Consider the following 271,848-nt stretch of genomic DNA (forward strand, 5'->3'; position numbering starts at 1 on the left):
TATATTATTTATTTGATTTAACACTGTAACACTAAAAACGATCTGTATTGTCATTTTGATTGTTTTTAGACATGGCAAAATGATCTATCAGCTCTTATATTGATGGAAAAAGTTTTTTTATACCTGATGGTGAGTGGTTACCGTCGCTCATGCATGTCAGCAATGCCAGGGACACAGCTAAGCCCCTGACTATTGCTGATAAAGGCACAGGATATATAAAAATATACTGCTAGAATTGAGAACTACCTCATGAAGTCCTTAGAAGAAAAAAAACTCATTTTCCTAACAACAAAAAAATTAACTACAAGACAAGTATTATTGAATATATTTTTTATGCTGATAGCCTTCAGAGACTATATCAACGTTACCCAACGAGTAGGTAGTAGCTCACGGGGCTCAAACCTGGCGAAGTTGCTAACACTGACCCTATTGAGAGCAGTGCTTCGCAGAATCTACCAAGTTAGTTTTTGTGTCATAATTCAAACAACGAAGAAAAGGACAATTGACGTATGAATACTAACTCACTAACTAAGCCACATTTACATATACACATTTTCATTTTCTTATATCAGTAGAGGACTTCAAAACCAATTAGATCTTAAGTCGTTATTTAGCCTATAGATACACAGTGCAATATGAATGCCACCAAACTTCAGACATGACAAACTTCAAAAGGAACGTACAATTGATTCGCGAAAGATTAGATATTAATGGTGATACTTACCTCCTTTAAGGAGTCGTAATGCTACCAGAAAATCTATGTATCAAAGACATCTGAAAAGAACTTATCTAGCATCGATGTCACTTTAAGACTAATACTAGCATTCGCACTCACAAATACGTACGTGCAACTAAAAGGCACGTGCACGGTTTTAAAGAAAGTAAAACACAATGATAAGTCGCGTTTGCCTTGGCTGAATGGAGACTTCGTAAGGGGCTGACATCTTTTGTGAATATTCAAAACGACGCGAAGTTGCCACTGATTTATGTACGAACATTATTCTTACTTACAACGACGTAAACATATGCAGCTCTTCCTAGCGACGATAAATAAATGAATCCTACTAAATGAAGACATTCGTTATCGTACAAAGCAAAGGTTTTTGTTCCGGTGTTGTACTGATTCTTTATGATTTTATGTATACTAGAGGACCCGCAGTAGTCGAAATTCGACTATAATTAAATGGTATTGTAAATTTGTACACTATTGTGATTGTATTTTATACTTCTATAATTATAAATTTCGCCAAGACTATACTATAAAAAATATCAACAAAGACAAACAATATTTAATCTATTCTCGATTTGACAACATACGTCAAGAACAAAAGTTTGACAATAAATAGTATGCAAGCGTGTGTGCGTCAAATACATGGTATGTAGTGTGTGTAATCTTTTCTTTAATGAATTAATATATCTTTTATGCATTATTTAAAAAAAATATTAGCATTGTGCACTTCTTCTCTATATGCTCTATAAGTGCGGAAAATTTCATACTCCTGCGTCCGCGCATTGTTCGTGAAAAGGGATATAAAATTTTTGCTTCACGTATTAATTTAAAGATGTTTCTGTTAACACAAGGTTATTAAATGAAGCATTCTGATTCTCACTGTTAGAACAAGAGTTGAACATTATATTACAGGTGGTAGGACCACTTGTGAGTTCGCGCGGATAGGTAGCTCCGCCCTGCCTATTTCTGCCGTGAACCAGTAATGCGTTTCGGTTTGAAGAGTGGGGCAGTCGTTGTAACTATACTAAGACTTTAGAACTTGTATCTCAAGGTGGGTGGCGCGTCTACGTTGTAGATGTCTATGGGCTCCAGTAACCACTTAACACCTGAATTAATTAATTACGCATGTCGAATTGAAGGGAAGATAATCGCTTACATCTTAATTTTATGGGAGCCGGTAATAGCCTAAACTTTAGACCCTAAAGCCTGGGCGGTCTGTGAGACGATTTGCTTAGCGTAGCTCATTCTATAAAAAATGATAGAAACATAATGTAACAAAAATGAATTTCATATTGTTTTGGTCTACCCATCGAGGACGGAAGTAGACGAGTTTCTTGGCAACGCAAATAGTAATAAGCTCGAGAAGTCGCTCAAACTCAGCCCGAGATTTTGGAGTCTTGGCAAATATTACGACAAAGCGACACAAACTTAGATATTGTTTGTCGGACAGTCTTCTAGCGTAGATTGCAACTCGAAGTACCTACGTACCGACGAGAGAGTCACTTCGACTTCTTATTTTACTGCTTCAAAAGGTTGACTCGTGAATATCTTATTTACTGTTAAAACTACTATTACGATTTAATCTCTAGTTTTTTTTTTTGTTGTATTATTTCAGACGTTTCGAATACAATACGATTTTCATTTTCACTGGTGGTAGGACCTCTTGGGAGGCCGCACGGGTAGGTATCACCACCCCGCCTATTTCCGCCGTGAAGCAGTAATGCATTTCGGTTCGAAGGGTGGGGTAGCCGTTGTAACTATATTTTTTTATATCCTACCTATGCTGATAGCCTTGAGAGGCTACTTCAGCTTCACCCTAACGTTAGTAGGTGAGCTCGCGGGGCTCAACCGGAGAGTTGCTAACACTGACCCTAGCAAGAGCAGTGCTTCGCTGAATCTACCACCGGATCGGAAACGCGACCCACTGAGAAGATCCGGCGAGAAACTCAGTGGGCTGTGTCTATGGGTTAGTTCGCTCGTCGAGCCCTTCGTCGCAAGCGACGGGTTCGACGAGGACGGTGACCGGTGCTTGTGGTGCCTAAAAGCACCGTTAATGGATCAGGAGGATCCGTAATGACGTGCTTTGGGCGACGTCGACGGTTTACCATTCGGTCTACTGGGTCGGGTATGTAATTTCCAGCGGCTACGATGAGAGGGTTCTCATGTCGTGCCGCCTTCTCAAAATGGCGCAGCGATGCCGACTGTAGATACTTACTAAAAGAGTCGAGCTCCAGGTCGTCGTGGAGATCCACATTCCTAAGGAACCAAGGCGCTCCGACGGCTATCCTGCAGAATCGTGATTGAATAACCTGAAGGGATTTCAAGTTGGTGCGGGCTGCGTGAGCGAACACTACGCTTGCATACGTCATGACGGGGCGTATACAAGTTTTGTAGAGAGTTACCTTATTACGGAGGGACAGTTTGCTTCGACTACAAAGCATTGGATAGAGTCGTCCTAGAATAAACGCGGCGCGGTCGCGTACCGTTTTTATATGGGGACGGAATGTCATCCCTCTGTCGAGGGTGACGCCTAGATATTTGACCTTCGAGACCCACGGTATGAGCTGGCCAAAGAGAGTGATGGGACTAACGGCGGAGGTGTTTGCGCGCCTACTACGGAGTGGGATGCTCGAAGTGATGTTCGGAGGGCGACCCCTTTTGAAGAGCACCGCTGCGCTTTTCGTGGGGTTGATGTCTATTCGCCACTTCCGGAACCACTGTCCCATGGTGGCTACTGCGATCTGGAGTCGCCGATGAAGCAGCGACATCTTCCTACACGAGTAGTAGATAGCCGTGTCATCGGCGAAGAGCGCTAGATGGGTCTCCGGAGACCGGGGTATATCATTGATATACAAACTAAATAATAACGGGGAGAGCGCGGAGCCTTGCGGGACTCCGGCGGTCAGTTGACGGGGACGAGAACGAGTTCCCTCTACTCGATATCGAAACGAACGGTTCGACAAGAAGTCTCGTATGATGAGCACGAGTCTGTCTGGCACTCCCATGTTGTACAGTTTATAAATTAAACCGTTGTGCCAGACTTTGTCGAACGCCTTCGCGATGTCGAAGAAGAGGGCGCCGGTCGGGATTTGTTTACGCCTATTTAGTCCTATCAGAATGTGCTCCGTGAGGCGGTGCACTTGTTGTACGCACGAGTGTTTAGAGCGGAATCCGAACTGTTCGTCTATGAGAATTTTGTTCGCGGTAACAAAATCCCAGAGGCGTTTCCTAAGGAGCCGTTCGTAGATTTTTCCTATCGTCGAGAGGAGACTAATCGGACGGTAACTAGAAGTTTCGTTTGTCGGTTTGCCCGGCTTATGTATACCGATAACGTCCGCTTCTTTCCACACCGCGGGAAAGATGCAGTGCGTCATAGCGGCATTTAAAATTGTAGCCAACATTGCTATCAGTTGGACTGGCAAAAATTTTAGCGCGCGGTTGTGGATGCCGTCGGAGCCTGGTGCCTTCCTAGGTTGGAGGTTGTGGATCGCGTCTCTAACTTCGTCCGTGGTAATGGGGGGTAACGCGTCCGAGGGCGGCAGGGAAGCTCTGCGCTCGACCTCCCTGTCGACTAACTCGGTGTGTTCGGGGTCCGCGTGTTGAGTGCTGGTGGTGCACTGCTCTTGCAGTGCATCGGCCAACAGCTCAGCCTTGTCATCGTCATCGAATGCCAGTGGTTGGCCTGAAGGGCGTAAGAGGGGAGGCATAGTAGCGGTAGTTTCGGATTTGAGAGTCCTAGCTAGTCGCCAGTATGCTTGGTGGGAGGGCGCGAGTTGTTCTAAATAACTATGCCAATTATCGTTACGCGCGTCGCTTAAGCGGGAGTGGACTTCGCGTTGTAGACGACGCATCTGAATCCGGTTTGAATGCGTGGGAAGACGATCGTAGGCCCGGATTGCCGCGTTCCTAACTCTTAAGAGATTCCTAAGATCGGGGGACAGTCTGATGCGGTGGAAGCTGTCCTCCACATCGACTTCTTTAGAAGATCTAATGATCGCGGAAGAGATGTGATCGGTAATGATGTTTATGGATTCGACGGTGTCCTCGGGGGATGGATTCGAATCCGGGCCGTAAGGGAAGATTGGCGGAGCGGCGTCGGCTAGGCACGTGCCCAGCTTATTCCAATCCACCATGGTCCTCGTAACAGTGACTGGGTTGTGGGGGCGACCGAGCTGCATAACGACAGGTCGGTGGTCTGAGTCGAGCTCTGACATTGCTTCGATGGAACGCAAGCGCAGAGTTACGTTCCTAAGCAATGCCAGGTCTATAGTGCTCGGACGGAGCGCGATGTTATACGGATAACATGTTGGAGTTGGGGGGCCGACTATTTCAAAGGTGAGGTCGTCTATAAACGCGTCGAGACGCCTACCGTTAACGTTTGTACGATGGCAGTTCCACCTAGTGTGGTGGCAATTTAAATCGCCTGCCAGGATGACAGAGTCTCCCATGCCGAACAGTGACTCGATGTCACTGCTCAGGAGGGGCTTGTCCGGGGGGAGATAAACGGATGCGATGACGATCGGCTGGTGTCCCGTCAGCGAGATACGGCACACTGACGCCTCGATATGTGAGAGCGAGGGAGTATCGAGAGGGACAACGTGCAGGGCCCGCCTTCGTATACGGCAGCGGCTTTTTCCACGCCGAGACCGTGGGAACTGCAGCCGGCACGAAGGCGGGTTTCGGCACTGAAGGTGCCGAAGTCTTTGGGCCGACGGTTCGCGGAGCTGGGTGGGTTGGGCGTTTTCGCGGAGCCCTGGGACATCCACGGTAGTTCGCGGGGTGCCCTTGCTTAAGGCATAGGACACAGCTAGGAGGTTCGGTCGCGGTTTCCCTATCTCTAACGCAATCTAACGTAGCGTGATCGCCGAGGCATTTCACGCAGCGGGGGCGCGCGTGGCAATTACGCGCCGAGTGGCCATAGAGTTGGCACCTGTAGCACTGCCCGGGAGTGCCACGCTTGTGGGGGGCTTCGATCGAGATCCCGGATAGGCCGCAAATTGTCGTGAGACATGCAATCTTCTTTTTGGCCTCCGGGGTGGGTTCTAACGCCACGAGTATCATATTATAGGGTTGTTTGCCCCGCCCGCTGTGCATCCGGTGCACACTAACTATCGGGAGGGCCTGAGCGGTCAGATCCTCCTTAATGTAGTCTATTTCTAGCTCCTTAGGGACTCCGCGTATTACTACGCGGAGCTCGCGGTCCTCCTGAAGAGCATAGGTGTGGAAACCTATGTTCTCCTTTCGGAGGTATGCTGAGAGGGCCCTATGGTCGCCCGGCGTTGCGACCTTGATCTGAATCCCATGCGCGACGTTACGCGCATGGGTGTAGTTGATTTTATTTGCCTGAAGGGCCTGGGAAACGCGGTTCCACGCAGTTTTTTCCTGGAGAATCAGCGGGGGCGGGGCAGCTGCTTTAGGAGCGGGCGCGGGCTTGGGACGCGGCGGCGGGGTTACGCGGCGAGCGGAGTCCGACGCCGGTGTCACGACTACCTGCGGGCGGGAGGCGGTCGCGGATTTTGTCTGCTTCGTCGTGGAGCTCCGGGACTCCACGGCGCGAGTACGCTTTTTACCGCGCGTTACGGTTTGGAACCCATCCGAAGTTCCAGGCTGAGGGCTTGACGCGGATTCGAAATCCATCTCCGATTCGGTATCGGAGCCTGAACTCGAAACGATCGAGGTCGCGACGGACGAGACGCGCGATGACGTAGTCGACGCGGGCGCGGGGGTGGGGGTAGCGCTAGGCGCTTCGTGAGTCGCATCGTCGGAACGTGCGCTCGAACTTAACGCGGCGGCGGGGGGCGCGCGGCGTGCCTCCGAGGCACGTTTGAGATACGCGGCGACGGACGCGGGGGGGGAGGGATTGCCACGGGCGGCCCTATACTCTAGGTACTCGGCCCTAATTGACGGGTACCTATCCCGGAGGAACCCGACAATATCCCTAACATCTTCTTGCTCCATTTCTTCGGTCTTCTTGCCCGGGGGGGGCGGCCCCGGGACTTTTGTTGAACTCGCCGAAAGGCGAGGCCCCGGATAGGATTTGTAACCCCCCTGTGCTGCAGGACAGCAAGGAGCAGGGGGGGGGGGAATGCCTATGCCGTGAAAACGGCAATCGGCGGGGAAAAGGAAAGGAACCCGCTCGGGCTGTATAGTGCTACAGCAGGCAGAATCGCGAGCGGGGGTCTAGTCTTGAAAAAGACTGTTGTTTTGGGAAGGGTTAGGAAATCGCTAGCCTGTGAGTGCCACAGGAAGCCTGATCGTAGCGATTGGTTGCCTTGAAAAAGACAGTTGGTATGAGGTGGGTATTCACGGTCACAACACTATCACGCACAAATGTGTATTCCGATGCGTAGGTCGCAAGCGACCAACGGATTGGAAGGCACGTTCACACACAACCGAGTCGTAAACGAGAATGTATTCACGGTCACTAAACTGTCGAGCACAACTGTGAGTTCAGAGACGTAGCTCGCAAGCGGGCCACGGATCGGAAAGCACGTCCGCGCACGACCGAGTCGTGAGCGAGAATGTGTAACTATACTGAGACCTTAGAACTTATATCTCAAGATGGGTGTCGCATTTACGTTGTAGATGTCTATGGGCTCCGGTAACCACTTAACACCAGGTCGGCTGTGAGCTCGTCCATCCAAGTAATAAAAAATAAAAATGTGAAAAGACTACTCATTCGACTCAGTTGTAATAGTAGTTTTAGTTACGCTTTGCGTTTCGGTTTGAAGGTTACAATGGCTGTTGTAGCTATACTGAGATCTTAGAACTCATATATCAAGGTGGGTAATCACTTTACATCAGGTGGGCCGTGAGCTTGTCCACCCATCTAAGTAATAAAAAAAAATAAAAAAGAGCTTACGACTCGGGAAAACTGAAGAAAACACTATCTCATTTATTCTTTACTGTACTTAAAAAAAAAAAAAAACAGTGAAATTAATAACAGCATGTACGTACAAAGGTCAATTTACCAAAAAGCCACTCAATGATCTGTAGAGACGATTACGGAGGAGGAAAATGCAAATATTATACAACAATCTATTATTTTAATACAATTTTGACTAACGCCCGCAGATTCGTTCGCGTGTTCTACACTTAATATCGTGTGGGCGGAGATACCCAGTAGTGGAATGAAAAGTACCCTATGTTCTTTCTCAGGGTTCAAACTATTTCTATAACGAATTTAATCGTAAAATCGTAAAATCGTATCGTAATATCATCATATTTATCGTAAAATCGGATTGGTGGTTTGGGCTTAAAAACGTAATAGACACATAACTATTTTCGTATTTCATTATTTGCTTTGTAGCTCCTAAAATCTAATGGTTCAAAAATTAATTCGAAAAAAACTTTAAATGACGATTTATATTTTTTTATTTTATTTAACATGTTAAACTTAATTTCACTTTTTTTTAAACGTCACCTTTCAATGGAAAATAATAAGTAGAATATATTCTGCTTCAAAATAATATCTGGCTACTTGTGAAAAGTACATGAAAATTCGTTCAGTACTTTCGAAGAAGAGTGCAAAAGACAAATAAACTAACAGATTTTCAGTTTAACAAATCTATACAAATAAATAAAATTGGAGTGTCTGTTTGTAATAATAAAATAGCCACTTTTTACTAGATGCGTAAGTATGTATACACAGTACATAATTATACCAAAATAACAATTTTTTTTAAATTTTGTCTGTCTCTTTGTTTGTTCCGGCTAATCTCTGGAACGGCAGGACCGATTTTGACGGGACTTTCACCAATAGGTTGCTGATGATATAAGGAGTAACTTAGGCTTTTTTTTAGACCAGATTCACCCCGCGGCGTCACCCGCGGTACGACAATAACCGCGGGTAACATCGTGGAACTCAGCTAGTATTAAAAGATGATTTGTGCTGAAAGATCTGTTGTGCCTTATTATACCTATTGTGACAGAAGCCGTTTTGTGTGCAACGTTATTGCAACGTTAAGGAGAAACAGTCGTCAAGCATTTTCTTAATAAAAAAAAACATAGTACAGAAGATATTTGATAAATTCCTGAATCGCACTAACGACCTTTTCGAGATATTTTTGAACAAATACAAGTTCCGAACAATAACTTTCGGCCCGTCGGTCTTCCGAGTAATTTAACCCGCTCGGCAGAAGATATTCTCTTTGTCGTTTCTCCCAAAGGACGAAGGTCGGGCAATCAAAAAACGAAATACACATAATACCTGAAATTAGATCTTACTAGTGGTCGCCCGGTGGTCGAAATTCGACTATAATTAATTGAAATTATAAATTTGTACACTATTATGATTCTATTTTTAAAGACTAATTATACTTCTATAATCACAGATTTTGCCAAGACTATAGAAAAATATTAATAAAGACAAACAATATTTAATCTATTCTCAATTTGACCACAGAAGTCAAGAACAAAAGTTTGACAATAAATAAATAATAGTATGCACACGTGTGTGCGTCAAATACATGGTAGTGTGTGTAATGTTTTTTTATTGATTTCATGTATTTTTTAGGCATAATTTAAAAAAATATTAACATTCTGCACTCCTTCTCTATATTCTCTATAAGTGTGGGAAATTTCATACTCCTCCGTTCGCGCAATTTCCATATACACAAAGGATATACACACACACACATAGGATACAAAGTTTTTCCTTCACGTATTAATATATAGATGTAGGTATTCAAAAACACACTACACTAAAAGTGAATACGTAATTTTACTTATTTACAATCAGTTCTTTTCCAGAATTTCTGTCGATATGTTACAAACGATTATCGATTTGTGCATCAGAGAACATTAGACAATATTGGAAAATGATATAAAACGCCCGCCCGGCTGCGGCAAGTTGCTCCGGAGCTCATCAAAATCGCGTTATCAGCTCTGCACTAACAAATGACTAACTAACAAACTTGGAGAATTTCAACAAGTCACGCGAATCCAAATACCTACAACTATTTCGAATCATAACTCTTTGGATTTTATTAAACGTTATTATCTTTATATTAATACGTGAAGCAGAAACTTTGTACCACTTTTTACGAAAATTTCGCGGACGGAGTATGAAATTTCAGAACGCTAAATATTTTTTTTAATTATGCGTTAAAAATACATTAAATCAATAAAAAAAACATTACACACACATGTATACACTTTGTTTATTGTCAAACTATTGTTATTGCAGTCAAATTGAGAATAGGTTATTATATTATAATAGTTTTAATATTACTTATCTATAGCGTAGTCTTGGCGAAATCTGTGATTGTAGCAGCTTATATAGTCTTTGAATATATACATAATAGTGTACAAACTTATAATTGTAATTAACTATAGTCGAATTTCGACTACCAGGGAACCACTAGTTTTTTTTAATTATGCCTAAAAAATACATTAAATCAATAAATAACAATATTACACCCGCGACTATGTATTTGACATACACACGCATGTATACTCTTTTGTTTATTGTTAAAGTCTGTGGTCAAATTGAGAATAGATTAATATTGTTTGTCTTTAATATTATTTGTCTATAGTGTAGCCTTGGCGAAATCTGTGATTGTAGCAGCTTATATAGTCTTTGACAATAGAACCATACACACAATGTTAAAACCATTGTTAATAAATTTCAAACTGTACTCTCGTGTATCTTGGTGGGTGACGGCTTTCACGTTTGAATGTTTATCGATGTTGGTAATCACTTAATATCAGATGGATCATCAGGCTATCTTAAGCAATAAAAAATAAAAATACTTCCTATAATTAAAATGGACACAAAAAAAATTATACAATGTTGGTTGTCGTGGTTTTTATTCAGTAAAACACCTAAATTTTCTAGGTGTCCGACTTCCGTATATATTTTTAGTTTTGTAATAAAGCTTCATATAGATATAGCATGTGGCGCTACGTCATAAAACGCAAAGTATCTTCGTTCGTAACAGAATGCTCGGTAGTCGGCAGCGGTACTAAATAACCCACTCCATATAATTGGGAATGCGAAATGCGAATGCGCCCGTATGTTGAAATATTTTTATTGCACCTGGGAAAGTTAATACCGGCTTATATAAGGCAGCGAGCCCTACTTAAATTTATTTTGTGCTTTCCATTGCTAGGTCATTATCCAATTATCATTCATAATGATTTCGGAAAAATTCAATCAGTACGACCAAATTTTTGGATAGGTAATGTTGATTATGAGGTCTAGTGTGCTTTACAGAACGAATACTTTGAACTTCGAATCAATTATTTTGTTACCATAGAACGTTTAAAGTTTGAGATTACTTTGTGATAGGGTATTGAATGGCCTAAGGATTTACGGTTGACAGCGGCTTGGCTTTTCCCCTGGTATTGCTGACGTCCAAGATGACGGTAACCACCCACCGTCAGGTGGGCCGTATGCACGTCTGCCTACAAGGACAATAAAAATAAGGTTTACAAAGTGAGTTGTTCTAATTCAATTTTAATATCATAAAATCTCATTAATTGTAGTAATATTATTAGGAAAATATTCAAGAAAAGCCGCCTGTTAGTTCAGTAACTACTAAAAACAAGGAAAAAATATCGGAAAAGCATCAAAGTTTCACATTGTCATTGCTATGGTGTACAGTTCATGTGGTTGGGTTTTCTTTTTATCTCTTTGTATTAGGGGCAGTGCGAACAGTTGCTCGACACTTTAACCCTTGGGATCTTTTGGACCATTAACCTGCATTCTTCTCTTCATATCCAAACTCCGGAGTTTTGTAACAGTGTTTGGCGATAAGTTTCTGTAGACATCTTAAGTATGTGTATCGTCGAACGCTGTCGGCTACTTCTATATTGAAACTCACATCGAATGAGACAGCAACGATTAAGTAAGTTAGGATTTTATATTTCGGTTTGCTAATTTTGTTTTTAAAGTAGTCTTACTTGTACATGTTGGCACCTTTTTGTTTCTTTTAGTGCATATCATTATGCGTAACCAACTTAACTCAACGTTGCTTGTATTGTTTCTATGTATCAGGGAATTTTTCTTATTGGCTTTTTCTTATATCAGACTCTCTTTACTTATGATGTCTCTTTAGCTGAAAGTTTTCCATGAAATATCGGGTATTTACTAAAATGTATGTTTTTACACATACTTAAATAGCCCACGCCAAGATTCCTAGAATAGTAAAAAAATTGAAGTGTTAAGATAGCGGTTTGTCGACACTTTTATTTCTGGTCTCAAGCTGGGCCGCGGATTCTCTAATGATAGCAATTGCATATCAATTGTTATTGCAATAGCATATAGCAATTGTTTCTGTCGCGAACTAGTAATACTTTCTATTTGCTACGGCAGGTTTTTTTTACTTTTAGGAATTTTATAAAGACTCTGAGCCTATCTCTCTAAGTGAATAGTCATCACCATTGACTATAATAGGCTATTGTAATTATAACAATTAAGATTAAGTTGCCCTTTATCTGTAAAATACTTACTTGTCTGTAAAATAATAATAAAACATCGCGGATTTTTTTTTATTGCTTAGATGGGTGGACGAGCTCACAGCCCACCTGGTGTTAAGTGGTTACTGGAGCCCATAGACATCTTGAGATATAAGTTCTAAGGTCTCAGTATAGTTACAACGGCTGCCCCGCCATTCAAACCGAAACGCATTACTGCTTCATGGCAGAAATAGGCGGGGTGGTGGTACCTACCCGCGCGGACTCATAAGAGGTCCTACCACCAGTAAATAAACGAGTAAATTTAAGGTTTTTGTCTGGTGTTTCTGTGCAAGCTTCTTTTTATTACACATGATAAAAATCAAGCCCGCAAAATTATAATTTTCGCAATTACTGGTGGTAGGACGTCTTGTAAGTCCGCACGGGCATGTACCACCACCCTGCCTATTTCTGCCGTGAAGCAGTAACGTGGTGGCATTTACGTTGTAGATGTCTACGTGCTTATGTGCTCCGGTAACCACTTAACACCAGGTGGGCCGTGAGCTCGTCCACCCACCTGAGCAATATAAAATAATCGAAATAGGAATGGTAGGAATTGTGGAAGTAACGTGTGATAGTGCAAAATATGGCGTCGTTTGAGGGGCACTAAGCGATAACACCGGTTTAACGCGTCAATTTATAGTTAGGTTTTGATGAAGGAACAGTGTCGCAGCGCCGAACCTTAATCGCAAATAAATGAATTACCCCGTCTTGAGGCCGCCATCCATCACTGTCGGCAATTTTAAGATAAAAGCCATAACGCTAGCAGGTTGTTCGCGCCATCTTGCCTCTTTTCAGAGCCGTCTTCATCGTAATTTTGCATTGATGAACGTCAAAACTTAAAGTCTTCCACGAACTTAGTGTTTTTACATTATAATGTCAGTTCTAATAAAATACACTGCATGAACTCGAGCGTTGAATAAAATAGCTTGCAATACATTTTACGTTGTATTACATTTTTATGTTTTGATTTTGTATTTGCTTTGTACAAAAGCATGATTTGAAAAGTTATACAATAAGTAGGCACAATCAGCACTTCGACGTTATTTTTCATTCACTGAGTATCAGATACGTAGAACACCTAGTGCCCGTATGTATTTAATTACCGATTAAAGTCGAGCAGTTTTTTTTTCCAACCTGTTCACTGTTACTAAGAGGATATTCCAGCTATTCGCGGACGGGTAGGTGAGCTCACGGGCTCAGCCTGACAGAATTTGTTAACACTAGCCCTATCAAAATACGTGCTTTGCAGAATCTACCACCAGATCGGAATCGCGACCCACTGAGAAGATCCTGCGAAAAATTCAATGGGTTATTCGAGGAACTTTCCTAATTGAAAGAATTAAATAAGAGAACTTTCTTCTTCATCTGAGTCGGTCTCTTCATTGCTGAAGATCGTGTCTAATTTAAAATGTGGACCACTCGATGCACAATGCTTCCCCACGTCTTCCTGTCCTCGCTGGTTTTTATAACCTCGGTTATTGGCAAGAGAACTTTGGTATTATATTTATGTTGAATTGACACGTACCTACTAGGTTCTGAACCATGATTGTTGTCTAGATAAAACGCTTGAGGCGATAAACGGTCACTATTAGTTGACTCTTTAATTTTTACTCACGAACTATAAAGTATGGTGAACGTTAACACATGTGTGCAATAATTGAGAGATTAATTTGCATGTGGTAAAAATCACTTTTTTGTTTGTGACTCTTAAATTGATAACATTAATTTGTCAACAAACCGTATTTAAATTGCAAATTTATTCTTCGCTTAGTTCTGTGTAAATCATTTAGCACAACTCTGCAGCACACGTCCACCACTAATGGCCCGACACAAAACATTGTATGAACTGTATTCAGTTGGAACGAGCTGAAATACATTTTTCAAGATGTTCGGAAGCAGTTACGTTGTATTTCTTCAGAATTGCACTCGACTCTGATCGTTGCTTATTGCTATCGAACGTAAGTTTTGAAATTGAGCCGCATTTCCTCGAATACCTCACATTACAAGTACCTATATCATTCTTGCGATGTCGAGTGAGTTGTTTCATATATATCTTGAACGAAATATTGAATTTTACGTCGCCGTTGACTGACAGGTGAGTAGCTTACGACCCATATAGTGTTGAGCGAATATAATAATATGCACTCTTCATTTATAATGTAAATTATTCATACACATAAGTCGGTGGAGCTTATGTATACAGACCGTACCTTTGTAGGGGTAGATCTATTAACATATGTTTAACACCTGATAATTTAATAATAAATCAAAGATTTTCCAACCTTTGTGATTTTCAGTTTTTTTTTCATTGCCTTTGTAGGCAACGAGCATGCGGCCCACCTGATGGTAGTGGTCACCGTCGGTCATGGACGTCAGCAATGCCAGGGGCAGAGCCAAGCCGCTGCCTACTTTTTTTTTTAATGGAATGTTTCGAAAGCAATGCAATTAAAAGCAATGTTTCGAAATTAGCGGCATAAAGTTATTTAATTTAGAATTAATTTTACGAGCCAATTCGCCTTTACGTCTCAGATGATTCCGATACTGAACACCGCTCGAAATGTCGGCTTCACGAATACTAATACTCACGAAAGCTTGCTGCCGTACTCCTTGGGAGCTACAGCCCCATGACAAACGAGTTCTTCGCAGTGAATCTGCGTCTTCAAATGGATTGAATCGAAATAAATTCAATTCGCTCTATTCAGAGACCCGCCCCAGAGAGTTCACCACTTCAGACACAAGTTTAGATCGTCTCTCCTGAACTATATTCCGAATGAAATTTTGATGAACGCCGGTATTTCAGGTTTACCCCGTATGTCAGCGTACCACTGCTAGCTCTGAACACCATCAATAGACATCACGATTTTGAGACACATAAATGTATTTTGTACATTTTTTACTCACCTGTATAAACGACCCACCTGGGTAACATTTTAATTATGAGTGATTATTACGAAAATCCATTGTCGATTGTGTATTTTCAGTAGAGCTATGCATTGCTAGAATGTTCTATTGCGTATAAAACAGGGCAACACGGGCGGGTTACGGGTGAAATATGTCGACAGACATTAGTAATAGTGCCTTGTCGATTGGCGAAATTCGATTATTCGGTTGTATGGTACCGACTAGACTAGATAATTGCATCAAGCCACGTTGTGTCGATAGTGCAACATAAAACTAATGCCTTTTGGACATTACTGTAATGATTGACGCTTTGCACACGCCTGGTGTTAGGGGATATTGAGAGCCTGCGCGGGTAGGACCATCGACCTGCCGCGAAAGTAGGCTTTACGGTAGGCAGCGGCTTGGCTCTGCCACCCTAACCGCTTACCATCAGGTGGGCCGTATGTTCGTCTGCCTACAAAGGTAATAAAAATAAAAAAAAAAGCAGTCATGTGCTCCGGGTTGGTAGATGGAGATAGTTGTTATAAATACAACCCACACCAAATCTCCAGGTGGGTGGCATTGACGTTGCGCTGTCTATGAGTTTCAATTACCACTTGACGCTACGTGAGCTGAGACACCCTTCACCGATCTGAGCAAAAAAAATTGGGTGAAGTTTTTTTTCTTGTATTTTTAGATTTAATTTTTCTATTTAAATAAATTAAAGTAATTTTGTTCTCAACTGGTCTCTTAAAGCTCACTGTAGTACATAACGAGATATAATTCTTCGACCTTTTATACAATAGGTTTTGGCGATTGCTTCTAACTCCACACCGTCATAAACGACATCTGTTGCTGAACATAGTTCTTCCCCAATATCTCCAAAGTAGCAGGAAATGGAAAGGAAATAAAAACAAACTCGTAAATTTCAAATGTTTTATTATAAAATAAGTAATGTTGTTAATTTCTTATGAAGAACACATCTTAAGAGCAGTCATTGGCTGTTTTATTTCAAAGAAAAATAGTCGTTGAATAATAAGTTTAACAACTAAATAATTTAGAGACTGAACTGTACTGCCACACGGCCTCCTTCAATTAAGTCATAATTAATATTCTCGAATATAATTATTATTACTCGAATTACAAACAACAATTGTAATAATACACGTCTAATATGTCTGTCTCATAATAACTTCAAAAATCATATATGTAATTTCAATTTTGCATTATTGTATTAGAGAAAATTTAATAAAAAATAAGAAATATGTACTCGAATTTACAAACATTTCATACGATAGCTTTATTATAAAATTTAGCTATATAAAAATTTCAGTACGTTTAAAAAAAAAAAAAACAATTTCTTATACTATATAAGTATCGACGATAAACATTAAGAAAATTGTCTAATAGCGATGTTGTATTCACATTTAAAAAAACATTCAATATTATTCGTCGTCAAAATATCATGTCATATCAAAATATATGCAACATACAATTCTTTGAGTCGTTTACGATAACATTCCATTTAAAATATAATGCAATATTATTCAACTTTTATATGTTGTATATCGTTTTACCTTATTTTAAAACGGGTAACTAAAAGTGATGTTTCGAAAGATGTACTTCGAGCGTTTTAGTACACAAACATATTGTATGTATGTATGTATGTGTTTAATTCATTCGTGTACTTACATTTGATATGAATATCGCGCAATAAAACAACATTTACGCGAATACACGTTTAAAATGTAAAAGACTAGTAAATTGATCTATAGTTTTTTTCAAAAAAAAAAAAAAAACATTCTAGTGCCGCTTTCATTAAATATGGCACTGAAAAAAAAAACAGTTTATAAAATAATTATTATCACGATAGATTCATTATTAAGATTCGACATGAAATGTACAATAATTAACTATATTACACATCCGTTTCAGGTACGTAAATTGTAAACAAAAAAAAACCATACATTTAACAAAAGCGATGCCCTACGATAGATGGTTCGCAACGTTTTGGAATGAAAAATACTAATAATAGTGACGCGAAAAACAAAATAAAAACTCCCTACGTTATTTTGAATAAGCTCTTTTTTTTTATCGGGATTTTCTAGTTGCCTAATAAATAATAACAACACGAAGGCGAATCGTTATTAACAAGTTCCATGCGATAACTGAATAGCACCTAAGTCGACGCCGCCGCGCCTTTCGCAACAAGACACCGATAGACTCGCTCAGCTGAATCGAAATCAAATTTGCAACGCAATCATTCATACTCTACACGTATAACAAAAAAAAAAAAACTACAATCCGGATTTTACCAGTTACATTAAAAGTCGTATTATAACCCTTAAAAATATTACATTAAAAACGTTCTTTTTTTTTTAATAAATATTTCTCAACAACGATCCGACATTTGCGAGATCTAATAATTTAGTATATACCAAAACTGAAAATCGTCGCCCGAAACTAGGAGCGGACTCGACTTTTAATTTATTGTAATTGCTAGCCGTTAATATGATTAAAAAATAATTAAGATCACGAACGGTGACCAAGAAAGCTCTGTATAGTTTTCGAGAAAAAGTCCGTAATAGTAGTATTATGACAACGAACCCGAGATTAAGCCGTTAAAAATTTCTTAATTATATCAGTTTGGTTGTGTCTCAAAAAAGTATTATCAAATATTAAAAAAACTGGACACAATATACGGTCCACCGGAGCGGTCAGAGTCGTCGGTGTCGATGTAAATTTCATTAATAAAAATAATAACCTACGTAATGCGGCCGGGGAATACGACATCGGCTCGCAAGTTTCACGGGTACTTTTTATTATCGACTAGCTAGCTGACCCGGCAGACTTCGTAGTGCCTCAATCGATAAATAAAATACCTAAACTGTTGTATAAAATAAACTTAAAACAAACAAAAGAAATGCGTCCGACGGGGGACAGACACATTAAAGCAAAAACAAAATTGTTATTTTTATTTAATTCCGAGCATTTTCATATTTATCTACCTTTTAAACCTTCTCTGGACTTCTTGGACTTGGACAAATAATTGGACAAATAACTTGGACAAATAATTCAAGACCAAACTTAACCAAATCGGTCCAGCCAATCTCGAGTTTTAGCGAGACTAACGAACAGCAATTCATTTATATATATATAGATTTTCATATTTAAGTAACTTTTTTTCAGGTTTAGTGTATATTAAATTACGCCTTATTTATAGAACAGGAGGTTGCAGTCGGTGTGAGGTCATCCGTTGGCCGAGAGCTCGTCCTTGAGCCAGTGCGGCACGGGGCGGCCGACCCTGACCAGCAGCTTGGACAGTGCAGTGTTATGCGGCGTGTAGTAACGCCTGAGGAACTTGGCCGAGCGCTCCTCCATCGGCGGGTACACGCGACCCTTCGACTTCCCAAGGCATTTCGTTTTCTCGCCCCCGACCACTTGACAGAAGAATCCTTTTTTCGGATCGTATCTGTAAACGAAACTTACATTCTTTCGGCGCCTTCAGATCTGCGTCGTCGTTGAACGCGAAGCGAGTACGTACATTATTGATGCGAACGAGAGATCGTCGTCCGACGTTAGCTACCTCGAGTCCATAGAGTCTTTCAATAATTACATTACCCATTTTCTCGAAACGTCCGAGCCGATAGAGCTCGCCTCTCTCAGTTATTGCTATTCTAGATACACGCACATTATTTATAATTCAGTACAGTTATTATGTCCGAGACGAAATCCGAGCTTACGATTCGACGTTCGACTAATCGATTTTGCTAATTTTAATGTTAGTCATTGTGTGTGAGAAGTCTGAGCTGAGTTCGAGCGCGTGTTGTGTGCGAGTGCGCGGGTACCAGGGCGCGCCACTTAGTGCCTGAGCAGTTCCGACGCAGCTTAACTGGCTATAGCGCCTAAGTTATCGTCGATCGAGAGGCGCCGCGGACCGGCCTCGAGCGGCCCTAAAATACGAGTACGACAGCTGCCTAACTGAAACCTATTACAAACTTTAACGCGTAATAAAACTAATTCTAAGAGTAATAGAAGTAATGGACGACTTCAAATGAAATGGTCGAATATAAATCGCTTTCTCGAAGAGCACTGTATATTGAAAATATAATATTCCCAATACAAAAAAAAAAACAATTTCACCGTCTGTGGACGAATATTTTCGAAATGTTCATAGCCTAATGGATAAGACAACCGGTGTATACTCGTATCGAGCGATGCGACTATGTCGTTTTTGTTAAAATAAATACGAGCCTAACCTTAGGAAGCAACACAAACGAAATGAAAATAATATTGTTTTTTTATTTCTTTACCAAGGCTGATAATATTTAAAAAAAAAAAGACATGCCCGCTGAGTTTCTTGCCAATTCTTCTCAGGACAGAGGCTAATTCTTGTGAATTTGGCGGTAGTTCTTTTGACGTTCAACAAGTATGTACTTTCATTTATGTTGAATAAATTTTTTTTGATTTGATTTGATTTGATAGCCTTGAGGCTACTCCAGCTTTACCCTGAGCTCACGGGGCTCAAACCGGGAGAGTTGCTAACACTGGCCCTAGCAAGAGCTGTGCTTCGTAGAATCTACCACCGGATCGGAAACGCGACTCGCTGAGAAGATCCGGCGAGAAACTCAGTGGGCTGTGTCTATGGGTTAATTTACTCGTCGAGCCCTTCGTCGAAAGCGACGGGTTCGGCAAGGACGTTGACCGGCGCTTGAGGTATCTAAAGGACCGTTAATGGATCGGGAGGATCCGTAATGACGTGTTTAGGGTGACGTCGACTGTTTACCATTCGGTCCACAGGATCGGGTATGAGAGTTTATATTTGCGTAACTATTACAGACTGTAAATGTTTTTGGTACGCGTGGATGAAAGAGATATTATGTTTTTTTTTATTGCTTGGATGGGTGGACGAGCTCACAGCCCACTTAGTGTTAAGTGGTTACTGGAGCCTATAGACATCTACAACGTAAATGCGCCACCCACCTTGAGATATAAGTTCTAAGATCTCAGTATAGTTACAACGGCTGCCCCACCCTTCAAACCGAAACGCATTACTACTTCACTGCAGAAATAGGCAGGGCGGTGGTACCTATCCGCGCGGACTCACAAGAGGTCCTACCACCAGTAATAAAATAAAAGTGTCTTACTTGAGCAGTTTATTGTAGTCGATATGCGGCGATATCTTGAGGAACTTCTGGAGCGTGTTCATCACGACCGCCGGCTCAGAGCGCAGCATCGACCCGTCGATGACGTGCAACTGGTGCACGCTGTACTCCGACAACCAACGTTCTAAATAATGACTGTATTTCCCAGGATTCAAGCAACGATTCCTGTGTTAATAAATAAATAAAAAACATATATCGTCTTCTCGCATTAAAACTGTATAATCTCAAAACTTACTAATTTTACAATACAGGAGTGTTTTAAAGGTTTAACATGTGATATTTTTAATGTTATAATCATCTTTGCTACATTTATTTTTTATTTTTTATCAGTTACATTATCTGTCTTTTAAAGTAAGATAAAATTATGTATCAATTTTGTTAATAGTAGTCAAAACATATGAAAACTAAAAAAAAAAAACTAAAACTAAACTACGCTCTTTTGACAGTATTTATGAGAAAAATACTGGTGATACCAAATGATTCCGCATATTAACTCAATTTCGAATATTTTTGGAAATTGTACACTTTTAATGCGAAAAGATGATATGTCACCGATACATAACTGTCGTTTCTATTATATTATTACTAAAGGTCGCTCAATGGTCGAATCTCGACCATAATTAATTTAAATTATAAGTTCGAATATTGTTGCGGTTCTATTGTCACATTTCTATAATCATCATTGTTCTATAATCACGGATTTCGATACTATAGACAAATAATATTAGATACAAACATTATTAATCTATTCTCAATTTAACCATAGACTTTAAACAATAGCAAAAGAGTAGATACGTGACTGTGCGTCAAATACATGGTAGTGTGTGTAATGTTTTTTTATTGATTTAACATATTTTTATGCATAATTAAAAAAAATATATCTCTATAAGTATTCTACTCTATAAGTAAAAATATTCTCTAGAAGTCTGGGAAATTTCATACTCTTCCGTCCACGAAATTTTCGTAAAAAGCGGTACAAAGTTTTTGCTTCACGTATTTAATATATAGATTAACGATAAAATTTAGAATTAATTCATATTTTGAATATAATAAAAATTACTTTAACTTTAATAAATTGGTTTTACGTGTCATTTTATTGGAATAAATGTCATATTGGGACAATATACTCTGATCTGAAAATTTGTTTGAAAAAATCGAAATATATGGCGAAAATTTATTAGTAGGACGTTTTGTGAGCAGCGTACGGAGAGGTACCACCACCCCGTCCATTTCTAAGGCGAAGCAGTAATGCATTCCGGTCGGAAGGGTGGGATAGTTGTTAAACAATAGAATTGAAACTTTGTCTTAAAGTTTCTGGCGCCATTAACACTAAACACCTGGTGGGTCATGAGTTAAGTACATCCCTGTAGTGTACTAAAAAAGCTAAAACCTCCAATTACGAAATGTACCATGTAAACACAATTCTATTCATGTTTTAATAATTTAATATTATTTCTAAAAAACAGAGATCGGTGTAGAAAGTTTCTGTTGAATTTAAGTTTATTATAATCACATTTACAAATCTTCGCACTTTACGTTAAAACGAAATATTTTAACTAATTTAATTTTTGTGAGATGTAGCTTTGGAACAATGATAAAAGTAAAAATGACGCAGACTTATCGCCATCGCTAATCTGATAATCTCGACGAGACAGATCTCTCTCTACAAGGCTACAACAACGTGCGTAATATTTGATGTAATAAATTCACGGCGCCACTCAACCAGCCGACGACGTATAAAATAAAATTTTAATTTAGGATCACGTCCCGTATTACGTACAATATGAAGATGTTTTAATAAAATTTGCGTGCAAACGTAACGTAACGTAACGAGGCCGGAAAACGAGCGAAATTATCGAGTGCTCGTGCAAAACGTGTCCGCCGTTTATTGGAATCTTGAGTTGGGTTAAAGAAAGCCAATAATATTTAACGTAACGTTTATTTGTACGACGGTAAGTCGAAGCGCGGAATAATGGAATATTTGGACGCGTGTCGAACTGCTTATACGTTTCTTATGAAATTTCTTATGAAACTCGACCCTATTACGTGCTCAAGTGGAGATTTTTTTGCACTTATAACCCGTGATACGGTCGAGCGTTCTCCGACAAACTTAAAATATATTGTGATTATAGATTACTAAGCGTTACCAGCGGCTGCGTCCGCGCGGGCAAGGAAATTTTCAATGTGGTATTCCCCTTGAGAACGATTATTTTTATAGCCCTTGTATGCAGACGAGAATACGGCCCACCTGATGGAGAGTGGTAACCGTCGCTAATGGACGTCAGTAATGCCAGGGGCACAGCCAAAGCGCTGCCTACCGCTATGAGATTTTTTTCGGGATAAAAGGTACTGTATTTCAACCTCGCGATCGTGATTATCATTTTAAAAAATTATGTCAATCCGTTGCTTCGTTTCAAGGTGAAAAAATTGACAAACAACCAAACACACACTAGCACGTTTATTATATCAGTGTGGATTTATTAAATTAACGAATGCAATTTTATATTATTGATTAATTTGCGCTTAAGAAATGCTTAGGAATATCTTCCAAACAAGACGTTTCTGATATCATCCCTATACTTTTTTTGATATCATTGAATCATGTTTGCATTAGATCTCGATTACTTAATTAGAATTTAGAAAACGTGATAAATAAAATTAAATATCTACAGTTCAATCGCGGCAGAAACCTTCAGGAGTATTCTATCTCATTCTAAGGGAGACAAAATTTTATGTTTGTCTCTTTTTAGAGTTGCTTTTCGAGTATGAATTCCGTTTCAGCGATTGTGTCATTTTCGCAATGCAATGATAAAAGAAGATAACGTTATACAACAAAACACACATTGTGGACACGGTAACAAACACAAAGAGAGCCAATCAGTTTGCACACACAGGTACACACACACACTTACTCACACACGCACATACACGCATACACGCGGACACGCACACTCGCGCGAACACACACACACACACACACACACACACCCATGTATATTTCATAGATTCGAACAGCTCTCTTCTGTTTGAGGTCTAATGTAGCTCTTATTTGGTATCACTCACCTCAAATCCCTGAGTTGTTTCGGTGCGGAGTCATTCGCCGTGATGATTGTGTGGAATGTGTAATTATTCGCGATCGGGTCGCCGTGAGAGCGTATGTGCTGATACCAGGAGTACGCACTGTTGACGAAATAAACCATTGTAAAATAATCATTTAAAAAAAAAAAGGTTATCCACTGAACGAATATTAGTATTTTCTTCGGATTCCGTCGTGCTGTCGCTGTAACTAAAACAACTTTTACGGTTTAATCTCGACTTTATTATTTCCGATGTTTCCAATACATTTAAGTTTTTAACGACGATTAAGGTGTCATTTTAAGCCTATCACTGTCTCATTTTTATGGACATTTATTTATACTAGAGGTCCCGCAGTAGTCGAAATTCGACTATAATTAATTAGAATTGTAAGTTTGTACACTATTATGATTGTATTTTATACTTCTATAATCACAAATTTCGCCAAGACTACACTATAAAAATATTAACAAAGGCAAACAATATTTAATTTATTCTCAATTGAACAACAGACGCCAAGAAAAAAAGTTTGACAATAAATAGTTTGCATGCGTGTGTGCGTCAAATACAAAATGTAGTGTGTGTAATGTTTTCTTTATTGATTTAATGTCTTTTATGCATAATTTAAAAAAAATATTAACATTGTGCACTTCTTCTCTATATTCTCTATAAGTGTGGAAAATTTCATACTCCTCCGTCCGCGCAATTTTCGTAAAAAGGGATACAAAGTTTTTGCTTCACGTATTAATATATAGATATCATACAGAAAGTTTTAACAATATCTAGAGGTCCCACCAGCCGGCGGTTGTAGTGATAATTATAATTGTGTAGCGGTAGCTATCAGATTGCCACAACAATAGTGCTACTTCAGAGCAATGCAAAAGTTTTCAAGTCGTATATTTGAAACATAAGATGTATAATAAAATGAAAAATTTAACAGATTAAGCTGGGGGGATAGTTTTAACTTCGAGATATAAAAAACAAACGTAGTCTATGTATTTGTATTAAAATGATTTTTAATACAGAACGTAATCAATCGTAATTATACTTTTGAAACAATTATTATCCATAATACGACTGTTACATTTGTAGAGTTTAATCTTATTGGTGAAATGTTTTCAATTATTTTCAAAATTGAAGAATAATTTTCCCGCACAGAAATTTTCTTTCAGACCGTGGTTAAAGGAGCCAATCTCGATATCAAAGAGAGGTTGTTAGTGACGGTACTCCTTGAGACAACACATGTCAGAAATATTTTAAAATTTGTTGTTGGTTTTAGTATTGGTAGGGCGTATACAATACAGTTGAGAATTCGACCTCATGTCTCAAGGTGAGTGTGGCAATGTTATGATAACTGCTGCTTAATATCTATCTGGTGGGCACTGAGAATGTATTAGTTGTGTTTAGTTTTTTAGTTTACGTATTAGTCGCTGGGGTCTACAGCCTCGAGTGGTCGGAGGCGTCTCAAAGAACAACAATATCTGCTCAGACTAGCCAAAAATCAATCAATATTATTTTTCGTTAAATTCTTACAAAGGGTGGTTAATTTACATTTTATATGCCACTTAAAATCACATAAATTGTTTGTGTAATACTTATTAGAAATAAAAAAAAACTGTAATCTAGTTAAAAGGAGTTTTTTTCTATCGACCCTTTTGTAAAGTTTTTTGTTTAATTCAATTTATCTTGAATCAAACGGATAACTTTTTAGAAAGAGCTTACGTATCGCTTACGCGACGAGAAGTTAGAGAGTATTTAAAATTAAAATTAAAAAAAACCCAATCTGCGCGAGACTTTCGACTCTTTATCGGATTAGAACAAAACAATTTACATAAAACGTTGTTATCATGTTGCGTGCTTCCCAAACAACTGTTTAATTTAAGAGTCCGGGTTCATTCATTAATTACGTTTCGCGGATTGTGCCTACTCTGTTATTTAGGACGAAAAACCTTGTCCTATTTAGAGTCGTAATCCGTGAAGTGTATTATTATTAAGTCCAACACTATAATTTTACTTTATTAGGTCTACACTAGACGATGGCCGGTTTTTTTTTACAAGTGGCTTAACAACGCCATCTGCTGAAATAGCTTTAGTGTTATTGTGTCTTTAAAGCAGTTAGTTGAAATTAAGAAAAATAGTATTATTATTCGCCAATAGATGTCGGGAAGAGTCATAAAGTTGATTATACATGTTCTGAAAATAAATCGTCGCTAGATCGATTTATCGCCCCCGAAATCCCATGTATACTAAATTTTATAAAAATCGTTGGAGCCGTTTCCGAGATTCAGATTATATATATACAAGAATTGCTCGTTTAAAGGTGTAAGATAATTGAACGAGCTCTTTACAACGATACTTTACGTGCTCACACAATCCACTAATGTCTATTATTTTGTTATTTTCATGACCTGACCTTCGAATAATGTAGTACTAGTATTGTTCGTCACGAGTATGCACCGGTGTTTTATTAATGTACCGACTCCAATACTAAGCTTATTGTCAAGTGTTCGTATTTTCCGCTGAGAACTAGAATGTTTCTTCTAGAATTCTACTGTCAATTAAAGCAAGCAGTGTAAGTTCGTAGCTCTGCGGATAATCTCGTTAGCGTACAGGGAATCGAGGACCTTGCGGAGATAGAAAATGTTTATTATGTAATATACCTCCCGCAGGGTTAGCTTTATTTATGTATTGTTTAATAAATGTTATTACAGTATTAAGTATTTGTCTTTTATTGGCACATAATATATACTTTTTTCATCTTATTTCATGAATAGAATTATATTCAAAAGGAACTATTCTCTACAAAAATATGAGGCTATTGCAAACCTGTCATATTTGATTTTGATTCACGTCAATTTGCGAAACGAGAATTTGTTAAAAATGATTCGCGCGTCACCTACCGCATGCTGATGGTACTTATACTAGAAATATTTCTTGAAGTTCCATCAACTGTAAAACCTCTCTGCCTGAACAAAAAAAAACTGCAAACTATATATGATTTTTTTTTATAAACCAATATTCGATAATTTTTAATACCACTATATTTAGGGTGGCCTGAAATTGATCACTCCAGTCGATCTAAGATTACGCACTTCAACAAATAGATCAATCACTTCTTTATAATTACTGAGTGGGGTTTTATGTTTTTTGTGAGAAACGGATGTTTTTGAATATAACAATAATACTAAAAATAAAAAATAAAAACACGTGTCGCACTCGGGGACTGCCGCGGTAAAGCTATTGCATAGCATTTTTTTCAACTTAGACAATTACAATTAGACAATAATAATTTAATATTAAAACAGTAATAAAATAAGACCACGCTATATTTATAAACATTAACAAAAGCAAAACATTAACTGTCCCCCCCTTAACACTCATAAGTTAGACCGCGCGCGAGAGACGGGCAGACTTTTCCTGATGCGCATGCAGTGCGATGTCACGCCGCGCGCTTATTCACAAACACTACAAAAGCGCAACGTGTTGAACGCGAGCTACATGGTAGGCGGAGTGGGGGTGTTGGGTTTTATTTTCGTTACGGAATTTCTTGATTCGGATGCCGCGCTCAAAGACCGCGATAAAAGATATGCAATAGCTTAAAATACAATATAATAATAATATTATGGTAAGCATTAGTATTTTACTGTACGAATTAAATTTAGTTTACATGAGCTGTTCAGATATATTTGAACATTCGGCACAGACGAAGTACGTTTAGGAGCACGTATTCTCAGAAACGTATAAATGGTTTGCGACACATTTCATAACAAATCTGTTTTCGGTATACACGGAACGCTCGCCAAATAACTTCTTAGATGCATCAGTACCGTTTAAGGAATTTGTATACATTCGTAATTTTACGATCATTATTTGACAGATCGATTTTGATCGATTAACTTGGCTATAATTTATCAATAATAAAATCCTTAAAAAAAAAAAAGTCATAAACAATCACTTTGTACATACACATAAACTTTTATCTATCTCGTTTAGTTATACTTAATACAAACAAAATTTTATTATATATCTACGACTTTCAAAGTTAAAGTGGAAGGAAAGAGGCCTAGGGGGCGTAGTCCCATGCGCTGGTCCGATCAGATTAAGACGACTTTGGAATCCAGCATCAATGTCGCTATCTACTGCGCGGAGGACAGAAGTGAATGGAAGAACATAGTTCTGACAAAAGTGCTCAGTAAAGATCACGACCCTCAGAACTGAGGAATACGACGCACGTAGGAGGAAGACGACTTTCAAGTATTACGTACTGTACTCTAGATTATGATACACATAATGTTACAAATATGTAAACTAGTAAATACCTACAATTACGAATGTTACTTTATATTAGGTTGAGAACGAAGGTGAAGTATAATAAATAATAGTTTAAAAAAACTAAAAAAATACGCTTTTATAGAAAATCCCACTAAAAATTGTAAATAAATTTGAATTAAGAATAGTTTTAGAAAAAAATGGTTTTATTGTATACCAAATTTCGAGTTAATCCGACCTTTTGAAGGAGGTCAAAATCATGTTCAAAGTTTCCGTTACATACTAACATACATACGTCTGAAGCTAATAAAAGCGTATTCAAAAATACAACTACACTGTATTTACTTGAATACGCGAAAACCTAAAACCTTCCAGAAGTCACCAGTTTGGCTTCATTCCTAGTATTGCCAATGTCGGTGAGCGATGGCGACTACTTACATCAAGTGAGCCGTAAGCTCGACCGTTTTACAATGGCAAAAAAAAATCACGTAAACCTAATCTCTGTTTAAAAGCCACGCTATGTTTTTTTTTTTCTTTTCGATATTCATATCTTCGGTCGCACGTATAAGGATTTTCGTTGGTAATACAGATTAATATCGCGCGCGATACGTTCCCAACGGATGAGAATACGGAAATGATTCTATTACGCGAACACGTCTGGCCCATGTTGCGACACACCCTATATAACACTACCATATCCGTGACCGGCAAGCGATAACTTCAGATAAACTCTACAATTTCCCAAATCGAATTCTAACTACGAGACTGATGTAATAGATAATTATAAAGGAAAAAAATTACAATATTTTTTACATTGGTAATAAAACTATAAGAACTTAATTTTAATAGTTGGTATATATTTTTCGTAATTTGTCTTCAGCCTTGATAACATTTTTAATCGTCAGTTTTTATTAATTATAATAGTTCCTATCGTAATCGAACTATTATTACTGGTGATAGAATGTTTTGTGAGTCCGCACGGGTAGGTACTACCACCCCACCTATTTCTACCGTGAAGCAGTAATGCGTTTCGGTTTGAAGGGCGAGGCAGCCGTTGTACTGTAAAATCTGAGACTTAGAACTCATATCTCAAGGTGGGTGGCGGCATTTACGTTGCAGATGTCTATGGGCTCAGGTAACGACTTAAGACCAGGTGGACCGTGAGTTCGTCCACCGATCTAAGCACTAAAATAAAAAATATATTACCTAGACCGTATTGAGTGTACACGTTTACTAAGGTGGGAATATAAGCAGCATATAACATGAAACTGCTACTCAGTCGAATGAATATTGCGTGAAGACAAAGAAAACAAAACCGAAAAAAAATACCTTTATAGTAAATTAGTATCATTTTTCCTTTAAAAAGAACAGTTCAAGTCTACAACGAGCCCTATACATTGAGCAGACAGAATGATTACTTCTGCTTACATATACTTATTAAAGCTGAGATTTGCAGTAAGCAGCGCTTTGGCCGCGCATTGCTGATGTCCATGAGCGACGGTGATCACTAATAGAAAAAAATCGTATTTTAAAAGCACTGGAGCAGTATTTTGCTAATCTAAATACTGTTTGTCATCATTTTTTGTAAATCAATTTTTCATAATACATTCAATTAATTGTAATTCAAATACCGGTGCCTTGTTTACTTTAACTACAGCTAGTTAGTTGCATCTCAGATACCATAAATAATAAATAATCTAAGAATACATTACCGTTTCGATGGTGATATCAGTATGGCAATGATCTTGGCGTTGGGCAGTAATGCGTGCGCTCTCCTCGGCACCAGGTCGCCGTCGAAGTACGTCGCCGACTTCTCGAATGTTATTTGTGAGTTGTTAGTTAGACTTGGCGGGAAAAAATTCAGGTACCTGTTCGAAAAGAAATTAACATTTCTTATAAACCTCAAAGCACTTGGTGGTAGTCTGTACCGTGCAATCCATGCCACCCATGATCGAACACAGTAGAGGAACATCACATGTGGTCGCGATCCTCAGCACTGACGGAACGATATAGAAGAAGAATAACGGCCGTCTGGTGTAGTGGTAAGTGACATGGTCACTACACAAGGGGGTCGCGGGTTCTAATCCCGCCAAGGGAAGATATTTGTATGATAAATATAAAATGTCTTTTCCAGGGTTATGGATGTATATTAAATATATGTATGTGTATAATAAAAATCTTACATTTATTTCCGTTATCTGGTACCACAAGTACTGGTAATACAAGTTCTTTACGAACTTAGCACGGGAACGGTTAACGTGGCGTGATTGTTAGTAAATATTTATTTATTTATAAAAGTCAATACTAAATAGGTATCTCGACATTAAAGTTGTACTTCGACGTTACAGTTCTACGATTTCAATTCAATTCAAATTGTAATCGGTTCGAATGCTTCATAAGAAATCGTTGCAAAACTTTTGTAGTAACATTTGATCGATAATTTTTATTGCATTCTCGATTAAAAGGTTTAAGATACAGTTTAAATTTCTTTAGAGTTAAAGCAAAAAACTAGATCCGATCTTATGCTTCCGATGTCGCTGTATATTCGTAAAACTAACTTTCTCTTTACTTTACTTTTACTAGATGGGGTCATAATGTATCTCCTCTATAGTTTGATTTGATCAGCAGCCTAAGAGGCTAAGACTAGTTACCACATTGACATCGATCGTCTTCGGGAATGGTAGGTCAAGATGATGAAATTCATAATGGAATTAGTGCGTGTTTCAATTTAGAATTAAATGTGGAAATTATTATCACGAAAAACATCGTGAACGATATTATGTTTGATATTTTACGAATTTTGTAAGTATTTGTTGTGGCAAATAAAAATATAAAAAGGTTTTACTATGATTTTCCTGCAGTACTATTTATTGATTTCGACAACCCTACGTTCTATCTTTTGGGCAAATCCATACATGAAATAAAACGATCTGATTGGGAATGTGCCCGCTCTGGACCCTTTCATGTAAATAACAACTACGATTCTATTTTATAGGATTATATGTAATATTTGGCTTAAACGTGAATTCCCTATCAGTTCGTTGAATATCAGATTTCAATGTATTTTTATTTCTGGATGTACAGAGACACGACCGCTAACGAACATGTCGTTATATTAATACGATCTCGTGTCAAGTCGAGCAAGAAAATATAATACATTGTGAGGAGAATATTCTGGATATCTTGCACAATGAACGTGTAATCTATCGTGACAGCGAGGTCGAGGGATGTTAACCACCCGCCGGAATCAAGTTTATTCTAATTGCTCTGGAGATGTTACTTGCAACTGACCTCGTACTTAATAGTGGCTTTAGTTTATGGTTTCTTTTTCCCTTTTGATTTGCTTCGTTTTCTTTTCCTACCTAAGGTGATGGGTCTTGAGAGAGAATCCAGCGTAACCCTAACAAGTAGGTGAGTTCACGGGACCCAAGCCTGACGTCGTTGCTAACACTAACACTAGTAAGAGCAGCGCATCGCAGAATCTACCACCGGATCGGAACCGCGACCCAGAGAAGATCCGACGAGAAACTCAGTGGGCTGTGTCTGGCTGGGTCTGTGGGTTAAATTACTCGCCGAGCCCTTCGTCGCAAGCGGCGGGTTCGACGAGAACAATGACCGGTGCTTGGGGTACCTAAAAGCACCGTTAGTGGATCGGAATGATCCGAAATGACATGTTTTAGGCGAGGTCGACTGTTTACTCTTTTTATTATTAACGTTCAAACCGACCGATGTCTTCAAAAAAGGGACGGATAATTTTGAACTATCAGGGAAAAAACATATTTATTACTATGAAGGTTTATGTTTCGATTGTTATATACGAGACAACAATGAAAGCAGCATTAGCACATTAACAGTTGCAAGCTCTAACTCTCTCTCTATGAAAACGCTAAGGGCGAGTCAGCAGACGTCGCGAACTTATCCGTCAACATTATTGCTTATCTTTAATGCATTCGCAGTAACAGTAGACGGTTGAACAGCGTCGTACCTCGGTTATTGCCATCGAACGTATAAACCTCTGTCGAATGTCACAACAAAGTTTTGGATTTTATTTCGAAAATGTTAAACTATAAAATTTGCTAATAAAACGTGCACTACTGGCTCTCTCATTCTAGGTTATACGTGCTGATTGGATTTCTCGTTGACATTTTATGCAGTTAAACCAAACGTTTGATCTTCGAGTTTCGATACGTTTCGTATTTTATGACTTTTCGTTAAAAAGCATTTTTACGGTGGCAAACGGCGAAATGAAAAAAATTAAATTAAAAGAACCCATGAACACACAAATTTCGCGTTTATTTTTCATATTCATGAAAGCATTGTCGTTTCCGGTCACGTTGACTAGGCTTCGGATACTACGAGGGGCCTAGAAAAAACACTCCAGCGTATTAAGCATTTAAATTTAAATGTATACAAGCGCTGTGTATTAACGAGACGAAGGACCGAAATCACGTTTACTACCGAAATGTACGAGGACTGCTTGTTGTCCGTGACCCGCAGCATACTCGAATAGGTAAATGGTCGTTTTTTTTTTTTGTAAACAAACAGCGCTCTCAGCCCTGGCCTTATATTAATTAGAGCTTGGATCTTTTCATTTGAAATTAAAGGTAGACCTTTAAATATTTCATAATTAGTTCGTAATTTCATGTTTATGCTGTGGCATTTACGAAAAGAAAATTTACATTGTTAATTGGCACTAAATATATTTATGAACAAGAATTGCGATTTTAAGCTTTAGCGTTTTCAGCAAATTTTTTTAGAGTAAGCCCTTTTTTAAATTGACTTTAAAAACTGATTTGGTACTGTACAGCATTTGAGTTTTTATTTAGATTTATGTATTACTACCCTTTGCCATCTGTTAAGTTTTAATGAGATGCCAATAATCAAAATAGATGAAAATAAATTGGTTATGCCAAATCAAGAGATATTGTAAATACGAAAATGCCTTATTGTGCCGCGAAGCACTCACACGTTTCCATGTCCTAGCTATCCGTTATAGGTCATATTATAATGGAGAATACAACCTTAGGTCCAATTACGTTATGAGTTCCGCCAATCACTTAACACCAGCTAGGCCGTGAGGCGGTGACGCGATTACGCAAAAAAAAAAAAACAAAAAAAAACATTATTTCACACAACGCTAGGCAAACGGTTTTTTTGCAAAGAGATAACTAATGAACTTTCCAATGACCTATCCACACTACTGTGTTTTATTTGTTATGATTCGTAATGTGTTCATTATATTTAGCATTTCATTTAAAAATACTTTTATTATATAAACAGATAAAAAAAAAACGTTGATTTAAAATCATATAAAAAAAGTATTATGCTTCAGTTCAATGTTTGATTTTATTTCATACTACGTATTTTTTTATTGCTTAGATGGGTGGACGAGCTCACAGCCCACCTGGTGTTAAGCGGTTACTAGAGCCCATGGACATCTACAACGTAAACGCGCCACCCACCTTGAGATATAAGTTCTAAGGTCTCAGTAAAGTTATAACAGCTGCCCCACCCTTCAAAAACCGAAACGCATTACTGCTTCACGGCAGAACTAGGCAGGGCGGTGGTACCTACCAGTGCGGACTCACAAGAGCTACCACCGGTAAAGTACTTAGTAGTAGTAGTAATTTTTTTTTATTGCCCTTGTAAGCAGACGGGCATACGACCCACCACACGGTGAGTGGTTACCGTCGCCCATGGACTTCAGCAATGCCTGGGGCAGAGCCAAGCCGCTGCCTACCGCAAAGATTAGATTACTATCGTTTTTTTTGTCGCTTTTATACTCACCAATCCAGTCCTTTAAGGTAGTTGTTGTTATTGAAGAATTGTAGCTCTTCGTATGTGCTCGGGCTGGGCAAGTTCGGCTTCAGTGTTGGGTGCATCGCTAGGAACGTGTATAGGGCTGTGCTGCCGGTCTTCTGGGGACCGATCACTAGGAGTCTGGGCAGTGTGCCGCACCATTTACTCTTGGACCATATGCGGCGGTGTCGGATGTCATCGCACGGATTCTATGGACGATAAATCACGAACGTTTCACATTAAATTGAAGTTTAAACAGTTTTTGTATATGAGACCATCAGCGCCAAAGTGGCCTAACCCACAATTTTTTTATATTCAGGCTTATATTATAATGACGTATATTGGAATTAAAGTTTGATGCAAAACCGGCCTATTCATAGTTTCACCCCTTTGGTAAACATTATTTTTGCGCGTATTGTTTTTTTGCCTACTCAAATTCAAATTCATGACAATTCAAACATAATTGCCTCCATACTAACTATGGTAAGCTTAGGACACTTTTGCGCTGACGGCCTCATATATAGTGCAGTTTTTTTCTTCTTCTAAGTAATAGGTATGAGTTCCGGCACACGTTTACCGAAACTATAGTGTTTATTTTTATTGGACGTTACTGGACGCCATTATAAGGGTCGTGCAATGAATGGGCAATAAAAACAAATGAAGTGTTCTAAGGAAGAGGCAATGGTATGTTACATTTTTGAGTACGCCTTGAATATTTTCCACAAGAATTCTAATCCGTAGTAATTTCGAAAAATCAAATACATTTTCGGCTCGAACAGTACTTTCTGCAAATGGTTCTGTGGCGGGTAGCCATCATACAACGCAAGATAATTGACAGATGCCTGAATCTCGCTTACGACATTTTCAAGGTAAAGCGCATATATACAAGTTCCGAACAACAACATTTGGACCGTCGGTCTATCAAGCAAATATCACCCGCTCGGTGGAAGATCTTCCCTTGTCGTTAAGACTACCAAAGTTCTATTATTTTAATGTAATTTTGTGGGCAGATACAACAATTTCTTATAATTGTTTATCTGTATAAAATATAAATCATAGTATTTTTTTTTTTTGTTAGCTTCCTTTCGTGTCCTTTTTGAAGAATGGACACCGTAAAGGTTTATATTGCGTGTAATATTTTAACGGTGCCATACTTGGCACTTCCTTTATAAGAAAATGTATCACAGCGTCGCGTACACATGTTACCAAATTAAAGCACTAGCTTCATTTTTTTGTATACCCGATAAACGTTATGTGTATGCATGAAGAACTCTGTAGATCTTCGTGAGACATTTGTATAAAACGACATATAGCTTCGATACTATTTAGATGAGGGAGCAAACACGTACATAGTCAGGATACAGCTTTAGATGGCATGTAAAATGGTTTATCGTGAAACGTGTGCGGCGTGTTTCAGACAAGCCTAACATTGTTCTGGTCTCAAACACTAGGAACTCCTTTGTTGTCGTGGCACGACAGGCGACACGCTTTAGAAAGATTAATGACACATGCCAGACTCAAAGCAAACGTAACCCTCTGAAGGTAACGTTTGATACAGGTCGAAACACACCCACAGATACTGTTACGCAGTTTTCCTACTCATTGGATAGCCGCTGTCGCAAAGCTATAAAGCAATTGTGTTTATTGCAAGCGTAAAGCACTATTTTTATGTCGGCCGCAGAAAATGTATTTCCAATTTCCTTTTCGTATTTCAGTGAGGATATCATATCTCACAGAGCAATAAAATATTATTTAAATTCGTAGCGTGCATATTGTTTCTGGGGCAAGGCGCCGAACTCGTGCGGAGACAGTATACATTATACGAGATCGTTCGTGCATACTGAACGTGTTTGAACCGGCTACGAATCGGCGTTTTCGCGTCAATAATTTTAAAAATTTGAATCGCATCGAAATATATCACCGATTCACGGACCGTGTAATAGACAACGCCATAGAATGGCGGCAACACAAGCGTCGAACCGGAATCGTCGAGAGCAAACTGTCAAACTGTTAAAAGTTAATTGATTTTGTGACAATAGAATTCATTTCGGGTTTCGAAAAGCGTAACATTCCATTTTGTTTGCATCAAAAGACTTTCCGTGAACTTCGTCAAATAGAATCACTGATTAATAGATCGAGGACTGGAAATGTCAAAGGCAAAGGTTCCAATTGTCCGTGGAAAGGAAGCGCCGTGCCCTCTCTTCAGCTCTTTATTTTGATTCAAACTAGACAGGTTTTGTGCATTCTATTGACGGCGGCACGAACACGAATGAATAGACCTTTAGCAACACTTAGACTGTACGGATACTGATGGATGAGCTTCGAACCGTGTCAAATGTTCGAAACAAAGAACGCTAGTGTTGAGTGTCCCAACATTTGTTCTGCTGTCGTTTCGTGTGATCGATGGTATCGCAACTTACAAGAATCGCGTTTCGAATACATTGTTTTTAAATAAGACGTTTTCTCAGACATAACTATAGAAAGTCTCTTCTGTTTGAAAACTATTTATGCTTCTTGTGCATTTCAATTTTTTTTTGTTGCTTAAATGGTTGGACGAGCTCACTGCCCACCTGATGTTAAGTGGCTACTGGAGCCCATAGACATCTACAACGTAAATTCACTACCCACCTTGAGATATAGATAAGTTCTAAGGTCTCGGTATAGTTACAACGGCTGCCCCACCCTTCAAAACGAAACGCATTACTGCTTCACGGTAGAAGCAGGCAGGGCGGTGGTACTTACCCGTGCGAACTCACAAGAGGTCCTCCCATCAGTAATTATGCAAATAATAATTTTGCGGATTTTATTTTTATTACACGTATTCCCTCACCGTGGAAGTCAATCAAATTTTAATCATACACTTACGAACACTAAAAGTGCGTTTATGTCAGGGGCACAATTCACATTTTTTTGCCTTCTTTCGCCTTGTTTCCATTTACATGTAAAATCATCACTTCTCTATTAAAGTGCATTTTCTGTCTCCCCAATACGTGTCCAAGTCACGCTGAATACCTACTGCTAGTTTTATTAATTTTGACACTTTCTATAGTATAATCATTTCTCCTTCTTCAGTGTTATCAATTATTATTACATACCTCTTAAATATTACGTATCATAATGGTGGCTCTGGGTGTCGTAAGCCTGCTTTGGTAGGGACTACCGACCTACCTATTTCTGCCGCGATGCCATAATGCATTGCAATTTAAAAGTTGTATTTAAAGCTAAAAAGTAAATAGACTGGTGTATATATGTATATGTAGACATAAAATTATAACCATTACGTATTGATCAAGAGACAAAAAAATGTCAACAATGAAAGTAAAAAAAGTTTCAAGCACTCACCCCCCACAACGGGTTCAGTTCGTCGGGTCTCAGTTGGAAATACTTCTCCGCCAGGGCCAAAGGTGGTGCTGATGCAAGACGCACATTGGTCCAGCATCTCAGGAACTTGACCACCGACTCGAAAGTGTATAATGCGAGTCGATCGTTGCCATAATTCGACATGTGGGTCATGAACACGTTGATCTAGTACAAACGTTGTATTGAAAAGACAAATAAAAAGTAGATATATACATATTTTAAATAAAACACGACCTTAATCATTTGCTGTAAAACTGTAAAGGTACGCGTCCATTGGTCCGCGCCGGACGCACCGCACGTAACGAATTTTATTTTGCTTTGTATTATTTCAGTTTTTTTTCCTACCTAAGCTGATGGTCTAGAGCAGCAGTCGGCGAACTTTTTTAATTATTACCCCAAAATATTTTTGTGTAAGTTGATGGCGAAGAACAAAAAAAAAACGAAATCGCTTCTTTTTGGCATCTTTCATATTATAGCCCCCATGATAATTTGAAATCACAACGATTCTAAAGAAGTTTCAGTTCAATATATACTTTTTACTCACAAAAGTTTCATTTTTACCCCCCAAAATTTAATTTTACACCATTTGGGGTAATTTACCGCGGTTCCCCGACCGCTGGTCTAGAGAGACCATATCAGCGTCACCGGGCTAGTAGGTGAGCTCACGGGGCTCAAACCTTGTCTTAGATGGGTGACTTCACATAGTCCTGCGTCCGCTATTCGCGCCACCCGCACCGAACGCCGGCATTTATAAGCAAAAAATACAAAGCAAAATAAAATCTGTTGCGTGCGGTACGTCCGGCGCGGGCCAATGGACGCGTACCTTAAGGCAGAGGTAGTATTAAAAAAAAAAAAGACATGATCTTGTCGATAACATGTTTCATAATTACCGGATTGTTGATAACAGTCTGGAAGAGCTCGCCTCCCTGTATGGAGCGGTCTAGTCGATGCCTCCCGCCCGGATAACGCTCCAACAGTAACGTGTGCGTGAACAGACCGCACGTTTGACGCGGCAACACCATCACGCCCCGGTGCCGGAAACCGCGACGTAATCTGTACATAATATTTGCACTCCTCGTACAATGTTCGTTGTTTATAATAACATTAATAACAGCCAGACAGCTGGCGTCTAAAATGAAACGCTAGCGGTTTACATCGTATAGAAGTGGTGGAGCAATGTGATTTTATTAACGTCTTTATCAAAAACTTTAGTAACACTAAAATGTATTTATTTTATTTTTTTATTGCCCTTGTAGGCAGACGAGCATACTTCCCACCTGATGGTGAGTGGTTACCCTCACCCATGGACTTCAGCAATGCCAGAGACAGCGTTAAGTACTCTCCACAAGCCTCGTTTGAAGAAGGATATGTTATAGCGCTATCTTCTATCTATCTTCATTCGTGCAAAGTCCAGTCTTTGCACGAATGAAGATAGAGACATAAACAAAAATCATGATTTTAAAGTTAAGAGCTATGCCCAAATCACATTATATAATATTTAAATTCATTTAAATGTCTCCATAGTACAGATACAGTTCTGTTACAGTTTTCGTGTATCAACTACAAAACCAGAACATAATCTTTTACTAATAAATAGAAGACGTTCTTTGTTTGCTCCATAATGAATCGTGTATTATTTTGTGATATAACTTATGTAATATATCAATATCAATTGAAAGAAAAATAAATCAGTATAATTTTAGATAGTCATTAGAAATAATGGTCCATTTCAGGGCTTACTCGCAAAATTCACAGTATTATTAAATTACGAAATATTAAAATAGAATCAATTATGATAGAAGCTGAAATTTACACTTAAACTTTATCGTGGGTTCATCAAAACGTAAGTTGAAGAGCCATTTAGAAATATAACGCCAATCCTTGTCATTATTTATTTAAAGTAGTCCGTAATATTGTTATTACTATTTATTTATTTGTCTTTATGTAGACATTCCGAATCCTTTATGACAATCTAAGAGAGGTATATAAAAGTATTTTATATTTCAATACGAGACTGGTTGTTCCAAAAGAGAACAAATTGAAAATTGCGACGTGTATAGAAATGAAAAAATAATAAATTAGGAAGGGTGATATGAATATTTTTGTACATTAACTTATTTGACAGTTTTATTTTTCTTTTAATAAAATTTTACGTGATTTTTAATTAAATCATTTTATTAATGTATAATACCAATATCATTTATTTTTTTGTTTGAAAGCGTTTTCATCATGAATTTCAATAATAAGAAAATGTCACAATATATTAATATGTAATACTTTCTACAATATATCCCTTCGATCAATAATACTACTACTATTATTGATCGAAGATATATCCAAATGTTCGAATTAAAATTTAAAGGAGACATAAAAATCATAACAAATAAAATTAAATATTAGATGTCGTTTCTTTGTTGACAAAATAAGAAATTATTTTATCTTGTATAACTACGTCTTCCTTCTTTTTACGTAAAACTGCTCGTTTGTGAAACTTAAGCAATTCAGTAAAATTAAAAAAGCAATAACGTTATCATTCTCGTAAAGGAATAGAAAAAAGCCAATATCATTTTTTGCTTTACTCGAAAACTTTCTCGGAGAAATTATTTTGTCCTGATTAAATTACTTTAATATTCAGTAAACGAACAAGTTCTCGGCAAAGAATATAAGAAGGTAAAATAAAATAAATTATTAAAGTTCGATACTCAATAAAAACTTTATCAGTTAGCTTGTACTAATTTAAAACGCCTTTAAGAAATATTCAGTAGGTTTGACTAAGTTTTTTTTTTTGCAGCTACGTTAACGTTTTATTACCACTTATCTTTTTTCAAGTTCTTCATCATCATTTATTAGCTCGTGCTCATAGTGAGGGTAAATTCAATTATCGAAATTTAATTACGCACGTCGAATATCGAGAGACGGACGCAATTATAATAAATGCGGAGAATACGGTAATAATTTTAATATTCCGTCGGCGGTAGGTACTTAATTTTGCCGATAAAAAGTGGCATCAGATATTTTGTTAAGCTCTGCGAAATAGTTTAGTGATATAAATATATATTTTTTTATTGCTTAGATGGGTGGACGAGCTCACAGCCCACCCGGTGTCAAGTGGTTACTGGAGCCCATAGACATCCACAAAGTAAATGCGCCACCCACCTTGAGATATAAGTTCTAAGGTCTCAAGTATAGTTACAACGGCTGCCCTACCCTTCAAACCGAAACGCATTACTGCTTCACGGCAGAAATAGGCAGCGTGGTGGTACCTACCCGTACGGACTCACAAGAGGTCCTACCACCATTCAAGGGATTCGCAGGGCAGTAAGACGAAGACGAGCGACTGATTTCGAGTTACAGCGACCACGTGGTCAGTAGCTCTAGCAGTAGTCTAGTAGTACTTTACGCTTATCTATATATTAATACGTGAAGGAAAAACTTTATACCCCTTTTTACGAAAATTGCGCGGACGGAGGAGTATGAAATTTCCCACACTTATAAACAATATAGAGAAGGAGTGCAGAATAATAATAGTTTTTTTTTAATTATGCATAAAAATATAAAATCAATAAAAAAAAACATTACACACACTACCATGTATTTAACTCACACAAGCATGCATACTATTTGTTTAATGTCAAACTTTTCTTATTGCATAAAGTCTGTGGTCAAATTGAGAATAAATTAAATATTTTTTGTTTTTATTTATATTTGTCTAAAGTGTATTTTTGGCGAAGTCTATAATTATAGAAGTATAATAGTCTGAAAATAGAATCATAATGTACAAATAGTGTACAAAATTATAATTTCAATTAATTATAGTCGAATTTCGACTACCGGGGAACCACTACTAAATACTGATACTTGTAAATTGTCAACTTGGATATTTCGACAAGTCAACGACCTACGTCGCGTGTAGGTAATATTGTCATCTTGCAAAATAAGTACAACTAGAGGTCCCGTAGTAGTCGAAATTCGACTATAATTATTTGTAATTGTAAGTTTGTACACTATTATGATTGTATTTTATACTTCTATAATCACAAATTTCGCCAAGACTACATTATAAAAAATATTAACAAAGACAAACAATATTTAATCTATTCTCAATTTGACAACAGGCGTCAAGAACAAAAGTTTGACAATAAATAGGTAGTATGCATGCGTGTGTGCGTCAGATACATGGTATGTAGTGTGAGTAATGTTTTCTTTATTGATTTAATGTATCTTTTATGCATTATTTAAAAAAAATATTAGCATTGTGCACTTCTTCTCTATATTCTCTATAAGTGTGGAAAATTTCATACTCCTCCGTCCGCGCAATTTTCGTAAAAAGGGATACAAAGTTTTGCTTCACGTATAAATATATAGATATCATAATGACCACGTATAACAACACATATTTAACGTGTATTTGAAACATAGCCGTTGTCTCAATGGACTTTAACCTTTTGACATCAAGGTCGAATCATTAACGCGGTTATCTATGTCTCCAGTAAAAAAAAAACTTATTAAATTAACTTGGTTGGCGATAATGTGCTTAATAGTACTTTTACTCATTAAGAATATCAATAGTCGGTACAGAAGTATGTTTTACTAGAAAAACAACTGCGAACGTGTTTGTTTATCACACAAAACGAATAGTGCCACAAATAAAAAAATCACATTTCAGAGTTTGGAACATCGGACGTTTTACCAAATTTAATCAAAGGCTTGAGACCAGACTCTTATTAGTAATTTTTTTGTTTACGTTTGTTCCTTCGTTTCAGTTTCACAAGCAATAGAATTCGGAACAAATGGGTGCGCTTGTCCAATCCAAGTGAGCCCCTAAAATCTCTTGAATGAAATAGGGCAAATGATGAACTTTACTTCCAATGAATTTAGATTGAAGTTAACAGTGTAATACAACGCGATAGTTTAATTAACTACAATTGTGAAGGTCATAGATAATAGCGTTTGTTAAAATAATTAAGCCTCTAAATTGTTTTATCAACTGATGTTATTCCACTAGACTCTATCTTATCACCCTATTAGCATGGTGAATATTTAAATTCAAATTCACTGATGTCTACCACTACTGCAAAATAAAACAACTTTATCAGCTTATAACATGATACTTTTGAATAAAAATCAATATGTTTCAAAATTATTTGGTTTGATAGAGAAAATCGTTTTGCTTCTTCAGTGTTGCAGTAAAGGTACAAAGAGGTAAGTGAAATGAAATTCACAAAAAAAAAATAAAAGCAATTTCTCTTCAAATGTCAAGACCTTCGAGAATTTTCCGTTAACGAAACTCCATAGTTACGCGTTACGTAAATTAATAAAGCCGTGAACGTTTAGGTGGATGTGTGTATCTAACGTCAATAAACTTTGATCAACATTCGTAGTCCCGGCGGACGTTACCAGAATTAAACAATTAACTTCAATTTATTATGCCGTTTGACTTTCGGTATATCGGGTTTCGAATCGATTTCATGCGTGATACAACTTAGATGTTAAATATTCGGCGGTGTACGTGATGTACATACTTTAAAACTTTTCTTCATTTAAATTGTTGTTTGTTTAGGTTTACGTTCACATTTAAGAAAAATCACCTATTTCTTTAAAATTTCAGAAAGTAAATTAACATCCTATTTTTTTATGTTACTGCAATTTTATCACAAAAACAATTACTAATTTAATTTTTTTACATTATCATTTACTAACGTAATTGTTACTATTGTAAATTCTAAATTGATTAATTATTTGTCAGTAAGTTGAATTTCAACATGGCTTCACTTATTCAATCATCTGAATTTTGTATCCTAATAATTAAATCTTTCGAATTATATATTATTGAATTTTTTTATATCAATGTCTACAAATATTTTAAACTTTATCTAAGGCCCAAATACTATATTTAATCGTCCCGGAAGACATTTCGTCAAAGGAAACGCGTAAAGCAATATCACAAGCAATATAAGCTTCCTTAAATTAGTTTACACAAGCGTACTAGCGGTAGGTTTAGCGGTAGGCAGCGGCTTGGCTCTGCCCCTGGCATTGCTGAAGTCCATGGGCGACGGTAACCACTCACCATCAGGTGGGCCGTATGCCCGTCTGCCTACAAAGGCAATAAAAAAAAAAAATGTTTTTGTTTTCTTTACTATTCAAAGATACACGGGAAGAACTTCACCAGTCAACGTCAAATATACACACTAAGTGGAAATAAAAATGAAAGGAAATATATACATACATTATACTGTTCTAGAGAGTAAATAAAACATCACGTTCTATATTGATTAGAATCACGTGACTTTCTTAAATTTTGTTAGCAATGCTCTCCTTAATATTGAATATTTGTCACAATCCTTTATAAGATAAATATGTAGTAATTTGTAGTTTTTGGTTTTTGCGATTCCGTCTGTTGGGATGCCTAGATAGACTATATTTTTTAATCTTAACCCTTTGAGCGCGAACCTAGAGACTCTACTATTGTAGAGATTAGATCTATCGACGGCGTATAAAGTGCTGAACGTCGTAACTATACTGAGACCTTACAACTTATATCTCAAGGTGGGTGGCGCATTTATATTGTAGTTGTCTATGGGCTCCAATAACCACTTAATACCAGGTGGTCTGTGAGACCGTCCACCCATCTAAGCAATAAATAAATAAAAAAGAAATACCGAATATTACGCAGTTTGATTATATGTGTTAAGTATCAACCTGCATAACGTTAATAACATTTATTATATAAAAAAACCATTTAAAATTATTTTGCTATGAATTCAGCATTGATATTTGTATTTTTTAAAGCTTTTTTAAGGTACTGTTTTTTTCTGAAATCCTTTAGTAATTTTTGCAAAATCACTACATAGTATAAAACAAAGTCGCTTTCTCTGTCCCTATAGCCCTATGTATGCTTAAATTTTTAAAACTACGCAACGGATTTTGATGCGGTTTTTTTAATAGATACGAGTGATTGAAGAGGAAGGTCTATATGTATTACATCCATTAAATAGTGGAGAAATCAATGATAAATTATAGTTTCCGAAGCGAAGCAAGTGCGGGTCGCTAGTATTTGAATATAAGAGAGAGAGTTAAACTTACCTAGCTGGTCTTAAGTGAGGATACTCCTCCGTGCTAGTAACTTTAACGTCCCAGACTTTCCTCCAGGCTTCGTATAGAGGTTCGTGTACGGGATAGACTCCGGAGTGGTGCGGGGACACAGAGTAGCACGAGTTCGTCGGGATCCCGTGCTCTAGAGCGAACTGTTTGTTCAGCATCATTTCCGCTTCGAGCTGAGACACGTTGTTGTACAGGTGAGGCTGTTGATGGTTCCACATGTGGCAAAACCTGATGACGAGATAAATTATCGGAGACGCCTTTTTTATTGCTTATATGGGTGGACGAGCTCACAGCTCACCTGGTGTTAAGTGGTTACTGGAGCCCATAGACATCTACAACGTAAATACGCCATCCACCTTGAGATATAAGTTCTAAGATCTCGATATAGTTACAACGGCTGCCCTACCCTTCAGACCGAAACGCGTTACTGCTTCACGGCAGAAATAGGCACAGCGGTGGTACCTACCTGCGCGGACTCACAAGAGGTCCTACCACCGGTAATTACGCAAATTATAATTTTTGCGGGTTTGATTTTTATTACACGATATTGTTCCTTCACCGTGGAAGTCAATCGTGAACGCCTTAAGCATTTACCAACATTCAGCTTCAAAGAAAGAAGTGTATCAATTCAGAAACGATTTTTTTAGCGGAATAAATATACTGGGTGTTAGGAGATCGCTTCCGAAAACGAAGACGGACGATAGTACTAATTATACCTTTGATGATGGGACAGAAAAAAAATCGATCTTGATTAAAAAAAAACATATGTTTAAAACGTTTTATTAGCGTTATTTACGCTCAAGCACGGGCGCGGCGCAGACTCGCGCGCGATCGCTCAAATGCTTAGATACAACATTTGTCTAAATAGCTCCACCATCAAAGGTGTCATTAGTACTATTATCTGTCTTCGTTTTCGGAGGCGGTCTCCTAACACCCAGTATAAAAGTCTAATCACACTCCATAGAGAGACCAACATGTGGCCCGATATTGTATGCAGTTTAAAATCCATAAAAATAACAAATTAAATTACCAATTAAAATATTCCCTATGTTTTAACAGAGCGTCATCGCCGAGGTTTTCCGTTGGCGTTCCGTGGTGGTAGTACTTGGCGCTGTAGCCGAGGTTGAACCTGAATCCCGGAACTAATCGCTGCAGTGCTGCCTGAGACGTCAATAGTGCCGCCACGTCTTCTTCGTGAAGACGGGTACCTATACAAACGGGAAGTAATCATATAATATAAGTATAATATATATAACAAAACTAGCTGACCCGGCAGACTTTGTAGTGCCTCAATCGACTAATAAAAGACCTAAACTTTTGTATAAAATAAACTTAAAACAAACAAAAGGAATCCGTCCGACGGGGGACACATCAAAGGGAAAACGAAATTGTTATTTTTGTTTAATTCCGAGCATTTTCACATTTATCTACCTTTTAAACGTTCTCTGGACTTCCTTAAATAATTCAAGACCAATATTAGCCAAATCGGTCTAGCCGTTCTCGAGTTTTAGCAAGACTAACGAACAGCAATTCATTTTTATATATAAAGATAGATAGATAGATAACATAAGTAATCATCAATAATATAATAATTTTTTTTTTTTTTCACATAAAATCTCAATAAAATTGAGGGGTATAGATATCTTTTATCCTGTGAGTAACGGGACGAAATATTTATCAAAGCCGACACAAGTCGAGGAAGAAAACACAAATTAATATAAGTAATCATATAGTATAATTTAAACCACTACCATTAATACTTTTTTGTGCGGAAATAGTAAACTCATATTTTCTGTTTGGTGCGTAACGAACCGTAATTAGTGTTTTGAATTTTTTAACTAATGTTGTTCCATTTCGCCTATGCGGATGTATCACTAATTAAGCGGCCACTATTTTTAACACTTTTAACATTAACGTGGCACTTATCGCAACGGGCAAATTAACCCACATTGAAACAACACCGGCAAATAGCAGTCCAACAAACCATTAAAAGATCAATTTAGCCTTCCAATGCTTGGTGAGAAGAAAAACAGGACGAGCGTTTCCAGATACTCGTAAATATTAAAAACAGTATTTAACATAACTTGGAGATCGTGATTCAATGCACGGAAACCGCCAGTATTAATAGCACTCAGTTCTGTGCATACTAATTACTACGACAAAGGCTGTATAGCCCTCTATTATTCAGCGTTAATTGATTTTGTAGTTGTACGCTCCTGTTTAGATTATGGAGAGCACCCTTTTATTGTCTACCCACAAATGTCAGGTATTGTTCGTCGAAACACGATACGTTGACGGCCTTAATTGAGGTTCGACGATGAGCGTCCATTGGCGGCTAATTTATAAATATATAAGAATATAAAGTAAGAACAAACAACACCACTTATACTATACAGAATTGATTCAGATCAAATTAAAGTAAACAATAGAAAAAAATACTAGAAATTTCCACTCAGCATAAATGGTTTCCTTTACAATTTTCAAAAAAGACTTTTAAGTTGGAACCGCCATAAAATTATATTAACAGTTAACGTATGCTTACAATATGTCATGTTCCATGTATGTATTTATATCATTGACACGTTCTGTTATTTTCAGACGTCACATTGTTGTTTCGTAACGCCTACATACCGATCGCTGTTTTTATAAAATGTATACCTACCGTGCTTAATTAAATTCATGGATCAACATTATCATTCAAATACTTTTGTACGATAAAAATGAAATAATTTTGTGTAGTTTACATTTTTTTCGGATGTTTCACGGTTTATTGCAGACAATTTAAATCTGAATTATGGTCACGAGTAAAGTGAAAAGTCATAAATTTAGAGTCATTTTTCTGTCGGACATTGAACTTACTCGTTCAGCAATGTTTTGAAAAAAAAAAAGTTAATCTTTATTGAAAATTCAACCACCTACCTTTCTCACCGACAAAGATGTCATCGATATCAACCAATATCCATCGATCCAGACTCAAGCTGAGCTGCCCGTGACTGAGGTAGCTTAATGCGTCCAGAAAAAGCAGTCGATGCAACCAGAACTGTAGACCACTACCGAACAGAACGCGTTGGACGCCGTCCAAACGGCCGTGGTCTTGTATCACAGTTGCCAGCGGCATCCGCTCTCCTGTAAACAAACCGTTTATTTCAGGTCATTTGTACATTATCTCAGAACTGTGTCACGAATTGGAAATCATTTGTTTTAATTTCCATTTCTTAATTTGAGCATTTTTATCATTAGATCTAACATCGAAAACATTCATGTTAATTTATAAAAGCAATGAAACTTATACATCTACTATCTATAATCTATATATATAAAAATGAATTGCTGTTCGTTAGTCTCGCTAAAACTCGAGAACGGCTGGACCGATTTGGCTAATTTTGGTCTTGAATTATTTGTCGAAGTCTAGAGAAAGTTTAAAAGGTAACTAAATATGAAAATTCTCGGGATTAAATAAAGTTTACGTCTTTTATTTATCGATTGAGGCACTACGAAGTCTGCCGGGTTAGCTAGTATTTTATAAATTCACAACGTATTGTGCCATTAATGTTCATAAAAAGAAACAGTCGTGTGTGTCACTGTTAAGGCATTTTTGTGCCTTTCGCATGTGATTAAAATTTTATCAATTTGCAAAGTATTGTATCTGTATTTTTAATTTGACTAATTGAGCAGACATTTAACACGAATACATGAGAATTTTACGGACTATAATTTCACGAATTAAATTGTTTTGAATTTGTCAAATTTAAAGTTACAGTTACTTGTTTCTGGTCTATAGGTGTTTGCACAAAACTTTCACAGCACTCTAAGTCGTGAGACTCCACTTTGAAACCATTTGGGCTGAAAATTTGTTAACGGTTGTTTTATTCTAAAATATTTTTGACACGAAGGACAGTCAGGGAACGCAGATTTTTAAAAATTAAAGATAATTTAAATGAAGTTCTGAAAAACGTTACTTAAAAAGGAACCGTGTGTCTCTTCTTACGTCTGAAACTCACGTAAAGCAATTGTTTGTTTTGTTTTGGAAAGCAATTTAAAATTTCAATTCAGTAGACGAGACAGAGGATAGAAAAGGGAGTGGCAAAAAATATATGTACGAATATAATTTCAAACCGCTTTCTCAAAAGTAGTTAATTTAATGGTATTTGCATAAATGACATGAAACAGGAAATTTCCATTTGTATTAAATAAATTTCAGCCTTCCATGTCTATTTACATGATAATTTTCAGTGTAATGAAATCTACATTATTTTACAAACATGACTCGGTAATTTATTTCAATGACAGAGTTATTTTTATTGTTTACCTTATAGTTTTATCGTTTTAAACAGGCAGTGTCATAATATCAAGCTTTCTGTATTGTTTTTACGTGTCTGTGTCCTAAATTTTAGTTTTAGTCGCTAACGTTATCTGTTTAATTGGTTCCATTTAAATAATCGTGGTTTACATTGTTATTTAAAAATGACTGATGTTTTCGTTACGATTATTACAATTTACTTTTACTTAGAACCTTTGTCTCAATTTGGGTGGCGGCATTTACGTTCTTAATGTATACTAGGTTACGACTACTAGACTATGGCTAGGGTAACGACTTAACAGCAGATGGGCCATGAGCTCATCTATCCATCTAGGATAAGAAGAAAACTTAACTTGTACATTACTGGTGGTAACCTAACTTTACTGGGGGAAGGACCTCTTATGGGTCCGCACGGGTAGGTACCAACACCCTTCCTAATTCTGCCGTGAAGCAGTATTGCGTTTCGGTTTGAAGGGTGAGGCAGTCGTTGTAACTATACTGAGACCTTAGAACTTATATCTCACAAGGTGGGTGGCGCATTTGCGTTGTAGATGTCTATAGGCTCCAGTAAACTTAACACCAGGTGGGCTGTGAGAGCTCGTCCACCCATTTAAGCAATAAAAAAAATATAGCTGCATTGCTACTGATTTGTTACAAAACTGACACATTCCAAGAAACTTGGACTTGTCACAGCAAGCACAGCTTGTCAATTAACATATCGATTACGTGTGTTGTATGACAAACACAAACGCGTGAGGCGCCTATATACACAGTACCGAGAATCTAATATATAAAATTCTCGTGTCACAATGTTCGTTCCCATACTCCTCCGAAACCGCTTGACCGATTCTCATGAAATTTTTTATGCATATTCAATAAGCCTGATAATCGGCTACTATCTATTTTTCATACCCCTAAGTGATTAGGGTTGTCCACCCCTAACATATTTTTTTTATTTGGACTTTTTTTTTTGTTATAATGAGGTATTATGTGGTTGAATGAGGTTTTGTTATTTTTATTATATATTCCCTCATCGTTCACAGCACTACATACCTCTTTCACTCATTTACCACATCCTTACACACTTACAATAAGTTCGTTTTTTTTTTCTACACTAGAAATTCCCTAGAAATCTTATATATGGCAAAACAATGTTTGCCGGGTCAGCTAGTTTTAATATAACGTTTTCGTCGTATCTCCCATTGGACCTTTGCTGCTGAGGCAATTTTTTATGTACTTTGAACCCAGTGCATCTTGTATACGCACATGCATGTCATACACCCCTGACAGGTTCGTATATTGTTATTATAAGTTTCAAGTTTGGCAACACTTTTAATTTTCTTTCAATTTCCTATATTTCCTTTTTTTTGCTTTGATGGGTGGACGAGGTCACGGTCCGTTTTCATTCATTCTACTTTCCATATATATATATATTTTAATGCTTTGATGTGTGGACGAGCTCATAGCCGACCTGGTGTTAAGTGGTTACTGGTGCCCATAGACATTCAGAACGTAAATGCGCCACCCACCTTGAGATATAAGTTCTAAGGTCTCAAGTATAGTTACAACGGCTGCCCCACCCGTCAAGCCGAAACGCATTACTGCTTCACGGCAGAAATAGGCAGGATGGTGGTACCTACACGTGCGGACTCACAAGAGGTACTACCACCAGTAAAATCATATAAAAGGGAATAACTATTGATGTTTAAAAAATGTATACACATACGTACATTTATACGTACATTTATTATACATTATATAGATACGTTTATGTATGTATGTATGTCGTATAGAGATGAATACGTTGATGGGGTGGTGAGGTGATCCTTAAGAATTAAGGCATGTGGAAAATTAAGAAAATACTTTGATTCAAAAAACGAGATTTGTATTTTTAATATGAAAACTGCATTTTTAGTTGATAAAAAATTTCTGAAAATATTATTAGTAAATTAATGTTCTCATATGTCAAAGCAATATCTCGTGTTTATCTACAGAATTAATGTATCTTTAGATAGGGGCATTACCTATTTGTAGGATATGAACTACTCCGGCATCGCGTCACGCCATACGAGTACCTATCTAAGTACATCGGGTGACCTTCCCGTAGGGCCTTCTATGTTTCGATCTTAATGTGGGTGACATCATGAAAAATATTATGCATTTCAATTTTTTTAATCGCTTCCCTTTGCCTTTATTAAAACTCGCGTAAATTCGTTTTTTTAGATTCTGTATGACAAATTTTAAATAAACGTATTATATTATACAATTGTAAATTATTCAGAAGTAACCTTCATTAATAAGAGCAAGACGACAGTTTGTTATTAATATTAAACAAATTTGTAGGAAACAATCATTAGTAGTCGCCTTACGGATGCGAGGCCTCTTATATTTGTGTTCTATTCTAAGTATACATTGCACTGAACTGAGAACAACACATACGACATACGTTGACTTTCAAATTCAAATTTGGACCTCGATCATTTAATGAAACAATATGTATACCTACATAATAAAATATGCATTAAATTAGTTTTCTTGTACTTCATTTTTTTATTAATGACAAGAAAAACATTTTTTTTTTATTATTTTGTAAGCACAAATTTCTTCTCGGCAGTAATTTCACACTAACATGTGGGGTCAGCAAAAGTTGCCAACAAGTATACCCATCCCACTCTCCTACATTATTAGTAATCTCGATATTCATATTTTCGCCGTCACACATTCGTTAATAGCTTACCATCCCTTAGACATATTTCCGTTTTCTACCACTCCTAAATCTTTCCATTTAGTTAATTGTATTAATATTCATTCTTGCGGTCGATATTTCGAGCCGTGTTCCTCAGTAACGTAGTTATTCGGAAGGTATGGTTTCCATAGACAGATAACGATGCATAATTTTCTTACAACAAATTAACGATTATGTTGTTTCTTTTATTCTTTCACAAGTACATACATAGCTTTGATATTCTATTAACTTTAATAATACCATCGTTGTACACTCAATTTTATTATAATATTTATGTTGACGAGCATTATTAATATAATTAATGCCGTAAAGAAAACCTCGCCCTTGGCAAAGGTGTAACTGTGAACAGACAGAGGAAAATTACATACAACGCATTACGTAAATTTCCATAGAAGCAATTTATGTGATAACTCATAATGATAAGTTCCTTAACAGCCCATTTTCTAGTTATGGTAGTGATAGTTTAGCAGGTAATTAATTAAGCACAAGCCCTGCTATGTGATTCAGGAAATATCCCTTTATAAATACGACTCAAGTTGGACCAATACGACTCAAATTCCTATACGTTAAGAAGCATTTACAAAACCAAGATCAAAAGTGGAAAAAAATAACGAAACGAAACTCGAACGGCAAACGTGATCACGTAAAACGTATCAACTAATAAGATTATAAAATAGAAAAAAAATACAATAAATAAATAAATACATAGAAGCCACAAACTTTTATTATTGCTACGCTTGTTAACTTTAAAACGATTTTAAAAATCAATTGTCTGGTACTTACAACGGCAAGACATTCATTATTCATTAAAAACATTAACGATGTATGTTCCCGCGATATATTGAACATATAGATTAATAAGAATACCTAATGTGGTATGCAGAGATATTGTACAGAGATACACTGTAGTGCATAAAGTTTATTATGTTAAAACAATATCAAACTAGGTGTTGTATACACATATTCAACTGTAGGCGTGACATACAAACTTTTCAATAACAAAATCATAATTTACTTCCAGATATGTTTTTTTAGGTATATTAATATGTGAAGCAAAAACTTTGTACCCTTTTTAACGAAAATTGCGCGTACGGAGGAGTATGAAATTTCTCACACTTATAGAGGAGTGCAGAATGTTAATATTTTTTGAAAATAAGCATCAAATTTTACATTAAATCAATAAATAAAAATATTACACAACACCACCATGTATTTGACACATACACGCATACTTGTTTATTGTCAAACATTTGTTACTGCTTATACTCTGCGGTCAAATTGACAATAGATTAAATATTATTTGTCTTTATTATTATTTGTCTAAAGTGTAGTTTTGGCGAAATCTGTGATTATAGAAATGTAATACGAGGGCTGCACTAAAAGTATCGGGAATGGAATATTTCCACTGTTCGTCATATTAAAATCTTTTTAATTGAAAACTCCTTGGTTTTAAAAATCGAATACCATTTATTTATTTAAAAAAAGATTCTCAGTGTTGTCACGAGATTTTGTCAAACTTGTTTAGTCGTTGAGAAAGTGGAATTGACTCGAGAAAATTCAAGAGCGATGATTTATTATGACTTTCGAAGTGGTTTAACACAAAAATAGTGTGTTGACCGGATGATTTCTGCATTTGGTGATGAAGCCCCATCCAAAACCACAATTTATCGCTGGTTTGCTGAGTTTCAACGTGGACGTGTCAAGCTCAGTGATAATCCCCGTCAAGGTCGTCCAAAAACTGCAGTCACCCAAGAAAACGTTGATGCTGTGCATAAGCTGATTGAGGAATATCGACATGTGACATACCGCGAAATTTAGGCAACTTTAGACATTGGCATGAGTCAAATACAAATAATCTTGCATGAACAATTAGGTGTAAAAAAGTTGTTTTCCCGATGGATACCGCATTCGCTCTGTGAAGAGCAAAAAGCGGCTCGCGTTACTTGGTGCGTCAGAACTCTCGAAAGATTCCACGCAGGATCCTCAAATGCTGTATGCAACATTGTATCAGGTGACGAATCCTGGATATATGCGTACGAACCCGAAACAAAAAACCAGTCACGAGTTTAGGTGTTCGAAAATGAGTTAAAGCCAACAAAAATTGTTCGTTCACGGAGTGTTGTAAAAAAAATGGTGGCCACGTTTGTCTCCAAAACCGGCCATGTTACGACTATTCCTCTTGAGGGACAAAGAACGGTTAATGCAGAATGGTATGCTAGCATTTGTTTGCCACAGGTCGTTTCTGAACTCCGTAAAGAGAACTGCAACCGCCGCATCATCCTCCATCACGACAATGCGAGTTCTCACACCGCGCACAGAACAAAAGAGTTTTTAGAACAAGAAAACATAGAATTATTAGACCATCCGCCGTATAGCCCCGACCTAAGCCCTAATGATTTCTATACTTTCCCTAAAATAAAGAATAAATTGCGTGGACAGAGATTTTCATCACCTGAAGAAGCTGTGGACGCCTACAAAACGGCCAGTTTGGAGACCCCAACTTCCGAATGGAATGGTTGCTTCAATGATTGGTTCCATCGTATGGAAAAATGGGTCAAATTTCGCGGAGAATACTTCGAAAAGCAATAAATACATTTTTAAATAGTAATGTTGTGTCACTTCGTTATTTCCCGAAATATTCAGTGCCGCCTATGTAATAGTCTTTGACAATACTCGTAGAATCATAATAGTGTAAAAACTTATAATTTAAATTAATTATAGTCAAATTTCGACTACCCGGGGACCGCTAATCATATTAAAAAGCCTCTATACATTCATGTTTTGTAAGTCATCTTATAATCCGAAGATAGGTAACGTTAAATCATATCGTGATATGCTATATCCTATCATGATATGCTGTACATCATCTTGTAGGAAAATCGCCTATTTCTGATTAGTACAATTTCTACTCACCATCAGTTTCATAATCGTGTTCTCTAAGCGCCCACGCGATAGGTTCGTAGGTAGAGCTGTTGGCTCGGAACACCGACCAGTGGTCACCAGGAAGCGCGCCCCAGGCAGTTTCTCCAGCACGAGCCAATCGCAATACGGGTGAAGCAGCGTTCAACGTTGCATCCTAAGCGAAAAAATATTTTTCAAGTTTTTTTTTAAATGCTTATATGGGTGGACGAGCGCACAGTCTACCTGGTGTTAAGTGGTTGTTGGAGCCCATAGACATCTACAACGTAAATGCGTCACCCTCCTTGAGATAAAAGATCTAAGGTCTTAATAGTTACAACGGCTGCCCCACTCTTCAAGCCGAAACGCATTACTGCTACGCGACAGAAAATAGGCAGGGCGGTGGTACCTACCATGCGGACTCACAAGAGGTCCTACCACCAGTAATTGACCAGTAAATTACCCGATTTCGGAAAGAAATTGATGCGCAATAAAAAAATTCCAATACTTAATCCACGTTAAAGCAGCTGTTGTTCTGTTAATACTTTGTAGAGTTCAAAAGGGATCGATAATTGAAATACGTGACCGATAACATCCCAACTCACCTTCAACCTCAAATTAGTATGCATGAATAGTGGAAATCCTTTTAGCTGTGCGCCGACCAAGGTCTCTTCGCTAGGCGTCGCGAAGCCGACTACTCCAACGGAATACTCCCGACAGTATTTGTCGAGTAGCTCTCGATTCCATTTATCCATATTGGCATATTTCGACAGAGATTCGAACACGATCACGCCGTAACGCCCCTTGTCCAAAGTGGTGAGTACAGGCAGACTCTTGCCTGCTACTTCAATTTTGTACCTAAGAGAAAGGATATGAATTTGAAATGTTGTTTTCCGATACTTGCAACTTTAGTGTTATGTGTTCTCGTGACCACATGCCGTTATTGGCTTAGGATTGCGGATGAGTCGTAAACGCATCCATCACTTGTGTCATTAACAATAAAGCATACCATATGATATCAGATTGTTTTGAAGTCATGATTATTGATCAATATGTTTTATACGTTGGTACAATATCAAAAATAATGTAAAGATTGATTTCGAACCCGTTTATTATTTTAAATTTCCTATATCTTATTAAAGTAATGTTTTAAATCGTGCCTAAAATTTTCAAAAATGCCATTTTAATTAAAGAACAATATTATTGTAAGAATTTGTAGTCTCCTATATGGAGGTCCATAGCCAGAACACTAACGATCTTTCTTGTGTTAAAGTATTATTGTATATATCAGATTGTTAATGCCACCTCTCGTCTTCAGATAAGCCCACGGAAGATAATTTATTCTTTCTTCTTGAGAACGTACGACTGCTTCGCATTAAAATAGGGAGTTAGTGATGAACATCACAATAGGTTTAGCTAAGCTAAATATTTTAGATATCAGTAAGTTATTCTATACAGTTTTACGTTACGTACGTTAATATATATTTATGTATATACCTGATGAATATATCTATGACAAATAAGTTTTAAAATTGTTCATGGAATACATGAGGGTGGTTTGATAAAATATTGTTAGTTTTCAACAGGAAATCTGACATCGCATATATGGTAACGTTTTTTATTTATTTATTTTTATCATGTTATATGGGTTAACAAGCCCTCTAGTATTCAATGGACCATAGACATGAATGATGCCAACCAGCTTGAGACGTGAGTTCAAAGTTTATCAAATAAAGTCTGTTACATCCTTTTGAAATGGAACGCCTGACGAAATTGCGACAGGAAAGACAGGTTGGGAATACCTTCCCGTGTCGTACGGTTCTAAAAATACACGAACAACTGGCATCAGTTACAGTAGTATTTTTTTTTGTTTGAGGACGAGCTCACCGCCCACTTGATGTTAAGTGGTTACTGGAGCCCATAGACATCTACAACGTAAATGCGCCACCCACCTTGAGATTTAAGTTCTAAGATTTCAGTATAGTTACAACGGCTGCCCCACCATTCAAACCGAAACGCATCACTGCTTCACGGCAGAAATAGGTAGGGTGGTGGTACTTATCTGTGCGGACTCACATGAGGTCCTACCACCAGTGTAGTAATTACTATATTGCGTATTTTTTATGTGGCAATTATAATAATGACTTCATAAATTAATTAATTTAGATTAAGTAACATCATTTTCATTCTACAACCAGAATACATGATTAAATAAATCATTTCATATTGAAAGCCTCGAGACATAATACCAGTATTGTTAAAGAAATTGGAGAGGAAAATAATTGTATGCCTTCGTCTTCAGATGAACGAGCTTATTATTTAAGATCAATACCGTGAAAGAGACGAGAACGTATTTAGAAAACAACACAAAAGCAAATTTCTAAGAGTACAGAAATTATTTTTATTATTGTAATGTTGCTTTTACTTCAATAATTTTCGGATAGAGAATTTTTACGATACCGATGTATTGAGATTGTTCATATTTAATAAACATCTCGAAGATATGATATTAAATTAAAAAAATAATCAAAACATAGCCCGACCCTTGTCGTACAGTTGTACAATTTAAATATCTTGACCCGTCTCCAATAACAAAACGGGGTTCTGAATTGATTGGTTATACCGAAAATTGAACTGTCCAAATATTCGACTTTGGGATGCTTGACAATTTTCAATCAAAAACCTATCGACATTGGTAAAGTCTGACAAGTGCCCCTATTCGATACAGACCTTTAAAAAATCGTTAGTAGGGAAATGCATTGAGCACAAGTAGATTTTTATTTTATTGTAGGTAGCACGGAACTATAGCGAGTTAGTTGCCCTTTTTCTCTTGCAGGGGCAACGTTTCAATTTGGCAAGCGGAGAGTGCTAGAGCCTATGGGAATTGCCACCCGAAAATCGCATTTAGGTACTTATCGTCCAGCATTCTCTTCCTACTAGCTAATGTAGATGTAACACAGAATATCCTGGCGCATAAAATAGCTGTAGCTCATAATATAGGTATGAACTATTCTATAATATCAAATGTGAAGACTACTAACAAGGTTTTTACAAATTTTTCTAATTAAAAATACCGAAAACTCTGTTGGACTTAAATGTTCTTAATTACATTAATTAATGTGCTGTCATTATACGGAAAATAGCTTGCTTTAAAGTAGAGCACACGAAACGATCTACCTCGTCCGTGAACTGAATGCGACGAGGGCTAATTCGCGATAAGGGGCGCGAGTGAGTTCAATAAAGGGGAGCAATGTCACGACGCGTTCGACCTCGGCGACCTACAGCCCCTAAGGATACCATTTCCGTAAATGTACCCGTATAACTGCTTCACAATTAACTACCTGAAGAAAAAAAGGCTCATGAAACTTCTTTAAATTCGAAATATGGATTTAAGAGTCTGACGAAGGCACATTGGGGGTTATCTGTAGACGAAGGGCAATTAACTCTGGTATGTATACACAAACTTTCAATGTAAGCATCGTTTGTTATTTAATATTGTAGTTTTGGGCTGACCCGCTTTATTACTAACATTCGATTGAAACTAAGGAATTTGATTTTCAACATAAATAATAGTGAATAATTAAATTGTTATCGGTGGATAGCTGACGAATTAACTATTTCTAAACTAATTAACTTCTAAACTGTAAGTCATCGTTTTAATTTAATTCAGTAAAAAAAGGCGTATATTTATATAGTACGAAAAAATAAAACAAGTTAATAGTGGCCCCTTCATATTTTTCAAGGTTTGTTTGTGTTCTAAGGGATAATGAGGAAATCTTAACAGTCCGCCTAATTGCTACAGGTACTTTTATGAAATTATCAATTTCTATGTAAAGCAGTAAACTTGTTTTACATAAAAATTGATAATTACATAGAAATTGATAAAACAGTAGACTTGTTTTACATAGAAATTGATTATTCGAACAAAATTGGCGTCTATGTTTACAGAAATTCGATTGAAATAAAATATTAATGAAATTGTAATGTAGTTGAAGTAAAAGCAAATTACAACAAACAATATCGTGATGAAAATTACTCGACTGTATATCCTACTATCTATCTATACGTCAGCGTTCGGACTGACTTAAAGTTAATTCTCAAAAATACTTAATTACTGCACATTACGTCGTTTTGAGTGAAACGAGCGTTAATGGAGAAAGAGGCAGTGAGATAAGGCGGGCTCAGAGGCGACGCGCCGCAACTGGTACGCCTCTAATGGCACTACTAACTAACTGTCGCCGTAACGAGTCACTGCCGCGTCACTGCGGATGACTCCAGACTCACATTGCTTGCCTTTCACATTAGCGAGTCAGCTGTCACACTGTGCTTTACCTTACATTTAATCAATCTTACATGGTTGAATCAAACGAACCAAACTTGTCCGTAGAGCCGTGTTTGTCTTTCAATTATCCATTAATTAGACCGCAATGAATTACTAGGTCGAGGTTATTTGAACAATATTTGGGTCAATCGGAATTTGGTGATTGAAATTTTTCGTAATATAATTTTGATATAGATATTGAATTTGATTATTCAAATTTTCTAATTTCAACGTCCATAGCTATGTTATTTATTAATTTAACTGGTTTATTTTACATTCGTTTAAATAAAATTATTGAACCTAGATTTATATTTAACTGTAGACTTGATAGCTCTCACAGTAGTTCTAATTCCTACAGGCTGGTAGTAGAGATTTCCTAAGAATTAGTTGCGTTTTGGTTTAAGAGGTACCGTGAGCATGTTTCTTAGTGCACAGTTAGTTTTAAGTACTCACATTCAAGGTAATTTAATTAAGGTAGTTTATTTAAGTTTTGTAAAGCCGCTCAGTGCTATTAGTGAGGTTAAAATTAAATTATCTTCCATGTTACGACAAAAAAATTACACTATATTACTTTATAATGATATTCTTTAGAAGTTCTCCTGTTCCATCTAAAATCTTATTATATTAACTTGTAATTCGAATTTAGTCCGATTAAAATTACGGATTTCAAGAAAGGAAACCGCAAAATCGTCTAATTAGGGCTTGGGGCGATATTCTTCATTCGCTTTCAGGGTGTGGACAGACATAGTGTTTTTTTTTCCTACCTATGCTGAGAGCCTGGAGAGGCTATTTCAGCTTTGCCCTAACGTGTAGGTGAGTTCACGGGTCTCAAACCGGAGTGTTGCTAACACTGGCCCTAGCAAGAACAGTGCTTCGTAGAATCTACCACCGGATGGGAAACGCGACCCACTGAGAAAATCCGGCGAGAAACTCAGTGGGTTGTATCTATGGGTTAATTCGCCAGTCCAGCCCTTCGTTGCAAGCGACGGGTTCGACGAGGACGGTGACCGGTGCTTGTGGTGTATTTTATTAAGAACTATCGGACCCGGCGAACTTTGTTCCGCCTTAGAGGTCATAAATGAACAGATTTTATCAAGGTCAATATTTTATTTGGATAATCAATGTAAATTAAAAAAGCAAGTATTTTAATGATTCTTTATTGGCCATGTATTTTAGTTGTTATTATTATTATTATAATTTCTTGTTCGTCTACAGTTCTTTCACTCGCAATTTTTCGAATCCTAGTTACATTACGGCTTCGTCGAGAAAGATTTGATCGTGTTGGTCACGGCATGGCTTTGTTAATGATTACCTATCTCGGCACAATAAGTTAATAGAAACTCGAAACAAACACATCAACCGGTCAACTTCAAAATTCTAATAGACTTACCTAACCATAGACTACATTAGGTTTAGCTGTCAGTTGAGTTTTGTTATTCCATATCAGTTGCGTTTCGTTATACCGCGTTTTATGTCACGTCCCACGGGAACGTGTTAAAAACTATCCTATGTCCTTCTCTTGGTTCTAAGCTACCTCTCCACCAAATTTTCAGCGAAATCAGTTCAGCCGTTCTTGAGTTATAAATAGTGTAACTAACACAACTTTCTTTTATGTAATAGAAGACTAGTTGACCCGGCAGACTTTGTAGTGCCTCAATCGATAAATAAAAGACCTAAGCTTTGGTATAAAATAAACTTAAAGCAAACAAAAGGAATTCGTCCGACGGGGGACACATCAAAAGGAAAACAAAATTGTTATTTTTATTTAATTCCGAGCATTTTCATATTTATCTACCTTTTAAACCTTCTCTGGACTTCCACAAATAATTCAAGACCAAAATTAACCAAATCGGTCCAGCGGTTCTCGAGTTTTAGCGAGACTAACGAACAGCAATTCATTTTTATATATATAGAAGATAATAAGATATGCGCTGTATTTGCGGTGATTTGTTCTAACCAGGAACATACGCTCGAAAAACGAACAACAAGGATATTTCATTCAGTGCCGTTTTATTTCCACTCCGCGATGTGGATGTAGATGTACTCTACGGTCGTAGTGAGAAGAAATGCGTGCGCTGACTGCCTGACCTAAAAATACGAGGAGGGGACAGCTAGTGATAATTGTTATAGTGCAAAAGACAAGACGATCGTTGTATATGTATCGAGCGACTATGCCAGTGTTAGAATCTCAGAGAGGTACCAATTTTTCTTACAAAATACAAATGTATACATTCACAAATGACAATCAAATACGAAAAGAAAAGTTATAATCTAATTATAATACAACTGAGACTTAAATCTCAAGCTGGGTGACAGTATTTATCTTTAAAAAAAAACTGCTATAGAAATTAATTCAAATTAACATAGCTTTTTGAAAAAACGAACTTATTTGTTTTAAACTCTACTTAATACGATCTACTTCATCATAAATCAGTAACAGCATCTGTGTCCTTAAGTTTTGAATTATACACCGAAACGTTTCGAGTCACAACTCATGATGCAGAATAAACTTTACGTGAAGTTTGTTTATCTGTACAAGAGCACCATCTTGGAAAATTAAGATAAACTTTGGAAATATGAGTTTTGGAAAAAAAAAGTATAATTGTTACACAGTTAATTGTGTAGTCTTTACTATTAATAGAAACTTAGAAAAATCGGCGCACGTTGGTAATCTATTGTTTGTCGCTCATGATGAAAAAAAATTAACTGCTTGAAGAAACAGTGTTCATATTTTATTTTCTCAATTCTCGTATACGCGAAAATTAAACGTCACATTTTGTTGCAGATACAGATACAAATTCCAAAAACATTTGCAAAACAAAACTTGCAGGAATCTCGAGAAGGACCGTAAAATTACTATGCTTATTACTGCCCAATGTTTCATTGCGTGCGTGCCTAGCCATCGCGGACCTCACTCAAGCTTGAAAAGATTACACATTCTGTAGTACAGAAAGGGTAGAAAATATCACTCCCTGCAACGACTGGTAAACAGTGAAAAAAAAGAAGGGGTAGTAAAAAAATCACGTTCTTGATTTACGTTTAAGTGGTCTGCAAAAACTTTGTACTCCTTTTTATGAAAATTGCGCGGACGGAGGTGAATGGAATTTCCCACACTTATAGAGAATATAGAGAAAGAGTGCAGAATGCAAATCTTTTTTTTTTAATTATGCATTAAAATACTTTAAATCAATAAGAAATACATTACACACTACCATATATTTGACACACACTCGCGCATATTATATGCTCTTTTGTCAAACTTTTTTTATTGTTTAAAGTGGTCTAAAGTCTGTACTTAAATTTAGAATAGATTAATATTGTTTGTCTTTAATATTATTTGTCTATAGTGTAACCTTGGCGAAATCTGTGATTATAAAATCTTTGACAATAGAACCATAATTATGTTCAAACTTATAATTTAAATTAATAATTATGATCGAATTTCGTCCGTTGGGCGATCACTAGTTTATGTAATGTTTTGCGACTCGCTAACATGATAGCACTAGTTAATTTAACGACTAGTTAATTTAACTGTAGGCCGTTGTGTCAAATTTTAGTAAATTGAAGTTAACAGTGGATAGTTATAACATGTACCATACATGGCCATAGAATAAATAAGTGAAAGATATATAATATACATTTTATATGAACTATGATATTCCTGTTATTGGATTTTCTTGTATGATGCATTTTAGCAAATAAAAAGTGAAAATAAAATTGGAAACGTTTTTTGAACCCATGTTCAAATGTAAACCCATGTCACTTTGTTAACATTAATATAATAGGCAAATATATTATAATACATAAATTTATTTTATTAACATCACACGTGGCAGCATAAATTTCATTTTTGTTTTTCGTTTGATGGATTTTAATTAGGGCTTATTTATCATCACATCACAGTTAACTATTAAAGCCCATTAAAAAATTAAGATACTAACAATTTTAATCAATGAAATTTGACTTCCTGGAAAGGTTACGTCAACATGTTTGTTTATAAATTCACTAGCTTTTGCCCGCGACTCCGTCCGCGTGGAATAGTTACTTTGGCATAACCCTAAATTTTACCCCCACTTCATTTACGTAGTAAGAGAAAAAAAAAATAGAATGTTAAGGATATGTCCAGCAGTGGACGTCCATGGGCTGATAGAATAGAATAGAAAAAAAAGGAGCTATTTAAGCCCCGATTTTGAATCATTCTTTATTGGTGCTCCACTTGTATCGGTCATACCGTGATGTTATAATAATATAGCCTATAGCCTTCCTCAATAAATGGGCTATCTAATACTGAAGGAATTTTTCAAATCGGACCAGTAGTTCCTGAGATTAGCGCGTTCAAACAAATAAACTCTTCAGCTTTATAATATTAGTATAGATTAGCGGATTCAGATAATACAGATGAACGAGGTTGTAAGTTGATGTAACTACCCTCAAAACTATAGTAAAAGTTTATTAAGAAACCGAGAATCTAGAAAAAAAAAAGCTGTTGCCAGTTTTTTTAAATGTCACGAATAAATGTACAATTTATCGTTGACATGTCTCTGTATTTCGTGGTCGTTATATTCGAATTCGTATTTTTAGCTTGTTCTTACGGGAATTTAATAATTTTGTTTGCATAATTCGATAGACGAGCACGCCTAGATGACTAGATAATCCCTACTAAAGACAACGCTAAAATGAAACTCATGAATTCTGTATAGTCTATACTAATACATATTACAAATCTATCTATACTATATAATATTATAAAGAGGAAAGATTTGTTTGTTTGTTTCGAATAGGCTCCGAAACTACTGGACCGATTTGAAAAATTCTTTTTCCATTAGAAGCCGACATGGTCACTGATGAACATAGGCTACTTTTAAAAAAAAAAAATTATTTTATTTTTTTGCTTTCATGTGTGTTTTAATGTTTCCGAAGCGAAGCGAGGGCGGGTCGCTAGTACTAATTATAAAGAGAAAAGATTTGTTTGTTTGTATTGAATAGGCACCGAAACTATTGAACCGAATTGAAAAATTCTTTCACTGGTTGGAAGCTATACTATTCGCGACTGACATAGGCTATAATATTTTTTGAAAAAAATTAGCGATCCTTACTAAAACTCCAATAGTGTAACCCAAGGTGTAAGCAAATTACCTAAAATATTCTTTACATCGCGTGCCCTGCGAAAACTATTGATGACATAATAGACTAAAATAATGTACTACGACTTTGTAGAACACATTATTATTTACAAAAAGTGTCGCGACAGCATATGTCTAACTATTATAGTTATGCCGCAATAAGTGTTCTTTTGTTTAAACAAAATAAAACAACGTCAAATATCGTTGAAATTTTTGTGAAGAACGGACCCGGAGCGGGCCGCTATACAAAATAAATACACTGCCTGGATTCAATCCACTCTCACGTGTATCATCAACAACTAAGTCGATCGATTTTAAAATGCTTTGGTTGACGAAAAATTATAAAATGTCTTTAAAAACCTCCATCTTCCCGGTTTTTTGGCTCGAATGGAGCATAAAAGAGTTTGTAGATTAGACTGAAAATACATAACTTTTTAGTTTATACCCGAAATCGACATTTAGTATTCCGTTTTGTTCTTCCTCTAGAACTAAAGGATTTTTTGAAATAGTGTAAAATGTACTTTTACTATGCTTATACTATATTCTATTCATAAGATTGGTTGCGGTATACGACACCTTTATACGAAAACTATTGCTATGTAAATCACGTATTTGCTATCTTGGCTGTCAGCGGCAAAAGTCCATCGACTGGCGTTTTTGGCAAGAAATAACAAACATTTTTCGGGTTAAATTAAAATAGCACGCCCACTTTACTATGTACATAATATATGATGGTGTTTAAATATATATTTGTATTCTTAGCTAAGCGTTAAGAAGCATTCGACTTTTTATAGAGTGCGTGGGCTACACATTTTCATTCGTGTAACTCCATCGAAAGCTAGCAGATACGAGAAAATCCCTTTTCATTTGCTTTAGAATATTATTTATTTGGTTTCTGTACTTCAACTGTTTGCCGGAGTCAGGTAAATAACGGCGTCAAAGTAATCTTGATCTCAAATATCTTATATTGCTGATTAAATTGCCTTACAACGCTGATATTCCTGGCTGACAGTGAAACCTCCTTTAAGTTCAAAAGCATTAAATATCGATTGAATTATGTCAACGGGTTCCGGTAACTTAACACCAGGTGAGTCTTGAGTTGGTGGAGAGAAGTTAATTATATAAAAACTTTTCTCTCTTATAAACCGGAACGGTGTATCACACCAGAAATAGCCAAGATAACTAACTACACGAGTTCACAATAGACCCAACTAGAAGAAATAAGTGTTTATATTGTTAATGGGACGGGTTGTGATTGCCATATAATCAATATCCATGAATAATTCAAATCTTTTAATGCGAGGATAAAACAAACACGGCCAACAATCACGATCGAAGCCTGCGAATCGTTCGAATTCCTCCTAAAACATACAGTACGCCTTTTGAGGAGTAAACTGACATCTTAAAGGGAGGTTGTCTTACCTTATACGGTTGGCGACAAGGAGCTCGGCGATGTCGCGACCAAGTCGTGAGTAGGCCGATTCTACTATAACAAGTACTTTAGCGTCGATACGAAGTCGGGCGTCCGAACGATGATCGCGCGCAGCTTGCTGTTGCGAAGCGAGCAATGAACACTGGGTGAGTGGACGCGGGATTCGATCTCGCCACACTAAGCTATTCAAAAAAAAAAAAAACAAGAAATATATTAAATTAATTATAGAATGATAGACATTTTCTACTAAGATGGAACACGCGACGACGATATGTATTTACTTCCGTTTAAGTTAAAATGACTTTTAAGAATTTTAAGATAAACAATGAATTTTAACTATGGCTAAATTTTAACATCAAATTTCTGCGTTACAAAAAAATATATGGAGAAATCAATCAAGCACCGCTAAAGTTAAGGCCGCATTTCAACATCCGAGCAGAAGCCACATCAAAGCGCCATTAAGGTTTATCTCAATAGCGTAAAATAAATAAAGGCAAGAATTTGCGGAAATATTTTATCCGTAGGCAGCTGAAGTCCTCTGAGCCGCGGCTGAGACTTGTGGCTCTTTGCTTTAATGAAAACCACGTTTCAACCTACAACGAAAAAATTTTAACGACGAGTTTTATGAGTGTATTGCAAAAGAAACGGATTTTTTTTTTCGAAAATTGAAAAAAGAACACTCTGTTATACCCATTATAATCGAAGTTAAATATATAATAATTTTTTTTTTTAAGTGAAAGCGAAAGAAGGCGATCTGAGGGCTCAGCTCATTGCGTTCCGCTAAGGAATTCATTTCAAGCCCACTTTTTGTGAGAAACATAATTATCATAGCGCTGCGGAATACGGAATCTAATTTCAGACATTATACCAAATTGAATTTAAGTAGACACTATCAAACACTGAAATAAATAATCCTCCACTCCGTGGTGTTTTCTTAAGCTTAAGTCCTTAAACCAAATTTGTAGAAACGTATCCAAAACAGCGGGTAATAATTGTTTACCATTGAATGAATCTACTTGCATGCTTTCTACAGTAATGAAATAAGATTTACCTTGATTAAATTGAATATGAAATTTCGAAAAGGGCACATGTCGCATATTTTGTCAAATACGTTTTTTCATATACATGTAGTTTTGAGGCTTACCTACATCCATTTTATAATAATTCCAGTAATTTTCAATTGATAATTAACACTAAAATATATCTCAAAAGTTAATATTTTAAATTTTACATTGCTTTAGAAAATAATCAGTTTTTTTCATTTCCTGAACATTTTACATTTTCAGAGATGTGCCCTTTTCGAAATTGCATATTCAATTATAGTTCCACTTAAAAGGCAAAATGCACTTCTAGTTGGATAATTCAATTAAATGATAATAAAACAATACCTACTCCTTTAAATGAGAACTTCTTTGCGGAGCAGCTTCCTTTAATTAGGCAGAACACAAGTTTTGCTATAAATCCTACCTAACCGGCGAAACTTACCAGCCCCGTTGCTCATCTTAGCGGTGGTAATTTTAAGCCGATAAAATAAAATATTATGGTCCAAGCTTCGTGACGTTAATTTTATAAATTTACGTTGTAAATAACTGAGAAATGTAAAACGCTGCTTCCTTAATTTAGCTTTAGAAGCTACTTTTCGCAGAGTTATTTATATCAATGCTAACACATAACAATACTAATATATATGCAATTTTTTATCTAAGCATTGACGTTACTACTATTAACAAACATACAATTTTATTTTAGATACACGTCATATAGCTTTCCACTATTATTTAGTAACAATGATCAAAATGTTAATTCATTGTAAAGGACGATTATTAAATGTGCTGCTATGAAACGTTAAATAAAACCACGAGAACCAATGACTAACCCCGATATATTACCGAGAGATATAAACGACGATGAATGTTGTTCGAACACGATAATTATGTATTATTAATTCATATCAGCAGCGTGTTTTCTGTCGATAGGTAAATTGGATTTTGTGCGAACGAAGCATATTTAATTGAGAATTTTATTCCGTAATTACCAAATTTTCAGTTAACATAATTCAAACGTATGTAGATAAATTTCATAGTGAAACTTGTAACAAAATTTACAAAAACAATCCGAGATTAGCTGTACTAACCTGGTCAGAGGTATTGTGACATAATAGGAGTAAAACAATATGGTGAGGACGGATAGCAGCATGACGCCAGCGACGCATTTTCTGACGTTGACGTGGCTGGCCAACCAGAAGCAACACCGCGGCGCTAACGTCTTATGGTTATGCGAGTATTCGCCACTCCCGCACTCAAGTAATGGAGCGCGAGCGCCCCGGTTTTCGCCCGTCATTCTTAACATTTACACACACCACTATATTTACACTGAACAGTAACACTTAGGCCTCTAAGGAAAACACTTCTAAACGTCTCTATCTGGGCACCCTAACAGCTGCGTTTGTCCTTGGTGGTGACGTTTTCTGTCGCCACCTGCAGTGTTTCCACATTTCATAGCGCCGCGGTAGGGCATGAGAGTGCGCGTACGCGGGGTGGCAGTATGCGCGCGCTCCACAGTTTATGGCCATCTCGAGCCGACCAACGCGTCAGTTCCCGGTTTAAAAAGGCCGCTGACGCATTTTGGCGGGTTGTGCTCATCACGGCGATGTCGTTCGCTGTTGCTGATAGAGCCTATGGCATCCGTGTCTGACGCCATCCACACTCAGCAGGCCCGTCGGTCATCGATACGATTCTAAAAAAAAAACAAAAAAAGTAAATTAATAAAATATTCTACTTTTTACTTAAACATATAAGTTATCGATCCCATTAACGTAAAGGTAGGTAATAACTAATACTGTACCAAAAAGGAAAATTGAACACTGACAGAATTTATCAACATGAATCTCTTTGGTTCGTCGATTCGTCAACATTACGGACGAAAGTCATTTATATTGTTAGACTCACATTGAAATACTACTATGGTCGTGTCGAATGAATAATGAAAGTAATCTTTATATCAGTCTAAAAACTTTTTTGGGGTCTAAGAACGCTGAAGCTATTTTTTTTTTTTTGCTTGAACCATTGATTTCAATTACAAAATCAATGATGGCATTTAGGTTACGTTGTCTGTGCATCTTATTTTTATCTTCAGTTAATCAAACTGCTGCCACAGAGAAAAGTGTTTGAAAAACACTTAATTTACTGAGGCACAGTAAACGATGTTCTGTCAATTTCTCTGTGTTCGTTGCTCGACCGACTTGATAAGAAATTTCGAGAATGTCAGTCGCCGTCTTCAGTAAGCGAACGAACCGTAATCGAGGGACTGGAGCATATGTGAATTTCCTCAGTAAAGTCCATTATATAGACATTTCTGGGTTGTAATGAAAGAAAATTTTGTGGAAAGAAAATGTAAATGGATGGTTTGTTTTGTATCAATCGACCTAAAACTTTTTTAGTTATTAAAACTGGTGAACTTTGATTTAATTGCGTTTATCGGTTGATATTTTGTATATCGAGCTTGTTTTTCACAGCGTACCTTTCAACCACGACAGCAACCTCCATCAGCAGACAGGAACGCGCCTAGAATCTGTGATTGTGCGTCCTTTGAATATTAACTAGCAGATGATCCGCTGCTAAATGAACCACAAAAGGTCTTGAAAGGTCAATTAACGAGCTCACCAAGCCGCATGATAGTTTTTTTAACTTAAATTTGTACTCACATCTTCATTTGTTATGTGTGAAGGTTCCCAGATTTATTTATTTAATTTTTTTGTACCAACAAAGTTATCATCAATTCAGAACATCGACGAATTAACATAGAAGACAATTAGACAAAGAAGAAGTCAGCGTGGCCTAAAAGATAAGACGCTCGGTCTATTTATATCAAGTTATGCACCGCTGTTCGAATCCCGCAGGCAGGTGTACGAATTTTTCTAAAGAAATACATACTCAACAAATGTTCACGATTGACTTCCACGGTGAAGGAATAACATCGTGTAATAAAATCAAACCCGCAAAAATTCAATTTACGTAATCAATTTTTGGTGGTAGGACGTCTTGAGTTTGCATGGGTAGATATACTGCCGTGAAGTAGCAATGCGTTTCAGTTTGAAAGGTGGAGCAACCGTTGTACTGTAAAATCTGAGAACTTAAAATTCACGCTTCAAGGTGGACGGCGGCATTTACGTTTTAGATGTCTATGGGCTCCGGTAACCACGTTAGACCAGGTGGGCCGTGAGATCGTCCACCTATCTAGGCAATAAAAAAAAACATATATTTCGTGTCTTACAATTAAATCAGTACAAGCGGATAGCTCCGAGCGACCATTAACGAAGACCCTGCTGCCGTGGTATGTAAGGATTTTAGGATAGATTAGATGAAATTAGATACTCTAGCAACATTATCTTCAGAAAGTGAATTAAAAGCGTACTTCTAAATCACATTTAATAATAATACCGTTTAATTTCGCGTTTGTTTTCTTCATTTGATATTTTCACGTTTTGAATACTCCAGTTCTGTGGTCGGAAAAGTCCAGTCAGTTAGTTACCAGTCTACGAATCATATATTACAGGATTAATTCGTTTTAAAAAGAAAATCGTTTCAATTATTATTTTGAGAAATGCCACCAGTTCAGTGTCAGTTAAAATATTTTGCAAGCATTTCATTGTAAGCGTAATTAATACGAAGACAAACGAGCAAGTGTAGCGTGATGAAAAAAAACCCAGGGAGCTGTTAATTAAAAGCCGAGAAAAAGGTTTAAGAACGTTTATCTGGCTGGGTTACAATTTTTCCTGGGACGAAATTTCGGAGAAAGAAATGTAAGGACAATGAGTGGCTTAATTGGGGTGTACTGAAGTACGGTTGCAATTCATCATGGCCCATCTATTCGGAAAATTCCTTTTTTTTTTAAATACACTTGGCTATTTAATGAAAAATCAAATCAATGCCCGAACAGATCCAAACTATTGTAATAGTTGTTAGAATTAAGAGACATTGTCAAAACCACGTAAACCGGAAACTGGTTGACAATATTTGCGATATGTCGATATCTATACTGACACGGAACATTACACGCGAATCTGTACTTAGATACCGATGCATTAATCTCATTACATAGACCAAGCGTTAATGATATGGACAGGTTATCGACCGGAACAATATATGGAGCTGCTGAAATTAGTTATCATCTTAGTATATCCTCCATATTTCGTACAAAAATTGACTTGTAGTTAGTTGTCTAAGGCTAAATGATAAAATGCCCTGTATTTCAATCATCGAGCACTGTGACTATGCCGGGGTTGAAATACCGCTGCCAGGTACCAAAGGGGAATGCCCACTCTCCATAGTGTGCTAGGCCCAAGGTGGACATCAAATATTACTATAAAAATGGACTGATTCAAGTTCTTAAATGTATTAGATATCTAAAAAATATATTGAAATTGACGCCATTATTATAAAAAATATAATAAAAATAAAAAACTCGTTTTGAGGTTAATTTTCTATATAAATACCTCAAGAACTTTTCTTTTTTTAATGTTTAAGATGTTCCTAATGTATTTTTATCCAATTGTAGTTATTAGGGTATAAAAAACACACATACTTCTTTAAATATCTATATTATTCTATTTTTTCTTCATCTTCATACACAATTAGTAAATCATCTAAAAATAGCACAGGAGAGCATATACACGGTTTTAAATCTCGGTCAGGTTAAAACCACAATTCACACAATGGTTTTCAGCCGTAGTATGAAACGTTATTGATAAAAGCAAAATAAATCGAAGAAAAATCAAAACACATCCATTTTGAACGCAAGCACAAGCAGCAAGCGAAGTCTCAGTCAGTCAGATTAAAATCAGTGTTGTCAGTATAAAGAAAAATAATTACATGAAATTCATATATCGATCATTTTTTTAAATAACCGATATTGGATTTATTTCTTAATCTTTTTTTTACGAGTACACATTATATTTTATTTTTAATGTTTTTGTTTTAGTTGTACATATTTAAATAACAATACAAGTTAAGTTTTTTTTTATTGCTTAAATGGGTGGACGATCTCACAGCCACCCTGGTGTTAAGTGGTTACTGGAGCCCACAAACATCTACAACGTAAATGCGCCACCCACCTTGAGATATAAGTTCTAAGGTCTCAAGTATAGTAACAAGTTAAAGTCCAATGGGTATGTCTTTGATGTTATTTTATGTGCTTAAAATCGATTAAAATCGATTGATTAATGATAATATTCAAAATGATTTATTTATATGTTTTTTTTATATATGTACTTAAAATGTTTACTTAATACGTAAAAGGTTTTGAAGCTGGCAATATTTTTCCCGCAAAAATAAAATTCTTGTTTTTTTCAATAGAGTTACTTTTTTTAAACTACTTATTGTAAACTGTAGTGGCGCTTATTTGGAAGAAAGTAAATGCATATTTATTTATGACAAAATTAATGCACTAAGTATTTTTTCTCTAATCTATTGTCCGCTTTGGGCCTGAAATGGGCCGTCCCCTTTTCTGGGGAAATACTTACTTAGCTGGTATTTTATAAGAAAAAATTGTACTTGCTTGTGGGACTTGAACACCGACTCAGTTGCATTGCTTGATCCGATTGCACAGGGCGTCTTATCCTTTAGGCCGCGACGACTTCATGCATTCCGGTTCGTAGAGTGAGACAGTTGATATGTTTACAATTCATTTGAGAGTACGACCTTATATCTGAAGGTATGTGACGGCATTTACGTTGAGATGTCTATGAGCTTCCGAAACCATTTAACGCCACGTAGACCAAGAGCTCGTTCACTCACCAATGTAATAAATAAACATAAAATAACATTTCACGAAATCTTATTCGATATACCTACCTACTATTGTCATAAACAAATCTTTCCGTTAACAATGTTTTCTTTTCACGTGTTTTAGTTAGTTAGTTATTCACGTTGTTATATCGAAGTTAAAGACAATGCTGTCGCGGTTGAAACGAAGGGACGGGGACCAAGTTATTATAACTTTGCTCGTTCACCACACCTCGTCACACACCCGTTCCAAATCCCGCATAATAATACCTGAAACTCCTATAATGTGCGGTTCACACTTCTAAAATATTGGGACGTGCGAACCAAAAGATACGCTGACAATGACAGGGGTTGTCGAATGCCATTAAATGTTACGAAAGTGGACAGATGGTAGAGGTCGGGCGGAGTACGATGGTCAGTTTTGTAGTACATTTATTCCGTCACGATATACTGTGCTTAAAAATAACAACACACTTAAAATTTCATGTTTCAGTCATAAAATGTTGGATATGAAATGACAAAGGATTAAAGGAACGATAACATTGCAGAAATGTCATCATTAAGGCGAGGGAGATGAAACCCACAATTCGCCCGCATATTAGGTCAAGATTAATTGCCCCTAACATCATCTGTCAACCCGAAGGGACATTCGTGGACGTTTTGTTTGCTGTACAAATCGCGTTACATATCGGTCTTGTAGAAAATTGTACATGTATAACGTGGATCGATTTAAAATGGAAATAATTAAAATACAACATGAAAAATGGAACATACGATAGGACATTCAAAGTGAATTCAAGGGTTACAAAAGACTAATCATTTGAGTATGTTACAAACATTTGAATTTTGCACAAGAATGATTGATGCACAGCATTTAGTATTTATTATAATCGAATCCCATTAATTATTTCTAAGGTGAGTTAGTATTAAAATTCATAATCATCCTAATCTCTTTAGGTCCAGCAGAGGTTACCTAAAGTGCTTTTCAATCACATTCCTTCCCGGGGGTTACGCATCACCCAGGAAAAGTGTGAATTAAGATATAATTATTATTATTCATTTCTTTTATTCATAGCGTTACAGAGTGTATTCGAAAACGTTGTTGTCTATGTCTGTTACCTGATTATTTAATTTGCTAAATGCACGCTGCAGGCCGTACAACAATCAAGGGCTAATTGTGATTCCGCTAATTTGCATTGGCGTGACGACTTGCCTCCAGTTGCCAGCCGACGCTTCTGTTTGTTTTACTTCTCTCATTTCCACTAACGTTTATTTGCGTTACATTTACAAACGAGAAATACTCGAGATAAAATTAGCATTGTTTATTTTGTCCGATAACGTTTATGCGATTGAATAGTTTTTACATTAAATTTTATCTATTCATTTTGAAATCTTAACATTAGAAGCTGCTTATGAATCATCCTATAGCTGGTTGCTGTGAATTATTGCCACTTAGTCGTATCTAGTTGATGAAAGACAATCAGTTCTTGTTTCAATATTGATTTCGTGTTTCTACATAAATTACGGCTATGAATTATAGCGTTAGATTATAACAAACGTTGCGGATGATATCTCCACAGCAGTTCTGAAGACACGTCTTGCTTGATTCAAATAATAAAGGTCAAAAATGTCGAAAAGAAACTAAGATAGAAATTGCATCTGATATGTTCACAAATTTTGAGCTTTTCATTCCGTTATTTGCTTTAGTAATAGCTTTATTCTTATCCGCAGATGAGAATAATTAACTATCATCATCATCATCATCATCAACCTTAAACAAAAAATAATCAGGATGTAGTTAGGCACTTTTTCGTTTATTAGAATAGTTTTAAATTTTTTGTTCTGGAATGAAGTTTTCTAACGCGACTTGTAGTAGAGGTTGCCTAATAGACATTGTCACGTTAAAGACAACGTTAAAAATGAACGCTCTTTACTTAAGCAAATGTGACCATGTAAAGAATAAAAGGACTCTCGGTTTTTTCGCAGATATATAAATAAAATTTGCTGCAATAGGTGGGCCGTTAATCCGTCTATAAGTGATCAGTAAAAAAGACGAGCGATTTGTTTAAAAAAATGTATCTGTCATAATATTTGAACTCAAGAAGAGCACACAATTTGATATGAGTACAGCAGAAGTCTTAGCCTTTAGGAACGAACTCTTTAAAAGCACAATAGTGTTGCAATACAGGGACAAGACAGTTTTTGTTGTGAACAGCAGCGTTGAACCTAAATTATACAAACTACGCTGACTATATGAGATTACAGGAAGTTTATGCAAGACATTATCCGAGGACAACGACATCGCATACCAAACAACACCTTCAACGTCGGAGTGGACGACCTCTGTCGCTTCCAAAATAAAAATTCTCTCCATAGTTTTCTCACGCCAAAGACATCTAAACGAATCCGTTGGTTTTTGTTTCAACTATAATATAATTTATTAATCGTATCTAATATACGATTACGATTAATTTGCTTACATAAAGGAAAAGCAATAGCGTTTTCCGTTAATGACGTCGGGTAGGGCGTGAGCCCGGGACGTGGACGCGTGATAATCTCCCAACCATTAGGCCCGACCACTCGCTCGCAAATCGTCCGCATATTTTGCCCAAGATTAATTGTTCTCGAATATCATCTATCACGGTGAGCTCTCTCGTGACCGTCACTGGCAGTGCGTACGACATTTTATTTGAGATACAATGGCTCTACAACAGACCTCAGCGGTTGAGGTAATTAAATAATTGTGAAAATAATGACACGCCACAAAATCAAAATTTACTTACGAGTTTTTTTTTTGTATTAGTGTTACTATAATTTCATTATTTTTCTTCAGGAGAGTGAAATTTGTTTTCAAAATATACCTACAAATGTAAGTAGACGATTGAATAGGTTTATGAACAGGAAATTAGTAAAAAAGGATTTGAATTACAAAACAATTTACGTTGCAGTTATAAAGTAAAACGTGTTTTATCGTAACATTTACATATTATCATTGTAATACTCCCTTATTCCAATTTTGTTACCCGGCATAAGGGGATCACGGACTTTCCGAAAAGATAAATCCGTAGTTAAAAATAGTCCCGGCGAGTTTATTGCGCAACGGACAAGAACAAATTGAGTCAATCTTTTTTTGCCAGAGACGAAAAACCGAAACGCTTCACATTTTCAACGTGTAAAGTTCGAATATCAATCAGTCGACCTTTTTTCAATAACGTTACCACAGGGATCCCTTTAGAACCAATTTTTCGAGTAATTTCGCTCTTAGATCCGGGTGTCCATTGGCTTTCAGCGATATTGAGTTTGTTATCGAACAATGAAAAATTCTTCACCACAGAATAATGTAAGCTCATTTCAGTTCGTCACGCTAATAAATAGCTTGTGCTGTGCGCGAGCTCCATTGGCAAGGACTTTTAAGAAAATATCTCTTTGTGATTCGGAAATAAAGGTGTTTTGGAAATGGTTTAAAATATAATTTTAAACTTTTTTTTTGCATATTACACATTGTTGACGGAAGGGACCTCGAATATATAAAAAAAAACAATTTCAGTGAATCAGTTCATCTAGAAGCAAAACTAAGGTAGAGGAAGTATTATAGACATAAGTTGCACAATGCGGTAATGGGTCCGAGTCTAAAAGAGACTTCGCAATTATAGTCTTGAGTAACTATTACTCATTAAAAATGTACGGTTTTTTTATAAATGAACTCAGAACAGCTCTGTGCAATGTTGTGTCTGACTCCTTAACATAGATACATGATTTCGTATGGTAATGTTGGTAGACGATTAAGCGGTCCAGCTCCTTTTAAAGCAGTTTGTAACTTTTCCCTTTCTGCTGCTTTCTGATTGTTAGTGGTGAACACCAGATCCAACAACCCGGGGGCAGGAAAATGGTATGAAGGCAGGGATTTCAAACCTCTGGCTTTGTAAAATTATCCTATTGTATTAATGACATTACGAGTATTAGTGCATTTAAGGTATTTGCCAGTTTCCTTTTATTTTATAATAGCTACTTCTACAGGTACACTTGGGACATTTAAAGCTTGTTTGATTATGAATAATCACACTTTATCTCTTTCTTTTAGTACGGTTGTTTCTATTTAATAACGCCATTGTGCGAATGCATTGTCGTCTGAGCGGCAATGTCGTGTCGTGTTAAGGCTGCAATGTTATTAAATGAAGTCTGGTAGTCTGACCGACCATGCGTGTCGTGATGCAAACCTTGACGATGTAAACGTAATCCATAACGCAGTACACAAATCAATCGCGTGTCTAGGAAAGCGAATTTGATGACATTTCTTGATGCATTGTGCATAAAAAAATGAACAGTATCATGAGTACTCGCACTAATAATTTTTTTTTTATTCTTTATTGCTTAGACATCTACAGCGTAAATGCGCCATCCACCTTGGGATATAAGTTCTAAGGTCTCAAGTATAGTTACAATGGCTGCCACACCCTTCAAATCGAAACGCATTACTGCTTCACGGCAGGGTGGTACCTACCCGCGCGGACTCACAAGAGGTCTTACCACCAGTCAATTTTATTAGGTCAATCGTGAACATTTGTTAGGTACGAATTTCATTCGAAAAATTGGTACCCGTCTGCGGGATTCGAACACCGGTGCATCGCTAGATACGAATGCACCGGACGTCTTATCCTTTAGGCCACGACGACTTCAAGACTTCATGAAGTAGTTTGAGTAAAGTCGATTTCCTACTACGGATGACGGGGAAATTGTGGCAGCAAGTAGTTCTGTGTGAAGGCGTATCGGTAGTTCTCTGCCAGAATACCATCATGTAAGATTGTCTGGCTTCTTTGATAAAATATTTACGTAACGTGTGAGTACACGAGTGTTTTAAGGATCCTGTTAGAATAGCATTTCTATTGTTACGGCATGAGCGACAGTTGCCGGCTAATTAATAGAGAGAGCTTCATCAAGTCGTTGGTTCATCTTATGAAAGGATCGAGTCATCCAGTTCGCGTTACCAGATAAATATACTGAAATCTAATATTCATTTCATCAAAAGGAGCGATAATAAAATAATTTTATTATTTATTTTACAAGTAACAAATACCCACTAAGCCATTAACGTACATTTTTTCACGAACAATAAAATAAGTAATCAAACCTTATAACTCGTTCGTGATGTGAATAAGGACTTATGATAAGGCATCGAGAGAATACTGATATAAAGAATGAAAAGGATATAGAGCCGCACTTTTTGCGGGTGAATTTTATAGCCTAAGCGTTCGTAGTGGACCGAAAAACTATGGTAAAGGCTATAAATAACAGCAGCATCGTATAAAAAGCTGATGTCGATAAGTTGTACGACGTGAAATGATAGCGGTTAGATACTCAATTTTTACAAAATGAAAATGAATCTTTGCCGCTCAAATATTATTTATTTTTCATAGATCTTTATAGGTCAAAACGGTGACTAACATTTAGTTTTTATACTTCTTAGGTGTGTGTGAACGAGCTGACGGCGTACATGGAGTTAAATAGTTACCGGAATCTGTAAAAATAGCTTGAATGTCGTCACCCAAGTTGAAAAATTTCGAAAACTCAATTATATTGTATAAAGGCTGTTCTACCCTTTAAAACAAAGCAGCGGAAATAAGCAGGAATGTGGTACTTACCCGTACGAGGGTACGGTACGCCCTACCACCAATAATAAACGTACATGGTTAACTACATCAAATTGTGGTTATATTCGGACAACAAATAATTTAAGGTTTTCAAAAAAAAAAAAATAATAATACATAAGCTAGATATTATGTGAATGTGAAAGCTGAGGTACCTAAATACGCTTGTATGAAAAGTAAAACATATACAAAAATAAAAATATGAACTGAATGGTATCATCATTATTTACAAATTTACAGATTTAGTAGGATAGAAAATTGTTTCAATATCGTCTAATAATCAGGAAATCGGTTGACATGGTAACTGATAAATTCGATGTAATTCTATCAAGAAATACGGCAAAAAATTATAAAAATCATCAACGTGCGCCAACGAAACAACACTAAAGTATTACAAAATCTATCTTTACTTAGAATTTACTAAGTAATTTGTACAAATTTGAAAAAAAAGAACTTACCGTCTTCAAGTAGATTTCATTGGCAGATATTAATTAAACGACGATAATTAATAAAATATTGTTGATTATAAATGTAATAACGCTAGAAAAACCGTTAAATACTATATCATTAAACACATTAAAATTTAGATAGCAAAGAGGAAGCAACACTTATTGTCACACATTACGTGCGCGTATCACGGTCGAGATCGCGTCTGGCGATGCCACCGTTCTATCGCGCGTCAGAGAGCGTACTGAACTGAAACTAACTGAAGCTTCTGTGAAGGCCGAGTCTCGATGAAAACCGACCTACGGATATCACTGAAACGAGCTCGCAGGGCGGGCGAGGCTACGAGTCGAGCGCTACGGACTACGACTTTTATTCAAATTAGCTATTTTACCTCTCAAGTCTATATTTCGTCCATAACATTAACACTTAAAACTGACTGAGTGACTTCTAACACGAACACTGAAAAACTTTTAGACGAAAAGAGGAATTGCTTTGAATTATATTAGAACATTTCCTGAATAACAAAAATATTTGCAATTATCTTATTTCGAGTTTAACCTAATTAGATTTGTACGAATGATTTCCAGCGTAAAATAATTCGAACACAAATATCCAGCGAGGAACAAGGAAAATTATTTTACACGAAAAATTAGGCGCGTTCCGACCATGACAGTCCATCTATTCGGTGCCGGCGAGTTGCGCCCACCCCTACGATACAAGCGGCACGCTCCGACCCGATTAATACTAAGCACGCCAATAAATATTGATACTGGCTTCTTTGTCTTGCACAGAAGATTCGTTCCCTTATATTAATGGGATGTTCACGTTTACTTGACAAATCACGCACCATATGATATGTTTCGCGAAACTATAGTGTCTTTTTTGTTGTTGTTGATAATATTACCTTTCAAAACAATTCCTAGGACAGTGCAAGCACGATTTAGTATGTAATTATTCATTTACTCTTAATTTTTTGACATGTAACATAAAATAATAAACAAGTATTATTATTCTTATAAGGAATAAGATTACTTTGACTGTTGTACTTTAAAATAAATATTTTAGTTCGTGCAGGGATTTTAGCACGTAGACGTATGTTTGTGAATTTAACTAATTTATCTTCCTTTATGTTACGTACGTTAGTTACCCTAAGCTTGTGCTGTTCACTTAAAATAACATTAAAGTCACGTTGTTGGAAAATTACTCGGAAAAATAATGAACATTAGGTCACAGACGAAGAGCGCAATGCGATGGCGCAATGGTGACTGCTTTATTTTACTAAAACACTTAAAACAATTAACTACGACTGTGATTTAACTACAAAAAGAGAGCAAGTTATTTAGTGCAGAGCTTAACAAATAGGTGAAATTTAAAACGCTTTGTGAATGTGCACTTTTAGAAGCGATTCAAAGTTAGACAAAAACTTGTTAAAGATTGTCTGCATCTTCGTTGATGACTTTGTGTAACATATTTCTATAACTGTAATGATCATAATCCCCGTCGGTTATTAAGATACATTAATAGATAAATAAAATAACAATAAATAAAATAAAATACAGTTTGTAACGTCATACTCATTTGATATGATTTAATTGACTATTTTATAACGTGATGTACTTTTACAGTCGGCTCGGTACCATCTCGTGGAATTTACATGAAGCGAGGAACTGAACCCGGAGGCCTACCTTTTATTGGCCTATTAAACTCAATAAGGACTTTAAGGAAGCAGTAAATCATTGAGTTATCCTCGCGTTGACTATGTTTTCGTAATAAAATAGCTATAAAATTTATTTGAAATGATTGATAGTTATAAAGCAAGCACATTAAATGAAATTCAACGGCTCAGTAGTATATTGTTTCACACTATTATCGTAACATAAATTGGTATTACGTGCCAAGCGGCTTCATTCGTTTTTCATAACAATTAGCGAACGAAAGTGAATTTATTTCAGTTACAAGATAACAATGTGACGAATGTATCGTGTTTGTAATAAAATTTATCATTTGGAGGTATGTTTATTGCATGTCAGTTTGTGTTCACGCTATCTTTGTGAGCAGTCGGTATGAATCAAAGCACGCACAAGAAAACACTGTCGCTCTCTCGAATTAAAATTCAATTTTATTATTTAATAATTCTAAACACTTTACAAGTCATATTCAATAGTATATGCATGAATGCTTTTACACCTATGAGTTTTAAATTTATTTTTTATAGTAAAGAAGAACCACTGTCAATTTCTCAGATTAGGTGTCGTCGATTGACTTCAAGAGAAGGCTCAAATTACAGATTGTAGAAAACTCCGTGTAGCGTCGCTCCAGTATACTTACAGTATAATTAGTGGTGGTAGGACCTCATGTGAGTTCGCACCGGTAGGTGCCCCCTCCTGCCTATTTCTGCTGTGAAGCAGTAATGCGTTTCGGCTTGAAGGGTGGGGCAGCCGTTGTAACTATACTGAGACTTTAGAACTCATACCTCAAGGTGGGTGGCGGCATTTACGTTGTAGATGTCTATGGACTCCGGTAACCACTTAACACCAGGTGGGCTGTGAACTCTTCCACTCAGTTAAGCAATAAAAAAATTAAAAAATAAAATCAAACTAGTTCCATTTCTGTTATGAATGGGTGAATTCGCGCGCCTGGTGCTTACCAGAATGCCGTCACTCACCCTTGAAACATGAGATCGAAGTTGTACTGTGTAACGGCATTCCCACCTATCAACCTGTAACGCACGATTACGTCAAAGATCATTACAAATGTTATGTGCTCCGGGTTTTCAGGTACTATAGGTGAACATAGCTCCAGTGGCGAGTGATGCATCGAAGTAGCAACAGACAACAATTTTACTTCTCCGTCCTTCCAAAAAACTAGCGATCCACTTACAAAATCTCTTGGGGTGTCGTGACCCTGTGGAACGCCTTTGCGATATCGAGACACAAAGCTTCTTTCTGTTTAATAACTCTAAAATTTGCTCCTTTATGTTCTGTTATTCAATATAAACTGGATTTTACTGTTATATCGATGATGATACATTTTGATGAGAAAATTGCATTATAATTTGTTAGATTGAAAAAATGAAACGATGCAGACGAAGGAAAACGGAAGGCAAACGAAAGATACAATATAGAAAAAAGGAACATTGTTGGAGCAATATAATATGAGACTATTATTAGATTCGAGGAATTGGATTATCCGAAATAATAGCCCAAAGTTCATTATATGAGCCGGCGAACAGTGAAATTCGGGTTGAGGTTTAAAATCCACAATGCACATAGAGATTCATAATTTTATGTTTAAATCTTTCATTTTAGAATACATTTTCAAAAACTTTACTGTTTTGTTTCCAAGAATCTTAGCCCCTTTTAATACTACGCTTGTGTCATTACTCGTACGTAGAAAGTTTCTTATTATTACAACTGAAGCTTTTCACCGTCTTTCGAGGAAGCAACGGTGCTAGTCATCTTACGGAAAGCTTTCAGGTCTGAAACTAATAATGGCTGCTCCATTCAAATCGTCTTTCCTTGCAATAAGCCTTTATATAAATCAATGGCGTATTTCTGTTTTCTGACAAAAATATTTATATACACGATGCATATACGGGCCATCGTATGTACCAGGTCAAGCCTATGGTGGATACAGACATAAAGATGTTCTATCTAAAAAGAGACAAAAAATCACGTTTAACCTTTTCAGGGATAAATTTTTTGAAGTACTACTAAAAACTGAATTTAATTTATTATTTATCGCGATTTATTCATTTTATATTAAAAACAATCCAATATGCAAAAATAATATAACAAACATAGTGAATAGTCATTTAAAAATAAAGTCCATATATGTGGCCCTTTGGCGGAGAATAAAAAATTTAAATAATTTAAAAAAAACAAACGTACACACACAAGTACCAAGGTTCTTGAGGAGGTTAAATTCAAATTTTCGGGTTACGAATTTTTTAAAATTCAACCATTTGCGGAATCGTATGTCTGCGAGGCACGACAGTTTCGCATTACTCTGTAGTTGAAAGAAATAATAAAGCTCCTGCGTAATTTTCGTCGAAACATGAGCGAATTTTTCTCGAAACGAGGTTAACATGGAATGAAAGAGGCCTTTGTCGTCACTACTCGTATTTGTGCTCAGTAAAAACGATTTTATAGAGGAGAGAATATTGATGGTATCGACGTTGCTTGATTGAACGTCTGCACAAATAGATAGGGCCGTTCGGACTAAGCACACCGGTGCATAAGCTTCAGGGTTTTGTGACGGAGCGAATAAGCCGCTCAGTCGAAGTGGTCGTTGCCGTGAGATCGTGCGACCTTAGAAAAGAAAAGCTTTACCGTGCGCAGTGTGATTATATTGTTATAAAAATATCACATTCGGTTCGTACTCTATGAAAATGTTTATACATTTATCAACCTTATTCTTCCTTATATAAAAAAAATGTATTCTATGTACAATACATACAGGAGGTGTTCTCCGTTACTTTTTACTAACTGGTTTTATTAATAAACTTGATTTTTACTCGTGATTTCTCGTGAAAATCTCATACATTTATTTGCCATAAATTCAGTTTTGGGCGTATGTGTTTCAGCAAATATTTTGTGTTTATATTAATTATTCGATCAACACAATATATAAATTTGCAGCAAATGAGAATTTTCAAAAGCGAAAGCCGTAGTGGAGTGCAACGAGCAAAACTTTTTTCATAAAAGTATAGCGAACCAGTGGGTTGCGAAGAAATAGCGCAAGCAAGTGAACAGTTGTCGAGGTTACTTATTAACTTTTATAACTGTGCTGTTATTCTTATTTTTTCTTAGTTCAAAAGATATGTCTATTATGTATGTATGATTTAAACTACTCATCAGTAATTCAGAAAGTTTTCCACTTGCTGTTTTCCGTATTGTCAATTCATACAATATAATAGCCGAAGTTTTTATGCATGCTAATTTCTAGAATACAGTAATGGCTAGTTTGTGATTATCATTTTCAAACGTTTCACAGAAACCAATAAACTAAAATATGATTGGTTTAAGTCAAGTTTTGGATTATTTTTTTATAGCATACGTGGTAGGACGAGCTCACAGCCCACCTGGTGTTAAGTGATTACCCGAGCCCATAGACATCTACAATGTAAATGCCGTCACCCACCTCGAGACACGAGTTGTAAGGTCTCAGTTTTAACAGTACAACGACTGTCCCCCCTTCAAACCGAAACACATTACTGCTTCACGGCAGATTTAGGTGGGGTGGTGGACCTTCCTGTGCGGACTCACAAGACGTCCTACCACCAGATAGATAATAGAACTTTTTTTTCCATTAAGGTGAAAGTTGCAGTCAAATAATCAAATACTGGAAGGCAAATTAAAAACGAACAAGAATGCATAAATTAAATAAACGATATTTCCAACTAGCGCACCAAAGTGACAATGCCAAGAACGCAGACTAAAGTTTTTTCATAAATGTGCAAGGATCGTAAAGGCAAGCGAGCAGCTGACGACTGGCTCCCGGCAATGCGATGGGCCGCTCCGCGTAAGACTTTCTGGCGGACGTGTTGAAACCGAGATATCTTGAAAATTTTATCCCGAGCTCGAGGCTATATGAATAAAACAGGAACTGTTAACATTTTCCTTGTCAATTTTATTTGATGTGGGAAGACTTGTTCACTGTCCATCTGATTTTAACCGGTTACCGTTGCCTACCTTGAGACATGGTGTATTGTATCGCATTGACAGACTATCTCTTTACACCTATATGCAGGAAAATACTAGACGGTGGATAATACGCGTACGGGCTTTTATTTGAAGTGGGAAAAACCAGTTAGCTATAATCTGTTAGTAGTTATAATCTGTCTATAAGCAGTTATCTGTAAGAATGACTTATAAAAATACATTATTTAGAACTATAATCATTGACGAAAAAAACGTTGACAACATATTTGAATTACGGAAATGAGAATTATGGACATTTTAATGTAGCATAAAATGCTAAATTTAATCCCAAAAGACATTAATTCTGAAACTTGGGCCAGCATTAGATAGCTAGCTATAATTGGATTCGTTAGCATTACAACAAACGGATTGTCGCGTCCAACTAAATCAAACTTTGTTTCCTGCGAGAGTAACTGTCGAGTTGCCGTCGTTACGGGAGACATTGGGGACGAAGCGTGCTAACCCATTTCAGCTCATTACTATTTGTTGTGCTTGTCAGAGATACTCCATTGAAACGGCTACTGATTTCTCCTTTCTTCAATTTTGACTTGTTTTAAATAGGTACTAATTTCTCCTTTCTTCAATTGTTTTAAATAGGTATTGCTATTACATTTAAAGCTTATAATGTAAGGAATGCTAACACTTAACTTACTAATTAAAATTAGTTTTCTGTTTCAATTGATTTTTAACTGATATCTACAATCTTGATTTTTTGGTAATATCGTACTATATGTACATACGGATCATACATTGACTTTGATTTTCCATTGCCGTAATTTTCATTTTATTGTTTCGAATTTACCATATACCAAGGTAATTGTATAAATTTTTCGACTTTGTCACTTTTGCTTTGAGTTTCACGTGGTTAGGCGAGTTCATTTCCCACCTGAAGGTATGGTTATCAGAGCCCATAAAGCCAGTCACAAATGTAGATCTAAAACATATTTTAACAACAACACAAGATACGGAGACGATAATGCAATTTATTTTGATTTCCTTATATCCTCTAATCTATTAAAATGTTTCAATCATAGTTAACACTATTATGTTATTGTTGATTCGGTCACGTCAAAAATGTAAATTTATTTTGTTTTGTTACACTCGGAATGCTATTATATAACATATAAGACTTTATTTTAATATGTATAAGGAACGATCAATAAATATATACAACAAAATATGTTCTAAAACACAAAGCAATTAATGAAGAAAAAAACAGCACACACAACACTGGAAGTAGCCATGCGAATCGAACAATTAAGAGAGAGTGATTCTCGCGAAAGTGAAATCATACTACATATACTGGGTCCGCTTATTATAATGTTACGAACACAAATAATGTCATCGCGAATTGATTAAACTAAAATTAGGCTAAGCCAAGCTCTTTGAATAGATAAAATTGTTACCTTAAGAAATGACAGACATCTTGATTTAGAAAAATATAACAAAAGCTTTTAATGCGCTGCTCTGAAACATAATAGCTCTGAGCATAAGGCACAAATCTTGAACAGGCGTCGTCACTTAAAATAAACTGGCACGATTTCAAGTGGCGCAAACCTGAATGCAAAGTATTCAGTTCATCAAAACCAGATGTTACCGAGCCCTACGTAAACACGGACGTTTACGCATACGATTCAAGCCCTATTATGTGTGTTCATAAAACTCCAAGCATAATAAAATAAGCAGAGGATCTCTGATCAACCTTCCGCTTTTCCGCAAACACCAATGTTTACTTGGTGGAGAGTCAATATCTCTTTTTTTAGGAAAGATAATAACGAATTCTAATTAATTTTACGGTTGTAGAATTTATTTAAGACATACTTTTTATTTTAAGAACGGCACGAATAAGATTTTTTTATTTTTTTTATTTGCTTAGTAGTGTGGACGAGTTCACAGCCTACCTGCTGTTAAGTGGTTACTGGAGCCCATGGACATCTACAACGTAAATGCGCCACCCACCTTGAGATATAAGTTCTGAGATCTCAGTATAGTTACAACGGCTGCTCCACCCTTCAAACCGAAACGCATTACTGCTTCACGGCAGATATAGGCAGGGCGGTGGTACCTACCCGCGCAGACTCACAAGAGGTCCTACCACCAGTAAAAATAATAATAATAAAAGTAATAAAATAATAATAGTCCAATATTCAACATTGTCACGTTCAAATTTTGCAAACCAATTAGTACACCTTTGAAAAAATGCCTGCTAAATTAAATATATAAGGAACTAATAATAGCTAAGAATGTTAGGACAGAATAAAGGTTCGACGACATTAAACGTTTTAATATTATAATTTTATAAACAAACAGTAGATGTTGGCTGAAATCCAAGTGGGTTGGGCCGCCGGCGCTACCGCCAACACTCGCATTTAATATGCTGCTGCTCTATCGGCAGAACGATCTACGATTTCTGTAACTGTTATGAGATCCGTAATATCTGGACTAGACAGTTTGGTACTAACGACCTTAATCGAAACTTATGCCAAGTAATTGTATCATCACATACTACGGCTGTTCTTGACAGCTTAGTTTACGACACTTAACTTCATATTTTCATTTTAAAATTTAAAAGAAAACTGTTTCAGAACGTAATTTCGTGTTTAAATGTATTTGTATGTCAAATTAAAAGTAGTTTACCCAGATGTTTTTTTTTAAATCTATTTTTAATATTATAAAGCTGAAGAGTTTGTTTGGTTAAACGCGCTAATTTCAGGCACTACTGTTCCGATTTTAAATTTTTTTTCGTTGTTCGATAGCCCATTTATTGAGGAAGGCTATTATAGGCTTTATAACATCACGCTAATAAGAGCGGAGCACTAATAAAGAATGTTTTAAAATTGGGTTTTTTCCTTGTGAGAGCCTCCTCTGCGTGCGCTGCGGAAACGGTTCAAGTTTCGCTAAAATAATGTATGACAGAATTTTTCTCCTTCAAAAATTCTAAAAAAAAGTGACGGCATATGTCTATATTTTAAGATTGACTCACTATAATCTTTTTTATGCTAACCAAATTTCATCTAAATAAAATAAAGCATTATTTGTGAAGATGTTTTTATAACATGATTTTTTTATAGCCCTTGTAGGCAGACGAGCATACGGCCCACGCGATGGTGAGTGGTTACCGTCGCCCATGGACTTCAGCTATGCCAGGAGCAGAGCCAAGCCACTGCCTACCGCTTAATACTCTCCACAAGCCTCGTTTGAAGAAGGACATGTCATAGCGCTCGGAAAACACCGTGGAGGGGAGCTCATTCCATAACTCGATGATACGTGGCAAAAAAAACCTCTGCAAACGTACTGTGGATGACCGCAGTGGCTCCAAGCAGTACCTATGGATGAATTCTACTCCGGTGGCGAGCGGTGCGATGGTAAAAACGAGATGATGGTATAATCTCGAATAATTTCGCAGAGCACTCCCCATGGAGCATACGGTACAAAATACAGAGGGAACGGAAATCCCTCCGCAGACCCAGGGGTTCCAAACGATCCGTGAGAATGGGATTAAAATTAATCCTTATTCAAATAAATAAGTTATTCATTACAAGTATTTAATTTTAAAGAAATTTGCCCTTTACATCATTTGATTTCAATGAGTATCTAAGAAGATATCGCAGTTTTAAAATAACATCGCGGCAAAATAATGATCAAGCGCGTAATAATGACGTAGGTACAAGGCGCCGGCCGGCCAGTTCGCGCGCCGCAGAATATGAAGATTGACAAGAAACACACAAATCACTTCAAGTTAGGCTTTGAAAATTGTAGATTTTTCTCGATTTCTCCAGGAGCCCATCATCAGACCCTGATCCTTATGCTTATAGAACCATTTGGGAAGTCTACCCTTTCGAACAAAAAATAAAATAAAAAATAATTATCAGTACCGGTTCAAGCATTTTCGAAAAATCGGTGAACGTACATAGATAAAAAAATAGTGGTCGAATTGATGACCTCCTCTTTTGTAGTCTGTTAAAAAGCGTGATTTTGGTACCTTAAATAGCTCCTTAACATTCTATTCAAGGAGAAGATGAAATAGAACCTCAACGCTATCAGCATAGGTAGGAGATTAAAACATTCTATTATTCAAAAACATTTTCACCTTCTACGTAAATGAAGTCGCAGGTAAAATTTAGCGTTATCCCAAAGTAACTATTCCACGGAGACGCCCGCAAGCGAGTTGTACCATATAATACTTAATACTAATACTATAAAGAGGAAAGATTTGTTTGTTTGTTTGTTTCGAATAGGCTCCGAAACTACTGGACCGATTTGAAAAATTATTTTTCCATTAGAAGCCGACATTGTCCCTGATGAACATAGGCTACTTTTTAAAAAAAAAAAATTATTTTATTTTTTTGGTTTCATGTGTGTTTTAATGTTTCCGAAGCGAAGCAAGGGCGGGTCGCTAGTACCATATATGAAGATAACATGACTGTCCACCTGCTATTACATATATACTTATCATGTTTACTGCTACGCGGCTGAAACAGGCAGAATGATGTGACTACTTACTCCCGCAGTCCCTGAATACTTCTTAGTGTAAATTATGAAAAAAATTCGAGTGTGGTACAATAATGTACGAGTTCTTAAAATATTTTAAAATAGATAGGGGTTCTATTAACCGTTTCAAATTTGAGGTCCAAACCACAGTCAGTCCAATGGTAGTGGGCCGATATAACTCGAGCTAAGTTGAAGGCTTCAATTACGTCGAGTGGGCTGTACACGCAGGTGACTCCTTAATTACAGGGTCGAAATTGAGCTGCCCATTCAACTGACACGTTTGCAAACGGATTATCATGACCTATATCCGTACCCTTTATATATAAAGCCTCGTTATAAAGCTTTCATTGTTTAAAGTCCAAATATCGGGGTCAACGTGAATTTTATATGTAAGCCGGTATTTTAAACACAAATCAGTGTGTTCATCCTGATTTTTATGCGCATAGATTTATTTACGAATACATTGCGACATATATTATTTCAAATATAAATTTGATATGTTCCCAATGCCTTGATAGTACCAGTAAAATAAAAGTTTTATGTACTGATTTGTCAGAAGAATATGAAAATTATAATTGAACATCCACCAAAAAGTTTTCAATACTCACGGGGTGTGATAGAGACAGGGAAGGTCTTAGATAAGACTGTCCTCCTTTTTTCAGAAATTAAATGTCCATAAATTTAACCTCTATAAACATATTATTACGTACTCTAACAAATATGGTCTTCTACTTACCTATGTCTACTACTCAGTCAGTTAGTTGGTGAGCCGGAGTGGGTAATTCCAACATGCCGCAAAGCAATCGTGCCATTCAGTTTGAAGTGGAGGACAGTCGTTTCTCAAATACAATTGAGATTACGGCTTCCTGTTTTAAGGAGGAGTGCAGTATTTAGGTAGTCATATACGTACGTATATGGGCTTCGGTAGCCACTGAATCCATGGACCATCTACACTAGTAAAATAGGGCAATATTTTAATGACATGTTATTTATAAAATTTCAAGTACGCAGTTGATATTTTGGGTTATATTTCATTTCATTATGAGTTTTGACTAGCTCGTCCTGTGCGCGTCATACTTTCCTTGTAAGGTTTCGGGTTTGAGTTTCATAACTTAAAGGTTTTGTTACCTAAATTTCTTTTTTATATGTTAAATAAATTATGAGAGTTCATTGTGTATCAAGTAAATAACAATGAATAAATACAAAGCTTGCTAATTATACATGAGTTATATAAGACACTGACAACTGCTAAGGTACAACAGTTTCATAACATCGTCTGTTTAATGTGTATAACTTAATTTTATATGTATAGTTATTTATGTGTCATAGACTTGGAGTCATCTGGATGGACTGACCATAATAACGAGATAGTTTATTAGATCGCGCAAAGAATTTTCTTACATGAAACTTGTTAGTTTAACTTTAATGGACCTTAAGTTGAAAAGTGTTACTGAAAACTAGAATTAATTTGTACGAGGGCAGATGAACTCAAAGCTTACCTAACAATAAAGGTAACTGAAAGTCATGTATACAAATTAAATGTCCCTTGTTACCTTGGATATCGCTCGCATCGCAATGGAACGCAAAAATAATAGAAGGTAATGTACAACAGCTTCACCAGGTCTACCCTCAACGATCCGGATACAAGACAGCTTCGCAGCAGCAGTAGGCGAGAAGGTGGTAGTGCATAGCCATTCAGACACGCAATACTCCTCTCCAGTACCAATATTCGCGCAAATTTAATGATTGAACTATGTCGTTTTTATTACACGATTTTATTCGTTTCAAGTTCTAAAAAATAAAAATCATAATTCGTGACAGCGTCGTGTAATATTTTGAAAATTAATAACCAACGATCTAAATAATTAGCCTTCAAACGTTGTGGGAAAAGTAGGTACATATTGTTATCTTATCTATTTACTTCCTATCTTTAGGAAAGTGTTTTTCTCCTCGTATTCAGATTATTAACACGAAGATGTATAAAATAGCATGATGCATTTTTAATTAACATTCATTTAAACTATATTTTGTAGTGACATTGTACATTTGTTGTTTATTCAATTACCTACCCCTGGAACGAGAAACTATAACGTTTCCTATTAAATGCTATTATTTTAATACCAAGTGTCTTTAATGTGTTTATTAAGGCAACGACTTACCATTTAAACAAGAAACGGGAGTCAATAACGACGGAAACCGTTCTCGGGGTTGACTGCTCCATTACGATAACAACCAATATACCATTTAAATGCACGAGCTCAACCATTAAATATTGAAGAGTTCCAGTGAGCATTGAATTTGAAATTAATTGAAGTTTATGTAAGTGTTAGTTATTATTCGAATATTAAAAAAACAGGCACACTCGTATGGAGACAATCACGGAGACTCGAAATATGGATCAAAATATTCCGAAAATCAATTAAAATTTATTCAATTATTTCATTATGTTTTATTGCCCTTATAGGCAGACGAGTATACGGCCCACCTGAGTTCAGCAATGCCAGGGGCAGAGCCAAGCCGCTGCCTATCGTAAATAGATTTTTGATTGGATTTCATCTAAACTATTAAAGTGGTTTTTACGAATGTTCCGTTATAACTACTGAACCATGCATCCGATTGACTTGAAACTTGGTATCCATGTAGAAAATACATGTACTTAATGGATAGGCTAATATTTATATGAGCGTTGGACTCCCTTCATCAGTCGCGGGAGCGTTAATGATGAGAATCTTTGTGGGGGTGAGAAATAATAATGTTAATTTTAAATGCCCAGCGAAGCGGACGGGTACAGTTAGTATGTAATAAAAGAGGAACTCAGGCCCACTCGTTGTTAACTTATTGCCACAGCACATAAGACATCGAAACGCGAATACTGTCACTAACTTTGACAAACCAGGTCATTCTTGAAGAGCTATCAAAGTGGAACGCAATTAGATTACTTCCTAATTTACATATATCACGATGCCGTGTTTAATAAAACTAAAATAGGCTTAAATAATTATATTAACATAACATACGGGTATACATAGAAAAGGATGTCGAAATTAGTATGGATTAAAAGTAGAAGTTTTGACCTTTTTCCTGCAAGCAAGTTTCCGCAGAGAATTTACATGTCGGATGTGAATATCGACGTCGCTCTTCAACATTGTCATAAAAGTTTTTTGATTTTATGTATTAGGTGAAGCTATACATTTTTACATCGAAAGTCATTAAAATAGATCATTATTCGTTTAAAAAAGTTTTGCTTCAGGTTGACGATCAAACCCGACATATTATTGTTTTAATAACAATATAACTAAAATATGTTCGACTTAATGAAAGAAAATAGGCGTCTACATATTTGCTATTCCGCCTACATCTGGATACGTTCTAACAGGCAATAGACTCAGAGCAATAACGTTTTGCTTTGGGTACTTCAAATTTGTACGCGTTTCAACTATTTAGTGGATGCCATGAATCGATAGTCTCCGAACAGCATTTGCATGACAGCATACTAATAACATACTGTAAATTTATGTTGTATTTCCATTTGCTATATATAATACATATATTGTTTTTCTTTCAGAAATAGGAATCGTAAATTTCATCAATCCTAATTCTTCCATTTTCGGTATATAAAAGTTCAGTGCAAACACCAACATATTAATTGAATATGCAATTTCGAAAAGGACACATGTCGCATATTTTGTCACATACTTTTTTTCATATACATGTAAAATGAAATAAATACATGTAAAAATGTTTTGAGGCTTACCTACGCCCATTTTATAGTAATTCCAGTAATTTTCAATTGCTAATTAACACTAAATAACACTAAAATATATTTCAAAAGTAAATATTTTAAATTTTACACCGCTTTAAAAAATAATCCGTTTTTTTCATTTCCTGAAAATTTTACATTTTCAGAGATGTGCCCTATTCGAAATTGCATATTCAATTGCATCTTGATGTGTTTCATGTGATAAGTTAAAATTACATGTATTAAAATTATATCCACATTATCTTCATCAAATCATTTATAATTTCTTAATAGATATAAAAAAGGAATGAAAATAGTACAATTAAAAAAAATATCAAGTCGCATTATTTCGAATCTTTGATCTTTCGCCATCCAGCAGACCGACGTTTCGTTATGAGATTATAATCTCAAAGTAAAAGGTTACCCAACTAAAAATTGTTTTTACCGAATCACTAGACTAATTCATTGTGACATATTGTGAAAAACGTGCAGAGAATTTTAAAAACGAGTTATTTTAATTTCAATTTTCAACAAAGATCTGTAGTCCTCATGTTTCACACACTAAGTGCAGAATTTAAACTTTTGCGAGTTTTTTGTTTAAACCATTATTCATACACAAGCGTCACCTTTAAAGTATCTATATTTTTTCCCACCAGCTTACAGTTAATTAAGCTCGGAATTGAAAAGTAGGTCCGACCCGAAGCAAACAAATGAAGGAAAATAGCCTCTCTTCTATTTACGGAGACAAAATATTTAAGGTTTCATATTTTTTTAATAATTACCGGCAAGTGTTGCTTTTCTATTTTATTCTACAAACAAATTACTCTTAAAAATTATCTCATACTCCTTAATGAGATTCAATATCTGCGAGACTACAGAAATTCAGTATAATTAAATGTTTATGATAAGTAATGTCTCTTGCTGTAGGTAATTTTGTGTGACAAACGAGCGGTTCAGCGCCGGCTGCGTCTTGAGCCGAGTCCGTCACGTGCGCTCGGTAAATAAAATAGGTTCAAGTAAGCCCCGTCTCAGCCACCCACATCCAAACGCGGGATGACAAATCTCATTCCGCATGCAAATTTCACGTGCTCTGTACCGAGCGACCTCTACCGTGTTTACCTTTAAGACTAGCAGTTCTTCGTGTGAAATGCAATTATAGTTTTATGTTATTTTTTATTGCTTAGATGGGTTGGACGAGCTCACGGCCCACCTGGTGTTAAGTGGTTACTGGAGCCCATCGACATCTACAACGTAAATGCGTCACTCACCTTGAGATATAAGTTCTAAGGTCTCAGTATAGTTACAACGGCTACCCTACCCTTCAAACCGAAACGCATTACTGCTTCACGGCAGAAATAGGCAGCGTGGTGGTACCTACCCGCGCGGACTCACAAGAGGTCCTACCACCAGTAAAATATGTATGTTTCTCAACGATAAATGAGAGGAAGCAGTCGTCTGAAAATCCGCTTTGATTATGACATGACGTGATTGTTCTGAAGTGATGTATGATGGAAATCGACGGCATACAGCACAACGGAAGAGCGGGCGGCGCGGACGCACGCCGCATCACAAAGTAGTAAATCACTTCATTGTTGTGAACGACTGAATATTCAGTTACCCACGGCATTTTCGTGCAATAGCATTCGCATGTTGATAAGATGACGAAAGTAATCTTTACAAAATTACAGATCGTGTATATGAATTTAAATAGCATTGATCTTGAGTGAGAATTGTTGTATAGTAGTAGTACGAGTTCAGGTACGGCCAGTTTTTAGATCTAAAGGTTAAAGGGTATGGAAAAAACAAAATAATCGGAAAGGGACACGGGTAACTTGCTCAGCAAGGTATCTAAGGGCCCCTAAATACGTCTACGATTCATATAACAAATAAATGCAGATTTATATCTGGGACTGCTACACGGAACTATTGAACTCATACGCGTCGCGAAGTTTTTTTTTTTTCTATGTTTGTGGTCAAGTTCGTTATATTCAAATTCAAGTTTTAGTTGCTATTCGACTCCAATATGTACCTAATCGATGTATGTATGTGACATTGCTTCATACTTGGAGGAGCCTAAATGAGGACACCGGTTGGCTTGTTGAATGGTAGAATTATAGAACATAATAATTTTGCGGGTTTGATTTTTGTTATACTCATATGATGAAAAATTTAAACCCACATGCGAGATTCAAATCCTGGCATATTCGCATCACCCGGCACTAGTACACCAGGCGTATTATTCTTAAGGACACGAAGACTTTTAGAAATACGGCAATTTATTGTACTTTTGCATTTTTAGTACATTAATTGTTTCTTATTGCTTAGGTGGACGAGTTCACGGCCCGCCTGGTGTTATGTGGTTACCGAAGCGCACAGATATCAATAACGTAAGTATCGCCACTCACCTTCAGACCCGTGTTCTAAGTCTCACTATTGTAGTGCAACAGCAGACCCAACCTTCAAACCGACACGGATTACTGCTTCACGGTAGAAACAGGCATGGTTGTTTTGACTAGCCGTGTGGACTCACAAGATTAGAAGAGGTATTCAAACTAAGCTACCCATGAAAACTGTGTAATGTTTTATGTGTAGAAAATTCTAAAATTGACAAATTAAACGCGATTTTAAATTCTTTTAACTTTTCTTCACTTACGTTATTAATCCAATTACAAGTAGGCATACTCGTATAAGATTTTGTTCATCTATTTCAAAAGCTCCTTTCACAGATTTAATAACACGCAAAACATGACTAAATTAGCCGTTGTACCCTTGTCGAGTCATGATAAAATCGAGACGAAGCCTTGTTTACAGCAAATATAGCGTTGAACACGAAATGAACCTATGATGGCAGGAACGAGTACGATCCGGAAATCGTAGCCGTCGCGGAACCATCACCGAGTCGTCGGATTGACCCGTAACTCGGGAGCCCTATATCCGCCGCGAAATAGAACGTGATTCCACTTTCAATCTTCCATATACCTATGTACAGAACTGTACTGGATCTATTAAAGAATTTTTCAAAACTATATGTTTCATAAAGCTGCCATCTGTTTGATTGTTATAAAAACATTATGTATTAATTGCATAATTGTGAATTTTTTACCTACTTTTATGGAAAAATCGTGTTTGTGTTTATTACACGGCGGGTTTGAACCAGTTTCACACGATGTTGTTCTTTCATCGCGAGAGTCGTTCATAAACTGAGAGTCGTTCATTACTGGTGGTAGGACCTCTTGTGAGTCCGCGCGGGTAGGTACCACCGCCCTGCCTATTTCTGCTGTGAAGCAGTAATGCGTTTCGGTTTGAAGGGTGGGACAGCCGTTGTAACTATACTTGAGACCTTAGAACTTATATCTCAAGGTGGGTGGCGCATTTACGTTGTGGATGTCTATGGGCTCCAGTAACCAGGTGGGCTCGTCCACCAATCTAGGCAATAAAAAAAAACACATATAATAATATGTTATTTAAAAAAAAAAGTTTATGACCCAGAATTGAACGTAGTCTTATCATATTCGGCGCGGCAGTACAGTTTCTGAGGACCTCAACCGTCGACACAGTCAGAAATCGAATAGAAATCGAGTATCCTAACTCAGTAAGTCGATTTGCACCTAGTACCTACGGTAACGATGCAAGGATTTCTTATCATGCAGGGTATTCCACAGGTCAGACCTCGGCCTTCTGGATGGAACATCTGATGTGTTTGGGTACTGAGGGGTGCACTTAATACGGGACTCCGCGGAATCTATAACGGCGAGAATACGCTGAGGTGCGATTAGGCTTATCTTCCTCCTAGTGAAGTAACTCTCGTAGTTACCAGGTTTACAAGGTTAAGTCTTGAGGTAAATCTCAGGCTGGCGTAAGAGACTCAAGGACATGACAAGTAAGCTGATCTTCAGACGTCTCGCATAAGGGTTACTAAAGACCGCGCTCCCGAACCCATATCAATTCCAACCCAGCGGGGTATCTGAGTTATGTCTCGTCTAGGCAGGCGGGTGGGTTAGACAGCCTGCCGACTGAATCGTTCTGTGGTTGTGCCGCTGAAAACCCGGCGCCCCGTGAGAGTAAAGTGGAAGAAATCCACTCCCGTCAACCTAGTCACCTTGCATCCGGCTATCTCTATTGAGTTCTGTCTCATGCGATGCTCAAACGCTGGTTATGAAGCAATAGGCGGGTTTTAGTTGCTTTAACTCGTTGGAAAAAGAATGAGTTGTATTCATAGTTTTATAATCGTTGTTGTTTATATCAGTCGTATTATCGATTCGAATTCGAAAATATACTCCGAAATAAGAAGAAAATTCAAACAAGAACCATAATTCAAAATCTTTCAAAACATGAAGATAGTACTAACCTTCTTCGATAATCGATAATCGAGATATGAAAGGGAACAAACTAAGTTTTGATTTATTAAAGCTACCTTTGCGGAATTTCGGCTAAACAATATTCGTCGGATTCTACGGTACACAGCCAAATTAAGTTACCGAACGGAGCTAATGCATTAATATTGTTTTCTTCGAATAACGATCTCTAACAGTTTTACATAGTTTTTTCAACAAAATAATATTTTCATTTTAAAATGAAATTATCTAATAATGATCAAGTGCTATTTTAATGCTATTTTATTTACTGGTGGTAGGACCTCTTGTGAGTCCGCACGGGTAGGTACCACCACCCTGCCTATTTCTGCTGTGAAGCAGTAATGCGTTTCGGTTTGAAGGGTGGGGCAGCCGTTGTAACTATAATTGAGACCTTAGAACTTATATCTCAAGATGGGTGGCGCATTTACGTTGTAGATGTCTATGGGCTCCAGTAACCACTTAACACCAGGTGGGCTGTGAGCTCGTCCACTCATCTAAGCAATAAAAAAAAAAAAAATAATAATATGTACGTTGTTTGTATAATTATTGTCTGCCAAACACTTTATGTGAATTTTGTAATAATTAGCTGAACGAACATTTTTATGATTCGGGTTATATACACATAAGCAGGGTCCGATGAAATTTGTAAAGTATTGTATTATTAGTTTTTGAGTTTGGGAGTGGAGTTTAAGACTTGAGATGGCGCCTAATAGTATTTTACCCTACATCCGGGGACGCATATTTGTCTCGGGGCAAATGTATAAGTGGGCAAGCTCTTCCAATTAATAATCAAACAAAAACTATCAATGTAACTTTCAATTTAAACTATTTAACGTGCTCTGCTGGTGATGGGGCGTCTTGTGAGTCCGCACGATTAGGGTACCCTGCTTATTTCTCCCGTGACGCAGTAATTATCATCATAGTCGCATTACTCCTGGCAGTGCAGTCGTGGTCATGTGGAATTATTGTTTATTAAGGCCTTGACAGATGCTCTCCATAGTTTACGTAGTAATACGTGTCGGTTTAAATGGTGGTGGCCTCATTGAGGTGGTTGATGTCTATGGGCTTCGGTGATCACTCAACACCAGGTGGGCAGTGAGCTCGATCACCAAACTTAGCAATAAAAAAAAAAAATGATGATGTAAAAAAATTGCCAATGCTGAAACGTTGTGTTGCAATGTCATACTGTGAAGCCGTTTGCAAGAACTAACTAAGATATAAAAAAAAACTGTTTATATTTTTACTGCTTCGAGGAAATAGAAAATTAACCAAAACATTTTTTTTTCTTTTACGATTGCTTCTTTTCTTGATTCTGAAAGAAGGTCTTTATCAAAGTTTTAAAAGCGCTGATCATTTTTTTCTGTGTGTAGAGAAATAGTACGTCCCACGCACAGACAAAGATGGAAGGTTTTTTGTGTAGCCATTTATGTCTAAATCATTTGCTCACTTGTTCTTCGTTCCATATTTTATATGGAAACATAAATAAGGAAGCAAAAACATAATTTATACACTGTGGAATAAGTGTATAACAGAAAGCTGGAAAAATGGCTGAAGTCGGCCGTATTCGAATAGATGACATAGATAATATTTACTCGTATAAAAGAACAAAAGTGAAGAAAAATAACAAACTGTCCTATACGTCATAGACATGTAAACTTTCTAGATATACATGTATATTTTTCCACCAAATATTTAAACAATTAATCACCAATTCACTTCACCAACTAAATAAATAGTTAAGCATATATATGTATGTGTATACAGACAATGTTGAATTTAACAAAATACACCATGTTGTACTGGATGAAACAAAATTATTTGTGAATGTCGCAAATATATCTAAACTGTCTGTCACTACGGAGTTTCGCTCGAATTAAATTCCAGAACTGTTTGGTTCTATTCGCTACTCCTATCAGACTAAAATATCGTGAAATGCTCTAAACCGGACTTTAGTTTAATACTGCTTTTTAATTGATTAGTTGAAATAGAGAGACAAGAACTCGGACAACCAGATGTTAAGCAGTTACCGAAACTTATTAAAACTACAATGAACTACCCACTTAGGTTGTTGGAAGGTTAAATAGGAAATTTCTTAATTAGAATTATTTTTAAGGGACCAATAATCGAGTAGACTATTGGACTAATAAAATAATAAATAACATAATAAAGGGGTAATAAAACGGCTCGACCGATTTGGCTAATTTTGGTCTTGAATTGATTGTGGAAGTCCAGAGAAGGTTTAAAAAGAAATATGAAAATGCTCAGAATGACATAAGAATAACAATTTTGTTTTTCCTTTGATGTGTGCTCCATCGGACGGATTCCTTTTGTTTGTTGTAAGTTTATTTTATACAAAAGGTCTTTTATTTATCAATTGAGGCAGTACGAAGTCTGCCGGGTCAGCTAATTGTTGATAATTAATTTACTTAATATTCGGTTTTATTATATGAGGAATCTTCAAATCATATCCAATTCCCAGATAACAATGCGCTGTTACTTAGAACAATTGCAAAGTAGAAAAGCAAGTTATGAGAACAATGAAACTAGCGGACAGCCGAGTGCATTAAGATTAAGCGGGTTGGGCGACAGCCAGTGTCTCAAGTGTCCTGCTGGTGCCAAGACTGTCAACTGTCGGAGATCGGCCTTCAACACTACTTAGATAACATTATAAAGTTTATGACAGCACAAACAATATTGACACTATACTAAGAACAGAATACTCACATATATTTAAAGCTCCATATTATTGCATTCAACAAATTCTAGATTCACGCTAATAATGAGACAAATATTTGCAAGCGAAGCGACACCAACAACAACCACTAATAAATCCATTAACACGTCTAAAAGCGTTTGCTGTCTTCACTTAAATCAGTGCCGTAACTATGTAAATGTTAGGAATTTTAAAGCGACATCAAATAGGGACGGTCGTATACTGCTATATTCCACTTAAGTTATGGCTGACGTTGAGGAATCAGCATTTCTACATAATTTTGCTAAAGCATTGGCCTTGTAAAATAAATATCTACTTACTACTTATTCAGTTTTTCAAGTGCTATTTGGAGGTATGTAGATATAGAGAATAGTATTTGGAAAACAGAGTTTACTTCCTTCCATTTGGTAAATAAAATACTGTATGTGTTAATAGTCAAAATTATACTAACAATTCTTATTAGAGCATGTCCTTCAGAGACGAATAAAGATATGAAGATATTTTTTTTATTGCCCTTGTAGGCAGACGAGCATACGGCCCACCTGATGGTGAGTGGTTACTGTCACCGATGGACTTCAGCAATGCCAGGGGCAGAGCCAAGCCGCTGCCTGCCGTATGTGATTCATGTCTCTTTTAAGAATGTATACTTGGTAGACCATGCATCAACTATACTCAATTTCAGTTTGAAAAGTAATAAGCCAATATATCGAGAAGCGTAATAAATTTAAGAACACTCTTATGCTTCAGTCAGAAGTCAGCAGTTTCTTTGAAGCGCATCCTCATTTTGAGGAGAATAATGAATTCAGAGCCACCGAGGGGCCGTGCTCGAGCGTGCTCGTACGTTCCACTTTGCACTTCCTCTGTCATAAAGCGCTTAATGACATTGCGCGACCTTTGCGAAGACTGCCGATCAAAATAAAAGGAAATAAATCCAATCGTGAAAACGATTTCCTTTTGGACTCACCCGGCGCACCCAATAGAGCATTAAACTTTGTCACTCAGTTGTTGGGTAACTTTATTGGCATTTTTCATGGTACGGTTCAAATCGGGAAAATTGAACGAAAATCTATTTTCGTAATTTCAACCAAATTAAGTCCGCTTCATTATGAGTAACATGGAAATTACTCAGGGACGGTTTCTTTTTAAAAAAATGAATTATGAATGTTCTGGTTAGAACACAGGGTCTATGGCTAACAAAACACAAGTCTGTAAGGCCCCTTTAATAATCTATCATATAAAAAGATAGAAAACAGCCCAAAACTGAGAGCGTTGAAGTTAAGAAAAAAAAAAAACTATTAAATTCATGTATTTTCAGCTGAACACGATAAAGAGAATTTATAAGAGAACAGCAGTCTTTGTAGTTGCCAGTTTATGAAATCATGAAACAGAATATTCGCATACGTCAGAATACGACATATGACCACAGTCACATTTCCGCTTATGAATAATATCAACTTTATGTCGACATTTCAGTTTTCAGAGGAAATACAATAATTATATGCGTTATAAAAAAAAAAGTTTTTATAAAACAGAATTATATTTTCTCAATCATAGATATTCTCAAAATAAACAACAACAAATTCGAATAATTATTGTAATTGTATTGTAATTGTATTTCGGAATTTGAAAATTATAAAAAAAAATCTACTGATATTATAAATTAGATGGCATTTTCAAAATAGCAAACATCGTCGGTAATCAAAAGTGCTATTGAAAAAATATATACGCGTCTTTATAGTTCATTTAATGAGAATATTGTACCATTAGTCGTGACTCGACATCGAGTTAGTTTGCTAATGTGCAATCAAATGCCGCCTCTGTCTGCCAGTTAATTACGCATACGCTCTATGAATTCTAATAGGATGTATAATAGGACTGTTATTATTTTATTGATAATTGAATTGATTAATTAGGTGGATAATTGTTCAACACCACAATTGTATTTTCTTGAGTTATCGCGTGTCGTACACATAATTAAAACTTCTTTTACGGTTTAATCTCAGAAGTGGTGTTTATTATTTCCGACTTTTCGAATACATACTTTACAGTTTTCGTGGGCACCGAAGAATTCTTAAGATATTTGACATTCTTTCATATTCAATATTATAATTATTGTATACTATACAGAAAATTAGACGAAATAATATATATACCATATAATAGTAAATATATTCAAATATATTAATACGTGAAGCAAAAACGTTGTATCCCTTTTTACGAAAATTGCGCGGACGGAGGAGTATGAAATTTTCCACACTTATAGAGAATATAGAGAAGAAGTGCACAATGCTAATATTTTTTTAAAATAATGCATAAAAGACACATTAAATCAATAAAGAAAACATTACACACACTAGATACCATGTATTTGATGCACACACGCATGCATACTATTTATTGTCAAACTTTTGTTCTTGACGTCTGTTGTCAAATTGAGAATAGATTAAATATTGTTTGTCATTGTTAATATTTTTTATAGTGTAGTCTTGGCGAAATTTGTGATTATAGAAGTATAAAATACAATCATAATAGTGTACAAACTTACAATTCCAATTAATTATAGTCGAATTTCGACTACTGCGGGACCTCTAGTTCAAATAAATCTGCCAAAACAATTAAATTCATAAAATCATTTTACTCAATGTAGTTTGTAAACGAAAAAGTTTTCCCAGATTACGACAGAATTTCCACTTTTATTTGTTTAATGAGCAAACATAAACAAGAACTTCCTCAAAGGGTTGAAATGTCTCCGCCTAACCGCTACGACCCGGATTTCGTGCCAAATATTTATTTTAATTATATCTTGGTTCCTTCAAAGCTTCTAGTTAAATATCTCTATCAGTTTTCACTATATAAAGCAATTTAAACATACTCGTTTATGCTAGTTAGGATAAACGTGTTTATTTAAAAAATATAAAATATGCCATTACTTGAAATAATTGAAACCCAATTAACAGGAGGGCTTGAATTTTTTATCGAACCAAATAAGTATCTATATCAAAACGTGCACTTAAATATCGATGAAAAATTTCCCATGAGATATCTTGAGAAGTGGCTCGTAATTAAGTACGAGCCTAGATCTATAAACGACGCGTTTACTCGAGGATCTGGGATAGTGCGATCGGAAATGAACAGTCAAAGCGAAGTTAATTAAAACTAAACCAGAGCCCCAAGGGACAATAGCTGCGCGAGACAACAAAGCGACGGGAGCCGTCATAACTGCCGTCAACTACAACTGTTAGGTATAATCTTGGATTACTTCTCTACGAGTTTAACACTAGTCGATTAAGAATACAACTTTTAATCACTACTAGAGGTACCGCAGTAGTCGAAATTCGACTGTAATTAATTGGAATTATAAGTTTGTACACTATTATGATTGTATAATCTTCTATAATCTCAAATTTCGCCAAGACTACACTATAAAAATATTAAAAAAGACAAACAATATTTAATTTATTCTCAATTTGACAACAGACGTCAAGAACAAAAGTTTGACAATAAATAGTATGCATGCGTGTGTGCGTCAAATACATGGTATGTAGTGTGTGTAATGTTTTCTTTGTTGATTTAATGTATCTTTTATGCATTATTTAAAAAAAAAATTAGCATTGTGCACTTCTTCTCTATGTTCTCTATAAGTGTGGAAAATTTTATACTCCTCCGTCCGCGCAATTTTCGTAAAAAGGGATACAAAGTTTGCTTCACGTATTAATATAATCACTATAACTTAGAATTCGAACTTTGAACAATACGAGTATTTTGTATTTTTATTATTATGTAAGACATTGGTTTCATGATAAAAAGATTTGAATACAAAAGACAGTATCAAAATGAGAATCTTATTTCCATAATTTAAACTCGGTAACGTTCGAGAAATTTATTATTTTATGGTTAGTTACAATACTGAAGACACCGGCCTGAAATATTATAAGCTTACAAGTGCCTTACCAAGAGGAGTACACATCTGTGCATAAATTCTGAACACGTCCGGCTATATAAATTCATAACTTCGGAACGACGCCGGAGACAGACGGTACGCCGGGGCCTCTAAGAATTTATTAAATAAATTAATTGAACCAAAACGAACGAACGACTTGAATATTGAAATAAATTAAGGACGAAATAAGAAAATAAAAGAAACCAAAACATAACTAATAAAAAAAAATTACACGAACCGGAACTGATTACAAAATTCCATCAAGCAAATCAAAGTATGTAAATTTAACCTAGTTCAATTGTTTATCATTGGGGTTTACGTAAAGTGGAATCATGTGTTATCATCTATATATCTTCAGAAATTGGTTCTACGGCAGGTACTAGTACTAGATTTGATGTTGTTGTTTTTTTTTTTGATCTCTTAATAACTCAGTGTCGCTCACATATATGAGCAGTGCAATGAGCACAGCTAAAACGGTGCCAAGCATCAAAAGCAATTTCAAAAGTCGATGTCCTATATTTACGATCTTATACTTATAGCTTTATATAGTTATTTGGATTTATTTTACTTCTACACATTTAACTGTTACACTCACTTGCACTTGATTAAATTCTCAGACGGAATGCTTGGTTTGTAGCTTTTGGGTATTGGCGACCATAGAATATTATTTGGCCCGTACATAAAAAAAATATATTTTATTCTTAAAATCTTCATAATATAATTTATACAGATATAAGAACAACACGCGTAAAATAAGTCGTACATATCAAACTTTTTCAAAAACAAAAAGAGGTTCTTGGGATCCACGACAGAGTCGTTAATCTTAATTACTTCTACGCTTTCGAACATAACTCGGAAGATTTAAGCTTTTATATTTGTTATATACCATCGATATTCAACAGTTTGTTAGTTGTAACCATTACTTCCGTTATTTTTATATATAAAAATGAATTGTTGTTCATTAGTCTCGGTAAAACTCGAGAACGGCTGGACCGATTTGGCTAATTTTGGTCTTGAATTATTTGTGGAAGTCCAGAGAAGGTTTAAAAGGTAGATAAATATGAAAATGTTCGGAATTAAATAAAAATAACAATTTAGTTTTTTCCTTTGACGTGTCCCCCGTCGGACGGAATCCTTTTTCTGTTTTATGTTTATTTTATACAAAAGTTTAGGTCTTTTATTTATCGATCGCGATTGAGGCACTACGAAGTTTGCCGAGTCAGCTAGTCATAACTAAAATGCCATAAACTCACATCTAATTTAGTTATGACAATTTTACTTTTCTTTGTTTTATGCTGAAACTTTTAACAGCGAGAACAATGTTACAATGAACTTTGGTTTAACACTTTTTTTCTATATACTTGTTTACATACATACATATATGTTTACACAGAGGAACAATCCAAATAAAGACAGCAAATGAAAACAATTTAATAGATGCCTCTTTCTCTTTCTGTTCGACGATTTGTCTTGATATTTTATATTCTACTGACTCAGCCTCATAATTTTTTTTTTCAATAAGCAGGAAAATATTACGCTAGAAAATAAAATGTAAAATTTAGTACAATAAAATGAATCTAAATTTTGGGATGTCAGTGATTATGATCAAATTTCCAATATCTCAATCCATCAACATTTATAAATTTTTGATAAAGATCTTTATAAATGAAACACATCAATTGAACACTTAAAAATTAGACCAACTAGATTATATGTATACTCATTAAAAAAAAAACAACATTTTCATAATCGGTACACAAATTATGAAAATATCAGTTTATATAAATAAAATCATTGTTATGGAGCCTTCTCTTCCTTTAAGTCGATTCTATACAATATTCAAATGCATAATCATTATACTGAAAATATCTTTCAATGATAAATAATCACGGTCAAATGATATTGAACAGGAAAAAGAAGTAATCAGGTGCTGTTGATCAAGAAGCAATCGAAGCATAGTAATTAACTGCCTTTGTACCCGACGACCGGCTTTTCCGGCAAGGGATATTTGCCAAAGATAAACTTCCTACATCTATCAAATGAAATTCGGAAACACGCAACGTCAAAAAAAAAGAGATAAAATTAAATTGGGTACCTCAAAGTCATTTAAATTAGACGATAGCTGCTTAATTACCGGATCTATGACCCTAAATTTTGTTTTGAAAGCTTTTGTTTTTTACTGGAGACAGAGGCTCTTCGGATAAGTTTGCATACGGTGACCACAGTGCAGATATAGTGCCCTCCCTTCGAGTCGGATATTATACTCTAAATTTTATGTTCTCTTGGTAAAAATAAGTACGATAGTGTCGTACGATGACTCTAGTTTTGTAAGAATACTATAGTATTCTGGTATTCTCACAAATTGTTCTGCTTCTCTACTGCTTCATTCTACTGCTCTAATTTTCAGTGAACTGTAAGACTATAAAATCAAGATATACCAGCCTTTCCTAGCAATAAGTTGGAATCATTTTTGTGTGAATGCATTTTTTCACCTCCTAGATAAACAGGACAAGCATGAGCACAGCAAGGAGGGGTGTGTTTGTTAACAACTACAGGAGCGCCTACGAAGGAAGCCTACGAGCAGAGAGACAGTTGCGTCATGAGTGTATCTACTGCAGGGTCGGAATCATTCGAATTCACAATCCGTTGAAAATTTCAGGAGACTAAGGTTATGTGCTAAGTTATTTGTTGAACTCTATGACGAACTAGGCGAATTCGGTGACTTGTGCTATGACTGCTGTTAAGCGTTAGAACTAGAAGTATCAAACAGAATTGAGAGTGAATCATGTGGAACCGTCAAAAGGTTTTTAGAAGTTTTCAAAGAAAACGGTCGTCATAGAATGTTTTTTTACGATCGAATAAATACATAAATGAAGACAAACAACTAGAAACGAGAACTAAGAACAAATAGAAACAATTAAGAATCGATTATTACGTATTTCTAATATAAATATACACTTCGGATAATTTTTTATCTAATATTGCCTCTATAGCCGTCTAATTTTATTTATCACCGAAACAATATGGACGTGCTCCGATAAATTCTATCCTAAAGATGAATATCGGTTAATTAGGAAATGTATCTGAGGGTGAATAAAATTACTGCGGCTTTGTAGGTTAGAAACTCGATCAAACATCAGGTATATTTGGTCGATATTCGACTACATACATGAAATAGTTTGAATTTTGTGGGGTTATTGTAAAGCGAGAGATACACATTAATTCTGAAGGTAGACAAGGTAGATACGATGTTGCCGCAAGCTTGGTTACACCGTAGGCGACACGTGTAATAAGATATTGTAACGCCCAACACTGGCCGTGTACAGTGCCTTCGTAGAACAAAGGTTTTCCGGCATCACCCCGTCTCGAACAATGTCCGCCACATGCTCGATGTACAGCCACCGCCCGTTCCAAGCGTTTCAATAGTGCGGTATTAAATTATTTATTTAAAACCCTAATAGTTTTATACGTAAAAGAACCAATTTAAAAACATAATTACACTACCTATCACATGGACACTACTTACTCAAAATCAGAATAAAACACGAAAAAACAAACATACATATTATAATAAATTATCAACCAAGCTAAATATTATATTAAAAAAATGTAATGTGCGGATTGCTTTTCTATATTCCATAGCAAAGCTGGTATTTGCTGTTACTCGATATGAATTGGTGCCTAAGTTCATAGACTCATAAATGCTTAGTAGTAAATATATATAAAAACATATTAGAGCGTTTACATATTATTATATAACTGTATAACTCGGGTGACGGACGCTACGTTTTTAAGCTTTAGTAATAAAATGATATTTGATGTTTATTTAATTCTGACAAAATCTTTGACGACCTCTCCAAATGATCATGACCACGTCCTACCTGGTGAAAATTAATCAACGTCACCCAATGATTGTGGTAACGCCAACTGTGTTGTTACGAGGAAATGTATTCTTACCAAAGCCCTCAAGACCCTTTTAGTTGAAAATCTATGACTATTATTGATATGTTTAATAAATAAAAGGAGTAAACATTTTTTGGTGACTTTGATGTTTTCTGTAGCTACGGTTGGCAGATGAGTATTAGGCCCACCTCATGGTAAGCGGTCATCTTCATTCATGGACTTCAGCAATTCCAAGGGCAAAGCCAAGTCGTTGCTTACCTCCTAAGGCGCTTCTTATGGTAAAGCTGTGTTTGAAATATTATATATTTTTATGGTCATGTAAGCCCGAACTCTAAGGCCTAAGAATCCTAACAAAAATATACAAGAAGAATACAGTTTCTGCTGCACAGGTATATATAGCATGTACACGATGGAATCTTTGATGGATAAGTTTAAACTTTAGCGATTTAAATCAAAAGCCATTACTGAATGTTTGATATTGACGGATACAGTAAAATAATAATAAATACAGTAAATGCTCTTTATTCGGTATATGTTACGTGGCTATGCCGCGAATACAGAAACCGTTAATATGGAATGTTAATTGACATATATGCGATTTCAAGGCAACGTGACATAGGACAGGGGATGTGGCATCGCGGGAATGAGGTGCTCGGGGAATGCTGTACTTTTCAAACTATTTTATTGTGATAAGGTGTTATGAAACTTCGATACTTCACGTAATCTGGAGTAGGTGTCAAGGTACGCTGAAAGCTCGTAATATACCGATTCTTTACTTTATCGATATTTTTTGTAAATACTAAAAATAAAGGAACACTAATTAGCCAGTCGAGTTCGTTTTGCCTGTTGGTCTTAAAATTCTGGTTAATTTCAGTTACCAGTGGTGAAAGTATTCATAGCCGGCCACGTTTCGTCGTGACTATTATGAAATGTATGAAAAACACCGACCTATTGATACGAACTATGCTAGCTATTTTACACTGATGGTACTTTGGACAAAATTATTTAAAATGATAACAACAACTGTGAAATTCCAACCCAATATGATAAGCGAGCGAAAATAACACAAGCGAAGTAAAAATACTCATTTAATATAAACGATTGTTTTCGTTTTAATACGATGTTATCGCCTTAAATGTAAACATTACTTTTAATAGCTCTCATTAAAAAAAAACTATCTACGTAATATTAATTAATTTAATCAAATATAATTTGAAGACTTATTGCATGCGTAAGAGTAAATTACCACATTATATTTGTCAACAAATTGTACAGAAAAACAAGAGTTCAGTGCTATCTGCGTCGAAATAGGTCGTTGACCCCGTCGACACCGATATATTGTATAGCATCATGAAATTGAAAATATCACCATATGCCTACTATTGAGTATTATTTAATAATATTTTTTTGGTGTCGTATCTTGAAGCCAGTTTCATAAGCTCCCCATCATCTATTTAGGGCGCTACCCACGTTCACATTCTGGTACAGTATTATGATATATTTACCATGATTTCAAGGTATTTAATGTCTAGTACAAAATGTTGCGTACCTGTAACAAAAAAAAAAGGAAAATAAGTGAAAATTCGTGATAGATAAGGTAAAAAGATTATATAACGTTTTTAGCATACTTTATCAACGTCGGTATGCCACGAGAGAAACATATTTAACGCTCCAGGCTTATCTCAAACGAGGCTGGAGCAGGAGGTACGGGCAACAATATTGAGCCTATCTTACTACTAATGGCCCGCACATGAAAGGTGAACTGCTCCAAATGTAGAACGAAGTGTAATCCGGCCGAGTGTGAAGGGGCTTTTTTTTTAAAATGGTTCCTTTTTTAGTCTTAAGGGATTAGCTAAAACACTTCTAGAGTTGTTTTTTTTTCCTTCATTACGGTTCTCAGACATTTAAGCTATTTTTTCTCACTTCTTTTTATTTATATAGGAAATGTGATGTACAAAAAAGCACCGTTCGAAATTCGTCGGTTAACAATATACATAATAGCAGGGAGCAAGTCTCCTACAGATTGTGTAAGTGTTGTCCACTGAAATATTTCGCTATTAATAAACACTAAACTAAACACAAAAACTAACATAATAAAGACTATTGTTATGATTTAATTCCGCGTTTATTATTTTACTACTTGATGTTTCTAATACTAGTAAACTTTTCATGGTACGTATCGTGGTATGTATAGACAGTATCTTAAGGCTGATTATCTTAAAGTCTCATCTTTACGATAATAATATCCTTGGTATTGGATAAACCCAAAGTTTAATAGATAAAGTTTTGTCTATTAAAGTTCAAGTTTACATTATTTTATTTCAATATCCACACGTATTATACGTGGAATTAGCTTGTTTTCTTTAGCGAGTATTTGAATTTTATCAAATGTAATACAATGTTTTGGCCCCCTGGTTCGGAGCAAGTTGACAAATTCCAGTACATGACTTTAGTACACAGTACGATTCAACAAATCCGGTTATTCTTAAAATTCGCATTGTACTCCTTAACTGAATTGTGTCTCTTAGTCCAATGTATGAGCGAGCTCAAACACAAAAACTGTAAAATAATCGACACGTAAATAAGAATGACGTCAATTAAAATAATAATATATATTTTAATAGGTGAAGCAAAAACTTTGTATCCCTTTTTACGAAAATTGCGGGGACGGAGGAGTATGAAATTTTCCACACTTATAGAGAATATAGAGAAGAAGTGCATAATGCAATTTTTTTTAAAATAATGCATAAAAGATACATTAAATCAATAAAAAAAACATTACACACACTACATACCATGTATTTGACGCACACACGAATGCATACTATTTATTGTCAAACTTTTGTTCTTGACGTCTGTGGCCAAATTGAGAATAGAGTAAATATCGTTTGTCTTTATTAAAAAAAAATTATAGAGTAGCCTTGGCGAAATTTGTGATTACAGAAGTATAAAATACAATCATAATAGTGTACAAACTTACAATTCCAATTAATTATAGTCGAATTTCGACTACTGCGGGACCACTAGTTAAAAATAATATTACAATAATAAACGCTGTTAGGATATAAATTATTATTTTTTGATATGATATATGTCTATGTCTATGTCTGTGTCCGTATGCTGTGAACGTTTACACATCATAACCACGTTTTTACATAAATACTGAATATTTATCACGATCATTTTTTGAACTACGGTGTACGGTAGCACATATGGAGTTGTTGTTATATTCTTTTAATTATATTTCAATACGTTTCATATTCGATGGTATTTTTGCCACGGACTCGAAAACAATCAAGCGAAGTTTAAATTTGGTGCTTGTTCAGGTCAGGAATTCAATTAACCGAAACGAACACTATGGACTACAATTAAATGAAGCAATCCGTGCGGTAAATTACTTTAATGCACTTTTATAATTGTACTTATAATAGTATCCTCATTTTTATTAATAACTAGCGGCCCGCTCCGGCCCCGCTCGAGTCTTTAACAAAAATTTCAACGAATTTAGATGTTTATTTTTTAAAATAAAAGAACACTTATTTAGTTAGACATATGCTATCGCGACACTTTTTGTAAATAATAATGTGTTCTTCAAAGTCGTAGTGCATTATTTTATTCTATCATCAATAGTTTTCGCAGGGCACACGATATAAAGAATATTTTAGGTAATTTTTTTACACCTTGGATTACATTATTGGAGTTTTAGTAAGGATCCCTAATTTTTTTCAAAAAACATTAGCCTATGTTACTCGGGAATAGTGTAACTTCCAAAGAGTGAAAGAATTTTTCAAATCGGTTCACTAGTTTCGGAGCCTATTCAATACAAACAAATAAACAAATCTTTCCTCTTTATAATATTAGTATAGAAGTATAAATAATGCTGGTAGGGCGTCTTGTGAGCTCGCACTGGTCGGAGCAATGGGAAGCAATGGGTAGGCACGAGTAGGGTACCACCACCATGCCTATTTCTGCCGTGAGCAGTAATGCGTTTGAGTTTGAAAGGTGTTGCATCCGTTGCACTACAAAACTGAGACTAGGAATTCGTCTCCCAAAGTGAGTGGTGGCATTTAGGTTGTGCTCCGGTAACCTCTTAACAGCAAATACGCTGTGACCTCGCACACCCTTTACAAAATAAACATACTTAATTGACTACATACATACTGCGTAATACAACTTAGCTATAACTATATAATCATATATAATTGATTTCCATCATAACACTGGATTCACTGAAACTTCAACTGGCTTGTGGAAGTTTCAGTTTTTTCAGCATTAGATTAAAAATATTTTGTTCCATGAAAATCATAAATCCCTGACTATATTTATTTAATGGTATACACAATATTTAGAATAGCGTCATCCGTTTCGGTAACATTTCTGATGATGCCCTACTGATGGACGAATCGACCAACACCTGAGTCCTCGAAGTCGCCGGATGGATAGACGAGGCAACCCTAATGGCCTGTCGTTCGACCATCCGCGCCCGTGATTGATCGACACACCCCAATGACGTGTGCACACACATAGCTTACATTGCCCCTACGATATCATGTGTAATCCATCACATACCTACCGAATTTGTACTAACTATACACGCAATGAATATAATAATATGCTAAACTTTATAAATGTATCATATCATTTAAATCTCTAGGCTTGAAATGTCTAAATCTAATAAACCCCGACAGACAGCATAAATGTTACCATTCTAGTCCCTTGAACAGCAGTTTTGAAAACGCAAGGTAATTAATTTTTACATCCTTATATATAATATTAATGAAGACTAGATTAAAACGTAACTATCTCAAATAAATATTCAAGATATTTTAATAACAACATCAAAGCAAATACATAGATGTAAAAACTCATTTCAGTAAAGTGGATGTTTGAAAATATAAGATAAAAGAACTCACATTTTAGCCGCGAGTACTACAGATTGCATTTGGATTTTATTAGAAAAGTTTTGGGGTTTTATTGAATGACCCGATTTAATTTAACTGAAAAATGTAACATTAAGGAGCATGTTTTACAGCAATTGTATTTTATGGTTTCAGTATGAATTTGAAAAGTCTAAAAATCTTAGTATCCCTTGATCCATTTATAAAAGTACAATTTCGGAAACAAAACGGAAAGCTACGAATAACGAGGCGAAGTTATTGGAGTGGAAGTGATCAATTTTCTCAACAATTTCGCCGTCATCTTAAATCTTTTCAGGGGCACAAAACATTTAGCCAATTCAGCGCACCGGGACCGACCGTGATAATAGAGCCTGTTGACTGGGAGGGACAGTCATCGCAAACACAAGCCATTAGCGTATTGTTACCGCCTTTTCAGTCGTGCCCTCAATATAGAAGCTTTTTGTGGAAATCTTAGGAAATTTTGATAACCTCGTGTTTCTTGCTTCATTTTTTTTTTATGATGTATTATATCTTCAAACCTTTTTTGTATTTACCCGGTTTTATTAGCATTAATAAAGAAGCCGTATGTACATCTCTATGACTTTGCAAACATAATTTTCAAAATGTTCACAAATTAAAGTTTTCAACCATGATTCTTTCTTAAGTAATTTATAAATAGTTTTAAAGTTACATTATCACTTTTGTTAGTGAAATTTTGAAAATATCGATTATTTTAAAATATGTATATGATGTATATATAATCATTGAAAACATCAGATTCTGATAGTACTAACCAACCTATCAAAACGTCAGGTCTTCGACTCGTGAACGGGTCGATTGGAGCCACCGAGCGATAGCACCGTGAAGCTAGCCAGCCATTCTCCTCGGAACAAAGCTGCTCTGATCTAATCAACGCAATAATACACAACGGATAACTGCACAACTGGGCCGGGAAATAAACAGGCATCTGTACAACGCCAACACACCCGATATTTTAAATAACAAACAATATTACAACCGAGCTACGACGAGAACAGAACATTGTTGGAGCGCGTGCCGCAACCAGCTGTTTTAGATAACGTGTGACCTCTGCAATAAACGGAGCATCAACTTTTTAATTATCTGAAAAAAAAATGACCTGCCATATAGGCATTAAATGCGTTCATTGAGGTGTTGTATGTACATTTACGGTTGAGATAATATCTGAGTCGCTGTTTTGTTTGAACTTAAATTTTCCCATCGTTACATTATATACATACATTATCACAGATACGATAACTATGCGTACATAGTTAAGCAATGTATATTCTTTTAATCATAGTTATTACTATTAACATAAATATACGAATCATTTACAGCTTAACCAAGGCTATGTTTGTCTTGACAAGTACAACAGACGTAGTACTTTTTCAGGGTTGGTGATAAAATCGCTAAATGCGTAGGTACTCAACAAGTAAAAAAAGTATAAAACCTTGAATTTTTTTTTTTTTAATAAATTGCTGAGTTTTCGGTTAGTCAATTTAGTTCATGATCATGATTTCAGATATAATTCTAACTGAGAACTGAAACCTATTGAAAACCATAAGCAACAGTGAAATGTAGTGCCTCAAGCAAACACAATGAAATGAGTGCCTATTTCCTTTTTATTTATTCGCTTCAATGGCTTTGATCTCCTGCCCTTTGAAAAACGTTTCACAAAATCCACAAAATACGCTCGGTAACTGGGTAAATGTCTATGTCATCTATTCAAGTCTTCCGCATTGAACATCTGGAATTCGGAGATAACTCAAGAAAAACGTTTTCAATCACATTTGTTAAAGTAACCAGTTTATTTCTCTCAGTGTTGGAAGATGCAAGTACTAATTTCTTTTTTTGTACTAATTTCGGCTCTAGTTATGCAATGAAAAAAACAAATGGTAGCATTTCAAAATTCCGAAACGCGTCACGGTTCTGTCCGTACCATTATCATCGGCCATGGGTATCGAAGAAAACTACACATCAAGACGCGCCCACGTGTGCCTATATTGCTACAACAATAAAGATAACAGACCAAATAAGAGTTAAAAAGTATGTTTTGTCTTTTACAAAATTAACAGTTCCGTGTGCTCAAAAGTGATTTTTTTACAAATATAACAGATAATGCCATTAACTCATTTTATTAAGGTAGCGGAAGGTGGACTTTGAGAAAAGGGTCGCCTGTTAATGACGTTCATTCGAGACAATACGTTCTTCTCCAAAGCGACGTCTAATTTAATCAACGATAGGTACAACACGAAATTCTATAGTGCATACATTGTAACTACTTTGTACGTAGAACGTGATATGAATCAAGAATACAAAAAATCATAATATCTTTGTAAAGTAGCTATAAATTGAGGAATCTAAAACAAATGCTTAATTCGTAATAAAAAAATTATTAAATAGTTAGGTTGGTCTTAGCATTACAGTAATTATTACTAAATAACACTAACACCCATTTCTATGCGACTTATTTTTATAGCTTATATGGGTGGACGAGCCCACAGCCCTAGTGGTTACTAGAGCCCATAGACATCTTCAACCTAAATGCGCCACCCATCCTGAGATATAAGTTCTAAGGTCTCAAGTATAGTTACAACGGCTGCCCTACTCTTCAAACCGAAACGCATTACTGCTTCACGGCAGAAATAGTCAGGGTGGTGGTAGGTACCCACCCGCGCGGACTCACAAGAGATCCTACCACCAGTAATTACGCGAATTATAATATTGCGGGTTTGATTTTTATTACACGATGTTATTCCTTCACCGTGGAAGTCAATCGTGAGCATTTGTTGAGTACGTATTTCATTAGAAAAATTGTTACCCGCCTCGAATTCGAACACTGGTGTATCGCTTCAACACGAATGCACCGGACGTCTTATCCTTTAGGCCACGACGACTTCATTTGTTAACGACATTAGTTTGAAGCTAAATAGTGTAATTTTACATTTTGTTGTACGTTTATTTAAGGTTTATCATATTATTTCTGTGTACAAAGCGAGTTTCCTCATTCGTAATTGTGCCTAAGACCTCTTCTGAGAATTTAATCTCAGTTGCAAAATAAGCTTGCAAATAGCAAATGTCATCATAATAGTTAATAGATGTATGATGACATTTGCTATTCCATATTAATTCAATAATTGTAATTGTAGTGGTGAATAGCTTTCCATGTTTATGGGCGACAATAATCTGAAGTTCCTTACTAGTATTTCTATAATTTATGTAATGAATTAATTTACGAAGCGCGAATGGCTGGATTGTCAAGAGACAATCCAAAACATAGACTTTGAATTCTATTCATTATATTTTCTTTGAAAGTTTCCATATTTTTTAACATCCATCTGTGTATATATATATTCGTTTTCGTTTGCTAACGTCAAGAGATTTCTAAATTGTTCTAGGACAACAAGCGTGATTGGCGTGCTCAATATTTTTCTTAGCTCGATCACCCTATTTGCCCCTACGATGTCTGACGGTGGTGGTAGTTATTGTGGCTTCTCCGACAGGTATACTATTTTAAACTATTATAATATAACGATACAATACAGTGCCGCTTTTTTTCAAAACAACATGTAAACTTTTAATAAGGGGATTAAAAGTTTTGATTGGCAAGATGTTATATATAAGATTGTATAAATTGAAAGAATTGCTTTTGTTATTTAAGAAGTACAAATAAATGAATGAAAGGATTTCTTAAATAGACGGTAATTAGCGTAATAAGCGTAAAATATTCCAAATAATATACGCCTGATTAAAAATAGTTTATAGTAAAAGTAGTTTCAGTTATGTCTCATCAGCATCATCATCATCAGCCTGTAGCAGTCCACTGCTCGGACATAGGCCTCTCTAATTGCTTGCCACTAAACACGATCCTCGGCTTCGCTCATCCAGCTCCTGCCAGCCACCCTGCACAGATCATCACTCCACCGAGCCTGAGGGCGTCCTGCACTGCGTTTGCTAATTCGCGGTCTCCACTCAAGAACGCGAATTATGTCTACCAATTGCGAAACCCGAAGGAAATGTGATAATTTCTATTGATTTAAAATTCACTTTGATCTTTGGCGTTAACAGTGACGAAGTCTAGTCGGATATTGGAATGGCACTTAACACCACTGCGGCCTTACCCAGATGAACTCATGGACCTTTCTGCCAAGCTCATAGACTATCAGGCCCTTGCGGAAGGACCTGCACAGTGAAATCGTAAACGCGGACAAAGGAATCTTGAGATGTTGCGTTTTGCAACTCGAGCAACCCTTTTTCTCTTGGGGACAGCTACTTCCGGGGAAATGGCATAGGGTCCGTCAGAAGATCGCGGGCGAGATGTGTTTAGAATCGGCGAACGACAACGTCAACATTAGTTTGCCCTGTCATTAAATTGAACTAATGTTGATGACCACAGTGATGTTTTCCTTAATTGGTCGCCTCTGTTTCCATCCGATTATCGATCAGCACAACAAAACGCACCTGCATCGTTAATGTTAAGAATAAGGGTAGAGGGCGACACGCCACATGGTACGCAGGCTTGAAAGGCAGGACGTGGATTGAAGCAAGACTTAGGGCTAGAGATTTACCGCATTATAAAAGCTGTGGTTTTCGACGGGTCGAATGGACGGGAGACCTAAAATACAACACAGGTTTGTGTTATTTCTATTACTTTCAACCATCATGTGCATGTGAGTTACTTTAAAAAATGAGTGGGGCTTGTGGAACCAAACATGGGTAATCTGATGGGAAAAAGCTGCGCATTTATGACCCTTCAGCTGAGGTAGCCCTAACCAATGTTGCCAAGAGATGGCAAAAGCACCCTACATATCCAAAACAGAGTAATACTTGTTCCAGGATAAGTTGTGCCAAACTTCTCCTATGAATTTTTGATTGTATAATTTTTAAGAAATAAGTGATTGTTACATGTTATATGATAACACAAGTGGTCCCCTGGTAGTCAAAATTTGACTATAAATTAATTGAAATTATAAGTTTGACACGCATAATTTAAGTACTAAGTTTCTGCACTCCTTCTCTATATCTATACTAATATTATAAAGAGGAAAGATTTGTTTGTTTGTTTGTTTCGAATAGGCTCCGAAACTACTGGACCGATTTGAAAAATTCTTTTTCCATTAGAAGCCGACATTGTCCCTGATGAACATAGGCTACTTTTTTTAATTTTTTTTTTTTTTTTTTGGTTTCATGTGTGTTTTAATGTTTTCGAAGCGAAGCGAGGGCGGGTCGCTAGTTCTCTATAAGTGTGGAAAAGGACAAACCCGAAATCCATACAAACTTGGGCCTGGCGTTACAGTGCTAGAATTTGGTCATAAGTTACAATACCTAAGAAGGTTTCTTGAGCCCAATTTTCAGGTCTCCCAGCAATGGCCAAATTGGTAAAATCAGACAATGTTTACATTTTAGGTTATGTTTATTGTTCGAGATATTTTAATAAAAACGATATTTTTGAGGCTGTTTCCTACTAAAGATGAGTAATTTTTTACGAAACTTGTTGCAGCAACAGTTTGCTTTAAAATAAAAATGGAACCTGTTACGAGAAATCGCGTGTTAGGTTGTTTACGAAAACGAACGAAAGCCAAAAATTAAAAACAACGTAATGCGAAACGCGCTGCGCACGAAATGATTTTTTAAGGGATTTTATGACCTGGTAACTAAGACCTTTAGGTCAGTCTTATTTTAATTTTAATGAAAACTTTTTTATATGAAAAACTATATTTATATGATAACTTTTTTATATAAAATATAAATCATTACGTGCTCCCTTAATATCTCATCACATTTCATTTCATTTTATTTCATGCCTTTTTTATTATTATTTTTTATTGCTTAGATACCCATCGACGAGCTCACAGCCCACCTGATGTTAAGTGGTTACTGGAGCCCATAGTCATCTACGACGTAAATGCGCCACCCACCTTGAGATATAAGTTCTAAGGTCTCAGTATAGTTACAACGGCTGCCCCGCCCTTCAAACCGAAACGCATTACTGCTTTACGGCAAAAATAGGCGGGTGGGAGGCGCGGACTCACAAGAGATCCTACCACCAGTAAAATTATTAATGTAACTACACCATAGAAAAACTCAAAGTACCAAATCGACTTTTCATGTTATATTTAAGATTGCCAGTTGAAAATATTTTGAATTGCTGCAGTTGCCGACATGATTTCGTGTCATAACTAAATGGCACAGTTATTTATTTCTTTTAATGATTTTTGTTAGTAGATTTTGGTGCTTTACGTTACGTTATTCAATGAGATTATGTTTATAGTCTGGCCGGCCAAACATGGCACAACTAAATAGCGGCAATCCAGAATATCTTCAGTTGGCAACATTAAAGATAACATAACACGATTTGATACATTTGTATTTTTCTAGGGCATAGTCACATTAATATAAAAATGCAAAACTATCCTTTAATGCTATATTTAATGTTGTCAGTTGTAGATATTTTGAATTGCCGCCATTGTAAGTAGTTGTGTCACGATTCGATGGCCATACTCTATTTACATTGATTAAAATACCTATAAAAACAGTCATTTATCCTAAAGCAAAAGAGTATTAATTATTTTTTACACTCGATTTCCACTAAATCGATCCTATTTTATGCATGCTCTAATTCTAATCCGCACGTTTGTGGAGCTAGTTACGTATGTATATTGAAATAAGTGTTGCAGATGTTTACAAAGATTGTTTAAAACAAAAAATTGAATTCAACTTATTTTCTACACTTGGCCATTGTCAATGAAGCTAAGATTTCAATAGGTTAATCAAGCAAAATAGACGAATTTTTTGGTACATATCCCATTCGTGTAACGCTTAGGCCCAAAATGGGGTTTCTCCTTTCATACTCCTCCGTCCATGCAATTTTTGTAAAAAGGGGTACAAAGTATTTGCTTCACATATTAATATATAGATAACATGTACCAATCACTTATTTCTCTCAAGCTCACAGCAGTGCCAACATGGCTCTTGTCATCTGCAAACTCACAAACTACAACAAACATTACATTCCTTTGCCACATACTCCACCATAGTTTAGCTACACTTGATAACACAAAACCAGTTTTTTTTTTCATTAAGCTTGTTGATCTAAATATTTTCAAAATAAGTTAATATATCTAAATCTTCCTAAAGAATAATCTTCTGTCATTAACCCAATTGCTTCAGCTTTTTCAAAAGGTAGATAGTACTATAATGCCAGGTACACTTGCTTTCAATCATCGAGTAGACTTGCAAAGTTTGCACAATCAAATTTTCTAATAATTGCATTAAGACAAATAAGTAATGTTTTGAAATGTGGGCAATTTATTGTTATACTAAATTAATACTCAATGATCAAAAGCTGTCTCAAATTAAGTACTATTAAAGAATTACAATAGGATTATAATGGCTAGTCATAAGTTTCTTTAACACTTTAATTAGGGTTCTTAATTCCAGCTCTAGCTTTATGTGTGTAAACATTGAATATATCTATTAAAATAATTTTAGATTACTTTTATGTTTCTAATTCACTTTGTAGTGGAAATCCTAGTTTAGGACCAAATGAGAATATCATTTATTTTCGATACCTTATTTATTAATGATTCAAGACTTCCAATGCGTTTTGAATATGACCATGTAAATGTTGTACTGCAGAGACCAACGATTCTGAAAAGTGGGTTAAGTGAAGCCAACTGAGCTTTAACTTAAATACTGATACTGATACTTTATGAGTAGCCTTGGCTTTTTTCCAAACAATTGCCTAAATAATCACTATTCTAAGATTTAATATTTTTTTTGTTTATGAACTGTAAAACTATATGCGGCAAAACAAAAAGTAAAAAAAAAATATTTATCAAAAAAAATTTCAACTCTTGACCTAATCATTAGTTTTTGTTCATAGTATTTCATTAAACCTGAACTAGATAAGACTTACAATTCAGTAAAATGTAAGATACATTGATCTTTAGAAAGCTTAAAAATTATTGTTAGGTCAAAGTATCAATAAAACTTTTAAAATGTCGAGTTGTTTCTTGACTTACAATTATCTTAATTTAAGCTTTGAAATTTAAAGAAATAATCGTAAGTAAGTAAGTAAGTTGCAGAAACTGTTTACTTAAAATTGTTCATCATTTCTTACCTTCAATGAGCCTCATCATCAACAATGACAGATCTTGAAAACATTTTCTTCTAACAATGTAACACCATATTCATTGTTATAAACACTTAATGTCGTTTAAACACACTAATTCATTATATGGTAAACTCAGTCACAATTACGTCAACTTTACAGGATTTTTTAAAGAAAAAATACACCCAAACATTAACAATCACTGACGACTAGTGTATAATCTATGTTGTCGGCTCAACGATGCGAATGGATCACAAACGAATAACTTCAAGAACGTTTTATTTCTACAAGTCTAAAGTTAATAAATTGGCAGATAGACGAAAAGGACTAATTGGAATATACAAGTTTGTCCAAAAATGATTTTTTGTTTGTTTTAATTACATAAACATTTTTTACAAGTAAACAATACGTAAAAGTAAGTAATTTATTGATACACAGTTAAGAGTTATCCATTTTGATGTCTGCGAATTAATATTGTTTTACCAGAAAATGAGTTTGTGAATCTTTGTTTTTTAATTTAGATTAACACATACCCTACGTTTAGGTTCAAATTTGTGTGCCGGAGCCAAAAAATAAAGAAGAAGAAGATGATCAAATTGTTTAGTCGGGGACTTTTTGAAGGGAAATGCGAGAATAGTTAGTGAATTAAGTGTCTTTTTCTTTAACTGTGTAATAATGGCAGCTTATTAACCACTTAGTGTCCATGAATGTGCGTCAGTGTGGGAAAATAAAATAAAATCGCTGGACGTTTAAAAAGGTTACCTTTAATTTCAAAGAAATTTTCACCATTTTACTGAGAGTACTTTTTATTTTTTATCTTATCCAAAATCTATTATTAAGTGTTATCTCATCTCACCATCCTGCCGTTAATTCCATTTCATTTAACTCTGTGTCACTTTTAGACTATAATAGAATATAATAGAAATTATGTAGTCGCTACAATAATTTTAAATTAAAAACATGTTTATTTGTTGTCTAAATTAAACGTCTAAATTAGAAGATAAAAAACTAATTTAGATGGAAACTATCTTTCATAAAGTTCATACAGTTTTAATGCAATTTTAGATTATATTTCAGACATGGCTTCGCTAAATGCTTTAAAAAAAAAAATTTAGAGAACAACGTGCACTGTGGTAAGAAACAGATTTTACAGTTACATAAATAATACACTTATAATAAAGTTTACAACTTGCAGGCCATGTTTAAATATTAGGTAGTGTATAACATACCTACATATTTATGGCCACTTTTGAGCAATAAAGCTAAATTACTTTTGACGGGAACGCGAGGAGTGAAGTTGTGTGATTTGTTTTATTTAGTCTATTTAGTGCTTCGTCAGGTTTAAATATGTAATAACGGTGGTTTATTAATTGTTTAATATCTGTGAAAGTGCACAAATGTGGAACAATGAAACAAAGCCGCCAGCCGTAGCTTCTCGGGATCTTCCAAAAAGTCTGAGGGAGTCCGTATAGAGTCCCTTCTTTATTTCGCCGTAAAATCGTGTTCTATGTAATTAGCACCACATTTGAAACAATAAGAGTTTTGTTGTTGTAACGGCATAAATAATTCTAAGATATTATATTAAATTAGTTATTATACACCTTATATTTTAGTTTTCGTTTTAAATTTTCGGCGGTAAAAAGGTCCCGTGTCACAGACTATATTCTTTTCCCCACCTCTCGTGCGTTCCGGTTTACGCATCATAAAAAGGTGCGTTCATAAACGCCACAAGTCCACTGAAAAAGTCTCAGTAAATGACCATCATCTTACTGAGATTATATTTCATCCCATATCATCTCATTACAGTTGATTAATGGGTCATATTAATCAACTGGGATGACATTAAATTGAATGAGATGATATGGGAATTTTTCATAAAAATAGGAAAATAAATTAAAATAAGACATGGCTTATGGTCTAGCTACCAGGTCATAAAATCCCTTAAAAAAAACTTCAATTATTTAGCTTCATTTTAGAGGTGAATGAAGTTAGCCCCTCAAAAAAATTTTTTTTTCCTATTTTATACTTATTTTCTATTAATTCGTTTGTTCATTATTTGTTCATGATTGTTCACTGTTAATAATTGTTTGTTCTGCGGTTATTTATTTAAAAAAAATATTTAAAAATATACCTACAAGTTAGCCCCTCTAATGCAATTTTTAATATATTTTCATCCTTAATGACTCGTAAATATTCATTTTCGATTGTTCTTATATGAAACACGTTTGTTCTCTTTCGAAATTACTCGTTTTTTGTTTAATTTACTATTTTTATTAGTTGAATAAATGTATGCAAAATATGTGTACTGCGCATGCGTCAACTATAATGCCTAAACTTTCTACGCGGTTTTAATCGTGAAAAAAAAAAAAACAAATATAAATCCTGAAGGAGCAATTAATTGGTATACAGTTTAATTAAAAAAATAAAAAAATAAATAAATGAAATAATGTGCATTGGCGTTAAGTTAGACCAAATACATTTTTTCCATACTCTTACCTATCGTATTAAAATGTTATTTTACTAATGTTAGGAATATAATTTCGACTGTGTAAAAAAGTTATTATAATGTATACCTATGTTATCTCTTGAAAGATAAATAATGAACATATTTACTTATTTGTTTATATTACCTATGTGAACTCCCTATCTTTTTTATACCTTCATAACGATAAGTAGGAGGATGGAAAAAATGTGTTTGGTCTAACTTAACGCCAATGCACATTATTTCATTTATTTATTTTTTAATTTTTTTAATTAAACTGTATACCAATTAATTGCTCCTTCAGGATTTATATTTGTTTTTTTTTTTCACGATTAAAACCGCGTAGAAAGTTTAGGCATTATAGTTGACGCATGCGCAGTACACATATTTTGCATACATTTATTCAACTAATAAAAATAGTAAATTAAACAAAAAACGAGTAATTTCGAAAGTGAACAAACGTGTTTCATATAAGAACAATCGAAAATGAATATTTACGAGTCATTAAGGATGAAAAAATATTAAAAATTGCATTAGAGGGGCTAACTTGTAGGTATATTTTAAAAAATTTTTTTTAAATAAATAACCGCAGAACAAACAATTATTAACAGTGAACAATCATGAACAAATGATGAACAAACGAATTAATAGAAAATAAGTATAAAATAGGAAAAAAAAAATTTTTTGAGGGGCTAACTTCATTCACCTTCATTTTAGTTCTCAACTCAAATATATTATGTGTATAATCTATGGTTCTCAATTATATTAAGCTACAGCATACCTACAGCTTCTTAGATCAATACAAACAGAGGTTTGGATGCTTCGATCAATAATACTACTAGATTCGCGATTAGCGCTTCAAAAACGGCCCGAAAAATAAGACCACAAATAAATTTGTGGTCTTATTTCAAATTAGTATGGTCCAATCATAGCCAACACTAAGACGTCAAAACGCTGCAATGCGCGTTAAAAAACTGAGTAAAAAACCACCGTAACACCAAGGTTTTGGAAGGAATATCTTTTTTTGGTAAATTTATATTATTAAGTGTTTTTCATAAAATAATAAACACAATTATATTGTAAATAAAACACAATTTACGAATATTGTAATTGTTTGGCCAATGTTTGCAACAAGGCACCAACTATTGTAACAAACATCACCAATTCTTGAACAGGGAATGCATAGAGTAGTTTTGTTATTTTATAATGTTATTTTTGTTTGTAGATTTCCTAGTAGCCCCTTGTCGCTGTGCACTATGGATATATATTGTCGCGAAAGAAAGAGGAGAAGAAATATAGAACCCTTATAAAAATTCTAGAATTGTTCAATGGTGGTGGCAAATCAATGCAAAAAAGTATTAAAAAAACTTTATATGTATGTGTAAATATTTTAAGCGTATATGCTGAAAAGGATTTGTTTTCTGGGAGAAACGAACACAGCCATAAAATAAGCCTAAATTAAACTGATTATAGAAAAATTCATTGATATAAGATTACATTATATTTGTAAAAAAGAAACCGCTCATATAAAAATGACTTTTAAAAGACAGCTTTACAACAAACTGAATCTGTTTAAAGGTAATTAAACCTACATTATTGTTTTAATTACTTCTGTATAAAGAATACGTGGAAAACATGTATCGTGTTTCCTTTCATATTTTTTTTACTTTATTCAATTTTATTTTTTATCACCTATTTGTTGTAATAGCGGCAATGTAAAATATTATCTACTACTTTTTTGAATCGGTCAAAAATAGTTGCGACCATACAAAACAAACCTAAAACAAATATGTATATTCTGCAACTCTATGTCTTTCAATACTTACTGTGTTCTGAGCATTGAAATGTAATACCAAGAACTACATCTAGTTCCACAATACAATAAGCACGAAATTTTAAACAAATATTTTTAACCTTATAAATTAGGCTTTAAGTATCATTTTAGAATAAATATTTTTGTACTGATGTCTTTTTATGTTCAAGTGACATTTTAAATTTATTCCATAATATTCTTTTTCTGACGAAAGGACCTAAATACATATATTTTGCAATGGTAATTAAACTTTATGTTTAAGTATTAAGGTTTAGAATAAACTGAATTCGTTAACATTATTAAACTTTTTCTAAGAAATGAAGATGTTTTCGTGTCTGCAAACGTGGCCACTGGAGCGTCTTATTTTTGTTCCTGATCTTTAATCTAGTACTATTATTGATCGAAGTTTGGATGTACGAAACAGATTTTACTGTAGATAGAACTTACTTAGAGTTTTTAAATATTTTAAGCGCACTAAAATTGTGGTAACCATGCGGCGCTTTAAAAAAAACAATAATACAAGTATAAAATGAAAAGTTTTGCTGATTAAAAATAGAAAGAAACTACAAAAGTATTTTATGAATTTCTTGAGAGGTAATTATGAAAGCTTGCAGTACACAGGACAATAGTGTTGAACGTGAATTCTGTAAATTGCCAAAAAGACAGAAAAAAAACCTGAGTAACGAAAAAGCTTCCCTTATGAGGAGACGAGAAAATTTTGTAAAAGCGTGTAGGAGGGTGTCCTTCCAGGCATATTCCAATTATCGCAAACGGATGCTTTTATCATACATGCCAAGTTGTTTGACTGGAGCCTGCAAGCATACTAAGGTAGTATTGATAATTTTGATTAAATTTTAATTCTATTATGTCAATTGACTTTTAAAATAATTGTATTGACGTAACATAATTAAAAACCGCTTTAATATAAAACGCTAATACTTAGATATAATTATGCTAAATAATAAACATTAAACACAAACAATGCTGATCTAGTACATCTAGTAGTGTTGTGTGTAGTGTAGGGTTGTGTTGTGGGTCATGTCTGCTAAAAGTTTTAAAACATTGAACAAATTATATTACAGGTTAAAGAAACTATTCCTAATTATGCTGTAGAATCATTTAAGGTGGAAATAAACAATCATATGTGGCTAGAAGCTGTGGACATATGTCATATGAGTATATCCCCCCAGTATTACTTATCAGACGATATTCTAAAGGGTTTAGTGCTTATAATACTGGTAAATATACTTTTTGTTTCATTCAATCATTAATTAGCATGCGGTAAGATTAACAAAAAACTGACATTTACAGTAAATATCCAAATATCCAATTGCATAGGCGGGTAAATGAATCCTTAGCTCACATGGCATTATTTAGTTTTTCTTAAAGATTTTATGGATTGGTTTCACTTGTCACAATTTGATCATCAAAATCCATAGGTATCATAGCGTGAATGCAGCCACACTGGAAAAAAGATTGTTGTTTCAATTACTATATTATGTATTAATTAATACCAAATGGATTATCTTTTGAGAATATGAGATGAAAACAAATTTATTTATAAGGATTAATATGATGATTTCAATATTTAGAAACACAAAAATATTTAAATAGTTATATCTGTAATATTTCAGAATGCCCATGACAGCAAAGAACAAGCAGCAAGTTATGTTATTGATAAATGCCAACAAATGCTGTTCCAAAATTTTAACACTCATCCACCTTGTTTATTGAATTCTGAAAGAAAAAATTCAGTGCGAGATTCTTATAGTCACTTCCTCTTGTCTCAGATGATTTTTAAGATTAAAAATAAGGATGAAAATAAGATAGTAACTGAAACTGAGAGAGGGATAGTGACAAGCTGTATTAAAAGATTACAGTATGAGCTACAAAAAGGGAATCCTGGACCAATTTTAACCAAAGAAGACTTGAAACCAAATGAACATTTAGATTACGTACAATGTATAAATTTTGAAAAAGTCATTGAAACATTTGAAACTTTAAATAAAACAGAAAGAATTATGCGACTTATGGCTGTTTTAGAAAGTGTTGTAGAACTTTTGCAATTTGATTTAGCTATTTGGTATTTCAGGTAAATATTTAAGTTAACAAAAAAAATTACTTGAAAATTTCCAAACATAATTAAAACTACTTTTACAGTTTAATCTCACATTTATTATGGACATTAAATTATTTCCCACTTTTCAAATACTTTACAATTTTGGTGATCATACAGGACTATATGTAAAAATGGTTTTAATTAAGTCAGAAATTCAGGACTATTGGAATAAACACAAAATTTTACACAAAAATGTAGACAGTATAAAAATATTGCACTGGAGCACAGTACATCACCTTCAGGAGGTTGATAGGAAGTGATCGTAACTAAGGTATCATGTGTATGAAGAGATGCGTCATGCGCTCTAATCCCTCAGGCAAGTTCTAAGCAAATACCATACATACAGGAACTGCTTCTAAGATAAAGCTAACATGGTAAAAAATAAGAAAATAAAACCATAATTACTGTTGATGATGATTGTACTGTAAGCTCCGTGGTGACATTCATGTTGTGATGTTTATGGTTTAAAGTAACCTCTCAATGCTAGGTGTGCTGTTAGAACATACCCACCACATATATCATATTTAAAAATAGTATATTAATTATGAGGACAGGACTACACAGAGTTAGCCTATTCCAGATCGTGTAATCAAGATAAAAAAATAATTACAGTTCAGTTACACATGGTCGGCGATTGAAAAGATCAGATAAACCTCTAATGAGACTTGTTTTGTGGCCAAATGAAAATATAGAAATTAATAAAAATGGTCTCAGTTTACAAATCGCTAGGCTGTTTGTTAATATGATACATCTAAATTGCCCTGAAGACTATATAAAAACTATGACAGTAAGTAACAATAACATTACATATGCATTTTACCTTCCAATTCAATTACTGTTGCTTGAAAATAAAATTTTACATAATAATAGAAGACAAGGCTTATTAAGGCCAAAGACAACAATAGAAAACAAAGTACTATTAAGGAATAATATAAACAATTGTTGTCCTAGGATAGCCTGCTGGTACATAGGGCCCTCACAAGTTGTTCTCCACTTGACCCTGTCTTGCACTTGCTCCTTGACATTAATCCAGGTTGCATCTTATGTTTTAATAATTATAATAATAAATAATTATAATAAAATATATAAATTATTATATTTATTAAAATTATAATTACTCGTTCTTAAAACAGAATTACTTAATCATTAATAAAATTGATCTTAACAATGCTCATGAGAATAACACAGGACAGAACTATTTATTACATAAAAATGAAAAGTAATCTTAGTTACTGCTTTAAGTATTCTCAGGATATACTTATATGAACCCATATGAATAAAAAGTTTTTTGTAAGATTTAAAAATATTCATTTTATATAAATCTTATTTCTTTTTCAGATTTTACTGAATATAACAATAGAAACTATTTATCAGTGTGACTTGAACTTTGCTAATGATTACCCAAATTTAGGAAAACATGTTAGTGCCTATGCAACTGAATTCTATGAAATTATTCAAGGTAATCAACTAATAACATTATTTTTATAAATTACATTAGTTGGTTGTTCATTTCAAGACTATTCAATATTAAAAGTGAAGGCTGTATAATTATGGTAAAAGAGGATTCCCACATAAGTGGTGGCAAAAGCGAAGATAGTTTGGAACCTCTGGGTCTGTGGAGGGACCTCGGTTCCCCTCTGTATTTTGTACCGTATGTTCCATGAGGAGTGCTCTGCGTAATTGTTAGAGATGATACTGTTATCTCGTTTTTACCATCGCACCGCCCGCCACCGGAGTAGAGTTCATTCATACTACCTGGAGCCACTGCAGTCATCCACAGTGCATTTCCAGAGGTCTTTCTTGCCACGTACCATCCGACTATGGAATGAGCTCCCCTCCACGGTGTTTCCCGAGCGCTATGACATGTCTTTCTTCAAACGAGGCTTGTGGAGACTATTAAGCGGTAGGCAGCGGCTTGGCTCTGCCCCTGGCATTGCTGAAGTCCATGGGCGACGGTAACCACTCACTATCAGGTGGGCCGTGTGCTCGTCTGAATACAAGGGCAATAAAAAAAATAGTATTATCCTAGGATGATCCCGTTCGACCATTAAAGTGGGAGCAGGCAAAGGCATCAGAGCCTACTCAACCGGTATACGACGAGCTTGTTGGGATTTAGTCGTTAGTTGATGTAGGGCAGTGCGTGCGGTTCGCGTGCTGCTAGTGAGCAAAATCGTACTAGTGACCAAAGTATTCAAATTTAGACACCTTGATGGCAGTCCCTTATTAGAATTAGAATTTAGAAAACCTTGATGGCAGTCCCTTAACACCAGGAGGGCCAAAAGCTTGTTTGCCCAATACTTAAAAAGATAATATTATCTTACAGGTATGCCGCCCGACACTATAATAAGAATTCTAGAATATATGCATCCAACATTCATCAGAAGTAAAATTGGAACAATGTATCTTCAAAAGGTATTGAGTATAGAAGGAGATTGTTTATTCATTATATTGAAAAAGTTTTTAGAAGAATCTCTTTGGAAAAACTTTCCTGTTTCTAATCGTTTAATAAAAACAGCCCCAAGTGTGTTTCCTGTACCAAAGAAAATTTCTCATAAATTGAAATATTTGCAAAAAAAATGTCTATCAGCAATGTGTGAGGAAGATTCTGGTGAAAACTTCTGTCAACTCGATTATTCAAAACAAGAGACAAGTGTTGTTCATCAAGAACAAATGTTTCACATTTTGTATGTATCTTTAGATGCATATTTGGATGGATTCAGCATTCCAGATCACAGGGATACTATTCATCAGATGAATTTGCTTGAAGGAAATTGTATAGATAATTCAGAAAATGATGTTCAATGCACAGTAACAGAGACATTTGTAAAGACGTACAAGCGTACTTATGAAGCTTTGAAAGAAATCACTCTGTTATTTGATACCCTAAAAGATTCTGATAGGATGCCTCCACCTGATTTAATATCTAAAATGAAAAATATTGGTCTCTTTGATAGTTTACAGTGAGTCTATTCCGAAATTTCCAGACGCATTTGAAAATAAAAATCTGATTGAGCCATTTGTAATTATAGATAGATTTATCTGCACAAAAATATTAAGATTTTTTTATAGGGCAGGCCGCCAGTGTCAACATAATTGTGCAATAACTTCATACATAAATATCAGTAAAATTAATTTGCATATCACTCTGAACCAAAAATCTGTCAGGTTTGTTTACGCTGTTGTGATAGTAACTTTTAAAGATATTATAAAACGGAAGAGAAATAAATCTTGATGCAGTAAAGAAGGTTATTTTTTACCCACAATGATGATACGTAGGCGGCACTGAAAATTTCGGGAATTAACGAAGTGACACAACATTACTATTTAAAAATGTATTTATTGCTTTTCGAAGTATTTTCCGCGAAATTTGACACATTTTTCCATACGATGGAACCAATCATTGAAGCGACCATTCCATTCGGAAGTTGGGGTCTCCAAAATGGCCGTTTTGTAGGCGTCCACAGATTCTTTAGGTGATGAAAATCTCTGTCCACGCAATTTATTCTTTATTTTAGGGAAAGTATAGAAATCATTAGGGCTTAGGTCGGGGCTGTACGGCGGATGGTCTAATAATTCTATGTTTTCTTGCTCTAAAAACTCTTTTGTTCTGTGCGCGGTGTGAGAACTCGCATTGTCGTGATGGAGGATGATGCGGCGGTTGCAGTTCTCTTTACGGAGTTCAGAAACGACCTGTAGCAAACAAATGCTAGCATACCATTCTGCATTAACCGTTCTTTGTCCCTCAAGAGGAATAGTCGTAACATGGCCGGTTTTGGAGACAAACGTGGCCACCATTTTTTTTGCAACACTCCGTGAACGAACAATTTTTGTTGGCTTATTTTCGAACACCCAAACTCGTGACTGGTTTTTTGTTTCGGGTTCGTACGCGTATATCCAGGATTCGTCACCTGATACAATGTTGTATACAGCATTTGAGGATCCTGCGTGGAATCTTTCGAGAGTTCTGACGCACCAAGTAACGCGAGCCGCTTTTTGCTCTTCACAGAGCGAATGCGGTATCCATCGGGAAAACAACTTTTTTACACCTAATTGTTCATGCAAGGTTATTTGTATTTGACTCATGCCAATGTCTAAAGTTGCCTGAATTTCGCGGTATGTCACATGTCGATCTTCCTCAATCAGCTTACGCACAGCATCAACGTTTTCTTGGGTGACTGCAGTTTTTGGACGACCTTGACGGGGATCATCACTGAGCTTGACACGTCCACGTTGAAACTCAGCAAAAATAAAGATAAATAAGCGATAAATTGTGGTTTTGGATGGGCCTTCATCACCAAATGCAGAAATCATCTGGTCAACACACTGTTTTTGTGTTAAACCACTGCGAAAGTCATAATAAATCATCGCTCCTGAATTTGCTCGAGTCAATTCCATTTTCTCAACGACTAAATAAGTTTGACAAAACCTCGTGACAAGACCGAGAATCTTTTTTTAAATAAACAAATGGTATTCGATTTTTAAAACCTAGGAGTTTTCAATTGAAAAGATTTTAATATGACAGGAACAGTGGAAATATTCCATTCCCGATACTTTTAGTGCGGCCCTCGTATAAGTAACTTTGAATTTTATATAGATTGCAAGTGCCCTAAATTTATCTTTCTATATTATCTGAATTCAATACACAAAAGAAGTATTTACTGTAAGTACAAGTATTTTACTGTAATGAATTGTCTATAAAATGCCAACCACACATGGAGAGTTTGATGGACTCACTTGTACCCATATTAACTACTCTACTTTTGAGTGAGGTCGACAAGTTCTATGGACAGTCATACCCAATTACTCGACAACCTGGTTTGAGGTTTGAGGATGACTTCCAGTCACTGGAACAAGCTGTTTTTCGAAAAGGCTTTAGTATAAACTCGTACTATAGTACCGGAGGCCATTGATACGCTGCGCAGGTTGAACAAAAGATCTATAAGAATATAACTTGTCGCTTTGCTTAGCATTTGTCGACTACCATAAAGCTTTCTTTGATTCGAATGAGACCGTATTGCAGTCTCTACATTTTTTTTCTTACCTATGCTGAGAGCCTTTAGAGGCTATATCAGCGTTACCCTAGCGTAGAGTAGATGAGCTATCGGAGCCTAAATGGGAGGTGTTGCTAACACTGGCGCTAGCAAGAGGAGTGCTTCGCAGAATCTACCCCTGAGAAGATCCGGCGAGAAACCCAGTGGGCTGTCTCTATAGGATAATTTACTTGTCGAGCCCTTCGTTTGGGACCCGACCTTTGGGATCCATCCTGCAGCGTGGCGTGAGGAAGGAAGATATATGTCTTATGTGTGTTATGTCTCCGAAACTGTTTACAGTTGCGTTGGAGGATGTTTTCAAAGTCCTGAACCGGAAAGGACTATGCACAAATATTAACGGCGAGTACATAACTCATCTGTCACTGTCGACGCCCTAGACACGTTCTTACAGATCCATCCCATCCACTAACACTATTATTAGACGCCTGCAGCTCTAGCATTAGGAGCAGGTTAAGGTACCCTGGTAACCGTACTCATCGAACACGCCAAAGCCATCGACGTGCAACCTAGTCCATACATCAATCAGCTCGCTGAGTTTCTCGCCGATCTTGTGCTGGATTCGCGAAGAAGCTGCGCTTGAGCTGTTAGGTCTCCTTTGGAGGCTCTCGGGCAGCAGTTCTCAAATCCCACACCTCCTGGCTGAGCCTATCTGTTCTGGTGAAAGGCCACCGGGCCACCAGTATCCCTTCCTTTCTAATTCGTCTTCTATAGGTTTGCTGACGATAGTATGGTTATATTTGAGATCTTGGAGGACTTCAATACAATGCGCAATAACCACAATAGAGCTTCTATTCTAGAAGCCTTAATATGAACATGGAAAAAACGTAAATTATGCCAAACGCTCATGTAGTGCTCACTCCTATAAAGATCGGAAGGTCTGCGCTCGAAGTTATTTACGAGTATATTTACTGGGGGCATACTGTCTAGTTAGGTAAATTCAACTTCGAAAAACAGGTCAATCGTCGAATCCAGCTCAGATGGGCAACGTTCGGTAAGCTACCTATGTAAAATCTTTTCATCACAAATATGTACCAGTGTCTGAAAGATAGACTGAAGGTGTAGTCTGCCAAGTGACTAGAGTCAAATCTAAGATACGGCCCATCTGGTGGTCACCAAGTGGTCACTGGAGCATATAGACATCAACCACATCAATGCCACTGCCCATCTTGAGACGTCACATTTTCTTTTTCGGGCCGAGGGCCGAACCTCCTACGAGGTCCCCGCGCCTAGGGGGCGCGCGGGGTATGTGAGACTCAACGATCTGCAGGTGTTGAGAGCAGACCGCGGGCCCACCCACTAAACGACTCCCCTGCACTCTTACACCCGGCGTCCGATCTCCGTCCGGGGTCAAAACCCGGTCAGAGTAGGGGAGTTCCCGCGGTCAACACTACAACACGCGGCGCCACCCCGAGGATGTCCTAAGTCCTAGTTGAAGAGAATCTCCGTTGATTAGAAACAATTTCTAATTTATGCCTCAAAATGGTTTAGCAAGGCCATTTGTAGCAATATAATGGTAGGTAAATTAGTAGTAGCAGACTGGGAACCCTTGCTTTGTTGATGTTCTACTCAAGAAAGGGTTTAAAGGATGTTGGGTTTCCCTAAAATGTTAATGTTATAGGTCATTGTTATTAATATCAAAATAGGTACTTGTGATAATTATTCATTTATTTTCTAATGTTTTGTTTAGTGTATGTATAATATAATGTTTTATAATTTTGCTATATTAAACATAAAACACTTGTTTTTATTTTGTTCTATTTTAACTACCTATTTGATATAAGCTTTACTAATTTTGACAAACAGTATATTTGTTTTAGAATATAATGTGAATGATAGTCAACTTTAGACTATATACTTTATATATTCCATAGATGGATGAATCAGAATCTCAATTGTATAACAGCTCTCGAACGCATTGAACTGGAACACATGGCTGTTTTGCAGGAGAAATAGGAAGGATGGCCAATACCTACCTATATAATTATATTTATAATATGCCTTGCCTGCCGCTAAGGAGTGTTTCAAAAATATATTAGTTTTGAAATAATCAAATAATTAACAAAAAGTGATATTATTTTTAATTAACTAATAGGGGAAATAACCAATAACTTAATAAGTTGGCATAAAATGTCCTCTTGATTTCTTTGTTCTTTTAGCTTTTTCAATATCAACATTTGGATATTCTGCTTTTAAAGTATCCATATCAAGGTTAGGGAAACGTTTGAGTAAATGTTGGACATGGTTAAAGTCTCTATTGTGTGCTTTCCTCACTTCGCTATGGATTTTTTCATTATACAATCTTCTAAACTTTTTTACTGCCAAACTGTTGATGAAGCCATGTTTTAGATATGGTCTTACCCAACGTGTGTTCATAAATTTAGGTGTATCGTATTCTGACGGTTGATACTTTTCTGGCATTCCTATAAGATTTATAACATCTTTCACAGGGCGTTCTCCAGTTTCACCTGTTTCAAGCTTGTAGTAAGCAATATTACGTTCTCTAATAACCGATTCTATGTTATTCATTGATTCTTCAACTTTGTCAATTCTTTCTGGATTTGGGAACAGTCGAACCCTTTCGTTGCACTCATGTTCCATAGTGTAAAGCATATTACGTTCTTTCAAAAGTACATACCACAATTTGTGCAAATCTGTATTGGACTTTAATCGCAACTCGTCCAGTTTCCAAGCTCTTCCTACTCTTATATTAGTTTCAGGCCAATTCTTCTTTGCATCAAAGAATTCCATTAAATCTTGCGTAGGTTTGGTTGTGTGGAAATCCCTTTTAACAATACAAGCTGCTGCTGTGTTGATAGATTTTTGTGATCGCATACATAATGTAGTGGTACTTCGAAAAATATTTTTTATTATTACAGTATTCATGCCTATACAATATATTTTTTAATGACTTCGTTTTACTTTTCTTGGTTACTTCTCTCAAATATATTAAGTGTATAATCTATGGTTACTTCTACAGTTTTAAAAATATTAACCATAGATAGTGGTAGTTTTATTTTTCCAAATGGAAAGGCAAAAGTATCACACCATACAGCCTAATCTTTTATATGAGTCGTCTATTATCAAAGGCGGCAATCTGACTTTTGGACAATGATTGGTAAATCAGAAAAACGAATTATTGACTTTGTATTCCATTGGCAGTCACAAAACTCTTCGGAACGACATCTTAGATAAATAACAGGTTAACTATTAACCTTTATTTAATGCAGGTTTTGAACCGTATTCTTTGAAGGAGACGATGATATTCAAATAAATCTGTATTGACATATCATTAAAATTTTTTTGTCCAAATGTACAGATTGCCGCCTTTGATAATAGACGACTCATATGTGAGAAGTGTTTCGTAGTAAATAATTTTCACCATACCCACGACTGGCCACGACAGTTGTCCTTTTCGTCTAGCTTTTTTTTCTCATTCTTATCTGACAATATTTTTTATGGAATATCGTCACTATTCTCAGATAGTTTTCGAATGGCTTTTCTTTTTAAATATAGAACAGCTCCTTCTATTCTCTCTTTTTTTTTCTTCTTTGTTTTGACACATTTTATTACATTTTCCTTTTTTATATTTTTTTCTGCAGCATTTTTTCTAGTTTTTATGTGTTCTTCCGAAGTCAATAGTGTTGCTTTGCTCTTTTACGCACTTGAATCAGTTTTTGTGGAATAGCTGATATATCCTGTAAAATTCGAGATAGGGTGTAGTCTGGATTCTTACTGAACGAAGCCTCTTTCGGAGTACTCGGGTGTGAAACATTAGACATCGTGGCAGTTCTAACGAAAGATTTTTAGCCACGATTTCAGAGCTATATTTTGTTTCATTTATTATTGGTTCATAAGAACAACCTGGTATAGGTTCCTTCTGATTGTCCACAGCAGATTTACAATGTGAAAGCACTTGTGTAACAGAAGTATTTGTCGAGTCATCTGTAGATTCTTGAAAAAACGCATAATCTGGCACCACTTCTGGGTTAAGGGGGTACACTCCAGTTCCTTTAAAACCAGCAATTGCATTTTCCGACGATGCTGCTTTTCCCCAAGCCCTGTTAAGCCAAACTCCGAAAGAAAGTCTCGATATTCGACGTCCTGGGTTGTGGATTAACCAAAGTCTAGACCAGGGATCGGCAACCTGTTTGTCCTTAAGGGCGCACTACTAAATTTGAAAATCACCGAGGGCGCATATTTTACAGATAATCAACAGGTATCAATGGGCATTAAAAAAACCGATTTTTTATAACTTTATTTTGTTGGTGTCATACATAATGATACATATAATTCAGTGTGAAACTTGGGTGTCCATATTTTCAGCTAATTTCTTATAATTGGGGATATATTTAGAGTTCCCGGTCCTTAAACAATTAGATATCTAAATATGAGTCATTAAGCTTTGTTCGGTATTGAAAGAAAATAATTATTTCGGATTACTTGGTAGTTTTAAATGCACGGTCTACGCGTGGTCTATTCGAAATACGATCATACACTAACAAAAAATACGTCCGTGTTATTAGATACGCACAAGGTTAGCTAACTGCTAATCTATGCAGAATCCTAAACTCAACTGACTACTTCCTGTATATCGCCGTTTGACAAGAGTAAGTAAATCGCTGTGGCTGTCATACATACATTTACATTAGTCCAGCGAGGGCGCATTAAAAATCGATCGGGGGCGCCATGGCGCCCGCGGGCTCCGCGTTGCCGACCCCCTGGTCTAGACTGTTCATAGAAGTAATGTTTTAGTGAATTAAAAACAGAACGAACTAAGGGCTGGAGATAATGAGACGTGTAACTAGGCATTGATACCAAAAGAATGTCATTCTAAATGGCATATTCCAACATTTCCACAGAATTGGAATGAGTTGAGTGGCCGTCTAACAGAAAGACAGCTTTCCCGGCTGGTTTCCTTAGAACAAAGTGTGTTTTTAGCCATTCTAAAAATATTTCTGATGTTATATATGCTGATTTTTGAGACATGAATAGTTTTGATCCTGGAGGCATTCCGTGTTCAAACTCAGGCTTTTTATTTTTTCCTTTCATACAGGCAGGTGGCAAAAACGTGCCTTCTGAATTGCAACAGGCTATAATGGTTATTGTCTCCCCTTTTTTAGTTGATGTTACTGTGGAAAAAGCTTTAGAACCTTTTGGAAGCAAGTACGTGCCCCGGACGACTGTTTAACTGTAGGCCTGACTCATCCATGATAAATACGCAGTTAGGAGGTAGCATCTCATTCTCATGTATAAGGACGCTTTCAAGCAATTTATATTTGTAAATATGCATTAACTTCTGATCTATTCATTTCATTTACTCTAGACAAAGAAACTCCTTCTGACTTCCTAAGTGTAATATCAGTATTTCGGCTTAAGAACAACTGCAACCAGTCATATCCTGTTTTCTGATTGTCTTTGTTGAATCTATGTTTTAATTTTAACTGTTCGGCAAATTCGTAAGCTATTTTTCTGACATTATCCCTTTAGCTTGCATTGTTTTAATATGAGCAACCAATTTCTTCTCATTTTGTTCTCCGAATAAGGTAGGTGGTCCCATAGGGCCTTTCTTGTCATCATTCTTCTTTAGTTTTCGTTCTAATGTCTTTCTAGGTATCTGATATTGGTGACTAGCTGCGCGTATGGATAATCCATCATTTTTCACACCATTAATAGCTGCTTTTAGTGATTCTTCCAACCAGTTTCCTCTCACAGCCACTGCCTTTCCTCTTTTTTATTAGGTATCTAAAACAAATAAGAAAATCAATATTTTGTAGAGAACATCATTTCTGTGACATGGCACCATGGCCATCATATACCGACTGCAATTGGCCATCACTCCTTTTTTCCGGGAGAGACGGCCACAATAAAAACTAAAACAAGTCATGACACGAAACAAACAATTTTGAAGTTACAACGTAGCACTGTTTGTATACTTTACATCAAATACAAATATCATCATAATTTAAAGAAACTTATACCACAATTGTTTAAAACAAAAAACATCACATAAATATTTACAATAGTCGAAACAAAAAACAAAGGATTTACTTACATTTTCTTTTTTTTTTGCCAAATGTTTTGCCGCACCGCTGTCCTCACGCACGACGACAACGAACTAAATGCTAAACGGTGAACGGTGGCACTTACGGCCGTTTTCAATAACCTATCTATCCCTAGTTTCGGTTACTAAAGATAGACAAATCTATATTTTTGTCCTTACTTACGTTCCAATAACCTATCGACGGGCAGCAGTTCCTATCGGATTTATCTATCCATCGTCGGGAGGACGGATAACCTGCTAAAGATAGAACGCTCATACAAATCGTGCTTACTTCCGTTTCAATATGAGTTTTAAGTAACTCTCCGGTAGGCGGCGCTATCTCTAGTATGGGCATTCGCTTATCTGTCAAAATCGGCCGGTTACATGTTTATCTTTCGAAAGTAAATCGCTATAATTTAATAATTGTTTCTCTTCATATTGGCATATTGTAGCAGTGATGATAGTGATATGGAATTATTTCAAATGATAATGGATTGTGATGCAGATAGTGATAGTGAGGCCGATATCATATGGTTAGGAAAATAAAGATCGTCTGAATTACATGGCGAAGATCAATAATTACGAATTTGACTATAGATTTCTGAGCAAAGGTATTGTGAATGAATTGATTAATTTAATGAGACCATATTTGAGTGTAACGTCAAAAAGGTAAGATAAATTTTAACCATAAAAGTATTCGTTATTACAACTTATATTTGTTTATAGCAATAGCAAAATTATACCTAATTTTGGTTGTGTTACAAAATCACACTCAACAGGAATTCTATAATACTGCTGGATTCCCATGGTGCCCTAAATGACATTCATATACTAATACTATAACCTGGTAGGCTATTTACCTTCATTCTTATTACACACTGATACCTCTACATTTTATATTTGTGTTACAGATTCAAATATAGGAGAGGAATTTAGAAATAGAAAAAGAGTATTTTGAATGTGTAATTTGTGTGCAATGCATCATTGATGTTTCAAAATGTTGTTGCTTGATGGCCTGGGTCTACTCATGATACAGCTATAATTAACCATTCCGATTGAAAAGGTATTTCTTATTTATATTACCTTATTTATATTATTATTATTATATATTATTATTATATTTTTATTTATTTATATTATATATTTAGATGTTTATATGAATTTTATATGACACTATTATAATAAATTATATACATATCAAGAGAACATTGATAACAAGGTGGACTTGGAAATTGCTATTTGCTTGCCGATAGAGGCTATCCCCACAACCCTATCTTTTAACGTGATTAATTAACCCACATACTCAATCGGAACGATTTAAAATGAATCACATATTAAAACAAGAAATACTATAGAGAGGTAATCTTTTTTTTTAGTTAAGAGCTTGTTATACTGTATTGTAAAATAATTTAAGCGAATAATGTATAATTTTCAGATGCATTGGTGTTTGTAAAAGAAGACTCCCTGTATATCATTGAAAAGTAGATTAAAACTAGAAAATATGCAAGCTGTTATTATAGCTGCCATGCTGCATAATATCGTCAGAAGTATGAATTTAGAAGAATTAGAATCAGAAATTTCAGTCGTAGATACATTACAGGAAAATAATATAATTGTTCGTAACAATTTTTCAAAACTTACATCTGAAATACAACTATGTACTTATAAATAATTGCTTCCAAAGATAATTTATAAAATAAACTCCAAAGATAATTTGACTATTTTTTATTTTCCAAAATGATAATTACATGGTAGTTAGTACATGCAAGATTTTAATTTAGAATTTGTACATATACTTAAAAAATATCTAACATAAAATTATTATTGCCTACTTAATTTATGAAATTTAATATTCCTTTTAAGTAATTTTTAATTTTTTAAATTATCTAAATCTAACTTAACTTTTGCTACAACAATCTCCTTTTCTTTATTTTCCAAGTCAAGTCTCTTTTTTGCTATTAGATATTCTGCTAATGCATTGTCCCTATGCTAGCCTTGCATTTCTTTTCTTCCATCTTGTTTCCTGTTGTAAAAGTAAGCTTGGCTGTAAAAGTGTTAAAAATATTATATGTGACCTACAACAATGTGCATGCTTTATCCAAAATTTCATCTGCAATCCTTACCACCTCCAGCCTGTAACAAAGAGCATAATTATTTCAAATACTACGGCAACCTGAAGAAAAAATCATGTTTATCAATGTGTTATTAGAGACAAACAATCAACTAATTATACTAACCTTACTAAGGTTGTTTCTTATGTTGCCGTAGCGTTCTTTAAGTTTTCCCATTTTAGTCGAAGCTGCGATGGAGTTCGTGGGAAACGACGAATCGACGAATTAAAATCATTTACAAGGGTTTGCCAAGCCTGCTCCTTCAATTTATTGTTTGTGGCATTTGTTGCCTTATTATTGAAATGTTTTTTCGCCGCCACAAGTTCTGCTAGAATCATCGTCTCATCTTTTGTCATGGGTGCTGCCTTTCTTGACTGAAAAAGATACATTTTCTAAACTTGAACTCAAAGTTTTCAAAGTAAAATTATTATTATCAATGTAGTTCATAGATACTTACAGAATTCATTTTATTTCACTGTAGCTCTTTAATTATAAACACACTTAGAATTATAAACGAAAGTTTTAAAACGTTTTGGAGGTAAGTCATCATCTAATATAGTAGGTAAACAATAGAAAAACAAACAAAAGAAACTGATCACTGCTTATTGGCAAACGGACTGTCAAAACGTTTCGTTTCATAATTTCGACTAGGATAAAAATAGCAATACGTCCAATTTAAAAAAATCTACATATGTTTTTATTACTTTTTGTTATAAACAAATGTGTTTATGATAGTCTACAATATGCTGGTTAAATTATAGTTATAATTTAGAATAAAATAAAATAAGTCTTGAACCTGATGTTGTTTCGTATTTGTAGTAGAACGAAACGTATCAAGAGGCTCGGATAAATCGGAGGGAAGAAGCTATCTACTGTTGGTCAAAGAGAGATAGCACTTATCCGTGATTGTGAAACGCAAACTAAGGATAGATACGCTCTTGCTGATATTCGGAGATAGCTATCTATCCGAAAACTCAGATACGTTATTGAAAACGGCCGTTAATGAAGGATACTTTGAAATATTTCGATAGGCCATCTCTCCCATATGGCCATCTACCCCGGACTTACCTAATATATATTATACGTATTATACTTATATCTGCTTGTTTTCTGTCAACATATTAAATGTCTAAATACATATAAATTGGCAAAGCCAAAACCGAACAGTACCGTTTCTCCTTTTTTTTCTCAAAAACTTTTTTTTTTATTTGCTATTGTCGATTTTTTGTTATCAATTGTTTTCCCGCCTTTACGAGATCAAATTAAAAAAGGAAAATGTAAGATATATATAAAATGAATCGAAAATCGTTTTCTAAGAACGCTTAATCTTATTTTATATTTGAATAAAGCTTTTAACATATGAATACAAGTTTTAATTTACAAATATTTATCTATCTCAACCATTGATGGAGGTATAAATTTTTTTCTTTTCCATATGCTCGGTAATAAACAACATTTCATGACAATTCGCATTGAAATTTAACCTACGCAATGTTTTTAACGTTCCGCTGCGTAGCCTAGCCGATGCCGAATTATTGAAAATTATTGATTCATAGTTTGCCGCAACTAGACAAGTTCACGATTGCACGTATTCTTTCTGAATTAACGGCCGGTATAAAACCTCAAGACCCGTGGAACAAGCATCAGTCCTGCCTGGATCTTTGCTGCTGTCCACCACCCCGTCGTTTCAATTTTACATCATGGCCTTTTTATTTAAGGTAACGTTGTATCTAACCTTATTTGTTTGTAATAGTGCTTAAGTTGATCGGTAATGAATAAACGTTTCAAGAAATATTTAATGTAGAGATGTAGTTATTCTTGTTTCTTTTCAGAAGAGCTTTTATTTTTTAGTATAAAGCGGAAAAACGAATCTGTTATATACATACCCATAAAAATAATGTATGTATAATAGAAATAACAGAAAATGATTATTAGTATTGACTACGTAACTATACTGACATCTTATAATTTATATCTCAAGGTGGGTTGTGCATTTACGTTGTAGATGTCTATGGGCTCCAGTAACCACTTAACACCAGGTGGGCTGTGAGCTCGTCCACCCATCTAAGCAATAAAAAAAAAGGAATGAATCTTGTTGATATCTGATGTGTGAGCTTTGATAAATTTATAAATTTGATTGTGTTTTGTTAATAATTAAATTACTCTAATGAACGCGATCTAACTTCAAGCAAATGAAAACTATTAAAAAGAGCAGAACTGGTTTTTACTAGTATTTACGTAGTCCTCGGGTATCCATTAAACGACTTTTTTTTACTTTATCAAAAAAATGTACTTACAGCAATATTTTATTTATTTTAATTACGAGTATTATAATTCTATAACCTAGTTTAAAATTCAAAATCTTATTAAATAATATGACATTGAAATAGCGTCAATCATGAATGCTGTGTAATGCAGGTTTTGCGTAAATAACCCATTTATTTCGAAGCTAAAGCCTCAGGTCACAACTTTCTTCGCCGCTTATTAGTTTTCATTGTCACCGGCAGTTGAGTAACGAGATAGTACCTATCAACCGTGAAGGTCATTTTTTTGCCCAACAGAAGTAGGACGTTCATGAAAATGTCAATGAGTAATCATTTTTGTACATTCAGAGTTCTAATAAAAATGACAAATTTAATGTTTTATTAATGATTGCTTAATTTGTGCTTAGTTTTTATGAAACCCACTGTTAGGTTTCTTTAAATTATACTTAGTATAGGTAACCATCCTATAACACGGTAGGTACATTTCCACAAAGTCCCGTGTAGTGCGAAATCATATTATATGATACTAGAAGCCAATACAAGAAGGAGAATAATTGTTCTAAATGAAACATCTTAGCTATACCTATATATTTTTTTTAGCTATTATAGACAAAAAATAAGCTTTAAAATTTCGGTTATTCGCATATATTGTATGTTCATAGCACATAATTTCATATAATAAATAATTTTAAACAAAAAATCTTGTTATCGTGTTGTAAAAGTACCGTGTTATATATAAGACGGTTTTGGGGAATTTGTCTTTTCGTGTTAGAGTGGAACTTTGTTGTAAAATACCGTGTTATATGTCGGTTACCTGTATGTCATTTCTATTCAAAAAACTAATACGTGATACAAGAGGTGTGAGAGGTCGACCAAAGAAGACATGGATTGAGTGTGAATGACAATATGAAAGAAAGAGGAATCAGTATTGAGATGACGGCTGATAGACGAGAATAGTATAGAAGAAATCGTTACCGAGTGGGATAAAGTGAGACAAAGAAGAAGAGTACGTGACGTAGAAGTTTTTTTAGGAATTTGTTTACTGTAGTAGGTAACTAAATACTGCGTGCAAATAAACGATCAAAAATTAATAAATTTCCAATACAGATATTTGTCGCGATCCTGTTAGCAACTCCAGCCTTCACTGGAAAAACGGGAGGTTATTCCTATAACCGGTTCAGTGGGCCTGTCAGCGGTCAGATCGTCGAAGTCCAAGTACCGGCGGCTGAAGGCATTCCGGCTCAACAACACGCAGATTACGGATACGATCATAATTCAGGGAAAATACACCCGGACACCGCCAAATATGCACATTTGAAGACCGTAGATTACGTGGTATGTAAAATTACAACTAGTATGTTTTCAGTTCACGCTTCTCATCGCGCAACGACACCATCACGAAGGGCTCGACGAGCGAATTAACTCATAGACACAGCCCACTGAGTTTCTCGCCGGATCTTCTCAGTGGGTCGCGTTTCCGATCCGGTAGTAGATTCTGCGAAACACTGCTCTTGCTAGGGCCAGTGTTAGCAACACTGCGGTTTGAGTCCCGTGAGCTCACCTACACGTTAGGGTGAAGCTGAAATAGTCTCTCAAGGCTATCAGCATAGGTAGGAAAAAGAAAAGTAACGACATCGGCGTGTAGCCTCCCATTACTCGTTCGTAACTATCCCCTGAGCACTGATGATCCCGCGTGTTCTCAGCCCTTATGGATTGATGGTAATACCGATTGGTCCTACATCTGCGGCGAAGCAATGACGAGTTGTGGCTTTGAGCCTATTAAATCTATTTAGTACCCCAATGCTGTTGAGATTTTAGGCTAGTGTTTTCAAGGAGGCGTTTAAGCTGTGATATATTTGAGCTCCCGTCGCTATATAAGATAAGGTGGAACTCGTCTAAACTTATAAAAACAACTATGTACGTTACGAACTGGCGGCTAATCGTGTTTATAGACTAGGCATTGTGTCATATAGAAAAAAACAATAAATAGTAAATCCTGTTGAAGATCGCTTAATACAGTGTTGTCTTACGAGTGCGGCTGTTTCTATCGTATCTGTGTCACACTTTAAATTTTAATTTTTAAGAAATTGTAAATTTTCCTTAGTAAATATTGGATATACTCGTACATATTTCAATCTTTCGACGATTATTAAGCATTCAAAAGTAAACTTACACTTTTGAATGACTGTATTTTTATATTTTTTTCTTTGTGCGTTATCTGATCGATTCGAAATTGATACCAACATCGAAAAAACAACGCGCAAATTCGCACAGCTCGTTACATTTAGAGATAGCTACAGTCGGCGCATTCTCATCTAGACTCTAGAATTATTATTACGGATAAAATAAATGTATGTTTATTCTCAGGCCAAGCCGGACTACACATACGCTTATGGCGTAGAAGATCCTCACACAGGAAACCTCCAGAACCACAAGGAACAGCGTGACGGCGACGTCGTGCGTGGAGAATATTCGCTGGTTGAGCCCGACGGTTCCGTTAGACTGGTTAGGTATACAGCAGACCCGAAGAACGGTTTCCAAGTACGTTGCTTTGTGTTTTTAGTTCACCATATTCTACTTTGTCGTCATTCCTCCCGATCCATTAACTGTGCTTTTAAGTACCGCAAGCACGGGTCAAGGTCCTCGTCGAACCCGTCGCTGGCGACAAAGGTTCGACGAGTGAATTAACCCATAGACATGGTCCACTGAGTTCTCGCCGGATCTTCTCAGTGGGTCGCGTTTTCGATCCAGTGGTAGATTCTGCGAAGCACTGCTCTTGCTAGGGTCAGTGTCAGCAGCATCGTCAGGTTTGAGCCCCTTGAGCTCACCTACTAGTCCGGTGACGCTGATATGGTCTCTCTAGACCTGATGGTCTTTTTTTTCCTACCTGTGCATCAGCTTAGTCGTAATTAGACTATAATTAATTGAAATTTTACGTTTTTACACTATTATGATTCTATTATCGACGACTAATATACTTCTATAATCACAGATTTCGCTAAGATTACGCTTGGAGATATATAATGAAAGACAAACAATATTTAATCTATTCTCAATTTGACCACAGACTATAAGCAATAAGAAAAGTTTGACAATAAACAAATAGTATGCATGCGTGTGTGTGACAAATACATGGTAGTGTGTGTAATGTTTTTTTTAATTGCTTTATTTTTTATGCATAATTTAAAAAAATAGAAACATTCTGCACTCCTTCTCTATATTCTCTATAAGTGTGGAAAATTTCATACTCCACCGTCTGCGCAATTTTCGTAAACAGAGGTACAAAGTTTTTACTTCACGTATTAATATATAGATAACCCAAAAACTACTAGTCAGATCTTGATAAAAATAGGACCATATCAGCCTTCAAATAAATAAAAAGAATTAACAAATTCGTTTCACCTAGGAGAAAGTTCTGAGGTAACACATTTAAAAATAACGAATTTAACAGAGAATATTTTCCTTTTCTAAAAACATTTATTTTTCAGGCTGTAGTACACAAAAAGGCCGGAGGTCAAGCTCAAGCGCCCGTACATTACGGACATCCGAAACAAGACGAAGATGACTCCAACGACTACTAGTCTTATAAAACATTTAAATAGTACATAGTATCGATGTTGACTTATTTATTATTGTTATCCTTTATTAAATCGTTGGAAAAGAAAAAAGGTCTTTATACACAATGTAGTAAATTTAGCACTGCGGAACTCTGTAAACATTTTAGACAAATAATCTAGAAATATAACAATTTATAGTTCACTTAGGTGTAAGGTGATAATGATTTTAGGAGATGAGATGTGCTTGGTATATATTCTAAAATGCTTAATAATAATATGTTCTCAGTTAGTGTAATGTTTGAAGGTCTAGATTAATCTTGGTAGGACTTCTTGTGAGTCCGCGCGGGTGGGTAAAACCATCCTACCTATTTCTGCCGTGAAGCAGTAATGCGTTTCGGTTTGAAGGGTGGGGCAGCCGTTGTAACTATACCTGAGACCTTAGAACTTATATCTCGAGGTGGGTGGCGCATTTACGTTGTGGATGTCTATGGGCTCCAGTAACCACTTTATACCAGGTGGGCTGTGAGCTCGTCCACCCATAAAAAAATATCTACAGCAATTACTACGATTTTGGCCGATTGATTGCTTTATGACGGATGGTAATTAATTAGGAAACCAGTTGATGTGTATTGATCCAAAACATTTTGGTGCTTTCGGCAATCTTTTAGTGGTATCGAAATCTACAAATTCAAGCAATTTTAAAATCTAGAAGCGTCATCATTAGATTAAAGATATAAAGATATAAAGCAAGATAAATTGAGCTAACAAATATGCACAGGGACTTCGGTAAAAACAAATCTAACACGGTCATATTTGATAATTACGTAACAAAAATGAACGGGAATGGTTGGGAAACGAATTTATTTTATTAAATTAGATTGACTAGAATTGATACAGAATTTGTAAACTAATGAAACTATATTGGTAATGATTGTGTCATTTGTACGCTTGGTTGGTGCGTTGTACTTGGTCCGGCTCCTCCCAAAAATGCTTTCAAGAAATCCATAGGGAATGGAAAGATTATCGTGGAATTCTTCTCTGCTGATATAGAGCTCAAAGACTGCAGGTAGCGCAGCTATAATAATAAAAACGTAATATTACTAAACATTAAGGGGTTATTAAAATCTGGGATTTAACACGATAATATACTTAGTAAACTAGATACTGAATAATGGTTATTCCATGAAGCAAAGCAAAGGATTTAACTTCCAATAGAAACGGGCCGGGCTGGTTTCTCAGTCTTGCATCAAACAAATCCGTAACGAAACTATTATAATTGCGAAATAAAACTAACGACACACAATTTTCGTACCTGTAAGGCCATAGGATTGTCGATCATGACAAGTGATGCTTCCTTCAATGCTTTTGATGCTTTAATTTCTCCTTCGGCGGCAATGATTTTCGCTCTTGCTTCACGATCCGCCTCAGCTTCTGCTGCCATGGCCTTCTGTAGCTGCACGGGCAGTCGGACGTCTTTACTGAAATAAGAGTTATGTAAAAACTATCTATCTGTAATCGTTTCCCTGAAAATGAATGTAACATCACGACACAATCATCTTCTTGTGTAAATTCGCGATAGTTCTGTGCAACACTTGTTAAACAAGTTTTGTAATGTCCAACGCTTCAAAGTAGATATTTTTTTAATTGTAAATTTACTGCTATTTTAGTGCTTACATTTCAACTCTTTCTACTTCGACACCCCAAGGCTCCGTGGCCTCATCCAGGCTAGCTTGCATCATGTGACTGATTGCTTCCCTGTCAGAGAGGAGTTGCGCTAGATCCCTCATTCCAAGAACATTCCTTAATGTTGTAGCGGCCAAGAGTCTTGTTGACGCGCTGGAATTTACCAAAAGTATTCTTAAGTTATAAGAAGTAATAGGAAGCATCCCAGATCGTATTCATTTATTTACCTATAGTCTGCAACTCTCACCACTGCATTTAAGGGTTCTTTGATTCGGTAATACACTACAGCGTCCACTGCCACTGTCACAGAATCTCGCGTTAGTACCTGCAGTAAGAAAAAAAGAAGCAAAGGTAATTGAACAAAATTTCGGTGTTCTTATATTATTATAATAAGAATTAAACAGTTAGGGTTGATTGATTTTTAGCTAGCATCGATTGCTTGTACTGACAAACATTAAAATCAATTGTATGATTTATATAAATTGTTTGGATTACTTAGTAAGTTATTTCCAAAGCTTATACAGAGTGACGAAAAAGATAAAGACATATTATTTATTATTATTAAATGTTTCTAACATACATTTTGTCGAAAAACAACACACTGCAGCGTTTTTACAACTAGACTCAAGTTTTAGATGGCTAAGATAAACGTTGACTAACTTCGTGTCTAACTTTAGATGCCATTAGACAAGTTCAAATGCCGTGGGAACGACATATTTCAGATTCATTTAACACAAGATAACCTTTTCTTGATCTAATTGTTTTGAGCAGTTGCGGGACTTTTCGAATATGCATATATTTTCTAGGTTGTGTTAGCTAACGTAATTGTTATATATTATTAAACTAGTTTCATAGGGCATAAATCTTATACCTTTAAACGAGCAATTCTTGTATATTAATATATATACCTAGTCAGGTCATAAGTATTGTCACACAGTAAAAACTTTTCTTTTAGAATGCTGGCCACAAAAAAGTTTATTGAATTCGAATTTCGAATTGTTCATGAAAATAAAAATGTATACTTTTAGAATTTTACTCATTTTTAAATATGGGGTAGACGCTTAAAAAAGACCGTGTTGCAGTTATTGCGTTGCATCGTTGCGGTTACGCGCCAATTCAAATTTTTAACATACTGAAAAATTTGAATATAACCAAAAGATTCGTTTATCGTACCATCGTATCGTTTGTATCAAACGATACAATGAATACTCTAGTGTAGATGACAGGTCAAGAAGTGGTCGCCCTCGGTCTGTTAGGACTCCAGCAGTGATAAAAGCTGTGAAGGCGCGAATTCAAAGAAATCCCAAACGTAAGCAGAAACTGTTGGCCCTTCAGATGGGGTTAAGCAGAACCACAGTGAAAAGGGTGTTAAATTTAGACTTAGGGCTTCGGGAATATCGAAGAAAAACCGGACATCGTTTGAATGCTCGTCTAATGGACCTGAGACTGAAGAGATGCCGCGCTTTGTTGAAGCGGTACGTGGGAAAAAAATATCGGGAAATTCTTTTTTCGGATGAAAAAATTTTACCGTAGAAGAGAGCTACAACAAACAAAATGATAAGGTGTACGCACACAGTAGTGAAGAAGCGAGCAACCGTATTCCGCGTGTCCAACGACGTCATTTTCCATCCTCGCTCATGGTATGGTTGGAAGTTTCTTATTGGGGCTTAACAGAGGTACATTTTTGTGAGAAAGGTGTAAAAAACGAATGCAGTTGTGTATTAAAATACAGTCCTGATGAACCTTGTGGAACCTGTTTCTCATACCATGTTCAATAACAGGCACTGGGTATTCCAACAAGATTCGGCGCCAGCTCATAGAGCGAAGAGCACACAAGACTGGCTGGCGGCGCGTGAAATCGACTTCATCCGGCACGAAGACTGGCCCTCCTCCAGTCCAGATTTGAATCCGTTAGATTACAAGATATGGCAACACTTGGAGGAAAAGGCGTGCTCAAAGCCTCATCCCAATTTGGAGTCACTCAAGACATCCTTGATTAAGGCAGCCGCCGATATTGACATGGACCTCGTTCGTGCTGCGATAGACGACTGGCCGCGCAGATTGAAGGCCTATATTCAAAATCACGGAGGTCATTTTGAATAAACTTTAGTGTCATAATAATCTATGTTTTGTTAAGTTCATTTTGGTATATGAATGGTTACATAATGAATAAACTTGTTTCAATTATTTTACATTAAACATGTGACAGAATTTATGACCTGACTAGGTATATATAATCTGAATCTCGAAAACGGCTTCAACGATTTTCATAAAATTTAGTATACAAGGGATTTCGGGGACGATAAATCGATCTAGCTAAGTTTTATTTTCAGAAAATGTAGTTTTATTCGTGTTTACAATAATCAGCGACATCTATTGGCGATTAATAATACAATTTTTCTTAATTGAGGGCAACTAACCGCTTTAAAGACACAACAAGATGGCGTTATCAAAAAAAAATCGTCATCGTCTAGTAAGAATAAAAAGAGGAGTTAAATTTTTTTACTTGACAATATATCATTCTTTGTCCATCTATAATATATCTGTCTAGTAATGCGCTATTCGATTTAACTACAGTTGTGTAATAAAAAAATGTGATACAATTTTTTTATAATAATAATAAATCTGAGTAAAGGTACATTTAGCGGTTTTTCTGCTTTGGATGGGCATACGATCGCTTTTAAAAATGTGTTTGAAGTCTCATTGGTAATATATAAAGTGTTTCCCCCATTGAAACCAGAACACAAGACTGTTTCGCGTCAGAAATATATAAGATCCGTACCTAAATGTACCTGCTAGGTTATTGCGCTGTACCATCATTATTTACGCAAAATGAACATTTCGCGGACTTTAGGAGAAGCTTATCTCATGCTCTCTTTCTCTCTTTACTTATTATTTTAAAATCTTTAAGAGTTACTGGTCAAAGTTTTGAAGTTTCCTAATAAAATATTACTTTTAAAAAAAAAGTTACGCAACATATCTTATTGAATTAATTGATATAAGCAAGTGTGAAATAATCAAAAGAAATATTTCAAGTATCTAGTTGAAAAATGTAACAAAAGAATATAATCACTGTTAATTTTATTGTCTGTGATCGTTAAAGTTTCGTCTGTGAATTTGGTAGGGTCATCAAAAGACTTAATATTTTATTTTCGTAACGATTCTACAAGTCTGGTATATGATGGTTTGACATTTATCTCCATGCTATCAATTTCCTTTAGTAAAAGTAGCTCTAGTTCTGCATCGAATGGTTGGACAGTTGTGGTATAGTATAAATTAAATTTTAACTTCATACAAAAGGTGCGTGTAGCTTTATTTACGTTGATGTCTTATGATGAGTTCTGCTAACTACGTATCATTAACCGTTTGCGTCAAACATTTAGCACTAGATGTGCTTATAAATTCAATTTGGCTTAATTAGGACGTGAAAATGGTATAAATTCTGCCAGACAGCGTAACTATACTATCTTATTTTGCTAATTTCATCTATTTTATTCATTTCATTAGAGAACATGGTGACAGCCCTAAAGCTAGCCGGCCCGAGGTCGTATCTGCTTGCCGTCTGTTCGCAGCCGCCGAACATTTGACATATTAAAATAAACCTAGAGCCCAGGTTATGATATTGAACAAGTATTTACATATGAGCTGATAAAATAATTAATTATCTATGATCGATTCAGAGTATGAATCTAAATAAAGCACCTTGTTTCAGTAGAAGGCCAACGTGAAATGAATTGTTTCTAAAAGTAATGATGTATACGTTCTTGAGAAAGATAATTTAGCACGAAAAAACAAAAATTATAGTTTGCATTAATATATACGGCATATAATATATTGTTCAAAATTTTCACGATTCTTCCTACATATCTGTCATCAGGAACTGTAATCTACAGCGTCATGTTCTTTTCCTTCGTTGTTACATTTTACGCATTCTATTTGTTTCATTTTCATGTGCGTCATTGGTATTAAAAGCTGTTGACCCGTTTGTTCGTAACTCAGATGGCTAACGATTAATTGATGTGGCCGTAAACTATCAATCAAAGTTTAACAACGTGTAAAACAATAGTTACTTGTGAATCGATTGTGCGCGCGCTCGCCGACCTAATAATGATTATTTTTATATCTTTTACTCATTCAGTTCGTTACAGCCTTGTTCCAAGCTTTCAATAGTTATTACACTATAATTAAATTACACGTTTGAATCACCGTTTAACAAAAAATATAATCGCGCAATTTCTGGTGAGACGTATTGTTAGCCTGCGCGGGTAGGTGGCACCAACCTGCCTCTTTCTGCCGCGAAGCAGTAATGCATTCCACTTTGAAGGGGTTAGAACAGCTGTTATAATTTATGTCTATGGACTTCGGTAACTACTTAATACCAAGTGGTCGGGAATGTCGTTAGCCTTAATCCGTCTATGCGAAAAAAAGTTGATACAATTGAATGAATAGACAGGAAAGTCTCTAGGCTGAACCCCGTGAACTCGCCTACACGTCCGGTGAAGCTGGCAAAACCCTTCGAGGATACTATACTAGCAATAGGTAGCTAAAAAAATATCAGTGATCCAACAAACATTATTCTGTCCGAATATAAATGAAATTTTGTAAGAGTTGTTTTAATATTTCAATTTTACCGGCAAATTTTTTCAGAATTTATTTTCGCTAGGAAACAAAAAAAAAAGAGAGAAATGAAAAACGAGACAGTGGTGTCGGTTTATTTTCACACGCGGTGTAAATATTTCTATACATCTGCTCTCAGAAATAAAAATTATTAAAACGTATACAAACACGTCCAGCTTCATAACAACATATTTTATGAAACAGGAATAGGAGTTAATGATGAGAGAAGACCGACTCTGTTTTACAGCGCTCGCATTGTTGCGAATGTTGGAGAGGGCCGATCGATATCTAAATTTAATAAGTACATACTACCAAGTAACATTAAAAACTGATGAAACTAATTGGTTTTGTCAAAACTACCAATAGCATTTGTCAAGATTTCGGTCAAGAATTTTCGATAGTTACCATATATGTACATATGAATGTATCGTCTCCCACTTTGAGGCATAGGTTTTGAGGTTTCAGTATTTACAGTAAAATGGCTGATCTAATCTTGTCACCGAAACGCATTACTGTTTCACGGCAGGAATAGGCAGGGCGCTGGTACCTAGCCGTGCGGACTCACCAGACGTTCTACATACCACTAATAATAACACATTGTTATTCCTTAACCGTGGAAGTCAATCGTGAGCATTTTTAACTACGTATTTCATTAGAAACATTTGTCCCTGCTTGCGGGATTCCATTGCATCGCTTGATACGAATATCCTTATCCATCTTATCCTTTAGAGCCAGAACGACTTCATTAGAAATTGAAGCACATTTTTTTATGTAATATTGCTGAAATGGGCCACGTTCCCGCTGTGAAATCCCCTAAATGTATGCAAATTGCACTGCACTTTTTTGTTGTTTTTCTTGAACACCAGTTAACGTACGTTGACGGTGTTATAACAAAAGCCTTCTATGAATTGACAACAACAACTGTGCTTGAAGATTACGAACAAAAAAAAACATGATTTTTGAAACGACTTCCCTATTATTTGTCTTAATTCGAAGGTACCTGATTAGAATTCTTTACTTGTTATGTATCACCTCATAAACTCTCAAATGATTTGAATAGGCGTAGAGTGTACATATGTACATATTTTTAACTCAAATAAATATAGAAACTTATAATCATTTTATTTCGATATTAAATTGTTCTTGAACCGTTCTTTACTTACCTCTTGTGGTGGTACGTCAAACGAAACCGTTCGTAGATCTACTTTTCTATAAGTGTCTATGCAGGGAAGAACAAAGAATAGTCCTGGGCCTCTCGCGCCGCCTTTCCTTAATCTGCCTAGTCTGAAGATTACAGCTCTTTCAAATTCTTGCACAACCTGATTGTAGAAGATAGCGTTAAAAAATAACATATAAAAATAATAGCATAGAATATTATAAAGTATTAGCTGTACCCGTCCGCTTCGCTGGGCATTTAAAATTAACATTATTATTTCTCACCCCCACAAAGATTCTCATCAATAACGCCCTCGCAACTGGTGTAGAGAGTCCAACACTCATATAAATATTAGCCTATCCATTAAGTACATGTATTTTCTGGATACCAAGTTTCAAATCAATCGGATGTATGGTTCAGTAGTTATAACGGAACATTCGTAAAAACCACTGTAGATTTATATATTAGCTTAGATAACAGTATAACCTTTCATATTTTCGGATTACAATACTTTGAATCGTAGTATTCGAACGTTTCGGCAGGTAGGTAATCAAAAAGTGGTATTTAATACATAGAGCATGTTTTTGTACTGTCTTAAAGAGATAAATAGATGAAAGCAGATTCATTATTCACTTTGAGATGAATAAATGAGATGGAATGTTTCAATGAGGACTTTCTAAATCTGAAGTAATCAAAATAGAATAATGCGTAATTTCGCAAATCTATTTAATAGACTAGAGCTGTTGAAAGTTAAATTGTATTACGTACCTTAAAACATTCAAATAACGAAAAAGGGAAGGTGATGATGACAAGTAGATATGACAGTAAAGTTGCAAATCGTTCTACACATCCAACGGCTTCTGGGTTCGCTGTCACAGAAAAAATAAACTGAATTCCCTTTAGTATTCCCACGATTAATTACGTAGAAAATATATATTTCAATTTGACTCACAGTAGAGTTGGATTAATTTAAACAAACTAGTATTACAGACAGTGATTACGAACGTAATTGTTTACAAATTAGGTTAATTTGAAAATAATAATATGTAAGCGCACAACAATAAATAGGCTTTCTTATAAGATGGCACTCACTCACACTCGGATTTTTCAAGCTACTTACGCATTTGTATCGTGATAGCGCAAGAAGTACCCGTATCGCAATCTAAAATATCGAAACGTATAATATTAGAGCCGCAATGACACGTAAAAAAAACTGTCTAAATTATTTTTTTTCGTTTTACTCACGACTAGGTACGTTGTCACGCCTAGTGCTTACTGTTCTTACTTCCCTGCGCATTTTACGTGCCCGCCGTATGCTACGTTATTATTTTGTTATTTATATACAACGGAATGTAATTTGAAATGCCTACAACAGCGTATTACTCGGCCAACAAGCGCAGAATGCGCTGACATACAGACTAACTTACTGTCAGGAGTCCAGCTGTTTACACGACCCAAAAACTACACTGATTCTAACTAAAAATATCAATTAGAGTGCGGTGTTCGGTAACAATGAGAAAGCCATAAATCACCGTCGTTAGCGTTTATGCAAAAAGTATTTACGTATTTCGAAGTAGCACTCCACTTCCCCTGAGTCCTTGTCGTGGCAACCGAAATCCATGTGGAGGAATAGGTTGGGTAATGTACAATGAACGCATTAGCTGCTGTGTCAACCGGTGATAAGTAGTGGTGTCCTCTCGGTGTCTATATTGGAACTAAGGTGAGGAGCGCGGAGATCAGGTTGTCGATAAAAATAAATAAATAAACGCACTTTCGGGCATAACGACGGGCGGGCGCGGGCGCACACCGGACCGCGATCAACCAAATTGTGAGTTTCAGGTATTCGGGAAGAAGAGCCGCCTCTTGCGCCGTTGCAGTTTATAATTTAAAAGCGGATGTTTGTACCATCATTTTGAGAATTTCCGATCGTTCATTTTATGACTGCATCTCTCGGAACTTTGCTCTCGGATATCTGTGTACTAGATTCAATATTTTAATATCAGATTATCTCCAGTTTTCGCGAGTCGTAGAGATAATTAAAACGCAAAAGTAAACAATCTCAAACATCTCGTGTTCTTATTGTCATTATATTGTTTTTGACGTTTCGAATATTTCACAGTTTTCGTATTAATCCTGTGAGTCGTCGTGAGTCATATAAAAAAAATATAGTTTTCATTTATTTTAATATAAATTAAACTTTTAGATCTGTAGCAGCCAGCCAGAAAGCTAAACAAACACATAATTATTTCATATTTGTCGCAAGTGAGCTTTATTGTAATAATAATATTATGTTTCTACGTCTTTAAACTTAACCGTTGATATTTTATATTTAAATGTTCCATTTAGTGTAATTTTTTTAACATATTTATTTCTAATAACCAAGTAACATACATGTTTTTTTATTGCCCTTGTAGGCAGACGAGCATACGGCCCACCTGATGGTGAGTGGTTACCGTCAAGACATATAAACATATAAACATATTTAGTTATAATTACAATAAAATAGAAAGAAATCACCGTCTCATTGAATTGGTATAGTGCTTATTTTTTAGTGTTCCCTTTTTTGCATAGCTATGTATTGTCTAAACTTCGAGAGTCTATGCTCTATTGGACGGTTTTCAGTGTTAACTGATAACCACCTGTTCTATCTGTTTTCGGCAAAAATAAAATATATTAAAATTATACTTGGATGTACCTCGTACCTTTCAATTATTTTAACGTCCGCCAATGTATCTAATCTTAACATTTATTAAACTGTCCTAAGATTATTTTTTTATGGGTTAGATGGGTGGATGAACTCACAGCCCACCTGGTGTTAAGTGTTTACTGGAGCCCATAGACATCTACAACGTAAATGCGCCACCCACCTTGAGATGTAAGTTTTAAGGTCTCAGTATAGTTACAACGGCTGCCCCACCCTTCAAACCGAAACGCATTACTGCTTCACGGCAGAAATAGGTAGGGTGGTGGTGCCTACCCGTGCGGACTCACAAGAGGTCCTACCACCAGTAAGTAAGAAATTTCAAAACTGATATCAGATCTGAAGTGCCCATAGAAATCGCTACGTAAGCGGGGCGGACTCACGGGCATCTTTTTTTTATTTTTTTTATTGCCCGTGTAGGTAGACGAGCATACGGCCCACCAGACGGTGAGTGGCTACCGTCGCTGATGGACATCAGCTATGCCAGGAGCAGAGCCAAGACGCTGCCTACCGTTTAATACTGTCCACAAGCCTCGTTTGAAGAAGGACATGTCATAGCGCTCGGGAAACATCGTGGTGGGGAGCTCATTCCAAAGCCGGATTATACGTTGCGAAAATGATATCTGGAAACGCACATCTTCAGTTTCCTAGTTGTACACGCTGGAGTTACTACATGAGTAGCTCCAGCGTGTAGAACTACCACCAACTACAACCACACAGGATTAAGGGCCACATGCACGTCTCAATACGTTGGCAATAAACACATAGGATATTATTACCATGGACAGATAAATCAAATGTGTGATATATTTAGTACAGTATTATTATATTAGTAATATTATATTTAGTACTACTATATAGAGGTTGCTAGCTCTTCATATTTAATGATATAAAAAGGAAAAAGCTTCTGATATAAGGGCTTCTGACTTCATCACACATAAATTAGTATCATAAAGTAAATTTAAAATGATTTGGAAAATTTACGGCCCTGCATTTTAGGTTGATCGTTGCCTGCCAATGTGCATCATATCAATCGACTGTGCATTCATATCAATTCAAGTGTTGCAGGGCAATAAATATAATTTTAAATTTATTGTATTCAGATAATGCAGTACTGCGTGTATCTACGGTGTATGGATTTTATTCGGATATAGTTGCCTAGGAAAACGAGTTTTTGGTCGCCAATTATGACTGTAACTGCATTTCTTAAATTAGGAATGGTAAAATTATTATAATACAATTGTAAAAACTGCAAAACTACGACATCCTTATTAATTAAATTTTTCCGTCTATACGGTTTTGTTTTGACTGCAGCTAGATAGAATTTTGGCTACTGCAAGCTTATTTAGCTTTTCAATACTTTTTAGAACAATTGGTTTTTTTTGTATGTTAAGAAGTTATGAAATTGCCTAATATTTGAGAAAAAACAGATTTTAAATTAAATTTGAAGCGTAATTTAATACAAGAACGATTTTCGGAACAATCAGAAACTTTCATATCTGTTTTATGGGGTGATTTGGCAAGTCAGTTAAAATTACATTGAATCGCGAAATGGGTCGAGTTTTGTCTGCACTACGCACAGTCCTGAATTCACGGCGTGATCTTTGATCTCAGTTACAGTCACCGCGGTTTATGTGAACGTCTATTTATATTCACGCCGTTTTAATAGCGTTTTTTGAGGTGAAGACTGCGATCGACGTGCGGAGATTTGTTGTTTCTGTCAGTCAAGGTGGTCTTTAGGCTTGTTTGAAATTAGAAGCAATCATTTCAATCGTAGTAATAAATAATATTATTAAATTTATCATTGGAGTAAAATTTTAATGAAATTTATTTCGTAAAAATAAACGTCTCTCGTAAATTCGGTTCCGACTCGGGATGCTGGTTACAAGTAAACAATGAGCGCTGTCATACCCGATCCTGTAGACCGAATGGTAAATAGTCGACGTCGGCCTAAGCACGTCATTACGGATCCTCCCGATCCACTAACGGTGCTTTTAGGTAACAGAAGCACCGGTCACCGTCCTCGTCGAACCCGTCGCTTGCGACGAAGGGCTCGACGAGCGAATTTACACATAAACACAGCCCACTGAGTTTCTCGCCGGATCCTCTCAGTGGGTCGCGATTCCGATCCAGTGGTAGATTCTGCGAAGCGCTGCTCTTGCCAGTGTTAGCAACACTCCCGGTTAGAGTCCCGTGAGCTCAACTACACGCCAAGGAGAAGCTGAAATAGCCTTTTTTCTCCTACCTACGCCGAAAGTTCGGTTTTCCTCCCGCTGTACAGGGAAGAAAGTCTAACTTTTTCTCCCTGGGTACTGACAAGTGCGCATGCGCGTAGTGATAAAATTCTCCGCCATTGTTGTGCTCGGGTAGTTTGCAATATTGTGTTTAGTGTAAAAGTGAAATAAACAAAAGGCAATAAAATTTAATAGTGAACTATTAAAAAAGATGAGTTCATCAGACAGTTCTTATTCAATTACACACATGTGTACAATGTACTCTAAAGGCTAGATAGGAAAACAGCGCTAATTTTATTAAATTTATTGAAATGTAACTTATTTTTCCAATGTCTATTAATTCCATTTCCATTTTCAATTTCTATTATCGTTGCACGCCTCGCTTGTTCTACGATTCTTTAGAGAGGTGAAGTAGCTGTTTTATACCACGGGGGCATTGAAATTATCTAAAAACAAGAAAGAAAAAAACATGCAGCAAAACGTCAATAGTATTATCACAACTTTAGCACAAGATGTAGCTGATAAATTGGTTATTCTTTAATTTCAATAGGAATTGAGTTAGTAGCTATAAAACAACCCGCGCTCTAAAAGTATCCGTGGCATGATTCATTTTTCGTTATGATTGGATTCATTCGTACTGAAGAACAAATATTGTATATGACATTGACATGTTCCTGTTCAAAAGAGGATTAAGAAGAATAACAAATTCCCATAATAGATAGTTTCCTTTATATTGCTTTATATTTGATATTTATGGGCCATTTTCCGACAGGTGGACTCCACGTTAGTTTGAAACAGCTGGCAATAAAAAAAAATAGAATCATGTTATATTAACGCAGTTAGTATGATATACGAGGGCGGCACTGAAAATTTCACACAACATTACTATTTAAAAATGTATTTATTGCTTTTCGAAGTATTCTCCGCGAAATTTGACACATTCTTCCATACGATGGAACCAATCATTGAAGCAACCATTCCATTCGGAAGTTGGGGTCTCCAAAATGGCCGTTTTGTAGGCGTCCACAGCTTCTTCAGGTGATGAAAATCTCTGTCCACGCAATTTATTCTTTATTTTAGGGAAAGTATAGAAATCATTAGGGCTTAGGTCGGGGCTGTACGGCGGATCGTCTAATAATTCTATGTTATCTTGCTCTAAAAACTCTTTTGTTCTGTGCGCGGTGTGAGAACTCGCATTGTCGTGATGGAGGATGATGCGGCGGTTGCAGCTCTCTTTACGGAGTTCAGAAACGACCTGTGGCAAACAAATGCTAGCATACCATTCTGCATTAACCGTTCTTTGTCCCTCAAGAGGAATAGTCGTAACATGGCCGGTTTTGGAGACAAACGTGACCACCATTTTTTTTGTAACACTCCGTGAACGAACAGTTTTTGTTGGCTTTAACTCATTTTCGAACACCCAAACTCGTGACTGGTTTTTTGTTTCGGGTTCGTACGCGTATATCCAGGATTTGTCACCTGATACAATGTTGTATACAGCATTTGAGGATCCTGCGTGGAATCTTTCGAGAGTTCTGACGCACCAAGTAACGCGAGCCGCTTTTTGCTCTTCACAGAGCGAATGCGGTATCCATCGGGAAAACAACTTTTTTACACCTAATTGTTCATGCAAGATTATTTGTATTTGACTCATGCCAATGTCTAAAGTTGCCTGAATTTCGCGGTATGTCACATGTCGATCTTCCTCAATCAGCTTACGCACAGCATCAACGTTTTCTTGGGTGACTGCAGTTTTTGGACGACCTTGACGGGGATCATCACTGAGCTTGACACGTCCACGTTGAAGCTCAGCAAACCAGCGATAAATTGTGGTTTTGGATGGGGCTTCATCACCAAATGCAGAAATCATCCGGTCAACACACTGTTTTTGTGTTAAACCACTTCGAAAGTCATAATAAATCATCGCTCTTGAATTTTCTCGAGTCAATTCCATTTTCTCAACGACTAAACAAGTTTGACAAAACCTCGTGACAAGACCGAGAATCTTTTTTTAAATAAATAAATGGTATTCGATTTTTAAAACAAAGGAGTTTTCAATTAAAAAGATTTTAATATGACAGGAACAGTGGAAATATTCCATTCCCGATACTTTTAGTGCAGCCTAGTAGTCATATAGTAAACCTTGGGCAATTGATTGGCCTTTGGATCAAACTTAATTTTGATGCCTATTTATAATAAAAGTCGTCGTGGCCTAAGCAATTAGACGTCCGGTGCATTCGTATCGAGCGATGCACCGGTGTTCGAATCTCAGGCGGGTACCAAGTTTTCTAATGAAATACGTACCCAACAAATGTTCACGATTGACTTCCACGGTGAAGGAATAACATCGTATAATAAAAATCAAACCCGCAAAATTATAATTTGCGTAATTACTGGTGGTAGGACCTCTTGTGAGTCCACGCGGATAGGTACCACCACCACCCTGCCTATTTCTGCCGTGAAGCGTTCCGGTTTGAAGGGTGGGTCAGCCGTTGTAACTATACTGAGACCCTTAGAACTTATATCTCAAGGTGGGTGGCGCTTTACGTTGTAGATGTCTATGTGAGCTCGTCCACCCATATAAGCGATAAAAAAAAATCTAATAGGTTTTTAAGTTAAGATAAGAGAAAAGGATTCAAATAAAAATTATATATTATTGAGACATCATATATTAGCCGCGGGTACGTATTTCATAATTTTCATTAACAAGATTCAGAAAAAACTCAGTTTGAAGACTATATAGATTTGAATCAACTAAGTCCCATGTTATTGAAAGTTTAAGCGACATTTAAATGTTAGCTATGTGGCAGGATGTGAGGCTAATCTGCAAACGAGTATTATCACTACTTATGGAATAATCACCTTAGTGTCCTATCGTTTGCATGATATTGACTTTGTAATTAAGTAGATAGCTATGAAACTAAGTTGAAGGTATAGTATGATTTAATTTAAACATTCGTACGCATTCAACGTCAGACTCAGTAAATACTAGATGAAACAAATGATCAAAATGATTACTAAGTTTTTGTCAACTATTTGGTGGGGATTCAAATTCAAATTCAAATTAAAAATCATTTATTTCAACTTAGATGTCAGTATGACACACTTGTTGAATGTCAAAATACAAATAACAATGTTAACTCTACCACCGGTTCCAAAAAAAGCCACAGTCCTGAGAAGAACCGGCGAAACAAACTCAGCGGGCTTTTTTTTTTTGTTTTTTCTCAAATATTTTTTTTTTTTTAAATAAATAGAAATATTCACAATAAAAGAAAAAACAAGTCAAAAAAATACAATTAAAAAAATAATAATAATAATGAAAAATGAAAAGGCCAGGAGCGAGCGCCTCATTCCCACGTAGTGCCATCTAGTAAATAATCCTTAATTTTATAATATGCCTTGTTGCACAAACGTTCCTTAACAGTTTTCTTAAATCTATGAACAGGTAGTAGTTGAACGTTTAGGATTATAGGGGATATATTACATATTATAATAAAAATTTCATTTCAATTTTTTTACTGTTTTCATTGAAAGACCAGCTTTCTCGTGTTGAATATTGGCAAAAAATCTTGACACGAAACGTGTTTTCATATCTTGATAAATACTAATGCAACCCTATAAGTTATTTGAAGTGCGAAAGAAAAAATTGGCACGCCAATTTATCCACTCGTTTGATCATTTTAAATCGTTTCATGGGAACGGCACGTGGAGTTAGAACCGGATCATTGGAAAATAAATCATTTAAACATTTAGGCATGGATTCTGTTACATATGCTATAGTATCTTACCTTCTGAATTATAGTAAAATTTTGCAAAATAAAGTGTGTATTATGTCTTTCCTTTTTCAACCTGCGTCCACCCAATGCCGAGTGGAGGTCTCTTTATATACACTTCATTATTTTCGGCCAATGTATTAAACCGACGCAAAGTAAAAACTTGTCTCAAGTACGTTCTGAATAAACTTAGATTAAATATTGACTACGATAAAGTATAGCTCACACACAGTATAATTACTGAAGAATTATTTTACTATATACTTTTTAGAGAATCGATTGCACAAATTGAATGGTGTTGTAATACTAAAATCTGTACAACATTATGTCACACCTTAATTTTGTTCAAGCTTCAGAGTGAGTTCTGAAGTGGAAACTAAGTGATAGATTTAAGTCGTCGTGGCCTAAGGGATAAGACGTCCGGTGCATTCGTATCGAGCGATGCGCCGGTGTTTGAATCCCGCTGGCGGGTACCAATTTTTCTAATGAAATACGTACTCAACAAATGTTCACGATTGACTTCCACGGTGAAGGAATAACATCGTGCAATAAAAATCAAACCCGCAAAATTATAATTTGCGTAATTACTGGTGGTAGGACCTCTTGTGAGTCCGCACGGGTAGGTACCACCGACCCGCCTGTTTCTGCCGTGAAACAGTAATGCGTTTCGGTTTGAAGGGTGGGGCAGCCGTTGTGACTATACTGAGACCTTAGAACTATATCTCAAGGTGTGTGGCGCATTTACGTTGTAGATGTCTATCGGCTCCAGTAACCACTTAACACCAGGTGGGCTGTGAGCTCGTCCACACATCTAAGCAATTAAAAAAAAAAGTAATAATATATTGAAGTAAGTAAAAGTATGAAACGACGGTTGACCTGATACTGATAAGGTAGCTGCAATAACGCAGAAATTAATTTTTAAGCCCACGTCTTTACGGATCCATCAGATCCAATAACTCTTGTATTAGATAACTTCAGCTCTAACACTAGGAGCAGGCTTAGGGACCCCGGTAACCGTAATCGTCGAACTCGGCAAAGAGCTCGACGTGCAACTTAACCCATGCATCAGTCCGCTGAGTACCTCGCCGGATCTTCCCAGCGGGTCGCGATTCCGATCCGGTAGTAGATTCATTCGCAAAGCAGACGCTTTTGAGTTGTTAGGTCTGCTTTGGAGGCACTCGGGCAGCTCTTAGCAAATCCTACTCGTCCTGGCTGAGCCTTTGCTCGACCACTTGTCCTGGTGAAACTAGTAAGGTCTCTGGGCCACCGTCTCTCATTCAATAAAAAACGACTAGGATTCAAGCTATTAGATAGAGCTGTTAAAACAATATTGTTGACTTCGACCTTATGTCTTATTTAACAGTTAACATATAGATCGCTGTTGTCTAGAACATTAACTTAACATTATCAAATCTTGTTTTTCTAAGAAAGGTTTTTAAGAAAGGAAAACCAAAAATTACGCCTCGTAAGGCACTGTAGAGTGTGGTTCCATGTAGTGTGAGTGAACTGTGCTGCAGTGGTCCGGTGGTATGATTTAAAGAAGATGACAGGACCATCTCCAATAATTACTTAAATTATTTATTCTCACTGCTACAAATGAGAGAAAATAAAGAACTGTGTAGACTAGAAAATGTTCTTTTTTAAAGCTGTAATTATTTCATAATTGTTTTCTGTTTCGCTATTAATATTAACGGTAACGTCACCTTATGCTTTAACTATACCCTAAAGTAATTATACCATACCATAAATACTACCTATACTATACTATATAATACTCTTTATATGTACCTATATTACTCGTGAAATTGTTATGTATTCCAATTTACAAAGAGGGACCGTTAGAAAATACAATAGAGTCTTCGTTCTCATATCTCTTGGAGGTGTGAGCAGCCAGCCTTGTTGTCCTATATTTAAAAAAATATATATATCCAAAGATATCTATATCTACATTTACTTTGATCTATATACAATCAAGTGAAACAGATAAGTTCGATGTTGGTGAATTTTGAAATGTTTGTTGGACGGGTGTGTCGCCACATGTGGGTGCAGTGTTACATAAACCTTAATAGATAGCAATTACCTAAAAAGCAGGCTTTCTAAGGCCCTAGAAATATAGAATTAGAGCAACAAGCGTGGGACTATTGGTTTTGAAATGTAATGATCGAACTAGTGATTGATTTCGGTCGAGATGCGATCAAGAACTTTATGTACAACGGCAGGTTGATTGAAAATATGGCTTCACTTACCCCTTTAATGAATTAAAGTACTTAATTCAAAAAGCAAGATAGTAAAGTTGAAAAATTGTGTTTGTTGTCCATAAAAGCAGTGACCGACATATTATAATTTAAAATGCGATTGTTAAAAACATTTAAATTGCAAAAATGTGCTAAATAAAGCACTGTTTTAGGATATTATCTTTAGATAGGTAAAAAACGGTCCCAAATAGAAAGTGAGAGACCTTTTTTAAAATAAAGCTGTTTAAAAAGTCTTGAACAATTTCGACACGAAGGAGGAAGCTACATTAACTGGAAAATGTACACTAGAATCAATTTAAGAATACGATATGCCTTAAAATTATTTCGTCTTTCCAAAATGACACCATTAAGCCTTCATTGCGTGATCTGACATTGTTTGCTAAAATTATTTGTATATTTCAATAGGTATTTACTTGATTGAATATCCGTTACATTTATATATAAGTACACTGCTTAGTAAGTCCACGAGCGTATGGGGATTAGAATCAAAATGGCTTAAAGCTTAGTTAGTACATTCATCGTGAATTGTCTGAAATGGTGGGGTTTTATATTTATAAAGGAACTGCTATGTGGTTTATGTGTACCTTATCGAGTTTGTGTTGTGAAGTGCACATTGATAACTAACATGCAGGTGAGTTTGATATTACGTTTAGTAAAAAATTTGGTAAACAAAAAATGTGAATCACAACTTTTTTTATTATAACGTACCTAAAATAATATGGAAATAATAAAATTAAATCTACCACCATTTTATATGTACACCACAACGATTCAAAATTCATACATTTTTTTTTGTTGCGTATGAATAATTTATTTTTAATTTCAATACAGTTTGTGAGGTAAATGCTTTTCAAAGTAATAATTTCATCTTGTTTATTTATTGAAACAACAAAATTTTAATATTCATAGCCCTGTCCCGAAAATAACAGAAAAATATGTATTTTTTAATCAGAATAAAATAAAGCACCGTTATTTAATAATGAATAGACAAAAAAATCCTTTCAGCTGATGTACTCACTAAATTAGCTGATTGTTAATAAGCTACCAAACTTAATTACGCGTGGTCAAAGCACATATAATATGATTTTCAAAAAAATACACATTTTTCAGTGTCCAGACCTCTGCCATAAGACGGTACAATATCTTGGTGCTCCACATAAAAAATAATACCTGTGTGCTTAGTGTGAAATTTTTAACTTCTCGATCGCGTAGAAGTAAATTGGAACAGCTTCCTTTCGTTTGCCGCTAGGGGCGCTGTTCCAACTCCATACAAATTTGAGTAACTTTTACGCGATCGAGAAGTTAAAAGACTCACATATTAAAAGACTCGAAGCACACTGGTGTAGAACTCCTCCTAATCCACTAACGGTGCTGTTAGGTACCTCAAGCACCGGTCATCGTTCTCGTCAAGGGCTCGACGAGTATATTATCCCACAGACACAGCCCACTGAGTTTCTCGCCGGATCTTCTCAGTGGGTCGCGTTTCCGATCCGACGGTAGATTCTGCGAAGCACGGCTCTTGCTAGGGTTCGTGATAGCAATGTCGTCAGGTTTTAGTCGTCACCTATTAGTTAAGGTTACCCGGAATAGTCTTTCAAGGCCACCAGCATAAGTAGGAAAAAAAGGTGTAGAGCCTGTTCGTTATGTGACAGTGGATACAAACATTAACATTGCCAATAGATGCTGATACTGTTGGCGTTTGTGGGCACTTCGTTAGCCGCCCCAATCGACTACTTCCATGGTGGGGTGTCATATGCATCACCGTATGCAGTGCACGCTCCTCTGACGGTCCACGCTGCTCCTGTGGCTGTCCACGCGGCTCCCCTGGTAGCACACACCCCAGTCGCGGTTCATACGGAAACTGTAGTAAGTTGAAACAAATAAATAATTACTTTAAACTATTATTTATTTTTCATTTTTTAGTTGAATATCATATTTTTCAATATTTTTTTTTAAATTGAATTTTCATCGGACCTTAATAAGTATACCAAATTTCGAGTTAATCCAACGTTTTGAAGGGGGTCAAAATCGTGTTCAAAGATTCCGTTACAAACATACATACGTCTGAAGCTAATAAAAGCGTATTAAAAAGGTGCATTTTTTTATATTGGAATGAATCATTATCTTGTTAGTAATTCGTTTTTAAAACACATTTCTTGAGCTTTTAAAGTTAATGAAGCAAATTCCGGAAGCTCCAGCTGTTTGGATTTGAACTGTAAACAGAATTTTAAATGATTTGAAGTAAAACTTCTGTCATTCCGTGAACGGGTTTGTTTATTTTAATCGGGCAAGTTATGCTCAATTTATGCTTTTGCTATTCTGTCCAATAAGCCTCTCTGTTATCTTAAATCAAAACACAGCAGTGGACTTTTTTAGTAATGCTGAAACATTATAATATTACAAACAATTTTAACTAGTTCTAAATACTCTAATAAAAACATTTTAAGTTTTATGATATAATAGGCACGAAATATTATACCTATTTTTAATTTCACATATTTGAAGCAATGCTCCGCGAAGGGCTCGGCGAGTAAATTAACCCACAGACACAGCTTCACACAGTTTCTCGCTGGATCTTCTCACTGAATCGCGTTTCCGATTCAGTGGTAGATTCTGCAAAGCTCTGCTCTTGCTAGGGTTAGTATTAGCAACGTCGTCAGGTTTGAGCCTTGTGAGCTCACCTACTTCTTAGTTTACGCAGACATAGCCTCACAAGGCTATCAGCTTAGGTAGGAAAAAAAAACACTTTTTTGTCCATAGTTTTTAAATTTTTTATTGCCCTGGTAGGCAGACGAGCGCACGGCCCACCTGATGGTGAGTGGTTACCGTCGCCCATGGACTTCAGCAATGCCAGGGGTAGAGCCAAGCCGCTACCTACCGCTCATAGTCTTCATTCTTTGTTCTTTGTTCATAGTTGCTAATAAACTGGGCCAGTTTTATTTTTTCAGTTACATTCTATATACTGTACAATTTATAATACCTTTGCAAATTTTAACATCGACTGACACCGTGTCTACAAAGTGTAAATTTTTAATCAATGCGATGTTCGCAATTGTATGCTATTTCTAATACCAAAAGGTTATTGTACTGTGTTAAGAATCAGAAAGCAAACAATGAATGAAGCTGATGTTTTCTTGAGCGTAAATTTCCTTTATATATTAATTTATCCTCAAATTTTTTTATTGCTTATATGCGTGGACGAGCTCACGGCCCACCTGGTGTTAAGTGGTTACCGGAGTCCATAGATATCTACAACGTCAATGCCGCCACCTACCTTGAGATATGAGTTCTAAGGTCTCAGTTTTAATGGCTGCCCTACCCTTCAAACCGAAACGCATTACTGCTTCGCGGCCGAAATAGGCAGGGGGTGGTGGTACCTACCCGTGCGGTCTCACAAGAGGTCCTACCACCAGTGAGTAAGTAAGTAAATTATCCTCAAAATGTCTCTTATATGAAAGCATGGTAAGGTCTTAAATTATTCGCTGTAGAAATGTTTGTGCCATCATAGAATAATCTTTTGCATAGTAACAAATAACTACCACATCATTATGGAAACAATAACCACTATGCGCACGTACTAGTACTAATAATCTTAATTTTTTTTCTCATTTATGTTAACCTTTTTTAAATTCATATTAAACTAGAGAATAAGTTTTAATTATTTTTTTACGTACATGGGTAACAGAGCTCAAGGCACAGTGGCCCAGTACAAAACGGTTTTCGGAGCTCACAGACCTCACAATGTGAATGCCACCACCACCCTTCACCTTCCCTTCACCTACAGAAATCAGTTGAAGTCTCAATCTTATCGTTAAAAGGTTGTCCCACCTTGCAAACCGCGCATCGCTCTGAAACTACATTGCGCTGCTTTGTCTAAGTCTCATCGGCATCATCTTAGGCCTTACATCTGAAAGTGCACAAGGTCCAAAATGTCTACATCTGCCTTAATATAATCTTGTGTGCTTGGAGTTTTTTTTATAGACACCGACTTGGCTGTGCCCCTGATATTGCTGACGTCCTTGAGCGACGACAATCGCTCACCATTAGGTGGCCCCTACGTTTGTCTGGCTATAAAGGCAAAAATAAATGTGGCCTAAAATGGCATAGCAATGTGGTGTCTGTAGACTGTACTAGTTCATTTTAATTTGCAGACAAGACCATGTGGCTCCTAGATACAACACAGTCGACGCCGCTGCTATATTCAGACAAGACACAGAAACCTCAATTGGATAGAAAACGTTTTCCCTATTTTTCAAACCAAAATGAATGATTAATTCATAGCAGAAATAAACCGACGCGCGGTGGTACATATCTCACAATGCTTTCTGTGACCAATGGATGCCAGTTTGTAGAATTCTGGTATAATATAATGGTTTAGCTCTATATTGTTAACGCTTCTACTCATTGTCCAGTGAATAATTTAACCACAGAACCAAATAACCATAGACACCCACAGAAAGAGATGAGGTGATGCCACTCTACGTTGACATCGCTTAGGCAAAATATGCTATATGAATATACATATATTTGCTTACAAATGTTATTTATTTTTGTAGAGCTATCCAAAGTACGCGTTCAACTACGGTGTCAAGGACCTTCACACCGGCGACATCAAGTCTCAGCAGGAGCAAAGGGACGGTGATGTCGTCAAAGGTCAGGCTTTGAATAAATCTAGTAGGCCAAATGTTAGATTGTGTAAACAATAATTAGACGTACGAACGTGAACAAATAGGTTATGTGATAAAAAAAAACAATCACCGTTTCCCTGAAAAGTTTTAGTGATACGTGACTCGCTTTTGCATTTTTACAAATTTAAGAAATTCATCTGTAAAGCGTATCGTTGTTGGGAGTAATTAATATACACTAAAGAGAATTTTTTAAGTTAATGCATAGATTTTATCGCGGGCCTTGAGAGTGGAATCGTGAAATTCCGTAACGAAAAAAACCTTCCACCCCTCACTACGCCCCTACTATGTAGCTCCGAGCTCGCGTTCAACATATTCACACGTTGCGCTTGTTTAGTGTTGAAAGTAAGAAGTTTAAACACCGATTTATGTACTATCAAAATATGTGATATAATTTCGTGGGTAACACAACGATAGCGCGATTCAGCTTTTGCGTCAAGCGCCATCTATCGGCGACAAACGGAATTGTAAAATAGAAAATTATATCACATTACAATGCGTTGGGCGTGCCATTTTCTATTGCTTAATCGAAGAATTTTATTACTACTCCTACTACTCATTCAGTGATTGGAGTGGCATTAAAAATAAACTAGCTAAACCGTTGATTCTGGGCGAATGAGAGTTAGAACTAGCATCCAAAGCGCGTCTCTATCCCATGTAGCGCCCTCTAGTGAGTGCGCTGTCAAAATGGAATACTCACAATGTAGCAGATTCATTGAAAGTTAGCCCAGTGAGTTTCTCGTCGGATCTTATTTTATTGTTGTTTTAATATTAAATTATTATTGTCGATTTATAATTGCATAAGTTGATAAAATGCTATGCAATAGCTGTACTGCGGCAGTCTCCGAGTGCAACACGTCTTTTTTTTGTTAAATATTGATAGTGTTCTTAAAATGATAATAGTTCTTATTGCATTGTCTGTTATAATAAATGAAAAATAAACAACTTAAAATTCTCATACATCCTATAGCCCCGGCTAGGATTGTTTCGTATTGTGAGTACAAGTAACGCACAAGGAGGTGAATGATACTAACAGAGATACTGATACTGACTGAGACTTGTATCCGTAAAATATTCAGGGTCTTTAACCACTAGATAAACGAAGCAATTGCCCCACGAGAAGATTTATATCAATATTAGTAAATATTTATATGCGCCTTGAGTTGCGTTAATGTAGAAAATAAATTACATCCCAAGGGAATAGTACTTTTTTTCAGGATGAAATGTATTTTATGTCCTTTTCTGTGTGCTTAGTGCGAGTTTTTTAACGTTCTCGCTAGCGTAAAAGTACTATTGAAGACGCGTATGCAAAATTTCACGTTGATCGATTTGATAGTAAAATATAATATGTGATAGCTTAAAAACAAATTAATTTTCGCATTGAAATTATTAGTATTGATCGTATTAATATTTATAGCATTTCATTTCCAGGCAGTTATTCACTAGTGGAACCGGACGGCACGACCCGCACAGTGCACTATACAGCCGATGACCACACCGGATTCAACGCTGTTGTACAGAAATCGGGACATGCTGCACATCCGGTAAGTTTAGGGTTGTCATTTAATTTGCTATCGTAAACTAAAAAATCATTTAGAAGGTTTTGATTTGTATTTGAAAATACATAGAAGAGTAGATTGAAACACGTATAAATACATAGAAGATGATGTCATTATAAGTCTAATTTAATGAAAATACTTAGGATACAACTTTGAATTAATATTCAATAAATTCATTTGAAATTTTTTAATAAGAAAGAGGTAGAGAACAAAATATAAATTTAGTCAAAAATTAAGTAATCGGCAATTTTTTTTAATTCAAAATATTATATAGGTCAAATACGCATGCTCAACCCTCTTGAGTTACTATTACTTTTTACTTACTGTTCATACTGGTCATACTGAGTTACTGTGGCTGTTAGTAATTATTGCCATTACATTAGTTATTTATGTGGTAGTAGGTAGTATTCAGTAGTATTACCTCATTTTAATCTTCTCCCATTTTCTTTTTTGAGTATTTGTAGGACTTGTTTTGTACTATCCGGTCTATTACAGCCGTGAAGCAAACATACGTCCTGTTTTAAAGAGTTTCATTACCCTTATTGCAAATGATTCAAAACTTTGATCACAAACCTTATTTCTTATTGCTGAGAAGACCTTGAGCATATCTTCGCATCCACGAGAATAAAAAAATAATATTAATTATTAACTAAGCGCAGCCCTACGTAAGCGTCACAGTAAGTTTAATTCATCTCTGTATAGTGCGCACTGAGCGTCGTTGCAACAAACATTACACAATCTTACGAGTTTTATCTTTATCTATAGAAGTTTTTCATTTTTAACAAGCTACAGAGAAGCGTGTTTAGTTTTAAGTGCTCTTTCCGAATGGACCTAACTTACATAGTTTGTTTGCGAAAACGAATACAAGTAAATTAATCTAATGAATCCAGTTATAAAGACATTGATGCTTGTGATTTTGATTAATAATTTCCTACATAATACTCACGGGATGTCTTCTTATTACTTAAACACAAAAATTGTCTGGATTGATTTAAGTATTGCGATATAAAATATTATGATTTATTTATATTATATTCACGAAGCTATCTTTATATATTTATTTCTTCTGTGCGTGTGTTTGTCACTGAACTCCTCCTAAACGGCTGGACCGATTTGAATGATTTTTTTGGTATGCGTTTGGGTGGCACCCTGGATGGTTTAGATTCACAAATCAGCCCGGTAGATGCCGCTGCAGTCGGTATATAGTAATTTTTTATCTTTCCTAGAAATAATTTATATGAAAAAACAACGTTTGCCGGGTCAGCTAGTTGCCATATAAAATACAATGATTTATTTATAACATATTGATGAACTTATTTAATTTCGTTATCACGTATTCAATCTATACTAATATTATATTATATTATAAAGATTATAAAGAGGGAAGATTTGTTTGTTTGTTTCGAATAGGCTCCGAAACTACTGGACCGATTTGAAAAATTCTTTTTCCATTAGAAGCCGACATTGTCCCTGATGAACATAGGCTACTTTTTTTTATTTTTTTATTATTTTATTTTTTGGTTTCATGTGTGTTTTAATGTTTCCGAAGCGAAGCGAGGGCGGTTCGCTAGTTATCAATATAATTATTTAGGGTATTAATAGCGAGAAAACAAAACGGTACAGACAAACTCACTGACTTACTCATTATTATCGTAATTATCGTGTGTCATTTAAATGCTGGTACTAAATTCTGATGCCAGAGATAAGTAATTTAGAAACGTCATTTCTTCGTGTTTACTTAAAGCTTAAGCTTGCGTAAAAACAAACAGCGCGGTTCCTTATATGGAGCTTAAGTTAACGATTATCGCCTATAAAATAAATGTAGCAGTTTATAAGAGGAACATAAATAATTTACCGCTTACCCTTACCTGTAGAAGAAGATATTAGAATATTATGCATTGAAAATGCAAGATATTAGTTCGTTTTTGGCCGTCTCTCCGGAATTTATGCTAAGAGAAATATATTAATCTAGTTAGTAAATTATAATAACTAACTGTAATAATACCAAGTTGACCATAGAGTTAATGGCGTCAATTTGTTTTCGCAATAGAAAGCTTTGTTCAACTTCTTTATTGTTATCGGTCGAGTAATCATAGCCTTGAACCATTAAATAGGCACTGCACTTTTATCAATTTCAGAGAAAAATATCTAAATCTTGACAGTTAATCTTTCGAAACATATGATTTCGTAACATTGGCATACAATTATGTATTATTTTTCTAGCTTTAATTTAGGGAATTGCGGGGCAGCCGTTGTATCTATACTGAGACCTTAGAACTCTTATCGCAAGGAGGGCGGCCGCATTTACGTTGTAGATATCTATGGGCCCCGATAACCACTTAACACTAGATGGGCCGTGAGTTCGTCCACCCATCTATAAAATCAATAATAATAATTAAAAAAAAATACATGTGTGCAATTCACACGTGGTAGAAGTGAAACCTTCCAAAATTAAAATACAATTATCCTAAACGTCTTAAGTATATGTAAAATTTTGTCATTAGTAAATAATTGTAAGGTAGCGCCCTCTGTGAATTGATATTTTAATTTCACGTATAATCCTAAATTAAAATTCACTACAAGAGCTTTCATACACACGTTAGTATTAAAAAATCTCACAGATGGCGCTGTATTAAATAGTATGTATATTTCTGTCTCATTCTTTGCTGGCTTCATCCTACACATTTTTGTATTTGTGTCTCTTACCTGTCGTTTTTTCCGTTGCATCCGGTTTGAAATCACAACGTTTTTAAAGAAGTTTTCACTTCAAAAAATGATTAATGTATTTGATTTATTTGTTTTTAGGTCGTCGCTCATGTAGCACCTGTAGCCCATGTCGCAGCTGCTCCGGCATACACAATCCCACACTACGGCTTCCACTAAACAACTTGAATACTACAAATCTGCTTACCATCGAATATTCTTAGGGCTGGAATCTATCAATGTATCAACTAGTTCGAACTTTGGTCATTAACCACATGTTTGTACAAGTCAGAATAAATACAGGCTAGTTCTAGTCTTTAACTCTAGCAATAACTGTTAGTTGTAAAACTTAAAGTAAAAGACTACGGTCTAAATTAAATAGGAACATATTATATTACGTAGAACATATATAGACGTTTATTAAGCATCTTAAAAGTACAAGTTTCTTATATTTTTCTGTTACATATTGTATTCAGATTGCGAAATGTATTTTTTTTTTATTTGCAGGGATTATGATCTCAGCGTTTGTATCATTGAATTGGTTTAAAATATTATGTTATATTTGTAAGCGAAATAAATAAACTATATTTAATATATGAAGTTTAATGAGAAATCGTTTTTATTACTTAACAACAAAAACAATTGAATTATTTTTACATCGAGAGACTAGTATAAATGGATTTCAGTCACCTCACTAGGTATACAGTTCTATTATAAAACGGTCTTAGCTCTATTATAAAACGGCCACCCTATGGAGAGCCTCCGCCACCGAGGATAGCCTCCAACTGTAAACCCCATTACTGCTTCGCGGTAGAAAGGCACCGGGTGTAATTATCCTTTAGGCCAAGACGATTTCAAAATAAAAAAGAATTTATTATTTAGAAAGAGTAATTACTACTATTATTTTAAAATACTAATATCCTTTCTAGTATACCTAGTGAGGTGACTGAAATTCATTTGTACATCGAAAGACTAGTACTAGTAGCCAAAGGATAATTACACCCGGTGCCTTCGTATCGAGTGATGCAACTGTAGCGGTGTTCAATATCGCAGGCAGGTAAAAAAAAAAAGAAATATGGACCTAATTAACGTTCAACATTGACTTCGACGACAGCACCCTGCCCCTTTCTATCGCGAATCAGTAATGGGGTTTATAGTTCGAGGCTATCCTCGGTGGTGGCAGGCTCTCCATAGGGTGGCCATTTTATAATAGAGCTGAGACTCTTGTCTCAAAGTGTTGTCTCAAGTTTCATTTTCGATGTTGATGTACCACGTAACCACTTAATATCAACTGGACCGTGAGCTTGCTCACCCATCTAAGAAATAGAGAAATGGCGTACGATATTAAAACAATATGTCCTAGTCTAGACCTAGTTTATCTATTTTCAAAGGTAAGGATAATAGTATAATGACTATGCTGCATAGCGCAATTAATTATTATTTTGTAAATTCATTAACTGTGTGTTTTTCTAACAAACTACAACCTGAAGTTCTATGCCATTTTTTTCTAATGTTAAGCAAATGTGTCTATTTGTATTGCTGTGAAATCCATGGACTACAAAGCTGACTATGCCGTTATGGAAGACAAATTATGGCGATATTTTATAAAAACAAAATACCGCGTTATGTATTAAAAAAAGAAGAATTACTGAGTTTGGATATTCGCAATAAATTACAAATTTAGATGACGTAATTTTTATGTGTGTTTAGTTTCAATGACGTTCATCTTCAAAAATTGGGTTTTAAAAGTAATTAATTATTCTAAAGGGATTTGCTTCAAAATTGTTAGTAAGTTACTTAAAAAAATCAAGATTTACTTAAACAAAATGTTTTTTTCCTTTTCCAAAAGCCAGCATGGTGACTAACCAGAATAGATTCATCTTTGCGATCACTTTAGTTATTGTTATTGCTGTTGTTTTTTTTTAAATATATATAAATATTCAGTAAGCCAATAAACACATTTTAGTATTATAGCAAATAGAAATATAATATTATATGATTTTTTTAATCCTGGCTATCCTTGTGTCAGTTAAAGTTCAAGTAAATCGAATTCTGTATTTGGGAATGACGAGTTTTCAATCAAATTTGATTTATAAAATTGAAGGTCAATAAACTTATAAATTATGATCGGCACTCCGTTGATAGGTCTATAAAAGTATTTATATCTATCCCATAAAAGTTTAATAAAGAGGAAGATATAAAAACCTACGACAAACTGAAAATGGCAATAACGGTATAATGTCTGACGCACACTTTAAAATTATGTGTTTCGAAGATAAACTGTACTTTGAAGAAAATACTTTGTTCGTTCGTCTGACATTAATTTTATAATTAGATTTGCTATGAATAATTGATACATATACTTTATATTTTATATAAGCAGTATTGATTAAGACAATACAAGCAATGTCATGAAAAAATAGAGCATTCTGATGTTATTTGTTATTTGAAGGAAGCACTTTGATCAACGATATAAATGTTTGTTTTTCTTATGCCCGAAATATTGGCGATGAGAAATATGGGCTTGCACAGTTAAAAAGAGGAAAACGCGACAAAAATATAAATTAAAATTAAAATGATCAGCAAACAAGTCAGAGCTCGTCGTATCGTATTAATTACTTAGTAGTTAAGTAAATGATATTAAGTAAAAGTGCACCTGACAGGAATGCCAGTCTTAAAGATGAACCTGTTATAAAAAAAGACGTGTGGTGTCGTAGGACACCGGATAGGAACGAAGTTCCTTGTTATAAAAATATTAATTTAAAGTTCTATTCGAGGTATAAAGAAAACTTATTGTGGTACACTTCATTCACGGTTGTTTGTTTGTAAGAGTTAGTGTATTGCGCAAACGAACGCTCTGAGATCGTGGTCAATGAATGATAAAAAGATATGTAATTTTTTGTACGTTATTACAAAGTTAAGTCGTACACTGTGTGCATTACTAATAAAAATCTTACGTTACGGACGTTTTTTCCCGGTTAGGGTATCCTTCCGCATCATCCCATAAGGAACTTCGTTCCAAAAATATATAAATAACTCTAGTTTGTAACAAATCTCTTTCGATCGTGCTTAAAGCTAATCGTGTAAAAGACACAATGCGACTTAGTCATGTCCAAACGTACTTTAATCAAATTGCGTCTATTACTAAAAATATCTATTCTAATGATACTAATGATTCTATCACGGAGTTGTTTAAAAAAGTACAGGTGACAGACCAAATTACAAAAACATAGCATTTCAGAAGAGGAGGAGAGCAGCGACGGTAGAGCAAACGACGAGACGAGAGGTAGAATGGAAGACACGAAAACAGTCGAGTACTCATTATGGTTGGATTTACAGAGAGGGGAAAAATGTATATATAGGTGGATTAGATGAAAACTAATCTGTCATGAAAATGTAAACATTGAGATGACCTTTAAGAGAAACATCGGCATAACAATAAACAAGAAACGGCAACTAATGTTATTCGTCAACAAAAAAAACTTTTTTCTTTGAACTAGTTCGTAAATTTATGCAATTAAATGAATTAATTTATTATAAATTTATTTATTTATAAATGAATTAATTTGTTACTGGTGGTAGGACCTCTTGTGAGTCCGCACGGGTAGGTACCACCACCCCGCCTATTTCTGCCGTGAAGCAGTAATGCGTTTCGGTTTGAAGGGTGGGGTAGCCGTTGTAACTATACTGAGACCTTAGAACTTATATCTCAAGGTGGGTGGCGCATTTACGTTGTAGATGTCTATGGGCTCCAGTAACCACTTAATACCAGGTGCGCTGTGAGATCGTCCCCATCTAAGCAATAAAAAAAAAAATTAAATGTTTTTAAGAAGAATTTGATTATCTTTCATCAAATTTCTTTTTTTATATATTTTTCACATTTATGTTTCGTTCGAATAATCTTCAAAAATTTCATTGGCCATTTTTCATTAATATTAATAAGTAAAATAATATATGAGTGTATTGACTAGGATAAGTAAGTTGTGATCTTGCAGCATTTCATCTCGAGCAGTTCTTGCTTGACAGCTTTAAGATTTCACTGAGTACATTCATTATTTGAGAGCGGTTCAAGTCCATGTTGCACACGATTTTAGGCCGTTTGCTTTATGGATTAGAATTGAATTTTTCAAGTCGTAATATTACTGCAAGTGGTTGAACATTGAAATGATAGCGTAAAGCATATTTTCAATCTTTGAATTTAGTCCTTAAGATCCAGTTTATGAACGCACAATTGTAGAGGAGTACTGTGAATTAATATTTGCAAATAAAATAACAAAACAGAACCTCCGAGCATTCGCGACAAAAGTTAGTGTCTTAATTAAACAGAACGAGTTAAGTACATTAACCTATAGGTAAATACATATAATGGTGTCCATAGAGCTTTCTTTGTCGCGTTCAGTTCCTTACTTGACAGTATGACATCAGTGCAAACGGATATGGGCGAAATTGCCTTCACCCACAAACTGTTTTGTTTTTTGCCGACGAAAAACATACTAAAAGTAGAGGACTGATACGAGGATCTCGCATGTGGATCGCGACCGTCATCTTGTATGTACGAGGTTTTGTTTTCTCTTTCGAAAGAGCACAAAAGAAACAAAATTGAATAGAGTTATTACAAAATGAGAGTCTATATCGGGGTAAGTAATTTCACTATTATTATTTTTTGTACTAAATCGGTCACTATATTTTTTTGTTAAACATTAATGACCAAAAGGGCTGAAAATTATCATTTAATTAAAATCAAATGGATTGACCGTTGGAAATAAGAGTTATTTAGTCTTAATTAAAACTACTATGACAGTTAAGCTTCGTGTTTATTAATTAGTCACTGACGTTCTGTCATCCGAGACGACGAAAACTGTAAAGTATAAGTAACGTCTTAAATAATAAAAAGAAAATAATACACGTGAGATTAATCCGTGAAAGGAGTTTTAATTATGTCTACAACTCGCGAAAGTCGAAGAAGATACTTTAGTGAGTTATTGGTTGTTTGATGATATTTTTAATGAGAACATTAGATAAATACACCGACGACAGTGTAATAAAGTATCTGAAGAGAAAACGACGGATAACGTAAAATGAGACATATTTTATTTCATTATTTTCATATCTAAAACCATAATTACTTTTATGGTTTCATTTCGCATTTTGTAACCAAGGATGAACAGAAGCGTACACGCGAAAAACAATGAAAATACCATAAAAATATACCTATAGTCTAGTCAATATTAATTTGTATAGCTCAGCTAGTTTTATGTATATTTTTTTGATATAACATACTTTTACAACTTACAACTTATACTTTTTAGTTTTGCGTCGCATTGTCTTGGCTGAGTCAAGCTTCGTCTGCACCAAGGAAGCCTAGGCTCACTGTAGCAGAAGATGACATGCCAATATATTATGTTAGAAATGTAAATGGTGAGCCTTTTAATGTATAATAAATTATGTGATTACTAATGACTTAATGGAAGTGAGAGCGCAGTATGCATTATAAAACTAAAGCTTTTTTCATTTAAAAGGAATATTAATCGGCATTAAAGTTTGAAGTAAATGGAGTGAAAAATCGATGGCTTATTTTTGTACACATAGTAGTTGAGAAACAACGTCGCCTTAAAATTAATGTAGAGTTGAATTATAATATATTTTAATAAACTACTTGATGCTACTTTGTATAGAAAATAGTTCATTTTAATATCTACGTGTAAAGCTAAACATGAACATTTCATAGAAGTAATTCGACGCACATTTTCTGAATAGCAATGTTCGTTTCAATAAATTAATCTTTGCTGTAGTAAGCGTTAGGAGCCATAATACGTAAAACATAACTTGGTTCTTTAAAAAAAACATTTCATTCTTTTTTTTGCAATAACAGGTAATCCAGGAACATATTCATTTGGTTACGATATTTTGGATCCGAATACCGGGAATTCACAGTACCGTAATGAAGAAAGATATCCTAATGGGACTGTTACGGGAAGCTACGGTTATGTTGATGCTGCTGGAAAACCACAAAGGTTCAGATACGTGGCTGACGAAAAAGGTTATAGGTAAGGAAAAAAAAACTAAACAAAGAAATAGTAAGTTGGGCTGCAAATTGCTTTTATTGTTCCTTAGTCCTTCAGTCCGGATCAAATTAAGATTGAATCGTGCAATTCATTCAGGCGCTTTTCAATATTGCATCTGTCTAGGTTTGTTGTTGCGCACGTCAGGTTTTAGTTCTAACAACAAAGTAAAAACTAATTGCGAACAACGCAGTCGTCGTGGCCTAAAGGATAAGACGTTCGGTGCATTCGTATGTAGCGATGCATCAGTGTTCGAATCTCGCCGGCAGGTACCAATTTTTCCAATGAAATTCGTACTTAACAAATGTTGAAGATTGATTTCCACGGTGAAGGAAGATGGGTGGACGAGCTCCCAACCCACGGGCTGTTAAATGGTTATCGGCCCACAGATATGCCGTCACCCACGTAGAGACATGAGTTGTAAGATCTCACTTTTAACAGTACAACGGCTGCCCCGCCCTTCAAACCGAGACGCATTACTGTTTCATGGCAGAAATAGGCAACAGTGTAGAGTTTCCTAAATGGAAAAGTAAACTGGTAAAATATATTCTTTTTAATTACTGTTTTAGACTTGCTAGCATTACAGTGAGTGGTTATCGTCGTTAATGGACGTCAGCGATATCAGAGATATAGTTAAACTACTGCCTAAAAATTTTCATATTCAAGTATCTACATAGCAGTCATGTATTTGTTTCTTAAGGATTTTTCAAGAGATTAGTCATTTGCCGCTAGTCCAGGCTCAGACACCTCCGGTTAGGATGCCAGGTGACTCTGCTACGGAATCGTCCATAACTTGGTCGAGGCCTAAAAAGAAAAACAAGAGGAAGCCAGTTGCTGAGATGATGAAATCAGAAGAAAATATTAATATTAATTCTCTAAGGCAACCCAGTTTTTATGCTACTTAGTGATTTATTGTTTGTAATTTAATTTATTAATAAAATAAATGCATTGAAACTTCTTTGAAATGACGTTCTTTTTACTCAAACAACTTCTTTTGACAGCACCTACGAGTAGTAACATATAAAAGTGATTATTTATAGAAATTGAAGTCGTCTTTAAGCAATGCAGTCAATTGACTTAGTAATATTATTGTTTAATATATTTAGTGTGGTTTCATGTAAGTCTGAAAGTTAAATTTAATGTCTCATTGTATGCCCTTCGTCTTTTTTCAAAAAACAATCTTCGTAATAAAAGTTAGAGTCCAGTTTGTTCAGAGAGCCGCTGTAATACTATTTAATGTTTAGACTATGCCTTGAACACATGCGGCATATACATTTTTTTCTAAATAAATACATACTATAAAGTTTTATGAATAATCACAATGAAAGATAATGCCTTTAATCTAATCCTCATTTTTTTGGTAGTGGGCCTTTTTGTGAATCCAAGGTACATCCCATTTTGTCTGTGTCTGCCACGAAATAGTCTTGTGCTCCAGTTTATAGGTCGAGATGAGGTTTTTATTATACTTAAAAGAAAAAAAGGAAAATGGCATGGTTCAAAAGCTAATGCAATCGATTTTGCAGAAGCTTTACTTTTTTTAATTATATTGTTCAATTATATTGTTTTTAAATACTCGTACGTAGGTTTACCGACAGTCCAAAGTGGATCAGAAACGAAACCAGAGTTCAAAGACGAAAAACGTTATCCAAATGGGACAGTTATTGGGACGTACACTTACATTGATAAAGAAGGAACGCCTGTCCATGTCCAATATTATGCAGACAACAATAGTTACGGGTATAGAAGTTTTTTTATTTAACAAAATATACGTTGCTGGGCCCATTACCAATCTGTACAGGTAAGTAGGAGTATCCTGCCAATTTCTGACGCGAACCAATCAAGCATTCCAGTTGGAGAGCCATTACACAAGACCCATAGTATTCGTATTGTGAAGTTCACGGGCTAAATACCAGCAAATCTAACACATATATTAAAAGGACTCGAATGGTACCACTCGGGCGTTGATTTATGAGATTATATAAAACTCTTTCACGCAAGTAGCGATGACCGTATAGAGTTAAACCGTACGAATCACGCGCGATTATATAGAGGAGCATCATACTCTTACATATCGAGGCGTCAGTGTGCCGCATCGCGCTGACGGGACACCAGCCGATCGTCATCGCATCCGTTTATCTCCCTCCTGACAAACCCCTCCTGAGCAGTGACCTCGAGACACTGCTCGGTATGGGGGACGCGGTCATTCTGGCAGGCGATCTAAATTGCCACCACACTAGGTGGAACTGCCATCGCACGAATGTGAACGGTAGGCGTCTCGACGCGTTCATAGACGACCTCACATTCGAGATATTCAACCCTCCGACCCCCACGTGCTATCCGTACAACGCCGCGCGTCGTCCGAGCACAATAGATCTGGCACTGCTGAGGAACGTAACTCTGCGCTTGCGCTCCATCGAGGCAATGTCAGAACTCGACTCAGACCACCGACCTGTCGTCATGCAGCTCGGTCGCCCACTCAACCGCGAACCAGATACGAGGACCATGGTGGATTGGAAGAAGCTGGGCACGTGCTTAGCTGACACCGCTCCACCAATCCTCCCTTGCGGCCCGGATTCAACTCCATCCCCCGAGGACACCGTCGAATCCATAAACATCTTCACTGATCACGTCTCGACGGCGATCACAAGATCTTCAAAGCAAGTCGATGTGGAGGACTGCTTCCACCGCATCAGACTTTCCCCCGATCTTAGGGACCTCGTAAGAGTTAGAAACGCGGCAATCCGGGCCTACGATCGATATCCCACGGATTCAAACCGGACTCGGATGCGTCGCTTACAGCGGGAGGTCAAATCCCGCTTGAGCGACGCCCGAAACGAAAACTGGGATAGTTATTTAAAAGAACTCGCGCCCACTCACCAAGCATACTGGCGACTAGCTAGGACCCTCAAGTCCGAAACTATCGTCACTATGCCGCCTCTCGTACGCCCCTCAGGCCAACCACCGGCTTACGATGACGATGACAAGGCAGAGTTGCTGGCCGATGCACTGCAAGAGCAGTGCACCACCAGCACTCAACACGCGGACCCCGAACACACCGAGTTCGTCGACAGGGAGGTCGAGCGCAGAGCTTCCCTGCCGCCTTCGGACGCGTTACCCCCCATTACCACTTCCGAGGTTAAGGAGGCGATCGATAGCCTACAACCACGGAAAGCTCCCGGCTCCGACGGCATCCGCAACCGCGCGCTCAAATTGTTACCAGCCCAACTGATAACGATGTTGGCCACCATACTAAATGCTGCTATGACGAACTGCATCTTTCCCGCGGCGTGGAAAGAAGCGGACGTTATCGGCATACACAAGCCGGGCAAACCGAAGAACGAAACTGCGAGTTACCGCCCCATCAGTCTCCTCCCGGCGATAGGCAAACTATACGAACGGCTCCTTCGTAAACGCCTCTGGGACTTCGTATCCCAGCAAACAAAATTCTGATAGACGAGCAGTTTGGATTCCGCGCCAGACACTCGTGCGTCCATCAAGTGCACCGCCTCACGGAGCACATCTTACTAGGGCTGAACAGGCGGAAACCCATTCCGACAGGAGCCCTCTTCTTCGATATAGCGAAGGCGTTCGACAAAGTCTGGCACAACGGTTTGATATACAAACTATAACATGGGAGTGCCAGACAGACTCGTGCTCATCATACGAGACTACTTGTCGAGTCGAGGGAACGCGTTCCCGGCCCCGTCACGTCACAGCCGGAGTCCCGCAAGGCTCCGCCCTCTCCCCGTTACTATTTAGTTTGTATATCAACGATATACCCCGGTCTCCGGAGACCCATCTGGCGCTCTTCGCCGATGACACCGCCATCTACTACTCGTGTAGGAAGAAGGCGTTGCTTCATCGACGACTTCAGACCGCAGCTACCACCATGGGACAGTGGTTCCGGAAGTGGCGCATCGACATCAACCCCACGAAAAGCACAGCGGTGCTCTTCAAAAGGGGTCGCCCTCCGAACACCACGCTGAGCATCCCCCTCCCGACTAGGCGCGTCAACACCTCCGCTCCCGCCGTTCGCCCAATCACGATGTTCGACCAGCCCATACCGTGGGCTGCGAAGGTCAAATATTTAGGCGTCACCCTCGACAGTAGGATGACATTCCGCCCTCACATCAAGACGGTACGCGACCGTGCCGCCTTCATTCTAGGACGTCTCTACCCGATGATATGTAGGCGAAGTAAAATGTCCCTTAGAAATAAGGTGACACTCTACAAAACTTGCATACGCCCCGTCATGACCTATGCAAGTGTAGTGTTCGCTCACGCGGCCCGCACTCACTTAAAGTCATTCCAAATCATTCAATCCCGTTTTTGCAGGATAGCCGTCGGAGCCCCGTGGTTCGTCAGGAACGTCGACCTCCATGACGACCTGGACTTAGAGTCCACCAGTAAGTATATGCAGTCGGCGTCAATGCGCCACTTCGATAAAGCGGCACGACACGAGAACCCTCTCATCGTGGCCGCCGGTAACTACATTCCCGATCCTGCGGACAGAATGGAAAGCAGTCGACGTCGCCCAAAACACGTCATCTCGGATCCTCCCGATCCACTAACGGTGCTTCTAGGTACTTCAAGCACCGGTCACCGTTCTCGTCGAACCCGTCGCTTGCGACGAAGGGCTCGACGAGTAAATTAACTCTCAGACACAGCCCACTGAGTTTCTCGCCGGATCTTCTCAGTGGGTCGCGTTTCCGATCCGGTGGTAGATTCTGCGAAGCACGACTCTTGCTAGGGTTCGTGTTAGCAACGTCATCAGGTTTGAGCCCCGTGAGCTCACCTACAAAAGTTAGGGTTACGCTGACATAGCCTCTCAAGGCTCTCAGCTTAGGTAGGAAAAAAAAAAAAAAAAAAAGAGCATCATAAAGTTTATTTTTAAATTAAATGTGTTTTATTTTTCATTAAAGGGTCGAATTAAAAAGTGTGAAAGTGTATAATGAAGCTGAACCGAAAGATTTCGATCTGTTTGCGAAAACAATGGAAACTCCTCTTAAAGTTGCTTCGGATCTTTTAAAGTACGACTTTGACAGAGTCCATGACGTTTATCGATCAAAACAAAATGAAATTGATAAGATTGATAATAATTTAAAGTCCGATAAAAAAAAAGGCGATTACGAAGTTTTGTATAATAATGGATACAATTCGTTAAAAAATAATGCTAAAAATAAAATAAAAATTTATTCTGGAAAAGAAAAAAGGAAAACTCGAAATATTCGAGATGATTATGACAAATCACTTTTTTGTTATAAATGATTTTACTATGATATTTCTTTTACTTTATTTGTGAATATTAACTATGTATTGGAATATAATTTTAGTTGGGTACTTGTTTTTTTTATCAAAACGGAATTTTTGTTTCCGATTATTATTGCTAACTTTTTTTTAATTTTTGTGTTAAGAAAATATTATCATTGATGCTTATTACGGATATTACATAGACGTATGTACGTTTGTATAAGGGTTTATAAACTGACATGTAGGTAATCGTAAAAAGGAAAGTATCACAACAAGTGGATACCGGAATGCAGGATCGGTTTGTGGCAGAAATTGGTGGGATGGTGAGATGGATGGCTACCTTAATATCAGAATTTATGCAAACATATTTTGTTATTTGCTTTGTGTTTCACGAAAATATTCCGTCGTTAAGGATTTTTTTCTTGGATGACTTGTTAGTAAATAAAATATCGTAACAAATTATATATTTAAAAAAAAAAATGGGTCTGAGGATTTGAACCATGGCAAAATCGCATCACTAGATAGGAGTAGCCGTGAACCTAAGCTACTAATTCGCAAATACTTTTGACGATATACTGTCTTAACTAATTTTGCATTTATTGATTTGGTTTTATTTCCTTTGCCTTGGATACTTTAATTCCTTTATCGTGGAGGTCGTTTTGTTTTGTTTGTATGTTTACTTAAAAATATAGTGCAAAAGAAGAATTTTTAATGATCTTATTTCAATGTTAGTATACACTTGAAAGGAAAGGAACATAATTTAACGTTAAATATCTTTAAGCAATGTAGACGAGGCATGTCGGTATTTCTTTGCATATCCGATGTATGACGAAACTCGAACGCCTGATGAATAGTGAATGAATCGATCTAAATCCAATTCAATCGTTTTTGTTACCGCACTAGATAGATCCCTTTGTGTTTTTAGTGACGAGATTTGTAACACGAATCGGACGACTCGTAAATACTGAGCGAATGAAAATGGTAGTTAGATATAATTCTTCATCTTTTTTTAATTTAAAAAATTCTTGATTTAGCATTTAGATATACAACAGTATTATGTAGTAACAGTTATTATATTAAAACCTGTCTATCAGTTACTAAAGAAAATAGTGACGGTCTCTATATTTGTTCTATATGAGTTAACAAACTATTCTTCCGATTATGATGAAACTTGGTAGCGCTGTTGTAGGCATTCTGTAGGTTTCGATCTTAGTCTCATCAATGTCCGATAGATGGCGCGTTAATGTATGAAATATATACGACGCTATAACGTTAAGATCATACAAGAGCGTTAGAGCGCGACTAGTTTTCACTAGTATTATTAATAGAGTTAAAATAATTGCTCCAGCTCAGGTGCAATTCGGTAGTATTAGAAGCATTGTTAGTGGTGGCTGTAACCAGCTGTGTGCTTAGTGCGAGTTTTTTTACGTTTTCGATAGCGTAAACGTTAACTCAAATTTGTATGCAGTTTGAACAGCGCCCCTAGCGTCAAACGTAGGCAAACGTTCCAACTCCATACAATTTTGAGTTAACGTTTACGCTATCGAGAACGTTAAAAACTTGCACTAAGCACACTAATGTGTTTTTCTATGTTTTTTAAATTGCTTATTGGTAAATGTGGGCTAGCGATCGCAAGGTACCATCAGTTTTTTTTTTTTTTTGTTATTGCTTAGATGGGTGGACGAGCTCACAGCCCACCTGGTGTTAAGTGGTTACTGGAGCCCATAGACATCTACAACGTAAATGCGCCACCCACCTTGAGATATAAGTTGTAAGGTCTCAGTATAGTTACAACGGCTGCCCCACCCTTCAAACCGAAACGCATTACTGCTTCACGGCAGAAATAGGCAGGGCGGTGGTACCTACCCGCGCGGACTCACAACAGGTCCTACCACCAGTAATTACGCAAATTATAATTTTGCGGGTTTCACTTTTATTACACGATGATATTCCTTCACCGTGGAAGTCAATCGTGAACATTTGTTGAGTACGTATTTCATTAGAAAAATTGGTACCCGCCTGCGGGATTCGAACACCGGTGCATTGCTTCAACACGAATGCACCGGACGTCTTATCTTTTAGGCCACGACGACTTCAAAAATGTGGGTCAGCGATCGCAGTACGGTAGTGCAATGCTAGGAAAGCTGCTCTACATTTCGCAATGAATCACTTATGTCACGTCATTTACGATAGGCACCGGAAGAGATGGGGCTGTCCTATTTTACAGCGGTATTGCGCAGCCAGCCACAGATTGGCCGCGAGATCTTCTAATATATAAAATTCTCGTGTCACAACGTTCGTTCCCATACTCCTCTGAAACCGCGTGACCGATTCTCATGAAATTTTTTATGCATATTCACTAAGCCTGAGAATCGGCTACTACCTATTTTCCATACCCCTAAGTGATTAGGGTTGTCCACCCCTAAATTTTTTTTTTTATTTGGACTTTTTTTTGTTATGATGAGGTATTATGTGGTTGAATGAGGTTTTGTTATTTTTATTATATATTCCCTCATCGTTCACAGCGCTACATGCCTCTTTCACTCATTTACCACATCCTTACACACTTAGTTAGTTTTTGTTTCTACACTAGAAATTCCCTAGAAATCTTATATATGGCAAAACAATGTTTGCCGGGACAGCTAGTATGCTTATAAAAATAAGGTATTCTCTTGGATTTTTTCGTTCTATATTCTGACTTACGACGCGTCTATTGTGTATGAAATTTAAAACTGCTAACACCATTGTTATGTGATTAGATTCGGTAAAGAAAGTGGGCTACCAATGGAGCGCACTAATTATGTAACATTTCTAGCACATTGGTGGCATGTTGTTTTAGAAACATGAGTTTAAAGTAAAATCGACTAAGTTCTTATGAAATGTTTGTATGAATTGGGCACGGGTCAAAATATGTTATTTGTGAAGCGCCATAAATTAGGCAACAATAGTAAGACTTAGTCAGAAATTAATTGACATTAGACAGTGGCGTGAGTGGCCTTTAGTAAGAATGTTCAAAACCGTAATTGGGATATTGAAGGTACATATTACATAATTATAAATACATAAAATTGTCATACACAATAACGGCTAAATTAGTGAGCAGCTTTTAAAATTTACATTGATGATCTTATCGGTCTTATCATACAATGATCTTATCGGTCAATGACCTTATCAGAAGACCTTGACTTCCGAGTAAACGTACGACACGTTCTCGAGACACCTATGGACTTAAGCTCTTGTGTAATAAATCACAGTTTTTTCGTATACCTATTTTTTTATCACATTTAATGACCAAAGTAATAGACTAGAAGTTTACTTATTCATAAGAATAGTCCAAAGTTTTTGTAATGTCGTTATTTAAATATGAAAACATAGTACATAATATGTACTTTGTGTTGTCAAACGTAATTCTGACATGCATTGTAGCATGCTAATCAGTGCAAAATGTTAGCTAACGCACTTCAGATTTCTGCTATGCAAGCTACCTCAATATACATTGGCGATTTTGTTTTCTTAAAGGATTCATGTCTTTTTTTTTTGCTTAGATGGATGGACGAGCTCACAGGCGACCTGGTGTTAAGTGGTTACTGGAGCCCATAGACATCTACAACGTAGATGCACCACCCACCTCGAGATATAAGTTCTAAGATCTCAGTATAGTTACAACGGCTACCCCACCCTTCGAACCGAAACGCATTACTGCTTCACGGCGGAATTAGGCGGGGTGGTGGTACCTACCCGTGCGGACTCCCAAGAGGTCCTGCCACCAGTGCCCAAGAGGTCCTACTACCAGTCAAATTTAGTGAGGTATTTTTCAGGAATGTTAATCTCTTGAACAACGTTCAGCTCAGTTGAAAAACTAGGATATGTTGCTGAATACGTATCCAATTTTTTTTTTTTTTAATTTAATTAAATATGAGTTCTATTCGATTGACGATTCGATGACGTTTACTGTGACGGCATAATTCTGTCTTAAATCGTTTTATCATAATAATCTATATATTAATACGTGAAGCAAAACTTTGTATCCCTTTTTACGAAAATTGCGCGGACGGAGGAGTATGAAATTTTCCACACTTATGGAGAATATAGAGAAGAAGTGCACAATGCTAATTTTTTTTTTAAATAATGCATAAAAGATACATTAAATTAATAAAGAAAACATTACACACACTACCATGTATTTGACACACACGCATGCATCCTATTTGTTTATTGTCAAACTTTTCTTTGCGGTCTGTCAGTTATAGTCTGTCAAATTGAGAATAGATTAAATATTGTTTTCTCTCTATTATTATTCGTCTAAAGTGTAGTTTTGAAGAAATCTGTGATTAAAGAAGTATTTAATAGTCTTTGACAATAGAATCGTAATAGTGTACAAACTTATAATTTCCATTAGTTATAGTCGAATTTCGACTACCGGGGGACCACTAGTTCATATAATTTTCCTAGTGCATATTACTTGTTACAAATGTTGTAGTTTGTAAACATTTATGTGAGGTGTAAATTTATTTAACAGGAACAATGCTAAGCGTTTCGTTTGAAACATAAATACACTACCACAATCTATTAAATTGTTATTCTACGCGTATAGTAATAAGTGGTTGGGCGTTTCCTGACGTAATGATTTTCTCTGTACCGTTGAATGTGATATCAATAAATCATTAGTACAAAATAAGAGATTGCGAATTTCAAATTCGATCAGAATTCGATTTCAATCAGATTACGAAAAAAATTCACGATATTTTGATAGTATAGGGCCCATCGAACCGTCCAATAGAAAATCTTTTGTTTACGGGAGTTTGGAATTCGCACTATCCCATCGCTTCCTGTGTGCATCGTAAAAATTAGCTAAGAGATTCATTTGAGAATGGGCAGCAGTGTTCTCTGAATATAATACCAGTGGTTGTATTAATGTTATGGCTAAAGGCTCCAGTAGCCGATTTCCACCGGGTGATCCGTGAGTATCGTTTGATTTTTAAAATCGCCTGTTGACTTTTGTTCAACTATTTAGTAGCTAAATACTTGTTCAACTATTTAGTGCTTCTGTTGTCGTTTGTATTCGACGAGAGCAAGCAAATTAAAAGTTCAAGCCACGAATAAAAATTGTAAGAATAAAACGAAAAAACCTCGATACGTTGACTCTAGTTTTTTAATAGCTCATATAAAACCATTGCGTTTATATTGAGATGGGATTACCTCACTGTTTTGGATTCTAAACATGTTTTTATTTTTATTTTCTTATTGCTTATATGTGTGAACGAGCTCAGGGCCCACCTGGTGTTAAGTGGTTATCGGAGGTCATAGACATCTACAACGCTAATGCCGCCACCTACCTTGAGATATGAGTTCTAAGGTCTCAGTTTTTACGGTGCAATGGTTGCCCTATCCTTCAAACCGAAACGCATTGATGCTTCGTGACAGAAATAGGCAGGTTGGTGGTACCTACCCGTGCGGACTCGTAAGACATCCTACCATCAGTAACAAATAGGAATACATCTATGTAAGTATATTTTGTAAGCTGTAGGTACCTGAAACATTCAAAGTATAATACATGTTTTATAATAATTTTACCATGTCGCTGCTATGGCAGAAGCTAATGGAAAGAACAAAATATGAATATTCATTGTATTGATGATAAAAGTTTTTGAATATTTTACTTACTTTGACTGGTTACCGGATTTAGAATCTGGTTCGATTTGAATAGTGGAATTTTATACGAAATTCGTCGGGTCGTTATTATTTCTATTTAAGTTTTGTTTTAAACTTGAATGACATTTGTTTGATACACACAAAAATAAATGATACAAATCAGAGAATGTAGTTTTATTTCAGACTAGCTGACCCGGCAGACTTCGTAGTGCCTCAATCGATAAATAAAATACCTAAACTTTTGTATAAAATAAACTTAAAACAAACAAAAGAATCCGTCCGACGGGGGACACATCAAAGGGAAAACAAAATTGTTATTTTTATTTAATTCCGAGCATTTTCATATTTATCTACCTTTTAAATTTTCTCTGGACTTCCACAAATAATTTAAGACCACATATTTTTTTTTTGGTACAATTTTTCTTTATTGGGAAAGGCAAGGTGATCTAAGTCCATACAGCCTTGTCTGTTCTATATGATTTCTGAAATAAGACCAAAATTAGCCAAATCCGTCCAGCCGTTCTCGAGTTTTAGCGAGACTAACGAACAGCAATTCATTTTTATATATATAGATTTTGAAAATGCCGAAAATTTTCAGGTTCGTTTGCTATAATTAAATTAATCACGTCGAACCGAAAAACTGTATAGTGAATCGTAATAAAAGGAATATTTTTAAAATATTGGAATTAAAGTTAAAACATCACTTAGTATTAGGTCAACATACCCACCACGGTAACGAGGAGCCCCCACATATAAATACATTCTAAGTTTTCACTTTGCACATTCCGAACGTAGGTTCTGCAACGTGTGTGACGTTTTACGTAATCGAGTGCCATTATTTAGCCGTTTTTACAAAGATGTCTTTAAAGGTAAGAAATCATGTTAAAAGATAAACAAATAAAAGATACTAAAAACTAAAAGATACTTTTAAGGTGAAGGTGCTCGCTCGACTTTAATCTATGATTGTATAATTTTATTATATAATGACACTTCTAAAATGGTATAATAAGGTAATAATATGAATAAAGGTCAAGAACGGAATCGGAATATGGCTGTCCCTGATTCGAGAGCCACATTTTTAATTAAGTTTGTTTGACATAATCTTGAATAATTTATCGTTTATTTGCAAATGTAAATATGTATATATATTTTTTAAATTTTATTTTTATTGCTTAGATGGGTGGACGAGATCAAAGCCCACCTGGTGTTAAGCGGTTACTGGAGCCCATAGACATCTACGACGTAAATGCGTCACCCATCTTGAGATAAGTTGTAAGGTCTCAAGTATAGTTACAACGGCGTGCCCCACCCTTCAAGCCGAAACGCATTACTGCTTCACGGCAGAAATAGGAGGGGTGGTGGTACAAACCCGCGCTGACTCACAAAAGGTCCTGCCACCAGTAAAAATACGCATATAATATAAGGCAAAGATTTAACGCGCGTAAATACTAAATGAAAATGAATTTAGATTACAAGTACATAGTTTATTAGAATTAATGAAATAAGGCAATAAAGTTTACAAGATGAGTAATACGAACGTATATTTTATCGTTTAATGGCCTTGACAAATGTTCCCCGAGAAAGAGTCGTGGAATTGATTAGCTTATGAATTAGATCGTAGATAAGTATCTCAAGGTCCATCGCTTACTGCGTCTTTAATATAATAAAATTAATTAATGACTGGAAAAAGTAGTCAAAATCAATTGAAATTAACCATTATGAAAGCCATGTTCAGATTTCCAAATATTTTGTATTCTTTTTTCATTGAGAATTTGGTTGTGCTTTTGTAACAAAAAAAAATAGTGAATAAAAATAATAATACCGGGAAGAAGTCACGCACGCTCATCCGGTCCCAAATATGGTTTTTAATAAACATTTTTATAAAGGTTAAAATATAGACATATATGGATAATAATAATAATAATAGTCAAAGATTAAGCAAATATGTTCATCACACGAATGCCACACCCTCAATTTAATTAATAGTCAAGGGGCGGTAACTATTGCACCGCCGAGTCAGTTAATAAAAAGTCAATAAAATAAGTCCTATAAACAATCCAGAAATGTTTACAACAGCCATTAGCTCAATTAGCTAATCTAAGTTTTGTTGAAAATTAACAGTTCTAAAAATTTCCTAGTGTTTTAATGTAATGCTACTTCCGTTTAAAAGACGGAAGAAACAGTGTTGTACGCGCATTGAATATTTTCACACTTTATTTTGCATTGTTGAATATTTTTTTGACTGCATTGAATTTAAAATTCATTTTTAGTATTCATTGTTGTCGTGTTTGAAAATTTAACTTCGATATTCAAATATTTACTTTTTCAAAATAAAAATAAAATTTATAACTTTCTTAACATTCTAGTTAGTTATAGATAGTTTGTGTGAGACAACTGCATAAAGCATGCCGTTTTCATTTCAATATATTTTGTTAAATTTAATGTTTATTCTGGATATTTAATCTTAGTAAATATTTATGTAATTGGACTCTTTATTCTGTGAAACTGCGAAAAACTATATAGCAGAATTTGTGGACATCCTAAAAAGAACCGTCGAAATGGCGTTAAAACAACATTCATACGTTCAAAACACATTTCCAAGTTAGCTACAGACACGTCTTCTACTGCCTAGTTATATGCAGCTAGCACATATTTTAGTGCAAATTTTCAATAAGTTATTTCATTTTATTTTCGTCTCAAAATGTAGTACAGTGCCCGATTGGGGCTGCAAGGATGATGATCTATAATATTCTATAAGTTTCATTAATGTAATACACAGAACGTTGTTTTGAGCGCCAAGTGCATTGTTACATCGTGGTGCTTACAACAAAGGTAGGAGTTAAGTCGTTTCTCGCTTACTGGCACTAAATATTCTTGAGGTTTGAGCCCCGTGAGTTCACCTACTAGTTAAGGTTACGCTGAAATAGCCTCTCAAGGCTCTCAGCTTAGGTGGGGGAAAAAAAAGAAAAAAAAAGCTGTCAAGTATTTTGGCCACATCTTTCGGCGTGAATACCATTTATTCTCACGAGGGTGCGTAGGAATTTCTTGAAATCTTTTTGATTTTGTTGGTACGTGAGCTTGAAAATCAAAATCAACAATTTATTCACGATAGAAACCTAAAACATCTGCCATACGTGATTACTAATGTTTTGCTTTACATTACGTTTTTTGTTTACTGATCATGACATAAAAGGTCACTAACTGTAGTGAAAACAAAAGTAATGAGAAGTATAATAATACAATGCAATAACAATGCACGCAATGAACGTAACCCAATTAGAAAGTGCATGAGAAGAAATATGACAAAATAACTATTGTTGAGAAGAATCATGAATATTAGCGTACCTAATTGATACATACTCGTACATTGTTTTCAATGTTGATGTATTATATTTGAATTACGATGCTGATTGTCTTGCTTAATACATTCTTAAGTTAAACAAAAATTATTTTTATTTAAATGATATGCTTAAACAAATGTATATAAACATACATATATGTAGACGTATGTGTTATCGTCACACATCTTTTTAATTCAATAATTCTTAATTAATTTATTTAAATCAATTAGATCTTCATGATTCAATTTAGTAAAATACATATTTAGTATGAACTGTTATTGAACTAGTTTTAAGATCAAATTTTCTTTTTGTGATTGTATACTCTTGGGAATGGCTGGAAACTTCAAGTTACTAAGTCGGAACAACAGCTATCAAATGTGAACGCACGATTGATTCAGAATGCGTTAGAAATTAAGAGTAAGATTAGGTTATCAACTATTAATACCAAGACAGATGGAGAGAAACTAGCCGCGTATGTGCCCTTTCATCCTCAGATAAATATTTAAATGGACTCTTTCTGTATTTGGTTTTTTTCGCAACGAAAGCATAGTTTGATATAGGAATATAGATTTTAATTCTAGTTAAGCACCAATCTCCAGTATAGGTAGGTCTTTTTAATTCGACATGTCCTAACTCTCACGGTTTGTGCCGAAAACATTAAGGATTGTTTTTAAAGATCCTCTTGCCTAGAGTTTTACGTGGAACGTTTTATTAATGAAACTTTGTTATTATTTTTATAGGGGTTAATACTTTTGGCGACAGTCGCTTGTGCACATAGCCGTGTGCTCACATACTTCCGACCGACAAAACACGTGGACTTGCAACCATCGGGCACTATTCTACATGCAGAGCCTCATCTAGGATTCGAACATCACCACATATCCGAAGATGAACCCGTCGACTACTATGTAAGTGTATTTCAGTTCTGTTTAATTTTCAGCAACGTAATTTGACACCTTCCCTGCGGAACAGGCCCATATTGGCCTGCCGCCATAGTTTCAGCTGGTGCGGACGAAGAAAACTATATCCCTCTTGCTGATGCGGACCGATTACTATTACAGGTGTATATAAGAGTTTGACATCGACAATTAAAAATAAATTGTATACAGTATGTTTTCACCAAAGTTATAGCCTTTTAATCTACCCTGGTGCTGGTGGATCGAGAAAGACCTGCCACGCACTGGTGGAAATGTCGTCGGGGACGAATTTTGTACTGGTGTTAGGATCTCTTCTGAGTCCGCACGGGTAGGTACCACCACCCTGCCTATTTCTGCCGTGAAGCAGTAATGCGTTTCGGTTTGAAGGGCGGGGTAGCCGTTGTAACTATACTGAGACCTCAGAACTCATATCACAAGGTGGGTGGCGGCATTTACGTTTTAGATGTCTATGGGCTCCAGTAACCACTTAACACCAGGTGGGTTGTGAGATCGTCCACCCGTCTAAGCAATTAGGCGTAGTATCTCGGAGCGACCGTAATAATGTTACAAAAACTCTGCGCACTGGCATTACAAATTGCGATATAGTTTATCAGCATTATGTCATAGAGTCTGATTTAATATGGATGAAATGCAAGCAAGTTGTTGAAAGAATGTATGAATAAGCCTAAGCAGGAACTGAAGCGAGTAAAGATGTTTCCTGAACCGGCACTTTCTTTCTTGCGTGCTTCCTACTTTTATCGCTTGATTTAATAAATAAAATGCCGACACCAAACAGCGAGGAGGTTAGTTAACACTAATTATCTTACAAATCAGTAGAAAACGTGTATGAGAAAACTTTCCGGGAAACATTTGTAAATTTTTATTTTTAATTTTTTATTGCTTAGACGAGCTCACAGCTCACCTGGTGTTAAGTGGTTACTGGAGCCCATAGATATCTACAACGTAAATCCGCCACTCACCTAGAGATATAAGTTCTAAGGTCTCAGTATAGTTGCAACGGCTGCCCCACCCTTCAAACCGAAACGCATTACTGCTTCGCGGCAGAAATAGGCGGGGTGGTGGTACCTACCCGTGCGGATTCGCAAGAGGTCCTACCACCAGTAAAGTGGATATTTTGCTATTTCACAGCGCGCCCAATTTCGGTCATTACAATGCGAACTATATAGTAGCTTTTAGCATATGACTTTACTGGATACTGTCCCCAAAAAAGACTTATTCAATTATTTATTAAAGGGATCTCAGCAGCGGATATAGTCAGTCAGTTATATTAATCTATTTGATTAAAACCCATTTCTGATATGCATCTCTTATTAAAGTTACACACTGCATCCACACTGGTGGTAGGGCATCTTATGAGCCTGCCCGGGTAGGTACTACCACTCCGTCTTCTCCTGCCGTGAAGCAGTAATGCATTTTAGTTTGAACGGTGGGGCAACGGTTGTTCTGTAAAACCGAGACTTAGTCTAACTCATGTTCCAAGGTGAGTTGGCGGCATTTTTGGTTGCTTATGTCTATGGGCTCCAGTAACAACCTCACACCAGGTGGGGCGTGGGCTCGTCCCGTAAGGAAAATGAGCAAAAAATCCTAAACGCTAGTTACGAAATTAAGATTACCCATATCATTGATTAATTAAACATAAGATAACAAATTACAAATAAACTAATATAATATAATATTATTTATGTATCAGAAATTATTGTAATAATACAAATTAATTAACCCAATAGTTTTGATGGAGTATAGAATTACAAAATGAATACAAATGAAAAGCAAAGAAAATCTATTACAATTATAATATTTAATAATAAGATTAATACGCGACCTAGCTCATGAGTGCATATAACGGTATTCCTAACAGAAGTGAATACAGCGATACAGTGTTTATTTTGGCACCTATGTTAAAAAGTTACGATGCTCTGTTAAAAATGATACTTTAGAAAGATTTATAGATAATTAAATATTTTTTTTGAATATTACAGTGGTTCTCAATTTTATTTTGTCTACTGCCCACTTCGAGAATAAATTATGTTTTAGCGCCTCCATTTTTTGATTTCATTTTCAGTTTTTCACCTACTTGAAACCAATATAGCGAGAGCTCTGTCGGTGTCTAAGAATCCTTCGAGATGAAATTACAAATCGCTTCCAAAGCCTTTACACAATGCCCCCTTTTTTTTCTGGGTCTCTTAGCGCCCTCCTTTAGGCCTGCAGTGCCCACAAGGGGGCGTTATCACCCACTTTAAGAAAAGCTGCTCTATTGAGATGTACTTGTATTACAAGCAGAACGATTTTTTAAGCATCGATCAATCAACTTCGCTGTGTCTCTCTATAAGCCCGACATTGGCGAAATCTGTATGCGTATTTCTTTACGTATTATTGCGACCACTTATTTATAGAAAATATTGATTATATTCTATTGAAATTCCAAGAATTCATCAGCGTTACGAAAAATTAATAGTTGAGTATTGATTGATATGAAAATTTTCATATTCAATGGCATCCTGTCTTATGAGTTCCGGAAATTCATACGAGATAAGAATATGTACATTTCTCCATATCTTTCTGTTCACGGTACTGCATATGTATTCACTAAGAGAGCAGTTTGTTTTTGGTTTTTTTTCCTACCTACCTGAGAGCCTTGAGAGGCTATTTCAGCGTAATCTTAACTAGGCTAATCTAAGGCGAGCTCACGGGGCTCAAACCTGACGACGTTGCTAACACGAACCCTATCAAGAGCCTTGCTTCGCAGAATCTACCACCAGATCGGAAACGCGACCCACTGAGAAGATCCGGCCAGAAACTCAACGGGCTATGTCTGAGGATTAATTTACTCGTCGAGCCCTTCGTCGCAAGCGACGGGTTCGACGAGAACGATGACCGGTGCTTGAGGTACCCAAAAGCACCGTTAGTGGATCGGGAGGATCCGAAATGACGTGTTTGGGGCGACGTCGACTGCTTTCCGTTCTCCGCAGGATCGGGAATGTAGGAGAAATTTGTAACGGAGTCTGTATTTCTGTATTTCTCATGAGTGGTTGGCCGTGAGAATAAGTATATCGAAACAGCGAAAACCTTTCCTCAAGAAACTGACTTTGGGAAACGAGTTAGATTGTTGTGGTAGAGTTCAGTTCGATTCTTAATTAGATCAAGCAATAATAAAAAAGATCACATGGAATTTAAACACAGAAAAAAAAAACTTTATTTATCCAAGCCATAGGAATGCGGATTCAGAGTTTCGAAGATTTAAATATATGCCACGGTTTTGTATGATGGCATTAACTTGTTTAATTAATGTAGCTCATGTTAAATTAATGCGATCAACCGAACTAGTTATTTGTGAATATTTTATTTATTTACTACCAAAAACCTGCCCACGCTTGTGGTCATCGCAAAATATTATGCGAAAATACACACATTTAATGAAACTTCTTGCGTAACATCTGTCGTTCGTTAATGGCGCTATACTAGATAATTACCCCGAAGCCCCGAAGTGCCAACAACAACTATAATATAATATACTAGCGGCCCACTCCGGTTCCGCTCGGGTCTTTAATAAAAATTTCAACGATATTTGACGTTGTTTTATTTTTTTTTAAAAGAACACGTATTACGACATCACTACAATAGGTAGACATATGTTGCTGCGACACTTTTTGTAATTAATAATATGTTCTACAAAGTCGTAGTACATTATTTTGTTCTATCATCAATAGTTTTCGCAGAGCACGCGGTTTAAAGAATATTTTAGGTAATTTTTTAACACCTTGGGTCACATTATTGGAGTTTTAGTAAAGATCCCTAATTTTTTTCAAAAAATATTATAGCCTATGTCACTCGGGAATAGTGTAGCTTCCAAACAGTGAAAGAATTTTTCAAATCGGTTCAGTAGTTTCGGAGCCTATTCAATACAAGCAAACAAACAAATCTTTCCTCTTTATAATATTATTAGTATTAGTATTAGTATTAGTATTATTAGTATTAGTATTAGTATAGATAAATTACATTTGTTTCTCGAGCAACAAAAAAAAAACGACCCGCTAATACAAATAATACGAAAATGATAAAGCCACAAACATTAAATTTTACATGTATATATTATCACATGGTCTCATTCCAGGCAGAGGATTAAATAAAAAAGTTAACATTTATAGAAGTTGATGATCAATGATTTCCGGTTTGAAGGACATGATGTTGAAATCATTTGCGTATGAGATTAAATAATATGATAGGCCACGTCAATTTGTTGCTATAGAGTAGGTAGTAGATTTCACGATATGATAATCACATCAAGACAGACAGTTAAAATCAGAAGTGTTGCATTTTCGTAGGGTTGTATTTATGTTGTGTCAAATGAGAATATCACATGTTTTATTTTTAAACAGTTTGTTGAGTTTGCATCAGTCTAGATATAAAAATATATTTTTATTATAAATCATATTTATATATTAATATTATATTATTATAATTAATACAAAATAATTATTATAAATCTTTAAATCTCGACAATCAGACGACTATTGGTGAAAAACATTAAAAGAGTCAGGTTTTGTTACGCGGAAATATGTATTATACCTAGTCTTGCCATAAATACTGAGACAAAGGAAAAAAAAAATCTATTGTAAATAACATTTATTACTTTTACAGTGTGTTCGTTTAATACATAAATATACAACAATTTATAGTATAAAAAGCTTATTCGAAGTGGTCTCCATTGGCTGCAATACAGTCCTTTAAACGTTGAGGCCAGTTATCAATAGAAGCACGCACTCTTTCCATGGGAAAACTTTTCACTGCCAATCGTACGGATTGTTTTAGGGACTCCAAATTATCATGGCATTTAGAGCAAGCCGTACTCTCTAAAACTGACCATAAATCATAATCCAGCGGATTAAGATCGGGACTAGACGACGGCCAGTCTTCAGCTCTGATGAAGTCCGAAACGTTCGTTTCCAACCAAGACTGCGTAGAACGAGCTTTATGACCTGGCGCCAAGTCTTGCTGGAAGGACTATTCTTGATTTTTGAACATGGTGTTGTCAAGGGGCTTCACTACCTTCTCAAGAATGATATCTCGATACACTTGTGCCGATTTTTTGATACCTTTTTCACAAAAGTACGGCCCAGTCACTCCTTCATAGCTAATACCCCACCAAACCATCACTGAAGTCGGATAGTGCCCACGTTGCATTTGGAAGCTTCCTTAGACCTTTGAGCATAAATACGGCCATTTTGTTTGTTAAAATGTTGCTCAATTGTAAAAAATTTCTCATCCGTAAACAAAATTGTTCTATGACCTCCCTTTGCGTACCGCTTCAGTAGTTGTTTCGATTTTGCCACCCTATTCTCTTTTAAAGTATCAGTTAAGAAATGACCAGTACGTCTCTTATAGGCTGCAAGTCCTAAGTCATCTTTTAAAATACGCGACATCGTCCTAGGTGCTATCTTTATCAACGGAGATAAAATCTTTTGCTTTCGGACAGGATTTCTTCGAATCCTTCCCTTACTGCTTTGACCACCCTTTTCGTACGAACACTACGTGGACGGCCAGATCTTTTTCTGTCACAAACAGAGGAGGTCTCATTGCACCTATTAATAGCCCGGTACACAAACATTTTACTAATATCAAGCGTATGGAGAGTTTTAAAAATTGCATTTGGCTCCATACCTACTTTGTGTAATGCAATCACAGCGATTCGGTTCTCTTTATCACCCCAGTCCATTTTAATATCGCAAAATATTGTAAAATGTATTGGCGCCAAAATGAGAAAACTCAATGAGCAATCATATAAAAATGACAAAAATTCCAAATTCAAATGTAATATTTTGTTTATTTTTAATTGTAACATTATTTATAGCAAGAGTAAGTATATTATTGTCTAATGGTGACAATGGAAAAGTTTCTTATGGAGATCACTATTGCGTACCCATACCTTCTAAAGAAACTGATATTTATTTAGTATATTCTATCTTAATTAGTAATCCAAAACGTGATGAATGTTACATTCATTTTATTGTTGACAGGCCTACCCGAAATACGAATTCAAATACGGAGTCAACGATTTTCACACAGGTGACATTAAGACCCACTACGAAACTCGAGACGGAGACGTTGTCAAAGGTAAAATAGTTTTTAAACAAGTATGGTTTTACTGGTGGTAGGACCACTTGAATCTGCGTGGGTAGGTACCACCACCCTGCCTATTTCTGCCGTGAAGCAGTAATGCGTTCCGGCTTGAAGGGTGGGACAGCCGTTGTAAATATGCTTGAGGTCTTTGAACTTATTTCTCAAGGTGGGTGGCGCATTTACTTGGTAGATGTCTATGGGCTCCAGTGACCACTTAACACCAAGTGGGCTGTGAGCTCGTCCACCTATCTAAGCAATTTAAAAAAAAAGGTTGTATTACAATTTTATGCGTGTTATACACAACTTAATCTGCTGCAATCAGTGGGTGTATACCGAAATGTCACTGGTTTTTTTAAATACTTATTACATGAGTCATGGCTAACTTTTAATATTAATATATTTAATAAATATTATAATGATAATATTTAATTTGACAAGACAAAACAGTTTTTTTCCTCTGTTTGCCTAACAGTATTCTTTTTTTTAGTAGTTTTGTTTAGAAGCCATTGATGATAATGTTGACTGAATGTATTGATAACAAATTTTTGGTTAGTTTCTTATTTTTAAAATCTCAATAAGAAGGAGAAGACAAGAAAACGTAATACCTACATTAAACATCGCTTGGCTTCGAAAACATAAAATCTTATTATTGATAGGCGACGCCCGCCATGTTGCGCGCGATACGACAATAACTGCGGGTGACGCCGCGGGGCAAAGCTAGTCTAAAAAGTAGCCTAAGTTACTCCTTATATCATCAGCTACCTATTAGTGAAAACTCATCAAAATCGGTCCAGTCCTTACAGAGATTAGCCGGTACAAACAGAGAGACAGACAGACAAAAATTGTAAAAAATCTTATTTTGGTACCGTATATATATTCATATGCATGTAGTAAAAAGCGGTTATTTCAATACTAAAAACAGACACTCTAATTTTATTTATATGTATTGATTACTGATTTATATACAGAACGAACAGCGGATGGACTATAAGTCGTTATGAAAATATTTTAAATGAAAACGTGATAAATGTTTATTTATACGTATTTTTTTAAATGTTACAGGTCAATACACAGTGGTCGAGCCCGACGGTTCGATTCGCACCGTGGACTACACCGCCGACAAATACAACGGATTCAATGCGATCGTACACAAGACCGCTCCCATATCACCTCACGAGGCTGCTCATTTACATCATTAGATTATTATAAAACGACATCCAAAATTATTCTAGCGTCTAGATTTTTGAATGACAGCTTCTTTATTTATTGGCATTTGATTCTAGTAATTTATATAAAAAAAAATTAAAATTTTGGGTGGGTCAAAGTCAGATAATATTTTTATTTTATTTGAGATTTACGTTCAATGAAAAATGAACAGGACAAAAATGCAAAAGTTAAATTTTTTAAGTCTTTGTTTGGGATGGCATTGAGTAGTATTTCTTTAAGAATAATAAGATTGTTTTTATTCCACGAAGAAGAAACAAGCGACATTTTTTGTAGCCTAATTGAAATTTGTTTAATTTTGAATTTAGTTTTTTAAGCATGTTATAATTTCTGCTAAATATCACATGAAAATATACATACATACGTACGTACGTTGTGAATAGTTTGCTTTAATAACAAAAGATGCGTTAATAGCATTGCTTTTTTTCACAAATTAGATGTACAGGATAAAAGTTAGTAAGAATTGAGAGGTTACCGAGAAATTAGTTTTAAAAAAAAAAAAACATTAACCATATATGATTTTTATAATGGTGTTGAATGAACAACGGTGATTATTACCACATATTAGATATTAAGTGCCTAAATAAATTTTTGCTTATTTTAGATCCTTAGTCAACTCGTTAGAAATAAATAATTCGTAAGTATCATATAGGATCTCCTTGTTTTATTGTTTATTCAAATAGTTACGTTTTTGTTGTATATTTATTTATTGTTATTATTTCTATCAAATGTACTGTATGATGCTGTTCTAAATTAAATAACATTTGTATTTAATTGTTTAGTTATTAGGATCGTTAATAAAATCTTGTTTTATTGTTTAAATTATGACGTCATTGAATTCATTTTAAATATATACATACATAAATCTTAACGTAACATCAACCCACAGTGTCAGATGAAGGCAATCAAATAATTTTGAATGTGTCTTCGAAAATCGAGGTCAGTCAAGATTGTCTAGTTGATCACCTCTCGATATGTGAATTTTGATATTTGAAAATTCTCTATAAATTAAACTGAGCTTTAAAACGCTAAACTTGAAGACCATAAAATTATGCAATCTATACATATAAATAAAATTGGAGTGTCTGTTTGTAATATTGAAATAGACTGTTTTTACTACATGCATATGAATATATAGGTATATACGTTACATACATCAAAATAATTTTTTTTACAATTTTTGTCTGTCTGTCTGTTTGTTCCGGGTAATCTCTGGAACGGCTGGACCGATATTGACGGGACTTTCACTGATAGGTAGCTGATGATATAAGGAGTAACTTAAGCTACTTTTTTTGGACTAGCTTCACCCCGCGGCTTCACGCGCGGTACGACAATAACCGCGGGTAACATTGCAGGACTCAGCTATCAATAATAAAATTCAATGTTTCGAAGCGAAGCGAGGGCGGGTCGCTAGTATAACTATATAGTTGTTTGTTTATTCGTGCACTATGCGTTTGTGGGTAAATTTTTTAATTGAGTTGCAGTTTTTTGTTGCTATGTACAGTTGTTGTTGGCACTTCAGGGAATATTTGTAAAGGACCACAAATCAAGCAAAGATGTAGTAGGAGCAATGGAAATAAATTGGTGTATTTCATAAAATTATAAAACTCAGTATTATGAACAAAAGATGGAGTTAAAACCAAACATTTCGAGGTTGCAATTTTAGAACCACAATTCGTTAATTTTCTAAATATGAGTAATTTTACAGCAGTACTCTCTAAATATAAAATATTCTCAACAAATATGATTGTTTTTCAAATTATCATACAAAACTGAAGAAAAATATTTTTTTTCCTATCTAATCGCTAGTAGCCTAAGGGGATATTCTAGCTACTCACGGACTCCGCAGTACTCCGCAGAGTCTACCACCGGATTGAAATCGCGGCCCACTGAGAAGATCCAGCGAGACATTCAGTAGGCTGTGTCTATAGGCTACATTAATACTATTTTTACTGGTGGTAGGAACTCTTGTGAGTCCGCACGGGTAGGTACCACCACCCTGCCTGTTTCTGCCGTGAAGCAGTAATGCGTTTCGGTTTGAAGGGTGGGGCAGCCGTTGTAACTATACTGAGATCTTAGAACTTATATCTCAAGGTGGGTGGCGCATTTACGTTGTAGATATCTATGGGCTCCAGTAACCACTTAACACCAGTTGAGCTGTGAGCACGTCCACCCATCTAAGCAATAACGGAAAAAAAGCAACATTATTTACATTTGCGATCAAACCTGAATTCATTACTAACGTAAGTACAAGTGAAGAAGTATGGGAAAGATACAGTGCTGATACACAATACTGTGTTGTACATATTAAGGATACTAAGTGCCGAGAACAATGGGTCATGTCTAAGAATTTGTTGAGCTATGCACAGATACAAGGATGACGTTCAGTCGTTTTGAATATCATATGACTTGGCACTTGACGGTTTTGCTACACTAGGCTGCACTAAAAGTATCGGGAATGGAATATTTCCACTGTTCCTGTCATATTAAAATCTTTTTAATTGAAAACTCCTTGGTTTTAAAAATCGAATACCATTTACTTATTTAAAAAAAGATTCTCGGTCTTGTCACGAGGTTTTGTCAAACTTGTTTAGTCGTTGAGAAAATGGAATTGACTCGAGAAAATTCCAGAGCGATGATTTATTATGACTTTCGAAGTGGTTTAACACAAAAACAGTGTGTTGACCGGATGATTTCTGCATTTGGTGATGAAGCCCCTTCCAAAACCACAATTTATCGCTGGTTTGCTGAGTTCCAACGTGGACGTGTCAAGCTCAGTGATGATCCCCGTCAAGGCGTCCAAAAACTGCAGTCACCCAAGAAAACGTTGATGCTGTGCGTAAGCTGATTGAGGAAGATCGACATGTGACATACCGCGAAATTCAGGCAACTTTACGAGTATGAAATTTAACTTTTCTGCCATTTGTGAACTATGAGTTGTTGATATTTTGACTTCCTAAAACAATAGTAAAACAGTACCGTTTTAACATTATTGTTATGGTAAGAGTATAGGGTATTGTGAGGCTGCATGGGATTGCCAATCATTTATACCGTATAGAAGATGGGATTTTATAAGTTCCTCTTCGACTTCATGTCTAAAGGCGAGTGAATCGAAGACTTTATAGGTATTTATTCATACTCCTACAGCTTTAAAAAAATTGCCAAGCTCTATTACCTATTTTCTGTTTGTCGACCTGCCGGCACCGTGTCTAAAGTTAAGGAAGGTCTTGTCGCATTTGTTTAGAAGACTCACCTATTGTTCTATCAGAGTCGGATATCTAAGAAGGAAGGAGTGACGAAATTGTTTGTTCACGGTAAATGTTATTGATCTATGTTTCCTATTATTTATTTGGTAATAAAAAAAGAAAAAACTCATAAAATTGTTATTTTAGTTTTTATTTTTATCTTTCTGTTGTTTAACATTACAATAAATTTGAAGGCGTATATAGATAAGTAGTATATAGATAATAAATACTCAGACAAAGAGCAAACAATCCTGTTCATCACACGAAAGTTTGCATGATGTGGGAATCGAATCCACGACCTTCGGCGCTAGCTACTGTACCATTGAGTCAGTACCGAGTATTGATGTGAGATGTAATGTATTATCAGAGTGCTATGGATTATCATCATAATTATTTTTGGCTTCATAGTCCTTAGTTATTTCTTCGATTTTTGCGAGTCGTTCTCTAGTAGTCTATCTGCTTCCCATAACCATGAATCAGGGACTTATTTCTAAAGGTAAATAAATAAAAAATACTCGCTACCGATACAAATAAAGGTTAGTAAGAGAAAGAACAAGTGGAACCCGTTTCCTGATATTTCGCATTGTATTTTTTATTTACTTAGAATGATTTTTAATGTCGTAGTCGTCGTGGCTTGAAGGAGTAAGGAAGGAATGTGTAATCGTATCAAGCGATTCGACTGTGCCCGTGTACGAATCCCGGACGTAGGTAGATATCATTTAAAAAAAAAAAGAAATAACAAATGTAATCAAAATATATGATCTTAACTAATGTTCACGAACTGACTTCCACGATGAAGGAATAACATCGTGTAATAAAAATCAAACCCGCAAAATTATAGTTTGCGGAATTACTGGTGGTAGGACCGTTTTGTGAGTCCGCACGGGTAAGCACCCTGACTATTTCTGTCCTGAAGCAGTAATGCTTTTCTGTTTGAAGGGTGGGGCAGCCATTGTAACTATACTGAGACCTTAGAACTCATATTTCAAGATGGGTGGCAGCATTTACGTTGTAGATGTCTATGGGCTCCGGTAACCACCTAACACCGGGTGGGCCGTGAGCTCGTCCACCCATCTATGTAATAAAGAAATAAAAAATAAACAAAGCATTGTGTAATATAAATCAAACCCGCAAAATTTATAATATGCTTAATTACTGGCGGTAGGGCGTGTTGGAGCTCAGACTGGCATGTACCACCACCCTGCCTGTGCAATAATGCATTTCGGTTTGAAGGGTAAGGCTGGTAATGTAGTGTTAGTACTGAGATTTTGAAGTTTTATCTCAAATTTGGTGGCGCCATTTTTATTGTTGATGTCTATGGGCTCCGTCCACTACCGGGTGGGCCGTAAACCAATCAAATAACAAAAAAAGTTATAGTAAAGTGTGACCGAACTTCGATAGTAAAATTGTTATTTAAGTTTTACAGCTGGAAGCGAATTTCCTACTGTTTTTTGAATACTGTTTATTAGATTTACATATGTCTAATGAAATTAAAGGAAATTATCTTCTATTCTATTTACTGGTGGTAGGACCTCTTGTGAGTCCGCACGGGTAGGTACCACCACCCTGCCTATTTCTGCCGTGAAGTTACTGGTGGTAGGACCTCTTGTGAGTCCGCACGAGTAGGTACCACCACCCTGCCTATTTCTGCCGTGAAGCAGTAATGCGTTTCGGTTTGAAGGGCGGGGCAGCCGTTGTGACTATACTGAGACCTTAGAACTATATCTCAAGGTGTGTGGCGCATTTACGTTGTAGATGTCTATGGGCTCCAGTAACCACTTAACACCAGGTGGGCTGTGAGTTCGTCCAAACATCTAAGCAATAAAAAAAAATAATAATAATTATGTATACTGTGATGACTAATCAGTTGTAAATTAGCCGGATTAGCTAGTCCAATGAATCATTTATAATTTCCTTTCGTTGATAAATGAATTATCCTTATTTTTTTTATGTTCACGGATATTGTACGTATTTCTTGAATTCTAATAAAATATTTTTATGTTAGGAAACGGCTTATAATTTCAGACAGCAGACATCTTAAAACGTAGAAATCATCCATATGAAACAAGACAGGAATCAAAAGTTGATCAATTATAAAACTTGTTCATACGAAATGTAGTTTGTTGAATCCAATATAAATGTAAAATGGATGAGATTGGATTAAATACATTTAGTATCTTCTGAGCTTTACGAATGACAACGCAATATATACATTATATTTATTAACATATCTTTGCGCAAGTCAATCCAATATTCATCTTCTTATCTTTGTTAGGGTTTTAGAATTTGTAATTTAAAAATAAAACGAACATAACATTAAGTTGATTCAGGTCTAGAAGAAGCTTCACATGACGCGGTTGCATTTAATATGTTTAATGATTCATATAATAGATACGCAGATTACGGAGTTACTGTTACATTAAATTTTCTCCGGTAAGTGGCGTGTCGGAGATAATTCAGTAATATGGAAAGAACAAGAGATTGCTTTGAAGCACCAACACGCAGGATGATTGTAATTGTACCAGCCCCTGTGGTCTCTCAATACGATCCACCATCGAAACCTAAAGGATCAATTAAAATAAGGATTAGTGAAAGTTGATTGTGAAACTACTTCTGTTACCTACAGGATGGAATGTTTTTGAATTTTAAATGGACAGTTCCAATGATTTAAATGTTGGAGAATCAGTTATTGTTAGGGAAGGAGATCAGGGCTGTATACAAATTCTTCTGATCCGATTTACTTAATATAATATTATCATATAAAACCGTTTGACCTAGAGTCTAGCATGAAATTAAATGAATGAAATGAATTGTTCTTAATACAATAATATTAACAGTAATTATTCCAATCGGTATGCTGCAATCTCACGTACACACATATAAGCTATTGTAGCGTGTGAAAATTTTCTCAATTAAGTCGGCGCAGCGCTAAAGGAAACTTCATTTTCGGAAGCACAGCCGGCTCCGCCCACCAAGGTCAGCGCTACCAGCGAATAAGGCCACATATAAAATGCCTGTGAACCCTCTGTTATTACTATTCAGGGAGTAGACAGACAAGCTGATACACGTATTCCAATATGTGCCGGTTACAGTGTTTGTTTTTTGTGGCTTTAGTTGGAATCGTTCAATCTAAGCCACAACAAGGAGTGTTGAATCCCGAGTTACCGAATGGAGTTAAATATTACGTAAGGTGTTTTATGTCATAAAAGTTTTATTATTTATGTTTAGATGTGTCAATGCGATCAGTTTTTTTCATAAGCGTTCTAATGAACAAAATGAAATACTCTTGCAATAAATTATTTAGGAATTGTGTGCTTGAAATATAATTAATTTTTTTTGATATTATTCTTAGCATTTATAGCAAATTGAAAATCAGTCCTTGACCGCTGTGTTTGTTTTTAATATGATTTACAGTCTATTAACTTTAGTTCTAATAAGTTAATTCAGATCATGAAATTAGGGCATTGTGTGTCTTTTTTATTTTAACATTTTTAGTTAAATTTATTCAAAACGACGATACATTGGGTTAAAATTAACACACGATTTGAAAATCTAATAGATATTTGTATGAATATTTGTATTATTTTTTTAATATTAGAAATAAACGCAATTTTTGATAAAAATACAATTAAAGTATACGTTTTCTAATTTATTAGTCTTTAGGGGTTTTTTCTCCTAAAGGTGCTTATACCAGAGCCTATCAACACTATAATATGGAAGCCGCTCCCCACCTTGACATATACGATTCCAGTATAAATTTCATTAGTACAAAAGCTGCCCTACCCTTCAATCCAGAACTCATATTGCTTCTTAGCACAAATATAGTACCTACCCATGCTTGCCACATGCCATGCACTTAAAGTGAACAAGGAGATTAGAAACTACGCAATTAGGAAGGAAAATCAGTGGGTTAGTTATCATTATGGGTGGAGGATAGGGAAGAAGTATTAAGTATAGTAGCAAGAGCAGGTCCAGATCGTAAATTGTAATCTATAACCGGATAGCTATCTATATCTATATCTATACTAATATTATAAAGAGGAAAGATTTGTTTGTTTGTTTGTTTCGAATAGGCTCCGAAACTACTGGACCAATTTGAAAAATTCTTTTTCCATTAGAAGCCGATATTGTCCATGATGAACATAGGCTACTTTTTAAAAAAAAAAATTTTTTTTTGTTTTTTTTTCATGTGTGTTTTAATGTTTCCGAAGCGAAGCGAGGGCGGGTCGCTAGTAATTAATATTCTCTGACCTTACATTTATAATGAGATCGAAATCGTTGCTTTATTAATTTTTGCGTGATAATGACATCTGCTTTAATTACAAATATTGCTACCAGATTTTTCCTCTTTTAGGCACTATGATCGATTTGTTATGGTAGCACTCGTACATTGGTAAAATGCGTTTGTTTTTTATTGCAATTATATTAGTAATCACAAGCACTATGATCTTCTTTTTCGTAAACTGTTACAATAATCTGTATAAATTATTTTCTGCCCCTCCGGGCGGAAAGTGGCAACTTTCGTCCCGCTGTGCTAAATAAAGCTGCCACTTTCCGCCTTTGTCGGACAAAAAAATAGTATACAGCCCTTGGAAAGTAAAACAGTAAACCTCAGATCGCATGTAATTTTTGGCCGAGCCGAAGCCGAGCCGAGGCTTTTCTTATTTTCCTTCCCAAGGGGTATAATATAGTAATTTATCATTACAATGCATTGATGGAACTCATAAATACCCCCATAGTTTTAAGTTGTTGAATTTTATATTTTTTTTTAATTGTTTATATTGTTGAACGAGCTCACGGTCTACCTATTGTTAAGTGGTTACAGGAGCCCATAGACATTTATAACGCAACTGCCACGAGCCGCCTCAAGACTAGAGTTCGAAGGTCTCAGTTTAACAGTACATGCGTAATGAAGAATAGTAAATAAATATCTGGATGATGCTAAGGCTAGATGAAGGTTGCGCTTTGGGTTGAAAATCTTAAAAAGTTGCTTGGTTGTGGTACTGTGTCGCTTCATAGAGCGACCCAGAATGTTAAAATAACCATGCTGCTGATCAGGCCCGGTAGGAGTGGAACACTAAGCAGAAGAAATAATTTATGATTATGATTAAGACGTAAATAATCCCGTAGAAGTGGAACACTAAGCAGAAGAAATAATTTATGATGATGATTAAGACATAAATAATGAAGTAACCGAAGGATCTTTCTTAATGTAAATTTACATTATTTTCAGAACTCACCGAAGTATGCTTTCAACTATGGCGTCGCTGACCCTAATACTGGTGACGTGAAATCACAACATGAAACCAGAGATGGAGATGTTGTTAAAGGTAATCATTATTTAGAAAATTAACAGCGTCAGTAGATCTATTAACAAATAAGAACAACAATCCGGTGTGGATACTAATTGGTATCTCTTAGAATATTTAATAATTTATTACATAATACTTAACGGCGATCAGATAACTTCACATTATATCAATAAAACTGAAACAAAAACCAAGATGTAAAATTCGTCAATTTTTTTAAATCATAATCAGACTAAACTTACCTGAGATTACGTTTTTCTTTACATTTGTGTTTACATAAACTAAAATTCGTATTTTAAATTTAAGCATTATAAACACTCGCTGCTGTTTTAATTTCACGTTTATTTTATTTTAATTAGAATTAGGTGCAAAGATATTAATAGGTGCATATATGCAGATCATGCATATTAATATGCATTACTTTAATCCTCTAATAAAACTAAAATAAACATGAACAGCGATTCATATTTAAATTTTATTAGTAATTTACAGATTTCCTTGTTATTGTGACTGCAAAATGTATCTGAAATGGGCATACAATATTGCCCATTAATTTTATGAGGGTTAGCCCATTGTTTGTCTGTTGCAACCTTCGTTCAATGAGAGTTCCAAATTTAGAGCCCATTAAAATATTTAATGTGTATGGTGTCGTAGAAGTGATTCAACGGTACATTTATTAATAAGTAATCAGTATAGTCATATACTATATTTAAATACAGAAGATATAAAAAGGACAGGGTAAGATAGATTTGTGTGGATCTGAATACAAATCAACGATTTATTCTGTCCTTGTTTCTTTGTGCGTTCCATGATAAAGTAAAAATAATAATATTTTTTATTTTTATTTTTTATTGCTTAGATGGTTGGACGAGCTCACAGCCCACCTGATGTTAAGTGGTTACTGGAGCCCATAGACATCTACAACGTAAATGCGCCACCCACCTTGAGATATAAGTAGTAAGGTCTCAGTATAGTTACAACGGCTGCCCCACCCTTCAAACCGAAACGCATTACTGCTTCACAGCAGAAATAGGCAGGGCGGTGGTATCTACCCGCGCGGACTCACAACAGGTCCTACCACCAGCAATACTGATAGTGATGAACTTTTTTGCTTTCAACAGATTATAATTATACTGAAAAACTTTACATACATACATATTTATTATACATATACATATTACATACATATTTTTGAAAGAAAAAGCCAAGACAGTTTGTAACAATTCAACAGCTTTTACAATCAATATAATCAAAATAAGTTGGACTCCACTTTTAACTTCTTACGTTTAATATCACGTAGACATCATACTGGTGGTAGGAAATCTTGTGAGTCCGCGCGGGTAGGTTCCACCACCCAAACCTATTTCTGTCGTGAAGTAGTAATGCGTTTCGGTTTGAAGGGCGGGGCAGCCGTTGTAACTATACTTGAGACCTTAGAACTTATATCTCAAGGTGGGTGGCACATTTACGTTGTAGATGTCTATGGGCTCCAGTAACCACTTAAGACCAGGTGGGCTGTGAGCTCGTCTACCCATCTAAGCAATAAAAAAAATATGTTTTTGTGGCATTTTTTTTCTTCGATAGCTCTTATTATCCCACATGCTGTTAGGTGATTACTACAACCCCTAGACATAATAATGTGGATACCTTTTCTGTCCATTTTTGATGTGCTTGTGGTCTAATGAGTGAAACGAGCGATATCCTATTGTATCGTGTCGTAATATTTTGAATCCGGCAACATATGCCAATTTTCCTAGTATTTTAATACAATAAAAATACGTATTTTATGTGTTCACAAGTGTTTACAACGATGAGCTATGAAAATTGTTAATTGATATCAAACCTATAAAAATTCCTTGATACGTACGGGTAGATCGCATTAACCTATTTATTTTAGCCTCGAAGCATTGTATGGATCCTCAGAGGCTAAAATAAATAGGATAATGCTTGCCCTGGTTTGGAGTTGTAGGAAAGTCATTATCACAAAATAATGGTGACTTCGACCTTAAGTGTCAAGGTGGGGGGACGAGTTACACGCTGCGGGGTCTTTAATTATAGGGATCGATTTGATTTAAAACTAGATGGCTCATTAGCTCGTCTATTCATGTAGGGCGTTCAAAAGTCTTAACTAGTATGACTTACGAAACATATCTAGGTCGATTTCCAAATTTGCATCTTTGTAAGTAGTTGCGTTTTAGCACTACACAAGGTCATTGACACATAGAATCTATCTAGACGATCGATCGATCGATTTCCTACTTCATAAATGAGTGTCAAGAACAAAGTGTGTCATATGTGTCATATACAAGAAGACGACGAATGCTTAAATGCTATTGTTTAGAAAAATATCCTGATCTGCAAACGAAGTCTGAATCAGTAATTAAGGTCACTAACCAATAAGGCAATCAATCCCATTAGGATTATGAATGTCGTAAATCATCAAAATTGTGGAAATAATAATAATTAAGTGCTATAATTTTACAAAATACATTTGTATGACAAACGTTTTTTATTGTGTCTTGTTAATGTCAGGGACTAATATAGGAACAGATAAAATTCATCATAAAATTAACGGTGTTAATTTTTTTTTATCACTGGAATTATCGTGAGCGAATTTATGGTTCAGATATTAAAAAATATGTGTGGTGTCGTGGGACACCGGATAGGAACGAAGTTTCTTATTATAAAAATATTAATTTAAGTTCTATTCGAGGTATAAAGAAAATAAAACTGGAGGTTTCGCAACAACCCACGGCTATACGGTAACGTGCGAACTTATTGTGGTACACTTCATTCACGGTTATTTGCATAAGAGTTTTTTTTTTTTTTGTCAGGAGGAAATCGCCGTACTTCCGCCCTTCACTGGGGATGGAGGGCGGGGCATGTCGGAGTCGAACCGACTAAAACCTCCTGTCTCTCAACAACCAACGTCCAAACCTCGCATGAGACAAAACTCATGAAAAGGCAAGGGGGGGAAAGTGAAGCGTTTAGTGCGGAGCACATCTCTCCCATCACCCTCCCCCTCGGGACGCCGGACTGGTGGTCGTCGGCGCCACGACCACCAGCCCTCTCGGTCGGCAGGCTATCCGAAGCCCGCCTAGATGGCACCGGTTAGAATGGTCTATCCTACGGAATACCCCGCTGGGTCAGAACCAGCGTGGGTTGAGGATAGCCGGCCTTCCATCACCCGGATGCTCATGCATAAAACGCGTGCAGAGCAGCTTGCACGTCGTCTTCTTAGGCCCCCTTCGCCGGTCCCCAGGCCGACATGTGAGGGAGACCCGAAACACTTAGAGGGCCAGGGCTTGGGCGAGATCCGCCTCCCTGGCCCCCGCTCGACGGCGGCGGGCCTGTGCGTCTCTCACGCGCCCCGCCGCCTCCTTCTGCGAGATGGTGCACTCGCAGAAGTCGAGCATCGCCTTCCAAGACTCGTCGTCACCGAGCATCGATGCCACAACACTCGGCAACGACAAGTCGTTTCCTATTTTTGCGACGAGGACACGGCGCCACCCCTCCCATGCGGGGCAGGCGACGAGCGTGTGCTCCGCCGTGTCCAAGTCGCAACCACAATGGTGGCACTCTGCCGTCGGCTCGGCTCCGATCCGGTGCAGGAACTCACCGAAGCAACCATGCCCAGTGAGCACCTGCGTGAGCCGGAAAGTGAGGCGTCCTCTGTCACGATTCACCCAGTTCACAAGAACCGGGCGAATCGCCTCGACGGTCCTACGACCAGCCGAAGGATCGGCCAGCCGTCTGGACCATGACTCCAGCACGGACCGCCGAGATTGGGCCCTCCGCGCTCTGACCACACTGGGGCTGGGACGTGCCATGCCCCGGGTTGCATAAGAGTTAGCGTATTGCGCAAACGAACGCTCTGAGATTGTGCTCAATGAATGATAAAAAAAATGTTATTTTTTGTACGTTATTACAAAGTGAAGTCGTACACTGTGTGCATTCCAAGTCCATAACGTAACATTGTTTATTTCAGGTCAATACTCTCTTGTAGAACCAGACGGTTCTGTTCGCACGGTCGACTATACCGCCGACTCACTCCACGGCTTCAATGCTGTGGTTTCCAAAAGCGGCCCGAATGTGCATGCAACACCCGCCCGAGTTGCACCACCTGCTCCAGTGGCACCTCCCGCTCCAATTGCACCTGCAGTCTTACCGTCACCATTACCTAAAGTACAACCCACCGTACAACCTACCATACAACCGGCAGTGCAGTATGTGCCCAAGCCTGTACCCGTACCAGTAGAGGTACCGAGGAACGTTCAGCCAGTGTACCCAACACAGGTGTACCCTCAACAAACGTTCCCGCAACAGGTGTACCCTCAGCAAGTTTACCCTCAGCAAGCTTACCCACAGCAAGTGTACAACGACCAAGCCTTCCCACAGGTTTATCCTTCACCGGGACCACTTAGTGAGTATTTTTTGATAAATTACTATACATCGTCTCTACGTTAAGTTTTTTTTTATAGTGCTTAGATGGGTGAACGAGCTTACAGCCTACCTGGTGTTAAGTGATTACTGGAGCCCATAGACATCTACAACGTAAATGCGCCACCCATCTTGAGATATAAGTTCTAAGGTCTCAGTAAAGTTGTTCACCCTTTCCCACCCTTCAAACCGAAACGCATTACTGCTTCACGGCAGAAATAGGCAGAGCGGCGGTATCTACCCGCGCGGACTGAAGAGGTCCTACCACCAGTAATGACGCAAATTATAATTTTGCGGGTTCGATTTTTATTACACGATGTTATTCCTTCACCGTGGAAGTCAATCATGAACATTTGTTAAGCACGTATTTCATTAGAAAAATTGGTACCCGCTTGCGCCATTCAAACACCGGTGCATCGTTAGATACGAATGCACCGGACGTCTTATCTTTTAGGCCACGACGATTTCAAATAGCATTAGTTCTTTAGCTTTGCAATAGATTCGCAATAGCTCTTTAGATATAACAAAACTTCGCCACAATGTTTTGGTCTGTCAAACAAAATATAAATGTAACACTTTTGTGGTTTTCTAAAATTGTATATGTTTATTTTGTTCCAGCTTATCCCAAATTCGGACCCACGCCTTTCCCAGAATATGAAAACTTTGACTTCGATGGACAGATTTTCCCGCAATACAATCAATTTTATTAGTTTGAACATTCTGTAATGCTGTGTAAATAAAGTGCCTCAGTGTACGTCGTTTTAAGTTAATTTCAATAAAGCACCAAATATAATTAAGTTATATCATTTGTGTTATTTCTATGTAGGTACGCCAGTAATATTTTTCAAGCATTTTTCGCTTAGGCGTTTTGTAGCGAGAAGGCATTTTCTGCAGGCGTTTTGTATTCTATCGCGAGCAATACTTCTGCGTACAATTTCATTGTAAGATTAGTACATAGGTATTAAGCTAGCAAAAATTTTTATTCTTATTTTATTTTTCCGTTTTGTTTTAGTGTTCATTTGGTTTTTCAACGATTTAACATTTTTCTCTCCGACTCATCGTTTGAGTTCCTCTAAATTGGTAAACTTGCTTATGAGCCATGAAGTATTAAGTGGTAGCGCTCGATTGGCCTCCTTATGTCTCTAGGCAAACTGTATGAGCGTCTGCTGTACAAACGTCTCACAGACTTCGTCTCATCCAAGGGTATTCTCATCGATGAATGATTCAGATTCCGCGCAAATCACTCATGCGTACAACAGGTGCACCGCCTCACGGAGCACATTCTTGTAGGGCTTAACCGACCAAAACCACTCTACACGGGAGCTCTCTTCTTCGAGGTCGCAAAAGCGTTCGACAATTGTTTGATTTCAAACTATTCTTCATAGAATATTTTCAAACTATTCTATGAAGAATAGTTTGAAAATCAAACCATTGGGCGGGTTAGGGAATAGTTTGAAAATCAAACCACCAAACGCCCATGTGGGCGTGCCGGATAGTCTCGTGCTCACCATACGGGACTTTTTGTCGAACCGCTCTTTTCGATATCGAGTCGAGGGAACTGTCTCCTCCCCGCGATCTCTCACGGCTGGAGTTCGTAAGGCTCTGTGCTCTCGCCGCTCTTATTTAGTTTATTCGTCAACGATATTCCCCGGTCGCCACCGACCCAGTTAGCTGTATTCGCCGACGATACGACTGCTTACTATTCGAGTAGAAACAAGTCTCTAATCGCGAGGAAACACCAGAGCGCAGCCGTAACCTTAGGACAGTGGTTCCGAAAATGGCGCATAGACATCAAACCAGCGAAAAGCATTGCGGTGCTATTACAAAGGGGAAACTCCATACGGGCTTCCTCCTGGATTAGGAGGAGGAATCTCACACCCCCGATCACCCTCTTCGGCCAACTCATACCCTGGGCTAGGAAGGTCAAGTACACGGGTGGATGCATCCATGACATTCTGCCGCTAACATTATATTATTCCGAGATAGAAATATGGAAAAAACGGCTCAACCGAAGTAAGTCACGCCCCAAACTATTGTCCATATTCCAGAAAACACCTGTGGTACTGAGATAGCAATACTCGAATCGAGCGAAATGGAATCATTCTCAAGCAGTTGACTCGTTGTTCGCTATTGTATTTTGTTTGTGACAGCTACGTTGTGGGCGTTTGTTATCGGATGTTCCAGAAAGAATTTGATTTCCAGTACCAACGATTACCTTATATGGTCATTATAAAGCTATCACTAGTTGAAGCGCGCGGTTTTCATGTAACAACTAGGCATTTTGTTTGCCTGTGTGTAATTATTTTTTGTATTAATCCTACACTTTAGAACTCTGTTACGACGTAACACCGTCGTCGTCCTAGACACGTCCATACGGATCCATCTGATCCAATAACCCTTGCATTAGACGCCTTCCGCTCTAGCACTAGGAGTAGACACCCCGGTAACCGCACTTATCGAACTCGGCAAAGAGTTCGACGTGCAACTTAACCTAAGCATCAGCCCGTTGAGTTTCTCGCCGGATCTTCTCAGAGGGTCACGATTCCGATCCGGTAGTAGATTCATTCGCGAAGCAGCTACTCTTAAGTTGTTAGGTCTCCCTTGGAGGTGCTCGGGTAGCTGTTAGCAAATCCCGCCCCTTCTGGCTGAGCCCTTGCTCGCCCACCTGTCCATGTGAAACTGGAAAGGCCTCTGGGCCACCAGTAAGCCCTCAAACATGAAAAGAAAAGTTAAGTGGCCACCAAAGCCCGCACATGGTGACAAGCTATCACCCACTCTTTATCACCACCAACCCTAGATTTATTGTGATATCTAAATATATGTTCTACCTAAGAAACTGTAAAATTTAATTAATGGTCGAAACAAAGAGATAGACAATACTAGCCACAAATAGGTAATGTGCACAGCTACACATCTAAAAATTAAAGATAGTCCTTGTGTTAATTCACGACGCTGTCCATCGACTTTTAGTGAACGGTTTTGTTTTACTGGGTTAATGAATAACTGTGAAATAACTTGTTCAGCTATTTTTTTTTTGAAAATTGTGGCTTCAGTTTCTTTGGGCGGCTACCCTTCTTCACCACTCGACAATTCTCGGAATATGTAACTTTCTGTTGAACACGCGAAACTACTCATTTACGAATTATGCAATTTATTCCGTGCATATGTTTACTATGATTTTTCCCTTCTTCTTTTGGCGGCGATTTTAATACTGTCACAGACTATCAATTATTAAGTAGCAGCCTCAAATAAGGATTTATAGATATGTAACCTTTTGCAATATAGACGGCGTTACCCGATGACTTGCGGCTAGTGATAATCAACTCTCGTTATTTAAGTTCTGATGTGTACGTGTTGGAATGTTTAATTTAAGCAAAAAACCTCAGGGATGCCCAGGAAGATAAGACGAAAATTATGGTTGTCAACGACCCTAGAAACGGATATCATTAAAATCTCATCAGAACTTTCAGTGTAGATGACAAACCGTTTTTAGTTAATTTCGGGCTTAAGGGAGATAATGAAGATCTTGAAAGTTATTTTCGCAATAATAGAGAAGGCATCAGTACAAATCTATCGATTAATTCGTTACGTTACGATTTTAAGTCATATTGTCATTCGTGATGTAATTAATATGTAAGCTTTACGCTGAGTAATAATACCTTTTTTCACCGTGGCTATAACCTGGAGAGTCGACCAAAGCTTGTTAAGTAAAACTAGCTTGGTTAGGATAATGTTGAGTGTGTGGTGGATCTATGCGGGTGTTATCCTCTAGAGATTGCCGCCGGTGCTCATTATCGATAGTTACAAACGGTGATAGAAACCTCTTCATTGAACAACCAACATCTGGCTATTGTTCTAGCTTCTTTTACTGACAGGACATCGTTCGATTACATGTTGCCCAACAGATGGTCACCAAATTAGAAGAGTTGTGACGGAAATACTCTGATTGAAATAATTGCGACTGCGGACTCCAATTGTTAATTTGTTTGTTATTTTTTGTGGAGAACGATAAATTCAAACACAAAAAATAACATCATGAGGTACTTTTAGCCTTCAATCTTGAAGTCAACAATGAACGTTTCTTTAAATTTGTTAATTCTTTGGGGGAAGCATTGGACCTTGTTCAATTAAATTAGACCATTGTCTTCTTTATTTTATTTGGATCAAAACATATTTGATCACTAGTTTATCTGTTTTTTAAGTTGTTTCTACACGGGAAAATGCTAGGAGTCAGCCCGAGCGCGTTGCTAGTTTAAAATAAAATAAGTATTATATGAGTCGACTATTATCAAAGGCGGCAATCTGACTTTTGGACAATGATAGGTAAATAAGAAAAACGAATTATTGACTTTGTATTCCATTGGCAGTCACAAAACTCTTCGGAACGACATCTTAGATAAATAACAGGTTAACTATTAACCTTTATTTAATGCAGGTTTTGAACCGTATTATTTGAAGGAGACGATTATATTTAAATCAATCTGTATTGACATATCAATAAAAAAAATTTGTCCAAATGCACAGATTGCCACCTTTGATAATAGACGACTCATATATTAGCAATTTAAAATATTAGTAAAACAGAGTTAAAATGTGTTGGTATTTTATCGAAGATTTGATCAAGATTATGATTGCATAAATTGATCAAACTGTTTAAACAGGTATGTATATTGCCCAACATAAGATAATCTAAATCGAATGAAAACGTATTAAGATTAAAAAATACATTTAGTTTGCACATAGGTGATAATGAGTTGCTGGTTGCGAAATAAAGAAACAAGCTTTTCTAAAATTCAATTTATTGTTATTCTATTAACAGGATTTGTGATTTAATATTGTAATTTTATAAAATACAGATACTTAATTGTTAATATATTTATTGAGAACCCGCGTGGTTATATTAGCGAGTAGCAGACACGAACTCCGATTTGAAAGGTGATTCATGTCACACGAAAAGTAATGCGGTGTATCAAAGAGCTCCTGTAACCATTTTCATTACCATTTCCAATCAAAAATACTAAGACTAGTTTGAAGAGAATACCTATTAGTGGTAAGCAGCGGTTCTCCTATATTCTTGGAATTTCTGATGGCCATAGCGACAGCGTAAAGCTTATGTTAAAAGAAACTTTATTATTAACTACGTTGTAGTGCCTGTAGGCTCATCGTTAGCAAAATTTTAAATGCAAGGCTTGCTCAGCGGGCACATTAAAAACTCAAGAGTTGCATTGTCGGTAGTTTTGACTATTGTACTACGTGGTTTGGGTTATCCAGGGCCCTGAAACTGTGATACTTTAAGACATTTTTTTTTGTATGGAAGCTATCGACATCTTGTAGCGTATGCCCCTAAACTTATATGCTGTTAAAGTTAAGGCATTTAATTATTGTATAACTAAATACAGAAAATAAAAAAATAACAAATCATACAAGTCTTTATTTGTTATAGACAAATTGATAAAATTTTGTAAATTTGTGGTTTCTAAAAATTTATAAAATCCTACATTAAAAATAAAATATAGGATAGGTAATATGTTACTCGCGATGAGGGAGACACAGCGGAACACACATTGGGCGTTGCTCTGGATTCGACGAGCAACGCGCCACCCTCGTCGTGGTCTGGGCAGCCTGACGGTCTGCTGTACCGAGACTGCTGATGTTTCAGCCGGGCGTCCTTGGGGTGAGCTGCGCCGTCTGGTTGTAGTGTTGACCGCGCGACCGCGTAACCATCTAGTAGCCGACGCCCGCAAACATTTTTGTTGAGTGCTTGCTATTATCTGTGGGGTTATCTTTCTGAAAGGTTTCATTACTTTTATATATTTGGTATTTAATATTTGGTAATAATTGGATTTGGATGTAGAGTTTTTCATTAAGAGCGCTCCTACTTCAAAATAACATAAAGAACCTGTTTAAGTGATATTTCCGCAATTTTATTTTTATTTTAAAGGGTATTCGATGACATTATGTATGGAATATAATTTAAGCCAAATGGCCGCCGCGACTCCGCTGTAGGTGGTGTATTCTGGTAGACCAATTTTGTATGACAACTTTGCATAAATGGGGCTCAATTTCACGAAGAGCGTGAGTTATGTTGGCCTTCAGGGCAGCAATAGACTGTGGTTTGTCTACATGGACTAAACATTTCACGTAACCCCACCTCGAGCGGTGCTAAGTCACACGATCTCACACACTTTCGAATTTCTCATCCAATAAATTTAATGTTTCCCATGCTTTATGGTAAGTGGTGTCGTCCTGTTGGCACCACATGTTTGTGAGATCCATACCACCTAGACCACAAAAAGTTTGTTACCATCCTCCGATATCGGTCGCCATTGACAGTGAGCACGACTCCTCGCGCATCTTGGAAGAAATAAGGGTCAATGGTCAAGGGGTACAGGTGTGTACTTTTCCATGGTGAGATGTCACGACTAAATATGCGTTCATGCTAAATTTGACAGCTATCGCTATACCAAGTTGGCCGCTATGAGCTTTCGAAGCTCGAGCGTCCCTGTTGAAAAACCCTATATAGCTCTAGATTAGACTCGTAATTTATAAAAAAACTCGTTTAAGTTTATAAGTCTTTGCGGCATAGAGAATAAGGCAACCGGTGTCGTTGTATCAAGCGATGCGGCTATGCCCGGTTTAAGCTCCCGTTGGCGGGTGTCGATTTTATCTAAAGAAACACCCATCTAAGACTCAGACATACGACTTCCACAATTAACGAATAAAATCACATAACAAAATCAAAACAATATTTTTTTATTTGTGTAACAACAGGTGCTGAGAAAGACTGTAACCGAAAGGGTTTGGCAGTGGTGCGTTCGGTTCTGAAGCCGTTATACAATAAACATAATTGAAAGTTTGGCCTCATGTCTCAAGATGAGCCGCAGTATTGAGATCGTGGGCTCCATTACCTATTTAACACCAAACGGGACGGAAGCTCTTTTATGCTTTCATGCAATAAAACACCGTTTTATTTGATACGGACTGAAGAGTATGGTGATAACGATACAACGTGCAATGCAAATGTTGTTATATTCCTTGACTTGTCCGTGATTTATACGTTACAATTATGCCTAATTTAAATTCAATGCCAGAGAAGAGCGTAACTCAAAGAATTTATCGTTCAAGTACGAATCGTGACTGTCAATATAATTCAGTACAAAATAAAGATCGTCTTCATTTTTGTAATCGTACACTACAGTACAACTCACATTGACTGTTTAACAGAAAAAAAATACTGTGTTCATATTATTTTTTCTTAATAAACACAGACTTATCAGAAATTGATTAATTTGAATGGTATGTATGAACAGTGAGCATAACTTATACACAAGCTCTAAATTGAAAAAAATATATATTGAAAAGTAAATTTAATTGTAAAAGAAAATTTAAAAATAAAACATAGTAAAAAAAAAAAATACAAGAGACTTTAATAAATAGATAAATACATAATCGTTTTATGTGTTTAAAGTATATACGTTCATATAAATAATAATATCGTAAATAATTTTGATCAGTAATCAGTATAAAATTTTCGACGTTTGGATACAGTTCGCAACATTTGTGCTTACAACATGTTTCTGTGTTAGCTCATTTCACATCGAACTAACTCATCTTGTCTTAAGGTCTGGCTTTGGCTGTTTGACTTGGGTTTTCAACTTCACAATAAGGCGATTCTAGATGAGATATGTGTATATGTGTCAAGCCTCTTCTCTATTAAAGTTAGGGTGTTTTGGAACGAAGTTCCTTATAGGACGATGTGGAGGGGTGGGTACCTTAACCGGGAAAAACGTCCGTAACGTAAGATTTTTATTAGTAATGCACACAGTGTACGACTTAACTTTGTAATAACGTACAAAACATAGCATAATATTTTTATATATTTTTTTATAAATCATTGTGAAGAAAATAAAGTTGATAACTTTGTAAGTAGTTTCTTTTTTATCAATAAAATAATCATAATAAGAAATGTATACCTGAATAATTATTTTCTTTATACCTCGAATAGAACTTAAAATTAATATTTTTATAATAAGGAGCTTCGTTCCTATCCGGTGTCCCACGACACCACACATCTTTTTTTATTTTAATGACCTTGCGTACCAAACGATTAATTTGTTTTGTTTAGCAAGTATTTGGGTTTTCTCAAATATTATAAAATTGTTGCCACCACTGTCCAGGCGATGAAGATAAACTGCAGTCTTGTATGCTCGGTCATTCTTGACGTCAACGTAATGACGTACAAAGGCATTCTACGCCTAACAGATCTAAAGTACTGGTTTTTATGGACAAAGATTGGAAAAATTCAAAACATTTTTTTAAACCATTTGAATTCCATTCCTCAATAAAATCACTTTTAAAATGGAATTAGAACTGAATAATTCGTTGGATTTCTTACATTAATGTTCTTGGATTTAAATGAAAAAGATTCAAGCTCCTAGCTCTGTAGCGGTATGAAAAAAATGTAAATGAGTAAACCAGCACTGATGAAACTATGATGAAATCTGATAAAACTAAAATATATGTTAATCTTCGAGTCATTCTGAAATTTGAAAGTAAAATTTGGATAGTACGGAACAAAGATTTAACTAAATTTAGCATTAAATTATGATAAGCTGATACAGTTGCGATTAATTTACATGTTATATTTTCCAATAGTAGTTATATTTAAGGATATTTGGCTATTTTTACGCTCTTTTGTTTGGTGTTTTATGTTTCTGTTCTATTTTCCTAATCACTATATGATCTTCCGAGCATACTGCTAAATTGCTAATATTTTTAAACCGGGTATAAGAAATTGTTTGCGAAGCAACGTTTTTCGTGGAACGTATCTCTCCCATCTAAATTATCTGCTTAACGTGAAGAAAGAATAATATATTTTGCCAAACTAATCATTGTTACGTCGTAATAAAGTTCTAAAAATATAAAATAAATACAAAAAATCATTACAAGAAAAATACCGCGGAGAAACATAGGTATTTAAAACTTATCGGAATGATTAAATTGATAAGGTTATATTTTACTAATATTAAGATACCCGTTGTCACATTTCCTACGTTGTTAGATCACTAAACTACTTGTTTTCTTCATTAGTAACAACTAGTTATTTTGTTTGTTTATGTGTAATGATTTTTTGTATTTATTTTATATTTTTAGAGCTTTGTTACGACGTAACACAATAAATACGACTTTTTGTTTGCCTAGATTTATATCTTGTGAAATGGCAGGCATAACACGTGTTTTCTCAATACTGTAGATGCCGCCTACACTTATTTGTTTTCGAGGAGCTTTACAGTCGACCTATTGATAAGTTGAGCACTCGTGAATATACTTTAACTTATAATCTTAATAATATGAGTTTTCAAAAAAAAAAAAAAAACGTTGCGAAATTGTTACACGTTTATTGTTTCAAATTTCGGAACAATAAAATGCTCGCAAGTGTAAAGATCAGAGTATTACCAAGCTAACGTGATAGGTGCTCACGATCAATACGCATTCTAGCGAGATGCAAGAACATAACACGATACTCATCTACACTCATAGTAAAAATAATAAAAAACAATCGAGGAATAAAAGAGACAAATTATTACACACACGCATATGGGTAGGGATAATTAAATTCGCTCTTAGCAACAAGGAAATAGATGGAAAAAAGAATTGCGGCATGAGCGGAAAGCATTGAATAACACATTTAATTAATTTTATATTTAGTTACAAACTATATTAATTATGTTATCATAATTTGGGAATCCCACTATTTTAGTAGACAGTGCTTCAGTGACATTAAATAATTGAAGAGAAATAAAATATGTTCATCTGTGACGAAGACAGGAAGTTATAGTAAAAATAGGGATGGCCTTTATCCTAAAAGGGTCCATATTTCAATTCAAGAAATCTAATTATTTAACACGAAAAATACAGTAAGCAAACTCACTACTGATTAACAGTGTTTGTATCGTAAACTGAAAATAAGGAAAAAATATTTCATTAAACATTTGTTTAAAAATATGAATAAAACTTTATGAATAAGTAGGTAATGTAAAATAATTAAGCGATTAGACTTTCAAAACGAGAAATGGGAGTTAGTTGAATGAAAGTTCAAAAATGAAATTTCGGGATACCCATCATTCAAAGTTGTTACACAGAATCATTAATAATAAGTACATAAGTAGACATTTTAATAATGGAACTAGTGTTATATAATATTATAGTTATTTTTCTTTTTACAATTTTCACGGAAAGTATATACAATATTAATGAAAGTTCCGAAATGACAGCAAATTTTTGAAGTGAAACTTCTTTATCGGCGTTGGAAAAAAATTTACCGTCACATTTTTCGGTTACGCGTCACATTTTTCCGTTACGCGCCACCTTTTTTGTATTCATGTCTATGATAATAAAATCCTTTTGTTTAAACTTTATCTAATTTAACTTTTTTGTATTCATGTCTATGATAATAAAATCCTTTTGTTTAAACTTTATCTAATTTAACTTTATTTAACCAATTTCTAGAAAGTTGCATGTAGATCATTTTTCGAAAAATAAGGCCATAAAGAAGTTTCACTTCTTACGTGTGTACACTAGTACACGCACACATTTTTTGTTCTGTGTTTCTTTTTTGGTACAGTGCGTTACAGAAAATACGTTTAGATGCATTTGTGTAGGTTTTAAAAATACTTAGTAGGGAAAATATCGGAACGTAAATTATTAGATTATCAAGAAAGTTCATAAGGCCGTATGTGTTTAAAGATTAAGAAAAGTTTATTTGATTACCCACTGATATACTATTTTGTCATTTAGTTTATCTGAGGCTAATAAAAAAATAATGTATGCGAAGGGATCCATAAAAATAATTAAGTCTGTTTTTTGGCTCATGACCGTCTACCTGTACAATGCTATAATTACATCATATGGTTAAGCGCCCGCGCAGTGCAATCCGAATTAAGCCGCTGGCACAATTTGACTAGTGACATTAAAAACTATGAGAACTCAAAGACCTTTCGAATCTATTGCTATGACATCCATCCTCAATTCGTCATTCTCATCAAACAAATCAAACACTAACAAACAAAATCGATTATTATGTTTGCAATTATTAACTACATACGATTTGTTACAGTTATTGAACAATCACATCAATCGATCGGCGATTTTAATATCATCGTTACGCATCGAGAGCGTTTCCTAATTTTGTTCAACTCGTATTTTCAGCGGTTTGAAATAACTAATGTCTTTAATAGGTTAATGGCCAATCAGAATCGGTTTTTATTATTAACGGCAATTAAAATTACCAATAATTTATAGTTTAGTTGCGGATTCATCAGTTACGGTAATATTGATAAGAATTGCAGCAGCTTTATATTAAGCATTTGCAATGTTTCTATCGGCAACTGTGCTTGTGTGTAATGTATTTTTTTTTTTTTTTTTTTTTTTTGGTCAGGAGGAAATCGCCGGACTTCCGCCCTCCCCTGGGGATGGAAGGCGGGGCATGTCGGAGTCGAACTGACTAAAACCTCCTGTCGCTCAACAACCCGCGTCCGAACCTCGCATGGGACAGAACCCATGCAAAGGCAAAGGGGGGAAAGTGAAGCGTTTAGTGCGGAGCACATCTCTCCCATCACCCTCCCCCTCGGGACGCCGGACTGGCGGTCGTCGGCGCCACGACCACCAGCCCTCTCGGTCGGCAGGCTATCCGGAGCCCGCCTAGATGGCGCCGGTTAGAATGGTCTATCCTACGGAATACCCCGCTGGGTCAGAACCAGCGTGGGTCGAGGATAGCCGGCCTTCCATCACCCGGATGCTCTTGCGTAAAACGCGTGCAGAGCAGCTTGCACGTCGTCTTCTTAGGCCCCCTTCGCCTGTCCCCAGACCGACATATGGGGACCCGAAACACTTAGAGGGCCAGGGCTTGGGCGAGATCCGCCTCCCTGGCCCCCGCTCGACGGCGGCGGGCTTGCGTGTCTCTCACGCGCCCCGCCGCCTCCTTCTGCGAGATGGTGCACTCGCAGAAGTCGAGCATCGCCTTCCACGACTCGTCGTCGCCGAGCATCGATGCCACAACACTCGGCAACGACAAGTCGTTTCCTATTTTTGCGACGAGGACACGGCGCCACCCCTCCCATGCGGGGCAGGCGACGAGCGTGTGCTCCGCCGTGTCCAAGCCGCAACCACAATGGTGGCACTCTGCCGTCGGCTCGGCTCCGATCCGGTGCAGGAACTCACCGAAGCAACCATGCCCAGTGAGCACCTGCGTGAGCCGGAAAGTGAGGCGTCCTCTGTCACGATTCACCCAATTCACAAGAACCGGGCGAATCGCCTCGACGGTCCTACGACCAGCCGAAGGATCGGCCAGCCGTCTGGACCATGCCTCCAGCACGGACCGCCGAGATTGGGCCCTCCGCGCTCTGACCACACTGGGGCTGGGACGTGCCACGCCCCGGATACGAAGGTCAGCCCGCCACTGATAGTCAGCAGCGAGCGCCTCCGCCTCCAGGACCCAAGGCGGCGTCCCAGCCAGTACACACGCCGCCTCGAAAGAGATGGTGCGATAACCACGGATGACCCTGACCGCGATGGTGCGTTGCGGCCGTTGCAGCAGCTTCGCTACCCCGTGTGTAATGGATAATCTCTTCCTACTTCTGTTTACTTCCTGCACGGATATCGGATGCTCTTTATAAATATTTTTATCGTGGTTCGGCCCGAGTTTATGGACCAATTATAATATTACAGATCGATGGATCGTGCTCATTCAACCAATTATGCTTTGTTAAAGCTTTAATAAAGAGTTATCTTGAAGTGAAGGTAAGCTGCACGTGCCGAGGAAATAGCTATTAACTATATCCCTCAAAGTACATGAAGTACAAGTGCAGTACTTAAAATTAAACAATATATAATATACTAGCTGGCCCGGCAGACTTCGTAGTGTCTCAACCGATAAATAAAAGACCTAAACTTTTGTATAAAATATATTTAAAAAAAAACAAAAGGAATCCGTTCTACGGGGACACATCAAAGGAAAAACAAAATTGTTTGAAAACTTATATAATTCCGAGCATTTTCACCTTTTAAACCTTCTCTGGACTTCCACGAATAATTCAAGACCAAAATTAGCCAAATCGATCCAGCCGTTCTTGAGTTTTAGCGAGACTAACGAACAGCAATTCATTTTTATATATTAGGTATATAGATAGATACGGTATATTCCTAATATGTAGGTATATACTTGTTTGTATTAGTACCTATCTATGGTGTTGATACCACTTTTAAAACTATTTACTAAAAGTTTGAGATAGATCGACATAATTGTCAAATTTAACCGTTTAAATTCGAAAATTATAAATTATTAGATACAAGGTGTTAAAATAGAAAGATTGGTATTTAAATATAAAACAGAAGAAGTTCACCTCGTTATTGGATATTCTCTTGTAGTAATAAATGTTATTAACATTGGCAATCGGCTGCTATTTTTATTGCCAGCTATAAAGTCTAGATAAGATTATTTATGGCACTTCACACAAGGCCATGTGTGGGCTAGTGATGCGATTCATCAGTTTCAACGCACATATATGTATTAGCAATTTTTTGTTACGCGAATTTTATGACAAAAAACGACCAATCTTGTCAATCAAAGTCTCGATCAATTTAATTTACTACCGTAGATATAAATTTTATCTTAGGATTTTGTGCAACTGAACGCATAGACATAGTCTACTAAGTTTCTCGTCGGATCATCTCAGTGGGTCACGATTTCGGTCCGGTGATGTTCCAGTCAACCATTGCTGTCGTTAGAGAAGATGTCTGCAAAAAATTTCAGGCTGAGCCCTGCTAGCTTTGTCTACCAATTCGTTGAAACTAGTATAGCCCTTTGAAGCTACTGTAAAAACTATACTGTAACTTTACTGTAAAAATTGATACCTAAGAACTTATGTCTCGAGGTCGGTGGCGACATTTACGTCGTAGGTGTCTATGGGCTCCGGTAACAACTTAACACCAGGTGGGCTGTGAGCTTGTGCATCCATGATATCAGCTATTTTACTTGAAGTAGAGCTTTTCTCAACATATCGATTTTACAAAAAAAGCATCATTTTGTTAAATACCTGGTGGGTCATTTACCGGCATACGGAACACATAATTTACGACTCATCTCCTAGTTCAGTTCGGCGAGTTTCTTCTCAGATCTTCTCATTAGGTCGTGATTCCGATTCGGTAGTAGGTGCTTTCGTGAAGCAGCTGCCTGTAAGTTGTCAGGTCTCCTTAGAAGGCGCTCCGGCAATTGTTAATGAATTCCACCTTTGCTGTCTGAGTCGGTCGCCGCAAACGCTTCCTGGCGGTACTGGAAAAAATCGCTTAAAACCTTTCACTTACGAAACTACTACCTCAAAATTTTGTAGTGCCTAGTGCTTAGTCACATATGCTGGTATTAAAAGGACAAATTAAAGAAGAAACGTAAATTTATCGGAATCAATTAGGTACCGCAGGTGTCTCAACCACAAAAATCGTGTTCGGAACATTTTGTGTTACATTTCCTATTGGGAAACTTTTATCAATGATTCATTTAGCATACTCACATTCCTATTAAATGTCTATTGGTGAAAAAATAAATAAGATGTGGGAAGATTAGTCAATCAATCACTTCCATTCCATTGGACTTATAATGAAGAAAAAAAATTGCCTTAAGAATGTAGTACAACGGAATCGTTTGAGTGATGCTGCCTGTAGATATTAGGTATGCTACCTTTAAGCCTCGTTTGATAGGGGTAAGACTTCTTGTGAGTCCGTGCGGGTAGGTACCACCGCCCTGCCTATTTGTGCCGTGAAGCAGTAATGCGTTACGGTTTGAAGGGTGGGACAGCCGTTGTAACTATACTTGAGACCTTAGAACTTATATCTCAAGGTGGGTGGCGCATCTACGTTGTGGATGTCTATGGGCTCCAGTAACCACTTAACACCAGGTGGGCTGTGAGCTCGTCCGCCCATCTAGTAAAAAAAAATAAAAAATAAACATATGTACATATGTTGTAGTGCTCCGGAAATATCGTTATTCACACCATTATTCTAATGCATCACGAAACGTAATATTAGCTTGTAATCCTGCGTGCCTTATATCCACACCTTTATCGAAATTTGTAATTTTTTAGGACGCTTAAATAAAAGCGGCACTAAATAAAATAATAAAATGTTTATTTTATGTAAAAATGTACAATCTTTTTTCTTATGGCGGGGATCATGGCCTCCTGGATTTTTTTTGCCGCGCACACGCGTTACGGAACCAAAGGGTTCGCTACAATTTCGTTCCAATAATTTTAGCCGTACCTATTGTAAAGTAAGTGAATCTACTTAGAAAAAAATGTTAATCTATTGAGGGTCGTGGGATCCGCTGGATGCAAGCAGCGCTGGACCGATCTTTGTGGCGAGGCTTGGGGAGGGCTATGTCCAGTGGTGGCGCCGCGAGTCTGGTTGTGTTGTTGACAACGGGAACCCCCTTACTCTGACTGGGTTCTGACCCAGGGCGGAGGTCGGACGTCGGGTGCAAGAGTGCAGGGGATTCGTTTAGTGTGGTAGAGTCCTCAAACAACCTTGGACCCGCGGTTTGCAGTCGCGGACCAGTCTCACATTCCGTACGCACCCCTTAGGCGCGGGGACCACGCAGAAGGTTCGGCTCCGGGCCCGAAAAAAGGTCTATATCCAGCAGTGGAAAAGAATAGTTAATCAAAAAGGACAACTTTTATTTACACTTAAGTTCGTTAATGGATAAGTTCAAAAATACTCGTAACTTGTAAATAATTATGCACAAATTTCAATAAGCTTAAGTCAGTTTTTCGGTTCAGTCAAAAATCGACCGATGTGATGTTTTTTTAGGCCAAGCAACTATCGAGCAGATGATAATAATATGCGTACCTCAATCACGTCCTAATGTATTTTGGACATTAAACTAAATATTTTTCATTTTAAAAACCGTTTATAAAATATATGTTGAGCTTCAGCCTATGAAAAAACTTAAAATATTATTTCCATGTTCTGCTTCCTATAAACAGTATACTAAATTATTTCGATCTTGAAAATTATACCGGAAACGTAAGACGAAAATCTAACGTATACTATCAATCAATTGAACTAATAATTACTTAGCATTGAATTAACTTCTATTAACCAATACATCAGAACTAACAAACATCACAGCGGGACGTCCAATGTCGCGCACGTCTTCATTTGTTTGAAGTTTAATTAATTCAATGAGCAATTTGATCTTGTCTATAATCTATATATCATATTTGGATTTTGTTTGGGCGTAAAATCATTGTTTACAAAGTCGTTAAGTTGAGGGTGATCGATGTTGTTTCATTGGTCTTTACTGCAGTTTTGATTTCCGGTATAAATCGATTCTATATTTGACATTTGGGGTTTGGATCTATTTTTACCGTTTTTAGCAATATATATTAAACTTTTCTAGCGCTTAGGAATAAATAAAGCAGGACGTTTAACTTTGGAAGAATTAATCTTGATAAATGTAGTATGCAACTATATTTTGAATTAAATATATATTAATATTAATAGCTGCAATCTATTGGAAACGGCTTTGACATATGTATTCAATGATCGAATGCATGCGTCAGAATACATAATGTAACAAAATAATTTATTTTCGCTAATAACAAAATCGAGTAACGTATTTGTTTTTAAAAAAGTGTATAAAAGGAGATACGATTGTCCCGAGAGTTTTCCTTATTCCAATCATCTCACAAACCTTCCTATTTATGATCTGCCTGTCCTTTTAGAAAGAGTTTCGAAAGCTGCTGCAGACTGTAATGCATCGTCCACACTTTATTGGTATTTAAATAACACAAGTTAACATTGATCCAGTGTGCCCTTGACTTTTAGAGATTGCCTACAGCACGAAGCTTCCGACGCGCGACAATATAGTCGCCTGAAGTACTACTGCTTGTTATTTACTTGCCACGTGGGTAGTTAAATCTCGTGACGTAAAATAATTATTTGCTATAGAAATAAATGATATTAAGGCAATTGTAAATATCGGTATTTACATCTATTTTAAATCTGACTCTTAGAATTTTGCTGTGTTCCATTATCTACGGGAATTCATTCGTGTATTGAAACATAAAGCTAAATAAAAATGCCTTATAATAAAATAATGTATTATAAACATACCGTATATACTATTGATTTTCCAAGCTTACTTGATATTATCTTATTTGGAGTAAATTGGACATAAAAGACGATAAGTACAATAAAGTTTGCCGGTGTGAATTTGAAATTTTAAAAGGGAAACAAACCATTTTTCATTTTTAAGCCACCATAATATTTTGTTATCTGTCTAGTAAATATAACGGTCTTGAAACACAATATCAACATCGAAGCTAGCGCTATACACAAGAAGCATAAGCTTTTAAGTATGTTGAAACTATATTTGGTGGTGTTATTTGTAATATGCCGCTTGAAATAGATGTGGGCATAGTGATAGTTGAGATTAGCTATCTGTGACATCGCCATAAATGCGATCTTCTTTGGACGTATGCGTAGTCTAATTGCTTAGTGGGGTCTTGAATAATTTTCACAGATTATCCTATATTTCAGTAGGTAGATTCTTGGTTAAGTTAGAAAATGCTAATGTAGTTTACGTTAGTGTGTTGGTGATATGTTAAAACATTACAAAACTATTATACTATCAAGAGAACCGATTTACTGGTAGAAAGGAAGTCTTGTGAGCCTGCACGAGTAGGTACCACTGGTTGCGTTGCGTTACTCTTTGAAGGGTGAGATGACCGTTCTACTATAGAACTGAAGGCTTCGTCAAACAGAACGCGTAATTAGCGCGCGTCAGAGCGCTAAACTGACGGCGCGCTATGATGCCGAGATGTGTTGTACTACTATGGTAAACTGTCAAACATAGCCCCAGCGCTATAAGTACGCAACGCTCTGTCGCGGCGTTAGGACGCTTCGACGTCAGGCGTTGTAATTTTTTACAAATTTTATTTTAGCGTCCGAGTGGATATGTATTAAAATATAGCGCGCGTCACGTAAAAAGAACGCTGGAAGAAAGTGGAGGGGGTGTGTTTGCGCATGGTTACACTCGCGCACGAAAATACTAAGTACTTTTGTTTTATTTTTGAAGTAATCTTTCGCTCGTGGCTTCGTATATTGGTTATTGGTATGTACAGTTTAGTAATTCTGTACTTCTATAGCTGTATGCAATTACATGTTACAGGAGAGCGTAGAAATATATCATAAGTTTGAAGTTAAAGTAGTTTGTGAAAGTTAAAGTTAAAGATACAAAGTTAAAGTTATAAAGATGATAATTTCTCTTGATGTGAATTGTACGATAGTTAGTGATGCATTCTCTTGACTGTAATTAAATTCATATTATATTATTTGTTGTCACGCGGCAAAAACTGGATCGCGTCGCGAGTAAGCATAACGTTCTGGTACTGTTGGTGGTCGGCATTCCTTAACTATAATAAAATTATACGGTGGTCAGATCGTACATGGTAGGTACATTAAAAATAATATATTAGATAGAATTTTATGAAATAGAATTAAAAACATGTTTAATTTCTGCGTATAATGTTTAATCTGAATACGAACAGACAGACAGACAGACGGACGGACGGACAGACAACAAAATGATCAAAGGGTTCCGTTTTTTTTCCTATTGGGGTACGGAACGGTTCCGAGTCTAATTTAAATTAGTCAGTTTTATTAGTCATTTAGTTAGTCTAATCTAATTTAAATTAGACTCGAAACATTTTGTTGCCACTGCGGCCCGTTTCATGCTTTATTTCAAAATATCAACTGCATTATTATCAGCCTCTTTCTTCATAAAACAATATACGTCATAAATCATTTTTCTCACTTTTCTATGTAAAACCATTTTGTAATTAAAACTTATGTGCGCGATCGTATTTTGAGAACGAACGTAACGTGAACCCAGCGCGGAAAGCAAAGGTCGACTGACACATATATTAAGTGTATAATCTATGACTGACACTGACGAACGAATAGCACACCGGCAAGCATGCGGTAGGTGACCCGCCCGCCCCGCGCCGGACCTCATACCACCAAATACATCGATAAATAGCCTAGTGCGCAGCTTGACCGCCAGCGTTCTTTTTAAGTGACGCGTACTTTACTGGATAATGCCCGAAAAAATGATATAAATAGTTAGGAAATACCCATGCTTATACAATGCCACATCTGAATCACTCGATATCTTAATACTTTTAAATGTTCACACTGCTATCGAAAGGCACTATGATTTGGCGAATTCGTTGCGTCAAGGAGTGTTGGGCTCATCTAGTCAATTTGTGTGACATGTAAAGGACCGCGACGTTAAAACGCAGCGCTAAGTACGCGTTCTGTTTGACGAAGCCTTTAGAGTTCCTGTTTCAAGGTTAGTGAGGACATTTGCTTTGTTGATGTCTATGGACTCTGGCAATTACCTAAGACAACAGGCGAGCTCTTCACCCATCTAAACAATAAAAAAAAACAAGAAAACTACGTATAAACTACACAGTAGCTGTACATACGACTTGCATAAGTGCAACCGGGTTACGGAAGGCTGCGTTTCTCCACCTACGTAGGTTCTAAATATGATTCCAGAGGATTCTAAGAGAATTTCAGATATAATTTTACTCTAATCGACCTGAAACCTTTCGTGAAGTTCTAGCAGTAGCAACACAGGGTTGCAACTCGATTTGATTAACAACCTACAAAGACAGAACATGAAGATCAAACAAAGGTTAATTTAAGCTGATTAGATTTTATTGAACATTATAATTCTATTCAAAGTGGAGGAATGAAGGTACTTTTTATTTAAAAATAACTCATACTTCGTTTCAATATAACTCTTGTTTCTCCATTAATTTAATAAGTTGATAACAGAATAATGAAAAACAGATATTATATTGTTAAAAGTCAACTCAGGTTGTATTTTTTGTTACAGCAAAAATAAGGTATCAATTTAACAATAAGCTATAAAATTGAATGAATGAAAAATAAATAAAACGAATGCACTTATTAGCTTTGCTGTGTGTACATTACGAGGATACAAATAAGGATCTACGAATTACTGGATTTGCCATTTAAAATAATATGCAATATTGTTCATAGATATTGTGTATTATTTCAAATCCGGGTCGTGGACATCAATGTTGGAATAGCTGATATTTTTATGATCTGAATATTTTATAATATATAAAACGTTACTTTGGCACATAATGGGATTCTGCACACAGCTTAAGTATTTTTAATGGTATTTTGTACGTGGTAACGCTAGATTTTATTGAATACAATCTTTTGTATTTTAATAGTCATTTTTATTACTTAGATTTTATTTTCATAAACCTATTTACATGTGTCTCATGTGTTGTTTGTTGGCGAAGACATTTTCCTAACACAAACAATAGTGATGCGGGAATTTTAATTTCAAGTATTCGTATTATTCAATATATTTTATTAAGATCAGGTGCCTGGTGTTATGATATCGAGGCACGCAATTGTGTCACATTTTGGCAAAGGTTAAAATTTTTCAAAATAGTTTCTTAACAAGAACTCATGAGCGATTTCCACGATGAAGGAATAAATAGCCTTGTAAAACCATCATAATATATTCAGACTTTTTTCTGGGGCGTGATTTGAAACCAACTGCTTAGTGTGACTGTCCTACTATTTTTTACGTATCGTAAATTATTAATCTTTATGGTTTTAAAGGCTAAACGTTAATAAGACTTTTTGGCGGGAACGCGAGGTGTGAAGTTCTGTGATTTGTTTTATTTTGTCTATTTAGTGTTTCTTCGGGTATAAATGTGTAATAATGGTGGTTTATTAACTGTTGAATATCTGTGAAAGTGCACAAATGTGGGAAAATGAAACAAAGCCGCTGGACGTAACTTCTCGGGATCTTCCAAAAAGTCCACTGAAAAAATCTTAGTAAATGACCACCATTTTATTGAGATTATATTTCATCCCATATCATCTCAATTCATTTCATTTAATTTCATCCCAGTTGATTAGTGTCTCAAATTAATTATCTTCATTTCATTTCACTCCATAATATCATTTTTCATAAAAAATATGAATAATATAAATTAAAATAAGACATGACTTAAAGGTCTCAGTTACCAGGTCATAAAATCTCTTTAAAAAAAACGTTAATAATAATATAGTATACCTGTGATTTAAATAATATATTGCGTTTCAACGATTTTTCTACCCCTATGAGCTTCGTTAACCACTTAAAAGGTGGACAATGAATTCACGTGTTAATAAACTACGCCAAATAAAACATTGGAACGGAACCAATGTTCAATCATTTAGCCGTAAACTAAGCACTATAAAGTATTTATATATTGATTCACAGATTACGACTGATTTTGATCGAACTAAAGATTATGAAATACATATTATGAACAATTTCTTATTCAAGCAATTGAGACCTGGACATAGCTTCTAACGGTAAATGGCGCCGTCAGCGTTCAGATGTCAATTGTTTAATTATTGCTCACTAATAAGTAGGTCAGTCGTTATGTTAAACTAAAATCATCCTACAAGATATACAGAAATAGGCTATTGAGATTTTCTCGAAGGTTAAAGCGAGATGGGATCGTAAAATTGTGTTTAATAGCATCAGAAAATGTTGAAAGCCTTAATTTTTTGTTTGTTATATACATAAGTATTGATATTTGCAGAAAAAAAAAATGTAAATTGTTAGCGGACGTCAATAGATGATTTAGTTGCTTATTGTTCTATGTATGACAGCCTAATAATTTTTAGATGTGAATGCATATAACATCTAATTCGTACTCAAAGAACGTGTATATAATTTACTTTTGGCCCGTTCTAATTAGTTTAAATATTTGAAATTCAACATTAGCAAGCCATAACGTTATCAAATCCATCTGATATTTGTAACTGGTAAATGCCAATATTTCGATTCGTTATGATAACTAGTATTAGAACATGTAAATGTAACACTTAAAAGCAATAGGTACGTTTTATGTGCAATGCTACGTTATTATAGTTACGAAATTAGTCGAATTCAATCACAATTCAGACTGAGGCTTTAAACGCATATAGCTCTGGTTATCTTTCCATGGCCCGCTACTCTTCTAATAAAGGCCTTGGCGTAATAATATCGTTTAATTGAGCTATTTATTCTTGAAACTTTCTGTATTTTTCACACAGCAACGAAAATTGTCACCTTGTGGTTTGAAGAAAAGAAAAATCGCTAAGTAGGAAAATTGAGATTTCAAACTCATGTCTCAAGCCGGCATCCATGTTGTGATGTTTCACAATGTGCTTAGTGTGAGTTTTTTGACTTTCTCGATAGCGTAAAAGCTAACTCACATTTGTATGCAGTTGGAACAGCGCCCCTAGCGGCAAAGGTAGGCAAACGTTCCAAGTGCATACAAATTTGGGCTAACTTTTACGCTATCGAGAACGTTAAAAACTCGCACTAAGTCCGTCCGCTGATTTTGTTTCGGTGGTTCTTGGTTTTTCTAAGAACTAAAGCTCTTTTTGGAACAGGTGGAACAGTTAGCACGTTTCGATATTCCACTAGCATGTATGTTATGACATATAAGTTGAGATAAATGATTTCAAGTTGGTTGAATGAATGCGGTTATAGCTTCTTACTATGGATCTTAAAGTTGTGCACCGATCTAGGGTAATTAAAAATAGGTAGTGGGACGTCTAGTGACTCTACAGGAGTAGATACCATCACACTGCCTATTTCTATCATGAACAGTAATTCGTTTCGTGTTGAAAGTCGTTGTACTGTTAAGGCTGAGACCTTTTGTAGATGCATGTGGACTCCAGTAACTACTTCACATCAGGTGGACCGCGAGCTCCTCCACCCATCAAAGCAATAAATAAATAAATGCTAAATCTCATTGTATCAGAATAATCTATATCCCTGTACGACTAGGATTGCATAGGAACTCTGCAGCCTGAATTGTATTTTGTTAAAGAATTGTTCAAGGTTAAACAGCAACAGAAATTAAGGCTATGAAAAATTGGTTGAATGTTGAAAATCCAATGGTATTTAATAAGTCGTCCAACGACTTCTAATTCAAACAGTAAGTCCTACCACTTCTGAGTATCGTGACCAACCTGATTTGAGATGCTCTGCTGAGATCACATTATGTAATTTGACCAGATTAATAGATACCTCTAGAAATAATACGATGGACTTTAATATAATAAATTTTACAAATATTACCATAGCTTATAACTTTTGCGCCAACGGTAATGGGAGCATTTATGTTACCCGATGAGCGGTGGTTTGTTGCTTGTTTCTAACACATATTCTCTCCTTTCGTTTCATCTTCGGTTTGGTGGAGTTCAAACTCATTCTGTATACTTCGATCGCCAATTGGTACTTACTAGTGTTGTGACGCATTAAATGCCCGCACGGATGGGTACATCCATCCTGCATATTTCTACCGCGATTGCGCTGTGATTTAATGGATTGGACAATCCTTGCAATAAAATTGAGATTTTCATTTTTTGTCGCGAGAAGGGAGTAACACTTTAACACCAGATGGGCTGTGCATTTGTTTATCCTTTCTTTGAACATGTCCTTCGTATTTCACGATCCGAGCCTGCGATCCCTTTAACGAAGCTGTACTCGGAAAAAGACAGGGATGGGCTTAGCGTTGGCCCTAGTAAGTCTTTTTTTCCCTACTTATTCTAGTAGCCTCGAGGGGTTATTCTAGATTCACCGAGCTAGTAGGTGAGCTCACGGGGCTCAAACCGTGGGTGTTGTTAACAGTGGCCCTAGCAAGAGCAGTGCTTCGCAGAATCTACCACCGGATCGAAAACGCGACCCACTGAAGAGATCCGGCGAGAAACTCAATGGGCTATGGCTATAGGTTAATTTACTCATCGAGCCCTTCGTCGCAAGCGACGGGTTCGACGAGAACGGTGATCGGTGCTTGTGGTACTTAAAAGCACCGTTAATGGATCGGGCGGATCTGTAATGACGTGCTTAGGGCAAGTAAGCCTAAATTCGACTCATAATTTTATGCCATAGCATAACGTAACGCGCGTAGCTATTCCATAAAACAAATATAAAACGTCGTTATAATATTGACGTTCGAAATCGCAATGCTTGTAATTGTTGATGGTATAATTATAGAATTATAGTAATAAATGTTTTGAACTAATTTTGTATATCCCTACCAACTACCTATTGATTAATGGCAAGTGTATGTGTTGTACATCAATAAAAATCCTCACACGACGGTAAATCAATTATTGTAGGTTGTGAAATGTAAGATTTCGCTTTTGATCGATACCAATATAAATTTTAACAATATAGAAACGAATTGCCACATTTAAAATATTATAATAAAATTTTCGAGTTAGGTAAAAACATTGGTTTAATTCTGTCTTCATAAATAAAAGTAGAAATACAAAAACGTTTTGAAATAAAGTGACAAAGTGCTATTAACAAAATTCTTGGTAAGATTTTTGGATTGCAGTTCTATTTTGTTTTTTTTTTTCGTTAGTGAGAGAATCCGATGGACCAATCAAGATTTTAGTAATCCGAATGAAAGATAAAACATTTTTATTAGCCGTAAATTGAAAAAAAAAAAACAACTTTAAATTGGAATAGGAAAACGTCCGGAGTATAAGGTGCATAATTCCAAACACTTTAAAGTTTGGTAAATTGTTTTGTTGGTAAATTGTCTCTAATTATCTAATACAATTATTGCTTTCTGTACACAATATAAATAGTTATTATCGTTTCCATTTACATTTTTAACTGATGCACGGTCATACGCGAAAAAAAAAGTCGTGCAAAACAACATAAAGTCCTTTTTAATTAGATTTATAAAAATAATACAGATACATTATTTATTAATCGACATTCATATAAACCAAAGTTTAAATAAATAAAAAAAAAATCTAAAATTTATTCATTCAAATAATTTATTTGGTTTTCATTTTCGCTATAATTTTATTATTCGGTCAAATTTGATCCAAAGCACCGTAATACTGAATAACGCTATGTTAAAATGACATAAGTGTCTTTTGCAATTCCATCACTTTGACTTAGGATCAGCCAGTTAAAAACAGACAAGTCAGTGAGAACGTCTTGAAATACCACAGCTCGTTTGGTGTTGTAATCTAACTGCAAGTTATTAGTGTAATTAAAAACGAACGAAATTTAAATATTAGAACAGATAGTTTGTTGGGTCAAATCAGTTTTGACATTATCGAGTTAAATTTTTGCGCAAAAATTTTGACACAGATTCGCAATGTTAGGTTAGTGTTGGCCATTTTGCTATGTATCATTTATCAAGGAGACAATTGTGAAATTTACTGATTCTTTGTGTTTTGATTCATAATTATGTTCTATTGAGAATTCTAATGAATGTTTCTCTAGCTCTTGTAACCGTTGAGTTCGTCGTCAATAAGCTTTAAGGCACATACGTTGTCTTTTATCTTACCCTCCACATTGTTTCCCGATTATTACAACTTATTCTTCTACTCTTTTGCTGGTGTTCCCGAGTGCTAATCAAGCAAAGCCCATACCATTTTGTAGCCTGACTTCCCTACAGTAAAATGTACCGTAAAAAAGTTGTCGTTTAAAACTAAACGAGAACATTATCTATTACATTAATCGAAGTCAAGTCCATCAATAAACATTGATAATTAGAACTAGCAGCATTTTAAATAAAGTAATTTAGATCAGGTCGAGGATCGTGTAGTTGTTGGCCCTGAGCACTGTTCGACACGGCAGACGAGCCTTCAATTACAAACTTATCCAAACCGCCATCTCCAGCGTAAGGCGCTGTTTATAAATCACATAATAATGATACTATATTTATGTATAAAGTCTCAAGCTAGTATAATATACTATTATACTGTGGTTTAAGTTAATATTTATTATTCATATTAATATGTGAATTCATATTTCTGCCGTGAAATAGTAATGCATTTCGATTTGAGGGGTGGGGCAGCCGTTGTAGCTATACTTGAGACCTTAGAACTTATATCTCAAGCTGGGTGGCGCATTTACGCTATAGATGTCTGTAGGCTCCAGTAACCTCTTAACACCAGGTGGGCTGTGAGCTCGTCCAGCCTAGGCAATTAAAAAAAAAAGTGATATGTTATGCTAATTATAAATCGAATACCGAATACGGCTCTGATTATTTTTATTTTCAGCGAACGGCAGATGGGTGAGTAAAGCGTATATTTGGAGACGTAAAAGGCCTATATTGATAATTTGTGATACAGCAGAGCTCACGGCAAACGACTTGCTTATATGGCTAGAGAATCTCGCACGAGTACATAACTAAATGGTTAATCTGTGCTCAAACTAGAATGTATTCTGTGATCCGTGCGTTGAAAATGTACTAATCTATATATATAAAAATGAATTGCTGTTCGTAAGTCTCGCTAAAACTCGAGAACGGCTGGACCGATTTGGCTAATTTTAGTCTTGAATTATTTGTGGAAGTCCAGAGAAAGTTTAAAAGGTCGATAAATATGAAAATGCTCGGAATTAAATTAAATAAAACAATTTTATTTTTCCTTTGATGTGTCCCCCGTCGGACGGATTCCTTTTGTTTGTTTTAAGTGTATTTTATACAAACGTTTAGGTCTTTTATTTATCGATTGAGGCACTACGAAGTCTGCCGGGTCAACTAGTATGAGGTAAAATTAAACACAAAAATGCCAAATTTCTTTAACAAAGATACTGATTTTGAACGGAAATGGAATCCGGATCCTGTGGTACGATAGGGTCACTCATCACTAGACGAGACATTTTAATAATAGTCTTTACGACTATAGTTGCATTGCATATTAGATGATAAGCCAAACGACCGGCTTCCGATCCTACTGTCTCATGAATGATCCAGTCGCCCTTAATTGCTGAATACATCTAAGGAACCCACCTTAAGAGATGAATTTTAAGCATCAGTCTTTTACAGTACCGTGACTGCCCTACCCTTCAAGACGAAACGCAATATTACTTCACTGCAGTAATAGGTACTTACTTATCCGTGCCGGCTCACAAGATGCCCTAGAACTAGTTATTGCGCGAATTAGAATTTTTGCGGGTTTGATTTTTATTACACTGATTAACTCCGTGGTCCAGTAGTTAGCTACCCCGACTGTTGTGCTAATCGTTGCTTCCATTCCCGCATCGGGCATACATTCGTGTGATGAACATGTTTGTTTGCCCTTTGTCTGGGTGTTTAAATTTAGATATTTTTTTATGCTTAGGTTGGTGGACGAGCTCACGGCCCACCTGGTATTAAGCGGTTACCGGAGCCCATAGACATCTAAAACGTAAATACCGCCACCTACCTTGAGATATAAGTTCTAAGGTCTCAGAATAGTTACAACGGCTGTCCCACCCTTCAAACCGAAACGCATTACTGCTTTATTACTGATTCACGGCAGAAATAGGCAGGATGGTGGTTTGAAGGGTGGGGCAGCCGTTGTAACTATACTTGAGACCTTAGAACTTATATCTCAAGGTGGGTGGCGCATTTACGTTGTGGATGTCTATGGGCTCCAGTAACCACTTAACACCAGGTGGGCTGTGAGCTCGTCCACCCATCTAAGCAACAAAAAAAAAAAAAACCTCTCTCTTCGGGGTCGTCGTACTCCCTGACGGGGGCACGGAGCGGGCCTCGGGGTAAACCCCACTACCCGGGCAGACGCTCCCTGCCACATAGGGCAGGGGTGAAATAAATGCAAGACTGGATTGGGGGGGGGCTGTTCGCAGCGTGCCTCGGCACACTCACATCGACAAAAATACATACATATATTTAATACGACGGGCTTGATGATGCAGGAGGAGTGGTGCCCGCGGACGGCGCACCCCGGCGCCGGCTGCTGTCCTCTGCTTCCTAAGGCTATAATTTTTTTTTTTTTTTTTTTTTTTTTTTTTTTTTTTTTTTTTTTTTTTTTTTTTTTTTTTTTTTTTTTCCCTTATTATCTAACTACAACTAACTACTAACTAAACTAAACTAACTAAACTACTATATACAACAGGGACAACAGTCAGCAACCGTGGGGCCCGCCACCGGCCCCATGCCGCGGCCCCACCTCTACAAACCAGAGGAGGAGCCGCGGCACTAGTTTGGCGCTCACCCGTTCTGGGCTCCCCAAAAGGGGAAGACCATCGCGGGGAGGGACCGATGTTAAACACTCCCCAGACGGGGGAGTGGTCCACCCAACGGGGTGGGAAATGGGTCCCCATAAGGGGGCACCCCAACGATGTGGGGGGACATGACGAGTGTGGACAGCTCAGTCCCATGGGGGCACTCATTATGAGCACTCCCATATCACTCCGATTAAGCCGACTATCTTACCATAGCCGGGGGTTCCAGTAGCTCCCTTGGTAGCGCCCGACCATCAGGTGGTCTGGCGTGCAAGGGAGCTATATTGTGGAGGTGCTCGTGGGGTCCACCGTCAGCCCGCTCGTAAAGATTACGAGCTAGCCTCCGGATGAACTCCTCGAGCGACTCCACATCTAGATCCCGGGCGATTACGTCATTTCTGACGTAACGCCCTGCTCCGACTATCGTGCGAAGAGCCAGATTTTGCTGGACCTGTAACCTCGCCCGCATACCCTGCGGGATGAGGTGATACCAGGCCTCAGCTGCGTACGTGATACGGGAACGGACATACGTCTTATAAATGCCGAGCTTAGTCCTGACCGGCAACCTGGAGGCCAACACCGGCTGGAGGAGGAATCTCGCACAGCGAGCGGCCGCCAACGCCTTATTGGCGTGGGCGGTCATCCTCAAACTCCGGTCGATATCGACCCCCAAGTACCGGACGCTGGATCTAAACTCGACATTAGCGCCACGGAGACTGAGCTGTCCCGGGACGACTGTTGTGCGGACCGGACCGAAGAGGATAGCCGCAGTCTTCCCCACGTTGACCGCGACCCTCCATCGGTCCAGCCACTGGGGCAGTAGGTCCAAAAGCCTCTGCATCCTCAAAATGGCCGCAGAGGGGACGTTGGATGACGAGAAGTAGGCGCTGTCGTCGGCAAACAGCGCCAACTTCACGTCTACTTCCCACGCTTGGAGGTTACCCTCGAGCGTGGGAATGTCGTTGGTGTAGAGAGCGTAGAGGAGTGGGGCCAGGACGCTTCCCTGCGGAACTCCGGCCGTGACTGGGCGCACCGACGACTTGGCGCCCTCGACCGCGACAAAGAAGGATCTTCCCTCCAGGTACGACCCCAGCAGTCGCACGTAGGCGTGCTGGAGGTCCGTGTTCTGCACCAGCTTGTGGATCAGTCCCGCATGCCAGACACGGTCGAAGGCTTTCTCGATATCGAGAAAGACTGCGGCCGTGTACTGGCGCGCGTTGGACCGATCCGCCAAGTGATGCATGACGCGGACCAATTGCAGCGTTGTCGAGTGACCGCTGCGAAACCCGAACTGCTCGGGTCTGGGAAGGATGTGCGGCGACACCCTTCTCAGCAGCAGCCTCTCGAACAACTTGCCCACATGCGACAGCAAGGTGATCGGACGGTAACTGGAGGGATTTCTCCTATCCTTGCCGGGTTTGGGCAAGGCGATAACCTTGCCCAATTTCCAAATTCCCGGGAAGTGTCCTGTGGACAGAATGGAATTGAACAGCCGTGTCATGTATGACACGACCGTTTCAGGGAAGTGGAAGAATGCGAGGGAGGGAATACCGTCCTCGCCCGGCGCCTTGCGCCTCTTCATCCGCTTGATGGAGAGGCGCAATTCACTGGGAGTGATGAAAACATCATCTCCCAACGGTGGCACCGGGGAGGAGAGTAGGTTCGCTACGCTCTCTTCCACCGATTGGTGGAATGCGGCCTCTGAGGGTGCAGAGTCATTCGGAACGAACTGCCGCTCCAGCATTGCGGCCAGGACATCGGCGCGGGCCTGAGCCGAGAAGCATCGGTTGCCCCTCTCGTCCACGAGTGGACAAGTCGGGGCAGGCCGATTTGAGAGCTGGCGGCAAAGTCGGTGGAGGGACACGGAAGAGGGGTCCTCACGGGCCTCCTCAATCCGTTCCTCCCACGCATAGCCCCGAAAGGAGCTAATCTTCGCCGCCAACTCCGCTTCCAACTCATTAAGCTCGCGCTTGATCCTGGGACAACGAGTTGTCGCCCAGAGCCTCCTCAGGCCCCTCTTCCGGCGAATGATCGCCTTCAGATGGGCCGGGAGTCTACCTCTGGGCCCGCCGCTGGGCACAAGAGTCGTCGCCTGGTCAATCGCTCCCCTGATGGAGTCGACAAGGCGGACTGCCGCGTCGTCGACCCCCTCAGGGGTGTTGGGGTCCTGAATTACGGGAAGGTCGACTAGTCGTCTCTTAAAGAGCTCCCAGTCGACCTTCGGTCGTAGGGGCGAAGTCGCAACCCGGGTGAGCCCCATTCCCAGTGTCACCAGGATAGGGAGATGGGGGGTACCCAGGTCGTACAGTGCCTCGATCGTTACGGGGCACCGTAGCCCCTTATGAACACACACGTCCAGCACATCGGGCTGGTATAGCGCGGCGGTCGGGACGTGCGTGGGTTCATCAGGGCCGACCACAGAGTAGTCGCCCCTATCGGCATCTTCTAACAGCCGCCTGCCCACTGCTGTATTAAGTCGGGAGCCCCACGCGACGTGCTTCGCGTTGAGGTCCCCGACCAGCAGAGCTGGGCGGCTGTCGTAATTCAGGGCCCGTCTTATATCCTCAGGGTGGAATTCAGGCCCCGGGGGTCTATACGCGGCATAAATCCGCATATCTCCCCCCGAGGTGTGTACCCTCACACCGACTGACCTTGTCGATGTGAAGGACAGCAAATCCAACTGATCATGCACCACGTCCCGCCTGACAAGGGCCGCAGTGCCCCTGAACGGCCGCCCGGCAGGGGTAAGCTCGTCACGTCGGTACATGAAATAGTTGGGAATCCTGAACACATCCTGAGGTTTTAACAAGGTCTCCCCCAGCAGCAGAACCTCAGGGTTGTACTCCTGGGCGAGAACCAAGAGATCGTTTTTTCGGGATCTTATCCCATCGGGGTTCCAATAGATGATGCGAAGCTCCTGGCTAGCCATTGAGCCTCGCTATCAACTGGTAGAACCCCGACAGGATAGCCCCGATAGGGCTAGCGCCGGAGGCGATCTCGCGGATGACTCCGGAGATCACCTCGGCCAAGTTCTCCCAGAGTGCCAGCAGCCATGCAGCAAAGCCGGCAGGCTGAGAGGCCTGTCGACCGCTGCGGCGCTCGCGCTGAGGGCGGGGGGGAAGGGGGGGCTGACTATTTAAGTTATCTAAGTTATCTAAGTTACCTTCGGCCGGATGGGCCGAAGGCAATTGCGGGCTTGTTGTCGGTAATTGGGCTGGTGGGGAGGCCTCAGAGACCTCCATGGTTTCGACATGGGTTCTCGATGGGGGATCCGGCACTATAGGCTCTGGTATGCCCCTTCTTGCTTTCTCTTCCTTTTTCCTTGCCTTTTTTTTCAATTTTTTGCGTCTATTCTTTTCCCTGTTTTTTGTTGTCGTAAGACCGCTAGTCGGGCAAGGTGTTTGTTGTGGCAATGGAGCAGCAGTAGTTCGACCACGGGGAGCAGGAGTAGGCTTGGATTTGGTTGTCTGCCGTGGCGGGTTGGCCTGTGCCATCAGTGTAGACGCCGATGGCGACGCCTCCACCACCACAGCAGACGGAGCGGAGTGGGAAGGGGGGGGGGGCTGGGAAGATTTCCCTTTCCCCTTCCCCTTCCATTTTGGTACTGGTTTAGATGCCGGAAGAGCTGCACTCCCCGCTCGAGGCGCCTGTGGCGCAGGAGGAGGGACGGTTACTCCCATCATCCTGGCCCGTTTGCGGTAGACCGCACACCGTCTGTCGACGGCGGAATGGTCTTTCCCGCAATTAGCACAGGAGAATGGGCCGTCCCTCGGCCTCGGGCAGTCCGCTACGATGTGCTCCCCGGCACACCTTACGCAACGGACCGCACGATGACAGTTGTAGGAGGCGTGTCCGAAGCCCTGGCAGCGATGACACTGCGCAGGTCCTCGGGTTGGACGCCATCCTTCCACCGTCACCCCCGGCAGGTACAGCAGTTCGTTGACTGCGTACAAGCGGGCGAGACCGTCCTTCGAGAGGTGATCCAGGGCTACGTGAAACACGCAGCCCGGACGCCCTCTCTGGGACCTAATGCACCTGGCATATCGAGCCGGGAATCCCAGCTCCTTCAGGGCATTGACGATTTCTGCCTCGTCGGTGTCGGCAGGGAGGCCCCGGACCGCCACCTTCGAAGGCATCTCCTCCGCCAGGGCGTAACAGTACCATTTAATGGCACTGTCCCTGGTAGAGGCCTCCGACAGGTAGGCCTGGACCGCCCTATACTCCTCCACCGACGTCGGCAGAAATCTAAAACCGGCGCCGAAGGGTCGCGCCGAGGGGGCGCGGCCTAGGCGCTCCCTAATGGCCGCCATGTGGCGGGACCAATTTGGAAGGGCCTCCACCATAATTGGCGGGTGTCGGCGCAGTACCTCCTGGGCACGACCCTTCGGCCTCGGGGGAGGAATTTGTGAGGATTGGGAAGTCCTCTGGGTGGTGGGAACACCTGGCCTAGCTGCCATGGCAGCATAGGAGGTAGAAGGAGTGGGATTGGGCTTTGGGACGTGTGGTCTGGTAGACTCGAGGTCCATATACCTGGTCGAATCCAGGTTACCCGCCGTGCCGCTTAGGGCGGGGGCACCTCGGGTTGAGTCTACCGGGATAGGGGAAAGCGTTGGGGAGGGAGAACGAGGAGGGGATCGTTGTTGCCTTAGGGCTATCCCTGTCCTGGCGGGAGCCCTAGGTTTCGGAGTTGGTTTAGCTGGGATTGGACTCCCAGAGGGGGACGAAGATCTGGACGAGGAGGGAGTGACTGATTCTGTCGAGGAATGAGCCGAGGACGTGGTCGAACTATCCTCCCCCTCCGATCTGGAGGAAGGGCCTAGTCTGGGACGCTTGTCCTTATCGCTCGATGAGCCTCGGTCAGACTCGGACCTGGCCTTCTTCCGCGGCCGAGAGGGCCCAGAGGGATCGGTCAACGAAGGAAGGTTATCTTCCTCCGGTTCGATCCTCAGAGTCCTCTGGGCCGCGACCGAAGGCCCGGGCAGACTGTCCGTCCCGAGTCCCATCGAGCCTATGCGAGCTGCTGGCGTTGGTTGGTATCTGCTTGATTGAGGCATCACCTGTCGTCCCTTGTGAGACGGGCCGGGAGTGCTGATGAGCGGGGGTGAATTTCCCCCAGACATGATATTAAGGTCTAGCAGGCTTAATTGGTCATTGGATCCCCAGGGAAATCAATTCGGTCAAGCTGAATGTTTTTGCTAGTTACCGACCGACCATATAAATAATATTCAAGGTAAATTGGTAACAGTAAACAAAAATTGAATTAGAGTAACTAAATTTAATATTAAATAATAAGATTAAAAGACTGTAATTTAAATGGACTAATAACTATTTATGGGTAATGATAATCAAATGTACATTAAAAGATATGGAACAATAGTGGGGTCAGTGAGTATCCACCGCTATAATAATATACAATAATAATAAATGAATTCAAAAACTAAATATAATACTACTGATAATACTACTAATACCAATTCTATAAAACAACATTTTAATTACGCTACTATAAATCAATAAATGAATAAGAAGTATAATGTGTGTAAATATATATGTAATTATATCTATTCCTCTTTCCGGCCAACACGGACTACCCCAGCGTATGTCGACAGACCGGTGGTCCCAGATTTGACGGTTCCGAAAAATATTCGGGACCGTGAAATCCCCACCTTCCGGTCAGCCACACCACACCCTGCAGCAACCCAGTCAACCAAGTAATTAAAATAGAATAATAATTAAAATAAACTATAACCTAAACAAAATTTCATAAAACTTGAAACTTGAAGAACCTGTAAACAAAAGGATGGCGGGAACACCCTACCAGAACCCTACTAAAACTACAAAAAATAACAAAAGGAAAACTAAATAATTACTGTATCTAATAAGAGACCACTTAAGAAGGTCGGCCGGTATACCAGAATTTACTATCTACGTAAAATTAAATGCTAAAAAAATATTATGCTAAAAGTGGGTAGATATGAAAAAAATTTTTTTTAAAGCTACAGCAGCGCCAATTATTTACACAGTACTATATTACAAAAATTAATTTAATTTAATTTAATCTAAGTTGTAAAAATAATGAATGAAACTAATCTAAACTATTCTAAATTTTAACTAAGCTAAACTGGTATTACAGGGGTTCCAGCGCCATCAAACCTTAATAACTAGACCAATTTACCGGGTTTAGTGACCGCCCCGCCTAACCCCGAGGGGTAGGAGAGGACTGGGAGTGACACAGGGAGGCCAGACTCGATGGCGCTAACGTTCGCCGGTTTTATATCCAAATAAAACGGCGACGCAGCTTTCACAGGCTGGTCGACACCTACCCGTATTAAACTGGTGTTTAAAGAAAGAAGTGTCGATCCACTTACCTGGTCCCGGGTCCCGCGTTTCACTGCTCGGAATGTCTCCACCCCGAAACAGCACCGCTAGATTCAACACACGCACTTTGGGCACACACTGACTGCACAGCACAACACAGCAAGGGGCCACTTAGCCTGGTGTCCCGGGCAAAAAAAAAAAAAAAAAAAAAAAAAAAAAAAAAACCTATCTGCGCGGATTCGCAAGAGGTCCTACCACCAGTAGATATAGGTATGTATATAAGTGTGTATGTCAGTCTCTGGTACCGATAACACAGAGAATCCTAAATTCGGGGCCGGACAAACGTGCGCGATGTGTAAAAAAAAATATACACGAAAATGAAGAATAACATTCTTTCAACCTGGATGTCATGTCAGGTTACTATCTTTTATTTAGAAGCCGGAAGGTATCAGTGATAGGATTTGAGAATTCGAGGGTGATTTAGAGATTTTGCATGAGACATCTGGTGCATTGAACGAATAGCTATGAATACTGTGATGTGATGCACGTCATATATTAATATCTCAGTAGTTCGATAAAGTCCGATAAACATGTAAATTCTTGATGAAAAAAATGATTTAGCCGTATGATTAGTCTTGACAAAACTACATCAGTGTTACTTAGGAACGTTACTTTCTATTCAGAATTAATTATACAAGTTTAATATAATTAAGTATAATTATACAAGCTCAGTTATTTAAATCAGAAAAACATGAAAATATAAATTATTATTTTTATAAAATAGATAAAATACTAAGTAATTTCCTAATATAAGATTATATAATATGATACTCGCAATTTTAATATTTATTATATTATTATTTATAAAACACATTGTATCTTCAGCGGTTGTTCTACAATAAATTGAGTACTACTGTAATAAAAATAAAAAATTTAAAGGAAATTCTTGAAACGCGACACGAAATTAATGTAAATTTTTCGGTTCAAAGCGTAAACACTCAACCTGTCTTATTTCGTCACAAATCTCTTAGGTAATTAATAACTCTTCTAGTAATCTGTTCGTTTCGGTGAATATCGTTAAAGCTATTCAAAATGTGTTTTTCCATGTCTTAAATGTCGCTAGTCTAAGTCGCTTAAAAGCAAATACATATTGATATTCACCTTCAAACGTATGAGTGTTTTAGTAGAACATAATATCACACTTAAATCGTGTTGGAGATAAGCATCAGTCGGACTTCTCGCAAAAAATATGTTGTAGCTTCGACGTAGCGATGAGATTATAAATTGTAACAAAATTAAATAGCTGCCAAGTTTTATTTGCTAATAGAGATTGTGATACACCTATAATATAATAGCATTTCTTACATTTTTTAAACTTTTTGCAGTGTTTTCGACCAAATAGGAATATTAATCAAGGCTATATTTCTAATAAGTTCGAATCGTAAATTAATATAATTATTAAATTAATGTATTTATTGTACTATTGTACAATATATTTTTATTTTTTACACGTAGCCGTAACCTATAAATGAATAATAATTATTGTCTAAAAATGAAGGTGAATAAAACAAAATTAATGTAATAAATTTAAGCAGCGGCATTTCGGTAGGCAGTGGCTTGGCTCTGTCCACATTGCTGCAGTCCATGGGTGACGGTAATCACTCACCATCAGGTGGGCCGTATGCTAGTCTACCTACAAGGCAATAAAAAAATGTAAAATAAAGTGTGAGCTTGAAGTCGCAAAGTTATTAGTAAATTGTAAGATTCAATGACAAGAAATATTCCAATTAAAATGGAGCGGTACAAATTAAGTGTAATTGATATTTTAACAACTATTTATTAGCGTTATAAACATCACTATGTCATGTCATATTTTATGTAACATTTATGTAGATGAATGGTTTTATTGGGCATTGAATTTAATTGTGTAAGCGTTGCATTTCGATGCAACACGCATTACTTGCATATTAATCCTTGCCAATCCAGTCATTAGACCGCCCAAAATGTTAAATAACATTAGTTGATAAATTAACATAAAGTTTAATGTCACGGCTTGTAATACTAGCTAGCCTCAGGTATCACTGACAATTGCTTAGGCATACTTTGCTTGATTGTTATTAATATTCATGTATTGACGAACAATCTCGACGATGAAGGAAGGAAAGCTTCTTCTAACGACCGCTTGTTTGACATCCTTTGAGGATGGAGGTAAAATATGCCCTTCAACTGAAGTTTTTCGTATATTCCCAGCCTAAATCAGTTGTGTTCTGTACAAAAGCACTTGCTTATGAGCGGTATAAATCGTTCAAAAGCGGTCGAGTAGTGATGGAATATTCCTCTCGCTCTGGTAAGTCATCAACGTCTGCAACTAAACTTAACAAACAAAAAATTAAACTGAAAGTCCTCATTTAAGTTTGAGAGGGATAGCCGCCGAATTTTCTGTGTCTCCCGAGACGAACTTATCATTTTAAATAATCATTTGGTTAGGAAATATGTTACAGTTCGACTAGTTCCAAAAGATCTGAATTTTCTCCAAAAACTAAATCACAACATTCAGGAAATGCATTGTTACTGATGACGAGACGCGAGTTTATGAGTTTGACATGCACAATAGTCACCAAGCTTCCAAGCGGCACCTTCCAATTGAATCAAAACCGAAAAAATACGCTAAAGTCCATCAAAACTCAAAGTCATTTTGCCTGGTTTATTTTACTATCATGGTGTCGTGCCCTCGGAATTGTTACAGTTTTCGGATGATCAAACGGTAAATAAAGATTTTGCATCTGAGCGTTATGCGATGCGAAAAACGCTGTTGGTTAAAAAGTACCCTGTATTCTTTCACGGAGCTCAACCTATTTCGATATCAAATTTTGTCAAATTCGATTCAGTTGGTATTTGTTCGTATCAAATCTAGACAATGTGTGTATGTATAAGTACAGTCTGTAATTATAATGAAACACATACATGGCTTTGATTAATGAATACGGAAATAATATTGACATATTAAAAATCAAACCCGCAAACCTAATGAATTTGCGTTATTACTAAGGTATATGTAAATGCGCACGAGTAGGTATAGCCATTCTATTTAAATCTGCCATATGTCGTTTTCTAAAGAAATACAGTTTTTATAGAAAACCTATTTTAAAGTCGTCGTGGCCTAAAGTTTAAGACGCCGGTACATTCATATAGACCAGGGGTGGGCAAATATTTTGATAGTCGGGCCACATTGCAGATGAAAATTTGACCTCGGGCCAAACAGTTTTTTTTCTAATTTGAAGTATAGTTTTTTTGAATAAAAAAATTGAAAAGAAAATGTTTTATCTGCTTTTCTTTCGTTTAATTTTTCGTGAATTTATTGCGGAAAGATATTTCTCCAAATTAAAATTAATATAAAATAACTTGCATATATCGCAACAATATATCGCAGGAGAAAATGGCGGCTTTAGATTTAAGTTATTTTGTTTATTTATGCAATAATGTGATATAATAAGTACAATAACTAATAAAATTGTGCGCCTATTATATTATATACTGTGATTGTTCAATTATCATAATTATATTTTCGAATAGGAGGCGCTGAAAAGAGCGGTTGTCCGGGAAAAATTGTGGCTCCCACCGGCCCTGATATTGTGTATAAGTATTGCTTAATATTTTATCTAAAACTTTTTATGCACCAATTTATGTTAGAAAAAAACTAATATTTGTGTTTTTAATAATAATATATACAATGCTTCACGGGCCAGACAAAATTCTACGGGCCGCCATTTGCTCAGGCCTGATATAAACTATGGACCGATGCGATTGGGCCGATTTTCGAATCCTGCAGGCAGGCACATACCAATTTTTCTCTTAAAATACGTACTTCATATATGTTCACGAATTAATTCCACAATTAAGATCAAATAATAAAAATAAAACCCACTGCAACAATAGACACAATAGTGGTACTCGTATGGGGTAATAACGCGTTTCTCTGATAAAGAAACCTACATAATTGAATCTCTTGACTACAACACTGGAATTCAATTAACTATACGCTATTTTACCTAAATCTCATCGTGAATTAGCGACGTGCACTCAGAGAGATTGCTTCCTCACGATCTGATGAGCTATTACAACACAAAGATGATTTCGCTCCGGTTTAAATCAGTGGCTTTACTGGAAGGAGACATGGATTTGCATTGCAATGTTTCGTGTTCTAATGCACGTGATGGTTTGGTTAACGTAGTAGATTTTAAGTTAGTATTTTGCTATTATTAAGTAAGTTGAACTGAAACTTGAACTCATATCTCAAGGTGAGTAGTGGCATTTACTTTGTTAAAAAAAAAAAAAAACTATAAAAAGTTAATTTAAAAGCAATGATCATTCACTTATCTGCACTAGTTATCAATAATTTCGTATTAACTCCATAATACGTTTCCCAACAACGTACATGTATTTAATTTTGAAGACACTTTAGATTTTATCGTACAATCTGACAAATTTGACTGTCGTGAACCCTAATTATGTTTTGCGAATGTTCGGATATTAATTTTGAAATCGAACACCAATCATCTTGAAGATCTGTGTATTCATTTTCAACCTAGTTGAAATGATTTGAGACATAAATTGAATCTTAAATTGGCAATCAATAGCAAGCGTTAACAGTTCGTCTAATCGAGAATATAAAGCCTTCTTTGGTTTATTACTTACTAGATGTACCCTGTGGTACCACTTGCACGTAGTTTAAGTAGTTTTTGTTATTGATCAGTTAAAAACATATAGTTTTATACAAAGTCATGTCGAGCCGTAGCGCCCTCGCTGCCTGTAAATAAAACTGAGAATACTATTTTGTATTATTTTTTATTGATAAATAAATACTGAATTCAATTTAATGTGTATATTTTTAGGTAGGCAGCAGCTCTGCCCCTGGCATTGCTGAGTCTATGGGCGATAGTAACCACTCACTATTAGGTGGACCGTATGCTCGTTTGCCTAAATAAAAAAAAACTCATAGATAATAATTAAGAAAGTATTCTTTTTTTTTCGTCTTTGGAGGTTTTATGTCGAAAGTTTATATGTTTAATAATTGCCTAGTAATTTTATCGAAGTAAAACAGCTCGGCAAATCTAGTAAACATTATCTATCGGCTAACAGAGACTTGATTAGCGAAGTCCAATTCGAATGTCTTACTATGTGGTAATCGATTGATTGACTTGCCAATTTCACAATGTAATTATAATTGACAAGTCAAAATATGATCTTTAATTGGTTATTTTATTTTTACGATTTGACCGAAATTAGTGACAAAAATAATAGTTGTAATGGAAATCGGAGCAATTTCAATTTTTTTTTAAAACTGTACCCCAGGTATTGTTAAAAGCAATTATTGTTTACTGTTGGTTACTAGAGTCAGTAGAATCGTTGGGTCTTCGTGCATCCTGACAGTTTTCTCCACTGCCCGGGCAGATTACAACTGTCGACACTATAAGATTATATGATAAACATAATACCGTGCCCAGACATTTATTTCAAAATAGCTGACCCGGCAGACTTTGTAGTGCCTTAAATGATAAATAAAATACCTAAACTTTTGTATAAAATAAATTTAAAACAAACAAAAGGAATCCGTCTGACGGGGGACATATTAAAGGAAAACAAAATTGTTATTTTTATTTAATTTTGAGCATTTTCATATTTATCTACCTTTTAAACCTTCTCTGGACTTCCACAAATAATTCAAGACCAAAATTAGCCAAATCGGTCCAGCTGTTCTCGAGTTTTAGTGAGACCAACGAACAGCAATTCATTTTATATCAGACATTTGTTTTTACACCAACACAACTTCGTTTTCATCATGTTCGCAAATTAAAAAAAACAAGAAAATACTATTTACTGGTTTGGAACAGAGCTACCAGATAGTCACTATAGAGATTTTGAAATAATGTGAATCGGAGATACGTTTGTTTCGTGCGCGTGTTGTATAGCCCTAAGATAGGTGTTGTGGTGAAATAAGCTGATCTCAGGAGAATCTTCCTTTCGAAATACATGACCCTTTAACCGCAGTCTAATTGAGGGAATTCTCCTCGATACGGCAAATGATATGGTTCATTAAAAAGCGTTTATCGTTTGCACAGGGACCGGGGTCAAACTGGGTTCCACGTGTGTGGTAATTACTGTTCGATTTACTAACTTCACCTCGCATCTAGGTTAAAGGTATTTAAATGTGAGTAATGACTTGGTTAGCTATTGAGATTAACTTGCGGTAAACGATTTATATTTTCTACAGAATTGTGTTTTAATCCGTGTTGTGAGTTCACGCGAGTAGCAACATCCTAATATTGCTGAGAAGCAGTCATGTCTGTATGTTCAAAGGATACGGCAACCATTTTTTAATAGAATACAGATTTCAATATTGCGTATAAATATAGGTAGGTTAATGCTGCTGCGGTAGGTAAACTGCGTTAACTAATTAATGCTGTGTCTACAATAATAAAATATGTTTTATTTTGGAATAGTTGGAATACATTTTAACTGTAAATTAATGAAACTAAATTATCTGGAAAAATATATAATGATGATGAGAAACGAGAGATAAAATCATAAAAGTAGTTTTAATGTAATAAAGTTTTTTTTAAACTCCAATTTTTTTTCTTTTTGAGATAGTTTGGTTTATGGGGAATAAGTTTTATTTACAAGCAAAAAGTTACAATTTAAATTCAAGCAAGTAAATACTACAACAACAGACGGCGTGAACGAAGCAGTGAAGTGCTAATAAATTAAAGAATTCTAAGTATTTTGATTTGCGTAAGTCTCATTGAAACAATCTCACAATCAGTATGTAATTCCTTCCATTTGTTCCGCAATGCGTAAGAACTGGTTGATCTTTCGGCCGCGATTATCAGCTTGGTATTGATTATAACGAAGGTGTTTAAAGCAAAAGATTGCTTGTAACAATCCGTTTCATGTTAGTTGATTGTATGTTGTGACAGGCTTGCGTAACTGTAATCCGATTCTTGTCCATGTCAATTAAACTTCTGTAGTCGATATTAGTAGGTGATCGCTAGTTTTTAAATCTAATAACGAATGCTTTTTTTTCCTACCTATGCTGATAGCCTTGAAAGGCTATATCAGCTTCTCCTTGATGTATAGGTGAGCTCACGGGGCTCAAACCATGTGTGTTGCTAACACTGGCCCTAGCAAGAGCAGTGTTTCGCAGAACCTACCACCGGATCGGAAACGCGACCCACTGAGAAGATCCGGCGAGAAACTCAGTGGGCTGTGTCTATGGATGCTAATGAATGCTCACACCATGTCAAAATAACTTTTCAATATTGTGTTTGTAAAGTAGATCAATATTACAAAAATCACTGGATCCATAATTTAATTTTATGTATTATTTTTAAATACATAGAAATTAAATTTAACTGTACCGTATTTTTTGTTGTAATGTCTAGAGTATGCATATTACGGTAGGCCCGATAGAAATAATAGGTTGTCTGTTGGTCTGTTGTTCTCGAAACTGTGACTAAGTAAGACTAATACTGAGTGCTTGTGATGTTGTAATTAAAATTTATGGGTGTCAATATTTACTGTTTTACGGCATTAAGTCTGTGAAACTAATAACACTGTAGTGTATTGAATAATAATACGGAAACGCGCCGTAAAATCCTTACAAGCAAATCAGAAAGTGGATTAGTCTAATATGTTTAATCTTAATGTTAAAATCTAGTATCATCGTTAAGTACGTTGTACGGGAAGTTTTTTTTTGTTGCTATTATAAGCAGATGAGTATACGGCCCACTTGTTGGTAAATAGTCACCGTCGCACACGAACATTAGCAATGACAGGTCAAAGCCAAGTTACTGCTTACTGCAAAGTGATCTAATTACTATACACAATATACTCCAAAGGAATGCGTTTAATGGAGAAAAATATAATGCAATTTTAGTGTAATAAGAAAAAGTTTTTTTTTATTGCATAGATGGGTGGATGAGCTCACAACTCACCCGGTGTTAAGTGGTTACCAGAGCCCATGGACATCTACAACGTAAATGCCGCCACCCACCTTAAGATATGAGTTTTAAGGTCTCAGTATAGTTACAACGGCTGCCTTACCCTTCAAACCGAAACGCATTTCTTCTTCACGACAGAAATAGGCAGGGTGATGGTACCTACCCGTGTGGACTTACAAGAGGCTCTACCAGGGGTAGTTAAAAGTTTTTGTATTTTGTTACTCCTTTAGGCAGATGAGCATGCAGCCTTGAGGACTCTCCGCAAGCCTCGCCTAGTGTTAAATCAGCGGCTCATGTTTCCAAAACCGCTACTCGATGCGAACAAATTAAAATCGTGCATAGAAAATTATGAGAAATTTGATTTATTTTAGATTTGAAACTCTAGAATAAGGATGCATACTCAAGTAGTTTTTAAAGTGAAAAAGTTTTGAAAATACTCATGTTATCGAACCGGTTTTTTTTCCTACTTATGCTGATAGCCTTGAGAGGCTATATCAGCTTCGCCCTAACATGTAGGTGAGCTCACAGGGCTCAAACCGGAGTGATGCTAACACTGGCCCTAGCAAGAGCAGTGCTTCGCAGAATCGAAGCTCAGTGGGCTGTGTCTATGGGTTAATTCAGTCGTCGAGCCCCTCATCGCAAGTGACGGGTTCGTTGAGAACGGTGACCGGTGCTTTTAGGTACCACAAGCACCGTTAATGGATCGGGAGGATCCGTAATGACGTGTTTTGGGCGACGTCGACTGTTTAAGTGCAAGCGTTGGATTGTAATTTGTGTGTTGTTAAGGAATATTGTTCTTTGTTTATTATTATCAAGTTTTAAGTTGTTCACCCTTGTTGGCCCTTAGGCTATCTGCGGGCAGATAAGGGAAAAAAACTACGTGATTGGGTATACTTTTTTTAGACGTCAGTGTATTCTGTGCACCTAAAATGGTTTTTAGTGTGCAGGCTAAGTCGAAAAAAATGGTGATGTTGAAAATCAGTTCGTTGTTCCTAAAAAAATAATGTTAATCATTTTGTTTTTTTCTCGCTGGTGCTATGATAATAAATATATTATAGCTGTGTCTCTTGATATAGTCTGTTATTTCCACCCAATCGATTACTTTTTCGAACAGTACGTAGCCACAATGTCTATGGTTCTCACTTGTGACTATGCCTAGAGGATTCACTGAGAAATCTATATATATATATATATAAATTAATTGCTGTTCGTTAGTCTCGCTAAAACTCGAGAAGGGCTAATTTTGGTCTTGAATTATTTTTGGAAGTCCAGAGAATGTTTAAAAGGTAAATCAATATGAAAATTCTCGGAATTCAATAAAAATAACAATTTAGTTTTTCCTTTGATGTGTCCCTCGTCGGACGGATTCCTTTTGTTTGTTTTAATTTTATCTAATACAAAAGTTTAGGTCTTTTATTGATCGATTGAGGCACTACGAAGTCTGCCAGGTCAGTTAGTTTATTATAAAAAATTGTGTATTCATTTTCAGCCGTTATCTAAGTCAAAACATTGAAACAATTTTTGTTACACGTGACACAATCGATTCGCATTCGAAGTGTGATTCAGATGGTACGTGTTTTGACTCGATAATGTTGTTTGCAATCGGTAAGTACCACGTTTTTCGTCCACCACAAATCTTTTTATTCCTTATAAGTAACAACTTGGTTCAGAACACGAACAGAATTAGTAAGGCGTTAAGTGATCTTTCGTAATTTAAAATAAAATAAAAATATGTGTAATTTTTCGGTGGATTCGTGGATGTGGCTTTTTATGAAACAAATATAGTATAATTTTAATTGAAGTATAAGTCTCAGCTCTGATAGTTTAAAATCTAAGCATATAAATTAGCTAAATTAGATTAGAATAAAAACAATAATAAGAGAACTGTTTCTGCTCTGATGATGCTGGGTATGACCATGAACGTCGATGAGACCAGATAACTGGCTGAAGTCATCGTGGCTTATGTACTAATTATTTATGAATTACGTACTTATCCCATGTTTACGAAGGACTTCAAGTCTATATGGGGTGGTGGCATTCGTGTTGTGATTTCTATTGGATCCGGGAACCACTTAAGACCAGGTGAACTGTGAGCTCGCTTACTCCTCTATATAATATAGCAAAAAAACAGCTGCGGGTCGCCTTTTCACAATTTCAAATATAATATTGGGTTTACTATCTTATCTCTATTGGATTAACATATATTAACATTCTAGAAATATATAATGCTTGACAGCGTAAAAAATAGCTATGACGCAATCTGATTAAATAGTAGCGGACGCTAAAGGGCACTAGGAGCAAACGATTTGAATTTAATAATGTCCCCATTCAAAACAGCAGCGAGGAATGATACAGTGGGCGTCATATCATTGTCATTGTCAAATACTTGTTCGCAAGCAAGCGGAGAGCGGAGGCTATTTGACAGCCATTATGATTTGTCATATTATCATACAATACGATTAGTAAGACTTATTACCGAAACAAGCATTCGAATTGATGAAGTAAATCATTGGGAGTGCCGAATGTCCACTAACTGCCGTTTGTAATAAAACGTTAACACAAATTTTTTTGTAGCACATAATGTAAACTTTAATAGGATCAGTATAATTAAGAATACTAGAGGTCCCGCAGTAGTCGAAATTCGACTATAATTAATTGGAATTGTAAGTTTGTACACTATTATGATTGTATTTTATACTTCTATAATCACGAATTTCGCCAAGGCTACTCTATAAAAAAATATTAATAAAGACAAACAATATTTAATCTATTCTCAATTTGACCACAGACGTCAAGAACAAAAGTTTGACAATATATAGTATGCATGCGTGTGTGCGTCAAATACATGGTATGTAGTGTGTGTTATGTTTTCTTTGTTGATTTAATGTATCTTTTATGCATTATTTAAAAAAAATATTAGCATTGTGCACTTCTTCTCTATGTTCTCTATAAGTGTGGAAAATTTCATACTCCTCCGTCCGCGCAATTTTCGTAAAAAGGGATACAAAGTTTTTGCTTCACGTATTATACTAGAGTTAAAGTTAGAACGCGGCGCAAATTCTGTCAGTCAATTAAGACAATCGAATCCAATAATTGTATTCATAGAAAGCCTATCCATTCCTTCAAATCCTTTTAAAGCATAACGTTAAACTATATCTTTTTTTTTAATTCGAGTAATGCGTACGATACATCCTGTATCCTTGTTTTATAGTTACTCCGTGATCCGTAACAAACGTTTTTAATGTTATTGTCTGATAAAATAATACATTTGAAAACAATCTTGATGGCATTTGACCATGGCTTTTAATATTAGGAGATCCGTTACGACATGTTCATTGAATTGAAGATCTGATATTGATGTATGAATATTTATGTCAGGAAAGACGAAATATAATTACATACACGTCGATGGATAAATTTAGATATTAGAAGTGAAATAATGTTAAATGTAATTTGGTTCTCAGGTGCTTTTTATTGCATAAATGGATAAACAAGTTGATGTCTAATCTAGTGTTAAATGGTTAAGGGATTCCATAGCCAATCTGGTGATGGAGGAAAATGCTGTGTATTTTGCAGCTCCTTTCCATACTGTTACGATCTTTGGTCATCACCTTTTTGCAAGCGCTATATTAACTTTTTTTTTACTTACATGTAAAGTCCGTTTCTATTTTAGGCCTTGGGCATGATTTATTTCATTCATCTTTAGTTTTGGTCACCGTTGCCCTGTTTCTTTTTAAGCTGTATACCTTTTTACCTTACCTTTTTTATTGCCCTTGTTGACATACGGCCCACCTGATGATGAGTGGGCACCGTTGCCCATGGACTTCGGCAATGCCAGGGGCAGAGCCAAGCCGCTGCCTACCGCTACTTAAGTTACTTTATATATCCACATTACGATATAATAGCTTGGAAATTGAACTCTGTCCCGGGATTATAAACGTACCGATTTAATGTGGATTGCGTAGTAGAAGCTATTGTACAGACAATAAAGTTGTAAAACGTATTAGATTGATTTATGTGATAGTTAACTTTTAAAATAACATAAAATTCTGCAATCAAAATCAAATATTAATAAGTGACGCAACAATATGACATCGTATCGGAAACCGAAGACATTTGAAATTACTGATTTACTCAAATCAATAAACTTACTAACTGGTTTTAAAGTAGATTAAGATTTGAAATGTATTCAACTTATTAGATTTTTTTTTAATTGTGACACCTAAGAACGGTTCTGATATATGTTAAATTGCTTTTAAATATTGGAAACTGAAAAAATATCAAAATTCCATTAAGATTTGATTCAATTAAAAAAATGTCAAACTAATGTTGAAGGAGCAGTGGAAATTTCACGCCGTTAGCTGTCGTAAACTAGTCAGACGTCTGACGTAACCAATTTGAAAAGAGTCCTTGGCAGTGTCTTGGCTGTGGTTCTGTCATTTCTCATATCTGTGAATACTACTGTCTACTGGTGGTAGGACCTCTTGTGAGTCCACGCGGGTAGGTACCACCACCCTGCCTATTTCTGCCGTGAAGCAGTAATGCGTTTCGGTTTGAAGGGTGGGGCAGCCGTTGTAACTATACTGAAACCTTAGAACTTATATCTCATTGTGGGTGGCGCATTTACGTTGTATATGTCTATGGGCTCCAGTAACCACTTAACACCAGGTGGGCTGTGAGCTCGTCCATCCATCTAAGTAATAAAAGAAAGAAAAAAAAAAGATCATCATTCACCACTAGGAGGGTCGTAAACTGGTCGCCTTCGAAGGCAAGAATAAGCCTCGATCTAACTATTGTTAGAGCATTATTGCGGTCTATAAAAACAACATCACTTCTCTAGAGTGTATGGGATGTAAGAGTCTCATACTTTATTTTAAATGACTTAAGATTCTTCTTTTCTACAGAAATTAAAAATATTGGGATGTATTTAATTCGTGACTTCGGAAAGTTTCATTCTTTCTCAGTCATTGGATTGGATTTTATCAGCACTTACAATTTTATCATTAGCCACGCGTACTATAGACAAATTCAATCTGTTTTTTTTAGTGGATGAGACGAATTTTTTAGTAATACACGAATTCACCACGCAGGTGCCGTGCCCATTGTGTTGCTGAGCGAGGAATTTCCAATCCTGCTGTAGGTTTTAGGGGCTCCTACCTATGCGCATTACGCTTACTTCCATTCTCCACATTCCTCCCTCTGCCTAGCTATATTTTATAAGGATCTATTAGTGCTGCTTTATATGTTCGTTTAAGTATATAATTTTTGGGGAAATCCTTGACAAGCCTAAGTCTTTTAGTAGGTTATAGAGAGATTTAGCTGGTATAACTCTCGCTCCTGATTCAATATATAAGCATATAAACTAACCACGTTTCCCTTATTGGTAAGTTCGTTCAAGAGATTGTGATATTTATTTATTTTTACTGTGTGGTTTTATGCATATTTATAAGCTCTACTAGTACTATATGCTTGGTTTTCCTAGACAACAGAAATAAGTTTCGTCTGGGATACAAAATTCTGACATCCACGGGGATTTTTCTTTTAGAATTTGCCAAATCTTATGAAATTATTGTCAAAATTTCAAAAACTATTAAAATATTAAATTTTTTATGAAGAACTAATGTTTCTTAGTTAAATGCCAGAAAAGTAACGGCTTTGTATTTGAATGAACCATACGAACCGATTTATGTATACGGCTTGATTGATTTCAATAAATTATGCAATATTATTTCTCTTGAATACAGTTGCGTATTCTTCTTGCAGTGAATTCATCAGATTTGAATCGATTCATTACAGTGTTAGCAACTTTATACTCGTAAAAATGTTAAATAATAACAGGGAAGTCAATTTGTACGTATATATAATAGCAAGATTTATGAGAGTAATAATTATTAACTTTTAAAATTACACTTCATTAAGTTTTACGAATCATTAGTTTTACCATTACTGGAAAAATAGCGTTGTTTTTCATTACAGGAAGTTAAAGTTTTGTTACATGACTTCAGTTCCGTCGTCTTGTCTGTTCTATAAGTGAGATACAGGGACGCTTTGAAAAAAAACGATTCTCAACGCTTGTAAATCATGTCATCAAATCACATTTTTTTCGCTTACTCTGAGATACATTTGAAGAAAAAAAAATCTGAAAAACAACTACAAACACACCTAATCGAGTGTGGTAAGTCTGTGGTTAGTATCTTAAGCTGTTTAGATCTCGCCCGCGTCGAGATTAATTGTGACTTGATGGTTATATCTATGTAGAATGCAAAAGTAAAAAATGATGTATTTTTGTTTGATCTAAACGTGTCTCCGAACTCATGCTTTTAGCGGTAGGCAGAGACGATAGGCGTCAGCGCGAATGACGTCATTGAACTTGAGACTTTTTTGTTGCTTAGACAGGTGAACTAGCTCACGGTTCGCTTGTTGTAAAGTAGTTTGCGGGGTTCCAAAGTGACATGACAACGTGAATGCCATCACTGACTTTGACACATGATTTCAAAACGACAGAGTGACAGAAAGAGGAAGAATGCTGGTACTTATTAGCCAACTAATAAAATGAAAACTTAATACAAAAGAGCCACCAAAAGAGGCCGATCACCGTATTTTTTATTTTTTATTATTTACAATGTTCACCTATAAGATCATTTCCAATAAAATAACTTGTTTTAATAAATATTTCCCTTTCAATTCTCAGTTTATTTATATTTTCAAGAACAAAAGAACTACGGTCATTAGCCTTTCCTTATGAGAGTTAATCGTCAATGATGTTCACGCTTTTCCTAAGCCTTCGAAGCAAGGAAATAAATAGATACGCTTAACGATTTATTACTTAACATTGACCTTGATTATCAACACGTTCTTCGCATCAAGTTTTTAGTTCATCGATGTAATAAGTAAACCGGTTTTGGGATTATTAAGGTCCCTACATATGGTTGATAACGATACTAGCGGACATTTTGTAGACATACGTACGCGCTTAAGATTATTTACACGTCTGTCTGAAAAAGAAAAGTAATGTCTTCAGGATTTATATATGTAAATATAACCCCCTATTCTACCATAATTTTGAAATGGTCGGACAAGTTTGAGCGTAGATATCCTTATATCATTCTGAGTGACACTGGCATTTCATATTGGAACGAAGTTCCTTACGGCAGGCTTGGAAGGGATAGGGATTTTGCTGCGCGACCGAACTGAAACAAATGGGATAGTAAAATCGTAAGAAAAAATCCGTGGAAAAAAGTGCGTGGAATAAAACCGTTAAATGAGACGTGCGCAGGTGCGACAGTCGCATACACAAGCGAGTAGTGTATAATACCTTTCTCTTTCTCCTTCTTTCTTTTCGTTCTCTAATCCCTTCTCTCTCTATTTAGTAATTATTTCTATTTCTATGTAATTTTATGTTGTCAACCAAAAATAAAGAGATATATTTTGTTATTTTAATTGATAATTTGAATTACTATTTTTTTTATTTTACGTAATTAATTATTTCCTAAAATACTGAATTTCCTAAATACTTTCCCGTACTTAAATAAAAACTAATCAGCAAAATTTAAGAGAAAAACCAAGAAAACCTACATAAAATTGAGCACCATTTCTTTTTTTGCAAATTGTGTCGATTCTACATTAGCCGAAGGAACTTCGTTCCTACCTGGTGTCCCACGACACCACATCTTTTGTTTTTTTTTTATTATAGGAAAAGTATGCATCAATTTTAGAAACCGATTTAAAACTTTTGTTAAAAACGAAAGTAAAAATTTAACTAACATTTCTAGTTAATCTTGTAAATTTATAATTCCTCAATGAAATGAGTGTACGAATAAGGAGTACGCTTATTTGATTTTACAGAAGAAAAAAAGAAAATTGAATTTGTTGTAATAACACATGTTACGTAAAAGGTTCGTGAGATCGCAAAATGATACACGGTTAATTGTGATAAGAAGAGATTTCATAGCGATTTCATCGCAACAAAAACTGGCGTGCAGACACGACCTTACTTATGCGTTTGCCTCCATTTATAGTGTTTACTCATGGACGTTACATATAAAACCAGGTATACGTTTATTCATGCCCTCGAGTTTTGATTTAGCAGAAACATTAAATATGATTGAGAAATTTAAAAAAAAACTTTCTAAATACACTCATATTGTATTAAACAAGTAAAAGAGGTAACCGAGAGTAGACAGTAGAGTAGAGACATTTTAATTCAGTGCGAATAGTGCCTTGAGGTAGCATAAATCTAGGTACACTTCGTTATGTCTTTCACACTTCAAACTTTTAAGGAAATATATTAAGATGTATATCGGTATTAATTATACTGTTATCTATACCAATATTATAAAGTTGACGAGTTTGTATGTTTGTTTGAACCTGCTAATCTCAGTAACTACCGCTTCGATTTGAAAAATTCTTTCAGTGTTAGATAGCCCATTTATTGAGGAAGGCTATAGGCTAGATAATATCACGCTAAGACCAACACAAGCGGAGCACCAATAAGGAATGTTTTCGAAATCGGGGTTTTTTCCCCTTTTGAGAGCTTCCGCTGCGCTGCGGAAGCGGTTAAATTTTCGTTCAAATAATGTATGACATTTGTTTTACAATTGTTTCCCTTTAAAAGATCTAAAAAAGGTTCGCGACAGCATGTGTCTATATTTTACGAATGACTCAGTATAACGTTTCTTATGCTAACCAAATTTATTCTGAAGCATTATTTGTGAAGATGTTTTTATAAAGATGATATTAATCCTTATCCAAATAAATACGTTATTCATTACAAGTATTTAATTTTACAGAAATTTCCCCTCACTTGATTTTAATGAGTATCTCGCTATGAGTATTTTAATGAGTATGAGAAGATATCGCAGTTTTAAAATTACATCGCAGCGAAATAATGATCAACCGCGTAATATTGATGTACAAGGCGCTGGCCGGCCGGTGCGCGGACGCAATTAATAAGATGAATAATAAAAAATACCCAAACAACTTCAATCCTGGATTTCTCCAGGATCTTATCATCAGATCTTGATGATTACAGGACCATTCGAGAAGTCTATCCTTTCGAACAAAAAAAGAAGAAAAAAGAATAACCAGAATCGGTTCAAGCATTCTCTTCGTTTGAAATCGGTTAAAAAGCGTGATTTTGGTACTTTAAATAGCTCCTTAAAATCTTATTATTCAAAAACATTTTCACTTTCAACGTAAATGAAGTCGCGGGAAAAAATTAGCGTTATGCCAAAGTAACTATTCCACGCAGACGAAGTAGCGGGCAAAAGCTATTTTAGTATATTTATAATAGAAAAGTAACCGTCCCAAGCAGACCTGGTGGCGTACTGTGGTACCGGAGATGAAGACAATTGTGCTAGCCTGGCCCAAAGTAAAGCGTAGCCTAAATCGCGATGGCGAAATACTGCTGAAGCTCTCTGACCCACTTGGGGGTCTCATGACCTTAAACCTACGAACAAACAAACAAAATACTTAAAAGGAGTATTTAAATGTATTTGTGATTATAATTTGATTTAATGTTTATTATTTTTTTGTAGCTTACTATGTTTAGTACACTCAGTAAATTGTATTACGTCTATGTGTTCAGCAAGACGGGTAGTTCGTCAACACAGAGATAAACTAGGAAGTAGAATTAAAACAAAAACACAAACCAGAGCACGAAGTGGAACGGGTTTGCCGTTCGCTTTTTTATTTATTTAAGTGTTAAAAACAATGACATTTTCTTGATAGTAAAATGATTAACGATTTTTGAATATATTTTTAAAAGGTAACCTTTTAATTGCTTTATTTTCTGTGGTATTTATAAAAAAAAGCAGAACGTCAACGTTGTTTAATTTTGTATGTTTATTTAAGAGTTCATTTGAAATTTATAAGTTCGTTATAACGCTTTATAACGACGAATAACGATATAAGATTTTTAAAGTTGTTGTTCTGAAAAATGTAATAGTCATTTTGAATTTACGTTTTAGTTAAAGTATATAACATAGAAATAGTTCAATACCAAACAAAACGGAAATAATGAGAAGTTTCCTAAGACAATTGTGTGTTAAAAATTATAAAAAAAATATATACTCAATTAATATATATCTATAATTGATATTATTATTGATAATAATAATATTATTCTTACATCCAAACATCCTGATCATGCAGAAACCAGTTACCGTCGACGCCCTAGACACGTTCTTACGGATCCATCAGATCCAATAACCTTTACATTAGACGTCTTCAGGTCTAACACTAGGAGCAGGCTTAGGGATCCCGGTAACAGTACTCGTCAAACTCGACAAAGAGATCGACGTGCAACCCAACCCGAATGGATCGGAAACGCGACCCACTGAGAAGATCCGGTGAGAAACTCAGTGGGTTGTGTGTATGGGTTAATTTACTACATCACAACGTGGATGGAACCACCCACTCAGAGGCATACGATCGTAGTCTAAGTTGTACATATTATAAAACGGTATTTCCATCCTTCAAATCTGAACGTGTGACTGCTTCGGAAATTTATTAATTAATCTATATTAAGAAAAATAGTAGAGCTGAAATAATGCATCAAAGATTACGAGAGTACAACAAACCTAACAAGGGTAAGAACCGACACCTTAAGCTATCCGGAACAAGTCATACAAAATACTCTATCGAAGAGAATTTGGTTTTCAAAAACCACAATAATAACCTAAATTACTATTTATTTTTTATATAATTAAAATTAGTTTAACGGCTTACTCGCACGTTTTATATTGTATTTCATTATATTATTTCGGATGTTTAGATAAAGTATTATTTTTCATGGTCACAGACAGACGACTATGTACTATATTTTGAAATTTGAATGTTATATTATTATTATATTATAATAATATAAATACCGTCTTTATTTTCTATCAAAACTAATCATTACTATTATTTTTTGTCATACTTTCTTAATTTTTGGAGTTTACTCCTTTAGAATCGATTTACATATATAGGCCCGGGGTATGAAAATTATGGGGACCAAAATCGTACTAGCATGTCACACGAAATGCGTTATGCGCCTGATTGGCTCCTGATTGCGTGATGCGTGCGCGCGCCAATCAGGAGCCAACGCGCGGCCGCGTTATCGCAGGTGACGCCGGGCTGCTGCGCCGGCAGTCCGCCACAAAGCCTCGTACTGATCGCGCGTTTCTCTCATTATTGTATTTTCATATATTTGTTAGTCGTTTGTTTTGTGTCTCGTTAATTTGTTAATAATCTGTAGTGTATCGTGTTGTCGTAATATAGAACTATTTCTCGTATTGTTTCGTTTAATTTTTTATATCCAGTAAACTCCAGTCGTGCGTCGGAGCGGACACACACACTTTTTTCTCCTTTATTTCAAGCATTGCTTATCGGTTCAGAAAGTGCAAGCAACTAAACTAGAACTAGAGGAACTGATAGAAACGAGCACAGTATTTTAATAATCGGTTACAATTCACAAGTGTATAATTTGATGCTGTCATCTGTTCTAGTGAACGATTGCATTAAATAGTGATGTTATTAATAGATGTAAGCGATGTAATATTCATTAAATCGATAGAACCCGTTCATAAGTATTAACTTCGATAATTCAAATAAATGCTACTGGTGGTAGGACCTCTTGAGAGTCCGCACGGGTAGGCGCCACCACCCTGTCTATTTCTGCCGTGAAGCAGTAATGCGTTTCGGTTTGAAGGGTGGGGCAGCCGTTGTAGCTACACTTGAGACCTTAGAACTTATATCTCAAAGTGGGTGACGCATTTACGTTGTAGATGTCTATGGGCTTCAGTAAGCACTTAACACCAGGTGGACCGTGAGCTCGTCCACCCACCTAAGCAATAAAAAGAAATAATAATAATACATAGTATAAACAATGACAATAGTGAGCATTTCTTGAAGTGAATCTTAATTTCTTGAACGAGTTGGCAGCTCAACTGAGTAGATTTTGTCGATGGATTTATTGTAATTTCACTGTGTTACAAAACTGATTGACTGACAATTTTGATTCTTATATAAGCTTTCAGGACCAATATGTAAAAATCTAAAAGAAATAATGTGTAAATTAAATTAAAATAAATTCGAATTCTGAATTCTGAATTTATTAGTTTTCGCAATTCAACTTAACACTTTTTTATGCAAAAAGTTAACATATTCATGACGTAAGCTGTGTAGTTCTCACAACGTGCTTATCCAAAAAGTTACGAAATCTGAATTTGAATTTTCATATTTTTACCACGGAAACGGTATCTGGTTAATTTAAATTACTGTTTGTTCATTTAGCATAGCTTAGTAAGTTAGTTCCAAGTGTAAATTACAAATCTGAAAATTTCCAAGATGTTACAGTGTCTTATTTGAAGACTTGAGTCTGTTGGTGCTAAGTGAAGCTTGGGGTACGAACCCAGGTTTTGAGTGGCGGCGTGAACTGCGTGATTAAGGCGATCAATGAAAATAGTAGAAATTCATCAATTTTTTATACTCAAGTTTCTAATTCTTTTTCTTATTTCTTTCCTATTATCCTCTGCTGGGGTGTAGGGCTCGAATCAAATCCTTTCATTTACATCGGTCTTGGGCGGCCTGTTCTTGCTCCCGCCCACGTCATGCCGAAGACGTCTAGCTCCTGCTTCACCGAGCGTAGTGACGCCAAGTTGTTCTAATCTATCTATATTCTCTATATATAAAAATGAATAGCTGTTCGTTAGTCTCGCTAAAACTCGAGAACGGCTGGACCGATTTGACTAATTTTGGTCTTGAATTATTTGTGGAAGTCCAGGGAAGGCTTGAAAGGTTTCGATAAATATGAAAATGCTCGGAATTAAATAAAAAAAAAGTGTGTGTGTCCGCTCCGACGCACGACTGGAGTTTACTGGATATAAATATAAATTTGTGTCAGTTGAATACAGTAAAATATGGAAGTTACGTATTCTAGTGAGAATGATCCGGGAGTTGCGGAACACGTGGATGCGGTAATTAAGTAAGTCTATATAATTCACTTTTACAATTAATATATAAGTTGTCCATTCACTGATAGAAGGAATTGTTTATATTTAATAAGCTTTATTAATAAATGATTTGTAGCGGGTTATATTCGGGTATCAACCCACTAACAGTTGATAAGTTCAGGAATCGAACCCGAACGGCGTCCGGCCACAAGCAAAACGATGTCGGTAAATTAAACGAAACAATACGAGAAATAGTTCTATATTACGACAACACGATACACTACAGATTATTAACAAATTAACGAGACACAAAACAAACGACTAACAAATATATGAAAATACAATAATGAGAGAAACGCGCGATCAGTACGAGGCTTTGTGGCGGACTGCCGGCGCAGCAGCCCGGCGTCACCTGCGATAACGCGGCCGCGCGTTGGCTCAGGCGCATAACGCATTTCGTGTGACATGCTATACTCTCTAGTACGATTTTGGTCCCCATAATTTTCATACCCCGGGCCTATATATGTAAATCGATTCTTAAGGAGTAAACTCCAATAGCAATTTAGTTTTTCCTTTGATGTCTCCCCCGTCGGACGGATTCCTTTTGTTTGTTTTAAGTTTATTTTATACAAAAGCTTAGGTCTTTTATTTATCGATTGAGGCACTACGAAGTCTGCCGGGATAACTAGTAAGTAAAATAAATTTTTACTTACTAGCTGACCCGGCAGTAAGTGGTAGATTTCAGGTTACTAAATTACATAAGCTTCTTTTAACGTTCTCGTTTATCGTTAATGTATTTTAAATGTACATAAATTAAGACAATTTTAACATCTTATGTGCAGGTGTGAGGAAAAATAATAAAATTTAAGATTATTAACAGTTATTCTTACATGATTTTTTATTGTGTTGATCACCCCAACCTGTTATGAGGTTATAAATAAAAAAAATAGATATCAGTTAAGGATTCTTTTTTTTATACCAGTTCCGTACTTAGCGTATAGAGTTCAATCTCTCGAAAACCAAACTGTACTTCAGAAGAACAATCTTGGTTCGAAACTAATTCTGCATTAGATGTCGTAATCTTACTCCTCCGATCACTGTCTTCGGCCCACCGATACCCTGGGCCACGAAGGTGAGTTATCTGAGTGTCATCCTGAACAATGACATTTCACCTACACATGAATGGCCTTGCCGCGTTTATTCCGGGTAAATTTCATCTTAAGATCTACACGCGGAGTAAAATTTCGTAAATGCGCCACCCACCTTGAGATACAAGTTCTAAGGTCTCAATATAGTTACAACGGCTGCACCACCCTTTAAACCGAAACGCATTACTGCTACACGGCAGAAATAGGCAGGGTGGTGGCACCTGCCCGTGCGGACTCATAAGAGGTGCTACCACCAGTTCATGAAGATCTGGGCCTCAAATCCATCATCCATCAGAAAACACCTGCAGTCAGCGTCGTAATGGTACTTAGATAAGGCCATGTTTCATGATATGCGCCTCATCGTAGCCGCCGCTGAGTGCTCCCCGACTCCTGTTTTCGCCGGAGCCAGTCACCGTGGATGCTCTAAATATTTACTAATGGATCTATTACTTATTAACCACAGTACTAGCAGCAGGCTTAGGGACCCTAGTAACCGTATTCGTCGAACTCGCCAAACAGTTCAACGTGAAACCTAATCCACACATCAGCCTGCTGAGTTTCTCGCCGCATCTTCTCAGCAGGTCGCGATTATGATTCGGTAGTAGACGCATTCGTGCAGCAGCTCCTCTTGACCTGTTAGATTCCTTTCGATAGCGCTCGGACAGTTGTTTGCGAAACCCACCTTTCCTGGCTAAGCCCATGCTCTCTCATCTGTCCTAGTAAAACTGAAAAGGCCTTGGAGACATATCTCCAAAGCATTTTTTTTTTAAAAGAAGAACTACTTATTAGTAGTTCTATTGGAAATAACTACCACAAACTCGCCAGTGGAAAACCGGCTCTGCCCTTAAAACCGGAACACATAGCCGCAGCTGATTTGTTAGGATCGGTGACGTTTACTGTATCGAGTAAGTTTACAGTACGCGTTCTTTTTGATTTCGTCTCTTCATGGATGGTAAATAAGTATTTGTACTTGGGACAGAAAGAAACCGGTAAAGCGATAAGGTCGTCTACGTTGGGTGTTTTGACTTTTTTTTATTTAAACTTACAAACGAGCTCACGGCCCACCTCATCAAGTATTGTGTCTTATTGATTATTAACAAAGGTCTGACGACAAATTATCAGTTATTGATAGTTTATTTAAGTTTAATAATTTTGTTATTAACAAAGCAAGCAGGTGTTCAACGCGTTTTAAAGGAATTATGATTAGGCAATAAATCATAAATATTGTTCCAAGCACGCGCAGAAACATTCAGAATCCGCAACTTAAAATGCAACTTATTTAATGTGATGTGGAAATAATTATTATAGATTAAAAGCGATCACTATTATTTTTGGGCTATATGCTATTGTTCTGAATAAAATTGTTGAATAACAATAATAATAGCAGTATTCTGAAGGCATTAGCAGACAGACAGTTATGATTGTCAGTACTTGAACCATTTGTACCATGGTTCACTTGCAGACTAAATAATAATAATAGTGGTTTATTCTAAACAAGTATCCGTTGAATGGAATATTTAAATGTT

General features: G+C 36.5%; 10 protein-coding genes and 3 long non-coding RNA genes across 23 annotated transcripts; 8 read left to right on the forward strand and 5 right to left on the reverse strand.

The window, feature by feature from the left end:
* Positions 1-15,992: 15,992 nt before the first annotated feature.
* LOC101743047 (bifunctional heparan sulfate N-deacetylase/N-sulfotransferase) lies at positions 15,993-119,662 on the reverse strand. 2 transcript variants are annotated; one of them, XM_012695350.3, is made up of 15 exons: positions 119,418-119,662; positions 66,794-67,395; positions 64,650-64,841; positions 54,389-54,641; positions 53,799-53,961; positions 46,759-46,965; positions 44,870-45,047; positions 43,822-44,067; positions 37,629-37,791; positions 36,721-36,903; positions 33,367-33,587; positions 29,292-29,447; positions 23,299-23,415; positions 20,218-20,400; positions 15,993-18,542 (listed from the first exon to the last, which is right to left on the reverse strand). In XM_012695350.3, the coding sequence occupies exons 2-15, from the start codon at positions 67,006-67,008 to the stop codon at positions 18,320-18,322; spliced, it is 2,700 nt and encodes an 899-aa protein (XP_012550804.1). In that variant the 5' UTR covers positions 67,009-67,395; positions 119,418-119,662; the 3' UTR covers positions 15,993-18,319. The 2 variants fall into 2 exon arrangements, with proteins under 2 accessions (XP_012550804.1, XP_004931964.1); XM_004931907.5 differs by lacking the exon at positions 119,418-119,662 and adding an exon at positions 77,545-77,791.
* LOC101742955 (uncharacterized) lies at positions 104,210-105,465 on the forward strand. The gene is made up of 2 exons (XR_210023.3): positions 104,210-104,564; positions 104,881-105,465. It is a non-coding gene; the product is annotated as an uncharacterized LOC101742955 (long non-coding RNA).
* Positions 119,663-119,701: 39 nt separating the features above from the next.
* On the forward strand, positions 119,702-121,013 carry LOC134200959 (uncharacterized). The gene is made up of 2 exons (XR_009976092.1): positions 119,702-119,823; positions 119,953-121,013. It is a non-coding gene; the product is annotated as an uncharacterized LOC134200959 (long non-coding RNA).
* A 1,688-nt stretch (positions 121,014-122,701) lies between these two features.
* LOC101744002 (uncharacterized) lies at positions 122,702-129,066 on the forward strand. Of its 2 annotated transcripts, XM_038019046.2 has the most exons (7): positions 122,702-122,917; positions 123,116-124,531; positions 124,786-124,941; positions 125,338-125,795; positions 126,435-126,609; positions 127,161-127,281; positions 128,146-129,066. In XM_038019046.2, exons 2-7 carry the CDS (start codon positions 124,304-124,306, stop codon positions 128,784-128,786), a joined length of 1,779 nt encoding a protein of 592 aa, XP_037874974.1. In that variant the 5' UTR covers positions 122,702-122,917; positions 123,116-124,303; the 3' UTR covers positions 128,787-129,066. The 2 variants fall into 2 exon arrangements, with proteins under 2 accessions (XP_037874974.1, XP_037874975.1); XM_038019047.2 differs by lacking the exons at positions 122,702-122,917; positions 123,116-124,531 and having other exon boundaries at positions 124,790-124,941; positions 125,318-125,795.
* A 3,862-nt stretch (positions 129,067-132,928) lies between these two features.
* Positions 132,929-133,756, reverse strand: LOC101742809 (large ribosomal subunit protein uL29m). The gene has a single exon (XM_004931906.5). It carries the CDS (start codon positions 133,754-133,756, stop codon positions 132,983-132,985), a length of 774 nt encoding a protein of 257 aa, XP_004931963.2. The 3' UTR covers positions 132,929-132,982.
* Positions 133,757-134,318: 562 nt separating this feature from the next.
* Positions 134,319-144,956, forward strand: CPR130 (cuticular protein RR-2 motif 130). 3 transcript variants are annotated; one of them, XM_021351743.3, is made up of 5 exons: positions 134,319-135,613; positions 140,581-140,742; positions 142,396-142,623; positions 143,656-143,829; positions 144,777-144,956. In XM_021351743.3, exons 2-5 carry the CDS (start codon positions 140,725-140,727, stop codon positions 144,867-144,869), a joined length of 513 nt encoding a protein of 170 aa, XP_021207418.1. In that variant the 5' UTR covers positions 134,319-135,613; positions 140,581-140,724; the 3' UTR covers positions 144,870-144,956. The 3 variants fall into 3 exon arrangements, with proteins under 3 accessions (XP_021207418.1, XP_021207419.1, NP_001166640.1); XM_021351744.3 differs by having other exon boundaries at positions 134,319-135,480; NM_001173169.1 differs by lacking the exon at positions 134,319-135,613 and having other exon boundaries at positions 140,725-140,742; positions 144,777-144,869.
* On the reverse strand, positions 138,624-139,623 carry LOC134200960 (uncharacterized). The gene is made up of 3 exons (XR_009976093.1): positions 139,482-139,623; positions 139,151-139,398; positions 138,624-139,046 (listed from the first exon to the last, which is right to left on the reverse strand). It is a non-coding gene; the product is annotated as an uncharacterized LOC134200960 (long non-coding RNA).
* Positions 144,957-145,689: 733 nt separating the features above from the next.
* LOC101743854 (band 7 protein AGAP004871) lies at positions 145,690-154,188 on the reverse strand. Of its 3 annotated transcripts, none has more exons than XM_012695270.4 (8): positions 153,547-154,188; positions 153,422-153,463; positions 153,070-153,170; positions 152,309-152,464; positions 146,756-146,853; positions 146,520-146,681; positions 146,158-146,323; positions 145,690-145,920 (listed from the first exon to the last, which is right to left on the reverse strand). In XM_012695270.4, the coding sequence occupies exons 1-8, from the start codon at positions 153,596-153,598 to the stop codon at positions 145,762-145,764; spliced, it is 936 nt and encodes a 311-aa protein (XP_012550724.1). In that variant the 5' UTR covers positions 153,599-154,188; the 3' UTR covers positions 145,690-145,761. The 3 variants fall into 3 exon arrangements, with proteins under 3 accessions (XP_012550724.1, XP_012550723.1, XP_004932048.1); XM_012695269.4 differs by having other exon boundaries at positions 153,865-154,142; XM_004931991.5 differs by lacking the exon at positions 153,422-153,463 and having other exon boundaries at positions 153,865-154,140.
* Positions 154,189-163,848: 9,660 nt separating this feature from the next.
* Positions 163,849-172,824, forward strand: CPR129 (cuticular protein RR-2 motif 129). Of its 2 annotated transcripts, XM_012695239.4 has the most exons (5): positions 163,849-163,895; positions 164,945-165,130; positions 167,821-167,917; positions 169,381-169,493; positions 172,314-172,824. In XM_012695239.4, the coding sequence occupies exons 1-5, from the start codon at positions 163,890-163,892 to the stop codon at positions 172,389-172,391; spliced, it is 480 nt and encodes a 159-aa protein (XP_012550693.1). In that variant the 5' UTR covers positions 163,849-163,889; the 3' UTR covers positions 172,392-172,824. The 2 variants fall into 2 exon arrangements, with proteins under 2 accessions (XP_012550693.1, NP_001166641.1); NM_001173170.1 differs by lacking the exon at positions 163,849-163,895 and having other exon boundaries at positions 172,314-172,391.
* A 3,768-nt stretch (positions 172,825-176,592) lies between these two features.
* Positions 176,593-183,613, forward strand: CPR147 (cuticular protein RR-3 motif 147). Of its 4 annotated transcripts, XM_062674806.1 has the most exons (6): positions 176,593-176,848; positions 177,521-177,629; positions 178,084-178,258; positions 178,974-179,390; positions 179,857-180,071; positions 183,196-183,613. In XM_062674806.1, the coding sequence occupies exons 1-4, from the start codon at positions 176,831-176,833 to the stop codon at positions 179,176-179,178; spliced, it is 507 nt and encodes a 168-aa protein (XP_062530790.1). In that variant the 5' UTR covers positions 176,593-176,830; the 3' UTR covers positions 179,179-179,390; positions 179,857-180,071; positions 183,196-183,613.
* A 6,419-nt stretch (positions 183,614-190,032) lies between these two features.
* On the forward strand, positions 190,033-200,770 carry CPR128 (cuticular protein RR-2 motif 128). The gene is made up of 4 exons (NM_001173171.1): positions 190,033-190,044; positions 193,257-193,424; positions 199,469-199,565; positions 200,634-200,770. The coding sequence occupies exons 1-4, from the start codon at positions 190,033-190,035 to the stop codon at positions 200,768-200,770; spliced, it is 414 nt and encodes a 137-aa protein (NP_001166642.1).
* A 6,188-nt stretch (positions 200,771-206,958) lies between these two features.
* On the forward strand, positions 206,959-214,590 carry CPR127 (cuticular protein RR-2 motif 127). Its single transcript, NM_001173172.1, has 4 exons — positions 206,959-207,225; positions 209,274-209,370; positions 213,338-213,772; positions 214,408-214,590. Exons 1-4 carry the CDS (start codon positions 207,118-207,120, stop codon positions 214,497-214,499), a joined length of 732 nt encoding a protein of 243 aa, NP_001166643.1. The 5' UTR covers positions 206,959-207,117; the 3' UTR covers positions 214,500-214,590.
* A 24,887-nt stretch (positions 214,591-239,477) lies between these two features.
* Positions 239,478-247,044, reverse strand: LOC134201030 (serine/arginine repetitive matrix protein 1-like). Its single transcript, XM_062675090.1, has 4 exons — positions 246,292-247,044; positions 245,876-246,060; positions 245,088-245,734; positions 239,478-239,599 (listed from the first exon to the last, which is right to left on the reverse strand). Exons 1-4 carry the CDS (start codon positions 247,042-247,044, stop codon positions 239,478-239,480), a joined length of 1,707 nt encoding a protein of 568 aa, XP_062531074.1.
* Between the last annotated feature and the right edge of the window lie 24,804 nt (positions 247,045-271,848).

The sequence above is a fragment of the Bombyx mori genome, chromosome 22 (genome assembly GCF_030269925.1).
Source record: "Bombyx mori chromosome 22, ASM3026992v2".
In the NCBI taxonomy this organism is placed as follows: domain Eukaryota; kingdom Metazoa; phylum Arthropoda; class Insecta; order Lepidoptera; family Bombycidae; genus Bombyx; species Bombyx mori.

Excerpts from the sequence above, each read along its gene's own strand:
- LOC101742809 (XM_004931906.5), bottom strand. The coding sequence starts at position 133,756 with ATGAATACTGTAATAATAAAAAATATTTTTCGAAGTACCACTACATTA.
- LOC101743854 (XM_012695269.4), bottom strand. The coding sequence starts at position 153,922 with ATGGATTTCGGTTGCCACGACAAGGACTCAGGGGAAGTGGAGTGCTAC. Across the intron at positions 153,464-153,864 it reads GGAGTGCTACTTCGAAATAC|ATTGCGATACGGGTACTTCT; the intron begins GTAAATACTTTT and ends TCGATATTTTAG. Across the intron at positions 146,854-152,308 it reads TTGACGTACCACCACAAGAG|GTACTAACGCGAGATTCTGT; the intron begins GTAAGTAAAGAA and ends TTCTTACTGCAG.
- CPR129 (XM_012695239.4), top strand. Across the intron at positions 167,918-169,380 it reads GGACGGTGATGTCGTCAAAG|GCAGTTATTCACTAGTGGAA; the intron begins GTCAGGCTTTGA and ends TTTCATTTCCAG. Across the intron at positions 169,494-172,313 it reads CGGGACATGCTGCACATCCG|GTCGTCGCTCATGTAGCACC; the intron begins GTAAGTTTAGGG and ends ATTTGTTTTTAG.
- CPR147 (XM_004931905.4), top strand. The coding sequence starts at position 179,336 with ATGCAGTCAATTGACTTAGTAATATTATTGTTTAATATATTTAGTGTG. Across the intron at positions 179,391-179,856 it reads TATATTTAGTGTGGTTTCAT|GTTTACCGACAGTCCAAAGT; the intron begins GTAAGTCTGAAA and ends ACTCGTACGTAG. Across the intron at positions 180,011-183,195 it reads GCAGACAACAATAGTTACGG|GGTCGAATTAAAAAGTGTGA; the intron begins GTATAGAAGTTT and ends TTTTCATTAAAG.
- CPR130 (XM_021351743.3), top strand. Across the intron at positions 142,624-143,655 it reads TGAAGACCGTAGATTACGTG|GCCAAGCCGGACTACACATA; the intron begins GTATGTAAAATT and ends GTTTATTCTCAG. Across the intron at positions 143,830-144,776 it reads ACCCGAAGAACGGTTTCCAA|GCTGTAGTACACAAAAAGGC; the intron begins GTACGTTGCTTT and ends TTTATTTTTCAG.
- CPR127 (NM_001173172.1), top strand. The coding sequence starts at position 207,118 with ATGTGCCGGTTACAGTGTTTGTTTTTTGTGGCTTTAGTTGGAATCGTT. Across the intron at positions 207,226-209,273 it reads CGAATGGAGTTAAATATTAC|AACTCACCGAAGTATGCTTT; the intron begins GTAAGGTGTTTT and ends CATTATTTTCAG. Across the intron at positions 209,371-213,337 it reads AGATGGAGATGTTGTTAAAG|GTCAATACTCTCTTGTAGAA; the intron begins GTAATCATTATT and ends TGTTTATTTCAG.
- LOC101743047 (XM_012695350.3), bottom strand. The coding sequence starts at position 67,008 with ATGTTAAGAATGACGGGCGAAAACCGGGGCGCTCGCGCTCCATTACTT. Across the intron at positions 45,048-46,758 it reads CATCTTTGTCGGTGAGAAAG|GTACCCGTCTTCACGAAGAA; the intron begins GTAGGTGGTTGA and ends CCGTTTGTATAG. Across the intron at positions 29,448-33,366 it reads TACCTTAAAGGACTGGATTG|GTACCTGAATTTTTTCCCGC; the intron begins GTGAGTATAAAA and ends CTTTTCGAACAG.
- CPR128 (NM_001173171.1), top strand. Across the intron at positions 193,425-199,468 it reads ATGAACCCGTCGACTACTAT|GCCTACCCGAAATACGAATT; the intron begins GTAAGTGTATTT and ends TATTGTTGACAG. Across the intron at positions 199,566-200,633 it reads AGACGGAGACGTTGTCAAAG|GTCAATACACAGTGGTCGAG; the intron begins GTAAAATAGTTT and ends TAAATGTTACAG.
- LOC134201030 (XM_062675090.1), bottom strand. The coding sequence starts at position 247,044 with ATGTCTGGGGGAAATTCACCCCCGCTCATCAGCACTCCCGGCCCGTCT. Across the intron at positions 245,735-245,875 it reads AAGGACGGTCTCGCCCGCTT|GTGTGCCGGGGAGCACATCG; the intron begins GTACGCAGTCAA and ends CCGTTGCGTAAG. Across the intron at positions 239,600-245,087 it reads TTCGGCCCATCCGGCCGAAG|CGCCTTACGCTGGAGATGGC; the intron begins GTAACTTAGATA and ends ATTTATAAACAG.
- LOC101744002 (XM_038019046.2), top strand. The coding sequence starts at position 124,304 with ATGAAAGCTTGCAGTACACAGGACAATAGTGTTGAACGTGAATTCTGT. Across the intron at positions 125,796-126,434 it reads TTAGCTATTTGGTATTTCAG|TTCAGTTACACATGGTCGGC; the intron begins GTAAATATTTAA and ends AAATAATTACAG. Across the intron at positions 126,610-127,160 it reads ACTATATAAAAACTATGACA|ATTTTACTGAATATAACAAT; the intron begins GTAAGTAACAAT and ends TTTCTTTTTCAG.